The following is a 241,237-nucleotide window of genomic DNA, read 5'->3' on the forward strand; positions in this document are numbered from 1 at the left end:
ACAGCACTAATACATCTACAGCATGGATGATATTTGAAACTACTATGTTAAGTAAAAGAGCCAAACACAAAAGGCCACATATTATATGATCTCATTTATATAAAATGTCCACAATAGACAAATCTATAGAGACAGAAAGCAGATTAGTGTTTTCTAGGGCCTGGCAGGGAGGAACATGGATGAAGAGTACTTGCTAATGGGTATGGTGTTCTTTTGGAGGTGATGAAAGCATTCAGAATTAAAATGTGACGGTTGCAAAACTCTGTGAATGTACTAAAAAAATTTGAATCGTACATTTTAAATGGGTGAATTTATATGATATGTGAATTGTATCTTGATTTAAAACACCCACTTTTAAGCATAGAACTAGATCCCAATTTCAAATACTGGTTATGCATCAGAATTTCCAGGAGTGGGGACCTAGAATCTGCATTATAACAAATTCCTGGGTGGTTATTATGCACAACTGAAGTTTAAGGATCACTAAATTAAAAAGATACAAACTTGCACTGTCTCCATGAGATATGTATGCAGATATCTCCACTCAGGGAGAGGTTGTAATTACTCTCAAGTGAATAATACTCAACTTCTTGGTTGTTGTAGTTCTGGCATAGAAGTTTTTGGGTGGATTGTTCTTTGCATTTCTACTTTCCATTTTCAGATCAAGTTTCTTTTATTCCTCTGGGAGAAATGGTGAAAACACAGGACCCACCAATACTGTGTTCCCTATGAATTAAAGTCATAGAATTGTTCCCTCTCACTTCTGAAGGCATTGATAGAACGCTAGTTCAGGTTTTTCCTGCCTTCACAGCTAAGGGGAGAAAAAGAAGAGCCAGTATCATACAGTAAGTTGGAGCTGTACGTGAAGTTAAAACTTACGATTCTCTATCTTGAGTGGCTTTTGTTCAGTTGTCATCAGTTTTAAATTGTACATTAGGCTGTGGTATTGATTTCCTTTTTAGGACAAGGAACATGGAACCATAACCATATACCAAATTCTAGCTCTATAAAGAAAAAAAATATCTCTTTCTTACACCATTTTAGAAATTAAAGCTCTCCCTCACACTGTCCCTACCCAAAAAGAACAAGAGCAAAAAATAAATTTTCTATAATGTTCACAGCGTTGGTAGTATTGGGATTTAGAAGCTGAATGAATCCTTTGAATATCATTGTGGAAAAATCCTTTTCTAGTCAGCAATTCCAGCTGACCATGAATGATGTTCTTATTATCAAAAATAGCTGGACAAACTGGATTGACATTTGATGGATGGCTGACAATTGGCTAATCTTGATAATCATATACTACCAATTTAGGGAAGTGCTGGGTAAATACAGCTTGAGTTTACAAATCACATTGATGCAATTACTGTGCTGTAAGCTATCTAATAATTGATATGATATTAATCAAATATTAGGCCACTCCTTCATCATAATTTTTTCCCAGACAAAAAAACTTACATCTGCAGGGCACAGTTTAGGAAGTTTTACTCATATATGGAAAAACCATTTATTTTCTTACTTTCTGAAAATATAAACTCAACATGAAATTTAAATGAAGCAAAGAATGGAGTTTAATTTAGCGTAATTACCTGAAGTCTTATTTTTCACATGTGAAAAATTAGAAGCAGCTAATGTTCATTTAGTCAATAAAATTCAATAAATATTCATTGATCACCTCCTGTGGTGCCAGGAAGTACACTTAGGTAGGCCTCATACTATCAGATGAATAAAACATGGCTCTTGGCTGTGAGGAGTTCAGCAGAGGGAGGAGGCAGCTTTACTTATTCATAAACTATATCTGATGATAGACTATGGTTCTAGGTAGTGAAAAAAATACCTGAAAATGAAATATTAGGTTAGATATTTGAACTTGGCAAGATGAAAAGCTAAAAAATCTTATCTTTTCATAAAAGTCACAATGATATATAGGCTTGATAATAGCATGAAATGCTATTTGGTAAATAATATTGATTCTTGGATAAACTATTTCCTAATGATTTTTATAGGTTAGACCTACAGCTTGGGACATGTACTGTTACTCTTAGAGAGTTAGGCATATTTCCTGCATTTTCATGAGTTTATAATCTTAGCACTTTGTTATTAGAGTGCTTGACATTTAATTGCAGAGGGCTGGAAAAAGAGAAAAAATAAGGAAAATAGCAATGAATTTAAAAAGTCCTTATTATTCAATGATTCAAGAAGTGTGTGCTGCGAATAGGCTTGGTTGAGATTTTTCATATTCTTGAGACTACTATTGGTCTATTGGAAACAACTTTTGTAGATCATGGTACTCTTTACTTTAGGAATGGAATTTTGGCTACAGCAGGTAGTACTGACTATCCTTCCCAGTAAATCTAGCAGGCTTCAGACTAAAGTATCTTTCATCAGCACACTTTTTTTTTCCCCTTTCGGAATTACAGAAATTTTAGAACCTGATACCAGATACAAGGAAATTATAATTGCTCTCATATACATCGTAAAAAGCAGTCTACTGGAAACTCTTTTTCACCTCTCCTTTGGTAGTAGTAAAGGAGGAAAACTACAAGCAAGGTCTCCTAAACCTGCTTAGAAGCTCAATTTCAGAAACCTATCATGGGATCAGGCCCTGAGCGAGGATAATCAATCATACATTCAAGAGTACCACACATACAATTTGAAATAGGTTCTAATTAAGGTGGTCAATGAAAATAAATTCTTTTGTAAACAAAATACATGGAAAGAAAAGTTAATCAAAGAAAATCTGTCACATGACAACATATGTCATTTTGAAGCATAAAGTAAATCTTTCAGTATAAGTCTTCAGTTTCCTCCAAAATATTTTAGAGTAAAGACAACCTGACTAATTTTTGAAAACCAAGGTTCTATTCAGAGTGATTTCATCTCCTTTAAAGAAAAAGAGCTTTTTATTTAGAGAAGTTTTAGGTTCACAGCCAAATTCTGCAGAAAATACAGAGTTCCCATATACCTCCTGCCCCCCCCTACTATCAACATCTGAAGCAGATTGGTACATTCGCCATTAATATAATCAGTGAGCCTACATTGACTCACCACACTTGGTGCTGCACGTTCTATGGGTTTTAGCAAATGTGTAATGACATATACCCACCATTATATTACCATACAGAGTAGTTTTGCTGCCCTTAACATCCATGCTCTGCCTATTCACCTATTGTACATTAGGCTGTGGTATTGATTTCCTAAAAGACATGGAACCGTAATCTACTTGTAATCTCCTCATCTACTTGTAAAAAGCCAAACTACTCCATATCTTTTATCTGCTTGATCTGGGGTTTCTCAACCTCAGACTCTTGACATTTTGGACTGGATAGCTCTTTTTAAGAAGGTGCCCTGTGCATTTTAGGATGTTAAGCAGCATCCCTCTCCTCTATGCAATAGATGCCAGAAGCACTTTCATTCTCAGTTGTGACAACCAAAAATGTCTCCAGACGTTACCAATGCCCCCTGGGAGTGGGTAGCAAAATCATCCCCTGTTAAGAACCACTGGCCTATTCTAAGGCATACTCTACTTCCAAAAACAATGTCCGTATTATTCTATTACAACTTGTACAGTTAGTCATTACACATTAGTCAACAAATATTTATTGCGCCTACTATGTGCTGGACGCTGTACATTTATTCTATACTAGCCAGTCAAGACCTATTAAATTCTTCATATATTAAGAAGTGACCTGGAAAGGCATGAGCTGCTACAATAAATATAAAAGAAAAATCTATGTGTGGTAGCTACATTGAACCTTGAGGCATGATTGATCAAATTAATTCAGCCATCTTCATGATCTACTGACCATTCACAGCAGAATGAACTCAGAAGGAAAATGCACTGATTTTTAAGATTGCTTAACTGATTGGACCTGCTATGCTGCGATCTGCTTCAGCAGCCACACACAAGACATGGACAATGCCCCTACCAGGAAATAGTTCTGAATAGTTAGCCAGAGGAGGTGGACTCTATACAAATCCCCATTCCCACCCCACCTCCACCACCGCTCTCTCAAGATAGATAACAAGGGATTTTTGCAGGATGCCCTTGGGAAATTGCCATAAGTGCCACAGTTCTCCTTTCATTTCATCTCTGAAGATAGAGGCGGGATGAATGATAAGCTAGAATCGTTTCTGATTGGTCAGTACCTGTGCCGTTCTAGTCATTAAATCGGAATGTACCTGAGCAAGTATAATTTGAGATTTTATTTGGAGATTTTATTTGCAAAGAGTTAGGAATTAAAGTGGTCACAGGTCCGTGAGACAACTGACAGAATTGAAAAAGGGAATTGAAGTGGTAGGCCATGGGATATCTTAGCAAAACTAATCCGATTTCCATATGGCCTCAAATTATGGGTTTCCTCCTCTTTCTACTTTTTCTTTTCTGGACATACTTATTATAGTTATTTTCATTTCTCATTATTATTTCTTTGGGTTTTTTTATGATTGGCCAAAAATAAATAAATTCAGAATTGACTTTGAAGACAGTTAACTGTATTTAATTTAACTTTTATTTCTAAGGCACCTCTTGGAGGATGTGGAGCTGCTTATCCCTTAGCTGTTAGCATGAACTGATATGTATATTCCACTTTATGGACCTCTAAATTGCTCTTCTCATCTGTAATTTGTAAGATTCCTTATCTATGATCTGCTGGCTATTATTATTAATATCTACTGGACCATAATGCATGCTGGGACCTCAGCAGAATGAAAAAGAGGAAAGGGGTAGGAAAGAATGTTGGAAAAGGCTGGGCTGAAATTTCATGGATTAACTTGGTTACAGGAATTATACATTCAAGACTGTATTTGGCACGTCAAGTCAGAGTTCAAAGGATGAGACAAACTTGGACTTTATTCAAAGGATGATCAAGTCCTGGAGTTGGGGTAAAGGAAAGCAGTAGGACTAAACATTTGCTGGCAAGAACTGGTCCCAGATGGTCTATATGGATTAGAGCAGGATGCCAGCTAAAAGAGAAAGCTATGCGGAGGAGGATCCAGCTCCCAGAGGCAATGAGAGTAGGAAGGATTTCTTAGAGAATCAGACTGGAACTCCAGGTAAGTTCTAGTCTCAAGGTGGGAATTATAACCCTAATTAGAATGCCAAGGCAAAAATTAATTACACACGGTAGCCCAACATGGGGTGGGGGGATCAGAAAAGATGATGCAGTTCAGTGAGCACACACCAGACATAGAGGACTTCGGGCAACAACATCTATTCTATCACACCCACTGTCAAGAGGGAATGCCTAATATCCTGCTGGTTTTAAGCAGGATTTCCTTCACTAGATGTAGGAGGTAAAATCTTCCTAGCCTCTATCAGACCACAAGTAGGAAAGCCACCTCCTATACTTTGCGTCATTCATTTCCTCTCTTCTCCGGTGCTTAAATAGTCACAAAAACATTATATGGATCAGTTGCTATGGTTTTTACTTCTACCTGAGTGGTGTGCAACTCCTTAAAGAATTAAATATGATCAGAGCCTAAATATCATGCTATGAGATTTCTGTATATTGGTGGGCTTTATACGCTATACCTAGATTGGCAAACTTTTTCTATAAAAGTCCAGATAGTAAATACTTGGGGCTTTTCAGGCCATTTGGTATCAGTCACAAGTACTCATCCTCTGCCATTGTAGCATAAAAGCAGTCAATATATAAACAAATAGGCATGGCTCGCTTCCGATGAGTCTTTATTTATAGGCCCTGAAATTTGAATTCCATAAAATTTTGGTGTGTCATGAAATATTATTCTTCTTTCAATTTTTTTTTTTTTTTTTTTTTTTTTTTTTTTTTTTTTTTTGGAGACAGAGTCTCGCTTTGTTGCCCAGGCTAGAGTGAGTGCCGTGGCGTCAGCCTAGCTCACAGCAACCTCAAACTCCTGGGCTCAAGCGATCCTACTGCCTCAGCCTCCCGAGTAGCTGGGACTACAGGCATGTGCCACGATGCCCGGCTAATTTTTTATATATGTATCAGTTGGCCAATTAATTTCTTTGTATTTATAGTAGAGACGGGGTCTCACTCTTGCTCAGGCTGGTTTTGAACTCCTGACCTCGAGCAATCCGCCCGCCTCGGCCTCCCAGAGAGCTAGGTTTCTTTCAATTTTTTAAAAGCAATTTAAATGTGTAAAAATCATTCTTAGCTCATGGGCCATACAAAAAGAGGCAGTAGGCCATACATAGTTCATAACCCCTGTACTAAACTTAAAAAAATGATAATTTATTTAGTGAGTGATGATCTGATTAATTCTGCCTAGCAGATCTCCAGCACTCTAATCAGGGCCACATAAGCCTACTGGTAGGATTAGCCTTCCTCCAAGTTCTGGCAAAAAATCAGACCACAGACAGAATATAAGAAACTCTACCTATTATCCATCTCTATAAAAGTCAATCTGTTTGATGGCCCTTCTCTATTTCTGCACTTTATTCTGGTAATAGTGTTCTGATGTGGTTGTTACTGGTAAAGCCACTTGAGTTGCACTCCAGTTCCTGCAAATATTCTTTCTTGTATGTCTGAGTTTCTGCTTGACACCCAATTCCTACAGAACTAGGGTCTTGCCATGACTCCCAATCCAAAATTAGAGTCCTGGAGACGGGGTGTTGCATATTAACCTTAGTGCCTGTGGCTGGGTTCCTGTGATCTACTGCCTCATCTCCCGGCTGTTGACTCTCGACCTTCCTGAATCAGCCTCCTGTGCTTGGTCCAGTTCTAGGCCTTGCTGACCTGGCCAATCTCACCAAGCCTGACTGCAGCAGTTAGTAGCATATGAACAAAGGGGCCTGCAGAGAAAGAAGATGGAAAATAATCAACATCCAAAGACTGTCTGAATAGCTATTATTATAACCAGAAACCAAGATGGCACAAATGTCATTGTTTTATTCTATCCTTGAAGAAACAAAAGTATTGAGAACTGAATTTCTTCCTGTCACAATGGCTGCTCAATGCTGAAGTAAAAATTACACAGTAAAACTCTTAGTAACTGCACAAGACACAATAAAAATCATTTAGTTTTGGCCTTTATAAATTCTTTATAAATTTTATAAAGTGATTTTATGAATTTTAAAAATTGATTTTATAAATTGATTTTCAAGTCTCTGAGTTCATTTTTCAGGGTTTTGTTCATTCTTGATTAATGAAGACTGCTTGTTCCAGACTTTTATGGAATATGCAAGTGATCCAGTCACATAACTTTAGTATTTTTTCTAATTCTCTTTCACACATACAGAATTCTATCCTATCACAGAAAGCTATTCTCATTTGCCAGTGTATAAGCTACTTCTTCAGGATGAAATTATATTACAGCATAAATATATTCAATCAGTATGTCATACATTTCATATATTTCATATATATTTCATTTCATATATTTCATACATTCATTTCACATATTCATTTCAATATGTCATACAATTCATCAAGATGTCATATAATTTTGCAGAGGCAATTAGGGGGAAAACAGAAGTGGCAGCTTTCCATTTTAAGTTCATGTATTTTCTGGGATGAAACCTGAGAATGTGTATTTCTGACCTATGTTGCACCTGATCTTTCATCAAGAGGAAAATAGGTCATCTGCTCTGCACCAAGATTTTCAAATGTGGTTAGTTATGAAAAATATGCCTGCAATTTAGTGACACTTGAAGATGGAAATAGCATGACATGATTTAGAGTGATCATTACCAAGTTAAAGACCTAACTGAGATATAATTCTAAAATACACATATCTAGACATAGGCCCATACTTTTGATTTACAAGGAGAAGAGTAGATTTGCAGTTATTAACAGTTAATAACAAAATATACCTGTTATTCTCCACAATCAGGACATGACTTCATGCTGCCATCAAATAGACTTTTTTAATTACTTCAGTTATGTTTATTCAGCTACCTTATTTGGTACAGACAAATATATTGACACTTTGGGAACCACTCCAGCTTTTTATTGTACAAATAGTACCTCAGAACACAACATATAAACTCCTCAGTGAATATGTCTGTCTTGTTGGGAAATGGGTCTCATTAGTTTATATTCCCATGAGCCACATAATTCTTAATCACACGGCAAAGAAAATATACCTTTACCTACAAAAGAAACATGGGAAAATACAGAAGAAACTAAGGATAGTGCTAATCTGACCAGTTCCACCTTCCAACTTCGACACTGCTTTCATTGGTTTAAAAACACATAGGGGCCGGGCACAGTGGCTCACACCTATAATCCTAGCACTCTGGGAGGCCGAGGCTGGCAGATTGCTCGAGGTCAGGAGTTTGAAACCAGCCTGAGCAAGAGCGAGACCCTGTCTCTACTATAAATAGAAAGAAATTAATTGGCCAACTAATATATATAGAAAAAATTAGCTAGGCATGTTGGCACATGCCTGTAGTACCAGCTACTCGGGAGGCTGAGGCAGTAGGATTGCTTGAGATCAGGAGTTTGAGGTTGCTGTGAGCCAGGCTGATACCATGGCACTTACTCTAGCCTGGGCAACAAAGTGAGACTCTGTCACAAAAAAACAAACAAAAAAAACCATACAGATGATTCTTTGGTCACTGCTTGGAGTTTGGAACCATAATAAAGGAACAGAAAGTCTTCCCTTCCTTCAGTTCTTCAGTTCCTCCATAGGAACATTTATTCTCACATTCAGATTTAGGACTGCAGGTTTTTAATCTCATTTATAGTAGATTTATCCTATATCTACACTATCTTTCTCTCTTGATGAACATTCCAGTGACATGGAAGGGGCATGTGGGATCCTTACAGGGTTTATTAAGATGAGAGAAACTGGAGTCTATTTAAATGGCAAGGAGAATGAGCCAGCAGCTCAGGGAAAATTGAAGATACAAAGGAAAGGGGGGGGAAATAAATGCTGTAAGATTCCTAGTAAAGTGGAAATAGGGACACATCACCCGTAAGATCACTAGGCAACAAGTAGGGTATGGGTGCAGGAATCATGCAAGGTCTTTATCATTTGGATGGCTCCCATCTCTGGATTCTGTGAGAATGCAGGTTTTCTTTTATTTAGGCTTAGGAAGGGGCATCACAGGTCGGTTGTCTGCTGTGCATGGCACTGGCAGACTTCAGAACAGAACTGGCTCAGATCCCCAGGCCATTGTTCTTTCCCCACACCATGCTGTTGTTGTTGAAAACAATGTTGTTTCTAAAAATTACTTTCATTATTTTGGATTGCTGATTAACAATTTTCTCTGCACTTCAGTACATTCCGTCTAACTGTTTGATTTGGAACTGGTTCCTGCATATGAAATGAATCTGAGGGACAGGATCTTCCCTGTGTAGGTGTCTGAAGAAACCAGCCCTCATGATTGTACTGCCCCCTCATGTCCCTTTCAGCACCACTAACTCATAGGAAAATAGGAAGGAAATTGAGGCTAATGTTAATCTAACCAGCTTCACTTCCCAACTTTGACACTGCTTTCATTGGAATCAGTGGCTTAAAACCATTTCTGTGATTCCTAGTTCACTGCTTAGAACTATGACTAAAGAACAGGCTGTCTTTTCCTTTATTATACACATTTATATTTATAAATTTTCCAACAGCAAACTCAATAATAATCTCATAGGCAGTGTTTATAAATTCCTCATTAAGTCAGTATTCTCCAGGACTCTTCCAGTTATCCTTTGACTGCTTCATCTATCATTTCTCTAGAAGGGGAGTCACCCATTCAGTGCTCACCTTTTTTCATGACTCACATTGTGATTTTTTTGGTCCTGGAGCCTCATACCTTCACTCTATTTTAATAGGACTATGTAAACTCTCTTTAAGGCCATTGATTTGCTCTTTATTTTTTTCTCTCATAACATTGGCTGAAAAAGTGTTCCTGTGTGACACTCTGTGAGCCTGTATTGCTACATGGGCTGGGGGTGGATTGAACACTAACCCCATTAACCATCATCCGCTTTCTTAAACTTGAAGTACTAAAACTCTAAAGCATCCAATAATTTTGTATTGATCACATCCAACCCTCCTTTGTCTTGTGGCAACCTGCCTTCTCACTACTCCTAAGGGTCATGGCAGAGGTCCCCGCTGGCAGGCCTAACACTAGGAAGGGAGCTGTGCAGTGGCCAGGGAAGTGGCAGTAGAACTTTCTTGATCAGTCCTATAATCTCCTAACAACACATTCCCCAAACCTCCACATAGCCCTTTCCTTTTCTAATATCTTGATTACCATGAGCCAATTTCTTTTAGCGTCATCTACCCCTGCAAACGATAGCCAAGAACTCTGACTGGCTCTTCTTCCACCCTTTCATCTCACATGATGACACTTCTCATTCAAGCCACCATGTTGATAGTTTTATGCTTTGTTTCATCAAGTTTGGCTCCTGCTTTCTTAAGCCTGCTTCTTTACATATTGTGAAACCATGCTGCCTTTCTCCTGTTATTCTGCCAGTATAGTGTCACACAGCACCTGTGAAGTGGTGTACTTGGCCATGGCCAGACCTAACTAGAGTAGGTCTCGGTGAGTACCAAAATGGAAAACTCCTGGATCATGTAGTTCAGACCCAAAAAAGCATAGATTGCCTCAGGGCCAGCACAGCAAAAATTTTTGGCCCCAGCACAGAAATTGGGCCTGGGTGATATGACTTTCTGAATAAGGAAATTATTGCCTTTTAGAGGTAATACAAGCTGTCTCTGGGTGCCCAATACAAGGCCAGGTGGGGTCAGGAGTGTTGAAAATACAACAAACTCAGAGTTTTCAACTCTCAAACCTGGTAGATATTTCCTCTGTGTGGCATGCCAAGTCTACAGAACTTAGGGCACGCCTCAGAGATGCAAGCAAGGCTGTGGGCAGCTGAGTCAACCCTGGTGTCTCTATCTTGTTTGTACCCTTTGGGCTGCTAATCTGCTACTTTTGCTTTGAGAGTAAAACAAAGTAACAATGATCTCAAAACATGGAACAGACTTCCTGAATTGGCCTCATGTAACTGGAAATCCACTGTTCCATTCGATATTTCCACGGATCCATAGACTTTATCAGTGGGTCTCTAGGCAACTCGTATAGCAAGTAGCTCTGTGGGAGGCTTTGCCTCACTCCTCGCTTTACATTCATTTCTATTCCCCACCTATTTATTCGAAATTTTTGACTATTGACCCTGGGCATGTGACTCCACTGACATGTAATAAAATCATTTATTCTTTTCAGGAATATTTTTGAGCACCTACACAGTGCCAGGCATTCTTTTGAGCACTACGGATACAGCACTGGACAGTAAAAATAAAAATCTTACAGAGCTGACATTAAACAGTACGTTAGATGGGGAAAAGTGATGTGAAGGAAATAACAGGAACAGGAAAGGGAAGGAAGTGAGGAGTGCTCAGGGCTCCTTTAAATAGGGTGGTCAGGGAAATCATCACTGAGATGGTGACATTCGAAAGAAGACCTGAAGGAAATGAGAGAGTGAATCACTTGTTATCTCAAGAAAGAGAGTTCCAGGTGGAGAGAACAGCAGCAGAACAAGCCCTGAGTTGGCAACAGGTCTAGGATGTTTGAGAAACAGCGAGGAGATCAGTGTGGCCATGGAGGTATTGGGGATGGTGCCAAGTAGGACTCTGCCACAGGCCCACATGCAATTGTGGATACCTTTTGTATACCTCACCATGGTTCAAAGAGAAAGTCATGATTTTCTGGAAATCAAATGGCTTTTTAAAAATTCACCCATAATGCATATCCTTTCTACTGCTTTCTGTGAACTTATTCTGTAATATCTCAGGCCAAAGTCTGCTAGTTATCTTCTGGATGAGGCACACTGCTAGTCTGGCCTGTCTTGGGTACAAGGTAGCTGCTAACTTTATTCAGTAATGCCAATAGTACCCAGTTTCTAACATCTCCAATCTTCCTTTTAAAAATATTATTGTTATACTCAATAATAATAACAATAAGATGTATCACTTATGGAATGTCCTGTATGGTTTACAGATGTCATAGAGTTTAATCACCCAACGACATTATGGGGTAAATACTACTAGCCCCATTTTGCAGATAAGGATACTGAGGTTCAGGAAGGATGAATGCAATGCCTAAGGTTACATAGCTACTACATGGTAGAGCCAGGTTTTGAACCTGTGCTTGGGTCAAAAGCTCCTTCTCCTTTCATTATACTATGCTGCTGGTCTCCCTAGATATGTTGTTTTGCCAAAAATATAATGACTTAGACCGAAGCCTTTAGAACACCTTTTGAGGATGCATCTTTTAAGAACTTGGGCTTCCATAGTAGATCCTATCATCTTACCTGCCATCTTAGAAGGCAACAAGCCTTCCTTTTCCTTGATCCTTTCTGTAGCCTTAATTTAAATTTCTCTCTTTAAGTAATCAAGACTTTACTTACCCCTCCTATGTCTATATCAAATGTTTTATCTTTTGAGAAATTGATTTTAGCCACTACCTGAGCAGGATCAAAAAAACCTGTCTCTTTCCCTTTGATTACAAGGCACCTATTGCTCTAGTGCTTACTTCCTAGCAATCCTGCTGACCTGCTTTTTTGTCACTTTTTTTTCCAGAGGACCTTGATAAATGGCCTTCATTTCAATGTTCTTCTAGGCCAATTCTAAATATTGGGCATATTTTTTTGCTGCCTCCATATGGTCATATTTTTTCCTTGATGCAATTGTCATCACCTCCTAACACCACTCTTTGTTCAAATAATCTCTGACATCTTTTCTCATTCATGTTCCAATATTGTTTTAGGGGTCATATCCAATTTTCAGTTTTCCCATTCCCTAATGCACATTCAAGAACAAATATATGACTAATACTATCTTTGAAAACATTCAACTGATATACGTTTCATTCTTCTTAAATCATATTGCCTTAGGATGCTCTCCATTACCCCTGCCATTAAATCAGTTGGTTTCAGTGCTTTAAGGAAGGATAAAAACCATATAGAGAAAAAAAATGGTCCTTACTGTGATGTTTGTCATCAAATTAGATGCTTTTAAGTTCTCAGGGAAACAGCAGTCTTGGTGTCAGAGATTTCTAAGTTTCTTTTGTATAGCAAGAGGAAAGCCTGTCACACCCACCTGAATGGCTATAATCAAAAAGACAGGCTATAACAAGTGTTGGTGAGGATGTGCAGAAATTGGAATCCTCATATTCTGCTGGTAGGAATGTAAAATGGTGCAGCCACTATGGAATACAGTTTGGCAGTCCCTCAAAAAGCGAAACATACAATTACTGTATGACCCAGTAATTCCATTTCTAAGTATATACACAAAAGAATGGAAAATAGATATTCGAAAAAACTTGTACATGAATATTCAAAGCAGCAATATTCACAATAGCCAAAAGGTAGAAATAACACAAATGGTCATCAATGGATGAATGAGTAAACAAAATGTGGTATACCCACACAGTGGAATATTATTCAGTCAGTCTTAAAAAGGAATGAAGTACTGATACATGCTACGTTTACAATGTGGATGAACTTCAAAGACAGTACATTAAGTAAAAGCTGACAGATACAAAATGGCATATAGTGTATGATTCCATTGATACGAAATGTCCAGAATAGGCAAATCCATAAAGACAGAAAGAAGATTAGTGGTTACCTGCAGATGGGAAAGTGGATAACTGTATGTGGGCATGAATGATGTCATCAAGGTAATACAAAATGTCCAGAATAGGCAAATCCATAAAAACAGAAAGAAGATTAGTGGTTACCTGCAGATGGGAAAGTGGATAACTGTATGTGGGCATGAATGATGTCATCAAGGTAATGAAAATATTCTAAAACTGTAAACAGAGTGATAGTTACACAACTCTATAAATTTACTAAAGAGTGATTGAACTGCACATTTAAAATGGGTGAATCTCAGCCAAAGAAACTGTCATGAGAGCAAACAGACAACCTATAGAATGGGAGAAAATATTCTCATGCTACACATCTGATAAAGGGCTGATAACTAGAATCTATTTAGAACTCAGGAAAATCAGCAAGAAAAAATCAAACAACCCTATCAAAAAGTGGGCAAAGGACATGCACAGAAACTTTTCAAAGGAAGACAGAATAATGGCCAACAAACGTATGAAAAAATGCTCAACATCTCTAATCGTCAGGGAAATGCAAATCAAAACCACAGTGATATGTCACTTATCTCCAGTGAGAATGGCCTTTATCAAAAAGTCCCAAAACAATAAATGTTGGCGTGGATGTGGAGAGATAGGAACACTCCTACACTGCTGGTGGGACTGCAAACTAGTTCAACCTCTGTGGAAAGCAATATGGAGATACCTTAAAGCAATATAAGTAGATCTACCATTTGATCCAGCAATTCCATTACTGGGCATCTACCCAAAAGAAAAAAAGACATTCTATAAAAAAGTCATTTGCACTCGAACGTTTATAGCAGCACAATTCACAATTGCATAGATGTGGAAACAATCCAAGTGCTCATCAATACATGAGTGGATTTATAAAATGTGGTATATGTATACCATGGAGTATTATTTAGCTATAAGAAGCAATGGTGATCTAGCACCTCTTGTATTTTCCTAGATAGAGCTGGAGCCCATTCTACTTAGTGAAGTATCCCAAGAATGAAAAAATAAGCACCACATGTATTCACCATCAAATTGGTTTCACTGATCAACACCTAAGGGCACATATAGGAATAACATTTATCAGGCGTCGGGCAGATGGGGGAAGGAGGGGATGGGTACAAACATACATAGTGAGTGTGATGCGCACTGTCTGGGGGATGGACACGCTTGAAGCTCTGACTCAGGGGGGATGGGGGGGGGCAAGGGCAATATACATAACCTAAACATTTGTACCCCCATAATATGCTGAAATTAAAAAATGGGTGAATCTTATAGTATGTAAATTATACTGCAATAAAGCTGTTATAAAAAGAAAGAGAAGGAGCCCAGCATGGTGGCTCATGCTTGTAATTGCAGTGACTTGGGAGGCTGAGGTGGGAGGATACTTGAGCCCAGGCGTTCAAAGCTACAGTGAGCTATGATCACACAACTGTACTCCAGCCTGGGCAACAGAGTGGCACACTTGTGGCCACTGCCACAAGGAGCAAGGTGACCCTACTGCAAAGGCTGCAGGTGGGGCTGGGTGGAGGAATGTAGCTGAGATTCAGAGGACCTGAAAGGCTTGTGAGGGGAAAACAAGGGGCTATGTTGGCAGGATGGTGAACAATTCTGGGCAGGGATGGGTTAAGAGCATAGACTCCATATTTCACATGTGCTGGACTTCATAATTAGATGCCAGCAGAGTTCCCAGGGATTTGCAGGGAGGGACATTGCTAAGGACATTACTGTAGAGGCCAATAAGGACCCACACAAAAATGCCCATGTCAATTAATTGCCCCTTCTCTGTCGCCATCTTAAGAAGGAAGGACGTAGGGGTGGGAAGTTGAAACTCTTAAATAATAAAACTCAGTTAACCCAGAAAAGACTACTTTTAAAGGAAAGGGACTGAGTTTCCTTCATGATTCAGCATGGTAATAAAACAAATTGACTTAGTCCCTGATTGAGCACAGTGGACCAAGGCCTGTACCTGGCTGCCCACTTACAGTGCCCTGAGGGACTGTAGCAGAGTCTTGGGGACACTAAAGGGCTCTTCAGAGTTCTGTGTGAGCCACCAACATTTTCAACATTGGGGCTTTGATCAGGATTTCCATAATAAAGCTCAAAGCCAGGAAAATCTGAGACTGGATTATATAGTTCTTAAAAAAACTCAAATCTTGTTTCTATTAACCACTGGAATAGATTTAAGAACTAAGTAAAAACGCCAAATGCCTGAATCCACTTAACAAATGGAGATCTGATTCCCTCTACGCCAGGGGTTCCTAATCTTGCAACTATGGATGGACTTTGGGTGGCAAGTGAATGCGTTGAAGGTGGGGAGCCAAACTGAGAAAATATACATATATGTGCACGCTTGTGGATAGAGGTTTTTTATAAGTTTCATGAGTTTCCCAAAGAGGGAGAAAAAAAGGTTAATGACTCATAGAGAGGGCAGTTGAAGCCTGAGGAATGGATATGCCCACCCAAAGAGTGCGGGGACAAAGGAAGCTCCCAGGCAGAACACTAGGAAATTAACCAACTGTAAGGTAAGTCAGAAATTTGAACAAAATGATTCTCAAATCTGTCACATGAATTGCAGATGGCGTGATTGAATTTCATGGTGGGAGGTCATTATTGTAATAATGTAAGCTATTGAGCTGGGGTTTATGGCTGCACTTAATGAGGTACATAAACTCTCTGAAATGGGATGTGAAATTTCCTATGTATGTGCACATGAGCATATTTCTGATGAGAACAGCTATAGCCTTCACAGAATCTTAGAGAAGTCCTTGACATCCAAAAGGTTATAAACCATTCACTTTAACTTCTGACAATGACAGTGACTCAAGGTTCCTTCCTATGTCCAACTCCCATTTTGCCATCTTTATATAATCTCTCTCTTCCTCCTCATTCCCTCCCTTTCCTTCCTTCCCTCCCTCCCTTCTCTCTCTCTTTTCCTGGCAAAGCAATGTAGTGTAGGCCAATCTGAATATGAGAGCTGAGAAGAGACAGCTCAAAGGGGTGATTCCAAGGGAATTAACAACCCTTCTGAAGTGAGGTCCTTCAGGTCTGTTCACCATTCAGTCCTGAACTGGCATGCAAGAGGAACACTGCTTGGGCAAAGAGGCCATGGACAGGAAGGCTTGGGCTGACCACATACTTAGTATCAAATTAACATATAATATGAGGTGTTAACCTCTTTGCACGTGTAAGACACTATAAACAAGGAAGGCCATTGCCAGAAGGAACACTTCAGGGGCGATTTATCATCATTATAAAGCAGACAGAAGGAATTGACTGATCTAGTGGGGCAATCAGAAGTCTAAACGGTAAAATTTTAGTGGCTAGACTTAACAGCAAATTAAGCATTGCAGAAGAAAAGATCTGTGAACTCGAAGACATTGCAATAGCAACTATCCAAACTAAAGCACAGAGATTTTGTAAAAGGCTGCCAAAACCAAAACAAAACAAAGGGTAAAAACTTCTCAGTGAGCTTTGGGACAATACCAAGTGGGGAAAAAAAAGAAGTCTAAACAAGGACCTCATTACATGCTAATTCAGTAACAAGATTTAGACTGCATCTGTCTTCATTAGCAATATAAATATTTCTTTAAAACATTTTGTAATTAAATAAAGAGTACAATCAATTTCTTTACTTGTTGAATTACTAGGCACTGATTCCTACCTAGTTGTTTGATGGCCTTTAGCCTCCATCAGTTCCAAGAACCAGTCACCAATCATGAGCTACTGTATGACAATTCTCACCTTGCCAGGTGAGAATGTCCTTGCCAGGATCTCTATCTTTCACAAAAGAAGCTGTCCTCGGCATCAGTGGGAAGTCTCCAGGAACCAGCTGACTCTCTAATAGGATTGCCTCAGAATAATCTGGTATTCGAAATGTGCATATTTAGCACTATGCTAATTACTTTTCATTTATTTGTTTCTCCCAAAACATCTATGATGTAGGTATTATCACCATCTTCATTTTATCAGATGCTGAAGCAATCTTGGAGATGATATATACATACAGATGGCCACATATCAGTTTAAGAGGTAAAATTAATATAAAGTCAGGTTGGCCCCATACAAATTACATGTTCTTTCCTCCAAACCATGCAACTATTATGATCAAATAATGTAACTTAATTTATTTATAAACATAACAACTTTTCAAAGGAGTTCTCGTCTGACTCTATTGTACTCTTACTGTTTCAAAAATTGGGGAGACTTGTCTTCCAGAATGTCTTCATAGTCCGTGGATGATTGTTTTGAATTTTTTCAGTAGTGGTAAATTTTTATTGTTTCAGGGAGGATTGATTTTTGGAAACTGACAAAAAGTCATTTTACTGATTTAAATGTGACTAATCTGGCTAACACAATTTGAGCAGGAACAATTGTGTTTATAACGTAACATGTTTATTTTCTTGTGTGGTTGGTACACTACCTCAGTAGCTACTTAATAAAAATTTCATCAAGTCATGCGTAGATGGATATCTTAGTCCATTTGGGTTTTTATAGCAGAATAACATACAGTGGGTGGTTTGAAACAACAGAAATTTATTTGTTACAGTTCTAGATACTGAAAAGTCCAAAATCAAGGCACTGGCAGATTCAGTGTCTGGTGAGGGTCTGCCTTCTGATTCACTGAGGGTGCCTTCTCACTGGGTCTTCACATGGTGGCAAGTGTGGAAAAGCTCTATGGGCTCTCTTTTATAAAGGCACTAAGCACCTACCAGAGGCTCACTTCCTAATATCATTTCACTAGGGGTTAGAATTTCAAAGTATGAATTTTGGGAGTCACCAACATTCAGTCTCTAGCAATGCATAAACAAATCTCTCAAAAGAATCACACTCTGACTTTGAAAGTCAACGCTCATTAGAAAACAGGTTCACACATACCCGTTTTGTTCAAAATGTTTAGTTACTTAGTCACACCATGTATCCCCTAGCAAGAATATCAGTTGTATTGACTCAAAAGTAACACAGGTGGTCCCCTCAATAGTAAGTTTCATTTTTATGCCCCATAACTCAGTCTCAGTCTGGCATCCTCCCCAGAGATAAAACTTTTTTAAAACAGACTAACCATCAACCATAAAGATTCATGACAGCAATGTGCAGAGTGAATACACAAAAATAAATGCAATTTAGGAGGAGTTCTTCACCTTATCTGAAGAAGATAAGAACCTCTGAATTTTTGCCCATTTTTATAACCTAATCTCTTTTATGGACCTAATAATCTCTTTCTATAAAATTAAAACTTTTGGATGCATCCATTGGGCAATATATTCATTTTATCACTTTTCAACTGAATGCTTGGCCTGTGGATGTATAACTTCTTGCTAATTTTAGAGAAATCTGATTTTTAAAGGAGTAAAAAATCTGTAATTAGGCTATAAAAGATTCACTACAAATGATTTTTATGCAACATTATGTACTGAATGAGAGAGACTAGACTACTACAAAACAAACATAACAGTTGAGTACAGTTATATTGAAAAAATCCAACTAAATAATACATTTGATTAAAGCTGAGTGGTTGGTTCTAATCACAGCATGCACTTCTTTCTCAATGTCCACCACTAACCATTTAACTCCAAGCCAACATTTCCCAGGCATACTTCTTCCCAAATACCAGACTCACATTCAACTATCTTTTGGATATTTCCACCTCGATGTTCACAGTCAAGACTGCTGTTTGTGGCTGTGCAGACTGTGTACTATACAACTCCGGATGTGAGGAGAGCCATTTACATAGAATACCATATAAATACTGTGTCCTGGAATTGCACAACACAACTACCTTGTCCACACCCAAAATTGAACTTAACAAGTCCTTCCACCAAAATAAGCATATCTTGCTGAGCTCTGTTTTCATTGAACTGATAGCATTGCCTTTTCTCTCTCACCTACCTTTGAAATTTGCAAGTCTTTTTGACTTGCAAAGTCCCTCTTGTGTTCTATGTTCAATCAGTGGCTGAGTAAAGTAGATTCTTACCTTCAAGATGTCTATCAGAGTTTCTGGTTTCCTTTCCAACTGGCAGAAAAAAAAAAGCTGACTGTTCCCTCATTGTTTGTAATTATTAAATTGTACATTGCAAAGCAATAATGGATTTTACAGATCCAGGCCAAATCACTCATTTTACAAATGAGGTAACTGTGGTATCAGTGTTATTAAGAGAAGAAAAAAAAACAAATGAGGCAACTGAAGTCAAGAAAAGTTAAATGACTTGCTGAAGGTTGCATATATAACAAATGTAGTGATAGAAATAAGATTAACATAGGACTTTTCTACTTCTCCTGACCCCCAATCCTTCCACTATAGCCACAGCCAGGCATAGTGGCTCATACCTGTAATCTCAGAACTTTGGGAGGCTGAGGCAGGAGGATCTCTTGAGGCCAAGAGTTTGAGATCAACCTGGGCAATATAATGAGACCCCATCTCTAGGAAACATGTAAAATTTAGCTGGGCAAGGTGGTATACACCTGTAGTCCCAACTACTTGGAAGGCTGATGCAGGAGGATCACCTGACCCCAGGAGTTCAAGGCTGAAGTGAGCTATGATTTCCTGACTGTACTCCAGCCTGGGTGACAGAACAAGACCTTGTCTCTTTAATAAATAAATAAATAATAAAATAAAATGATTGTCCCTTTGTTCACCTGGCCCCATAATCTATTCCCTGTCTTTTTGTACTTCAATTCATCCTATACCCTACGGCCATATCAATCGATATAAAATATTATTTTTCTCATAAACCTTTTATGGCTCCACATTGATTTGTAAAGTAAGCATGAATTCCTTACCCAATGACTCAATATGGATGTGATCTACCTTTCTAGTCCAGTTTAAAAACAGAAAATATATCAATACAATTTCCCACATTAATAGACCAAAGGAGAAAAATTATATGTTTATTTCAAGCATCTCAGAAAAAATTGCTGGGTTTCAATATTTATGTATAATGGAAAAGAAACCCAATTGGACTCATTTTTCCCAAATAAGTGAAAACATATCTTCACACAAAAACCTGTGTACTAATATTTATAGCAGCTTTATTCATAATAGCCCCAAACTAGAAACAATCCAGATGTCCTTCAACAGGTGAGTGGTTAAAATGTGGTACAGCTATACCATGAGGTGGCATTCAGCAAATAAAAGGAATGAACTATTGATACACACAATCTGGAATTCCTCTCTAGGGAATTATGCCAAGTGAAAAAACTCAATCCAAAAGATCACACACTGTATGGTTCCATTTAAATGATATTGAGACCACAAAATTAGAAATGAATAACAGATTAGTGATTACCAGGATTTAGGGATAGGGTGGTGGGAGTACATGTGGCTATAAAGGGTGACCCTGGGAACAGTTTTGTATCTAGGCTATAGTGGTAATCACCCAAATCTACACATGTGATAAAACTGCATAGGAACACACAGAGAGACATACACAAATGAATGCATGGAAAACTGGTGATATTCGAATAATCTCTGTAGACTGTACAGATACCAGTTTCCTAGTTTGATACAATCCTTATGCTGGATGTTACCACTCAGGGAAACTGGGTAAAGGTACACAGGACTTCCTGTACATTTTTTCAACTTTCTGTCAATATAAAATTATTGCAAAATAAAAAGCTTTAATAATATTAAAATATAAAAAGATTTTAAGTAAAAACAAAAAATTCCTGACTTAGTAACTTCCTTTGCTTTTAATGATAAAAAGTTGCCTGCCCAGTGTGAGAAATTTTAAATGAGAATTTTAAATGATTTAATGCCATCTCTCCAATCAATGTACAGAGAGTTAGAGCTTTTTCAATGATGAGAAGACCAGAGGTTGCAAGGGGAGTTCGGTGGGCCATTGAAATAAAGCTGGTCAAATGAAAGAGAAGTTATGGTCACCCCCAAGAGGATGCTGATCCAAGCTTGAAGACACTCAGAGTCAATAGAAAGAAGCCAATAAAGACCAAAAGAGGTAATTGTAAATATTTAGGGCTTTATACAAAGGGTACTTAATACCTCGATGTTTGCATTTCATTAAAATTCTGCCTTTGAAGTCAACCTGACCAAGGTTTGAGTACTAGCTTTCCATCATCCTTTGGATAATGTATTAAAATTTTAACTTCTTTGAGGTTCTGTTTCCTCACGAGTAAAGTGTGGATAACAATAGTATTTACTTTTTAGGGCTGGCTGTGAGAATAAAAAGGAACAATGCATGTAAAAAGCATAGCACAGTGTTCCTGGAGTATAAGTGCACAAAAAAGGATAGATACTAACTTTTTTGTCTTCCTTACAAAATGAGAAAAGAAGGAAGGATGGAAGAAAGAAAAGAAGGAAGGGAATTTTTAGAAAACTAGAAATAGAAAGTTCCTTAACTTGTTAAAGGTAATTTTAAAAAAAACAACACTATCATAAATATTGTAAAAAAAAATGGACAAACTTTAGATTTATTCCCCTTAAAATCAGAAACAAGAACATAATTTCCATCTATTATTACTACTATTTAACATATTATTGTCAGCCCTGGCCAATGTTACAAAGAAAAAAATAACTTAATTAAAAATGGAAGGATTGGAGCCAGGTGAGGTGGCATAGGCCTGTAATCCCAGCTACTTGGGAGGCTGAGACAGGAGAATCTCATAAGAGTTTGAGACCAGCCTGGGTAACATAGCAATATCCTGTCTCAAAAATACTTTTCTTAAATGTAAGGACTGGAACGAGATAAAACTGCAATTATTTGCAAAAATATGATAATCTACTTACAAAAAAACAACAGATTAACAAACTTCAGCATTAGAATTAATAAGAGACTTTGGAATGGTTGTCAGATAAAATATCAACCTACAAAAATCATTCCCATTTTTTTTACTCTAGGAATAACCTTCTAGAAGAGATAATCAAATATGAGACTAGTCACAATAGCAAAAAAAAATTTACAAATATTAATAATATAAAGATGAAAGTAACAAATGCCTTCATGGAGGAAAGACTAGAATAAAAGACATAGAAGAATAGAATATTATTTAAATAAATGTAGAAACAGTCCATACTCTTGGACAGGACAACTTATTATAAAGATACCAGTTCTCACCAATCTGTTTGATGCAATACCAATCAAAATTCCAGCTGGATCGTTTGAGGAATTTGATAAACTTGATCTGAAACTTATATTGACAAATAAATATTTATGAATACATAAGCCAATCCTATAAAGAAAATGATGGAGTTACTGCAAGAATAATGGACCAGCAGGGTACAGTGATGCATGCCTACAATGCCAGCTACTCAAGAGGCTAAGGCGGGAGGATCCCTTGAGCCTAGGAGTTGGAGTCCAGCCTGGGCAGCATAGCAAGACCCTCATGTCTAAATAGCTACAATAATTATAATAATAGAAAAATGCAACAATAGCAAAACAAATAAGTGGATGATAAAGATAGATTATTTAATACTTGTTGTCAGGTAAACCAGCTCAGTGTATAGAGAAAAATACATGGGAAATCAAAGGATCTGTTGGTAGGAGTGCAGACTGTTGCAGCCATTATAGACAACATTGACCTTGACTCAGTCAAATTACAGATATGGCCCAACAGTTTCACTCAGGAAAATGTAAACCAAAAATTCTTACAAAGGCAAATAAGAAGACACAGACAAAATATTCACTGCAGAATTGTTTATGCAGCAGGAAGATGAAGGTAACCAGAGGATTCCTCATTACAAAAGTAGATAGGAAAAATGTGGCACATACAAACCATGGAGTTCTAATGCAGCAATTAGAAGCAATGCATCAGATTCAGTCACTGCAAGTTGAATAGATCTTAAAAACAAACATATTTCTGAGTAGAAAAGTAGGGCACAGAATTATATGCAACATATCTCCAATTTGTGAGGATAAAAAGAAATTAATTAATTAATTAATTAATTGCCAACCAAAACTGATTAAGAAGAAATAGAAAACCTGAATAAACTGGTAATCATTTAAAAATTGAGTATGTGAGCAAGTCTCCTCCCTTACCACACTCAAAACAGACACCAGGGCCTTAAAGTTTTGCATGCAAGTTTTACTAAAACTATTAGGAAGAGATAACCATTATTTATAGAAACTGATTTAGAAACTAGAAAAAAAAAAGAAACTACCCAGGTCTTGCTCTGAGATCTATATATGACTTTGATACCAAATTCAAACAATTCCAGTATTAGAAATATATACAATATAAGATAGAATTTCCATATGTGCACAAATGTAAAGTATCCTAAATAGCATACAAGAATATAAAATTGAGCAGTGTATAAAAACCCGATACAATACAACATAGCAGAATTTTCCCCAAGAATGAAAGAACAGTTCAGAATTGGAATATCTAATTATGTAAATTACTATATTAACAAATTAAAGGAAAACTACATACGATTATTTATAGAAGCTGCTATGGTGTGGATATGATTTGTTTGTAGCCACCAAAACTCATGTTGAAATTTGATTGCCAATGTGGTGGTGTTTGGAGGTAGGACTTAGTGGGAGGTGTTTGGGTCAAAGGGGTGGATCCCTCATGAATGGCTTGGTACCTTTCTCTTGGTAGTAAGTTGTTGCTCTCAGGAAACTGGATTAGTTCTCCAGAAATGCATTAGTTCCCATGAGAATGAATTGTTATAAAGGCAGGATGCCCCTTCAGTTCTGTCTCTTCACATGTATCCACTTCCCCTTGACCTTCTCCACTATGTTATGATGCAGCACAGAAGCCCTGGCCAGAAGCTAAGGCCGTGCCCTTGAATTTCCTTGCCTGCAGAACCATAGCTAAATAAATAAACCTCTTTTCTTAATAAATCACCCAGTCTCAGATATTCTTTTATAGTAACACAAAATGGACTAAAACAGAAGTCTGAAAACTATGCAATCAAATACAACATGATGAAGAACTGTTAGGAAATTAGGAATAGAAGTAAGCATCCTTAATCTGATTTTTTAAAAATCTACTTATTTTGAGCCTTAAAATGTTTAGGTGTATTTACTATACCAGCCTGTCCTATACTACTTAGTGTAAAACTTCAATAGTATTTCCCTTTTTTGTTGTTGTTTTTTTTTTTTTTGAGACAGAGTCTCACTTTGTTACCCTGGCGTCAGCCTCACTCACAGCAACCTCAGACTCCTGGGTGCAAGAGATCCTCCTGCCTCAGCCTTCCGAGTAGCTGGGACTACAGGCATGCACCACCATGCCCGGCTAATTTTTTGTATATATATATTTTTAGTTGGTCAATTAATTTCTTTCTATTTTTTTTAGTAGAGACGGGGTCTTGCTCAGGCTGGTTTCGAACTCCTGACTTCGAGCAATCCGCCCGCCTCGGCCTCCCAGAGTGCTAGGATTACAGGCATGAGCCACCACGCCCGGCCTAGTATTTCCCTTTAAAATAAGGAAAAACAAAGAATCTTACTTTTAATCCACAGAAAACCCACCTTAAATATAATTTAAAAGATATATCAAAGATAAAATAATGGAAAAAGATATGCTAAACAAACATTAATTAAAAGAAATCTGGACTGGATATATTATCAGACAAAGTAGACTTCAGAATAAGGAATATTACTGAAAAATAAAGAGGGTCTTTACAAAATGATAAATGGGTCAATTAGCCAAGAAGATATGATAATTCTATATGTGTATGGACATCCCAAGAGAGGCATAAAGTGCATAAAGCAAAAATAGATAGAAATGAAAGAGAGAAATAGACAAATTCACACATATAATTGCAGACAACTCCTCTCTCAGTAATAGAAGTAGTAGACAGAAAACCAGCAAGGATATTGAAGAACTGAATAATACATTAACCTACTGGATGTAATTGAAATTTTTAGAACACAGTGCCCAACAACAGCAAAATACACATTCTTTTGAAGCACATATGAAACATGAAACAGTCACCAAGATAAATTATGTTTTGAGCCATTAACCAAACCTTAAAAAAGGATAGAAATCACAGATAAGTTATGTTATCTAGCAAAACAGAATTGAATTAGAAATTAATAAAATAAATATATCTAGAAAATTCCCAAATGTCTGGAAATTAAACAACCCACTTCTGTATAACCCATGAGTCAAATAGGAAGTCTCAAGGAAACTACAAAAATGCTCCTAGAACTAAGAAGGGACTTTAGTATGTTTGCAGTACAAAAGGTCAATATACAAAATTCATTTTTTCTTATATACCAGCAATGAACAATTAGATTCAAAAATTTTTAATGTATATATATATATATGTTCATGGGATATAAGCACAATTTCATTACAGTGTTATATTGCATTGTGGTGAAGTCAGGGCTTTCAGTGCATACATTGCTGAAGAAACACACATTGTACCCCCAAAATAGATTCAAAATTTAAAAAAATAGTACCATTTACGATAATACCAAGAAAATTAAATTCTGAGATAATTAAATATATGCAGGATCTAACAAAATAAGTGGAGGATCTTTATGCTGATATATACAAAATACTAATGAAAGAAATCATTAGTATTCTAATTCTATAATAATTAGTCCTAATTCTAATAATTAGGACATTATAGAAGTCCTAAATAAATAGAGAGATACATCATGTTTATGGATTGAAATACTCAGTATTATTAAAATGTCAATTCTAACAAAATTGATCTATAGATTTAGCACAATACCTATCGAATTCCTGGTAGACTTTTTTGTAGGTGTCCATAAGCTGATTCTAAATATTATATTTAAAAGTAAAAATCTAGGCCGGGCGTGGTGGCTCACGCCTGTAATCCTAGCACTCTGGGAGGCCGAGGTGGGAGGATTGCTCAAGGTCAGGAGTTCAAAACCAGCCTGAGCAAGAGCGAGACCCTGTCTCTACCATATAAATAGAAAGAAATTAATTGGCCAACTGATATATATATACAAAAAATTAGCTGGGCATGGTGGCACATGCCTGTAGTCCCAGCTACTCAGGAGGCTGAGGCAGAAGAATCACTCGAGCCCAGGAGTTTGAGGTTGCTGTGAGCTAGGCTGATGCCAGGGCACTCACTCTAGCCTAGGCAACAAAGTGAGACTTGTCCCGACCCGCGGGACCTTCTGTTACTCGCGGGGGCGAGGGGGACCGTGCCTGAAAGAGATGAGCGAGAGAAAGAAACGAGACCAAGCGAATGATTGTCAAGGTCTGCTTTACTTAGATTCTTAGTAGGTTTTATAAGCATACAAGAACAAAGAAGTAGAGGCAAAAAAAATAGAGTGTTGACGATGAGGCTTGGGTCTGGGTTAATCAGCCCCAATCAGCGTCTTATCGGTATCCTGTTTTTGACTGGTTACTCATCTCTAACCTGGCAGGTGGTCGGGAACAATTGCAGTCAGCACACCCTGGAGCATCCCGTGGTCAGCACGTCATGGACTGCATTCTTCTCGGAGCTATAGCTGGAATTTTCCAGGGCGAAGTCCGTGTGTAGGACGAGTCATAGGGGAGTTGAGGGTCTTTGAGGGTCCTTGCCTCTAACAGAGACTCTGTCTCAAAAAAAAAAAAAAAGTAAAAAAACTAGAATACCCAAAACAATTTTGAAAAAGAACAAAGTTGGAGGACTGATACTCTTATTTCAGGACTTACTGTAGGCTGGGAGGAGTGGCTCATGCCTGTAATCCTAGCACTGTGGGAGGCCAAGTCCAGAGAATCGCTTCAGCTCAGGAGTTCAAGACCAGCCTAAGCAAGAGTGAGACCCCATTTTTACTAAAAATAGGAAAATTTGCCTGACATCACATCCTGGCAGGTGCCTGTAGTCCCAGCTACTCAGGAGGCTGAGGCAAGAGGATCCCGTGAGCCCAGGGATTTGAGGTTGCAGTGAGCTATGATGATGTCACTGCACTCTAACCAGGGTGACAGAGTGAGACTATGAAATGGCATTTCCAACTCACAAAGTTGGCAAAAATTGAGAAGTTTGTTGAGGATTTTGAAAAAAGGGAATTCTCATAAATTGCTGGTGAGAGTGGAAATTGATACATGCTAGAGAGAAATTTGGTAATATTTTGTAAAGTTGAAGATACATATAACCTATGACCTAGCAATTCTGCTTCCTGGTTTGTACCTAGAGAAAATCTAGCACACATGCACAAGGAGACATACAGAAGAATACTAAGTACAGCATTACTTTTAATATCACACACTGGAAGTAGTTTATATGTCAGTCACAAGGAGAATGTATAACTAAATCTGTGACATTAACATAATGGGATGGTATACAGCATTTAAAATGCATGAACAGAGGCCAAGTGTATCAAATTAATAAATATCAATAACAAAACGTTCAGTAAATGAAAAAAGCTTCAAAATGACACATATAGTATGATATTTACATAAAGTCTGAAGATAAGTAAAGCAATACTACACATTGTATATTGATAAATATGTACTTAGCAGTAGTTTAAAAACTAGTAGAGGAATGATAAACACTTAATTTAGGATAGTGGTTACCACTCAAGAGGGTTAGAGAGGAATGAGATCTGGGAGGGACACAAAATACTGTATATGTAATATTTTATTCCTTCAAAATAAAAATTCAAAGCAATTTTGGCAAAATGATGAGAATTGATTTGAGTTTTTATCCTCTGTATGTTTCACAAGAAAATGAATAAATAGAAAATTATTCATGTGAAAATGTTCATGCACCATCGAAAACCACCTCTTACAGCAGCAGTGGTTCATGTGTCACTCTGTGGGAACCAGTGCTCTGGTTTCAAACACGGACTACAGAACTTGGGTTCAAATCTTGACTCGCCCATGTACCACCTGTGTAGCCTTAAGAAAATTATTTAATCTCACCTGTGTAGCCTTAAGAAAATTATTTAATCTCTTTAAACTGTAGTTTCCTCTTTGGTTAGTTGGGCTAATATCTACCGTATAATGTAGTTCTGAGAATTAAATGATGATTTAGGGATAGTTAGGAAGGATAGTGACTTCAAAATAGTACTTTTTCTGGCCCCTAGAAATTACTAAAAAAATGGGAGTTGTTATTGAATCATTAATTACCTATGGGGTCAAATCAAGGAAAACACTCTAGGCCAGGTGTGGTGGGCGAGGTGGTTCACGCCTGTAATGTAAGCACTCTGGAAGGTCGAGGCGGGCGGATCGCTCAGGGTCAGGAGTTCGAAACCAGCCTGAGCAAGAGTGAGACCCCCATCTCTACTACAAATAGAAAGAAATTAATTGGCCAACTAAAATATATATAGAAAAAATTAGCCGGGCATGGTGGCACATGCCTGTAGTCCCAGCTACTCAGGAGGCTGAGGCAGTAGGATCGCTTGAGCCCAGGAGTTTGAGGTTGCTGTGAGCTAGGCTGACGCCACGGTACTGTAGCCTGGGCAACAGAGTGAGACTCTGTCTCAAAAACAAACAAACAAAAAGACACTCTAGAAGAGGTAATTTGATGTGATTCTCATAGGACTTTGAAGAATTAACCAGTTGTGCAAGGGAATCAAGGGGTGTCTTATTAATATACAAAAGGGACAGCATTGCATGTGGTCAGAATCATAAAAGTACATAGTCGAACCTGGGGAGCATCCATGAACAAAACCAAACATTTCATTTTTGTAGCCTTAGCCTCTAACACATATTTCACCTCCAACCTTGGCTGTATCCTTTACAAAGCACAACATAAGTCAAAACACACTTTGGAGATGATGATGAATAGTTTTGAGATGAGTGGAAAGAATGAAGACTTATGGGAAGCAATAATTTATCTAGACTTGAACAGATTGTGTAGTCAGATGCTGAAAACAGAACTGGAGAGAAATTTAGTGAACACATCTAAAGATCATCCTTCTTTTCCCTATTTTTATTTCTCTGTTTTCCATAGTATCTTCATTTTCCAGATGCACTCTGGAAAACGAGTCTGTTAAAAGAGCATTACTCAAATTATAAGCCTTTAGACAAGATTGATATAACTGATGAAATTAACTTTTTATTGGGGTTAAATGGCTGAGTGATGGTGTTAGTAACCAAACTGGAAACTTGTAGGCCTGGCTATTATGTTGTCTTAAGGAGCAAAAAAACTCAGAATGACTTTAATTCAGTAAAGCTTGGCTTTTATGACAGTCAAAAATTAAAATTGAATAGAAAATGATTAATGTGCTGGCTCCACATAGCAGTAATCTAATTGTAACATTTTTTTCTTACGTGCGCACTCACACACACACACACACACACACACACACACACACAAATAGGCCTGAATGGGAAAAGTAACAAAATGGCAAAAAGGCCTGTAGAATATATCAAAATTCTAAGACCTATATCACTGCAACATCATGTGCAAGCTGTCTTGCTAATCATATCTTATTAGCAACTGTATATGAGATGGGTACGGCCAGTTAGCTTGAGCCAATTTTCTTTTGAATACTAATGAAATCAGGGAGAAAAGGAGAACCAAAACCCAAGTAGCAATTGCATATTCAGTCCTGTGAAGGAAATGATATTGGATACAAGGTAATAGTTTTTCTATTTGTCCAAACCTCTGAAAAGTCATAATTTTTCAAAAATGTCCAAAATCAATGTGGAACAAGAAGGAAAATGGTCACTCAAAAACTAGTGCAACAAAGAGCTTAGGAGAGGAGCTGTGCAGCTTGGTCTACCAACTCAAGCACAATGGCATCCCAAATGTCACAGCGTGTGATTTCAAGGCTTGGCTTGCCCTTTTTCTCAAACGCTGCCATAAGTTGGTCTCCTAAGTATATTGGTTTAACAACCCATGAAAATATTCATGGGTTTTCTTTCAGAAAACATAAAATGGAGATTGCTGGTTTTCAATAGGTGAAAAATTTCACAAAGATACATTTTTAAAAAGGGGTAAGAAGTAATTTTTACCAAAATACATTAGGATCGTTTCCAGTTTTTAAACTTTATAGATTAACTTTTTTTTTTCATTCAAGCCTTAAAACTTGCCTCCCTCTTGAAATAACTAGGCAGTTTTCCATTTCAGATGGAAAAGACTAGCACAGAGTCACCTGGACTGGTGGGGGTCTGAGTCAGCAGAGGACGAGGTCCTGAGGTCCGAGAGGACCAGGCGACCTATGTCCAGAGTCAATCTCAGTGCACAGTGAAACCCTGACGGCCACCACCCTGAGACAGGCTCATCTCCTGCAGAGCTGCACACCCAAAATTTCCACTGTTGCATCTTCCAAGTCTAGGAAGCCGGAGCACTAACCCTAAAAGGTGAATGTCTTAGAAGTTCCACAAAGCTCCAGGGTGCAGAACAGCAGACGACAGCTTGGAAGTGAGATGCGTCTCACCTCTGGACTGTTGGCTGGAAGTGACTGCTGTGAGTTTCTCGCAGCAGTGAAGGAAGCCCCCCAACGCTCCTGCAGGGCCTCAGATGTCCTCAAACGCACCCCTGAGAGATCCAGTTTCACGCAAATAATGAAGGGCAGTCACGTGGATCGCAATTCTGGGCCTTTCCTGAGACTCCATTAGTACTAGAAACCCTTCCTGATCTTGTTCTCATCAATGTCGCAAGCTGGAACAACCTTGTACAAATTGGTAGCTGGCAGGCTGCAGTCCAGCCTGCACCCCTGCTGCCTGCATTCCAGATGGGGAAGGTCGAGGTGACGGTCGCCCAGTGCGATAAAAATTATTGGAAAGTGGACGCAGTAGGTTGAGATGGTGCCCACAAGGAAAGAATGCGAGGACCAGAAAGTGGCCTCGTGTTGGCAGTAGCAGCAGAGAAGGAGGCTCTGCTCCACTGGGACAACCTCCCCAACCTTTCTGAGATAGAGAAGAACAGTAGGCCTTCCTGTAAGTTCTAAAAGAGGCAAAGAGAAGCATCAACCATTGCTGGTTGTTCCTGCTCCCAGTTGTGCATTTTTCATTGCTATTATGGAATCGAAAGACAAGCCATGTCAATGTCAACTAGAACCCAAGAACCCCCTTGATGATTTCCAAGAGAATATGTAATATATTATTCATTGTCCACATCTTTAATGATTCCCCCAGCACTTTGCAAATATATCTATTAATTTTTATAACTGATTCTGAGATGGCTAGAAAATAAAACTGAAACAGGTAATAGATTTTCCCACTCACACACTGTGGGTGGCTGGCATAAGAGGAAAAAGAGGGAAGGTGAGGGAGCATCTTTTAGATTTCTCTGGTAGATTAGAAGCAGATGGAGATATCCTTGAGGCCTGGACATTGGGAATCAGAATGTGGGAAAGAATTAGAGAAGGACAATTATTCATACTTTCAATTAAACCATATATAAATCAGAAGTGCAAATACAGCTGCTAAAAGGAGAATGTGCATCTTGGGAGTAGAGGCTGCTTTTTTTTACTTTGTTGCCTTATAAAAAGCAACAAAATTTTTTTTAAAAAAATTAAAAAGCTGATTTGACAGAAATACTAAATGTTAAGTGTTTTTAGCTGAAATGTTTTTCTGCCAGAAACATTCCCACAGTAGCTTTTATGCATAAAATGTTGTCTTGCATTCTTTAGTGTCTTAGGCATATTTAAAGCAGAGGAGTGGGAAAAAAATGATTTTGGAACCATGTCACATTGACCCTTGTCCATGCTACATACATTAAGACTGCAGTTGTTTCTAAGGGGTAATCAATCATGGGCTTTCTGATTGCAGAAAGAGAACAGGGACATGTGTGTTGCTCCAAAATGTCATCTATCATTATCTCTCGGGAAAGAAGACAAGCATGTGAGAGGCTGTAAACAGCTTGCAGAAGCCAATAGGAGCTTTTTTGGCAATCAAGAGCTAAGGCAAATATTCATGTGATATCCAAGACCACCAAGTAAAAGGATGTGACTGTTGCTTCCTGCAAGCTTGTCTTATGGTGTTCACGCTGGAGTTGCCTTTTCAATGCATCTTTTCATCTGCTACCACCCTTCTTACTCTGCCTGGATCTCTGATCCCTTTCCTCACTGATATTCATGTGCTATATCACAGCAATTATTCAACAGCACAGTTCTGAAGTTGAGGAAGACAACATCTCATACTTTACTATAACTTGCATATGCTCCACTCTACCCAAATGAGCAAAAAGTCACTATCTCAAAACCAAAGGTCTGGAGGCTTAAGCCCACAATGCTTTATTGGGCTAATTTGAATTTATTTTTAATATCTTTAGATATATTAATAAAGCAATATATTCTTGTTTTAAAAAGAATTTAAATATTAAAAATGTATCATTTAAAAAAATAATCAAGTATATCCCGCCATCACCGTTTCCCCAAGAAAACTGTTAATAGTTTGGGGCCATAGACTTGCAACCCCCCTTCAACGCTTATAAGGATATTTACACCTTGTCCAAATATTTTTATATTTTAGAGAATAAATGGGTGTTTTAAAAGTGTTTTAAAGGTTGCTTTTTTTCACTTCCTATAACTTGAACATTTTCTACATTAGTACATTTAGAAGTATTTCTTTTAAAACTTTTTATTTTTAATTATGGGTACATAATAGTTACATATATATTTATAGGGTACATGTGATGTTTTGATACAGGTATACAATGTGAATTAAGCAAATCAGGATAATTGGGGTATCCATCACCTCAGGCATTTATCATTTTGTAGCATTGCATTTTTTTTATTTCAGAATATTATGGGGGTACACACTTTTTTTAAACTTTTATGTCACATGGTATGAATATGCCATAATTCATTTAATCAGCTCTTTATTGACAAACACATAGGTTGTTTTTCCAATGTTTGCTGGTATAACCACAGCAGCAATGAAATGTGTGTACATTTTTGTTTAAAAATTACTGTTTCTCTGATTACGGGAATAGTATACGTTCATGTTAGAAAACTTGGAGAATACATAAAATTATAAATAAGAAGAATAAAAACACCTGGAACCCTATCACCAAAATATAAACATTGATAACATGCCAGTATTATATAGGTGTTCAATCTTTTATCTGGGCAAGAGCATAAAGGGGTGGCTGCTTGTGTTATACTTTTTTCCCCAGTATTTTGGGATAGCACCAGATGTAACAAATCCCATTAGTAATCTAATATGCATTGTCCCCTTCTTCCTTACTAAAGAAATTCAATTCTGTCCAGGATAGTAGTGTCCCCAGCTAACAATCGATGCTTCCCAGTTAGTGGAAGTTAGGGTAACCATGTGACACTGTTTTAGATGAATGAGATAGAAGGGAAAGTTTATTGGAGGTTTCAGGCAACATTTTGCTTTCCTTATTATTTTCTTTTTCCTTACCTGGCCTAGAGCATGCATGCAAGGCTGGATATGGAACAGTCCCCTTGTGACAAGTACGAAGATAAAAACCATAAGCTAAGAATGGTAGACTAGAAAGATAGAAGGAGCCTGGGACATTGATGACATTGTGAAGACATTGAAGAAGCGCTCAACATTCTACTTTCATATTTTTGGTAATATGAGAAAAATAAAACCCTTTTTTAAAAATCCAATATAGTCAGGGTTCCAGTATATGTAAATAAACATAATCCCTGATATTCTGTATACACAGGCTTTTTTATACTACTTCATTCGACATTACATTGTGAGTGCTTCCCCATGACATTAAGTATTTCTTACATGCAAAACTATTAACAGCTGTATTTTTTTTCATTTTTTTTTATTTCAGCATATTATGAGGGTACAGATTTTAAGGTTTCAATGAATGCCCATTCCCCCCTCCCCCCACAAGTCTGAGTCTCCATCATGACCATCCCCCAGATGGTGCACATCTCACTCATTATGTATGTATATACCCGCCCCCCTCCCCCCTCCCACCTGCCCAATACCCTATTACTGTAGTACCTATGTGTCCACTTAGGTGCTGTTCAGTTAATACCAGTTTGCTAGTGAGTATATGTGGTGCTTGTTTTCCCATTCTTGGGAAACTTCACTTAATAGTATGGGTTCCAGCTCTAACCAGGAAAATATAAGATGTGCTATATCACCGTTGTTTCTTAGAGCTGAATAGTACTCCATGGTATACATATACCACATTTTATTAATCCATTCTTGGATTGATGGGCACTTGGGCTGTTTCCACAGCCTTGCAATTATGAATTGTGCTGCTATAAACATTCGAGTGCAGGTGTCTTTTTTGTAGAGTGTCATTGGATCTTTTGGGTAGATGCCCAGCAATGGGATTGCTGGATCAAATGGTAGATTCACTTGTATCGTTTTAAGGTATCTCCATATTGCTTTCCACAGAAGTTGAACTAGTTTGCAGTCCCACCAGCAGTGTGGGAGTGTTCCTCTCTCTCGGCAACCACGCCAGCATTTATTGTTTGGAGACTTTTTGATAAAGGCCATTCTCACTGGAGTTAAGTGATATCTCATTGTGGTTTTGATTTGCATTTCCCTGATGATTAGAGATGTTGAGCATTTTTTCATATGTTTGTTGGCCATTCTTCTGTCTTCTTTAAAAAAATTTCTGTTCAAGTCCTTTGCCCACTTTTTAATAGGGTTATTTGATTTTTTTCTTGCTGATTTTCATGAGTTCTAAGTATATTCTAGTTATCAGCCCCTTATCGGATGCGTAGGATGCAAAACTTTTCTCCCATTCTGTAGATTGTCTTTAACAGCTGTATAATATGTACTCTGTTGTGGTCTGAACAACTGCTCTGTGGACAGTATCAATAATAATTAGAAAACCCCAAATTAATTTGAAACTGATTGATTCTGTAGCTGCTTGTTGACATGGCCCTTAGTAGGACTGCAGACCTCAACCAAACAGCTAGCTCAGGAGAGTTGGTCACTTGCCAGAGCTTCAGAACCATCTGGAGGAAGCAGTGGGCTGGGTGGAGCTTGAGGAGAGCAAAGGCGAGAGTGCAGCTAGCTGCTGAGTGGCCAAGCAAAGGCATTTCCATGGAGCTGTTCTCTGATGACAAAGAGAAGTTGACACTCCCATAAAAGCAGCCCTTTCTTCAACACCGGTGGCCCCATTCTCATTCTGAGGCCTTTAACAAGTTGGTTTTTATAGGGTTATGCTGATTTTTGTGAAAGTCACCATAGCACCATTATTTCTGTACTCCAAAGTTCATTAAGTACAGAGAAAACTTCACTGAAAAGCAGTTGGCTGGTTCTAATGGATAAGATGATGGGATAATAGTTTGAGGTTTTAACTTTTTTTTTTCCTTTATATATTCTGCTCTTTTCTTTCTCTCCATCTAAACAGGTGGTTGGCTCTGTTCTCACTTTCTTGAAGGAAAAGAAGTAGGGTGACTCAGCAAAAAACCAGAAGTATCTTGCAAGTTCAGGGATTCAAGAGGTCTGAGCCCATAGAGGAAGAAATTCCACAGGAACAGAAGACCTTTAAAATATAGGAAGGGAAAAGGCTCTTCCTCAGACTAAAAGTGGATTACACCAAGGTGGGCGAGACAAATGGAGCCAAAACTCTTAAAGAAAATCAACAACTTTTATTCATTTACCAGAAATTCTAGCATGGAAACATCAAGACCCAAGAAAGCAACGGCTGTGAGGTGCTTCTTGGCAGGTAGGTCTGAACGTAGAGTTGGCAAAGATTCCTGAGCCCCAAGAGCTGTAGGAAAGTAGCCAAAGACATCTGACTTGAAGGGACCTGTGGGCTAGGAGAGCGGACATCTCAGCGGTAACCTATTCAGACCTCTGATTAACAACTATATGCCTGTCCTCTCATCACTGTAACTCACCCCATCTTCCCCAACACTTTGGCACCATATAAGATCCCAAAAGCATGACATTGTCAACTTTAAAGAGCCCACCGCTGAAGCTCAAAGTCTGAAATATACATGGTATAGAAAGAGTTACATTTTTGCACAGCAATGATTGAAGTCTGAGAGTCATACATGCTATAACATTTTTAAGAGTGAGCTATCCTAATCAGGCTTTTTATCATGCAATGATTCACTATGATGTTTTCTTCTCTGGCCAAGAAAAAAAACCCATTCTGCAAAAAGGAAATTTATCCCACAGTTATGAAAAGGCACACATTTCAATAGCTGTGTCTTAAGATTCTGGCATTAACTTCTATCCCTGAATCATATTCACATTCAGGGCTATACAGAACTACACCCTAACAAAAGTCAATTTTAAAATGTTTAACTTATCAGCCAGCTCTACCACAATTTGAAGTTATGATGCCAGGAAGTCTGTTGATTTCAAATCTGAAAAGAATATCACCAAGCCACACCTTTCAAAAATCTTATTAACATATGATTCTGTGCTGAACAGGGAAGATGGGAAATATAGTTGCATTCAGAAAGAATGTGTGGAGACTGCCAAGAAAGCAAATAATTTTTGGAAGTCACCCTTATTTGGAAGTATTCTAGTTATAGAACGATGGTTGTTTAAACAAAAGCATCTACCATATCTCCTTCTGAAAACATGTCCTTCCAAAACACAGGAAAAGAATCAAATACTATGCTACTCAGTTCTTCTATGATTTACTTGAAAACAACTTAGGTTAAAAAAAAAAAAAAAAAAAAAAAAAACAAAGTCTGCCAAGAACTGCAAGTAGCTTCCTGTAGGCATTGTGATGTAGTGGAAAAAGCGTAGCCTTTGGAATCAGACAGACCTGTTTCTGAAGCCTGGCTGCACTCAACTAGTTGGGTGACCTTGGGCAAGTAACTTTATCTTCTCTACGATTCATCTGTAAAAATGATTAAATTACGTTAAATGAGAAAACATATGTGAGAGTGCTTATTGAAGAATATTCCCCCTCTAGGCCTTAATGGAAAAAGCAGAATTGTTATACATGGTTATTCTGATGCATAGTAATAAATTAGTACATGTCTTAGTAGGTGCACAAAACTATTTAGACAAATTCTTGAAGGCCTTGAACAGAGCAAATGAACAGAAAGCCATACTTAGCCATGAGCAAAATTAGAAAGTGGAGTGAAATAGATTGAAATAAATTCCACTTATTCTATTTCAAATGGCTCCCATAAAGATCCTTCTTAAGGTCACTAGCTGCTTTATGGAATTCGCTATAAGCAAGACATCTAGAAAGTCTAATGTAGTAAAATGCCAGGCCTTGCTTTCTATTTCTAAGGGAATTATGAGAATGAGATCAATGAAAAATGGATATTAGCAGTTTCTACCATTTTGGCCAGCATAAAATATTAGCTGAAGTCCAAAGGCAGTAGACGAGGTGACACAGTAGAATGAAGACACTAGGGTCCATGGTAAAATTATAAAGTAGCCACCCTATCTCAAGGCATTCTCTCAGTTTTTCAATACTTTCATGATGTCCTTTGGCTGTGTTGAAATCATTCGGTTAAGAAACCTCTACTCTAAGTGTTATAATCCAGAGGTCTGTAAATTATTGGCACATGAGCCAAATTGGGTCCTCTGTGTTTTTATAAATAAAGCCTTATGGGAACACAGTCATGCTCATTGAGCTATGTATTGTTATGACTGCTTTCACACTATAACAGCAGAATTGAGTAGTTGTGACAGAGATCGTACAATCCACAAAGACTAAAATATTTACCATCTAGGCCTTTGCAGAAAAAAATGTGTCAGTTCCTGCTCTAACCCTTAATAACCCACTGAACATGTTAATGCTATTTGTACATTGCCTGGGAGAACATTTTTTGAGCAGAGAGTTCTCTTTTGCACCTTGCCCATACTTATTCCCTTTCCAATACAATAGAAGTCAGGCATGTGGCATCCTGTATTAGAAAATTTTGCAAATTTTAATTTAGAGTGGCTGTAAACTTTGAGTTATAAAAAAGGCATGTGAAAGTTCATCTGCAGTTAGCTGCCTTTATTTTGTTATCTTACTTAAACAAACCCAAATATAGCCAAAGTCAGCTTTGGGGAAGGTCTACCAATCCCTTAAGAGATTTGCTTTGAAATAATATGGCTGAAACACATTAGCTGTCCAACATTCTTTGTAAAGTTTTGAAAACTTTGAGAATCATAGCAATGATATCTCTTGGAATACTGAGCTATGAGCTATAGCACTGTTGCATTTCACTAACCTTCCTCCCAAATCAGCATTGACAATCAGTCTGGTTCAGGCCATAGCTCATCCTCCCAAATAATGTGGTTTGAAAGATAAGGAATCTGAATGAAGTAAAATAATGTCTAAAATAACTTGAAAAACAGATAGAGGACTGGAATCAGAGCAAAATCTCCATTCTAAGTATGCAAAGCCTTCAAGATGGATCCGAGCTACCATAAGTAATTCAAAAGCTATAACTTACTTGTGTCAAAAGGTCTTTGATAAAAGAAGCTGGAGACGAGAAAGTCAAAAGAAGATTAGTCTGGCTTTCTTTGTTCTTCATGGACAAGTTCCAAGGTAAAGTTCAAACTAATGTTAGTCTTGGTTATTTAGTTTTATTATGCCTACAACAAAAATAAAACACTCTCTGTATTTTTCCCAATAAGTTGCAGGTTTTAAAATGTATTTTCAAACGCAAGTGATGGAGGGAAGCTTGCTTTGAAAAATAGGATCTAAATAAAGGCCAGCGAAGTTTATAGTCTGGGCACTGAGGAAGGTGAAATTTTAAATGGCAAATTAGTATATCTTTAGCAACAAAGCAACGTATAATGACATGGTTTCATACATTTCACAGATAGCTCTTACTGGATTCTAAATCTGGTTCTGCCATTTGGTTGCTAAACAACTTCACTTCTCAGTTTTTCCCTGAGAGAGAGAGAGAGAGAGAGAGAATGAAGGCCGAGCATGGTGGCTCACGCCTGTAATCCCAGCACTCTGGGCGGCCGAGGCGGGTGGATCGCTCAAAGTCAGGAGTTCAAAACCAGCCTGAGCAAGAGCAAGACCCCGTCTCTACTATAAATAGAAAGAAATTAATTGGCCAACTAAAAAAAAAATATATATATATATATAATTAGCCGGGCATGGTGGCACATGCCTGTAGTACCAACTACTCGGGAGGCTGAGGCAGGAGGATTGCTTGAGCCCAGGAGTTTGAGGTTGCTGTGAGCTAGGCTGACGCCACGGCACTCACTCTAGCCTGGGCAACAAAGCAAGAGTCCGTCTCAAAAAACAAAAACAAAAAACAAAACAAGAATGAAAGTTATGCCTAGACTAATGTGGTGACTTGAGGACTCTTAAATTCGAAATTGTATTACAGGGATATACTTAACCTTTTGGAGGAAAAGTAAAGAAGGTGTCAGAACAAGGCAATGGAGCAAACCTCATGGTACCAGGAGCCCCACTATTGGGTCAGTAATTATTTTGGATAGCTCAAGAAATGAAATACTACCAGGTTAACAGAGATGTAGTGACACATCTATCCTGCCTACAGGCTTAGGGACAGGGAGGGACAGCGTTAAAACATGTGTGTGTGTCCTTAAAGCTGAGTAGATCACTTTTATTACTTTCATCCAGCCACTGATGAGGGGCCTTGGATCAGGTTCACCAGAAAGGGAGAAATGAACACTGAAGTACTAAAGGCAGAGAAATGGAATACTGCTGAGTTCTCCCAGCATCTGCAGTTATGGTAAATTTCCCTTTGCCCAAAGAAAAAAAGCAGTCTTTTTAGAAGGCTCTGTCAACTTGTCATTAGAAAGTAGGCAATTTTAACCTCTACACAGAGGCAAGAGCAAGCAGCAGACTTTTAAATTGTAAATCGCATCATGTTCAATCTTTCCAGTGAGTTTTAATCACTTTTTGAATCAAAGCTAAAATCCTCATCATGAGCCAATGGTTGGCCGTACATGTTTTTTATTCTGTTTACCTCTCTGATCTCATGTCGCACTCCTTTGTGCACTCTACTCCAGCCACACTCATCTCCTTGCCATTTCTAGAATATGCCAAACCCATTCTCATCTGAGAACCTTCAGACTGTTTGCCCCTTTGTCCTGGAAATCTTTTCCCCCGGAACTTCATATAGTTTATTCCCTCACTACATTAATGTCTCTAGTCAAACATCATCACCTAAGAATGGGTGTTTCTGACTACCTTGTATAAAATTAACCCCCCCCACACACACACCCATTCTATATCGTCCTTTCCTGCTTTAATTTTCCAATGAATAGTTACCAGGATACAGTACACACATATTGATTAATTTTTTTTTTTTTTTGAGACAGAGTCTCGCTTTGTTGCCCAGGCTAGAGTGAGTGCCGTGGCGTCAGCCTAGCTCACAGCAACCTCAAACTCCTGGGCTCAAGTGATCCTACTGCCTCAGCCTCCCTGGTAGCTGGGACTACAGGCATGTGCCACCATGCCCGGCTAATTTTTTATATATATATCAGTTGGCCAATTGATTTCTTTCTATTTATAGTAGAGACGGGGTCTCGCTCTTGCTCAGGCTGGTTTCGAACTCCTGACCTTGAGCAATCCGCCCGCCTCGGGCCTCCCAGAGAGCTAGGATTACAGGCGTGAGCCACAGCACCCGGCCTGATTAATTTTTTATTTATCCCTCACAAGACTGTAAGCTCCATGAGGGCAGGGACTTGGTTTTGTTCACTCTTTACCCCTGAGGTTTAGAATATGGCCTGGGACATAGTGGGTACTCAACTAATATTTGCTGAATGAATAAATGAGTTGAAACAGATACCCAAATGAAATCAGCTTTTGTAGAAATTTTGCTTCAAGACTGTACTAGACTTAAAATATCTCAAACAGGTAAACATATGAAAATCAATTTTTAAAGCACTTCTGGAAAAGTTAATTCCCTAAATGACCTTGGCCATTCCATACTTTAACTCACTCACACTTAAACTTCATCCTACATGTTGCCATTTAAGCTCGATGCCTCTTTAGTAGCAAGACATGGGGTTGGTATAATGCCTATTGCTGTTCTTAGAATATCCAAACACTCTTATTTTGTCAAGGCTGGAGAGAGATTTAAATATCTTTTGTTCAGAAGAATCCCAGAAATAGCAGACATAATCATGCATTATGATTGGAGAGTTAGACCCACAGAAATTGTTGGTCTTTCTAAGCAGACTCGAGCACCAACATATTATCCTCACTTAGTACCATATAATTGCACCACCCTTGCACCGGAAGAGGTTTCTGCCACTTAATCAATAAGAAACTCTCATATTGTTTATGGAGTAAATGTAATGGACTGAACTCATTAATGCACTTGCTCTGGTGCACCTTGGAGAGAAAGTTAGCAAATTCTGGAAGCTATCTGGGGCCATGGAGCAACGATTTTATCTGTATCAATGAAACTCAACAGCTCAGCCAAGTATTGACAGTGACACCATTAATAGCTCCGCTGTGTAGCTAAATGAATAAATGCTTCCTATATTATCCCTCCTGGCATCCCATATTCCACTCTGGTCAAACTGGACTACTCCCCTTTACTGATCATGCCCTGTATTTTTCTGCTTAAAACTTTTGCACCTATTGTTCTCTGATTTGTATAATAGCTTTTTAAAATTTATCTAACATACCTCTTCTAGTTTACTATAAGCCCATTCATTCATTCATTTAAGTACAGCCTCACATCAAAGGTGAAAAGAAAATAAGTAAACTAATTTAAAGATCTGATCAGGAGATTTCCTTGCTAAAGTTTATAGTAGAAATGTGGTAATAGGGATTTTTGATGCCAGATCGAGCTGCTGAGAGTCTTGGACTCAAGTCAAGTTCCACAAAGGTCTATCTCCAGTGGTAGAAATCCAGGTGACTTAGTTCTATCTAAACCTGGGTTAACCAAAAACATAGTTCAACAAACAGTTTTAACACTTATGCTCAAAGTCAAATAAGGCACATTTCTTACCACAAAGGGTAAAAAATAAAAAACATGAACCAACAAATATAATAAATGGGGTACATGATAAAATAAAACATGCACATGGTTAGGAACATATCATCTTATTCCTCTTCACCTCCTCCTCGGTGCCTGACAATGTATTGTACATAATAGATACTCAATATATATGTATGAAATCGAATGGAATTCAGTTTTCCAAACTAGAAATAACAGATTCAAATCCCACCTTGGTGGGAATATTCTCTGTTCAATACAGACTTGCTATAAGGCATGTGGAACGTGAGAGGCTGGTAAACGTTAATTTCAAGTGCCAGGTCAAAATGACATTGCAAAGTAAGATCAGCTTAACCCTATGGTTCAATGGTTCAACGTGCAAACTGCCACACCAAAACAGAAATTGAAAAATAAGATGATTTGTACTTAAGATATAAAGTTTCAAATAAGATATACTCTATGTTAAGATATTACATCACCAAAACTATGTTTCTTTCACTTGCAACATTTTCAAAAACTGTTGGGAAATAAACTAAGAGATGTGAAAAGTTTCAGAGGTTTTGCAGGACTTTGCCTTGAACTAACATGTCCACAGATTCTTTCAAGGCAAAGCCCTGCAAAACCTCTGAAACTTTTCACGTCTCTTAGCTTATTTCCTAACATCAAACCTTTTAAAAGTTTTCTAAGATTAAAGGCAAGTAGGAAGTATGTCACATTTCAGAGGCAGATATCCTTGAAAATTATGGAAATTATTTCTGTTTTGGTTGATCATGGAATAGGCTGATAACTATAAATTACCATGCAACACAAGAAGGAAAAAGAAGGTTCACAGTTAAATGCTCTATTTTTAACTCTTTATATAATTTTAAATGTGAGATGAAGCATGGTAGAGATATATCACGAGTTTTCTCAAAATTCCATATTCATTTTTGATTTGTAAATGCCTGAGTTACACGGCTGGAATAAGCCCTTAGAGGCACTAAGCCATGAAAAGATCCCAGTGCCTCCCTTTATATGTTATTTAAAATTTAAAAGATATGCTACAATTTATAGAACAGTATACCAAAAAAGTCAATTTCATTGTATGATAATTTTTTAAATAAGATAATACATATTAGGTACTAAGTAAACAGAAGTCTAAGATATATTCGATTTTTCCCATAATGACTGCCTTGATATTTTGCATGAAATGATAAACACCAAATTCTCCCATCCTACAAAAAGGTTGTGCGACAAGTTTGCAAACATGTGCTCCAATTCTCTATTTGGTAAACCAGTGCCAGGTGAGGAGATCTCCACATTGCCTTCTCTAGCTTTAGAATCTTAAGCACAATATTTCTTTAAAGCAATCTGTACCTGATGACTATCCAAAAATAAGTTTGCCTTGAGTAGAAGTGTGAAGGATATAGCTCTTGTCATGGCTACCAGTGTAGGCAGTCTACAAATCCAGGGAAACCAGGTGCTGACATAGCGTGACTAGAGGGGCACCTTGTAGCAATCTGATCCTAATGACCTGTATTTCTCACCATGTAGTTAATTCTCCTGGCTCTTGTTAAGGAAAAATGGACAGCTTAACCAGATTGAGGCATACTGTTGTGTCAGAGGAATACCATCTGTAGGAATTGGTTTATGTATCTAAAATATATGCCTTTGCCACTAAGCCAAAAGCTGAACATACAACTGGTCGACACCGGTGGAGCAGAGATGGGGATGAGAGGAGAGGAAAGCTGGAATGTGGTATATACCAAATTCTGTCTGTGCATTTTTTAAAGTTGTGTTTAGATGTAGCTAAGTTTTATAATACCAAGCTATTTTTAGGGGATGGTCTAGATCAAGAACAAAAATACTCTAGCATGTATCAGATCGCTCACAGACGACCAGGTGCACGGCTGGCAAATACCAGGTGGAAAAAAGTAGGAAAGCAACAGCAGAGATTGAAAAGGCACTCCCTTTAGGAAAGAACTGGTCAACAGGGTGGAGAAGGAAGCAGAGGAGCAGTTCATTCTGTGTGGCTGATTAATTTTTCTCTTGTAGAAGCTGGGTACATGAGACAGATTCTTCCATAAGCTTTCAAACAGGGAAAGATTGAACAGTTCAGAAGGAACAGAACCAAGTGCCACAGGATACACAAAGCAGGAAAATGATCTTTCGAGAGTAAACTCATAATGTAAGGCATGGGTGAGGGGCTGGGGGATGCAGGAGTTTTGAGTCTTGATTGGACTGTTAGAAATCTAAGTCAATAGCCAAAGAGTGGAAACAGGCCAAAGACCCATCATCAGATGAATGAATAAAGAAACTATGGTATATAGATACAACTGAATATGATTCAGCTGTACAAAAGGAATGAAGTACTGATGCATGCTGCAACATGGATGGACCTGGAAAACATGATGCTAATGCAAAGAATCCAAACATAAAAGGTCACCTATTATGTGATTCCATTTATATGAAATGCCCAGAAGAGGCAAAATTCATACAGAAACCAGATTAGTGGTTGCCAAGAGTTAGGGGAGGGAAATTGAGGAGTGATTGTTTAATGGGTATGAAGTTGCCTTTTTGAGTGATGAAAATGTTTTGTAACTAGTTAGCGGCAGTGCGGGCACAATATTGTGGAACACTGTTCACTTTAAAATGGTTAATTTAATGTGAATTTCACTTAAATAAAATGTTTTGTGTCGCTCCAATCACAGGAGGCTATAACTCTAATTTTCAATATTCAAAGTTACTTAGTTCTTTTTAAGCCTGAGTTATATCAAAATCAGAAAATAACATTTAAAGATTAATGAGAACAGTAGCTAATTATTTGTAAATCTTTTTATATATGTATGCCTTGATTTACTTATGTGCTTTAATGAAAATATTATTTTATATATAATAAAGAATATGTATCACCAGTGGTATTCAAAATATTTAATGACTTGTATCGCATGGACCCTGACAAATCAGATACAATGCCAGCTGTCAACAACCAGTGGGCAAATATTCTACTGACATTATCTCTGATAATCAACTTAATGGGAAGTTTAACTAAGAAAACAATGAAGCCATGACCAAGCCACCATCATCTTCCCTATGACGATGTGTCTGATCTGTACACATAGTACCCAGGAGGAAATAAATAGCCTCACAGGCACTGGTATTGAAAGCCATGTCATATATATCTATGATATGCTATGGATTTAATGCTTGCATTCCTTCAAAATTCATACACTGAAGTCCTAACTCCCAATGTTATGGTATTTGGAGATGGGGCCTTCGGAAAGTAATTAGGGTTAGATGAAGTCAGGAGGGTGGGGTCCTCATGATGGGATTAGTGCCCTTCTAAGAATAGATACAAAAAATCTCACTTTTTCTCCCCAAGTGTACACAAAGAAGAGGTCATGTGAGCACATAGCGAGGTGGCAGGCCACCTACAAGCAAAAGAAAGGAAGCCTCAGAATGAAACTTACCTTACTGCACCTTGATCCTGGACTTCCAGCATCCAGAATTGTGAGAAATCAATTTCTGTTGTTTAAGCCATTCTCCTCTGTGGTATTTTGTTATGGCAGCTTGAGCAGACTAAGACATAAAGACTCCAATTTTTAAATTTTTCTTACCCATGTAGGTCTTCATATTCCTTGTTTATGAGGAAGTCAAAGAAGAATTTATATTCCCATTCTGAAGGCATTCTGTATATGGTTCTTTTTCTACATTATGTTCTTGGTTATTTTGAACACCAAGTACCTTAATGTTGTAAAAGGATAACAAATAGGTTGGCATTCACCCAAGGAATGATAAATAAGATAAAATAAAAGTGATCTTATCATCCCATGTTTTTGCAATTGAATATGTACATATTTATTACTGATAAGTTGTAAATAATATAGGGGTTTAGCTTTTTATTACTAAAGTTGGTTGGGAACATAGAGGATTTTATTTTTCTGGTAAATTACCTTGAAAGAGCTTGCTAGGACCTTTCTAACTTATTAGTGAATAACTGAATAATGAATAACTTATTATCTGGCTTAAATGCTAAACAGTCTGTAACAAGGAAAATGATTAGGCTGTATGTCACAGCTCACATTGTGTTGGGAAACCTAGTCAAGAAATGCCAGGAAGAGGCCCGGCACAGTGGCTCACGCCTGTAATCCTAGCACCTGGGAGGCCAAGGCGGGAGGATCGTTTGAGATCAGGAGTTTGAGACTAGCCTGAGCAAGAGCAAGACCCCGTCTCTACTAAAAAAAATAGAAAGAAATTAGCTGGACAACTAAAAATATATAGAAAAAATTAGCCGGGCATGGTGACACATGCCTGTAGTCCCAGCTACTTGGGATGCTGAGGTAGGAGGATTGCTTGAGCCCAGGAGTTTGAGGTTGCTGTGAGCTAGGCTGACGCCATGGCACTCTAGCCTGGGCAATAGAGTAAGACTCTGTCTCAAGAAAATAAAAAAATAATAAAATAAAAAAATAAAAAGAAATTCCAGGAAGGATATCTGAAGACCTTTGTCTGGGATTAAAACATAAGGACATGCCACCTATGGCTGACGTGATAGCTCTGAATTCCTTCTTTTCATTTTATCTTCTCTTCTTGTTTGTCTCAGACAAAATAAATTTATGTTGTGATTCATATGGTTAAGACTTGTATCCAGATGAATTGACTTCTAGCAGTCTGACCAGAGAAATACTAATTCCACTTAATATATTACTATATAGCTTGAAATAAGTAGCCATAAAAAAGAGAATGGAAACCTTTACACTTCTTTGTCTCCTACATCTCTAAGATTCAACTCTCCTTTTATAATGAGGAAAGGAGCATTTTAGCCAAAATCTGTGGAAAGTAGACCTGCCATATTTAAAACAATGTGATTTCTGTATACATTTTTTAAAAATATATGAAATGTATTGATTTTAGCTCTCATTTAAAGTGCTTTAAAATGACTATTTATTTTTCTAGTAATCTTTTAGATGTCATTTGTTTTATATTCTAAAATATTATTCGCATGGCGTAATGCAGTAACAAATATAATCAGATCCCTGGCCTGTCTGCTTTTTGACAATTTTGATAAACTATTACAATCTGGAGAAGCAAGTTGGAGGTAACCCAGCAGCAAGCAGGGTGCTGATTTAGGAGAGGAGAGTGAGAGGCTCGCCATGCTGCGTGGTAGACACTCAACCCAAAGCAGCAGCCAACGATATGTTGATATCTGTGGAGAAGGCCACATGGAAAATGAAATAAAGTTAAAAGATCAAATCAGGTGAAATGAATTTGGACACAGGATAATGTACAAAAACAGAACAGAAAGATGTGCAGGTTAGGATGTTCAATGAAATGTATGAATGCAGAGGAACATTTTCAATTGCATTTGGATTTCCCATCAATCTTTCAAGTTGTTGTGTCGCTTTTAGTTAGCATACTTATCTCCACGGACACAATTGCAAACATACTGTTCTATTTTGTAGCTATAAATTATTATAAAAATTAAATATAGATTTGAATAATAGCCAACATTTAAGAGGATACTTTTATACACAGTATCTCTTAACTAGGGGACAATGGTTGGAGCCATGGAAGGGGCATTGGCTTTGACTCAGGGAGAGAAGCTATAGGGCTCAGATAAGTGATTTAACTTCTCTATACCTCTGTTTCTTCATCTGTAAAATGGGAATTATCATGGAAGCTACTTTTTAGAGCTGTTGAGAGTGCAATATAAATGAACATGTATAAAATGCTTGGTGCATACTAAGCACTAAATAAATATAAATTTCTTTTCAAATGCTTCAATTATAATTAAATTCAACTTCATTCTATCAGAAGCATCACTGAAGAATCTCAGTTATATTATTATATTTTTACCATACTTTCCATATCTTTTATGCTTCTCCCGTACTACTCCTTTTATTATTCTTGCTTATCCTCTTAGCTCATTTTTAGATACAATTTCTTTGCTAGCTTGATTTACCAATGGCATTTTTATCCTTGAAAGCTGCTGCTTCCTTTCTACTCCACCTTTCTCTTCTTCCCCTTTCTTACTGTCTTGTCTCTAGCCTTCCATCTGCTTTTACTCAAGCCTGAATTCTTCTAGGAGTTACAGCCTCTGAGGCATGTGTAGTATTTGATAGATTGCTGTTCAGCAGCTAAAGCCTGTCATAGGAAAAGCAATATATAAATGAGGTGAGACTACCACATTACTGTAGTGACATGACTGGTTTTTTTGTTTTTGTTTTTGTTTTATTTTTAGAGACAGGGTCTTGCTCTGTGGCCCAGGATTAGAGTGCAGGTGTCATTATAGCTCACTGCAACCTCGAGCTCCTGGGCTCAAGTGATCCTCCTGCCTCAGCCTCCTGAGTAGCTGTAACTATAGGTGTGCACCACCACGCCCAGCTAATTTTTTTTTTTTTTTTTAGAGACGAGGTCTCACTACATTGCCCAGGCTTGCCTCAAACTCTTGGTCTCAAGCAATCCTTCCACCTTGGCCTCTGAAAGTGCTGGGATTATGGGTGTGAGCCATTGTGCCAGCCCCATGACTAGATTTTTTTTTAACACACATGCCAGAACTTATATTTTCAAATAATTGTTGCCACAGTCAAAGTAATCATTGTGGGAGTTCATCTGTTTGTCTGCAAAGATATGACTTTTATTAATAACATGGGTCTTGGCTGGGTTCAGTGGCTCATGCCTGTAATCCTAGCACTTTGGGAGAACAAGATGAGAGGATCTCTTGCAATCAGGAGTCTGAGACCAGCTTGAGCAAGAGCAAGACCTGGTCTCTACAAAAAAATAGAAAAATTAGAAGGGTGTGGTGGCATTCACCTGTAGTCCCAACTATTCGGGAGGCTGAGGAGGCAGGATCGCTTGAGCCCAGGAGTTTGAGATTGTAGTGAGCTATGATGATGTCACTGCACTCTAACCCTGGGCCACAGAGTGAGACCCTGTCTCAAATGATGATAATAATAATAATAATGACTACTTGGGTCTCAGGCAGCAAGCATATTATGCTTGAGGAAGTTTGTTTTGTACCCCAATTCAGGGGTACCTTTTAAATCTTCACTCTCCCACCACCACCTCATGGTCTCACTTTCCAAATCATCCATTATAGTGATCAATCACTGTAATCATCCTATCAACTAGCTTACCCCTTGCTTCACCTTACTCACTTGGAAATCCCCAACACTAGTTAAATCTAACTTTCTGTCTATTCCATACCTGTACCTCTGTTGCTGAACATGGAGAGAAAAAAAAATCCACACAACCACTCACTTCAAATAGACCCCTAATGCAGTTCAAGAATCATATTACATTTTCCTAGTCCATTGATTCTCCCATTCTCATAAATTACCATTTCACATTTTTCCTGTTCTCGTGTCCTCAAACTTCTATCTCCTCTTCCCATCATCACACTCACCTGAGAGAAAATACAAACTAGAAAAGAATTTCCACAATCTTCCAGCACCGCAACTACCAAACTACCAGCTTCTGTGCCTGTATGAGGATCGGTGCATGTATTCCCAAGCTCCTATCTAATGCCAACCCTTCTGCCTGTCCACTTGACCCCATCCCTACTCGCCTACTCAAGGACGTCACCCCAGAAATTCACCCCTCTCTTTTCTGCATCATCTATTTCCTACTTTTTACTGAATCATTGCCATTAGCATTTCAAAATACTGTCATTTCTCTTCTCTGAAAAAATTCTTTATCCCACTTCTCTCCTCCCCCCAACACACATTTTTAGTCTCTACTTTGTAGCAAAACTCCTCAAAAAAAACCTATCATTCCCATTCTCTATTGACCCCACTGCAGTCAGGCTTTCACCACCATCATTCCACTAAAACCACTCTTTTCAAGATCAGCAATGGCTTCCACTTGCTAAACACAATGTTCCATTCTCAGTTCAAACCTTATTGGCTTTATTAGTAGTAATTGTTATAGTAGATCACTCCCCCTTGGTTGGCTTTCAGGACCCCACACTCTTCTATCTCATCAGCCTCTGATTATCAGTCTCTTTTGCTGATTCTTGTTGTTAGCCCAACTTCTAGAGTGCCCCAGGGCTCATTCCTAGGTCTTTTTCTATTCTTTATCTAACGAACCATTTAGCAGCCTTTGGTAACCTCATCCATTCTTTAAATATCATCTGTACACAAATGACTTCTAAAATATATATGATCAGATGACTTCTTTGATGAACTCCAGGCTCATATATTCAACTATTCATCCAACATTTTTAATTTGATGTCTAATAGGCATCACAGCTTTAACAGGCCCCAAATCCACTTCCTGATATTGCCCCTCAAACCTGATTTTCCCACAATTTTCTTTATCTCAGTAAAGAGCAACTCTAGCCTTCAAGTTATCCAGGCTAAAAACCAGAAAGCCATTCTTATTTCTGTCTGTTCTCCATTACCCACATCTGTAAGTCCTGCCAACAATACTTTCAAAGCATATTCAGGATACAACTACTTCTCATCACCTCCACTGCCACTATCCTGATCAAAATGTTGCCTGGATTACTACAGTACCCTCCTAAATGGTCGCCCTGCTTCCTTCTTTGCCCACCTACCCATATAGTCTACTCTCAACACAGCAGGCAGAGTGGTCCTGTTAAACATAAGATAGATCACATAACTCCTTTTCTCAAAAAATGCATTTCTCAGAGTGAAATCAAAAGTTATTACAATGACCCATGAGGCCCTACCAGATCTGACTCTGTTTCCTATCTGAATTCATCTCCAGCTACTCACTGCCTTGCTCACTTCAGGTCAGCACATTGGCCTCTTATTTCTGCAACCCCCCCACTCAGTTTCTTGCCTTGGAGCCTCTCCATTTGCTGTTCTCTCCACTTGTAACATTCTTCCCACAGACACCCACATAACTCAGTCTCTCACTTTTCTCAAGTCCTTCATTGAAATTTTCTCTGACTATCCTATCTAAATTTACAATCACAATTTTTCTGAATTATTTTTCTTTAATATGTAGTTTACTTATTTATGTTGCTTAATGTCTGCCCCATCCCCAGAATGTAAGTTCATGAGGCAGAGATTTTCCCTGATTTGTTTATTATTGTATCTGTATTGATTTGTTTATTATTATTGTATGCAGGACATAGAACAAAGCCCAGCAACATAGCAGGTGCTCAATACATTTCATTGGACAAAGACCCCCAGCAGACAACTCTTTGTGTTTTGAAATGTGACATAATTATCTGGGATTCTGGGAACAGCAATGTTGATTTTTAAAACAACAATCAAACAAAAAAAAAAACTTGGAAGTAAGATGTAGAAAATAGAATGAGATTCCAAGAAGAATGAGATTGCAAGGGTGGGAAGTGGAGGAATGAGGGAAAGAGTAGTCAGAGAGGTAAACAGCATGAGCCCCTCCATGGGATGTTCTCAATCCTCAGACTCATAAACCCATGGTGCATTTTGTTAAGGTCCACCTGCCCTGAAGTGAGTGTGGTTCACTTAGACACCTGGGTGGGACTAGGAGTGCACAGACTAAGTTGGTAGATGTCTGGGAACATATCATTGCACACACTTGAGTGTGAGGATTTCCTACTCTTAGTTGCACAAGGATGCAGAAGGTGACTTTCCTGACATGCAACATAGCAGTTTGTGAGTTGGATGAGCTGGAGGAGCTGTTGAAAAAGTTTCAGCAGATACAGAGGTACTCTCAGGATTCTATTTCACAGTGAATAGAGAAAAAAACACCATCTTGGATTTTTCTATGCCCCAAGAGCCTTGGGAGCCCATTAAAAGCTGCATTTTAAGGAAGAAGGAGAATGATAGGTAGGATTCCATATGAATATCTCCAAGTGCAGGTTCAGTGGAGGAAGAGGTAGAATATGATTAGTGGATCTGTGAATATGGGCTAAGCAATAATATCCCTTCTGCCAATTGAGTGGTGAGTGCAACCAACTTGTTATGTATGACTCAATTTTGGTCCCACACTGCTGGATTCCCTCAGTGCCTAACACCTCATCTATTGTCTCTGGGGGAGTAGCAGCAATCCTCAAGAATCTTGGATTCCAGGCAAAAGGTCCAGTATCCATTGCAATTGAGGGGTGGAAGGTTGTGGCCAAAGGTCCTGTTCTCAGCAGATAAGATTCAGTGAAGCTAAGTGCTGGGAATACAGCAATAAATAAGGCACAACCCCTGCACTCAAGGAGTTCAAACTCTATTGGAGATTGGGATGGGGAAATATGGTCATATAAATAGACCATAATAATAAATGTGTTAAGAGCAATAATGAAATACAGGATGCTATAAAAGAACATCAAGGAGATGAGCCAAACCCACTCTAGATTGAATGGGGTCAAATAAATCTTCCAGAAGGTAATGCCTGAACTGAGTCCTGAAGAATAAGTAGAAAAATAGTACAAAAGGAGAGGGGCATTTTAGGCAGAGGATACTATAAACAAAGCCGTGGAGCTAAATAACTGTATGGTGTGTTCCAAAGAATGACAAAGCATTTATCATTGCCGGATGATGACGTTTGAGTCAGGGTATGATGAGATATGAAGCTAAAGAAGTGCGTGAGAGCCAGATCATGACAGCCCGGTGTTCCAACCTAAAGACTTTCTCCTGTAGATAATCAGCAGAGGGAAGGGTTTTGAGCATGGGAGTAACGTTTTAAGCATGGAAGTCAGCATTTCAGAAAATTTCCTCTCATTGCAAATTGTAGGTACCATTGAAAATGGTAAGACTGGAGACAGGAAAAAAGGTGGGGAAGTCACTACTATAACTTGGAAAAGATGATGGTCGATTGAATTATTATGATGACAGTTAGGAGGGGTAAAAGGATAATTTAAGAAACATTTTGAAGCTAAAATAAGTAGGTCTTTGGCCAGATGCAGTGGCTCACGCCCGTAATCCTAACACTCTGGGAGGCTGAGGCTAGAGGATTGCTTGAAGTCAGGAGTTTGAGATCAGCCTGAGCAAGAGCTAGACTCCATCTCTACTAAAAACAGAAAAAAAAATAGCTGCGCAACTAAAAATAGAAACAAGAAGCATGGTGGTGCGTGCCTGTAGTCCCAGCTACTTGGGAGGCTGAGACAGGAGGATCGCTTGAGCCCTAGAGTTTGAGGTTGCTGTGAGCTAGGCTGATGCCACGGCACTCACTCTAGCCTGGGCAACAGAGTGAGATTCTGTCTCAAAAAAAAAAAAAAAAAAAAAAAAAACTAAGTAAGTAGGTCTTTGATAACTAACTGGATGTTAGGATGAGAAAAAAAGAAGAAGCTAGGATAACTTCTAGGTTTCTAGTTTGGGCATCTATGTGGAAGGAAGTACAATATTTTTTGAAACAAGAAATGAAGGAACCAGTTAACAAAGAAAATGCTGAGTATTGATGAACTGAGATTAGCGACAGGGAGGACTTCTATTAAGAGACTGTGCGGGCAGCTGAATTCAGGGAGTCGGTGGAAGATGAAAGTTGAATATGAAGCTAAACTGCAAAAGGCAAAGAGCAGCCAAAACCAAGTATTAAAAGTTCTAAGAGTCAGAGAGCAGAGATATGAAGACAGTAGATGGAATATAAATGAGGAGAGGTATATGACATTCTACTCTGCAACACATATAGCATCAAGCTAAGCTGGTTGAGCTTAAAGAACCAGGAACTGAATGGGCAGTGATACGTTTTGAAATACCTCATAAGTATGTTTTCAGCTGTATTTAACAGAAATCCTATTCCAAATGGTGTAAACTATAAAGAGAATGTTTAACGCATATAACAAGAAGTCCCAAAGTTAAGTGGCTCCAGGGGTTTTTGTTTTGTTTCATTTCATTTTGTTGTTGTTGTTGTCTCAAAGAAGAATTCAAGGATAAGTTTCATTCTGTCTTTTCGCTCCGCCCTGCTCAAAGTGTCAATTTTGTCCTCAGCCTTATTCTTCCCATAATCACAAGATGATTGCTGCAGTGCCAGCCATAACCTCTAGACATAACCACAACCAGTGGAAGAAGAGACCATATTAACCTGTGAACATCTTTTAAAGATTGAGTAAACTATTTCAAAAAGTCCCCCACCAAAACATCCCCTATCATAGCATTAATGGAAAATTGAGTTACATGCCCAGACTTCAAACACTGGCAAGTGGGAAAGAGATTTCTAGGACTGGTTTAAACTGATAAGGATTTACTACTTCAGCAAGTGATGTGGTCACTCTCACTGAAGGACAGATACTGAAGAAAAATTGGGGTTCTCTTGATAAGAAAGAAGAGGGTATAGGTATTGAGTTAGTATTTAACAGTGTCCACCACACTTCTCAATAGTAAAAAAAAAAAACTTTGTTATTTGACAGCAGATTTCATTTTTCCAAATAGGCAAGTAATTCTGAAGCCAATACAACGAATAAAGAAGATAAAGAAGATGGGTGATCAAAGTAGGCAAACCCTTTCTGTTCTAGATTAGTTTCAGTGCATGCTTAAGACTTTCTACGTAAAGTGTGATCCATGGATCAGAACAATCAGCATCATCCAAAAGCTTGATAGGAAAGAGGACTGTCAGACTCTACCACAGACCTACTGCTACGATTGGAACATTTGTGTCCCTCCAAAACTCATGTTGAAACTTAATCCCAAAAGCAACAATATTAAGAAATGGGGCCTTTAGGAGGTAATTGGGCCATGAGGGCTCCATCTTCACGAATGGGATTAATGCCTTATAAAAGGGCTAGAGGGAGCTAGCTAGATGCTTTTTCCCTTCCATCCCTTCTGCCATGTGAGGACACAGTGTTTGTTCCCTCTGGAGGATGCAGTGTTCAACACGCCACCTTGAAAGTAGGGACAGGGCCTTCACCAGACACTGAACCTGCTGGCACCTTGATCTTGAACTTCCCAGCCCCTATAACTATGAGAAATAAATTTCTATTATTTAGAAATTATCCAGTCTCAGGTATTTTGTTATAGTAGCAGAAACAGACTATGACAGCAACTGAATTAGAATCAGCCTTTCAAAAATGACGCTGATTTTAAAATAATGATTCGTGTTGCTCTATGCAGCACTAGTCCCGTTAGACGTTCCTTTGAAAAGTGTTGAATATCTGATAAAGGAATTTTATCCAAAACATATTTTTTAAACATTTGCAAAATTTAACAATAAAAGAACAAAAGCCCAATCAAAAGTGGGCAAAATATTTGAACAGAGATTTCATCAAAGAATATATACGGACCTCAAATAAGCCCATGCAAATATGTTCGGCATCATTAGTCTTAGAGAAATACATGACAATACACTGAGACACACCTATTAGAATGGCTAAAATGAAAAGAGTGACTATATTCAGCATTGGTGAGAATGTGGAGCAACTGGGACTCTAATATACTGCTGGTGAGAATGCAAAATGGAACAACTAACATGCACAACAGTATGGCACTTTCCTAAAAAGTTGAACATCCTAAAAGACTAAAAGTACACCTATCATATGATGCAGCCATTCCACTACTAGTTATTTACCCAAGCAAAATGAAAGCCTATGTCTTTACAAAGAATTGTACATTAATGTTCATGACAGTTTTATTTTATTTTTTTTTTTTTTTGAGACAGAGTCTCGGTTTGTTGTCCAGGCTAGAGTGAGTGCCGTGGCGTCAGCCTAGCTCACAGCAACCTCAAACTCCTGGGCTCAAGCGATCCTACTGCCTCAGCCTCCCGAGTAGCTGGGACTACAGGCATGCGCCACCATGCCCGGCTAATTTTTTATATATATATATCAGTTGGCCAATTAATTTCTTTCTATTTATAGTAGAGACGGGATCTCGCTCTTGCTCAGGCTGGTTTTGAACTCCTGACCTTGAGCAATCCGCCCGCCTCGGCCTCCCAAGAGCTAGGATTACAGGCGTGAGCCACCGCGCCCGGCCGACAGTTTTATTTTTAATAGCCAAAACCTGAAAATGTCCATTAATGAATGAATGCATAAACATGCTGTGGTACATCCATAAAATAGACTACCATATACTCAGCAATAAAAAGGAATGGTGTGCTGGATATGGTGGGGCACACCTATAGTCCCAGCTACTGGGGAGGCTGAGGCAGGAGGATCACTTGAGCCCAGGAGTTCTGAGCTGTAGTGCACTATGCTGATCGGGTGTCCACACTAAATTTGGCATCAATATAGTGACCTCCCGGGAGCAGGGGACCACCAATTTGCCTAAGGAGGGGTGAACTGGCTCAGGCAGGAAACAGAGCAGGTCAAAACTCCCGTGCTGATCAGTAGTGGGATCACGCCTGAGAATAGCCACTGCATTCCAGCCTGGCCAGCGTAGCAAGACCCCATCTCTAAAAAGAAAAAAAATAAAGGAACGAACTACTGATACATGTAATAACATGGAAAAAAATCTCAAAATAATTATGCTGAAAGAAGCCAGAGAAAAAAGCTAACATATTGTATAATTTTACATAAAATACTAGAAAGTTGAAACACATGGCAGAAATCAGATTAGCAGTTGCCGGTTAATGAAAGAAGGAGATGGTGATGACAGAAGGAAGGATTAAGAAGGGGTAGGAGGAAATTTTGGGAGGTGATGAATATGTTAATTATCTCAGTTGTGGAGATGGTCTCATGGACATATACATATATCAAAATTATGAAACTGTACACCTCAGTTATAAAATAAATATATAAACGTGCCAATTATATTTCAATAAAAATATATAAATGTTCGTGGATGGGGGGAAGACCCACATCTGAGTGCGATGTGCACCATCTGAGGGATGGACACGCTTGAAGCTCTGACTCGAGGGGGGAGGGGAGGCAAGGGCAATGTATGTAACCTTAACGTTTGTACCCCCATAATATGCTGAAATAAAAAAAAAATTGACAATTTAATTCTAAAAACATGAATTAAATGAATGGAAGTCAATAAATTTCATTTTTCTATTTATGTTTACCTTTAAACTACACTCGAAGTTTTTATTTCATGTTTGTAATAAAACACTGTGGCCCCAAGGAAATATATATATATATATAAATGTGCCGATTATATTTCAATAAAGTGGTTTGGAAAAAGCAGCCTATGTTCAAAAAATTTAGAAAAAGCATACCATTTGCAACAAGCTTGCAAATGCACGTTCCAGATTAAAAGCTCAGAGAAGGCTTACAGTAAAGAAATCTGCTTAATGTGACTTTTCACAAAGTTGTATGACAATAAAATCTCTCCACCATGCACCAGCTATTAATATCCCATAGACACTTTGGGAAATGATACTCTGTGACAGCAATTCTCAAAATATGGCCCAGCACCAGCAATATCAGCCTCACATGGAGGCTTGTCAGAAATGCAAATTGTCAGGCTCCATTTCCAACTTACTAAATCAAAAACCCCAAGGGGGGAGCCCATTGATCTGTGTTTTAACAAGTGCTTCGTACTATTCTGAAGCACTCTGAAGTTTAAGAAACACTCGTCTAGAACAATGTGACTGACCCCTTGTGTTTCTAGTAAACTATGTAAATGGTAGTATTATATTTAGAATAAATATGCAGCCTACCAAGACAATGAATTGAGTGTGAAAAACATCATTTTGAGATATGTAAATACTGGTATATTTGTTTAAACAAAAGAAGAGTAATCTAAACTTTATTCTTGAACCTCTTATAGCTAAGTAGTTCAGTGCTCCAGGGAAAGACACCACAAAAACACAGTGCTAACACCATCAAGAAAGTGCAAAGGCAACACATGGAGTGGGGGAGAATATATGCAAACCATATATCTCATAAGAAACTTGTATCTAGAATATATAAAGAATTCTTATAACATAATAATAAAAAGACCAATGACTCAATTAAAAAAAGAACAAAGAATCTGAATTCAAATCTCTCCAAAGAGGATATGTAAATGTCCAATAAGCATGTGGTAAGATGCTCAACATCATTAATGAAATACAAATCAAAACCACAGTGACACTGATGTACAAGCTCAGTAAATATTTGCTGAAGGGAAAATTCATAAAAAATGAATTTACCAAAAGAAATGAGCTATCAAGCCATGAAAAGACATGGAGGAAACTTCAATGCATATTAGTAAGTAAAAGAAACTAGTCTGAAAAGTCTCCATACCGTATGATTCCAACTATATGATATTCTGGAAAAGGCAAAACTATGAAGACAATAAGATCAGTGGCTATCAGGAGTTGGGGGAAGGTAAGGATGAATAGGATGATCACAGAGGATTTTTAGGATAGTGAAACTATTGTGTATGATATTATAATGGTGGGTACGTGTCATTATTTCTTTGTCAAAACCCATAGAGTGTAGAACACCAAGAGTGAACCTTCATGTAAACTATGGGCTTGAATTAATAATGATGTATCAATATTGACTCATTAATTGTGAATATAACACATTAATGCAAGATTTTTATAATAGGGGAAGTTGTATATATGTGTGCAGGATGTGTATGGGACCTATCTGTACCATCTGCTCAGTGTTTCTGTTTCATACCCACTAATATGGCTATAATCAAAAACAGAAATAATAATACCTGTACGTAAGGATGTGAAGAAATTGGATCCCTCAAATATTGCTGGTATAAATATAAAATGGTGCAACTGCTTTGGAAAACAGTTTGACAGTTCCTCAATGTTAAACATAGATACGATATGACCAGCAATTCCCCTCTTACGGCTGTACCCAGGATAATTGACAATATGTAACTTAAATGTTTATACATAAATGCTCATAAGCAGCTTTATTCATAATAGCCAAAAAGTAAAAACAACCCAAATGTCAATCGACTGCTCATGAACAGATAAACAAAATATGGTAGTCCACACAATGGAATAGTATTCAGGAATGAAAAGGAACAAAGTACTGATACATGTTACAACGTGCATTGATCTTAAAAATATGCTAAGAGAAAGAAACCAGTCACAAAATACCACATATTGTATGATTCTATTTATATAAAATTTCCAGAATAGGTAAATACATAAAGACAGGCTGGGCAGATCTGAATTGGAAACTTTGAGAGACATGCTAGAAATTTTAAGTGATCAAAGGATTATATATTAAATGCTTGATACAATAACAGTGCATTAAAGGGCATTTTATTTAATCAAAATCATGAAAGCACCCTCAAACTGTCTGACTTTAGCTATGCTCACACAAAGCAATAATGAGAAATCACCCAAAGTTTGATCACTTTTGACAGGCAATTAGATGGAACTATTCGGCCTTGAAATACTCCCTCCCCTTCTGATCGCTCCTCTTTTTTCTTTGCTGGTTCTTCTTTCTCCTCTCACTCTTGACTATAAATATTTCCCCAGCGTTCCATCCTTACATTCTGGGATAGATGGGGATTTGGGGGGCCAGATGGAAAGTCTTCAGTGGGCTGAATGAAGGTCCCCCCAAAATATGTTCTTGTCCTAATAAGCAGAACCTACGAATATCACCTTATATATTTAAAAAAGTGAATAATATATGGCCAACATGTGATTAACCACTTCAGGACTGCGCTCACCGGCCGCAAAACCTTGCCCACAGCCGGCACTCAAAGTCCGCACGGCACGGTAGTTCGTGCTGTGCATTGACGACGAATCAGTTTTGCTCTTGTGTGATGAGGAGAGCTTTAAAGCACTGAAAGCTTGTTTTACTTTACAGGCAGCTTTACTTGTAATGTAAATCAAATAGGTAACATATACATATATGTTTTCATTATGTTCTTTTTAAATGTTCACAATTTTATCTCGATAAATGAAAAATTAGAAAAGTCACATCACGGCTGTCGGCTAAAGTCGCTGTGCACATTCATCTGTGGCTATCAACTATAGTCGACGCTGGTCCCGAAGTGGTTAAGTTAAAGACCTTGAGAGGAAGAATTTATCCTGGGTTATCTAATAGGCCCTAAATGCAGTCACATGTATCTTTATAAGACAGAGGTGAAAAGCATTTTGAGACAGAAGAGAGGAAGGCAATGTAACCAGGGAGGCAGAGATTAGAATGATGTGGTCACAAGCCAAGGGACTTTTGGAGCCACTGTAGGCTGGAAGAGACAGGGAAAGGATTTTCCCTTAAAACCTTTGGAGGGAGACACCTTGTCAATACCTTAATTTCAGACTTCTGGCATCCAGAACTGTGAGAGAATAAATTCTTGTTGTTTTACACCACCGAGTTTATGGTAGTTTGTTATAGCAGCCATAAGAAACTAATATACTGTCTTTCTGATTTCTATGAACTCATTCTCTTACTTAATAAGTCATAGTCTGTGGACCTCAAATCTCTAGCAACCAGTAGAATTATTTCAAGGAGTCCTCAGATGCTTATGTGAAACAAGCTTGGTGTTAGATCATCTACATATATCTTACATGTACATCTAGTATTATTTTTTCAAGCATGTCTATATATGGTGTTTAATAGGATGTTAATTTATAAAGTATTATTATTACATAGTAGCTTTTTGTCATTATCCAATGTCTCCAATAATGGATATTGAAAGTAATACCAGTATGTAAGCTTATGAATGTTTTCATCACCCCAAAAGGAAACCCCATACCCATTAATCAGCCACTCCCCAATAACCCTCCCTCCAGCCCCTAGTAATCACTTATATGCTGTCTGTGTCTGGATTTGCCTATTCTGGACATTTTATATAAATGGAATTATACAATATGTGTCCTTTTGTATCTGGCTTCTTTCACTTAGCATAATGTTTTGGGGGCTTGTTTTTTTTGTTTGTTTTGAGATAGGGTCTAGCTCTGTCACCCAGGCTGGAGTGTAGTGGCACGATCGTAGCTCACTGCAGCCATCAACTCCTGGGCTCAAGCATTCCTCCTGCCTCCATCTCCCAGGTAGCTGGGATTACAAGTGCACACCACTATGCCTGGCTAATTTTTTTAACAAGTTTTTGTAGAGGCAGTCTTGTTATGTGTTCCAGGCTGGTCTTAAACTCCTGGCCTCAAGCAATCCTCCCGTCTCGGCCTCCCAAAGTGCTGGGACTACAGGCATGAGCCATTGAGCCCAGCCAAGCTTAATGTTTTTAAGGTTCATCCATGCTGTAGCATGTATCAGTACTCTATTCCTTTTCATGGCTGAATAATACTTCATTTTATAAATATACCACATTTTGTTTATCCATCCGTTGATAGGTGTTTGGGTTGTTTCTATGTTTTGGCTATTGTGAATAGTGCTACTATGAACATGGTCGTACACATTTTTTGTTTGAACACCTGCTTTCAATTCTTTTGGGTATATATCCAAGAGTAGAATAGCTAGATTATATGGTAATTCTATGTTTAACTTATTGAGGAGCTGTCAAACTGTTTCCCACATTGGCAACACCATTTTACGTTCTCACCAGCAATGCACCAGGGTTCTAATTTCTCCACACCCTTGCCAACACTTTTTATTTCCTGGTTTTTTGACAGTTGCCATCCTAATGAGGGTAAAGTAGTATCTCATTGTGGTTTTGATTTGCATTTTCCTCATGATTTGTGTTGTCGAGCATCTTTTCATGTGCTTATTGGCCACTTATATATCTTCTTTTGAGAAATGTCTATTCAAGTCCTTTGCCTATTTTTTAATTGGGTTATTTTTCTTTTTGTTGTTGAATTGTAGAAGGTCTTTATTCTGGATTCAAGACCTTGATCCAATATATGATTTGCAAATATTTCCTCACCTTTTGCGGATTGTCTTTTCACACTTTTTTTTTTTTTTTTTTTTTTTTTTTTGAGACAGAGTCTCACTGTTGCCTGAGCTAGAGTGCCCTGGCGTCAGCCTAGTTCACAGCAACCTCAAACTCCTGGGCTCAAGTAATCCTTCTGCCTCAGCCTCCCGAGTAGCTGGGACTACAGGCATGTGCCACCATGCCCAGCTAATTTTTTCGATATATTTTTAGTTGTCCAGCTAATTTCTTTCTATTTTTAGTATAGACAGTTTTGCTCTTGCTCAGGCTGGTTTCGAACTCTTGACCTTGAGCGATCCACCCGCCTCAGCCTCCCAGAGTGCTAGGATTACAGGCATGAGCCTTTTTATACTCTCTTGATAGTGTCCTTAGATACACAAAAATTTTTAATTTTTATGAAGTCCAGTTTATTCATTTTTTTTCTTTTGTTGCTTGAGCTTCTGGTGTCACAGCTAAGAAACCATTGCCAAATTCAAGGATGTATAGTTTTATCCCTATGTTCTTTGTTTCTGGTTAAGACTGACATTTGGAATACAACATATGTGGTAGCAGCAGTTGCTTCTTCTAAAAGCTATATAGTTCTAGCTCTTATATATAGGTTTTTGATCCATTTAGAGCTAATTTTTTGTTTCTGGTGTGAGGTAGAAGTCCAACACCAATTTTCCGTATGTGTAAATCCAGTTGTCGCATTTTATATATTTGATATGAGAAATAATAAATTAAATAATATGCTCAGTTATATTCATTACAATATTTTGCATAGCATCAAAAAACTAGAATCATGATATACGTTCAACAATAGGTTAGTAAAATAAAATGTGATATAACTTTATAACATAATATTATATAGAAATAAAAACAGTACCATTCATAAAAATATCATAAAGTGAAAGTTAAAACTGATTAAAGTACAGTATGTGCATATACATACCTATATGTACATAGAAAAAAGATCTTGTGATATGTACTAAGGAATTAATTTTGGCTATCTATGGTAGTGATAGTGTGTCTGTTTTTTATTTTCTTCTTTTTGTTTATATCTATTTTGTAAAATTTTTATAGAACAAACAATTTTTGCTTTTGTAATTTTTCAAAAAGTGACTGTCTTACTAGTCATGTATGGTCTTCATTTTCTAAAAGGTCAGAAACCATTGTTCTAGTCTATTTCAGCCTCTGTAACAACCTGTTTTATCCTGTGTTAGCTGATTTCCCTGTGCTTGGCATCTTGCCTATCTGATCTCTAGTTTTTCTGTGATACTTATTATAGCAGGCTACACTTTCATGTCAAGTCATTCTACCACATAGCTCTCTTGTCTATTGAATTGATCCACCAAAGGAGGTGTGGGGGCAGGGACATGACTGTCGCACTGATCATCCCCCAGCCTGGATAAGTCCTAATTTCTATTCCAAATTGGTGGTTAAGTTGACTGGAAGATGAGTCTTTTATTCTAAGCGCACCTTCAAAAACTGTGTAATTGCGACCGGCAGCTAATGGAGGCGTTGCAGAAACTTGCATATGCTTAGAGGCAAGAACAAAAGTGAGGGCCAAATGCCCACCAACATCTTTGTTTCTGGTTAAGACTGACGTATGGAATGCAACATATGTGGTAGCAGCAGTTGCTTTCTAACCTAGCAAACTTCCGTTCTTGTTATTTTTATGAGAGCTGATTATGAAATTTTATTACTGGATCTGCTCACCCTTAAACTGTTCTGCTCAAATCTTTCGATATAGCATGCTGATCTGCAATCAACATTTAGCTATTTTTTCTCCTTCTTTGTATTTAATGGATTCCAGGAGGCCTGATGTTTTGCCAGTGGTTTTTTTTTTTTTTTATTTCATACAATGACTATCAGTCAGACACAGAGTCAATTTCTCAGAATCAATTTCTTTCTTTCTCTCTCTCTCTTTCTCCTTCTTCCCTTCCTCCCTCTCTCCATCTTTGTCTCTTTCCCTCTCTCCCTCCTCTCCATCTCTCAAAAAGGTCCTATTAATAGCATGAGTTTAGAAATCACACAGTGTGTAATTTTTGTTAGAAGAGATTTCTTATTCTGAAATGAGGTCTTTACCATTTGAATTCATTGTTGGGATAAAACTCAGTCAAAGTAATCAGCCATTTTCATCTATTTGGCCTCTTCTTCATTTTCTCTCCCTTCTGGATTGCCACAGAGTTCTTCCTGTTATTCGCATCTGTCAGAATCTTAGTCACAACATTTCTAGTTCCTTTATAGCTTAAGCTCTTTTCAGCCGGTATCCAGTTAAATCATTTGAAACAAGCAAGATCATCTTTAATATCTGATCCTAACTGAACTCGAACTTTGTGTACAGCTTATAGTCTTCATTCAAAGGGATTCAGATTCCCAGAAATCCACAAACTTTAGGGAGTTTTAACTCAAGAACCATTTTTCAGTGTGTTCCACCCTTTGATCGTGTTCCTATGCCTGCTCGACAAACATAGACATAATATCTTAAGTCCCTGCGCATATTTCTCCATTAAGTTGTATTTCTCTCTCCCTTAGAAAAGAATCTAATTCTTTTTGTTGAGTCCCAGTGTGTTTGGCATATGTGGATGCTAATAAATCATAAATAGGAAGCCTGATTCTCCTGTTTAAGAAAGGAAGATAGTTTGTCATACGCCTGTGGAAAAATACCCAGGGCATTTCTCCATAAGTTTTATAAGATTCAAGAAGAGAATCCCTTTTCTCCATATGCCCTAGTCTTGTGTATTTAGAGGAGTCACCTTGCTAGTTTTTTTTTAATACCACTTTTAGAAATGGGAGGGCCTGATGTGTCAATCAATGGAGAGGATCTGACATATGTACATTTCTGTCTCCAATTTACAAGATCACACCCATCTTCTTGAAACGGTGTTCCCTTTATTTCTGTGATATTACCCTATTGCAGTTGTCCTTTTTTTTATTTTATCTATTCATTCCTCTGATTCCATTGTTGGTCCCTCTATCACTGACCAAACTTTAAATGTCGTAATTCCCTCAAGGGATGGCCTTTTCTCCTTAGATGATTTTATTCATTCCCAGGGTTTCAGCTATGTGCCAGTGAAATCATCCTATATTTTTATTCCAAACTCAAAATGTGCCTACCATAGGTATCTCATAGGCACCAAAAATTCAACAAGACAGAAAGTCTGTTCAAGATTTATACCACCTTCCCCAAATTCCTGTTCCTCCTTCAGGACTTTGCAGTTCAGGCAAAAGCACCGCTGCCGACTCAGTTACGCAAGTCAGAACCAAGAGTCATCTTCAACATTACAGTCTCTTTTGCCATTAATTAATCACTAAATCCTATTGTGTCTACCTCTGGACATCTCCCTCAAATCTGTCCACTTCTCTCTATCTCCATTGCCAGGACTCAAGGGCAAGCCAACAGTTATCACTGCCTCAGGCTTCCACCTTGCCCAACCTTCTAATCCATTTTGCACGACACTTTAAACCAACAGACCTTATAGACACATAAATCAGATTGTGTCACTGCTTTCCAATGAAGGATTTATTAAGGTACAGAAAGAAAAAATATGAAGAAAACTACATACAAAAAAAGATTGTAGGCTGGCCGGGCGTGGTGGCTCATCCCTGTAATCCTAGCACTTTGTGAGGCCAAGGTGGGTGGATCGTTTGAGCTCAAGAGTTCGAGGCCAGCCTGAGCAAGAGCAAGACCCCATCTCTACTAAAAATAGAAATAAGTTAATTGGCCAACTAAAAATACATAGAAAAAATTAGCTGGGCATGGTGGTACATGCCTGTAGTCCCAGCTACTTGGGAGGCTGAGGTAGGAGGATTGCTTGAGCCCAGGAGTTTGAGGTTGCTGTGAGCTATGCTGATGCCACGGCACTCTAGCCTGGGCAACAGAGTGAGACTCTGTCTCAAAAAAAAAAAAAAAAAAAAAAAAAAAGATTGTGTCATTTTTGAATATGGAAACCATTCAGTGATTTCCTTTTACTCTTAGGGTAAAGCCCAAACTTTTTGCCCTTACTTTATCTTGCATTTGTTTTGTTTGGGGCTTTGTTTGTTTGTTTGTTTGTTTTTGTTTTTGAGACAGGATCTCTTGCTGTTTCCCAGGCTGGAGTACAGTGGCATTATCATAGTTCACTGTAACCTCAAACTCCTGGGCTCAAGCGATCCTCCTGCTTCAGCCTCCTGAGTAGCTGGGACTACAGGTATGTGCCACCATGCCCAGCTAATTTTTCTATTTTTTGTAGAGGCAGGGTCTCACCATGTTGCTCAGGCTGGTCTCAAACTCTGGGGCTCAAGCATTCCTCCCTCCTTGGCCCCCCAAAGTGCTAGGATTACAGGTGAGAGCCACTATGCCTGGCCTCTTCTGGCCTTCTTTTATATCCTCCAATATGCCATCTCCCTTAGCATCTCAGGTCTGTCCTGGGCTGAACATGCTGTTCTACATGGAATAGCCTTCAATACAATACCCTCTTCCTCCACCAACAGTTTGATTTTCAGATGAATGAATAAATCCCACCAGAACTGACAAAAACTGTCAATGATAGCAGTTAAGAAATTCTTTGGTTCATCCAACAGCAAACACATCAAACAGAAAACAAATAGAAGTCCTATAGGACAGGCGTCCCAAACCTATGGTGAGTTGTATAATTATTTAATTGTACATTAAATACAAAGTAAAAACAGGCCGGGCGCTGTGGCTCACGCCTGTAATCCTATCTCTTGGGAGGCCGAGGCGGGCGGATTGCTCAAGGTCAGGAGTTCAAAACCAGCCTGAGCAAGAGCGAGACCCCGTCTCTACTATAAATAGAAAGAAATTAATTGGCCAACTGATATATATGTAAAAAATTAGCCAGGCATGGTGGCGCATGCCTGTAGTCCCAGCTACTCGGGAGGCTGAGGCAGAAGGATCACTCAAGCCCAGGAGTTTGAGGTTGCTGTGAGCTAGGCTGACGCCACGGCACTCACTCTAGCCTGGACAACAAAGTGAGACTCTGTCGCAAAAAAAAAAAAAAAAAAAAAAAAAGTAAAAACAAAGTGCACAATAAATATAATACACTTGAATCATCTCAAAACCATCCTCCCTGCTCCCTGCTCCCTGGTCTGTGGAAAAATTGTCTTCCATGAAAACGGTCCCTAGTGCCAAAAAGGTTGGGGACCACTGCTATAGGAATTTCTTCTTCCGTTAGACCTACCTACCTTAGTGTCAATTAATATAATCAAATTTTGTTTGTTTTCTTATTGGGGCATCAGTAATCTCCTTTACATAGAGAAATGAATAACTAAAAAGAGATGTTTTTACAATGACTACATCTTGCATGAAAAAAGAAAATTTTATTCTGTCATCATTTAGACATAAATTCAGATTTTTGACTGAATGTTTCCATTTTTATCCAAATATTTGTGGTTGTCTGTACACATTATCTGCTTTATTAAGCTACCCACTTAGTTTCAGGAATCTTTAAAATGTGATACTTAAGTTATCAAACTAAATTCCTGTGTATCTAAGTCATCCATGAAGCTAAAGATGAAAGAATTATTTTAATAATAACATCTATATAAGATTTCTTAAACAAAACTATATTTATTAGCAAGATAAGACATCAAAAAAGGTTAGAAGTATGACTACATTTGAGTTGGATGGTTAGTGACTCAATAATTTTCTTTTTCCTACATTATTTACATTTTACACATGTATTTTGAAAGATAAATTGCTTTTGTTTTGTGTTTGACTATATATATATATATATATATATATATATATATATATATATATATATATTTCTTTGCTTAGTAATACAGAAAGGATATTGCCAATAGGAAATGTTAGAACAATGCCCCCATCTTAGTCCAATTTTATCCCTAGATTACTCAGAGTTCAAAATAAATAAGAGGCAAATTGTCCTAGACATGTAACCGGATACTGTCCAAGGCCTGTCTCCTACTGTAACAGGTGTGCTTTCAATGGCCTTTCATTGCTCTTTTTATCCTCCTCTTGTTCTGTTGTCCCCTAGAGTCAACAGCTGTGACTACTGTTTGGTCTCTATAGCACCCAGATTCCTTTCTCCTTTAGTCTTTCAGCAATCTCATTTTCCTAATGTCTTCGTGTTCTTGCTATTGATTGTGCTACAGTGAATATTGCAGTGGCTATTAGACTCTGAAACTCTATTTAATCTAGCTTTAGTACAAATAACTCCATAAATTTGATAGATTATACTGAAGCCAACACTTTCTGGGCATAGCCTTGAAATACCCTGGCTCTCTATGTCAGGCTCGAAAGTCCTGTGGCCTCTTAGTTGGGAATGACCCAGGACCCCAAAATAAAGTATTTATAGATGCCTTAAGCCTGCCCTAGGCCAGACATACAATCTTCTCCCAAACATTCATCTCTTACTATTTTAAAAACTATTCTTTGGGCCGGGCGCTGTGGCTCACGCCTGTAATCCTAGCTCTTGGGAGGCCGAGGCGGGCGGATTGCTCAACGTCAGGAGTTCGAAACCAGCCTGAGCAAGAGTGAGACCCCGTCTCTACTATAAATAGAAAGAAATTAATTGGCCAACTGATATATATATAAAAAATTAGCCGGGCATGATGGCGCATGCCTGTAGTCCCAGCTACCCGGGAGGCTGAGGCAGAAGGATCACTCGAGCCCAGGAGTTTGAGGTTGCTGTGAGCTAGGCTGACGCCACGGCACTCACTCTAGCCTGGGCAACAAAGCGAGACTCTGTCTCAAAAAAAAAAACAAAAAAAAAACAACTATTCTTTGAACAACCACTTTATGCAAAGCATTATACTAAGAAATGGAGACATAGACCTGATTAAGATATAGACCCTGGCCTTAAAACTTAAGAGTCTCATATTAGAGGCAGACTAAAAAGCAGACTATGTATCAGAAATATAGTAAATAAGAATACTGTTTTTTGTAGGATCAAAAAAGAAGGGCCCTTTATTGTCAGGAAAGCTTCCAGCAGGAAGTGACATCTAAGTGGTGATCTAAAGGATATGCAGGAATTAACTCACTAAACACTAGACAGTACACATCTCAAGTAATGGGTGCAGTGTTTGCAAAGGACAAAACCTTGAGATAATATGGCTTATTGGGCAAATAATCAGTACTCCCTCATGGCTAGAATGTAGGATTCAAGGACAGATTGAGGGACAAAGTAAAAGAAGCCTGTGGAGGAGGACAGGGGAAAGTCAACTAGGCTAAGAAGTAGGGACTTAATCATTTGGGGCAATTGGGATCTACAAAAATGTTGTAAGTAGGGGCAGGATATAATGCGAATAGAGTCTTGGATGGGTCACCTTGGTGGCTGTATGGAAAAATAAATAGGAAAGGATCAATACCAGACCCTGTTGTAATGATCCAGGTAAGAGATACTGGTAAACAGGACTAAGGCATTGGTAGAGGGAACAGAGAGGAGAAGACATATTAGAGACATGCAGAAGGTTGAATTGCCAGTGCATGTAATAAGATAGTTAGGATACAACATGGGAAATGCTATAATAATGGTAAATACAAAATGCTACCCAGAAGAGAAAGCAAACATTTTTTGTCTGAAAGGGTTAAGGAGATGAGCTGAGGTTATTCCAGACATAAGAAACATGTGCAAGGGCACAAATGAGTGAAAGTAAATGTGTACTCAGTGGAAGGCTCTAGCGGTTGTATGTACATGTGTATCTTTCTCCAGGCTTCAATATTTAAAATAGACAGAAGTGATGAACCAATTCCTCAGGTGGTTTAAATATTTGGGGCAAAATATTTCATTTTTTGCAGAACTCTAGAGCACCCTTGCCTGTGAGTTCCTAGGGAGTCCAGCTGAAAACCTGCTGGGGTAGAATTTCATGTACTTAAGTCCAAATCACTGAACTAGGCTAGAAGTGAATCATTTGGCTATTATACTTAAGGAGAAATTGCATTAGCTGCCTCTTATGAGTTTTCTTGATCCATCACTCCCTGAATCTAAACTGAGGGCCACATACTACCTAAAGCACTTCAAAGAGCTTTATTCAACCCCTGCAATTAAGGGAAAACTGGTAAACCAGATAAACAGGTAACTTTATTTGGGATTCTCATCCTCCCTTTCCTGTACTGAATTCCTTTGTCCACAGGGCCAATTGCACTTCTATAATCCACTCCCCACCCCTTAGTCAGCCTTTTACACTTTAGTATGGATATAAGTAAATGATGCCTTGTCCCAAGGATGTTTGCAATGCGTGCACGTTGAACTCTAGATTGAGCATATGCATTTTGAGCTCCCATATCACACTGTCTCAACAATGACTCTCAAAACCATGTTATTGTGTCTTGCGAGGATCAGTAGGGATAATGCCTTCCTCCCTGCTCTAATCCCCGGCTTTTCACATTATTCTGTCCTTTGGGTTAATGTTCTTCAAATTGGATGTTCAGACTCCCAAGGTACATAAAGACTTAAAGAGATACAAATGGAGGTATTGTTTGTGTGTCTGTTTTTAACCAATTTCCAGATTTATAACTTCCATGTGTACTCTTTCCTAAACTTCATCTGCATGAAAACATAACTGATGTTTCTAACTTTCCCAACTTCCTTTCTCCCACTTTACAAAAGGAAAGCACATCTGAAACTTATCTCAAGGCTTACCTTGGTGCCTGGCCCCAAAGCATGAAAACTTTCTGGACACCAAAAGGGCCCACTGAAATATTGGTGCTGATATAGAGAAAATGCATTACTTAAATGATGGGATAACAAGTCCTTTTGTAAAGGCAAGTGGTTTCTTAATGCCTTGCCTTCGACAAAATCAGAGGAGGGTCTAACCAAGTTGTCATTTGATAGATCATTACATATAATTTTTATGATAGATTATTATGCAAATTTTTGACACATATTTAGGAAAGTGCTCAATTGAATGGTATTGTTTTAACTAAACTACTTTCATTCCTAGACACTTACTTACGTGAACAAGATTTCTCAACATCTTAACTATACTAAAAATACTGAACTTGGTCTCATTCTAACAATAAGTAACATTCATCCACAGATATATGAACTACTTTTTTTAAAAATCCCCTTCCATCACATTAGGATATATATTCTATTTTATGTTTATTAACTATAAGGTTTTTAATATATTTATATTATTATAACCAACTGTGTGCTAATGATTATACTAAAAACAGTCCCAAAGACTGAAAGTCTTACAGTCACAGGAAATAAAAATATTTTACAGTGTAAGTTTACATATGTTTTATGGCAGGGATTAGGGTGTGATGACAAAAGAAGTTCAAAAATAAAAATCTATCACATAAAGATACCATCCTGTGGAGTAGAATGAAAATATAAGTTCAAGAAAAAAAGGTATGATATAAAATTTCCAGCTGTTCAAAAGGAGTTTGTTCATGTATCTTTTAAAGGGATAATGGTAGGTATCAAACGTCAGTGGTAATTGGTTCCACTTAATGTATTTAAAAGAAGGATGCAACTGTTTTACTTATAAATGTCGATATTCACAATATGCCAAAAATTATATCACTTGCAATATTTAAGCTTTCATAAACCCCTCCATAAAAAGCTATTAGATGTCACTTGGGAGGGTGAAGCAGGAGGATTGCTTGGGGTACAGGAGTTAGAGACCATCCTGGATAACACAGTGAGACCTCATCATCTCTTAAAAAAACAAAAGTCATTAGATGTCAACCTTAAGGTATGTTATGGAACATATAGTTTTTCCAAAAAATTCTTTTAGAAATTCTGAAAGTAAAAATGTTTGAAGACTATTGTCTTTGGTGGAGAATTCACTAAGGGTGTTTTAACTTACCTTCGGCCTGGGGAGTGGGGGGATGGCATTCCTGTTCTCAAGAGCTGCCCAGGATGAAGAAAACCTTAGCCATTGTGCCACTAATGTATTTCCTTTATAATCCAGAAACAGTATCTCTTCCCAGCCAGACACAAGGCCTTCCTTCCCACTAACTTTTCCAGTGTCTCTACTTTCAAGCTCCCTTACCACTTGCACCTTCACTCCCATTTAGCTCTCATAGGTCTCCCTGCTTCCCGTCTCCTAACTCAAACTTTCAACAGAGCTTCCTTCCCTTCTCCCTTCACCTGAATACAAATAATCCTTTAACACATTGCCACATTAGAAAAAAAATTTTCCCTGAGGGCTACTGTGTTTTATTAAACAAAATGATCTTTTCTAATGTGTTGGTTTTTTATTGTTTTCTGTATATGAGTTATATGCAACACAATCCACGTGTTTAGAATGAAATTGTCAATATTAATTGTAACAATAAGAACATCAACAAGGCTGGGCGCGGTGGCTCACGCCTGTAATCCTAGCACTCTGGGAGGCCGAGGCGGGCAAATTGCTTGAGTTCGAAACCAGCCTGAACAAGAGCGAGACCCCATCTCTACTATAAATAGAAAGAAATTAATTGGCCAACTAATATATTTAGAAAAAATTAGCTGGACATGGTGGTACATGCCTGTAGTCCCAGCTAGCTACTCAGGAGGCTGAGGCAGAAGGATTGCTTGAGCCCAGGAGTTTGAGGTTGCTGTGAGTTAGGCTGACGCCAGGGCACTCACTCTAGCCTGGGCAACAGAGTGAGACTCTGTCTCAAAAAAAAGAACATCAACAAGTAAGATTTTCTGCTTCACATGGCCTCGGGCTCAAAACTAGCCTGAGTTAAATACAACTCACATGGCAGTCAATGTGTTAATGAAGGATAGGATACATACAAAATAGCTATAAATTGATATGTTCAGAAATGAAAGAGAGTCGTTTAAAGTTGTAATCCCTAGAAAATACAACCAGCTGCTAAGAGCTCCCAGCTGCCCCTCTTCTCCAGAGAATTGCCCTGGGCTGATAGGAGCTGCCCACCAAGGTTACACCCTACTGTGGAAGTGACCCCTAGCCAGAGACATACTGATAAGAGCTTCAAAAGGTTGGTCACTTGACACAAAAGGGAACAATACTGCTGTGCAGTGTATGTTCAAGAACCATCTGCCATAGATAAAGTCAGTGTGAGCCTGTCCCTCCCAGCTCTAAAACCAGGTACACCCTTCTCCTCCTTGTTGATACGTTCTATCAGGCATCTTCCCCCCAAAACAGATCCGTGTGGGATTCATTGAAAATCTTTTCAGGTAGATACCTCTTCCCATAGCCAGCCCCTATGATCTCTGTTAGTAACTGATATCTTAGAGAATTCTAGCAAATTTTTTAGCCCTTCACCGCCTGATCAAGGCCTTGAACCCAGGGACCCCAGAGCACAGGAACATAAGCCATCGATGCATTCATTCATCTGTTCATTTATTTAAAAATATGTACTAACTTCTTAATATGTGTCAGAGACTGTTCTAGGCTCTTAGGACACATCAATGAACAAAATAAAGACCCTTGCCCTCATGGAGCTTACATTTCAGCAGAGAAGAGACATGTAATAAATAAAATAAATAAGTAAATTGTATATTTGAAGGAAATAAGTGCTGTAGAAAAATAAAAGATAGAACAGGGTAGGAGAGATCAGGAGCACCAAGGGTGGGAAATAGAAGGTGGGAGGAGGGAGCTACAGCACTAACATAGGATCGTCAGATGAAATTAATGCAAAATAATACAAATTTCATTCACAGCATTTTTAAAATAGGTTATTTTTAAAGCAGTTTTAAATTTCCAGCAAAATTGAGTAGAAGGTACAAAAATTTCCCACATATCCCTTGCCCTGACACATGCATAGCCTCCAACTGATGACCTTGCATTGACACATTATTATCACCCAGAGTCCATAGTGCACATTAGGGTTTACTCTTGGTGTTGTACATTCTATGGGTTGAGACAAATGTATAATCACATGTACCCACCATTACAGTATCACACAGGATAGTTTCACTGCCCTAAAAAAAAAAAAAAAACAAAACCTGTGTTCTGCCTATTCAGCCCTCCCTCACTCCTAAACTCTGGCATGCACTAATTTTTTAAGGTTTGTTTTTCTTTCTTTTCTTTTCTTTCTTTCTTTCTTTTTTTTTTTTAGAGACAAGGTCTTGTTATATTGCCTAGAATGGTCTTGAACTCCTGACTTCCAGGCAATCCTCCCACCTTAGCCTCCCAATCTGCTGGGATTACAGGCATGAGCCACTGTGCCTGGTCAAAGCACTGCTCTTTATATTGTCTCCATAGTTTTGCCTTTTCCAGAATGTTACACAGTTGGAATCATATAGTGTGTAGCCTTTTCATAATGGCTTCTCTTACTAGTAATATGCACTTAAGGTGCCTTCATGTCTTTTCATGGCTTGAGAGCTCATTCCTTTTTTGGTACTGAATAATATTCCATTGTCTCGGTATACCACAGTTTATTAATCCATTCACCTACTGAAGGACATCTTGGTTGCTTCCAAGTTTCAGTACTTATGAATACACTGCTATAAACATAGTTTTTGTATGGGATTTGTGTGGACATAAGGTTTCAACTCATTTGAGTAAATAGCAAGAAGCGTGATTGCTGAAGTGTATGGTAAGAGTATTTAGTTTTGTAAAAAACACCCAAACTGTGAGCTTCAAGTCAGTAACAAAAGAGGAAAATGAAAAAAAAAAATAGAAACTAAAAGAGAAAATTAAATTTAAAAAAAGAAACTACCAACTGTCTTCCAAAATGGCTAGCCCATTTTGCATTCCCACCAGCATGAATGGGAGTTCCTGTTGCTTCACATCCTCACTAGCTTTGTTGTTAAAGTTCTGGACTTTGGCCACTCTAATGAGTATGTAGTGGTATTTCATTGTTGTTTTAGTTCGCATTTCCATGATAACACCTGATGTAGAACATCTTCTTATATGCTTATTTCCTATCTGTATGTATTCTTTGGTGAGGTATCTGTTAGGATCCTTGGTCCATATTTTAATCAGGTTGTTTGTTTCCTTATTGCTGACTTATTAGAATCCTTTGTATATTTTGGATGACAGAAGTTGATTAGATATGCCTGTGCACATACTGTCTCCCAGTCTGTGGCTTATCTTTGCATTTGATTGATGGTGCCTTTGGCAGAGCAGAATTTTTTAAATTTTAAATGAAGCCTAACTTATCAATTATTTCTTTTGTGAATCATGCCTTCGATGTCCTATCTAAAAAGTCATCATCAAAACCAAGGTTATCTGCATATATATGTTACCTTCTAGGAGCTTTATAGCTTTGCATTTTACATTTGGATCAGTGATCCACTGGAGTTAATTTTTGTGAGGGGTGTATAGTATGTATCTAGATTCATTCTTTTTGTTTGTTTGTTTGTTTTTCAATTTTGCATGTAGATATCCAGGTATTCCATCATCATTTGCTGAACAAACTATCTGTGCTCCATTGTATTGACTTTGCCCCTTTGTCAAAGATTTGGATATTGACAAACTGTATGTTTGTGTGAGTATACTTCTCTTTTTTCCTTTTATTTTTAGTTGATAAGTAATAATTGTACATATCTTTAAGATACAGAGTGATATTTCTATACATGCATACAATGTGTAATGATCAAATCAAGTAATTAACATAACCATTATGTCAAACATTTATCATTTATTTTTATTGTGAACATTCAAAATCGTCTCTTCTAGCTTTTTTGTTTTTTAGAGACAGAGTCTTGCTATGTTGCACAGGCTAGTAACCAACTCCTGAGCTCAAAAGATCCTTCTACCTCAGCATCCCCAGTAGCTGGAATTATAGGCACGCACAGCTGCGAATGGCTTAGCTTTTTGAAAATATACAATAAATTATAGTTAACTATATTCACTCTACAGTGCTGCAGAACACCAGAACTCATTCCACCTATCTAGCTGTAATTATGTATCCATTAACCTACCTCTCCCCGTCCTCCCCTCTTCCCTATCTTTCTCAGCCTCTAATACCCACAATTCTACTCTTGTATATTTCTGGGTTCTTTTCTGTTCCATTGATCTATTTGTATATTCTTTCACTAGTAACACATTGCCTGATTACCGTGCTTTATAGTAAGTCTTGAAGTCAGGTTGTGTCAACCCTTCAACTATGTTCTTCTCCTTCAGTACTGCATTGGCTATTTTGGGTCTATTGCCTCTGCATATAAACTTCAGAATCAGTGTGTCAATACTCAAAAATAACTTGCTGAGATTTTTTATTGAAATTGCATCAAGGCTGGGCGTGATGGCTCACACCTGTAATCCTAACACTCTGGGAGGCCGAGATGGGAGGATTGCCTGAACTCAGGAGTTCAAGACCAGCTGAGCAAGAGCAAGACCCAATGTCTAAAAAGAAAAAAAAAAAAAAAAAGAAATTGCATCAAATCTATAAATCAAGTTGGAAAGAACAGACATCTTGACAATATTGTGTCTTCCTATCCATGAACATGAAATATCTCTTCATTTATTTAGTTCTTCTTATTTCATCAGAGTTTTGTAGTTCTTCTCATATAGACTTTTACATATTTTGTTGGATCTCTACCTAAGGATTTTATTTTGGGGGTGCTGATGTAAATGATACTTTTTAGTTTCAAATTCTACTTCTTCATTGTTGATATGTAGGAAACTTTTTAGTTTAACCTCATATCTTGCAAATTTTCAGGAGTATTTTTGTTGTTGCTGTTGTTAATTTGTTTTATTTCATATCCTAGAAACTAGCAGGAGTATTTCTGTTGTTGGTGTTGATTCATTCAGATTTTCTACATAGACAATCATTTTACCTATGAGCAAAGACAGCTTTATTTCTTCCTTCCCAATCAGTATGCCTTTTGGCATCTTACTGATTTAACTAGAACCTCTAGTATAATGTTGAAAAGGAGTAGTGACAGGGTACATCTTTATCTTGATCCTGATGTTAGTGGGAAAGCTACTAGTTTCTCACCACTAAGTTAGCTATAGGTTTTTGTAGATATTCTCTATCAACTTGAGGAACTTCTCTTCTATTCCTAGTTTATTGAGACTTTTTACCTGAATGGATGTTGGATTTTGTTAATTGCTTTTTTGCATCTATTGATATGACCATGTGATTTTTTCTTCTTTAAGATTTTGATGTGCTGGATTACCTTAATTGATTTTTTTTATTTTATTTTTTTTCTTAATTGATTTTTGAATGTTGAACCAGGCTTGCATGCCTGGAATAAACCATATTTGGTCATGATGTATAATTATATACATTGTTAAATTTTATTTGCTAATATTTTGTTAGGGATTTTTGCATCTATGTGCATGACAGGTATTGGTCTGTAGTTTTCTTTTTTGTAATGTCTTTGTCTGCTTAGGATAATGCTGGCCTCAGAAAATGAGTTAGGAATTATTCCTGTGTTTCTATCTTTGGAAAGAAGTTGTAGAGATTATATAATTTCTTCTTTAAATATTCGGTAGAATTCACAGAACCCATCTATGTCTGGTGCTTTCTGTTTTGGAAAATTGTTAATTATTGACTTAACTTCTTAAATAGATAGGCCTATTCAGATTTTCTATTTCTTTTTGTGTGAGTTGGGGTAGAATATGTATTTCAAAGAACTGATCCATTTCATCTAGGTTAACAAATTTGTAGACATAGAGCTCTTGATATTATTTCTTTATTACTAATATCTTTAATAGCAATGGGCTCCACGCCGGGCATGGTGGCTCACGCCTGTAATCCTAGCACTCTGGGAGGCCGAGATGGGCGGATTGCTCAAGGTCAGGAGTTTGACACCAGCCTAAGCAAGAGTGAGACCCTGTCTCTACTATAAATAGAAAGAAATTAACTGGCCAACTAATATATGTAGAAAAAAATTAGCTAGGCATGGTGGTGCATACCTGTAGTCCCAGCTACTCGGGAGGCTGAGGCAGGAGGATCACTTGAGCCCAGGAGTTTGAGTGCTGTGAGCTAGGCTGATGCCATGGCACTCACTCTAGCCTGGGCAACAAAGCGAGACTCTGTCTCAAAAAAAAAAAAAAATAGAAATGGGCTCTGTAGTGATGTTTCCTCTTTCATTTCTAATATCAGTGTAGTTGACCCTTGAACAACACAGATTTGAACTGTGTGGGCCCACTTATATGCAGATTCTTTTCAACCAAACATGTATTGAAAATATAGTATTCCCTGGATGTGAAACCCATGTATATGGCTGACTTTTCATATATGAGCATCTGCAGGGCTGACTATGGGAGCTGAGTATTTGCAGATTTTGATACATGCAGGTGGTCCTGAAACCAGTCCACCATGTATACCAAGGGATGACTGTAATTTGTGTACTCCCTATTTTCTTCTTAGCATGGCTAGAGGTTCATCAATTTTTTCAAAGAACTATCTTTGGGTTCTATTGATTTTCTCTATTGTTTTCCTGTTTCCAATAACATTGATTTCTGCTCAATTTTTATTATTTCTGTTCTTCTGCATAATTTGAATTTAATTTGCTCTTCTTTCTTTACTTTCCTAAGGTAGAAGCTTAGATGATTCACTTTAGATCTTTCTTTCTTCCTAATATATGTATTCAATGCTATAAATTTCCCTCCCAGCAATGCTTTCACTGAATCTCACAAATTTCGATAAGTTGTATTTTGATTTTCATTTAGCTCAAAATATGTTTTAATTTCTCTTGTGATTTTTTCTTTGACCTAGGCCATGTGTTATGTAGAAGTCTATTGTTTAATCTCCGAGTATTTGGGGATTTTCCAGCTATGTTTCTATTATTGCTTTCAAGTTTAATTCCACTGTGGTCTGAGAGCAGGCATTCTATTCCTTCAAACTTGTTAAGATGTTTTTTACGGTCCAGAATGCAGTCTTTCTTGGTGAATGTTTCATGTGAGCTTGAAAAGAATGCATGTTCTGCTGCTGAATGAAGTAGTCTAGAAATGTCATTTATATCCAGTTGAATGATGGTGTTGTTGAATTCAACTGTGTCCTTACTAATTTTTTTCCTGCTGGACCTGTCCATTTCCAATAGAGAGGTGTTGAAGTCTCTATAATAGTGGATTAATCTATTTCTCTTTGCAGTCCTATCAGTTTTTGCTCTGTTGTCAGGCACATACATAGTGAGAATTATTATGTCTTCATGAAGAATTGACCCCTTTATCATTATGTAATGTCCCTTTTTATCCCTGATAACTTTCCTTGTACTGAATTCAGTTTTGCCTGAAATTGATATGGCTATTCCAATTTTCCTTTGATTAATGTTAGCACATTATGTCTTTCCTCATCCACTTACTTTTAATCATATGTCTTTATATTTATTTATTTATCTTTTTTTAATTTATTATTGGAGACAATGCCTCACTCTGTCACCCAGGTTAGAGTGTAGTGGCATGATCATAGCTCACTGCAACCTCAAACTCCTGGGCTCAAGTAATTCTCCTGCCTCAGCCTCCCAAGTAGCTAGCTAGCACAACAGATGCATATCACTTTGCCCAACTAATTTCTTTTTTTTTTTTTTTTTTTTTTCGTAGAGATGGATTCTTGCTGTGTTGCCCAGGCTATTCTCAAACTACTTGCCTCAAGTGATACTCCTTCCTTGGCCTCCCAAAGTGCTGAAATTACAGGTATGAGCCACGGGGCCCAAGACATGTTTCTTTATATCTAAAGTAGGTTTCTTGTAGACAACGTATTATTAGGTCTTATTTTTTGATCCACTCTGCCAATCTCTTTTAATTGGTACATTTCTACTATTGACATTCAAAGTGATTATTGATATAGTTGGGTTAATATCTACCAAATATATTACTGTTTTAAATTTTTTGCCCTTATTATTTGTTCCTATTTTTTGTTTTCCATTCTTTTTATCATTTTTGTGGTTTTAATTGAGCATTTTATATGATTGTATTTTTCTCTCCTTTCTTACCATGACAGTTATATATTTTTTAAGATTTTTTATTAGTTGCCCTGGAGTTTGCAATATACATTTACAGCTAATCCAAGTCTACTTTCAAATATCACTATATCACTTCATTAGGAGTACAAATGCCTTACGATAACAAAGTATTTCTAATTGCCCCATCCTGTCTCTTGTACTTTGCTGTAATTCATTTCACTTACATATAAACATACTTAAGTGTGTCTGTGTGTATATATATATATACACACACACAAATACATTGTTACTATTATTATTTTGAACAGATTTTTAGCTGTTAGATCAATTAAGAATAATAAAAAGTTTTTATTTTACATTCTCTCATTTATTCTCCAATGCTCTTCCTTTTTTTTAAATGTACAGCTGAGTTTCTGACCTAAATCATTTTCGTTCTTTCTGAGAAACTTCTTTTACATTTCTTACATGGCAGGACTATTAGCAACACTTTCCCTCAATTTTTGCTTGTCTAAAACATATGTTTAATTCTTCTTCATTTTTGAATGATAATTTTGCAAGGTACAGAATTCCAGGCTGGTAGCTTTTTTTTCTTAACACTTTTAAAGACTCCACTCTCTTCTTGCATGTATAGTTTCTGAGGGGAAGTCAAATATAATTCCTATCTTTGCTCCTCTATAGATAAAGTGTTTTTATCCCTCTGGCTTCTTTCAAGATTTTTTTCTTTATCTTTGATTTCCTAAAGTTTGAATATGATATGCCCAGGTGTAGTTTTTTGGCATTTATTATGCTTGATGTTCTCTGAGCTTCCTGGATATGTGGTCTGAAATCTGACACTAATTTGGGAAATTTTTCAGTAATTATTATTTCTGTTCCTTCCTCGCTTCTCCTTCTGGTATTCCCATTACTCATATGTTACATCTTTTGCAGCCCCACAGTTCTTGGATATTCTGTTCTGTTTTTATTTTAAGTAGTTTTGTCTTTGCTTTTTAGTTTTGGAAGTTTCTATTGTCATATCCTCATGTACAAAGATTCTTTCCTCAGCTGTGTGTAGTCAACTAATAAGTCCATCAAAGGCATTCTTCATTTCTATTACAGTGTTTTTGACTTCCAGCATTTCTTTTTTGGTTCTTACTTAGAATTTCCATTTTTTGGCTTACATTATCCTTCTGTTCTTACATGTTAACTACTTTTTTCCATTAAAGCCTTTAGCACATTAATCATAGTTTTTTTTTTAAATTCTTGGTCTGATAATTTCGACATTCCTGCCATATCTGAATGTGGTTCTGATGTTTGTTCAATCTCTTAAAATTGTATTTTTTGCCTTTTCATATGCCTTATAAGTTTTTCTTGGGAGTGGACATGATGTACTGAGTAAAAGGAACTTCTGCAAACAGACCATTAGTAATGTGGTGGTAAGATGTTGGGGGACGGGAAGTTCTTCGTCTCTTAGTGTGCTTATGCCTCTAGACTATGAACTTTACAAGTGCTTCTCAGTCCTCCCTCCATTTCGCTTTGTTGGGTAGGCTGGACTTGGGTATTTCCCTTTCCGTATGACATTTAGATACTGATAAAATCCCTAGCAGGTTAGGCTCTGGTTAAATAGTTTCTCTGGAAGGCAGACTTTTTAAAGAATAGAATGCTCTGGCATATTTCCAAATGGTTCCTTTTCCCTCCCCCATGCTGGAAGCTAAAGGAAATTTTTTTTCCAATTCACTATGAGAACCAGACCAAGCTCCTGGAGGTAAAACTTATAAAAGTCTGAGGCCTCCCAGTGACTGGGTCCCTCTGGAGTTTTTAACCTTCAGAGTTGTCCACACTGAGCCTTCAGCAATTCCACAATTACACTTCAGGTTTTTCTACTCCAGCACTGGTTCCTGCAGAGGTCTCTGCTCATGGATTTCTGCCTGATAAACTGTGATTCTCTGTATTTGCTTCTCTGTCTCTTCAATTATGGGGACAGCGGTTTGCCCCATGACATCATTTCTCTTATGGATCAAAAAATAGTTGTTGGTTTTTCAAATTTTTCAGTTTTTTTCTTGTTATTAGGCTGGAGTGGTGACTCCCAAGCTTCTTACATGCTAAACTGTACATCAAACATCTCATTCACAGCATTTTTACTAGGCTTAGCTTTTGAATTTTTAAACAAACTTCTAAACTAGCTTCCTGAATTAATATTACACTAATAGGCATATAACATGGATGCTGGGCCCTCAGTCCCACATTCAAAATTTTCTATTTCCTCAAATGATTTGCATCTCCTCTCCCTGATTATTGAGGATTGTAAATGCACAGAACATTTCACATCTGCCATCATTTGCTCTTTACTATTCAAATTGTTTGTATCATAGAAAGGAATCATCCTATCAAATACTCATCATTTCTCAACAATTTCCAGTTTATCATTCTCATTTTCATCATGAATAGAGCCATCTTGTGACCCTTGAAACATTTTCTCTATTTGTGTTTATGATGATGGAGAATTAGAGTTGTCAGATTCAGCAAATACAGTTAAATTTAAATGGGAATTTCAGAGAAACAATTTTTTGTGTAAGTATGTCCCATGTAATATTTGGAATATATTTATACTAAAATTATTTGTTTTTTATATGGAATTCTAATTTAACTAGGCATCCTATATTCAATCTGGCAGTCCTGTGCAAGATCTAATTAAATTCATCAATATTTATTGATATCGCATTATGAGCTGTTATTTGACATAGCGCAATGGTTCTCAAAGTGATCCTGAGACCAGTAGCACCTGGGAAACTTGTTAGCAATGTAAATTCTCAGGCTTCATTTCCTACAAACCAAATGAATTCGCAACTCTGGGTATGAAGTCCGGCATTCTCTGTTTTAACAATCTCTGTATGTAATTCTGATGTATACTAATGTTTCCAAATGACTGGTGGAGGCAGCTTTGTTAATGTCCCATCCACATCTCACCAGTGTTCTGCAGCTGCTGTAGAGTTAGCTGCTGATGTCTCACAGCTGTCCCCATTTCTCTGGAGAATTGGCCTCAGCTGTCAAAGCCACTCCTCCCAGGAAGTTCTGTCCAAGCATGGTGGTGACCTACAAATTATTGAAACAACTGATGCAGGTATAAATGGCTGACTTCTTGCAAAAAGTGGGGACAACTCTGGCATGTGGTTTGTGCTCCAGGGCCCCACCTCCGTGGATCAGACCAAGGCTAAACTTTATCTGAGACCATCTCTTTTCCTGGTTCTGTTCTCTTCCCTAGCCTACTGCTCTCAATCACTCACAGGTGTTTCCTAAAGAGCATTTCTATTTGTTTGAACACCTGTTTTTCTTATTTCAATAGAGGTAGGGGTACAGGTGGTTTTTGGTTACGTGGATGAATTGTATGGTGGTGATGTCTGGGCTTTTAGTGTACCTATCACATGAATAGCATACATTGTGCCCAATAGGTCATTTTTCTTCCCTCACCCCCAAGGCTCCCCCTTATGAGTCTCTAATGTCCGTTGTACCTCTCTGTATGCACCTGTGTACCCATAGCTTAGCTCCCATTTCTAAGTGAGAACATGTGGTATTTGTTTTTCTGTTCTGGAGTTACTTCACTTAGCATAATAGCCTCCAGTTCTATCCAAGTTGCTACAAAAGACATTATTTCACTCTTTGTTATGACTGAGTAGTATTCCATGGTGCATATATACCACATTTTCCTTATCATCAGGTGATGGGCACTTATGTTGATTCCATATCTTTGCAATTGTGAATTGTGCTGTGATAAACATACAAGTACAGGTATGCTTTTGATATAATGACTTCTTTTCCTTTCGGTAGATACCCAGTAGTGGCATTGCTGAACTGAATGGTAGGTCTACTTTTAGTTTCTTGAGAAATCTCCATACTCTTTTCCATAGAGATTGTACTAATTTATATTCCTACCAACAGCATATAAGCAGTCCCTTTTCACCACATCCACACCAATGTCTATTGTCTTTTGACTTTTTGATAATGGCCATTCTGATAGGAGTAAGGTGGTGTCTCATTGTGGTTTTAATTTGCATTTCTCTGATGATTAGTGATGTTGAGCATTTTTTCAAATATTTGTTGGCCATTTGTATCTCTTCTTTTGAAAAATGTCTGTTCATGTCATCTGCCAACTTTTTAATGGGCTTATTTGGGTTTTTTCTTGCTGATTTGTTTGAGTTCCCTGTAGATTCTGGATATTAGTCCTTTGTTGGATGCATAGTCTGTGAATATTTTCTCTCGTTTTGCAGGTTATTTACTCTGTTGATTATTTCTTTTACTGTGCAGAAGGTTTTTGGTTTAAGTAAGTCCCAATTTATTTTTGTTGTTGTTGCATTTGCTTTTGGGGTCTTAGTCATAAATTATTTTCCTAGGCCAATGTCCAGAAGAGTTTCTCTATAGCCCTGTAGTATAATTCAATGTCAGGTAATGTGATGACTCCAGATTTGTTGTTTTTCCTTAGGATTGCTTTGGCTATTCAGGCTCTTTTTTGGTTTCCTAAAGAGCATTCCATATGAATTTTAGGATTTTTTTTTTCTAATTCTGTGAAAAATGACATTGGTGTTTTAATAGGAATTGCATTGAATCTATAGATTTCTTTGAGCAGTATGATCATTTTCACAATATTGATTCTTCCATGAGCATGGGATATTTTTCCATTTGTTTGTGTCATTTACAATTTTTCTCACCAGTGTTTTGTAGTTCTCCTTGTTGAGATCTTTCATCTCCTTAATTAAATATATTCCTAGGTATTTTGGAGGAAGCTATTTTAAATAGGATTGAGTTCTTGATTTGATTCTTGGCTTGGTTGTTACTGGGGTATAGCAGTGCTACTGACTTGCATATGTTGATTTTCATAAAGAGCATTCCTTCAACACATCATATGCAACCAAATCCCTGTCTCTGGCTCTGCTTCTGTAGAATCTGACACTAGGTGAATGAGGTTAATAATGTGCATAAAATACTGTAAAACTAAGCCTGAAAACAACGAATTCAGCAAGTAAAGAACAATACTAAAAATGAAGCACTTAGAACCACTGATATTGCAATAACTTTTTCTTGTCTTCAAAGTATATCATTGGTTATATGGCTTTTTATTACCTAAATCCTGTCTCATGAGAACAGGATTAATCTAAGAAATTTAAAAAACACTGCCAGTATTAAAAATAATAGTAGCTACCTCATTTTAGAGGGGATGGGGGAGCTGAGGAATATAGGTAATTTTGTTGAGGGGCAATAAAATCAGGGGATAGAAACTTCTGGACACCACTGGAATATTGGGTAATCAGTCTGTGATTCTCCCCATGTGCACACTAGATAAATTTGTAATCTCTTTCTCTTATTAATCTGCCTTAATTGTGAATTGATCTATCAGTGAAACTTCTGGGGGCAAAGGGAGAGTTTTCCCTCCTCCCCTACACGAGGTATCTGATCACAGTTTTAAAAACCTAAAAAGAAAATTACTACACACAAACGTCTGCCTGCTCTTTCTTCTGAATGATCTTTTAGAAATTTTAGCAGAAAGAAAACTTTCTGCTAAAGGAATTTCAATTTAACAAAGATCTTCTGTGTGGCAAGTGATTATGAAAGTTAACCTCACCAGGCAGCAACTTTGAGAATATTGGAACCATCAAGATAAGATGCAATTTCTATTTAACTTTTGCCTTAGAAGAACTTTGTGTTTCAATTAGCCTGTGGGTTTTCACATATTTTTTGACAACTTAGGTTCCCCAAAGAAATTAAAACTGATACTTTGTGAGTCAGCCACACCTGAATATTGGCACTGATGAATAAGGTTTTCAATTCGCTGCTTGAGATTTTGAAAGTGTTTTTAAGGCAAAGTTAAAAAAAACAGACATTTCTTATAGCAATCCCTTCTATCTCCTCAGGGTGTTAGTGCATATATAATGGTCTGAGACCTTGGAGTCTCATTCTTTCATATTATGCACTGAAGATATAAGACTCATGCCCCCCCCCAAAAAAACATCTTTATCATCTGTGTAGCTCCATTTTATTCTAAGAAATGCAATTTTGTATATGTTGAAGAAAATACAAGCAATATGGATGCTGGCTCATGAGAGAGAAAATGCAAGTGTACACACAATCTAGAACTTAAAATGATTCTGAGTTAAGTGTAAACTGTAAAATAGACAGGAAGAGAAAGGATTGAGGTGACAAGAACAGACTGGAGAAAAAGTAGGATGAAGAAAGTGGACTCAAGACTCAAGAGCAACTCATGTAACCTGACGTAGGTCAAGTGCCCAGGCTGAAGTTTTATTCATGGGATTTGGAGAGCAGTCCAGCTGGTATGTCAAGGCAATTTCTGTTATAATCCATCTAGAATCCTAGGTTTGTTCCTAGAGCCCAGTCACAAAGACCTATTTTTTTCATAGTTGCCAGAGGCCTAGCAGTTGTCCTGGCTGGCTTGAGGATGAAGAAAGTTGAAGCTAAGAAGACAAAGTTGTGAATAGCTCTTTAAGGCTAGGCTCTTGGCTTATCTGGGCAATTATCATTTGTTTCCCTGGGGTTGGTTTGGAACCTGAGAATTTTCAATGTAGCTGTCTGTCCATTCTTCATGGTGGGGAGTAAAGGCAAATTCTGAAGAGGGATACTGATACCTAAAAGGAGAAACTCTTCATCCTCTGAGGAATGGTGATGATAATATGATAACAAAAGTGAGGACTATTCTGTTACTTGAGTAGTCCTGGCATTTTGGCCCAAGAAAGTGTGTTGAAAGAAAAGAAACAAGTCTCAGACACCCTTCTAGTTAACATCTCCAACACTCACTCTGCTCTTTAAAACTGTGAAGATCTCAAGTTTTGTGAAAGGAATTGAAAGAGAATGATTAAAATAAATTTGCTCTTCAAAGAACAGTTTCCTGAAGTCATCAAAAGTGCACCCATAAGAAAATAGTTCTCTTCCTTTGTTTGTATTAGCTGCTAACAGCAAACAATACACCATTTGGTATCAACTGAGGCTTTTAAATGAACCTCAGAGCAAGAAGGAAGTGCAGCTAATTACTGTAAACAAGCCCGAGGGGACACAGAGCCTGTGTTACTATGGTGTACAAAGAAATACTAATGGGTAACTCAGCTGAACGTATGTATTCATCAGGTTACTTTGTGTGTGCTCAAATCCATATTCTAGAGGCTTTATTTAATACTGCTAATTTGAAATACAGTCCTATTTCTGTTATCAAAGATTGTTCAAAAGGGGAGGCACTAGATGTAGTAGTTAAGATCATAAACTTTGAAGCCCAGCATGCAAATCTGGTTTCTGCCACTTCCTGGGCAAGTTTCTGAACTTCTCTGAGCCTCTCTCTTCCAGTAGTATATATCACACAGGGCTATAGTGAGAGTTGAATAAGGTAACCAATGTAAAGGAATTAGTAGAGTGCTTGGTACATAGTAAGTGCCCCTCAATGCCAGGGATGTGATACTGCTCATTTCATTCCTTTCATAATTAACTGATGGAATCAAATGACCAAATGCAATTTCTGAAAGTCCCCCAAAGAGCACCATAACATCCAAGTACTCTGATACTTGTGCAAATTTGAGAACTTCCCTAATATAGCAAACACTGCCTAAATCCAATATATTATATCTTAAAAGAAAATTGGACTAAAAATGAATATTTTTATGAGCAAAAAAACATGAAGAGGAGGCTTCAGGGAGGAAAACCACATAAGGAAAGATACTGCTGGGGGGACAAATCCACATCCAAAGGTCAAATGGCTCCAAAGTACAAGACCTTCAAGGAAGAGTAAACATTACTGCCTTACAACCTGGGTTTTCATGACCAATCTAGCCTTGCAGGAAAGAAAAAATCACAAGTCAGTGGTTTTCTGGCTCCATCCCCTTGTACTTTCTAGGAACTTCACTCTCCATTCCCTACCCACACATTCCCCAATCTCCTATGTTCCCATCCACCCCCATATCCCAATAAAACTTCTGTAAAACCAAGAAAGTATTTCACAAGTTCTCTGAGGTCAGGTACTCATGCCTCTGATTTTTCTGCTTTTTTTCTAGAGCTCACCCCAGGGATGTCATGGCCAACAGCCATCAAAATCAAGACCTCTAGTGGTGCCTACCACGGGTAGAACTAGTGGCCTGCAGTGTCCATGCACACGTTGTCAGTGCTCAGTGCCCAATAAGCAAGGTACTATCTTCCAATGCTGTAAGCGCCAGTGGTGCTGTTGTCAGGCCTTCCACCAAAGCCCGCCTGTTTCGCTTATCCTGCTCCTAAATTGAGCAGCTACTAATACTCACAGCTGATGAGGTGATTTGGGTCATACTTCTGATTGGCTGACTTCTATGTAAATGAGGTGACTTTTGTGAAAACTTGCCATTGGCTAACTGTAACCCACAAAAAGGTATAAAACTAAAAGAAAATGAAAAAGGGGCGCTCAGAGTTTGGTGGCAGATATGCCTCTCTGAGCCTGCGGGCAAAATAAAGCTGACTCTCCAACTCTCCATGTGCCGCTCAGGTTTTTCTTGGGCCAAGAGCTATTCGCACCTGCTGGAACACTGTTCCCAAAAGTTTGGCACTTGTCCCCGAGACTGCATCAGAAGAACAAGGACAAGAAGTTTGAGGAGAAGAGTAGTTTAGTAATTTTCCAGAAAATGAGGGATGGCAGACTTGAATGTTTAAAAAAAAGCCATTGTCCTAACTACAAGCAGAAATAAACAGCTTTAAAAGGGAAGGTATTCGCCGGGAGCGGTGGCTCACGCCTGTAATCCTAGCACTCTGGGAGGCCAAGGCGGAAGGATTGCTCAAGGTCAGGAGTTCAAAACCAGCCTGAGCAAGAGCAAGGCCCTGTCTCCACTAAAAATTGAAAGAAATTAATTGGCCAACTAATATATATAGAAAAAATTAGCCGGGCATGGTGGCACATGCCTGTAGTCCCAGCTACTCGGGAGGCTGAGGCAGGAGGATCGCTTGAGCCCAGGAGTTTGAGGTTGCTGTGAGCTAGGCTGACGCCACGGCACTCACTCTAGCCTGGGCAACAAAGCGAGACTCTGTCTCAAAAAAAAAAAAAAAAAAAAAAAAAAAAAGGGAAGGTTTCCAACTTCAGGTGATTGTTGTTTAGAGTTGATGGTTCTGATCCATCTCCCATATCCAGCAAAGACAATCTCTGTGACCCTGTCTGGACAAGTCCCTTGAGCCATCTCCTGTGGTACAAAAAACAAAGAACCCTCCCCTGCCCCTCAGATTACTGGCCTCGGGCAGGGATGCAGGTTTTAATTCCCAAAGGGGGGGTCAGTTAAAGAGACAGCTCATAAAACATTTTGCTCTTTTTCAGGCTGTTACCTCTGTTACAATGCAATTTCCCAGGATGCTGCCAAAACTCTTGGCACTGAGATTGCTGACATGTTAGAATGAAGTTCTTTTCATTTTCACTTGTTCTTTTATTAGAGATCCTTTGCTGTAAGATTCAGGCATAGATTCAAAGGAGCTGGGCCAGATGATATCTGTGACAGACACTCTGGTGGGCTCATAATCTAGCCAAGCTCCTTATACAGGCCCAAAGACCCTTGAGCCAAGTTATATGACATTCTTTCAACTTTGGATTATTTATTACCCAGGAGGCTTCTCGATGCTTATGCCTTACAAACATCCTGATGTGCCCAGCCAGTTGTGCCTGATGTTTAGTATAAATACCACTTAAGTTCAGGAGGTTCCCTATTGTGACGGTATGGTCAGAAGAAAGGATTAGGGACAGGGAACTGAAGTTCATTGAGCAGTTCAGTTTATCAGGCATTTGGTGACTAACTACTGTGTGCTTCACAACAACCATGCAAACTTGTCATTACTGTACTCATTTTACTGGTAAAGAAACTGACTCTCAATTGGTTAAAGTAACAGGATCAAGATCACATAGACAGTAAATCAGAATTAAAATTTGAAACCAGGTCTTCCTACTTCAATTGTCTCCATCTACGGAAACATTCTATCTTTTCATCACAAGGAGTAATTATATTAGGCCCTAGGGAATTAGAGTTAAATGTGTAAGAGGACACAAGCACACACATTCGATTCTATAGCACTGTATCTCTTTTTTTATTTTTTTTGCACCGCTTCAAGCATCTCTTTTTATTATTTTCTTGAAATAGATGGATAATGAAGTAGATTTTTTTTAGAGACAGGGTCTCGCTCTGTTTCCCAGGCTGGAGTGCAGTGAAATGATCATAGCTCACGGCAGCCTTGAACTCCTGGGCTCAAGAGATCCTCTCAACTCAGCCTCCCCAGTAGCTAGGACTACAGGCATGTACCACGATGTCCAGTTAACATTTTTTCATTGTTTTTTAGAAGTGGGCGTCTTGCCATGTTGGCCAAGCTGGTCTCGAACACCTGGGCTTAAATGATCCCCCCACCTCAGCCTCCCAAATCTCTGGGATTACAGGAATGAGCCATTGGACATAGCCATGAATCTTACAATCTAGCACTGTATCTTTTTGACAGACTATGGCCACACTCTGATTCAGGGGTCAGCAAACTTCGACCTGAAGGCCCACAGCCTTATGTCATAAATGAAGTTTCATTTGAACACAGCCATGCTCATTCATTCACTTACATATTGTCTAGACTGTTTTTGTATTACAACTACAGGGATGAGTATGGTCCCAAAGACCATATACCTGCAAGTCTGAAATATTTATTCTCTGGCCTTTTAAAAACAAGTTTGGCCACCCCTGCAAATGCATTGAAATGTCCCATTGGGTTCAACAGATGTCTTTATTAGCAAATAATATCCCCCCCACCACCTTTAGAACCACTAGGAGCCTGCAGAAGATCTAGCTCTGTATTCAGGGAAAAATCATCAACCAGAAGTCCTCACAGAGCCTTAGCTCATGCTGAAGAAATGCACCAAGATGCAGAAGTTCTTCAACTGGGCTTAGTATGCATTTGCATATTTATTTTTCTGAGGAGAAGATCTATAACTTTTATCATATAAAAAATGGAATCACTGATATAAGTACTGTCAGACAGACTTATGTTTACATCCTGCCTCAGGTATTGACCAGCTATGTGACTTTGGCCAGTTAGTTAAACTCTTTTCTCATGTGTAAAATGGTATATACGGACCATCTCTGAGGTCCTAGTCATCCCCTGATTGTGTGAACCTACTTGTTATTTTAGATCACTGAAAAGTTCTTCCTAATTTCTATTCTCTCCCTAGTCCCTTAAACCAAATATAAACTACTTATATTCTTAGATTGCATTTGTGCCTGGACCCTCTCATTAGCAGGTAGATGGTTAAACAAACTTGGTCCATCCATAAATAAAATATTACCCAGCAATAAAAAGGAACTATTACACATGTGACATTGTGAATAGATCACAAGGGCTCTATGCTGAGTGAAAAATGAGTCATACAGAAAAAGCTACATACTGTATGATTGTATTTATATGACAATTCTGGAAAAAACAAAACTATAGGTACAGAAATCACATCATAGGCTGCCAAAAGTTGGAATAGAGGGATTGCCACAAACTGTATGAGATACATCATTTTTGACCCTGTAACCTTCACCCCTGGTGGTATGCCCATGAATACATCATGTTGCACGGCAAACTGGACTTTGCAGTTGTAATTAAAGTTACTAATCAGTTGACCTTAAAATACTGAGATTATACTGGCTTATCTAGGTGGGCCCAATGTGTCATATGACCTCTTAAAAGCAGAAGTCAGAGAGAGATGAAGCACAAGAAGGATTCAACTTGCTGTTGCTGACTTGAAGATGGAGGTGGCCAAGCAACAAGGAAATGGGACTCGCTACTAGAGCTGCACGGAACTGAATTATGCCAACAACCTGAGTGGGCTTAAACATGGATTTTTACTTAGAACCTCAAAAAAGGAACTCAACCTGGGAAACACTTTTATTTCAGCTTTGTGAGACCCTGAGCAGAGAACCCCACCATACTGTCCTGAATTCTAATATACAAAATTGCAATAATAAAATGGGTGTCATTTTAAACTACTAAGTTTGTGGTAACTTGTTATTCTAGTAATAGAAAACTAATGCAAAAGAGCATGAAAGAATTTTTTGATAGTGGAAATACTATATATCTTGATTGTGGGGGTGATTACAAAACTGAATAAGTATGTTAAAATTCATAGAACCATACATTTTAAAAGGCTAAAGTTTAACATTTGTGCAAATTACACCTCAATAAACGTAAAAAAGTTAAAACTCATCAAATTGCACTTTAAATGGGTAAACGTATGTAAACCATACTCCAAATAAAATAGATTTTTTGTTTGTTTGTTTGTTTTTGTTTTTGTTTTTGAGACAGAGTCTCACTTTGTTGCCCAGGCTAGAGTGAGTGCCATGGCGTCAGCCTGGCTCACAGCAACCTCAATCTCCCGGGCTCAGCGATCCTACTGCCTCAGCCTCCCGAGTAGCTAGGACTACAGGCATGTGCCACCATGCTCGGCTAATTTTTTGTATATATATTTTTAGTTGGTCAATTAATTTATTTCTATTTTTGGTAGAGACGGGGTCTCGCTCAGGCTGGTTTCGAACTCCTGACCTTGAGCAATCCGCCCGCCTCGGCCTCCCAAAGTGCTGGGATTACAGGCATAAAATAGATTTTAAAACAAACAAAATTCCAGTTCAAGAGTGATCTTTTAGTTTTCCCTTACACCTATGCTTCTCCAACAGAGAAAATCAACCATACCTTTATTCCTACTGCAACTGTACTTTATTATTTACTTCTATTTTTCCCCTGACACTATATCATCATTTTAAATTATATCTGTATTACTAGTAGACTCCCTGAGCACAGAGACCATGTCTTCATCTCTGGATCCTGGGTGCCCAAAATACAGTATTTTCATTTTTATTTGATTTATATGATTGTACATGAATATATCTAAAACTTTCTAAATATTCTCTTTCAAAATTTTTCTGACTGTCTCTTCCTAGGGGTAATAAATTCTATATATTTTTTCTTGGGTAAAGCCCTTCTATTTTTTAATTCAAAACCACTTCAATTTCAAGGGAATATGACCCTATTTCTGGCATTCTTGAATATAATGAAATAGTGCATGTGTACATTATCTCTTACACTTCATTTGTAGACTTTTTTTAATTTAAGAGGTGAGGTCTTGCTCTGGGCCCTAAGCTGGAGTACAGTGATGCAGTCATAGCTCACTGCAACCTTGAACTCCTGGGCTCAAGCAGTCCTCCCACCTCAACCTCCTGAGTAGCTGGGACTACAGACCCATGCCACCACACTCTGCTAATTAAATTTTTTTTTTTTTGTAGAGGCCAAATGCAGTGGCTTACATCTCTAATCCTAGCACTTTGAAAAGCCAAGGCAGGAGGATCACTTGAGCCCAGGAGTTCGAGTCCAGCCTGAGCAACATCTCGAGACCCCATCTCTACAAAAAAAAGAAAAATTAGCCAGGTGTGGCATAGTGCACCTGTTGCTCCAGCTACTCAGGAGCCTGTAGCACGAGGATCTCTTGAGACCAGGAGTTTGAGGTGGTAGTGAGCTATGATCATACTACTGCACTCTAGCCTAGGCAACAGAGTGTGACCCTGTCTCAAAAAAAATTTTTTATTAGAGACAGGGTCTTACTATGTTGCCTGGGCTGGTCCTAAACTCCTGGTCTCAAAGGATCCTCCCACCTTGGCCTCCCCAAAGTACTAGGATTACAGGCATGAGCCACTGTGCCCGGCCCATTTGTAGCCTTTTATAGCATACCCCTTTTAGATAGTTTTTTTCTAAAATATAATCCAGTTTAAAATGCCCAGTCCCCAACTTACCATGGTTGGACTTAACAATTTTTTGACTTTACGATGGTACAAAAACATACACATTCAGCAGAAACTGTATGTTGAGTATTCATGCAACAATTCTACTTTTCACTTTCAGATTCATATTCAACAAATTATAAGAGATAGTGAACAATTTATTATATAAAATGGGTTTTGTGTTAGATGATTTTCCTCAACTGTAGGCTAATGTTGTGAGCAAGTTTATGGTAGGCTAGACTAAGCTATGATGTTCAGTAGGTTAACTGTACTAAACACATTTTCAACTTATGGTATTTCTAACCTGTGAAAGGTTTATCAGGACCCCATCATAACTTGAAGAGCATCTGTGTATATTCCTTTGTATACCATAAATATATACAATTTTTGTTTGTCATTTATACCTTAATAAAGGTGGGGGAAATATATATATATATATGTATATTCATCATAGGTCGGCTTGCCGGGTAAAATACATTATGTCCCATTAAATCTGAATTTCAGATAAAAACAATTAACAATTTTTAGAATAAGTATGCTCCATGCAATATTTAATTGGGCATCCTTTATTGGAGAAGGGATTAAGTCTGACTACCCTAATCATAGGGTGCACCTATCTGTTGATGCAAGAGTATAAGACTAATATTAATGTAAATATTTGTTTTAAATATATTAAAGTTTTACTAAGTGACAATCAGCTACATTGCATGGAAGGCAAATGTATAGACTATTTTGAGGGCAGGGGTGAGGAGACAAAGGAAACTTTTCAACAAATTGGGTCTGATAAGAAAATCGTGCCGCAAGGGTTGCCAGAACATTGTATATTAATGAAAGTAAGAAATTGGCACTTAGGAAAACCTACTCAAGGCAGATAGGACTTTGGGAAGAAATATTTGATGAGGAGGTGCCAAAAGATTCCATGGGAAAGTAAAAGATTGAGGGTTGGTCAGGTGGATGCAGAGAGAGCAATTTTCATTCCTTCATTCAAAAAATAATTATGAAGCACCTACTATGTGCCTCACATTGTTCAGGATATAGACAAAATCCCCTGTCCTCACGGAATTTACATTGCAGTTGGAGAAAGGGGATTCACATGATATAGAAATAAAGCAAACAAGCATATAGCATGTCACTTGATGATTAGTGCTATGGAGGAAAAATAAGCAACATCTTATTTGAGATGGAAGATAGGAAATGTGGACGGGAGGAATTTAAAATAGAAGGCTCAGGGAATGCCTTACTGAGAAAGTGGCATTTGAACAGAGACCTTAAATAGGTGCAGAACACAGTCATGCTTATATCTGGTGTAAAAGTATTCCAGAAAAAAGAATATCTGTGGAAAAGCCTAGCTTTGTCTAGGAAAGGCAAGGAAATCAATGTGGCTGAAATCAGTGGACAAGTGGGAGAATGGTTGGATGGAAGGTCAAGGAGGAAGTGGAGAGAGAACTGCAAACCCTTTCTGTGGAGTCTTATAGGATAACATAAGGATGACTTTGTCTTTCATTTTGACTTTGTCTTTTACTGTGAGTTATACCCACTGGAGATTTTTGAGTAAAAGAATGGCTTTTTAAACGGGTCACCCTGGCTGCCATATAGAGGATAGAATGTAAGGGGCAAGGACAGAAACAATATGACCAGTTTTAAGATTAAATCAGGAAGAGATTGAAGCATCCTTCTTTGGATTATGGCTAAGAGTGGTGAAAATAAGTTTTTATAAACAGTAAAATGACACCAAGTTGCTACTTTTTAATTTAAGCATGATTTAGATTTGTGTAGCAGATGCCTCATGGCCACACTCTAGCTCAGCCAGATGCTTTGTTAGAGACCTGGAGAAGATTGTTGTGCCTTGCATTACAAGAGTATTTGCTTCTTTAGCTAATTCTAGCAAGAAAACCAAAAAAAAAAAAAAAAAAAAAAAAGTAGAATAAATATTTGCAAGCTAGCGTTCTATGAATTATATGAGTTGTCTGGGCCCACATTCTCTGCCAACCTCTGCCTACCCCAGGCCTCCTACCTCTTTAGGACAGGCTGGAAAATCTCTAGCAAATTCTTGTCACACCTAATGCCATTAACCCAACCCAGACAAATCATCACAGCTTACAGTACACTTATCTATTGAGACTGAAAACGACCTCACAGTCTTTCTCAGCACCATGTGGTTTTTTAAACAGCCATTATTCACTCATTAGAATTGGCACCGAAAATGAAACCTGTTTAGCATCACTGGCCTCACAGCTGCCATATTTATTCACTGCACGAGGGCACCTGAATGAGAGAATGAAATAGAGCTGATATCCAACCCCTGCTCTGTTCATCATGGTCTGGGACTGTATTCCAAGAGTGTCTTTCTCTAAATCACATGAATGCACTTTATGGGCTAGCAGCAGCTGTCCCTGTTCTAAGGAAATAAGCAGGGGTTTCTTCATATAACTGGTGAAAGGAATAAGGAGAGAATATTTAGACCAAAGAGAGAGAGAGAGATGAGTTGAAGCATCCATCCTTAAAGAATGGCTGAGATTTTATTTTTTTTCCTCCTATATTAAATAGGCAATGATGTATATGATGCCAAGGTTAGCATGAAAGTGGTTTAACTAAGCTGAATGTTGTAATCAGAGAGCTGCAGAAGCAGGATTGTAAAGCATGGGAGTTGGCCTTGCCTAATGGAGCTGCTTACATAAGTGGCTATTTGCCTGTGCCTCATGGCAACCAAAGGCAACCTTGGCTTCTGAGTGTGCAGAAGCATTGGATGCCATTCTCTTCGAGAAAGTTAAATGTAACATCAAATCAAAAGCAGTTTTCTATTAACTGATACATGTTCATTATTTGTTTAGTTGTGTTCTGCATTAAAGAAACGGACACATGATATTTGGATTTGACACATACAGAAATTAAGTGGTAAATGATCCATAGCGTCACAGGTCCCGGGGTGATTCTTACGTATACAACTTGGTTGAGACCCACAGTGCCTAAAGAGTATGTCAATTGGCCTGGAAGGGGAATCAAACTGGAACCATTAAGAAGCAGCTTTCAATATCCTTAAACAGACTGTTCACTGGCCCCTTACTTATGTGTAAGGACATCCTGACATCCTCCTACTATAATGAGAAGCTGTTGTTAAACGAGGATGTGTGGGATGGAGGAAATTTCAGCTGAACAAACTCAGAGAAAAAGGAAGAGCCAAACTCCAGCCCTGGAGCTGAGGCCACTGGAGAAGAAACTCTTTGGCACATATGCTCTGGCAAGATACCAGCAACAAAATCTGGCAGCCACACAGCTCTCTGATGAGACTTACCTTTAGCCAGTTTCATTAAGAAGAGTTGTCATTTTATGTATAATCTGTCACCATGCTTTCTGTCCCATTCATCATTTGAGTCGCATTTTTGGGGATCTTCTCCACCTCTATTATTTCTATCTTGTATGCAGACCAGCACTACAAAAAAGAGCCCAGGTGCAGACACGTCAAGGATTTTAAAAAAATAGGATGACTACTTAGTGGTTTTTCCTCCATTTTTTCTTAATGATGTTTAACATTTTCCTGATTATTTTGGCCAAAGCAATACTTGGGCAACTGTCTTCAGGGAATAGCCTATAAAGGACTGTTGGTTCCCTTTCCAGGGATGTAACAGTTCAGAGCTCATCATTGTAAAACATGCTTGAAGAAATGAAGAAGTAAGGAGATTTCGGAGGTGGAAATATAGATGTGATTTGAAGAACCAATTTGAATAGCAATAAGTTGTTGGGATAGGCTTGTAAGATAGAAAAAAAGAGTAGTGGGTAATGATTTATAACTCTTTGGAGAGTAATTCTGTCTAGCCAGAATGAAATATGACTAAAGTCATGGTGGATGATAGAGTTACAAATGTGGGTTAGGGCTAGTGTGTTCATGTATGTCCTCTTCAAAGATAACTTATGAAAATGATAATTTAGGCCAATCCCAAGGCTAATCCTCAGAAGATTCTGCCATTAACAGTTAAAATATCTCTATCTCTAAAATGCATACTAAAATTTATTCTATTTTCCTCACAAGAAGGCTGTGATAACCAAATGGCACAGGGGTATAGAAGACTTTGAATAATTGACAAATTGCATACAACTGCAGAGTGGTAGTATTGCCTAGAAAACTCCCCATCAGCTCCCACTCATCTCTAAGCTTTTATATTGCATTTCCTACAATGCTATGTTGACTGTAATCAAAATACTCCTTGGTCTGAAAACTTTTAAAGCCCTTTTTATTTAAGTTTAAAGTGCTTGTATCTATTGGCTCCTACTATTGTGTATACTTTTTACTATCTCAAACTCAAATATGGCATAATTTCAGATTATGGAAATCAAGAAGGTTTTCCCCATCAAGTTCTTTTCTTCTGTATTTCTGGAATTCCAGTGCTTACTCTCCATTTAACCAGATTACTCAGTGGATCATGAGACTGACTATCTGGAGTTTGTAGTTTCCAGAAACCTCTCTGGAGTATATATCTTGCATTTATTCTGAACAATGCTCCACTAGAAATAAAAAGCTGATAGCAGATTTTCAAGAGTGTTGGAACACATAGAAGTATAATGGCTAAGAGAGGAGTCAAATTGCTTCAATCTGTAATCCTGGCTTTTAGCTGTTTCCTCTCCATAATATGGTGGCAATGATAATATTCATCTCATAGGGTTGTTTCAACTGTTGAGTTAGGTAACATACAGAAACTGCTTAGCACCAGGGGCCATATATATGAAGTGTTTAATTAATGTTACCTATTATTATCATTATATAAATTATAAAGTTGACTCTTTTGATTTGTAAGCATTTTACATGAACATGTATTTAATACAATTTCAATCTAATAAACAACCACGAGTCTGATCTCATTACTTATGTGTAGTCCCATTACATAGGTTAATGGTTCATACCTCAGAAAATTGAAAACCCACAACTCTCATTTGGATGGCTGCTTAGAAAAAACACCTCATATTTGCATAATATTTTATGGTTCAAAAGAAGCTTTTATGTATATTTGCACTTAATCCTCACAATAACTCTGATTAGAAAGATGAATATGGACTTTTCCAATGTTACACAGTAATTGTGCAATGAAGCTGGTATTAGAACCTAAGTCTATATCCTTATTTCATTCTAGGCTGCTTTATTATTTGTTAGAAGCCCCTAGAACATCTCAACATCACAAAGCAAGTACATTTTGGAAAAGTTTTATTAGAAAGAAAAATATCTAAAAGCATATGGTAAATTAATTTTAAAAATCCATGAGACTTAAGGTAACCAATGGAGTAGGCATAATAGAACATCCATTCTCCTCAAAGCCTCAAGCAATTGTAGGGCTTTCTTTGTGACTGCCCCATTGTAAATTCAATCATGTTTCAGGCTCTCAAACCCCAGTGGTCAGAGACACTCAAGGGGAATTTTATTGAAGTAAGATCATCAACTGTAAAAAGCAGCTACAGATGGAGTACTTCTATAATTCTACTTCATCCTTGGTGAAAGATATTTTCATTTCATGCTGGGAGCTGTTCTTTTTCCATCACTCAGATTACTTTATGAGCCATTTGCTTTGCCAGTAAGTATTTTTTTTCTCTTTTAATGGAATGAAATGGTACAAGGTTAATGTTCATTATCAAACTGGAATGCAGAAGCAACATTGGCCATACTTTAAGTGTGCTACTGTAGAAAATGTAAAAAAGAAATATATATATATATATATAAATGTTACCACTGAAAATCTCTGAACAGATCTTACACATTCAATGCTATCAACTTTAGTGAAATATTAAAACTCACTAGAAACATGCCTCTAAAGCAAGACATTTCATATTTCTTGAAATTTTAACTGTCTAAACAGTTTTGAACTCTCATAATGTAGGTAAGACAATCTCCATCTCTGTATATGAATATGAAATCATTTAGCAGTCATCACAAAGTAAATATAAACAAAACTTTATTACTGATATGAGTAGGCGAATAGATCAAATTAACTGATATGAGAGAGTGAGAAAAGAAAGGATAATTCGTCACCTATTCTAAGGTTCATATTCTATATGGAACAGTTCATACTACATCACTTTTTGTTCTTTTGAAAAAATGTAAAGGTATCAAAAAAGGAGTTAAAGATTAATGATTTTAGACTATAACATCTCAGTATGCTAAAGAAACTATAATAAGGAAATAACCATAACACTGTTCGTAAGGCACATATACTGACAACTTGACTAACCATTTGGTTGAATATAAAGCTATATGTGTCCTCAAAACAGGGCCTAGGTGTTTAACATAAGAATAAAACTACAGGTACTTTTTTTAAAATGCTATTTCAAAGGCCCCTGCAGTTATCAGTTTGGAGTTTGCCCTGTCAATGCCCTGAATGTCTAAATCAGAAGATCATAAAAACTAAGTATTTTCTTATACTTAATCAGCTGATTTTGGAGAGAAGAAAATTCTGGAGATTTAATTATTTTACATTATTGTGGATAGATCTATAATACCAATTGATAATCAAGGCAACCACCTGAATAAGTCAGACCAAAAAACCACTCTTGCCTGTATTTATAAAGCATCTTACTCTGCTCTTCAATGCTCAAGTTGCAGCAGTGAGGTGGTGTCTGAAGTGATAATAAATTTGATGTTAAACTCTCTATATGTCTAAAATAATAAGTTGTAGAAGTGGGACAGGAGTGATCTTCTATTAACCACCTGCTTTCCTAAGTGAGGAAACTCAAGCTCAGAGATGTGAAGTGCCTTGCCCAATATCTTGAAACTAAACCTGGTACAGTTGGAGTACAGGTAGGTCTCCAGTTTTGAGTCTAGTGTACTTCTAACTTCAAGGGACTGCCTCAAGTTTTAATTGGCTGCTGCCAAAAATATATAATGATATCTATTTTATAGAACTTTGTGATCTTAAAACAACAAGAGTAACAATTCATTGAGCAGTTAGTATGTCAGGGCGTTAGACCAAAACCTGCCTGTTTCGCTTATCCCGCTCCTAAATTGAGCAGCTACTAATACTCACAGCTGATGAGGTGATTTGGGGTCATACTTCTGATTGGCTGACTACCATGTAAATGAAGTAACTTTTGGGACATGCTTCTGACTGGCTGACTACCATGTAAATGAAGTAACTTTTGGGACATGCTTCTGATTGGCTGACTACTATGTAAATGAGGTGACTTTTGTGAAAACTTGCCATTGGCTAACTGTAACCCCCAAAAAGGTATAAAACTAAAAGAAAACGAAAAAGGGGTGCTCAGAGTTTGGTGGCAGATATGCCTCTCTGAGCCTGCCGGCAAAGCTCGGGTTTTTCTTGGGCCAAGAGCTGTTCGCACCTGGTGGAACAAGTAGGTGCCACTTGCTGTACTAGCTACCTTGTATTATTGGGAAGCACTGACATAACAACTGACCAATGAATACATATATATCTCCATTTAATTGTTTTATTTTTATTTATTTATTTATTTTTGAGACAGAGTCTCACTCTGTTGCCCAGGCTAGAGTGCTAGCTCACAGTAACCTCAAACTCCTGGGCTCAAGCGATCCTTCTGCCTCAGCCTCCTGAGTCGCCGGGACTACAGGCATGTGCCACCATGCATGGCTAATTTTTTCTATATATTAGTTGGCCAATTACTTTCTTTCTATTTATAGTAGAGACAGGGTCTCGCTCTTGCTCAGGCTGGTTTTGAACTCTTGACCTTGAGTGATCCGCCTGCCTCAGCCTCCCAGAGTGCTAGGAATATAGGCGTGAGCCACCGCGCCCGGCCCATTTAATTGTTTTAGATCAGCGATCCCCAACAGTTTTGGCACCAGGGACTGGTTTCATGGAAGACAATTTTTCCAGAGACTGGTTGGGGATGGGGGATGGTTTCAGGATGATTCAAAGGCATTACATTTATTGTGCAGTCAAACCTCTGCTAATAATAATCTGTATTTGCAGCTGCTCCCGAGCACTAGCATCACCACCTCAGCTCCACCTGAGATCATCAGGCATTAGACTCTCATAAGGAGCCACAACCTAGATCCCTCGCATGCGCAGTTTACAGTAGGGTTCGTGCTCCTATGAGAATCTAATGCTGTGCATGATCTTACAGGAGGTGGAGCTTATTGGTGACGCCGGCAGTGGGGAGGGCCTGTAAATACAGATGAGGTTTTGCTTGCTCACCTGCTGCTCACCTCCTGCTGTGTGGCCTGGTTCCTAAGGGCCTCGGGCTTGGGGACCACAGTTTTAGACAATATTTGACCTCTTTTGCCAGCTAAGTAAAATCAGTTCTCTCTGATAACGCCATTTGCTTGGCCTCAAATTATTCCAGTTTTCCAGAACAGTTACTAGGCCATTCTACTCTCATTTATAAGATGAAATGACAATCAGTAAACTTCAGGGAAAGTATAATGTGTTCATTGAGGGGAGGCCTGTCATTTGACTCCGAATTAACATACAAATGCCAGTGAGACATTTATATGGCATTCACTATGAAACTATTTAAGGAAAAAAATATTATTAGCTGTTATTTAATTTTTAACAGCTTCATTAGGGTATAATTTGGCAGCCAATAAACTGCATACATTTAAATTGTACAACTTAATAAGTTTTGACATATGTATATATCCATGAAATCATCACCACAATAAACATAGCGAACAGTTCATCACCCCCCCAAAAGTTGTTCTTACTTCTTAGAAATCATTTCCTCAGAGTAAATCCCCAGCTCCCACATCTCCAGGCAACAACTGATCTACTTTCCCTTACTATATATTAGTTTGAATATTCTAGTGTTTCATATATGTGAAATCATATAGTCTGAACTCTTTTTTGGTTGGCTCGTCTCTATCAGCATAATTATTTTAAGATTCATACAAGCTGTGGCATGCATCAAAAGTTCATTTCTTAGCTGGGCCTGGTGGCACATGCCTGTAATTCCAGCACTTTGAGAGGCCAACATGGGAGGATTGCTTAAGGCCAGGAGTTCAAGACCAACCTGGGAAATATAGTTAGACCCCCATCTCTTAAAAAATAAGAAGAAAATTAGCCAGGTGTAGTGGCTCATGCATGTAATCCCAGTTACTCAAGAAGCTGAGGCAGGAGGATTCCTTAAGCCCAGGAGTTTCAGCCTGGGCAACAGAGCGAGACTCTGCTCTATGAAAAAAAAAAAAAAAGTTCATTTCTTTTTAGTACTGAAGAATATTCCATTGTGTAGATATATCACAATTTCTTTACCTTTTTTTTGTCTGTTGATGGACATTTGGTATGTTTCCAGTTTGAGGTAATTTTACAAATAAAGGTTCTATGAACATATGAACAATTGTGTACAAGTATTTGGAAGCACATATGCTTTAATTTTTAAAAAATAATTACTTAGGCATTGAATGACTGTATCAAGAGGTATGTGTGTGTTTAATGTTTTAAGAAGCTGTGAAACTGGTTTCCTAAATGGTTGTATCTTTTATATTCCCACAAGCAATATATGAACATTCCAGTTCTTCCATATTTTTGCCAACTGATATGGTCAGTCATTTCCATTTTAGCCATTCTAATAGGTGTGTAGTGGCATTTTATTGTGGTTTTAATGTTCATTTCTTCACTGACTAATGATGAGCATCTTTTCATGTCTATTTGCCATTCATATATTTTCTTTGGTGAAGTGTCTATTCATATTGTGCTCTTATTTAAATTGGGCTGTTGCTCTCCTATTCAATTTTCAGAGCTCTTTACATATTCTACATGCAAATTTTCATCATTCATATGGGTGAAAATGTTTTCACCCATTCTGTGGTTTGTTCTTGAATCTTTTAACAGTGTCTTCCAAAGACGCTATCAAACTTTTGATGAACTGTATGTTTTCAGTGTTTTGCTTTTATGAATTGTATTTTGGTGTTATGTGTAAGAAGTCTTTGCCTAACTCAAGGATGCAGTTATTTTCCCCTATATTTTCCTCTAGAAGTTTTATATATATTTAAGTTTCATACTTAAATCTATGGTCCATTTTGGGTTGATTTTCATATATAAGAGGTGTGGACCCACAGTCATATATTTGCACGGGGATATCCAATTGTTCAAGCACAATTTGTGGAAAAGGTTATCCTTTCTCCATTGGATTCCATTTGATCCATTGTTAAAAATCAATTGTCCATATATGCGTGGGTCTCTTTCTAAACTCTCTGTTCTGTTGCATTGATCTACATGTTTCTCTTTACACTCGTACTATCCAGTTTTGATTATTGTAGATTTATAATATGTTTTGAAAACAGAAACTGTTACTCCCCCAACTTTGTCCTTTTTCTTCAAAGTTTTTTTTAACTATTCTAATTTCTTTTTATTTCCATACGAATTTGAATATATGAAACTGTATATCAATTCAGACAAAATAACAAAATTCTGATCTATGAACACCATATATTTAGAATTTCTCTATTCTTTCCATGTATTTAGAATTTCTTTAATTTCTCTCAGTAGTGTTTTGTAGTTTTCAGTATAGTAATCTTGAACATCTTTAGTCAGTTTTTTTTCCCCCAGGGACAGGATCTCACTCCGTTGCCTAGGTTGGAGTGCAGCAGCCTGATTATAGCTCACTGTAACCTTGAACTCCCGGGCTCAAGCAATCCTCCCACAGCAGCCTTTGCAGTAGCTGGGATTACAACCATGTACAACCATGCCAACTAATAGTTAAATTGTTTTGTACAGACAGGGTCTTGTTGCCCAGGCTGGTTTTGAACTTTTGACCTCAAGAGATCTTCCTGCCTCAGGTTCCCAAAGTGCTGGGAGTACAGATGTGAGCCGCTAAGCGCAGCCTTAATCAGATTTAGTCCTACATATTCCTCAGGTTATTTTCATTTTTGATGCTATTGTAAATTGTACTGTTTTATTCAATTACAATTTCCACTTGTGAGATGCCAGTATATAGAAAGAACATTAATGTTTCTATTTTTATCATGTGTCCTGCAGCCTTGCTAAAGTCACTTAATTATATTTGGTAATTTCTTTGTAGGTTCCATAGATCTATATAGATGATCACGTTGTGTGTGAATAAAAATAGTCTTACTTCTCTTGTACCAATCTGCATGTCTTTTATTTCTTGCCTTATTACGCTAACTACAACTTCCAGTACCATGTTGAGTTGAATTGGTGAGAGCAAAACCTCCTCATCTTATTCCTGACCTTAATCACAAAGCATTCACTTATTTTACTTTTTTACCAGTAATGTGATGTCAAAGACTTTTTGTAGATGCCTTTTGTCAAATTGAAAGTTTCTTTCAATTTCTAGTGTCCTGAGATACTAGACATGACATCTCTTTGAACTTTACAAAGGTTTCTGGGGGTGAACAAAAGATTTAATAATCATCATAAACAAAAGGACACCAATGTTTTTCCATTAAGAAGATCCCTGAGACAGCAGATGTTATATATATATGAAAGTGCTTAAATAGAGTTCTTATTCATTTCTAAGTGCAGCTCAGGCATTTATTGCTACATGTCCTTCCGTAAATCACTTAGCCTCTCTGGATCTCAATATTTTTCATCAGTAAAAAAGTAATATCAGGCCAGGTGCGGTGGCTCACACCTGTAATCCTAGCACTCTGGGAGGCCAAGGCGGGAGGATTGCTCAAGATCAGGAGTTCGAAACCAGCCTGAGCAAGAGCAAGGCCCTGTCTCCACTAAAAATAGAAAGAAATTAATTGGCCAACTAAAAATATATAGAAAAAATTAGCTGGGCATGGTGGCGCATGCCTGTAGTCCCAGCTACTTGGGAGGCTGAGGCAGAAGGATTGCTTGAGCCCAGGAGTTGGATGTTGCTGTGAGCAAGGCTGATGCCAAGGCACTCTAGAGCTAGGGCAACAGAATGATACTCTGTCTCAAAAAAAAAAAGTGATATCACTATATAACTCATGAGGTTGGTATCAAGTAAGATATAGCACATAAAAACATTGTGTGTTTCATTGGTGATTCTACCACCAAAAAAAGAGAGTGTATAAATCATATTTTTTAGTTAAAAAGGTTGAAGAATCTATGAGAAATGTTTAAAAAACTATAATTTTTCAAATCAAATAATGATTTTTAAAGTTATTTCATCATCATGGATATCTGTCATAAGAGTGGTAAAACTTTAATGATAAGCTGTCTCAGAGTTTCATAAAAATATTTTCTTATGCACAATAAAGCAACTACAAAAAATCTATAATATTTCAGAAAAGTTTTTGTTTGCATAACATGATCCCCTCCAAAAATTGTTGCAGATTTAAAGAACAGCCTCTGTTATTCATGCTCACTTATACTATTTGTCATACTTAGAATCTACCTTTAGGGATAGCCCGCAGTGAAGGGAACCAGTCTCCTTTTGAGATAAGGAGGGATCAGGGAAGCAGATATCAAGGTATTCAAATGTAAAGAAGATGTATTTCTGGGGGGGCGGAGCAAGATGGCGGACGAATAACACCGCCAGACAGAGGGTCTCTGCAGAAAAGACTGATTCTAGCAGAAACTAGAGGAAAGAAGCAAGAAGACGAGCATACAGCGGACAAGGGCCGGAAGGAGGGGTACCTGAGACCCCGGGAGACTCCACGGGAGGAGGCTGCGGAGGAGAACTGGAGGCTGAGACCACCGGAGCAGCCCGGAGACCAGCGGCAAGGGTAGGTGGATCTGCTGTTACCCCTCCCCTGCATTCGGGACTGCTGGTGGGCTCCCCAGCGGGTGGAGAGACCTGCGGACATCAGCCCAGAGACTGCCGCCGCCTGCCAACGGTGAGCCTGTAGCAGACGTGGCACCAGGTTCCCAACTTCCTCCGGGCACCTCCGTGTGCACGGAGAGCCGCGCGGCAGGCGCCATATTGCCTCCTCCCCCCCTCCGCCGACCCTACCCGCGGCTGCCCAGAGAGACAATACAGCTACCAGCCGGAGGCACCTCCAGGGAACGGGACCTTCCCGTTTGGGACCCCGCCCGCCCTCCCAGGTGCTGCTGGCACCGTGTTCCCAGGAAAACGGTGCCGACTCAGAGGCTGAGAGACATAGACCCAGCTTGGGCTCCCTGTGGGTGAATTAGGACCGGAAATCCTCTCCCTGGTGGGAATACAATTTGAACTCTGGGACCCAGAGGTCGGACCTGCAGACCAGATCCCCTGCACCAAGGGCTAGTATTGCCCGGGGCACAGAAGGATTATACGTGAACAGCCTACTGAGGTCTGTGTGCCTCCAGGGGCGGATCGGCGTCCTAGAGGGCAACCCTCCTCCCAGGAGGAGGCCGTGCGCCCAACCCAGGTGGCATTCCTGTGCAGGGAACCTCTTCGCCGGCATCACAGTCCGGGGAGGCCTGGTGGCTTGTGGTCTGGCCTGCTGGCAGAGGCCCAGGAGTAGCTGCGGAGTTGGGGAGGGTGGAAAGAAGCGAGGCCTGCTGCAGACTGTGGGTCTCAGACAGCCCCACCCCCACACCCAGACTTTCTGGCTGAGCGGACCATTCCAGCCCCGCCCTGACAGCAGAGAACAGAACTTTGACCCCTGCTAACGGCCTGAGGGCAGGCTTACCCAACCCAGCTTCGCCCAGAAAGAGAGCTGATAACAGGACTCAAAATCAACACCATAGCCTGTTCCTCCAAGCAAACGCCACCTACTGACAGGGACGGCATCTTGCACAGCCTTTCCACGGCACCCACTGACTCAATATACAGGGAGTGGTCCAATTTCACCCACAGGCACCACCTAACGCCTCAGAAACTAAACAAGGTGTGTGAATACCCAAACAATAACCTAAGGAAAGAAACAACAACTGATCGACATGGGAAGAAATCAGCGAAAGAACTCAGGAAATATGAAGAACCAAACGGAAAACACACCCCCAAGGAGGAGCACCAGCCCCCTAGAAACGGACACCGACCAAAATCAGGCAACCGATATGACAGAAAAGGAATTTCGTATGTGGATCATAAGAACACTCACCCAGCTGCAACAACAACTCAATAACCAACACCAAGAAAACACAAAAAACCTCCAAGAAATGGAACAAAGGTTCAACAAAGAGATTGACACAGTGAAGAAAACTTTAACTGAAGTCCTGGAGATGAAGAATCAACTCAGAGAACTACAAAATACTGTGGAAAGTCTCAAGAACAGGGTAGATCAAGCAGAAGAAAGAATCTCAGAGCTTGAAGATAACACCTTCCAATTAAATAAAACAGTCACAGAAATACAGCAGAGAAACAAGAGAAAAGACCAAAGTCTACAAGAGCTGTGGGATTATGTGAAAAAACCTAACGTGAGGGTCATAGGTTTAGCCGAAGGGGAGGAAGACAACACTCAAGGGCTGGACAAGCTTTTTGAAGATATAATAGAGGAAAATTTCCCAGGCCTTGCTCAAAATCTCGATATACAAGTTCAAGAAGCCCAGAGGACCCCTGGGAGATTCAATGCAAACAGGAAGACGTCACGTCATGCAGTCATCAGACTGACCAAAGTATCAACTAAAGAGGCCCTTCTAAGAGCTGTAAGACAAAAGAAGCAAGTGACATACAAGGGAAAGCCAATTCGAATAACATCAGACTTCTCTAATGAGACTTTACAAGCAAGGAGAGACTGGGGGCCCATTCTCACTCTTTTGAAACAAAACAATGCCCAGCCTAGAATATTATTCCCTGCAAAACTAAGCTTCATATATGAAGGAGAAATAAAAACATTCGCAGACAAGCAAAGGCTCAGAGAATTCACCAAGACAAGACCAGCCCTACAAGAAATACTTAAAACAGCGTTATGCACGGAACATCATAATAATAATCCACGGATATAAAAACAACCAAAACCCAAAGATATTAAAGGCCAGATATTACAATGGCTCAAGACAGAAATCATAGCAACAACATCCAACCCAACAGAATGATCAGTAATCTACCTTACCTATCAGTTCTCTCAATAAATGTGAATGGCTTAAACTCTCCACTCAAGAGACATAGGCTGGCTGAATGGATAAGAAAATACAGGCCAAGTATATGCTGTCTTCAGGAAACACATTTAACCTGCAAGGATGCACATAGACTAAAAATAAAAGGGTGGAGATCAATATTCCAAGCAAATAGAAGCCAAAAGAAGGCTGGTGTGGCAGTTCTAATTTCAGACGATTTAGTTTTTAAACCAACAAAAGTAGTAAAAGACAAAGAGGGTCATTATATAATGGTGAAGGGCACAGTCCAACAAGAAGAGATAACAATTTTAAATATATATGCACCCAACTTAGGTGCACCCAGATTCATAAAGCAAACCTTACTGGAGCTAAGCAAATGGATTAATAGCAACTCCATAATCGCCGGGGATTTCAACACCCCACTGACGGCACGAGACAGATCCTCCAAACAGAAAATTAATAAAGAAATAATGGACTTAAACAAAACTCTAGAACAATTGGGTCTGACAGACATCTACAGAACATTCTACCCAAAATCCACTGAATATACGTTCTTCTCATCAGCTCACGGGACATTCTCTAAGATTGACCATATCCTAGGACACAAAGAAAATCTCAAGAAATTTAAAAAAATAGAAATCATACCATGTACCTTCTCAGATCACAGTGGAATAAAACTAGAAATCAACCCTAACAGAAACTCACATTTCTACACAAAAACGTGGAAATTAAACAACCTCCTACTAAACGATTACTTCGTAAATGAAGAAATCAAGACGGAAATAAAAAACTTCTATGAAGAAAACGACAATGGAGAGACAAGTTATCAACTCCTCTGGGACACAGCTAAAGCAGTTCTGAGAGGAAAGTTTATCTCCATAAATGCCTATAACCAAAAGGCAAGAAGATCACAAATAGACAATCTAATGAAACGACTCAAAGAGCTGGAAAAAGAAGAACAGACCAACCCCAAACCCAGCAGAAGAAGTGAAATCAACAAGATCAAATCAGAACTAAACGAAATTGAAAACAGGAAAGCTATTCAGGAGATTAATAAAACAAAAAGTTGGTTCTTTGAAAAAATAAACAAGATTGACACGCCGTTGGCTAAGCTAACGAAAAGCAGAAAAGAGAAATCTCTAATAAGCTCCATCAGGAATAAAAAAGGAGATATCACAACTGATCCCAAAGAGATACAAGATACAATTTATGAATACTACAAAAATCTTTATGCACACAAACTGGAAAATGTGGAGGAAATGGACAAATTTCTAGAAACACACAGCCTCCCTAGGCTCAACCAGGAAGAAATAGATTCCCTGAACAGACCAATCTCAACAGCTGAAATAGAAACAGCAATTAAAAATCTCCCTAAAAAGAAAAGTCCCGGTCCAGATGGCTTCACACCTGAATTTTACCATACTTACAAAGAAGAACTAGTACCTATCTTGCAGAAACTATTCCACAACATCGAGAAGAACGGAAACCTCCCCGACACCTTTTATGAAGCGAATATTACCCTGATACCAAAACCAGGAAAGGATGCAACAAAAAAAGAAAACTACAGACCAATATCCCTAATGAATATAGATGCAAAAATTTTCAACAAAATCTTAGCTAACCGAATACAGACACTTATCAAAAAAATAATCCACCACGACCAAGTGGGCTTCATCCCAGGGATGCAGGGATGGTTCAACATACGTAAATCTATAAATGCAATTCACCACATAAACAGAAGCAAAAACAAAGACCACATGATCCTTTCAATAGATGCAGAAAAAGCTTTTGACAAAATTCAACACCCTTTCATGATACGAACACTTAAGAAAATAGGCATAGAAGGGACATACCTAAAAATGATACAAGCCATATATGACAGACCCATAGCCAACATCATACTGAATGGGGAAAGATTGAAATCATTCCCACTTAGAACTGGAACCAGACAAGGCTGCCCACTATCTCCACTTCTGTTCAACATAGTGCTGGAAGTCTTGGCTACAGCAATCAGACAAGAAAATGGAATCAAAGGTATCCAAATAGGGGCAGAAGAGATCAAACTTTCACTGTTTGCTGATGATATGATATTGTATCTAGAAAACCCCAAGGATTCAACCAAGAAACTCCTGGAACTGATCAATGAATTTAGTAAAGTCTCAGGATACAAAATTAATACACAGAAATCAGAGGCATTCATATACGCCAACAACAATCTAATTGAGAACCAAATCAAAGACTCAATTCCCTTCACAATAGCAACAAAGAAATTAAAGTACCTAGGAATATATTTAACCAAAGAGGTAAAAGACCTCTACAGGGAGAACTATGAAACACTGAGGAAGGAAATAGCAGAGGATGTAAACAGATGGAAATCCATACCATGCTCGTGGATCGGCAGACTCAATATCATCAAAATGTCTATACTACCCAAACTGATCTACAGATTCAATGCAATACCTATTAAAATCCCATCAGCATTCTTCACAGATATAGAAAAAATACTTTTACGCTTCGTATGGAACCAAAGAAGACCCCGAATATCAAGAGCAATTCTAGGCAACAAAAACAAAATGGGAGGCATTAATATGCCAGATATCAAACTATACTACAAAGCTGTAGTAATTAAAACAATATGGTATTGGCACAAAAACAGGAATATTGACCAGTGGAACAGATGTGAGAATCCTGATATAAAACCATCCTCATATAGCCATCTCATCTTTGACAAAGCAGACAAAAACATACGCTGGGGAAAAGAATCCCTCTTCAATAAATGGTGCTGGGAAAACTGGATAGCCACCTGTAGAAGGCTAAAACAGGACCCACACCTTTCACCTCTCACAAAAACCAACTCACGCTGGATAACAGACTTAAACCTAAGATATGAAACTATTAGAACTCTAGAAGAAAAAGTTGGAAACACTCTCCTAGACATCGGCCTGGGCAAAGAGTTTATGAAGAAGTCCCCAAAGGCAATCACAGCAGCAACAAAAATAAATAAATGGGACATGATCAAACTACAAAGCTTCTGCACAGCCAAAGAAATAGTCATGAAAGTAAACAGACAGCCTACAGAATGGGAGAAAATTTTTGCATCCTATGCATCCGATAAGGGACTGATAACTAGAATATACTTAGAACTCACGAAAATTAGGAAGAAAAAATCAAATAACCCCATTAAAAAGTGGGCAAAGGACTTGAACAGAAATTTTTCTAAAGAAGACAGAAGAAAGGCCAACAAACATATGAAGAAATGCTCAACATCTCTAATCATCAGGGAAATGCAAATCAAAACCACAATGAGATATCACTTAACCCCAGTGAGAATGGCCTTTATCAAAAAATCTCCAAACAATAAATGCTGGCGTGGTTGCGGAGAGAGAGGAACACTCCTACACTGCTGGTGGGACTGCAAACTAGTTCAACCTCTGTGGAAAGCAATATGGAGATACCTTAAAGCCATACAAGTGAATCTACCATTTGATCCAGCAATCCCATTGCTGGGCATCTACCCAAATGATCCAGTGACACTCTACAAAAAAGACACCTGCACTCGAATGTTTATAGCAGCACAATTCATAATTGCAAGGCTGTGGAAACAGCCCAAGTGCCCATCAATCAAAGAATGGATTAATAAAATGTGGTATATGTACACCATGGAGTACTATTCAGCTCTAAGAAACAATGGTGATATAGCACACCTTATATTTTCCTGGTTAGAGCTGGAACCCATACTACTAAGTGAGGTATCCCAAGAATGGAAAAACAAGCACCAGATATATTCTCCAGCAAACTGGTATTAACTGAGTAGCACCTAAGTAGACACATAGGTGCTACAGTAATAGGGTATTGGGCAGGTGGGAGGGGGGAGGGGGGCGGGTATATACATACATAGTGAGTGAGATGTGCACCATCTGGGGGATGGTCATGATGGAGACTCAGACTTTTGGGGGGAGGGGGGGAAATGGGCATTTATTGAAACCTTAAAATCTGTACCCCCATAATATGCCAAAAGAAAAAAAAAAAAAAAAGAAAAAAAAAAAAAAGAAGATGTATTTCTCCTTCTAAAATTGGTAAGAACTAAATGCAGAATCATCAACTTTTCATGCACTTTTGAATCCTCTGATTAAAAACTGGAAGTGTGAATTAAATGTTCATTGAAATGATCAGAGTAGGTACAGCATCTGAATTATATATTTAGAGAAGTGAGATTCTTTAATTACAAAAAAGTCCACATGAATGCTACATATTCATTTTTTAATTGCTATATAATAGATGTACATAGTTTCAGAGTACATGTGATAATTTATTAAATAAAACATTCATAGAATTTATAAAGATCAAATCAGTGTATTTGGGATATCCATCTACATAATGCATTTTGGGTGCTTTCCATATTCTTATTTTAAATATTTCCATTTTTTTACTACTACCCTCCCTACCCCAACCCCTACCCCATTCTGGCTGAGCCTTTATTCTCAGAATAGCAGAGAGTTGAGGCACTTACAGTTAAGGCACTTATCTGAATGATTCAACCCAGATCAACAAGTGAAGAGCAATTGGGACAGCACAAAAAAGGGACCAAAAAGGGGCTTTTTGTTCACTTTTTTTTTTTGCAGAGGGGTAAGGAACTTTAAAATAATTCATTTATGAAATGAATGGTCTTCTTCACAGAAAATCTTTCCATTCATTGAAAGAAATCTTGTATGCTGAAAAAAACATGCAGAAATGGGAAAAGATGGAAACCTGGGGACTAAAAGCAAACCCGCCTCTTAAAAATTAGCCAGCCCACTGGAATACCATACAATCAAACAATGCTGTCTAAGGTTAGGGTTGCTTGATATTGCATAGAGCATACTTAAATTGAAAAAATTATTTGTTGTTTATCTCAAATTCAAATCTAACTGGGCATCCTGTAATTTTATTTGCTAAATTCGGCAGCCCTAATAAGGTCACATCTGTGGCATTAAACACATTGACTGCCACACTAGAAAAAAATTTTTCCGTGGAGCCATGGTGTTTCAATACAAAAATAAAATAAAAACTTGAAAAACAAAATGATCCTTTCTAACTTAATGAAAAAATTGTTATTCATATTGTTTTCTGTGCGTGAGTTATATGCAAGTTGAAAAATTGTTCACGTAGCTCCCAAGGTGAAGAGACGTGTGAGCCATATGCTTCACAAAGCCCCAGGCGCAAAACTAGTGTGAGTTAAATTCAACTCACATGGCAGTTGATGTGTTCAAACTCAGAGTCGGGTTTCATAATTGAACATTCTTTAAAGAACAAAGTTTTTACACTGCTCTGTGTAGAAAAAAAATAACTGTTTTTTCCTTGACTGTAAAAAAATTGAAACCTAACTTTTCCATTACTTGTCTAAAGGTAAAAGTATTATTTTTAATAATAGGATGGTAATAATTTTATTTACAGAATTTATATTGTAAATTCCTATGCAGTGTCAGTATCACTGTATAAGTAAGTTTCTGGTTTGTAAGCTTTCTAGCTATCCAGGGATGTATTGCCTTCTCAATCAGGGCCCTGTATGTTTTAATATGAGACTTTCTGTTTCTGTGAGCTTGGGGGAAGGAGAAAAATTCAGGAATATGGCTTTGCTACTTAGTCCTGGTGCAGTGAACACAATGTAGGCTGTGTATCTGCTTCACACTTGCTGAGCAAGACAGGGTTAACATCTTTTTCAATATTGCCACTCAAATTGCTGCTTACCAGCCAAAGTACAGGGTACAGAGTGAGGAGAAAGGCCACAAGGGTCATTATGCTTTGGTGGCAAAAGACCTATCATTATTTTCATTCTATTCAATGCCAACAAACCGTTTATTAAAGGACGAAATTGGAAATTCTCCACTTTACTCTTTTTGATGACTGTTTTATTTTATTTCCACAACCTGAGGAAAAGAAAGACGGCTTTACAGATAGAGCACTGCAATTGTCAGGGCCTTTTGGTGCCCACAGGCTGCCCTCATCCAATAACACTACGCTCATTGTTAAGACAATTGAATCTCATTTCTTCTTTATATTGAGTTGAACCATTTTAACATCTCATGGCTGAGGCTGGCTTCAGGAAACTGCCATACCATTTGGTCAGTGATTGAAGGAAACTAATTACATGAGGTTTTCAGCCTGGAAGAGTCTCTCTGTTCTCTTAAGATACATTCTATTTTATCTGCTACCACTTGCATGCCATTTACCCCTTTATGCTGTTGTTTGTGTGCGAGGCTTATCTCCCCCTTTCAACCAGAAACTCCCTGAGAACAGAGTCCACAGTTTACTCATCTTAATCTGCTCATCCAGAACTTTATATTGCACGCAATAGGTCTTGATAAATATTTGTTGAATGACTAAATGAATGTAAATGAACTGTTTTTATTTTGTATTAACTATAGCATGATCAGAGCATACCTAGATGTGTGGGGCTTGCAAGCAAATATTTTAGAAAGGAACTTCTTTCCTTTGGTTAACTCAAAATAAAAAGCTTTTGAGTTCTGTTATCCAGGACTACTTGGATGCAGAGGGAAAGAGGAGAAAAGTTTTGGCATTTTCCCCACCGACAAAGTCTAAAAAGTAAGTAACATGCCACAATTAAAATATTTCTAGGGCCAGTGTGGATAAATTAAGAGGTTTAATTAAATTAAATTAAATAATAGGAGTAGGGAGTGAGTATTAACTGTGAGTGCAGTGTATTCCAAAGTCTTAAAACAAGTCTCTTATCATACCCTCAAGGTCAAGTGCGTGCAGCCCGGTTGGGACATCATCCATCATTAGTTGTATTTTAGGTCAGTGAACTTTTGCATATCTGTAGGATGACTGGAATGTGACCAGAAGAAGAAGACATACACTGGAGGGCTAGAAAAGTTACTCTGGAATGAGGGGAGCAGAGATGTGAAAAAAAACCTCGGATACAACAGCAGAAGAATGATGCATAATAAGAAAAGTTAGGAAGGGGCCACATACAAAAAAATGGGAGGCTAGTTTAGAGAGATTCCTGTAAGTAGAAGACCAGCAAAATATATAGACTATTTAGGAGGCTGAGCAGAGAATTTTTTCTTGTTTTTGGAGACAGGGGCTCACTCTGTTGCCCAGGCATGAGGGCAGTGGTGTCATTATAGCTCACAGCAACCTCAAACTCAGGACGGAATTTTTAATCCAGAGAGAAGTGGTCCTAGATTCCAAATCAAAGGAAGGTCACTTGTTTAAAAATAAAGGTGGGAAGGAGGGAGAGAACATGAAACATAAAGAGAATGAAGGGATGGATGGTGAGATAGATCAAGCAAAGAAGGCTAAAACTGGTGAGGAAGAATTAAGGATAGGGCTAAAGTAATAAGTTTAGGCACTACACTAGAAAATTAGGTAAGACTTACTGAAAAAAAAATTTTTTTGAGACAGTCTCGCTCTGTTGCCCCAGTGTAAGTGCAGTAGAGTCATCATAGCTCACTGCAACCTCAAACTCCTGAGCTCAAGTGATCCTCCTGCCTCAGCCTCCTTCCCGAGTAGCTGGGATGACAGGCATGTGTCACCATACCCGGCCCCTGAAATTTGATTAATCAATTTAAAACAGATATTAAGACCAGACACAGTGTCCAATGCCTGTAATCCCAGCAATTTTGGGGAACGAGGCGGTAATACTGCTTGAGGCCAGGACTTCAAGATCAGCCTGAGAACCATATCCAGATTCTAGCTCTACAAAAAATAAGAAAAATTAGCTGGGCACGTGGCACACGCTTGTAATCCCAGCTACTCTGGGAGGCTGAGGCAGGAGGATCACTTGAGCCCAGGAGCTGGAAGCTGCAGTGGGTTACGATGATACCACTGCACTCTAGCCCAGGCAACAGAGCGAGACCCTGTCTCAAAAGAAAAAGAGAAAGGATCCTAGGTACTTACTATGTATTATTTACTTATAGTCAGTGTACCAGGTTCTTTTTCTATTACATCTTATTTAATCCTCAACTATTCAAGTAAACATTTTTATCTCCATTTTCTAGGTTTCAAAAACCATGGTTCATCATATTCAAGATCACACAGATAGTAAGAAATTAAGAGGAAATTACAATTTAGGATTAATTTAGGTGGTTCCTAACAGACCCAAAGCCCATGCTGTTTCCACTATGCTTGAATAAAGCTTGCATCAGAACTGTTCAAATAACTATGTATATGTATGTCTATTTATTGTTATATGGTTTGTTACCCTGTGATATTTGGTGATGATGGAATATATTAATAAATTTTTAAAATATTAATAAAGGCAACTGATATCCTCTAGAAGAAAAAGATCAAAGGGAAACTACCTTGTTCAGAAGGCATACTTTCCCTTTCCTGCAGTTGAGACAACAGAAAAATTACATGCTTGGACTCCTTCCACCTCCCTTCCCCTCCCATGTCGCTCAGCTCTCTAATTCTAAGAATTAGTTTTACTTAGTAACCTCTTACAGGTGTGCCTTCACCTCGTATCCCAACCCCATCCAGATTTCCTGTTGTCCCTCCATCTCTTCTCCACTCTACTACTTCAAGTCCTTCCAGGAACTGGATTTCTTGACCTTAAACTCTACCCTTATCAACACTGAATCACTGGTACCTGGTGCCACATCTTCCAGATGCTGTTGACCACCAGCACTTCCTCTGATGCTACGATTTAACAATAATAAAACCAATGACACTTACAAAGCACTGTTACATTCATTGTTTCACCTGGTCCTTATAATCTTATCTACTTGAGTGCATGTATTTATTGTTTTTGGAATTGTCAGTTGATGTATTTAATAAGACTTCCCATTCATTCACTTAGCTAACTTGTTAAGCCTAATCAGATATGTAAAACAAAAAGTTAAAGTCTGAAGTCTAAACATTCTTCATTTGTAATACAGAGTGTTGAGTTCCACAAAAATGGCTTGCTTGTTCCAGAAAATTCTTTCTCCAAATGAAGAAAAACCCTATGATTCCTTGGTATGGAATCAGACTTTACAAAAAGAATCTTCTAGTACATGTATTTCTTATCTTCATTTTTTAGGATAAGAAACCTGAGGGTTGTAAGTCCTTCTAAGACACAGGGATATTAAGTTAGCTGAGCTCCTTTTTCTTTTTATTTGTATATTTTATTTTATATTTGTATATATTCATGGTGTAGAAGGGCCGCTTTTCTGATTAATAGACTAGAACCAGTACTCTTACACCTATCCCCTGTTGTATTCTAACTACCCCTTTGCCCATTGACTGATATACTGGTTTCAGATATATCTTTGACCCCAAGTCTCACATGCTTGCTTTTTGTCCTTCACCTCCACGGGCGTTCCTCCCTAGCCAGAGATTCTCAAATTTTAGGGCACACCAAAATCATCTGAGATGTATTTTAAAATGTGGATTCTGGGACCTCAATCCCAAAGGATCTGATTGAGTATGTTTGGAGAGGGGACTCAAGAATCGCCATTTTAACAAGTAATGGAGGTGATTATGATGCAGGGAGTCCAAAGACCACCCTTTGAGAAATGTTGTCTGAGGTCTTCCGAAATAAGGCTACAATCAGACAATCTTCAAAGTGAAAATGCCGAGGGATTCTTCAATTTGAGTGCTGTGCTGCCTTGAGTTATAGGGCTCTTACAGAATGTGAAATGAATAATGTGGAACACTCAATCAACACAGTTGTTCACTGCAATAAAATGTCAACATTTCAAGTCTTTTTTCAAAAGACTTCTTAAGAGTTGCTCTTTCCACACACGGTCCTGCTTAAAAGGAATTACAGCTGCTCCTACATTTATAACCAACAGTTCCAAATCTGTCTATAAAATATTTAAAATGAACAAACTGCAGCTATAGCTATATTTGCAGTCGGTAGAACAAATCCATTGCCTTCAAAATTATAAGCCAGGCTAATTAAAACTATCAAAAAACTCTACTGACTAAGAATGGAATTTTAAAGTATATAAGCAATGAAACAAATCACACATGGAAAATCAATAGATTTGGACTACACAAAAATGGAAAAAGTTCAAAAGCCATGACTAGACAAAAAAAGCCTAAAACACAAGCCACAAACTGGGAAAATATTTGCAACAAACATTAAGAAGGGATGATAGATTTGAAACATAAAGAAGCTCACAAAAGTCAAAAAGGAAAATGGATAAAGAACAAGAAAAGAGATAAATACACATGAGACAAGTTCAAGAACTTAACGGATATATATTTTTTAATGTTCACTATTTTAAAACACCAGTGATATATGCCATTTTGTCGCTAAAATTAAGAATTTTAAAATTATTAATTGGGAGACAGTTCAGTGAAATGGACAGGCACACTCAAACACTGCTGTTAGGTGGGTAAATTGATACAATATTTCTTTAAAACAATTTAAAAATTCTTATGATGAATGTTTTTTGAAAAAAAACTCACAGACCAAGTAAGCTCTTTTCTAGGGTTCTAGTCTAATGAAATAATCAGAAATTCAGTTAAACGAATAAGTACAGAATTATTTTTAAGACAGAAAAATTGGAATCAAACTAAATGTTCGATGATAAAAGAATGTTTAAATAAATGACCCATGGTATATCCACAAGACAGAATGTTATATAGCAATTTCAAATGGTGTTTTCAAGCACTTAATGGTGCATAAAATGTTTCAGATATAAGGACACTTTGAAAAAGCGAGATACAGCATTTATTTATAATATCCACATTTTCTTTTTTTTCTTTGTGACTTCATCTCAAAAGCTAGCCAATTTTCTTTTAAAATATTTTTATATGCACATAAAAACCTGTAAATAAATACATCAAAATGCTAACAGCTGTTATCTCTGGGTGTTGAGATTTTTATTCTCCTCTTAGTACATTTCTGTGCTACCAATTCTCTACAGTGACCATATGTTACTTTTATAATCAGAAAATGTAATAAAAGGTATTTCAAAAGTCCCTCTGAAAACATAACATGAAGAAGGAAAAATTGTCAACTTAATTAATTTATAGTTTGCAAGTGACAGAGAACACTCACCACTTGTTTCTGTAGCAGGCACTGGAATCCATTTATGGAATGCCAGTGACCTTATATTCTCAAGACAACTGCTTATCTGTCTCCCTCATTGAAAGAGGAGGATATGGAGAAAAGACAACAGTCTCTGGGAACAGATGTCTGAAGGGAGATAAAACAAGTATCAGGGTAAAGTAAAAGGAAAATGTCACTAACAATCCTTACTCTAACTATATTCTAATTTAGGACTCTTAAACCAAAACTTTTCTCCTGCACAAACTGGGCTTTACTGCAAGAATTTAAAATTGAATCATATGAGAAAAGTCTTATTCCTTCCTTGAAGTTTGGATGATTGGGTAGGGGTTAATTTTGATAATCAAAAGACTGAAAAAGGAGAGAGAATTGCTTGAGGCCAGGAGTTCCAGAGGACACCAGCCTGGACAACATAGGGAGATCCTCTCTCTAACAAATAAAAATAAAAACAATGAAAAGGAAAATGACACATACTGAGTTACTTGACCCACCCCACCAAAGACCAACTTGCATGAGAAAATACCAAAGAATCCTAGGCATCCATATTAATTTTGTATTGATAATGCATCAAGGGACAGAGATAATTTGAGTATGCTACCTGCTAGCTGAAAACCCAACTAGAACTCAAATTTCTTCATATTAAAATCAGTATGGGGCTGGGTCAGTGGCTCATGGCTTAATCCTAGCACACTGGGAGGCTGAAGCAGGAGTATCACTTGAGGTCAGGAGTTGAGACCAGCTTGAGCAAGAGCGAGACCTCAACTCTACTAAAAATAGAAAAAAATAGCTGGGCAATGAAAAACAGAAAAAATTAGCAGGGCATGTATTAGGCTGGAATTTTGCAGGACCACAGAACAGAGAGACAGACTCCCTGAGGCTGAAAACAGGAGTTTTATTAGCTAGCTCAAGCTAGGGTACAAGTCCCAGAGCACCAACACAACGGCCTCTATTCGGACAAGGACCCCAGTGCACTGCGGGATGGAGCCCTTTATACCCTGGGTGCATGACTTGTCCACGCACTTGCCCTTTACATTGATTAGTTGGCCCCCTTGTGTCCGCTTTACTGCAGCATTTTATTTCGCCCTAACTCTGATTGGCTTTACCCTGTTCTGGGTGCCATCTGATTGGCCCTCGAATCCAGGTTTTCTTTCTGCATTTTGTTTCATCCCATAACTCACTGCGATTAGCCCACTCAAGCCAACTTCCTAAAAGCAAGCAAGCAATATACAGAAGTTAAAATAAAGCGGTTAGCCTGAGGTTTCACACATGGTGGTGTGTGCCTATAGTCCTAGCTACTCAGGAGGTTGGGGCAGTAGGATTGCTTGAGCCCAGGAGTTTGAGGCTGCTATGAGCTAGGCTGATGCCATGACACTCTAGCCCAGGCTACAGAGCAAGACTCTGTCTCAAAAGAAAAACATTTTTTGAGAATAAAAATTATAATTTTTTTTAGACATCAACATGGAAAATGGTTGCTGAGCAAGCAAAAACAGAGTGGGGGTCATTTCAGGTAATCTGGGAGGGACGCAGAGCCAAGATTTTCTCCCAGCTCCATAGGAGGTCATTAGTTGAGCATCCCTATACTCAAGGGGCGGAAATTAGACTTGGTGAGTTTAATTCTTCATATGCAAGAGTGTAAGTTCAAAATATATATAACTTACCATACCTCTGCCCATGGCTGGACCTGACAACTGGGTAGCCACTGTATACAATGTACATTGTAGCTGGATTGAGGCACTGATCAGAGGAATAGCAAGGAGTTAGCTAAGAACACTTTAGCAGAGATGAGTTTATCTTATTCAAACTTACCCTTTGGAACTTACCAAAAGAAAGCAGAGACTGAGAGCATACATGGAAAGGCAGATATTGTAAGGATCCTGTGAAGTGAGGGGAGGAGGGTGACTCAAATAACATCAGAGAATGGGTGAAAGAGTCCTAAAGGCAGACTTTTGCCTACATTAGTTCAACAGACCTTAGTTAAGGCAGGCACTGTGTCAGTGCTGCAGATACACAGAGAAAGAGCTTTTCTTGAAAGATTTCATGGTCGGTGGGAAAGAGACATTATGTGAATTACAAAGTATAGTCGAATCCTACATCTAGTAAAAACTCTGACAGACAACTCAGTCTCTTCTTCATCTTTCATCAAACATTTATTTGCTCTCTTATAATATATGCCTGGGACTTAGTTAGAAACTACAAAGACCAGTTAAGATAGGGTCATTGCCCTTAAAGAGCTTATTATAGTCTAGTTGGGGAGACAGACATATCAGAAGTGACAATGGCTATCCGGTGCTAGATCCAGCGCTACAAGAGCTAGATAATAAGTGCTAGATAGAGGACGTTATGCAGCTCTCTGAGCTCTGCATCGTTACACTTGGCTTCACCTGTGTGACTTTCCTAATGGGGAGAGAAAGAAAATAGCACCTCAAGACCTCGGATTGGCCTTAGGGTGGCCTCTCTTTTCTTGAGGGGTACAATGGGTCCTAGGGGAAAAAATGTTATGAAAATGCAGATATAGAAGCATTAGTTCTGCCTGGAAGGGCTGGAGAAGTCATCTTCAAAGAGATGCCATTTGATGTGGGAATGAAGGATGGTTAAGGATTTCCTAGATTAAAAAGGAACATGAAGACAGGACTCACAGAGGGACAGAGGTAAATGGTAAATGGTAATATTTACCGATACTCTATGCCAGGCACTGCATTAGGTGCTTTATATATGTTATCTGATCATTCAATAACAATTTATTGAGCACAAGTTATATACCTAGCATGTGTGTTGAAGTGCTAATTATATAAATTTTCACATGAGGATACCAAGGAACACAGAGACAAAGTGACTTTTCCAAAGCCACATAGATAGTGAGAGACAGTGACAGATTTAAACTAAGTTCTAACTCTCTCCTAAACACACAAGTTTTCCATTCCACACCCCAAAGCTAAATTATATAGGTATACAGGCATATTTGGGAAATGATGAAATATGTGGTGTGACTAGAATATATAAGGCTGGGCGCGGTGGCTCACGCCTTGTAATCCTAGCACTCTGGGAAGCCAAGATGGGTGGATGCTTTGCGCTCAGGAGTTCAAGACCAGCCTGAGCAAGAGCAATACCCCATCTCTACTAAAAATAGAAAGAAATTAGCTAGACAATTAAATATATATAGAAAAATCTAACCAGGCATGGTGGTGCATGCCTGTAGTCCCAGCTACTGGGGAGACGGAGGCAGTAGGATCACTTGAGCCCAGGAGTTTGAGGTTGCTGTGAGCTAGGCTGACACCACAGCACTCTAGCCAGGGCAACAGAGCGAGACTCTGTCTCAAAAAAAAAAAGAATATATAAGAAAATGTGGGAGATGGGAGAGAGGGGTGGGGAGCGGCAGCAGAAAATCTATGGAATGTTTCACTAATTTGCATGTTAAGGTTTTTATATCTGATCATTTGCATTTGACTTTAGAAAAGGAGAAATGATTCCTTTTTTGGACCTTTCCAAAAAGATCCTGGAGCAAGTACAATAATAACTTTTAAAAGTTTTTAAAAACTTATGACCCCACAATGTAGACGGGGGAAAAAAAACCAAGAAGGAATTAAAATTGATTCTCAATGCAACCATTTTTTACTTGCAATTACTTGAAAACATCATGAATCATGAATATTTATCACTTAGCTTTCCGGACAATATACTAGGGCCCAACCAACGATAAAGGAACAGCTGTCTCAAGCAAACATGGAGAACAGTACCAAATAAAAATGACAGCCTTCACGATGAATCATAGCTATATTGTGTTTAGATCATTTCATGTTGTCTTATTCCAAAAAACATCGCCAAAATCTGCATATACCTTGAAAACTCATTACTTATAAAATTAAATCTCTTTAAATGATCTATCAATGTGTTAAGTACTGTTACAAAATAAAAGGAAGTGTTTTGCAATAAAGATTGAATTGTTGAATAGTGCAAACCAACAGTCATTTCATAGGATTTCTATTAAGCCTTCAGGGCAGTAATCAAAATGACCTATCTTAGTGATCATAGAAAGAATTGTACCCTGTACTGAGATTTAAGATGTTGGCTTTAAGGTTGTAGATGTTAATGTTTAAACAAATAGTTTGTTTCCATGAAGTACCAAAGCATTACAATTACTTTAATGGTTTACAATAAGAATAAGTGAAAATACAGAAATTAGCTATGAACACAGCACTTTCATTTTACATAATTTTTAAATAATTGAAAAAACTGAGTATATGTTTCTTGAATTTATATAATACTTTATGCTTTCATACCTGTTGTTATAAATTTATGTATCAACTTTGCTTTGGGAATTAAATTTGTATTTCTAATTATTTATAAAATGCTATAAGACATTTGGAAAAATTACAGTAATACTGATAAACATTTGATTAGCCCAATTTTCTGACCTACACTTTGCAGGCTAAGCTGTTCCAGATCTTCAGAGGATTTTCTTTCCTCTACACACACACAAAAATTGGGTTGATATAAATGTTAATGAAGATACTGATTGATTTTGAAAGGATATGTATTTAATTCAAAATGAAAAAGAAGGCATAGGAAAGATCGTAATGTATTAAATCATTTCTGGTAAGAAGAATGATATATATTGCTATTTTAAATACTGCAAGACAAATTTGCAAGAAGAAAGAATCCTAGACAACTGGTTCTAAGCTTGCACATCCACTCTGTGCATCTGGGGAGCTCCAATATGTTGCTTCAAGCTAGGAGAGGCTGGTATTCATATTTGAATTTAAAGGAAGTACTGCCAACCCTTCGCAATCTGTTACCTGAGTTTCTCTCCTGGGTGGGATTTCTGTTCTGGAAAAGTTGAAATTTACACTAATCCAGAGTGATTATGCCATTTAAGTGAGCAGTACTTGCTTCAGTCAAGGTAAAAAGGAAATTGGAAAGGATAAATAAGGCTGGAATTTATTGCTCAGATTTGATGAAGAGAAAGGGCATGATTCTCCTTTAACAGAATAGAAAGGATCTTGTATACACAAAGATAAGGAAAGAAAGAAAGGAGGTTTAGGGAAGCAAAGCAAATGAAGTCTTTCCATTGTGTGGCAAAATAACCTGACAACAGGCCTCTTTGCAGACACTGAATTGTTCTAAATGATGTGAATAATTTACTCCAGCCTCCCAAGGAATAATATAGGGAATTTCGTGCCTCTTAGAACCAGTCATTAATTAGAGAACAGACCCAAGGAGCATAAATAATCTTTGCATGATGTGATCTGTCAGGGACAATGTCTAAAAAACAACACGTAATCTCTCTGCTCAGGTGCTATTCAGGTTTCCCCTGCTTCCTTGTCAAGCCCTCATCTTTTGACTCAATCATTAAAACTTGGATTTGCATTTCCTTTGGTTGGCAGGGTTCCTGATCTCGGTCAGTCCAGGCCTTATTCTTGCCCTATAGGTATAAGACTTTGGAGAACCACTTATACCCTGTCTACCTACTGACCTCAGCCGGTACCCTATTGTTGACTTCACTTCTCCAGGAAACTGACAGCTGGAAGGGAGTCCACCCTACTACACAGCATGAGTTATGGCAATGTCCCTGGAATGGATCATTATCTAGCATTTTTGCAAAGCCACACTTAAAATTGAAATATATAAAAAGAAAATTATAATCTTCAAAATGCCACCTGTTAAAGTAACTTTATAAAAGGACTTTGAAAGAATCAAAAGATTAGGGGATGCCGGGCATGGTGGCTCACGCCTATAATCGTAGCACTCTGGGAGGCCAAGGCAGGCGGATTGCTCGAGGTCAGGAGTTTGAAACCAGCCTGAGCAAGAGCGAGACGCCATCTCTACTATAAATAAAAAGAAATTAATTGGCCAACTAACATATATATAAAAAATTAGCCAGGCATGGTGGCACATGCCTGTAGTCCCAGCTACTCGGGAGGCTGAGGCAGCAGGATTGCTTGAGCCCAGGAGTTTGAGGTTGCTGTGAGCAAGGCTGACGTGACGGCACTCACTCTAGCCTGGGCAATAAAGTGAGACTCTGTCTCAAACAAAAAAAAGATTAGGGGAAGTTATTTTGGTCCTACAGGCCTCAGTTTTACTAATCTGTAAAGTGAGAGGGATGGTCTGTAATGTTCCTTCTAATAAAACAAAAATCCTATGATTTTAATTATTAAATTATTTTACTTTTTAAATTTGATGCTACAAGAAACCCTATATTAAGTAAAATGAAATGAAATGTCAACCATACGCTTTGGGTATTTTTCTTATACACATATTTATTTTAGAATATATTTAATTTGCTTAAAACTACCCCTCTACTATGATTTATGTAACCTATAATTTAGAGTTAATCAGGTAGGCCAAGTTGGACTGCAATAGTGTATTTTCTGGAAATCTGTGTAAATTATGCTTCTGTCTTCTAATGCCATCTTCTACTATCTTGTATTAAATAATACCATCACTTGAGTGATTAGGTCTCAACATACAAATTTTGGGGAGGACACAAACATTCAGGCCACAGCATGTAATAAACATGGCTGGTTTTCTTTTCTTTCTTTCTTCCTTTTTTTTTTTTTTTTTTTTTTGACAGCCTCACTCTGTTCCCTGGATTAGAGTCCCGTGGCGTCAGTCTAGCTCACAGCAACCTCAAACTCCTGGGCTCAAGCAATCCTACTGCCTCAGTCTCCCAAGTAGCTGGGACTACAGGCATGCACCACCATGCCCGGCTAATTTTTTCTATATATTTTTTAGTTGGCCAATCAATTTCTTTCTATTTTTAGTGGAGATGGGGTCTCACTCTTGCTCAAGCTGGTTTCGAACTCCTGACCTTGAGGGATCCACCCGCCTCAGCCTTCCAGAGTCTAGGATTGCAGGCGTGAGCCACCGCTCCTGGCCCATGGCTGCTTTTCTAAGAGATTTACCACCAGTGAGCTAACCAATTTTCATTGAAAGTGAGAAGAAAGGTGAATTCATTAGTATTGTTCCCATGCTTTATTACTTGAGATAAAAATACAGCAAATGCTTTTTGTAAAATCGTTTGGTTCTAATGATGAGCTGTAGAGTCAGACATGAGATGGAATCATCTCGCACACCCACACACCCCAGCTCTTACATTACTAGCCAAATGATCTTGGGCAAAAGTTACATATTTCTTAAATTTTATCTTTTTCATCTGAAAAGGGGGAAAAGTTATTAGCATTAAATGAGATCATATAAAGTTCTTAGCACTTTGATGCCTGCCATACAAAAGGAACTCAAGGAGTGCTTATAATAGCTGTCATTGTATTCCCTTCTCACCAGCCCCCACCTCACCTGGTGGAATTTTGCAATTGTGATTGCATTCAAATTTGAAGCTGAAAAAAGAGAGAGAGTAGATAGCCATCCATTGGTTACTTTATATTAAAGATTGTGAAGATCTAAGATTATAACAAAGGAAGGTGCTAGTTTCTATTTTAATCTGTTTCATACCTTCAGTGATAAACCAACTCTTAGAAAAATACCTCTTTAAGAGCACAGCTCCATCCAGATGCTAAGACCATATTGAGGTAAGCACAGGAATCTACACTAGGGTTGGCAAACTACAGCCTGTAGGTCCAATCTGTTGCTGCTTGTTCTTATAAATAAAGTTTTTATTTTTATTTTTTTGAGACAAAGTCTCGCTTTGTTGCCCAGGCTAGAGTGCCATGGCGTCAGCCTACCTCATAGCAACCTCAAACTCCTGGGCTCAAGCAATCCTCCTGCCTCAGCCTCCCGAGTAGCTGGGACTACAGGCATGCAGCACCATGCCCGGCTAATTTTTTCTATATAAATTAGTTGGCCAATTAATTTATTTCTATTTATAGTAGAGACGAGGTCTTGCTCTTGCTCAGGCTGGTTTTGAACTCCTGACCTTGAGCAATCTGCCTGCCTCGGCCTCCCAGAGTGCTAGGATTACAGGCGTGAGCCACCGCGCCCGGCCATAAATAAAGTTTTATTGGCACATCATCATGTTCATTTGTTTATTTATTTTCTACGGCTGTTTCCATACTACAACAGCAGTGATGAGTGGTTCCAACAAAGACTGTACTGTATGGCCTGTATGCCAAAAAAAATATGAAATATCTGGCCCTGTACAGGCACAGTTTACTGACTCCTGACTTACGATATTAATTTCATTTCACATGATGTCCTTTATAGAAGACTTCCAGATTATATAATATTTTTTGAGACAAAGTCTTACTCTGTTGCCCTGGGTGGAATATTGGTGTCATCATAGCTCACTGTAACCTCAAACTCCTGGGCTCAAGCAATCCTCCTGCCTCAGCCTCCCAGCCTCCTGAGTAGCTGGGACTACAGGAATGTGCCACCACACCTGGCTAATTTTTTTCTATTTTTAGTAGAGATGGGGTCTTGCTCTTGCTCAGGCTGGTCTCAAATTCCTGAGCTCAAGTGATCCTCTCACTTCAGCCTCCCAGAGTGCTAGGATTCCAAGCATGAGCCACCACGCTAGGGCATATTTAAACATTTTTTAAAAAAGTTTAGTTAAATGTAGTTAGTTACAGGCTTACTCTATTTCATCGACCAAATAAAATTTATCCTATGATAATGGTGCTCAATGTATGAAAGGTAACGCCACCTGAATAGACAGCTTTAGATTCAATTTATACCCTTGTTCAGGTGACCCTATGGCATTGATAAAGAAGCATACCAGTGAAAGCATTATTGGTTTTGAATTCAGAGAGCTGTTTGTTGATTCAAACTGAAACTTCATATCCTCAGACCTTCTGTGACACTTCCTAAGAAACCTTTTGGTTATTTAGACAAAATATCCAATTATCTTTAGAACTGCCAGTAGTTATTCAAACTGTGGCATGATTTAAATACTTAGACCAATTTAGTCACATGGTACTTCAAAAATTTCTAAATGTATTAATAATATCAAAGAAGAAATTTATCACCTTTTGCTATTCAGGTTCTATTTTTGGCTTCTTCGATTTGTTTGAAATCTTTTTTCGTAATGTTTAACTTAAATTTATTTTATGGTAGATTGAAATGCTTTGTTCTTCTTTGAATGACATAATATGTTGAATCAAACTAAAAATTTGAGCGAGGCATGTTGGCGTGCACCTGTATCCCAGCTACTCTGTAGAGTTTGAGGCTATAGTGCACAATGATTGTGCCTGGGAATAGCCATTGCACTCCAGCCTGGGCAACAGAGAGACCCTGTCTCTTCAAAAAAAAAAAAAAAAACACCTAAAATTTAGCCTGAGAAAGCCTTCATACTGGCATACTTGACTTCTTACATAGAATCATACCCTAAGTGAGTGGGTAAGCAAACTGAACACCTAACTCAGGAATATCTTTCTGTAACAATATCCGAGTCTCAGCCAATCACAGTAGCTATACTGCAAACATTCTCAGGGACCAAGTATTTAAACTTTGTTCAAATAAGGCAAAAGGGAGAGCTATAACCGATCCAGCTGTTTCTGTATCACTGCCCTTCCCTATATATCACTTTCCTTTTTACTTCCATAAATCTTCTCCAACCATGTGGCAGCCCCAGAGTCCCTCTGAATCTGTTCCAATTCTGGGGGCTGCCTGATTTTCTTTTTTTTTAAGACAGAGTTTCACTTTGTTGCCCAGGCTAGAGTGAGTGCCATGGCGTCAGCCTAGCTCACAGCAACTTCAAACTCCTGGGTTCATGCAATCCTCCTGCCTCAGCCTCCCAAGTAGCTGGGACTACAGGCACGTGCCACCATGCCCGGCTAACTTTTTGTATATATTTTTAGTTGGTCAATTAATTTATTTCAATTTTTTTTAGTGGAGACGGGGGACTCACTCTTGCTAGTTTTGAACTCCTGACCTTGAGCGATCCGCCCACCTCGGTCTCCCAGAGTGCTAGGATTACAGGTGTGAGCCACCTGGCCTGGCCGGCCAGGGCTGCCTGATTCTTGAATCACTTTTATCTTTTTTATTGCTCATTTAAAGGCTGTTAAATTTAATTTGTATAAAGTTTTTCTTTTAACAGATCTAATTCACATACCATACTGTTCACCCATTTAAACGGACAATTTAATGATGTTTAGTTTATTCATAAAATTGTGCAACTATCACCCCAATCTGTTTTAGAACATTTTCATCACCCCAGTAAGGAACTCAATACCCATTAGCAGTTACTCCCTATTTCCCTTCAAATCTTCCTCCCCCAGCCCAAGGCAACCACTAATCTACTTTCTGCCTCTGGGATTTTACCTTTTTGTACATTTTATATAAATGGAATGATATAATATGTGGTATTAGTAACTGGCTTTTGCTGAGCATAATGTTTTCAAGGTTCATCCATGGTGTAACACTGTCAATCTCTTTTTAAAGTCACGTTTTGCATATTTAGTAGACAGACCCAAATATTTAACTATGAACATTCTTGGAAGAATAAATGGTGATAGCATTTTAAAATCTGATTATATATTCACTCTCTCACACATACATGCAGGCAGACACTCTTAAATTCAGCAAAATCTGGCCTAACATATTTGGAATTCAATCAAACATAATAGACTGGATATGATTGTTTCTTTTGGAGCCTGGTTAGTGGTGTGGACAATTACGGATAAACCCTTAGGAATTTTTTTTTTTAGAGATGCACTCTATTGCCCAGGCTGGTGTCGAACTCCTGGGCTCAAGGGATCTTCCCACCTCAGTCCTTATGAATTTTGAAATATGCTTTGCAACTTATTTTGAAGGGTCATTAGTACACATTAAACAGACATTTCTCACAGGACACCTCTAATATTTTATATTACACTCTGATGAAGGTTTAGTTTGAATATTTCACCAGAAAGAATGCTTTATAACCCAGACACAAAAAGTGATAACATCAAGATGTGTATGTGAGCTACTGCACTCACCTACCTTAATGTCCCTGTAAGTTACAGGGTTACAGGCATGTTCTATGTCCTCTAAGAGCAAATTGTGATATTTGTCAATTAGTTTCATAAACCTCATTGGGAGGAGAGGGGATTAAGTTGGCTATATCTAAAGTAACTGTCAAAATTACTGCAAACAAAAGCAAGATCTATAATTTGCAGTTCAATTCTTATAATACAAGATTCATAAGTCTTTTCAATCTCTAAAGTAAGTATAACAAATTATATTTTATCTTTGAAACAAATTAAACCCATGAGATCTCAAGCAACCTTCTTTACCATAGATGGTATCACTGCACTTTTACAATAGACAATTTCTCAGCTTTTGCTTTGCAAATGAAGAAGTAGAAGCCCAGACAGGAAGCCCAAACCCAGAAACTCACTTAAAGGTATCTTTTGCTTTCTTCCCAGGAGTGGAATGTTTTTGCATTTCTTAGCTGCATACTTAGCTGTTTCAAGTCTTAGCCATCTTTTCAAGCCTAACTCAAGTCCCATTACACAAAAGATACCTTCACTAACTGCTTCAGTCCCATCATTCCTGTTTTGTTTTAGAGAGACAAAGTCTCCCTCTATTGCTCAAGCTGGAGTGCAGTGGTGACATCAAAGCCCATAAAAACCTTGAACTCCTGGGCTCAAATGATCCTGCCTCCGCCTCTAGAGTAGCTGGGACTACAGGCCCATGTCACCACACCCAGCTAACTTTTTTATTTTTTGTTATTGTTTTGCTATGTTGCCCAGACTGGTCTTGAACTCCTCCAGGTATCAAGCAATCCTCCCGCCTTGGCCTCCTAAAGTGCTGGGTTTACAGGCCTGAGCCACCCTGCCTGTCCACATTCCCATTTTTTTCAGAATTCCCACAGCACCCCTTATGCATTCTACTTTGAATTGTTTTCTTATTATTTCACTTACGTTGATTTTGATCTTGAATTAGCATTAGACTCTTAATTCCTTGCATGTTGGGACCATATTTTTTCTATGTTGCTTATAATACCTATGTTGCTTATGTACTCAATGCTAGTACATAACAGACCCTTTAAACAATATTGTTGATTAATTATATATTTAACAGGCAGCAAACTCTAGGAAAACACTTTAATTCTTGAGTATTTCTGGTGATAACAGTGATCTTCATTGGATCTATATAAGGTTAATGCTGATTAAATATGTCCTAATCCTATTAAAGACATTTTGGTTGATTTTTTTTGTCTTATATTCTTTTTTTTTCAACAAGTGAAAATCTGAAATAACCTTGGACACGTCACAGTATTTATTTATGAGAACATGCTTGTAAGATAATTGGCCTGCCTTAGCACACATTCAGATTCACGGTAACTTCTGAGGCTTGAAAAATATTGTACAATTGCCTATTCAAGGAATTAACATTCACATGCTATACGTGTGTATATTTTGAGTTGGAAACATGAAAATACTCTTTGCTTAGTAAACAATAACTTCAAATTTGTATCCTCTGGATCAAAAAATTTTAGGAATTGTCTAAGTCTACCTAAATTTCCTCCATTCCTGATACTCTAAGGATAAATCTTTCAAATCATACTTAATTTTAATAAAAATTTCATGTCACAACATTTTATTTTTAAGAGATGAAGTCTCATTTTGTCACCCAGGCTGGAGTGCGGTGGCACCATCATAGCTCATTGCAGCCTCGAACTCTAGGGCTCAATCGAGGCTCCTACTTCAGCCTCCTGAGTAACTGGCACTACAGGCGCATGCCATCATGCCCAGCTAATTTTTCTTATTTTTGTAGACATGAAATCTCTCGCTTTGTTACCCTGGTTAGTCTCAAACTCCTGACCTCAAGCGATCCTGTTTCCTTGAGCCACCGCGCCCAGCCACAACATGTTCAATAATAAGAGGAATTGCGGATCAATCCAGAAACCTAAAGTAGAACAACATGGTACAGAATTATCGTTTAACCATACAATGAAAGAAAAAAAAATGAATTCCTGGGAAACAAATTGATAAAATAAGCAATTAATTAAAACAGATTACTGCACAATTGTACATTTAGACACTTAGACACATTTAGAAAACAATTAATTAGATGAGTCAGAAAAATGATTTAGTATTAAATTGATTAACATTCTCTAGGTTATTCCTTACTTCTATTATATAAGCTTGTGTAGCAAAAATCGCATTTTAATAGACTATGAAAAGCAGGTTTTTAAAAATGGATAAAAAGAGAACTGACAACTTACTCTAGGAAAATTTCAGGGGAAAATTCATACTTTATACACATAATAGATTGTGCACTGGACTGGGGAGAGTGTTGAGCAAAACAATAGGAAAAAGAGCAAGGAAAAGTATCAATATGCATATTGAAAGGAAGAAGAAAGGTAGGTTGGACAGAGATAAAAACCTAAGGGGGAAATTCGAGCCTGCCTATGACATCAAAAGAGGACAGGAAGAAGAAATGATTTTCAAATTTTTGTGATATTGACTTTAAGTTATTTATTACAAAGGCGTGTGGGATTGAAAATTGGAAATGGAAGGAAAAGGCAAAAATGCTTAGGTTATTGATTCACAGAGACCTATATATAGCTTTTTGTTGCTGTTGTTTTACAAGAATAGACTCATAAAATAACCATTAGTTCAACAAACATTTACTGAACTCCTATGTGCACTATGCAAGGCACTGCTGAGATGAATTAGAGTCTATAACCTGCCTATAAGCAGCTAGAGGGGACTCTGGTGATATTCAGTGCAGGCTTTTTGATATAGATAAGAAAACTATCAATTTGGGGTTACTCTGTGAATCATCCTATAAGAGTTAAATTGATGGTGTGAAAGATCTATATAAAGAAAGGCTATTTAAATAGAGCTTTGAATCCAGGATTTTTGCTTTGAACAAAATGCTGAACTTTGAAAAGGCCTTTTAAATTCTGCACAACACAAAGGTAGCTTAGTTACATCAAACTGGCTATCTTAATAGTCCTCATTAAAATGGAGTTGTACCCGGATTATATCCTTGAACTTGTTAAACAGGAATCTCAACTAGCATCCAAATAGGTGCTTCTGTGTTTAAGGCATGTTTCATCTGTTGGAAAGTCACTTTGAGGCAATGAGAAGTAGTGCCATTACCTGGGCACCCTGCAGCTTTGAGACTATGGACTACTGTACTTCCATTAAAATGACATTTCTTGACTGAATCTTGACATCCTCAGTGTTAGTGGTCAATGAAGACTTTTGTTAAAGTGAAGCTTCTATTGCAAGCATTTCTGAATAAGAAACAGGAAAACATAAATAGCATATGCATAAGATTCTTAATATTTTGACTTGTTTTAAATCCTAAAACTTGAAAAACAAACTAAAATGGAATACCAAGTAATTGACACAAATATATCCATTCCGAAAAATTAAGCTTGCAGAGTCCCTTAATGCTATTGCTTAGTCTGTAATTTAAGTTTAAAAACAGGTGAAAGCTCTTCAATGGTGACTGACAGACACCATAAAGGTAGAAAACTGGTCACCTATTTAGTGTACCTAGACATTTTGTGCAAAGAATTCCAGAAGCCACACCAAACCTTGAGCCAATTGTTGAATGCTAGAAATCTCATTGGGAGCCTACTGTAAAGGTGTGTGGCAATGCACTGCGTGTTTAATCCTTCACCAACCTGTTGCAGTAGGTAATTTTGTGCTGACTCAAACTTGACCCAGTAGAAAATCTTCCATAACAGAAATTTAATGTTTCTAAAAGCACGATTGCCCTCTCATTTCTTTTTCACCTTCCTGTGCCTTTCATAAGTTCTTCCGGTTGGTTAATTATTAATTCATATTTAACAAGGCTTTTTCCTACTGCCAAGTCCTCTTCTAGTCTAGCCTTTAGGCAGTATATGAACTCTCCCACTCCTTCCCATTTAAGAAGCCCTGGCACTCACTACGGTTTAATTTCTCTAAGGGAATGCATAATAGCAGATGAAATGGGGGTTCCTTTACAAGAACATTCAATTTTTAAAGCCTCTGTTAGCATTTTTCCTGGTGCATGTAAAATGCAACTTAATTTAACCAATTTCAAATTTCGACAGAACTTTCCAAGTACACATTCCTGTAGGACTGGAACAGGAAAGGGCTTAGATTTTTTTCTTCTACAGCTGTCCCACAAGCCAATCTCTTGACCTTACCCTGGAATTCTTCTCAAACTCTGGCCCTTGGAGTTGATTTTGGATTTAGGATGAGCCATACTATTGGAATGCAGATAAGGAAGTAGGGGAAACCTCAGCGTGTATTAATGAAAGAGGTCAGCTATGACATGGAGGCAATCTTGTGGGCAGAGGAGAAGAAATGGTACCCTAAGAACCAGGAGCGCATCTCCAAGTTTTCTCTCGTGCAGGGAGATTGGAGAGAACTGACACTCATTTCCAGTCAAAAGAGTGAACCGAGATACTTCATCATCGCCTCTCACCTTCACCTCTCACTCGTCTCCGCATGAACATACATATCAGACAGGTGATCTGGATCAACAACTTACTTGGCACGAGGCCACAGGCATGAGGGCCCTACCCTGCCCATATTCTACTCCCTAGACTTCTTAAGCTAAGGGAAGATTCCTGAGGTTTCTCTCTGCGTCGTTTGGCACCTGGGCTGATCCGAGCAGATGAAACTAGGAATGTCCCCCTACATCCTGAGATTCTCTTCACGATTCCGGGAGAATTGTATACCCTCCCATAAACTTCAATAGGTGACGTTCAAATTCTCGTGCCCGACATTCCCATCTTTTCATTTATTCCACAAGATTTTTTGAATATGCTCTTTGAGCCAGGCACTGTGGGCTTCTATCACCTCTTCTTAGCCCAGGGAGAAAGGGGAGAATCCGGCGCTGGGGGACCGGTCTCCCCTCCGTATCCCAGAGTTACAGTCCCCATCCCTCCTCGGTGCCCATCCTGGTGCCTATTCTCCCAGATCCCCACCCAGTTGACGTGACAGGTCCGTGGCCCAATCCCCTTCCTGGTTCCCAGGCCGACTGCTAGCACCACCCGAGCCAATGGCGGCGGCCGAGGGGCGGGGGGGCTGGCAGGAGGGGAGGGAGCGCTGGCTTTAGAACCACAGCCGCAAAGATTCTGAGGGGCAGAAGTTGTCTGAGTGCATTGGTCGGAGGTTGTCGGGCCAGCTCGGGGACTCTGCGACTTTACGTAAGTGCTTTGTAGGCTCGGGCGGGCTTCAGGGCAGCGGGTTTCCTGGGCGTGGGCAGGAGTGGGTCCTGGGGAGAGCATCTCCGGGAACCTCAGCAGGGACGTGCCTCGCACCGGGGATTTGGGGGGGAGGGCACAGAGGGAGGTCGGAGAAATTTCAGTCGGAGCCCTTGGACGCCCAGGCGATCGTTCCCAACAGAAATGGGTGGGAGTGACAGAGGGTTCCCCAGCACCACCCGCTGCAAACACGCTTTCTGCTCTTCACTATATTAAATGGTGCTTTCTCACAAGTTGCTCCTAACTTGTTGCCAACCTTGGGCTGGAGTCCTTGACGCCAACCCTTGCCCTGATCCCCTTCTGCGGCTGTGGCCCCGAAGTGGAAACAGAGCGCCTAACTTCCCTCTGTCGTCCTTCTCCAGCTACTGCCAACACCCTCCCCCCCACCCCGCCCCACTCCCGCCTGGACTCAGGAAATCCCGGAGCCAGAAGCCTGTTACTCCTCCAGACCCCACACACCCGCCTAGCGTGACCCGACGGGCTTCAGCCGACCCTGGGACTCTGGAGGGGGCGGGGGGTGGCCGTGGCCCAGGAGAGGAGAGAGGCTCGGGTTGCCTGCCTTCTGCCTGCTTCCCTCCCTTGCCCTAAGCGAGAGCGTCGCGATCACACCGCGTCTCCCTATGAGTAAGCACTTTTTTTCTTTCAGTAGCAGAACATCTCCAGGCCAGTAGGGCAGTACCTTTCCGTCCTCCTCTCCCTGGACCCTTCGCCGCCAGTCTCCTCCCAGCTCATCTCCTTCGGCTCTGCAGCCCCGAGCGCGCGGTCGGGCAGCGGCAGTCTGGGACCTCCGGGGCTCCTGGAGAGGCAGAGCGGAGGGTGGGAGGAGGGTAATGTCCCCCCACGTCCCCAGCACAGCTGCACTTGCCTGTGTTTACTTTTCTCCACCCACAGTACTTAAGCTCTCTAATGAGAGGCCGGGGGACGCAGACCACCCCCGCTCTGGCTTCTCGCCAGTCCCAAAGTTACTGCTGCCGCCGCCGCTGCTCCAGTGTGCTGGCGGTTCTGACCGCCGGGCTCCGGGGCGTGAGATGATCCCAGCCCAGAGGTGGAGTGGGGTTAATGGCATCTGACACTTGCAGTGTGCGCTGCTCGTAGCCTCTCACCTGATGGGCACGACGTGGTGCAGAGGGTCGAGCTAGGAACTAAGCGGGTTGGAGAGCATCAGACTGACGGGATGCTGGGGGTGCCCAGTCTGTTGCGAGAGATGGGGAGGAGGGAAGGTAGCCAGGCTGGTCACAGTAGAAAACTTAGGTGGAATTAAAAACTACTGAGTAGTAAACACTTACTCCACTTTACTGGCTGTCACAATGGATTTGGGAGCCTCAACTTGATCCTGGAGATGCAGTTTACAGTGAATTCCAACTAAGTGGCCGCAGTCCCACACATGCCAATTGGCATCACGTGCCCCAGTCTCTGATGCCCCCAGGGTGATGATCACATGACGTCTTTTGACTTTAAAACTGGAATGTAATGGCCTAGGCCCATATTCCAAAAATTACCTTGACAAAAAAAAGGGCGTTGGGGGGAGGGTAGGAAGGAAGTGAGAACTAACTTCGACTCAAGGAATTCTACTTGGATTTATTTGGTTTAGGGGAACAGAAAGGAAATTTGGTGTTATTTTATCAAAAATAAAAACTGGAGCTGCTTTTAAAATAAAGGCTTGAAATATATGTGTGCTGGGACATATATCTCCCTTGCTCTTCTTCAATCTGGCTATAGCTTTTCTAAATTTTAAAAATATCTTACTGATTGTTTTCTAGGAAAGTCATCATTTTACTCATGCCCCATTTTATCCCTAACTGCTAGATTTGAAGCCATATCCCCATAAAATAGTGTTTTAGAAATAAGGTTCTGTCGTGTTCCTTGGTCTGGCCTCTATTTTAATTCAACCATTCTCTATATTAGGCTTCTGCTTAAAGGTAGTGGATAATCTCAGCTAAAATTAACCATCAATTATTTGTGGTTTGGAGTTAATTGGATCAGAAATCACGCACAAAAACAGTAGACACTAAATTTGATAAATTGAGTTGGTTGGGTTTTTGCCTGCCGATGGTTTTGTAAAATAATGAGGACACTGAAACAACTTTGCCATATTGACTTATACCCGCCCATGTGGCCCAAGTTAAGGTTGCTGCTGGGAAAACGTGGCAATTTTGCTATTCAGATTATATATTGCAGAGTATAGAAACAGGCAGAGAAATCTCTGAGGTCAGGAGTTTAGAAGCTTTACTTATTTGTAAAAATGGATCCGGATGATACATATTTAGTCTTGAAAACAACTAGGGCTAAAGCTATAAAAATGAAACTGGGAATATTTAAGAGATTTTTGTCTTTGTGTTCTTTAGCCAAAACCCCTTTGTCTACTGCAGCAACCTCTGAATGACTCAAGCTTCAATTTTCTTGCTTTGCATCCTATTCTGAGCCTGAAAACTAGAGCTACCTTAAAGCACATAGTTCTAACCCAAAGCTAGCCTTGTGGCACAAATTAGCTGGAAATGGATTTAAGCTGCACCTGAGTTATTAGCATTAACTGTACTGGTAGATAGACCCCCCCCTAGTGGAAGTGAGGTGATAATATAATTTTAGATTGAACTAATAAACGTTTAACCTCAAAAAAAGGGGGTTACTACCACCCAACCAGGTTAAAGTGGTAGGAAGATAAATTATTTTTTAAAAACATTATAAAAATCACATCAAAACAGAATCATCACTAGGCTCTAGTCCACAGCATTTCATTGTCTTGGGATGCCCATTTAAAACCATCCTCAATATTGCAGACTTCACTTTTTGGTGCTATGATTTAATAACCCCAAGTTTTTATTAAAATTAGGGGATTAGGAGTCTACTTCTTAATTTCTACTGTTAGATCTAACCAGATAGCAGCCCCTTTCTTTACCTAAGTTAGGGAGTGAAATTAAGCTCTGCCTTGACTTAATACAATCAACATTGAAATCCAAAGTCTCTAGTCTAAAGCTATAATTTAAATTCAGTCGCTAAAAATGACTAGGTATATGGCATTTTTGGGTAGAGGGATTAATTATAACTAGTGGGTAGTACTTTGGGTGAGATTAAGCCTCTTCTACAAATGGTTATACGCACATATTAGACTTTGACTGTGACTGTTTATACTGGCAGAATGTCAGTATCCAGAGCACTATCAGAAACCCAATGAAATTTTCCTCCTAGGCAAACAGAATGACTTACTGAAAAGAAAAGGACAGCTTGGCCATGGTGCTTGAACGCTATAGTGATTCTTTTTGGTGAAACTGACAGGGAAAAGGAAGAAAGTCCCCTTACCATTATTTCATATTCTGTTTTAGGCATTATTTCTACTTGGCTTTCCATGAAATTTACTGACAGTATTCTTAGTGGATATGATAAGTTCATGAATTTGCTATAATCCAGGCGCAATGTATATGCCAAACTTTCTTGCTTTTGCTGTTTAGTACAGATTCCAGTAATAGCTGGTGTAAAATAAAATTTGAAAACAAATATTTAGCAATTCATGACAACATGGGTATCTGTTTTTAAGAATCATGTTGTACTAGCTCATGTGACAATTTTTCTTTTGGTGCAGAGTGATCCAGAGGGGAAAAAATTTGATCTGTAAAGATAATAAAACTCAGTTTAGAAGAAAACAACTGGGTCATGTTTTGAGTCTGTATTATTTTAGAGAGTGATGTACCATATAATGTGTATTCAATGTGTTGGAGGTTTTGGAAGCTTTCTGGATACATTACAATGTTGGAAGCTCTTTTATATACCATTGGTCACTACTTCCTGGTTTTAGTTATGAGAGAGCTTTGGGTTAAAGTTATGGAAGTGGTCTGATCATGAAATATCAGTCTTAGTAGGAGGTTTGATCATACTTGGGCCAATTTATTTTAGTTATGGAAGTAAGAGACAGTTTCAAAAGATTCACAATAAATTTAATTTTGAATTTTGCCTTATTCTTAGCACTTGAAAGATAAATATTAATAAGTATAAATTGTCTTAGGGATGAGGAAGCATGACTGATATATGAAAATGAGAATACTAAGGGAGAAGTTATGTTGAACTTGGCCTCAGGAACTAGATTCTGGGTAAGGCTCTGCCTCTGACTCATAGTTTGACCTTGAGAAAGTCACTTAAAATTTTTATATTGATAACTAACACTGAGCACCTACATGTGCCAGGTACTATACATTTTCTTGTTTGTAAAATGAGGGGATGGCTAACAGTTTTGTATTTTCTTTTTTTTAAGTACTTATAATCTGGTTTATTTCAGTTATATTTATTAGTTGATTTTCCAAATGTTGATGCAACTGTCTTTGAACCAAGCTAAATACCTTATTAGCAGATGGCACTATTCAGGAAGATGATCACCAGTGGCTGATTCCATAACAGAAGTTAGCTGTTTAAAATATTAAGCTGGGCACCATGGCTCACGTCTGTAATCCTAATGCTTTGGGAGGCCTAGGTAGAAAGATGGCTTGAGGCCATGAGTTCTAGACTAGTCTGGGCACTGTAGTGAGACTCTGTCTCTACAAAAAAATTAGCCAGGTATCATGGTATGAGCCTATAATCTTAGCCATCCAGGAGGCTGAGGCGGGAGGATTGCTTGAATTCAGAAGTTCCAGGCTACAGTGAGCTATGATGGTGCCACTGCACTCCACCCTGAGCTATAGAGAAGATCCTGTCTAAAAATAAATAAATAAATAAAAATATAGAGGTACCATTTATGTAATTCCTTAACAAGAATTTTTGGTACATTAACCCTACTGATGTTATAATACAAGAAAGCTTACGTTTTCTTTAAACTTTATAAATATGTTTCATGATAAGGAGATAGTGTTGTTTATTGAAAGAACATTGAGCATAGAACCAGGGTCTTTTAGTCCTTGGCAGTCTAGACAGATAGACCGTCTTAAGTTAAATCATTGAAGTTGTCTGTGGTCATATCTGGATTTTGCTTTTTCAGCCATCTGTTTTCAATCTACATATTTCACAGGCATGGTGAAAGGATAAGTGAGCTATATGAAGCCTTGGCTCTTCAGCAGACAGGTGCTATTATAAATTCAAAGTACTGTAGTAGTATATCATAGAAACACTAAGGCTTTAACAAAAGTTTACAGAAATGGCAGCGTTCTCATCACTTAAGCCCTGACACATTTTTACTTATCTGTAAGTGTTCTCTAGCCATCCAGTGTCTACAAGCAAAGGGAAAATAAAGCTAGACATAATATAATGAAAAATAAGAGAATTGGTTGATAACAAGAGAACAAAAACCTACATGTAGGACTTTCTTATGTTCCCACAAATATTGTGTAAAGTAGCCTGTTAGAGCCATTAATTTGTGGGTGTTTTTAACTAACTACTGAGCATCAGCATTTTAGTCTTACTTCATAACTGGTACAGAGTGCATTGGCTTATGATACCTCATTCTTAGTTTTGTGATTACCAGTAATGGGAGATTTTGTGTAAAATAGCTTACAAAAAGGCCGGGCGCTGTGGCTCACGCCTGTAATCCTAGCTCTTGGGAGGCCGAGGCGGGCGGATTGTTCAAGGTCAGGAGTGCGAAACCAGCCTGAGCAAGAGCGAGACCCCGTCTCTACTATAAATAGAAAGAAATTAATTGGCCAACTGATATATATATAAAAAATTAGCCGGGCATGGTGGCGCATGCCTGTAGTCCCAGCTACTCGGGAGGCTGAGGCAGGAGGATTGCTTGAGCCCAGGAGTTTGAGGTTGCTGTGAGCTAGGCTGACACCACGGCACTCACTCTAGCCTGGGCAACAAAGCGAGACTCTGTCTCAAAAAAAAAAAAAATAGCTTACAAAAAATCAAGTGTTTTTCCTCATAAGTGCAGTCTAAAGGAAGACAATATGCAGGTATGAAAAAGTGCAAAATAGAAGAGATAATCCGTACATTTAAGGGATATGCCATTAATAACAAAATGTGAGAAGTTAATGCAGATCTTCATTTGAAAAATACACATATTGGGCTAGATAAATTCTGAGGTAGTTTTCAACCCCCACCCTCAAAACTATTAACTTGGAATTTTCAGTATTCTCATCTTGCCAGTTAGTTACATGATGATTCTATAACTGTCTTTCTTTGAGTGCTCATGCTTTTTTATTTTGCTAAAGTTATATTTCATAACATCTGTTTAAATATCATTTATCAAGTGATAGTACTTAATTAAAATGGAATAACTAGAAAGCCCTGAGTTTAATGGCTTTTAAAAATAACTTGGTATAATATGACTAGTTCTGAAGAGCGGGTTCTTTTTGTCACTAGAAATTATTTTCATCCAATCACTTATTTCTACTATCTCTGGTTTAAAAGATTGAGTAGCAAAACATTTTTTGTAATGTTGTAACCCATTCACTGAAATTACAACTCTGATTCCCGTAAGCTGTGATATATACATACATATACGTGTGTGCACCACACACACAAATATATATACACATATGTATATATGGATATTACATAAAGTTTTATATAATATGTAAATATAAAGTTTTTATTTCTATAAAATAAGATTTGTGAGGGCCGTATAATAGCTTTGAATATTCATATTATTGTGTTCTACATTATAAGCTCTAATTACATAGTGTGGCACTCAGATTGACATCTGCTATTGACACTGAATAATATACTGTCTTTCATAGATGAGTGTAATTTTAAGCTTTTATGCTATATTAAATTGCTTGCATATTTGCATTTTCACCATTTCTTATTCTTTTTGAATATTTGGGGGTTTGTGTTTCAGGTCAGGGAGAATTACCATTATAGGCTACACAGTGTTTGCTCAGAGGTAAAAATGATATGAAATTGTTCCTAAGACACATCCTATTGCTATAATGTTCAATATGTATGCATTAATCTGAGAAAGTATCTTCTCTTCAGTAGTACATATTTAAGATGTTTTTAATCACTTTGCTTTGGATTAGAGAAATACAAAGTCACTATGAAAATTAGAGGAAAACAAAAGGGTTTATAAAGAAGAAAATAAAAATGACTCATAATTGTACCACCTGCTCATATTTTTAACTTTATTTCATGTATAGGAGGAGAAACACTTTTAAAAATTGGAATCATATTGGATAAACAGTTCATATCCTGTTCTTTTATTACATTATGAACATGTTTCCAAGTAATTTTTGAAAATGTTTAAAATTACTGTATAATATTCTATATGTTATACAATGGGTATTTTATAATTTATTTCACTAATTCCAAATTTTTGGACATTTGTTTCCAGATCTTATAGATAATGCTTTAGTGAATATTCTTGGTTAAATATCATTTTACAGCTCTATGATTATTAACGAGAAGAGAAATTGCTAAGACTGTTTTAAAAGATGAATTTCTCTGACAGTCTCTGAAATTTAAACATTGGTTTAAACAAAAAGACAGCCTTGATTTCAAAACAGTGGCCCTCAAAAAAAAAAGAGGCCATTCTTTATATAGTGTATTGTGTCATATGTAACTCTAAACTGGAACTGTTTTAAGTAAAGTATATGTCTTAGAAATATTTTGGTTTCCTCTGATCTAGTTAACAGGTGCAAAGCAGGATGAAGTAGGATCCTGTGGGGTGTACAATCATAGGAAGTTCTATTTTTTGAAACGGAACTGTTAATGGGGGAGGGGGAGACAAGTTTTTTTTTTTTTTAAGTAGCCTTTATATTTCAGATTGCTATAAAACTTAGTTCAAGCATGCAAAACTTATTTGTGCTCATGAACATTTAGTATCCTAAAGACATTTTTAATCCTGGAGTTGGTTTTTTGATAGGCTCTTTTATCTTATGTTATTGGTCTCTTAAAGTACTTTATCACATAATAAACTATAGTTAAACTCAAAGTTTTATATTTCATTCGGATTCTTAAATAATAATACAAACACTAAACAAATATTTTGAATATTTGAATGTCTCATTATATATACACTGACTCTCCTTCCCCTGGCTTACTTAACCCAGGCGGCTTCATACACCCTTTCCTGGAGTTTTTCTCCTTCCCAGAGTTCACCAGCCTCACTGAGGACCTTATTGGTCTGGGCATTCCATGATAACCCAGAAGAGATGTGGAAGGATTGTCTGACACAACAACATATACTCACCGCTGTTTATTTCTTCTCGGGGATCATGTACATGCTGTGGCATAGTCAGAATGGATTTAGCATAAAATATGTGTTTCAATGGCTTTGCCTTTTTTTTTTTTTTTTTTTTTTTGAGATGGGAGTGCAGTGGCGCAATCATAGATCACTGCAGCCTCAAAATTCTGGGCTCGGCCGGGCGCGGTGGCTCACTCCTGTAATCCTAGCACTCTGGGAGGCCTAAGCGGACGGATTGCTTGAGGTCAGGAGTTCGAAACCAGCCTGAGCAAGAGCGAGACTCCGTCTCTACTATAAATAGAAAGAAATTAATTGGCCAACTAATATATATATAGAAAAAATTAGCTGGGCATGGTGGTGCATGCCTGTAGTCCCAGCTACTGGAGAGGCTGAGGCAGAAGGATTGCTTGAGCCCAGGAATTTGAGGTTGCTGTGAGCTAGGCTGATGCCATGGCACTCACTCTAGCCTGAGCAACAAAGTGAGACTCTGTCTCAAAAAAAAAAAAAAATTCTGGGCTCAAGTGATCCTCCTGCTTCAGCCTCCCGAGTTGCAGGAACTTGGTGCTGGGACTACAGGTGTCTGCCACCATGCCTAGATAATTATTCTCATTTTTTATAGAGACATGGTCTCACTATGTTGCCCAGGCTGGCCTCAAACTCCTAAGCTCAAGCTATCCTCCCATCTCGGCCCCCCAAAGTGCTGGGGTTAAAGGGATGAGCCACTGCACCCGCTGGCTTTGCCATTTTATATCTGTGTGGCATTTCTTAACTCCTCTAAACCTCAATTTCCCCATCTATAAAATGAGGACAATACTGCTTGCTTTTCATGTTTTTCTTAGAATTAAATAGTAATGTTAAGAAAGCAACTAGCATATAATAGATGTTCAATAAACATTCCCATTTACAGGTCACTTAATGTTACCTTAGATGATTTTTGTCAGGTATCTATATCTACCTCTTCATTTTTCTCTAATATGAACACTTTTTCCTTAAATATCACCAGTTAAGATAAATAAAATAGGTTTGTTTTTTGTTTTACTTAATGGCATTGGGAAAATATTGCTTTTCATTGTGAATGTGAAGGACTTTAGCAATGTTCCAGGTTGAAGTTTCTTTGCTTAGCCTAGAGTCCTATTAATCATTTAATTTATCCTTTTGTGAGTATATGCCATCCAACAGCCAAAAGAACTCACCTTCAAAGGAAAATGGGAACACTACTCAATAAATTACAGACACTGTTATAAACTCATCTCCACTAACATATATAGATTAAGTCAGGATGAAAGATAATAGATAATGTCGATGCCTGACTTAGGGAGAGGGGAAAAGAAGCTTCAAGTTCTTCAGTGTTTATGCAGTAGTAGAAATTATAAAAATGGTAATGTTAGAAAGTTTACTTTGGAAAAAAATAAGAGCAAAGAGAAAATAAATTAGTCAAAACTTAAAATGTTGGGAAGGCAGAGAGTTATAAATTAAATCAGTATCTTTCCAAGATGACATGTAGTCTTTTAAAATGGGTGAAACCAAAACATATTAATCTTAAATTTATGATGCCCATTATTTCCCCTAGTGGAAGTTTTCAAAAGCAAAAACCAGGAAATGATGAAGGATATTGACACATTCAACAAATATTTTGAGCAGTTTGTGGGTCTGCAGCTTAAAGCTACAGTTGAATCATTTTTGCAAATGATTATGAATAATTAAAAATTTTTATTTGGTTCTGTGTTGATTAAAAAACAAATAGAGCCAAATTATCATTACTTGTAAATTAACAGAAAAGTAATATTGATAGGTTTACATGATTAAAAAAATAAGCCAACCCATGCATTTGTTATCTTACCCTAAGTCAAAGTGTTCCTGCTTTAGTTGGCCCTCAGGAAAAAAGCAAACTAGAATATATTTGTAGGTGCTAGCAGAAGAGGAAAAACTTTCCCTAACTAGAGATTTGTATAAGGATGAAACATGTATGTATTATATAAAAGAAAGCCTATAGGCCATTGACAAATAGATGTAAAACTCAGGAAAACTTTAAAAATATGCCCAAAGTTCTTGAGTATATAATAAGACAATACAAACTACAAATGGAGTAATAGTTAACTAAGGATGGTAGCATGGGAAATAGCTTAATTAGTCTATTTGTGGAATGGTTTCATTATTCATTCAACTAACAAATGTTTTAATGAAGACTATTAGGTGCTGGGGCTACAAAGATGCGTAAGATACTCCTGCAGTCTAGTAGAAAGACATGAAAGTAATGGTTCTCACGAAAACTAAAAATATTCTTACATGTAGAAAATGAATTTAAATATAGCCTTTTTTTCTCAGCATAAAATAATTTCTAAATATAAACTCTGTGTGAACAAAGACATTCACTGAAAACCCAATATAATCAAATCTAAACTAAGGACAAATCAAATTTAAACATTGTTATTTCTTTGCAATAATTATTGCATCCTATAAAAAGAGCCCACTATGAGTTAATGTTACTTAAATAGAACATTGCTCAGCCTACAAATGAAGGTCAGCAGACACCAGTGTCTTGGAATAAAATAGCCCTTTGGCAGGAAAATGAGCCACACCCCATTTAGTTTTTACAAAAATAAAATTCTTTCCAGCTTTACTAAATTGTAGATGTTGTGCACAGCATGTACTTCTGCAGTAGTTAGTTCTGCAGCTGTGGAAAGATCCATGCATGCAGAAGCCCTAAAAAAACATCTCTTCACCATTTACTTGCACATGTGGCTCTCACACTTCCTGTAGTACAGTATTCTGTTAAGTTTAATCTGATTCATGGATAATAGCAGATAACTACAGGTATAGCTGACACCTTAATTTCCTTCCTTGAACTACTTCTTGATTGTCATAGATGTTAAATGGAGCAGGAAAACCTGGGATTTCAAATCTGACGATTGTGTCATTTGGTGGGAGAGGATCAAAGCAATGTACTATAAGTCTGTTGTACATGATTTTCTTTAATGTACCATGGGAAAGAGCTGCACTTCTAGGGAGAAAGGAAATAAACCCTGAGAAAAAGCCCCTTCTCCTAGTTCTTTCACAGTGCACCTGGGACGCAACAGGTATCAATATTTATAGTCGAAAGAGTGAAAAACAGGCCGGGCGCTGTGGCTCACGCCTGTAATCCTAGCTCTTGGGAGGCCGAGGCGGGTGGATTGCTCAAGGTCAGGAGTTCAAAACCAGCCTGAGCAAGAGCGAGACCCCGTCTCTACTATAAATAGAAAGAAATTAATTGGCCAACTGATATATATATATATATAAAAAAAAAAATTAGCCGGGCATAGTGGCGCATGCCTGTAGTCCCAGCTACTCGGGAGGCTGAGGCAGAAGGATCACTGCAGCCCAGGAGTTTGAGGTTGCTGTGAGCTAGGCTGACGTCACGGCACTCACTCTAGCCTGGACAACAAAGTGAGACTCTGTCTCAAAAAAAAAAAAAAAAAAAAGAGTGAAAAACAGATAGCCATGAAATGGTCTTTGGTGATAACAATTCAATTGGGAAAACCTAATAATCAACAAAGCAGTAACTTATGAATTACATTGAATAAAATTAAATACATCGTGATTCGAGCCTATAAGAAGACTAAGTAAATTTCTTCTTATTTTTTTCTTTTTAAAATTTTTTAGAGAGTGTCTCGCACTGTCACCCAGGCTACAGTTCAGTGGTATGATCTTACCTCACTGCAACCTCCTTCTCCTGGGCTCAAGCGATCCTCCTGCCTCAGCCTCCTGAGGAGCTGAGACTACAGGTGCACACCACCATGCCTGGCTACTTTTTAAACTTTTTGTAGAGGCAGCATCTCACTATGTTGCCCAAGCTGGTCTCCAAGTCCTGCCCTCATGCGATGCTACCGCCACAGTACCTGGCCCTTTTAGTTATTTTTAATGAATGGTTATGAGTGAATGTTATGGATAGGGCTTTTGTTGTGAGAACTGCTTAACTTTAGAATCAAAGAGGAAATTAATATTCTACTTTTTAGCCACTTTATTGAGATACAATTAACATACCACACCATCTAAAGTGTATAGTTCAATAGATTCGAGTATATTCACAGATATGTGCAAAGACCACCACAGTCAATTTTCAAACATTTTTGTTGTAGAAACCACAAAGGGGTTTCGGCCTAGGTCCATCTGTTTGCCACACAAAGAGCCAATTATTGAGACAATGATGATTGCCAAGGAAGAAAGGAATTTTTTAAATGCAAATAGGGAATCAGCCTTCAATTAAGCTCCTCAACTAATAGAGATTACAGGAGGGGCTACCTGCCATGGGGCAGGTTGTATGGGACATACGCAGCCTGGGAGTCAGCAAGTCTGCCCAGGGGCCTTCAAAATCTCAGCACCTTGTCTTGCAGAAATGCCACCATTTCTGGGAAACAACTCAGAAAGGTCAAGTAGTTAGTTAGAAGTTTCAAGATTCTGGTCATCATGCCCTACTGTCCTGAGAATTGAAATCATGAGAGGGAGATGATTATAAAAACATACAGGGGTCATTAAAATTTGTTCATAGAAATAGTTACATTTTCATTCCTTCAGGAAGAAACTCCATACTCTTTAGCTATCACTTTCCTCAGCTTGCCATCCCTAAGCAACTACTAATGTATTTTCTGTCTCCATAGAGTTCCCTATTCTGGATATTACATATAAATGGAGTAATATACTAGGTGGTCTTTTATGACCAGCTTCTGTCATATTCAAGGTTCACACACATTGTAGCAGGTATCAGTATTTCGTTCCTTTTTATGGCTGCATAATATTCCATATTCCATTCCACAGATATATACCGCATTTTGTTTATCCATTTGTCCATTGATGGACCTTTGGGTTGTTTCTGCGTTTTGACTATTATGAATACTAGGACATGTCAACATTAAGTGTCTAACCACATGTCAGCTAATGATTTAGATAGAGATGGTAATGACAAGATAGCATTTCATTTATTACTACTCTGCTATTAATGTAAATCCTTGGTTTGATTCTGACTAATACTGATTTTTCTGTTTAATTTTAGCTATTTTTTCTTGCCTGATGGTTATTGGCTTATTATCACCAATTTGATTCCAATAACTTCTTCCTTTGTAATATTTTAATTAAATAATGGAAAGCCCATAAAAATTGTAGCATCATTTTTTCTAAAACTTGTGTAGTAGATGTTTACAAAATTCTGCTAAAAACATTTTTGTTTAATCACGTTTTTTGAACACTACTGTAAGGAACAAAGGCAAGCAGTATTAAGGAGTGCAGAAATAAAGGATAAATGCTTTGAAACACAATGGTTATAATCAACTTAAAGCAGTATTCTTTCTTTTTTTCTTGTGACAAGGTCTCGCTCTGTTGCCCTGGGTAGAGTGTGGTGGTGTCATCATAGCTCACTGCAACCTCCAACTCCTGGGCTCAAGCAATCTTCCTGTCTCAGCCTCTCAAGTAGCTGGGACTACAGGTGGGCACCACCACACCCGAGCAAATTTTTCTATTTTTGATAGAGACAGGTTCTCACTCCTGATCAGGCTGTTCTCAAACTCTTGGCCTCAAATTATCCTCCCGCCTCAGCCGCCCAAAGTACTAGGAGGCTGTGATAGGTGTGAGCCACCACACACTGCTAACTTAAAACATTATTGAGTACATCTATTTATTTTTATATTTATTTTTCAAATATGAAATATATTCAATTTGAAAAGTAGAATTTGGTGTTTTACGTTTAGGAATTGTGGCATTAACTTTGAAGGAATCTTTACCTTTTGACTTTTTAAAGGCAAATATGAGAATGAGGGATTATCAAAGGATGATAAAAAGAATCATCTTCAATTTCAGGTCAGAGCTTTTCTCTTAAGCACCCTTGACCCGCATATCTACCTACATGACATCAGCACAAAATACCTAAGGAGCCCTAGAAACTTACTCTGCCGTTAATCTAGATTCATCCCACAGAAACTCCTGGACCCAGTCTCCTTACTCTTGTGGGCACTTTGCAGACCCTTTGGGAAAGGATAGACTTCCCTGAGACAGGAGGCCTGGAATTCAGTAAAGAAAAGACACAGTTTCCTACAGTCCCATTTAGAACTTCCCATATAATTACTTAATTCATTTAACAAGTTTTTGTTAATGATTAACAATGTGCCTGGCATGCCATCGTTTGAAGAGCTGAGTCTAATCCAGCTACTGTTTTTACAGACAAAGCAATCCGTCTGATTTTGACTTGCCCCAGCTTAGGGTGGTCGAGGAGATCAGTAGTGGATTTAGTAGTGACCATAATCCATGACTTTTCTCACTATACAATTAACCACCACATCTAGGGGCCAACTTTGTTTAATAGTAGTGCCTCTTCCTCCCTATATCAGTTGGTATTTTCTTTCAGAATACAAAATACTAACTGGTATTTTCCTTCAGATGTTAACAAAATGGCAGATGCTATGTCATTAAAGTTACCATGAACTCTGAAACACTCATCACCTATAACTAAAGCTTTTAAGTCTGACCAGATTTTCCCTAGCTAATGGAAGTGCATTAGCAATAGTTGTACACTGGTGAACTATTGTTTCTAAGGCATACACGTTCAATCCAAAGTACTCAGATGCCAACAAAACTGCAGTTGTAATTACTGGTCTTAAAGAGTTTCCAATATTATAGTACATCCAAAAAATTTTGAAAACTTTAATTCCAATATATTGAATATATATTATAGGGTTTATCATTACTGATTTCTTCCAAACTGTATTTTATCATTCTCAGAGAGTCAGTCTTTCCCCTCTGTATTGCTCCTCACTGAGAAAAAAATTTCCATTTGGTTCATTTGTTCTTTCACTTACGTACATACTGAGCACCTTACATACTGAGCACCTTACATACTGAGCACCTTACATACTGAGCACCTTACATACTGAGCACCTTACATACTGAGCACTGTCAGGTATTTTTCTAGGCACTGGAGAATATAGCTGTGAATGAAACAAACTAAATCACCACTCTTATGAAACTTATATCCTACTAGGAAGGAAATAGAAAATAAACAATGATTTAGTATATTAGATGATAATGTGTATGGAGGAAATTAAAGCAGGATTAAACAGTATAGGTAGTGAGAAGGAGGGCACTGCTATTTTAAATCATGTAGTCACAGAAGTGTCACTTAGAGATATTTCAGGCAAGACATGTAGGAAATCAAGGGGTTACCCATATGAATATCTGAGGAGAAGTGTCACTTGAACAAATAAAAATATTTCTAATAACAGCTACCTAAATAAATCATCATGCATTGATGGGTTTTAGCCCTGAAATTCTCCTTTATGTCAGCTTCTTTTTATTTTAGTATTGAACAAAACAAAATACCTTTTATCCAGATCAAACACTCTAGTGGAATCAAGAATTGAGTATATATGCTGAGAATATTGTATCAGTAGTTATGTCAATAATGTTTTGGAAAGATTAATGGGAATGATGTTTAAAACAGGATATGGAATTAATGCAAGTAAATTTTCTTCCCTTTTCCCTATTCATTTAATTATACTATATTCTATGTTTAATTCTGAATTAGATTTTATAATTACACTTTTAAATTGTAGATTGACACATAGTTGTAAGAAATGGCACAGGGAAATCCTGCGTACCCTTTACCCATTTTCCCCTAATGCTAACCTCTTGCAAAACCATAGTCCAATATCAAAACCAAGATGTTGACATTGATACAGACAAGATGCAAAACAGTTTCATCACCACTAGAATCCTTTTGTTGCTCTTTGATAACAGCACACACTTCCTGCCTTCCCCCACCCTCATTCCTGCCCCCTGGAAACCACTAATCTGTTCTCCATTTCTATAATTTTGTCATTTAAAAAATAATTATATAGGCCGGGCGCGGTGGCTCATGCCTGTAATCCTAGCACTCTGGGAGGCCTAGGCGGGCGGATTGCTTGAGGTCAGGAGTTCAAAACCAGCCTGAGCAAGAGCGAGACCCTGTCTCTACTATAAATAGAAAGAAATTAATTGGCCAACTAATATATATAGAAATAATTAGCCAGGCATGGTGGCGCATGCTTGTAGTCCCAGCTACTCGGGAGGCTGACGCAGGATTGCGTGAGCCCAGGAGTTTGAGGTTGCTGTGATCTAGGCTGATGCCACGGCACTCACTCTAGCCTGGGCAACAAAGTGAGACTCTGTCTCAAAAAAAAAATAAATAAATAATTATATAAATGGAATCATATAGTTTGTAACCTTTGGGGATTGGCTTTTTTCACTGAGCATAATTCTCTGAAAATTCATCTAAGTCGAGTATATCAATACCTTGTTGTTATTCATTGCTGCATAATATTCCATGGTGTGGATGTACCACTCTTTTTCTATAACCACCTATTGAAGGACATCTCAGCCATTTCCAGTTTTTTAGCTATCACAAGTAAAGCTGCTATAAACAGTTGTATACAGGTGTTTGTGTGAATGTAAGTTTCCACTTCTCTGGGATTAATGCCCAAAGAGGGCAATTCTGGATTGTATGGGAGTTGTATGTTTAGTTTTATAAGAAATTGCCAAAATGTTTTTCCAGAATGACCATACCATTTTGTGCTTCTACCAGCAATGTATGAATGATCCAATTTTTCTACATTCTTGCTGAAAGGGTGGAAATTCACTAGGTGCTCACAGTGGGAGGAGAAAGAGTTCTCACACAAAGTTTAGGATAGAAAAAAGTACGAAGTTTTTATTTTCCTGAGAAAAAAAGAAGGAAAAAGAGAGAGAAGGAGGGAATGGCCATGGCACACAGAGGAAAGAAGGAAGTGTGGGCAGTGAGACCAAGTGGCTTAGTGCTTTTAAATAAAGGGTAAAGATGGCTTTTTCCCCCTCTGCTGTAGCAGACTGATAACAGAAGAAGCAACAAAGCTGTTGCAGATTTTTTTAAATTACTTTTTGTCTCTTTTCTCTGTCAGGTCAGCTTATGAAAGGTCCTTAAAATCTGGTCCTGGGAGGAATTGAGGCAGAGAGTTCACACTCCTACTGTCTGCCTAGGGCTCTTCAAGGCTGAGCAAACAAAACTCTTAGAGATAACGAGTTAGGCCACAGGTATTTTAATTAAACAAAACAAAGAGGGTATCTGTGTTCTGAGTTTTCTTTTCAAAGGAGCAATTATGTGTTGTGAGTTTATTTCTCTTACCTTCTGTTTGATAGTTTATTACCCTGTTTCCCCCAAAATAAGACAAGGCCTTATATTTATTTTTCCTCAAGAAGATACCGTAGGCCTTATTTTCAGGGGATGTGTTTTTTTTTTAAGTATGGTACAACAATCTACATTAATTCAAATATAGTTAAGTAGTCTTCTTCTGGAACATCATCATAGTAAAATGGCAGCCACGGCTTTCCTTCTTCCTCCTGGGGACACACAATACCTAACGCAGAGTGTCCTGCTCCTCACTTCACTGAGGAGACTTTCCCCTCAAAGCCTCAGCTTGCAGCACGCACAGGATGGCCGGGACCTGACAGGGGGAGGCGACCTTGTTGGTGGGGTTGCCCGCACCCTTCCAGTCACCTCTAGGACAGTAGCTGTCACGATGGGGCAGATGAGAAGGGCTACTCAGCTTCTTTACCGCTCTGCGAGGAAATGCATGGGTTGTGCAGACACGCTGCGTAGCCACGCCCATCACTAGGTCTTATTTTCAGGTTAGGGCTTATATTGCTCAAATGCTTAGAAATCCTTCGAGGGCTTATTTTATGAGTAGGTCTTATTTTTGGGGAAACATGGTAGTAAGGCCACTCTTCACCTGATAGCATTTGGTGGTGTCACTTTTTTATTTTAGCCATTCTGATAGGTAGGTATACAGTGATAGCTCTAGTCTTATTTTCCATTTCCCTAATGGCTAATGATATTGAACATATTTTTTCCCATCTGTATTTCCTCTTCAGTGAAATGTCTGTTCAAGGCTTTTGCCCATTTTCTAATTGGAATTTTTTACTGTGGAGGTTTTTTTGTTTTTTTTTTTTTGTTGTTTTTTTTTTTGAGACAGAGTCTCATTCTGTTGCCCTGGCTAGAGTGCCGTGGCATCAGCCTAGCTCACAGCAATCTCAAAATCCTGGATTTAAGCGATCCTTCTGCCTCAGCTTCTTGAGTAGCTGGGACTACAGGCATGTCCCACCATTTCTCTCCTAATTTTTTCTATATGTTTTTGGTTGGCTAATTAATTTGTTTCTATTTTTAGTAGAGACAGGGTCTTGCTCTTGCTCAGGCTGGTCTCGAACTCCTGACTTCAAGCTATCTTCTTGCCTCAGCCTCCCAGAGTGCTAGGCATGAGCCACTGCGCCTGGCCCTACTGTTGAGTTCTGAGAGGTCTTTTTTTAATAATATATATTATGAAAAAATAATTTTTTGACTCTATTTCTTATTTTTTTAAAAAAGGCCTATAGCACTTGGTATTCCCAGGCAGTCTCCCATCCAAGTACTAACCAGGCCCGACACTGCTTAGCTTTCGAGATTAGATGAGATGGGGCATATTCAGGGTGGTATGGCCATAGAGGACAGTTCTTTATATATTCTGGATTCTAATCCTTTGTCAGACACATAGTATACAAATATTTTCTCTTAGTCTGTAGCTTATGTTTTCATCCTCTGAATAGTACCTTTCACAGAATGAAATTATTTATTTTGATGAGGCCCAATTTATCAATGTTTCCTTTTATGGATTATTTTTTTGGCATCATATCTAAGAACTCTTCACCAAATCTGGTTCCTGAAGAACTTCTTTTTCTCCCCTCCTAAAGTTTTATGGTGTTACGTTTTACATTTAGGTTTGTGATCTATTTCGAGTTAATTTTAGTGTAAGGTGTGAGATTTAGCTTGACGGGTTTTTTTGGTTTTGTTTTTTTGTATTTTGGTCCTTTAGTTATCCAATTGTTCCAACACCCTTCCTCCATTGACTTGCCTTTTTGCACCTTTGTCAAAAACCAATTGAATATATTTGTGTAAGTCTAAAGTCTATTTCTCGGTTCCCTGTTCTGTTCCATTCTGTGTGTCTGTTGCTCTGCCAATATTGTGCACCATCCTGATTACTGTAGTTACACAGTAGGACTTAACATGAGGTAGAGTTATTCCATTCACCTTATTTTTCAATATGTTTGAGCTGTTCTAAGGCTTGTTTATTTCCATGTAAATTTTTAGGGAAAGCTTGCCTATAACTACAAAAATCTGTTCTAGGATTTTGAGAAGAATTGCATTAATGAATTAGATTTTTGAGATTGCTTATGTAATGTTAATAAAGTTAGAATGGTAATTCCATTAAGGAAAACAATTCGGTTTCTTCTAGAGCTAATGCTAGTGTTCTTATTTTCTAAAGAAATACTTATTTTTACGATTTTCCAATCATTGAAGGAATGTTAATTAGCAGTTTCTCTTCAGATATAAGTTGCATGTCTACCCATTTGATTTATAAGACTGTTAATAAGATTCCTAAAGCTATTGTTCTGCCTTATGGAAAGTATGGTTTACCTCTTCTGTTCTCTCAAACACATTTATGTCCCCAAATACTGAAATGGAATATGTTACTAATGCATTGAGATTTAGGGTATTAGAATTTGGGATGTGTTTGTTATTCATGAAGTAAATTGAAGTTTTTAAATAAAAATGTGTATTCTCATGCTTTCATCATTGATTCTGCAAAATACAATCTTTTTTATAGAGACAGAGTCTCACTTTGTCACTCAGGCTGGAGTGCAACAGCCCAGTCCTACCTCAGTGTAACCTCAAAGTCCTGGGCTCAAGAGATCCTTCTGCCTCAGCCTCCTGAGTAGCTAGGACTACAGGTTCACACCACCACACCTGGCTAATTGTTTTTTGTTTTTTGTAGAGATGAGGCCTTGCTTTGTTGCTCAGGCTAGTCTTGAACTCCTGGCCTCAAATCAATCTTCCTACCTCGGCCTCCCAAAATGCTGGGATTACAGGCGTAAGCCACTGCGCCCAGCTTTGCAAAATAAAATCATAAAAAATACAAAAAGCATCTGATAAACCTCTTGATTTAAAAGAACACTCAGAAATTTACTGTTAGATGTTTTTTTTTTTAAAAATGCAGGAAGCTGTCAAACCCATTAGGGCTGAAGAAGAACTGAAGAGAAAATGTCACCTTGTTGCTTTTGGGTGAGGGAAAATAGAATGAGCTCATGCTTTCATTTCTGTCTCACTTTCTCAAGATAAAGCCTTTCCACTCTTCTGTCTGCTAACTGATTCAGGGTGGGAGGCACAAAACAAAACCTTCTGATTCTTTTCCCCATCCTGTTTATATTCTAAATTGGCTTTTATTGCTTTAATAAAATATATCACTGGGGCCTATAACATTATGAATATGGGATTAAGTGGGTAGACTTAGCAGGAATTTGAAAATCACAGTCCAAAATGTACTACCCTAAATACACCTCGCAGAATTTTGTAAATGAAAACTTGCCTAACTTATAGTATATGGCTCATAGTATTATCATTACAGTGAAGTTTATCACCACTCCTACCAGTGATTTGTCACAGCTGCAGCAAAACTGCAATTTAAAAAAGTGTAATTTAAAGAAGATTGCAATATAATGGGATTCATAATAAACAGATATCGAAATTTCTTTGTTCACATATAATTTATCTGCATTTTTGCATTTATTTGGTCCAATAAGAGACTTTTAAAAAGCTCATTCTCTAAAGCAGTGAATTCTTAGAGCTGGTGAACCCAGAAAAGCTACCTCATCAAAAGAACTATGTTAATGGCTTTAGCCAATTTCTGAGGTAATAAGCTGGGAGAGGGAAGAGATTGGTTACTCCTATGTGGGTCACTTTTTGCTAGCAATATGATTTTTAGCAAGTAGAGACCACAAAAGCCTTTTGACTTGTGGTAGAATTCATTATAATGAGACTTTTTAGCTGTACCCGGTAACAGATTGCCAAATAAAACACCAAACAAGCAATACTGGTCAGTTACAATCCAGTCTCTAGTAATCAGAGACAACATAGTGTTATGTTTATGGATTCAACTCCATCCTCTGAGAAATACAATTAAGGCATCTCAGCAAGAATAAATAAATTTTGTAGGCCATCTCCCATACATTTGAATGGTAAGGGTGTATAACCCATTTATGAGACCATGCTATTTTTGCAGCCAATCTTAAGGATAAATCTACATTGTGTTCAGGACTGTTCTGGGCCAAACCTAACAATGACCATTATGTGTACAAAATAGCAACCATTGTTGCTGAATTAAACTCTCTCTGGAGATTTAAAAAAATTAAATTAAGCTAATAAAACCTTAATGGCAACATAACCAAAAAAATGAACCAGACAAAAGTGGTTAGAAATGGAAAGCATAATGGAATTGTTGAATTATACCTGGCAAAGGAACCCTAAACTTTATGTAAAGCTGGGGACTGTTTACTTGTTTGAAAAAGTAATTCCAAAAGTATATACACACAGAAATTTGGATTTTTCATTTGGGCCTTTTTGTGAAAGGTCCCCCAGAATATTAAAAAAATACAAAGCAGGCTGTTCATGGCAAACTCCCAATGAAATGGAATTAATTTCTATTGTGTTTTGAAAGTATACATAATGTGCTTACAAGAATTATACAGGCAAATTAAACTGACATAGAGTACTGGGTAGTTCTCAAAGCGAACACTGGCAATCTTAAGGATGTTTTATTAGACATCGAGGCAACAATTTTCTCTGTGAACGTGTCTCCACAATAATAGCAGAAGTCAGAAAATACTTCACATACAAATATATCTGAAACTCTTCATGGATGCATTTAACACTTTGAAGTGATGGCAACATCTGGTAACAAGTAGAAACCCGGCTTCTTGTAAGCCATGGCTTCATGTTACCACTTCATCTGAATTAGTCATTTAAAGGGGGTTTTATATGTCTTCCTAAGAACTGACAAGGTTAATCTTGGACTAGGGCAGGCTGGGAGGAAATGCTAAAGCAGCTCTTTTCTTTTGAAGGTTTTGTTATTCCTTATGAGGTCAAAAATAGTTGTTTTAAAGTTTGGAAAGCTAAAGCAGTGATGTCTTGACAGCTAAGTGAGTTGTTTTTTTTTATTTAATTTTTTGTGTGTGGCAAGTTTGAGGAAACACTCAATACATAGAGGGTTTTTTATACTTTGCACTTTTTTTTTTCTCTGAAATGTCTTTATTTTCTAAAGATGCAGAATTTAGAAAGTAATTTCAACTGCCAAATATGATCACAGATTTGGTGTCATTAGAAGATGTAACCTACCATCTGTTTGGCCAGATTAGCTCTCAGCAATTATCCTATTCTATAGAGTTAGCCAATGAGACAAGAGTAAATGCCTTTTATCTTTATTTATTTGCTCTGCATTCAAAAGACAAATGCTTTAAAGTTTATTCTTCATTATGTAATAAACCACTATAGCAAATGACAATGCGTTTGATTCCTTTGGGATGCAACATCATCAACATACATTCATTTTTTAAAAAATTTATTATGGCAAGTTTCTTTCTTCTTCCTTTCCTTCCTTCTTTGGTATAAATTTAAGGGATTCAAGTGCCCCTTTTGTTACATGGATATATTGCTTAGAGGTAAAGTCTGGGCTTTTAGTATATCCATCACTGAAATAATGTATATTGTACCCATTAAGTTATTTCTCATCACCCACACCCCTCCCACAGCATGCATTCATTTAATAAATATTTGCTGAGTGCCTACTGGATGCCAAGCACTGTTCTAGACACTAAAATTAGATTGCTGAACAAAATGGACAAGAAAATCTCTACCCTCATACAGCTTAATAAATATTAAATATTAAAAGAGTAGTAGAGCAATTTAAAATTATTTAATACTATATTGCAGCTTTTAAAGACTGCTGCTGAATGAGTTTTGAGAATGCACATATCTGAAGTTTGAATAGGGAAAAATGACAATTTATTTAGAATATAGGGCAAGAAGCTAGAAGCTAATAACTAAAGTAAATATTTTCTTTCTTGATGCTCATTTTTATTTTTTGTTTATCAGTGTTATACGTAAACCACTTGAGTAACTGAGGACTATTACCAGTTTAACTTGTGGATTTCTTATTGAAGATAGGCTTAATTTGTATGGGGGTGGTGATGAAAGGACATATTAGTCCTGGAAATTAATGTAAAGTCATGGCATTTGTGAAAGTACCTTCTGTCATTTGAAAAATTATAGGACACTTAAATGTATTTAATGTTCACCATGGAAAATGAATGTGTTGCTCAGTTATTTTTGCCTATGTGAGTAGTACAAGAGCTGACTCAAAGGAGATGACATGATGGTTCCTGTCTTGAAGTGAAATAAGATGATGGGTTGTGGTGGAAAAATTATGTGGTCATGCCCATATTTGCTCACATCTCTTGTTCGTTTCCTTTTATAGAGGAAAACCAGGGAGAGTCTCATTTCTTGTTTAAGTTTCCTTTTTGTGTTTTCTTATACTATTTTCCTTTTTTTCTTAAAATTGCATTATAGTGATTTGCAATCCAACTGGCTCAAATTGTACTTTGTAATAATGTAAGTAAATATCCATTAGACAGGTCATAATGGAGGCATTATACCCATTTTAGGGAATTGATTACATATATGGACACAGCTACTCTGAGCCCCTTCAGGATATGAAAAGCATGTTTCATAAATCCTTATGTTTCCTGATACCTATTTGGTATAGTGCCTTTTTTCAAAGTGGATACTCAATCAGTATTTGTCTATTGAATGAATGTGAGCCAGGAATTTTAGTTTTGCTTTCCAAAATATATGCAGGCAGAATTTTTAAAAGCCCATTTTTATGGAAATGTTCAAACACACAGTGTAAAATGGCATAACGGACCCCCCAGCTTTAACAATTATCGATATTTGATGTTCTTATTTCATCTTTCCACTCCCCTTCTTCCTTATTTGTTTGAGATTTGCTTTAAAACAATTCATATAACATTTTACCCATAGACTACAGTAGACTTTGTTTTTAATATTTTTTTTTTTTTTTGAAACAGAGTCTCACTTTGTTGCCCAGGCTAGAGTGAGTGCCGTCAGCCTGGCTCACAGCAACCTCAATCTCCGGGGCTCAGCGATCCTCCTGCCTCAGCCTCCCGAGTAGCTGGGACTACAGGCATGCGCCACCATGCCCGGCTAATTATTTTTTGTATATATATTTTTAGTTGGTCTATTAATTTATTTCTATTTTTGGTAGAGACGGGGTCTCTCTCAGGCTGGTTTCGAACTCCTGACCTTGAGCAATCCGCCCGCCTCGGCCTCCCAAAGTGCTAGGATTACAGGCGTGAGCCACCACGCCCGGCCTGTTTTTAATATTTTTAATATTTTAAGATAGTAACAACTTTTGCATTTCATGTAAAGTTTTATTTTCAAACCCTTTCTGTGCTTCTTTATGCTGAAGAAGGAAATTCTTCCTGCTTATCAGAAGAAAAATCCTATTTGGTATATATGAGCTGGATGTTAAGTCATTTTGTAACAAATACTGTTCCTTTCTTAATCTTTTCTTAAAAATTATTGAAAGTTTCTAAGCTACACTGTCATGATAAAGTCATGTCTTTTGGACATGAACCCGATTTAGCAAAATGTGCTCTGGAGCAGATAATACGTAGATGGGTCCCCTCAGAATTAATATTAATGAAATGGTTTTTCTCTTCACAGTTCAGCAGCATAGAACTCAGGTTAAAACTGAGGTATGCAATTTCATGATGATTTTATTCTCAGTTTAGAAATTCTTGTTAAAACCTTTGTAACTTATGGGGGTTTTTTTATCACTAAAATTGGATGGCTCCTTCAAAAATACTACTAAATAATGCACCAGTTCTCCAAAAAGTGTGGCACATGGACTCTTGGGGTCAAAATTACTTTCACGATAACACTAAAATGTTATTTGCTTTTTCACTGTGTTGATATTTGCACTGATGGTGCATAACCAATAGTGGGTAAAAAGCTGCTGGTGTCTTACCAAGAATCAAGACAGTGGCACTACATTATATTAATAGTCATCGTATTCTTGAACACCATACTGTCCCCTTTAGAAAAAAAACAACAACATGCATTTTATTCACGAATGTCCTTGAATGAAGCAGGAAAAAATAATTTTATTAAATCTCAACTCTTGAGTGTGCACCTTTTTAATATTCTGTGTGATGAGATGGGACGTACCTATAAAGCATTTCTGCTGCATATGGATATACAATGGCTGTCTTGAGGAAAAGTACTGCCTTTTGAGAAATAGAAAATTGTTTTTACTTGAAATATTGAATTAACCTGGTTATTCAGACCTGAGTATTTGGCAGATATTTTATCAAAAATGAACCAAGTGTGTCTACCACTGCAAGGAAAACAACTGTGAGTTTGCCAGTGATAACATTAGCAAAGATTTTTGAAAAGTTGCATTGGCCAGTGATATCTTCTCAGTACTCAATACTTCGACTTTTCTAATGAAATCAGCGGTGTAATTAATGAAAGTGATTTGTTTTAGATACTGTATAATGAAGTGTCGGAAGACCTACATAACTCAGTGAAACTGTATTTTTCCGAATGATCAATGCATGATGTTATAAAATTAGGTGGGAGTAAAAGGCCCTGAGTTCAAGCTAGACCAATGGATTTTAATGTAACAGAAAATGAAAAAGTCATTCGTACAGTATCAGATTCCACATTGCAACCAACCTTTAAGAAACAACCATTTCTTGAGTTTTGGCGTAGTATTAAAGAAGAATATCCATAATTATCTGGAAAGCCTTTTAAAATACTTCTTCCTTTTGCAATAATATAACTGTGGGAGGCCAGGTTTTCTTAATACACTGGAACCAAAACACACATTGCAACAGATTGGATGCAGAAGCTGATATGAAAATCCAGCTGTCTTGTATTAAGTTAAACATTAAAGTGATTTGCAACGACGTAAACAATTCCACTCTTATTACATTTTTTGAAAATATAGTTATTTTTCATAAAAATATTATGGTAACATGTAATGGTCTTATTATTTTTAAATAAACAAATATCTTTAAATTTTTCCAGTGGTAATTTCTGATAGGATAAATACACTGATAGCTCTAATCCACCTATTGACAAGCTCTTTGGAGTCCTCAGGTCCTGAGGCCAAAAAATTTAGGAATTTCTGAGTTGGGCTTTTTGTTGTTATTTTCCTCCCTTACCCCTCCCCCTGCATTCTTCCTCCATTCCCCTTCTTTTTTTGAATGAGAGAGACACTCAGGATAGAAAGGTGTAGAGCATATGAGTTATTCTTTTGTATGTTTTATTAGCTATGAGCAGAATGCAGATGTCTTTTAAATCAGTTCCTTGCCCCATGTGTAGTTTAGTGGACAATTCTGGGAGGAGGACTACTTAAAATTGCCTTCAATATATTTCAGCCTTTTGTTTTTAGTACATTAGGACAAAATACATAATTTAATGTACAATATAAGACATCATATTGTATTTTATTTTATTTTTTATTTTTGTTAGTCAGAGTCTTTTTTTTTTGACTCAGTCTTCCTCTGTTGCCCGGGCTAGAGTGTCATGGTGTCAGCCTAGCTCTCAGCAACCTCAGTCTTCTGGGCTCAAGCGATCCTACTGCCTCAGCCTCTCGAGTAGCTGTGACTACAGGCATAAACCACCATGCCCAGCTAATTTTTTCTATATATTTCTACTCGGCCAATTAATTTCTTTCTATTTTTAGTAGAGATGGGGTCTCGCTCTTGCTCAGGCTGGTTTTGAACTCTTGACCTTGAACAATCCGCCTGCCTGGGCCTCCCAGAGTGCTACCAGGCCTCATATTGTATTTTAAAATGTTGATGACTTTGTTACACAAAGAGCTGGTAAATACCACTATTGAGGAGACATCCCTTGGAATATCGAAATTAAGATATTTTTGCAACTTTTCTCCTCAAATATGAAATACACGATTACATAAACCAGATCTACTTGTTAAAATTGACACATCCATGCAACAGGAAGTTTGTATACCTAATGCTGCTCCTAGTATGAATTTCCTAAACTTTACTGTACAGTCCAAAATTACAGTAACAGTTTTTCTGCATGTTAACTTGGTATCTATTTTATATGTTTGATCCCTTTGCTTTGATGCTTTACTCACTGTGAGTGTTATGTATTTGTTTGTTTGCTTTTTTATAAATCACAAATATGGGTAAAATCCTGTTTCATGAAAGGAAAATAGATGAGTGTTACTGAGGTGTGTCATTGAGCACAGTGGGAGAGGCCTCCAATGCACATGTCATACACGGAAAGAAGATACCTAGTACACTGGGTGTGGTAGAAAGCATGACGTTTGGATGAAAGTTGGAAGAGACTTTAAAAATACTATATCTAGCTCTTGTGTTTTGCCTGCGTATTCCACTTAATACGTATATGAAACTCTCGTGCAAGTTTTTTGGGTGTGCCTCTTTCCTTCTTTCCACCTTGGGGGGGGGTGTGTCCACAGGTGCGTGTGTGTGAACTCTTAACTTTATGGTTTTGTTTGTAACATCTAGAGAGAAAGAGTGAGAGCTTGGTTTCCATCAGCTTTCCTTAGCATTCATCATGATGAATTTGGAATGCGGTGTAAAATTTGTTTTCGTTCTGTGGCCTGCTTATAAAATTGTAGAATTATTACACAACCCTTGCCACCGTCTTCCCAAACCAGTGTTCGTTACCCATAGTAAAACCAGATCTTATTCACACATAGAGGCACACACATGCACATACACAAATACACTCCCCCCCCTACTCTCCACACACCCACACACACCCTTCAGATGAATGAGACAGAAGTTTATAAAATAGGCCACAGACTAAAACTGGTTGAACTACTGATTTGGTAGAACTGTCTTTTAGGAAATGTCCTACCTAGCATTTACTAAGTAGAAGGTGTACATTTTTGAAGGTCCTGTCGATTCCTAGAACTTTGACTACATGTTTGGCAGTTGAAATAAATTCTATTACGTTATAGCGAAGAGATTTAAAAATTAGCAACTTGGTGTTGACAGATTTCACTCTGATCAAAGATTAGTCTTTGAGTTTGGAAAGCTGGAAAGCATATACATTCCAGATGACCCAGAAAGGGAATGTCAAGGAAATAGTTTTTAGGTAGCACTGTTACAACTACCTGTTAAACTTGTTTCTCAAAAACAGAACGTCATCTTCTAAAGTCGAGCATTATATGTTTAAAACATTAATTTTCTCAATGATAATACTACAGATCTCAAAGGGGTAGTTACGTAGCACTTGGGACAGACCCATCTAAATGTTTTGAGGGGACAGGTATGGCTGAAGAAAGATAAGGCTGAGATAAACCTAACATTTCTGGTCTTACACTGATACTGTCTTCTTACCCAACGCAATTGCCTATGCCCTAATTTTCTCTGGAAAACACATGATAACACGTATGTATATATTCTTTCTTCCAGTTATTTAGCTCAAAGTACTTGGTTGTTACTTCCTATGTCCTATATTCCCTGACAAGCTGCAGGCCCACAGTGCTGTGCTTGTTTTACAAATGGAGAAATTGAGTCTGAGGAAAGTTGAAGAGGCTTCATTCACATAATGAATCCCCAGTGAAGACACGTGGAAAAACATGTCCTCTGGCTTCTGCTGTTACATTCCTTCTCCTCTGGACTGTGTTGCCTTTAGATATTTCTCTGGTTTTGTGATTGGTAAAAGAAAGACTTCCGAGACAAAATGTAATCCAGCATCTGCTAATGGTGGTCAGTGATGAGGACAGGAGAACACTGCCTGCCTCACGATGGGGACTGTTCAGTGAGGCTTCCTTGTCACAAGTGAATGCGCTGTGAGTCACCTCCTTTTCCTGAGAATCCAGCATGTTATCATAAAATGCTTCACTTTGTTTTATGTCATTCATGAAGGACTAAATTATTTTCTCTCTTTCATTCTCATGAGGTAGATAGAGCAGCAGAAATGGGATTAGGCATGTTTTATCCCAGACAGATTATAATAATATCTGCCACTTACTGAGCACCTTGCTGGACCCTGACATCATAATAGCAGCCTCATGAAATATGTGGATTAGCTCCATTGTTAAAGATATGAATCTGGGGCTCGAAGAAGCTAAGTGAACTTGCTCAAGGTCACACAGACTTCAGCCTAAGTCTGTGAGACTCCTAAGCCCCTGGTGCTTCCTTTGTGCTCCATTTCCTCTCAATTTATCGATTTATTAACTTGCCCTGTATCAGTCTAGAAATGATCTCCTCAGCCTACCCCATTACCCTGTTGTTTTAAACCAGTTGTTTAGTTTAGCAATTCACAGAATAGATTGCTAGACCAGTTAAAAAGCAAACTTCAATAATATTAAGAGTAGTTATTACATACCTAGTGCTTACCATGTGCTATGATCTAAATTCATGAGGCATATTAAATCATCTAAGCCTCTCAACAATGTGTATAAAGTAGTTGCTGTTACAGGAGAGAATTACTATTCTTTTCATCTGGGATGAGAAAATAGAAGCAGAAGAATTTAAAAGGCAGAAGAGTTTAATCAACTTGGCCAGGGATAGGCACAGTTAGTAAATAGTGGAGCCAGGGTTTGAACCCAATTCGGCTCCAGAACGCTTTACTATGCGCACTGCCTCTTAGCAAACTATTCAGTTCAGCAACTCTTGGCTTAGTTCCTATGTGCTATGCCAGTGCCGCAAATAAGAGCTTATTACATTTTCGATAGAAAACAAAATGTATATACTTGAAATAAATGCTACAATACCTAGCATATGGAGTGTAAATGTTGTGGGTGGATTGAAATGAATAATAGAGACTATACGTGGCCTGAGACAGTTAATGTACCTGCCTAAGTAATGTACTTGACTATGGATGAGTGACTGGGGCACTGGGGAGAAGCTGTTCCATGTGTCCTAAAATAAGCAGGTTACTTGGCTACCGTTCAAACTCTAAATAGGTATATGGGTTGTAGCTATTTGACCTGAACCAACTTTAAAATTCCCTTGAGTCCTTTTATGGTTTTAGCGGAGCTGAGATGAAAAAATAAACTTTTCTCCAAATGTTGTGTTTAAGTTAGAATTTATTAAATCCTTGGCGAAATACTGCCAGGCCTGACAGGAAGGGGATTCGTAAGTATTGTATCATTCTTTTGTCAGGGTGTTCTCTTTTTCTAGCAGGAAGTGTTGTGACTTGCTCTCTAAAGTTGCAATTGTAAGAAGAATGTTGGGTTTCCAGATTGCCGTTCTGGGCGTGGGAGAAGGCTCTTTCTATTAGTGCCGGGAGAAAGGAAAGAAACAGGTTTGCTCTCGTTGCAGACTGGTAACTATTTTAATATTATTATGATAGGCTCTAACTTTTAGATTACTAAATTTAAATTTAAGTATTAAATATTTAAGCATTGATTTACTTTAAAAGGCTTGAAATTCCTATTATTTGGGTAGTTAAACATTCAGCGTCACTTTCTAAATATGATTTATACAAGTAGAATCAAATTTATTTTATGAAATTTTTGAAGTTTAGAATCCAACATGTTCTATGTATATTCTGTTTTCCTTATCTGGGGAATGTTTTAAGGACTTTGTACTTTTTAAAATGGGTTTTGAAATCCTAACTATATAGACATTTATTAAGTTAGATCCCCAAAGTATTTTAAATGATAGAAATTATCGTGTATATCTTGCTGGGGGTGGGGCAGGATTTCAAATGCTTTTGATCTCTGTTAAATGGTTTTTCAAAATTCTGTGAAGTACAGGTTGAGGTAGCTGTCAAGACAGAGCATGTCATGATTAGGTTGGTATTTTACTCTTGCAAAGTGACTTATGTCAAACAGTTGTCTTAATGTTTATACAATTTACAAAATACATGAAAATCATTGGTGATGAAATTGTGATGGTGTTATTGTAACTTGGCAGTGATAGTGATATCTGGTGCTCAGATTCGCCAGGGTTTTCTATCACATGGTGATCATATAAGTTCTATTTGCCTATATTTCTGGCAAAGGGAAGCATAGCTAACTATGTAATATATCGTGAGTTAAGAGTCACCTCTCAGATTGGTCGTACACCTTTATGAAGTAAAAAGTGAAGTATGAAACAAAAGAATCTAGTTGTTTCAATTAACAAGTACGATATTTGAGAGCATATAATCAAGGTATATATCACCGTGAGAGGCACGTCAGTGACTTGAAGATAAACTTTTTGCTTAGCTCAAAATCTAAGCTGAAATTGAGATTTATCTAGTGATTTCTGAGTTATAGGTCATAATATTTTAGGGTGTTTCAGTTTTGAGTTGAAGCATGCTAACTAGTCTGATCTTGCCTTGCCTCTCATACATACACATACACACACCCCTGAAGGTTGCCCTTGGCTTCAAACATATGTTAATTTGCATAGGAAAGGAAACTGGAAATATCTCTCAGGTGTAAAGGTTAATTAATTTCATTAGCAGCAGATTTATTTTTCCATAAATTTTCAGATTGTTTTTGGAGCATGTAAAAGTTTACTTAGGAAATATGGAAGGGAATTACACCTTTTAAAAAGGAAAGTGGATTATTTGAATCCAAGGAGTGAGCTTGTACAACTTAGCTTTGTAAAGATGGGGGAGAGGTGCCTTTTTGTTGTTTCTTTGGGTTTGATACAGTATTCTGGATCACAGGAAAGGGGGCTTTTAGACTATAATTAAGACTTTGTATTAAATAGCTACAAAATTCTTGTCTGGCAAACATTTAAAGAATTGTTCAATCTGACTGAATTGAATTGAATGTTTCTATTATTAGAAAAGTTATTTATTGACTTATTTTTAAATAGCCAGTGCTTTCAGATCTTATCTTTGTTTATTAAGTACAAAAAGAGGAAAGGAAACTTTTACTTAAAATGGAGGTATTTGCTATTCCTCCAGGAAATGACACAGAATTGGACACCCTTTGGAGTTTAAGTGATTCATAGATATTGGTGCTGAAAAAAAAAAATCAGTTAGAATCTAGTTTATGCTTGATTCTAGCACAGAATTGAAGTATTTCCAGAAAAATGAACTCATTTCTTAATAGCTGTGTAGGTGTGAAATCATGGGCTATCTGGGGTTTGCTTTAGTATATTCAGGGAAGAGAGACAGATTGGGGGGAGAGAGGACAGGAAGATAGAATAAATAAAGCAAGCATTTGTGGGAAAATCCTGATAAATGGAGAATCTGTGATGAGTTTATGGGTGTTTGTTGTACTATTTTTGCTTACCTTTGGATATATTGAAAATATTCATAATATAAAATGTAAGTATAGCTTTAGTTTGGGCAATTTATATTTATTTCTTAATGTTAACTTTTATCTATAAATTGCAGGCCTGTCAAAACATAATCTGTGCATGATGTATATTATTGTAAAGGTGAAATGTGCTGCTTGAATGCCAAAATTGTTGCAAGTTAAAACTGTTTCTGAAAAGACTTGTTTCTATTTGACTTTCAGCTAAATTCAAAGAACAGGTTGCAAATATCTTGAAGCATTTTGTAGTATCTTGAAGTATTGAACAAGAGTAGATAGTTAAAGCATGATAACAGGCCAATTGCATGTGAAGAATGTGGAGACATTATCACAACCTGACTATTTTGTTCACAGCTTTCTCTAATAGAGTATGTGTTTTTTAAACCGCATGAGATGACTGTATAGCCTATATGATGTGTGGGTCTGTGCACTTTCCCTACTCATTTATTAAATATTCAGTGGGTACTTATGAGCCAAGATACAAAATCAAATAAGATACAAACCCCACTTTCAAGGAGCTCACAGACTCATGGAAGAGCCAGAGAAGGAAGTAGATGGTCATTATGCTGAAAGAGGCTACAGGAATGTGGGGAAGGGGGGGAACTGGTTAGCTACCATCATCCTACCATGCAGCTCCTTTAAAACAATACAAACAGGAAATTTTTTCTGGTTTAATTAGTTATAGGTATTAGAGATTAGAGAAGTAAGAAGAGGGCTAAGATAGCTTAGTTTAACTCCATGCATGACTTTGCAAATAACCTCCCTGCTCCCAGCTCTTCTCCCCTGCCCTTCTTAATAAACCTTTGTAAGTCTCTCCAGTACCTGCAGGGGTTGGTGGAGCATGCATACATGTAGGACAGAGCAATCTCTTCTTCACATTAAACAATAGACTGATGCTCAAATCTCCCTGAAGGTGTTTTGGGTACACCCAGGGCAAAATTGCAATTATAGGTAGGAAGCTACTTGGGGTTGGTTAAAGGGTGGAACTGGCCTTCAGTCACAGATAGTGCCTTCCAAAATTCATTTCTCAATTCATTTGGAATTCGAAGCATACTTGATCATGGAAATAGTAAGATTTTTCAGGTTACTCACAAATGTCTGTGAAATCTTACTGTCTTACCTGACATGATATGTTTTTGTGTCCATATTATTTTAATCTAAATGAATCATACAAACATAGTTGCTAAATATATCCAGATTTATGTTCCATAAGCCAGTTGCTTTATTTTCTAGTTTCTGATATTTGCACAACCTAATCAGTATATGTGACAATGCCTCATGAGAAAATACTGTCCATTTGATTTAGAGTATCTAAAGATGTCCTCTGTTTAGTTTTACAATTTTCAGCTGAAATGTTAAATAGAATTACTAGAATATGTAGGCCTGAAAAATAACCTTGCAGAGCAACTCTGCGGTATGTGTTGAATATTGCTTTCATAGAAATTTGCTCTCCTCATTGACTATAAAAGCAATTTTTTAATAATGCCAATGTGCTAGAATTAATGAACAATAAAACCCTTCACCACTTCTTCCTTCTGCTTTAACCTTTCGTCAATTTTCAAGACTGAGAACCTATGATACATTTAAGGACATTTAGGGTTTGGCTTCCTTGTTTTGACTTTTGGAGCAACAAATTATTAAATGAGAATGATGCCTATAGCCTCTTAAGCTTTTACAATTACTCCTTTACTAAGATTCCATGAAAGTTTTCTAAAACAAAGCAAACAAAACTTCAAGCCATAATGCTCCTTGAGAAATATCTCCCATCCAAGTACTAACCAGGCCCGACCCTGCTTAGCTTCCGAGATCAGACGAGATCAGGCGCGTTCAGGGTGGTATGCCCGTATGAGAAAAATCTCAAAAGAAAAAAAAATACTAAAACAAAAAGTAAATCACAGAGATACTTGAGTGTTTGGTTATGTTTAAATTAAAACTAAGTCAGTTATTAGCTCTGATACAGTGGGAGTGGTTGTTCATAATACTTAGCCTTCAAGAGGCTGAAATTAAGCAATATTAAATACAGTGAAGCAGAAGTTTGTCATAAATAGGAATGAATGTGCCACAGAGAAGGTGATCATTTGTGTGCTTGTTCTGAAAGAGTATGCCCTGTTTTATGGTCAGTGCCAATTCAACACCAGCGTTTTGAAGAAAGAACTTTTAGAATTCTGTGTAGTCTAGTCATTACTGAGCCTGTCATCTGTGTTCTAAATAACTAATTACAGTTTTGGTTATTTCTGTTAAAGGTTTTTTTTTTTTTTTGAGACAGAGTCTCACTTTGTTGTCCAGGCTAGAGTGAGTGCCGTGGCGTCAGCCTAGCTCACAGCAACCTCAAACTCCTGGGCTCGAGTGATCCTTCTGCCTCAGCCTCCCGAGTAGCTGGGACTACAGGCATGCGCCACCATGCCCGGCTAATTTTTTTATATATATATCAGTTGGCCAATTAATTTCTTTCTATTTATAGTAGAGACGGGGTCTCGCTCTTGCTCAGGCTGGTTTTGAACTCCTGACCTTGAGCAATCCGCCCGCCTCGGCCTCCCAAGAGCTAGGATTACAGGCGTGAGCCACAGCGCCCGGCCTCTGTTAAAGGTTTAAGTGAATCCCTTATCCTTTAAGTAATGAAAAACAAGTTAGTATTAGTTAGAGGGGTCACTGTCTACATTTCCTGGCATCTGTTCTTATTTCTCAATATCGTGTGTTATTGAGAAATTTGTCACACTTGTTGGTTGCTTTTAAATGATCTTCCATGGGCTATACTAGGCATGGGCCTTCTCTCTACAAACCAGCGTGTAACCTCTTTGCTTTTGTTTCTGGTAAGAATAATTACCAGAAGAGTAATTTCTCACACACATTCTTTTAATTTTACGTTTGCTGCACACCTCCGTGTCCTGGGCAAAGTCACTTAACTACCGCAGGCACTTGTTTCTTCTCTATTACAATTTAGGGGATGAAGTTAGGGGACTCTACAGACTTATCAGCTCTCAAACTCTGATTTCTTTGATCACTGGAGTTTGGGCTTGCTGGGAATTATCACCACCCTGGAAATACTGCAGTAAGTTGGAATATTTTTTTAAGCCATGCCCATGTTGCCAGCATTGAGCAAGGTGTTATGGTGGTATGCAAGAGAAGGATGAAGTTAAGACTCTCTTATCGGCCGGGCGCGGTGGCTCACGCCTGTAATCCTAGCACTCTGGAAGGCTGAGGCTGGTGGATTGCTAGAGGTCAGGAGTTCAAAACCAGCCTGAGCAAGAGTGAGACCCCGTCTCTACTATAAATACAAAGAAATTAATTGGCCAACTAATACATATAGAAAAAATCAGCTGGGCATGGTGGCGCATGCCTGTAGTCCCAGCTACTCGGGAGGCTGAGGCAGCAGGATTGCTTGAGCCCAGGAGGCTGATGCCACGGCACTCACTCTAGCCTGGGCAACAAAGTGAGACTCTGTCTCAAAAAAAAAAAAAAAAGACTCTGCTATCCAGAAACAATTTTGAAATACGACTTGCAGAGCAAAGAATTAGACAAGTCTTTGTGTGCTGTTGGTGAAAGAATGATTCTGTTTTATTGACGAAGAGTATTCTTTTTGACCAAGTTTAAGGACCTTTGTGGAGGGGGCAGATGAACTGAATCAAGTAAGATGATGGATGTCCCAGCCAGATGGTCCTCAGATCCATTTATGTAACTATAGGGGGAAGTTTATAATTAAATTGCTAACTTTTGTGGCAAGATTCTAAATTCCGTGAGAGTTGAAGAGAAAGATCAGTGGGAGGTGGAGTTTTGGGAAACATGCTTTGGGAGAGGATGAGGCTTCTGCTGAACGTTGAAGGGTGACTAGAATTTGGATAGGGAAGGAAGAAAAGGAAAGGGGAGGGCGTTCTAAGTGTGAGAAGTAGATACAGAGAAAGAAACTCCTTAGTGAGAGAGAGAGAAAGAGGAAGAAGGCAGGATAAAACAAAAGGTACCAATGTAAGAGTTAACAGGATGTGTTCAGGAAGATAGTTGTGATCAAAAAGCTTGTTTTGAGCTTGTTGAGAAGTAAAACTAGTTAGGCATGACTAGTAGGATGACTACAGAAAATCTGGAATGTCCCGCAGAGATTATACAATCCATTTAGGCAAAAGCAGTTACAGCTTCCAGAAAAGGGGACCGACAGACATATCAAGTGGTTGTGGATACTAATTGTGGGCCCTTTCTGATTCAAAAGATAATTATTGCAAACCTACTGTGTCCATGCATTATACTAAGTGCTATGGGGAATACCTACCCAAATGAATAAACCGTATTTCTACTCTAATTAATAGACTATCTTGTTGGGGAAGTAAAGTCATTCACTAAGCCATTGTTGCGGAGGATAGTGGTTGAGAATACTTTGGTGGCACACAGGCCTGGGTTTGAGACATGGTCTGCTTCTAGTTCTAGCTTATGTGACTTTAAGCAAATTATTCAACTTCTCTAAGCCTATTTGTTCTCCTGTAAAATGGAAATAACAGTGTATCTGGTTCATAGAGTTTTTCTGAGAAATAACTTACATAATGTATATAAAGCATTTTTTCTTTTTTCTTGTCCTAAATTCTGAATATATAAAGCATTTAGTACAGTCCATGGTAAACAGTAAGTCCCCCATAACTTAGCTGCCATAATAAAAGCTCACAATGATATGTTAATTATGTTATTTTTATTAGTATTATTACCTATTCTATGCAGGCACTGGGATAGAGGCTGAAAATATAAGAGTGAATAGGATATGGTCCCTTCCATCCAAGAGCTTCGTATAATAGCATTAAATGCTAAATATTGTGGTGACTATTTTTCAAATTAAAAAAATGGTACATATTGTCTGACAGTGAAACAAGATAGTTTTTAAATTGGAGCTGTCTGAGAGAATCCTGGACTTTCTGTAATAGAAGAAAACATGGCTCTGTGAGAGTACTGGGGATAGAGACATTTTATCTAGGGGGGGGACAGTCTGAAAGAAATTTTCTGAAAGATGCTTTTGAAGAATAGATAGGAGATGGGTGAAGAGCATCCCACTGGAAAAAACTACAGAGGAAGAGGAGTGGAAGTGGTAAAATACATGGCCTGTTTGGGGAATTGGGGTATCTTTGGTGTTGTGTAGGGTGTAGGACAGTAATGGGAAGTGCCATTGGAAAGATAGGCAGGTATCAACCCAGAAAAGTGGAGGGCCTTGAATGCTGTGCTAAAAAGTTGGATTGGGATTCTCTTTTGTATGGAATATATCGGAAGATATGCTCTTTAGGAAGTTAGCTGTGTAAAGATTACATTGCAGGGAGGCAAGACTGCAGACAGATCCGCCCAAAGGCTTTTGTATAATAATATGCCAGACTTGAGGTGATAAATGAATATGATGGAAAAATCCCAGAGATTGCAAAGGAAGAATCCAGAAGGCTAGGTGATTAACTGACCCTCCCTTTGTTCTTTATGGTCAAACTGCAGTCCAAATTTATGCACCTTGAGACTGAGGAAAAGCGGGGAAGTTGAAAATGAGACCGACTTTGGCAGGAGAGACAAGAGTTGGAAAAAAGAGGAAAAATAATGTGGCAGTAAATTCAATTGCAGACCCTTAGACTTTTCCTAATTTGGAATCCTCCTCGCTGACTTTCCTTTCTTCTCCCTTGGCCCCTTCAAAGTTGGACCCTGACCTGCTGATGCAATTGTGTCTGTCGCTAATGCTAGACACAATACTCTAGCCACACTGTCTTTCTTCAGCTCCAGATATCATCTTCTCTTTCTCTCTCTGTTCCTAGAATGTCCTTTACCAGTGATGTCTATCTGAGAAATTCCTACTCAATGCTGTAAGACAAAGTTCAAAAGTCACCTTCTTGGAACGTTTCCTGCCACCCACCGCTCAGTATATATCTCTGTGATGGCATGATAGCACTGATGTTATGTCTTTGTTTTTCCATCTGTTTCCCCTCCTAGACAATAAGCTCTTCCAGAGAGAAGGTCCTAATTGTGTGTATCCGCGGCACCCAACACAGTGCCTGGCACATACTAAGCCTTCATCAAGCCTTCTTGATGAATGACTGGGTGAACATAGTAGACATTCAAGTTGAAATCTTCTAAAGCCATTAGGAAACATGGGAGTGGAGCTTGAGTAATCACAGTAAGAGTAGGTGAGCTTTAGCCCACAGAGTGTTGCACACCCAGCTAACCTGGAGACTAGTGCTGTGAACTTACCTAACTAGGGAGGAGGCAGGACGGCGGTTTCTGTTGGGACAGGTAGATATGTAAAGTGTGGGTGCTCCAAAGCACTGCCTGTTTTGGATGGAGGAAGGTGAAAAATCACAATCTTTTTTTTTTTTTTTTAATCATTCTCGAGGTGTTCACACATAATGGTGACTGCATCGTTTTTTAATTTCCATGGTAAAATAGTGTATTCTTCCATGTTTTGTCCACCTTCCTTGCTTGCTTCCTTCGTGATAGGAGCTCAAGTATGTGTTGCCCAATCTCTGATTTAAGTAATCAGCTGCTCTTTCCCAATTCTATTTACCCAGCATACTAGTGGCTGGGATAAAATCTATGGTAAATATTACTTGCTTTCGTCCTTTGGTTGCCTTTCAATTTCAAGGAAAAAACATAAAATTTATAATCAAAGCTGATTACCCACAAACGAGTTTCCTATGCGCGTGCCCTTCCTCCTGACCAAATGGTGTACCAAACGACACAGATGAATAGTAGATAATTTAGTCAGCTGCATTTCTAAAGTGAGTGCCTTAGGAGATGAAAACAGGCACCCCTCCTCTTCTCCCTCAAATACCTTTCGGAATTTGAGTAATAGTTTCAGGTAGTTGTAGGTACACCTTTCTTAGCAAAGATTTGTGTTCAGGGTTTATGTATAGCTAAATGAGCTGGTGGAGTGGTTTCATAATTGACGTATTGTTAGTCAAACTCTGTAATTAGGGATGACTTCATAGGCATAAGATTCTTCTATGGGTGACGCCCTGAATTCATACTCAGTTGTACACCATATCCATTTATGAAAAAAAACCAAACAAACAAGGTTTTGTTTGCTTTTGTTTTATTCCCTTATTTGAAAATCTGTTTTCCTGTGTCTCCGATATTTAGAGAGAGAAGGCTTGCTTTTTTTCTGTGGCTTTCGTTTTACAGAGAAGGCAGGCATAGGAGTTAGGGAGGAAGCAGAATTTGGGATAGATCAGACAAGAGAATTCAGAAAAATTTATATACTCTGGAAGGTTTTATTTTTGATTTGAATTGCTGAATTTAAATAGAAGGAAAATATATTTCTATTTCTTTGAATATCAGTTCTCTCCCTCTCTCATCCTGTAAATAAAGTCCACTCTTGCAGGAAGACAGGGAAAAAAATGACATGTTTCAAAATCAGTTTTTCTTTTTGTCTGTCAATCACATATTGTGAAATTGGGGTTAAACTTTTATTCAGCAGGTAATAATTTATTTTTTATCTTTTCACCTTTTATTTTTCATTGGTCATGAAGAAAATGTACCAATTTGGAGGAAGGTAACAATATTGACAAGCTGTGAGCCATTTTGAAAAGTGGTCCTGAAATATATTGGAGTCAAATTTGGATTTTTAAAAACATCTCCTGTCTATTCTTCAAGTTGTCTTTAGAAACTGGCCTTATGAAGGAACCAAATTGAGTCATGGGTAAAACAGGTTTTCTGTAGGCCCATCCTTCTCAAATTACTTTGAGTAAAGGCTTGTAATTTTTATATATGAGGGAGACCTATTATACTCCGTAGTAAATAATTATAGGGGAGATGAGATAACTTTTCATGTATCCCATGTAAAAGGCTCTTAGTAAAACTAATGCCTTATATTTATTATATAGCCTCCCACGATTACTTAGGCATTCATTGATTCTCCATTTTCCTTCATCAAGGATTTGAAGTTGCTGTATAATACTTTATAGTTTACAATGTGCCTTCACACATGCCATCTTTAATGTTCAGGAGGACCTGGGGGAAGTACGTATTATTATTACTATTTTCAAATGAGGAAACTGAGGCTCAGAGAGATTACTTAAATTTTTTTATGGCCACACTGCTAGGAAATAGCAGAACCAGGGCACTAATTGATACCTCTGATTCCACATCCACCAGTCTTTCCTTCAGAACATGCTACCTCCTTGTGTCAGGAACACAGCATGGTGCTCGTACTCGGGATTAAATGAAGTGTCCACAGGGCAGTATTGATGTCAATTTTCTGTTGGTATTTGTGAACCCATCTGAGATGTTTTAGTGGCTTTTTGAGAAAAAGGCCCCCAAAAGTCCCCATAGTACAATGAAGACCCGTAAGGAGAAATAAAGCTTCTTTTATCTTAACTTGTAAGCCTTTAATTTTTTAAAATCTGCAGTCATTTCCAAGTTACTTCATGTGATGTTTTTTTCTAAGATCATACTTTATTCTTGATGTCCTTAAAGATACCATCAAGCCTATGAGTAGTCTTAATAACAAAGCTATTTTTTATTCATAGTGGGAAAAATCTACATTAAACAACTTTATTTTAAATTTCAAATGGCAAATTTAAAAACTGATTTTCTCAGTAGTTCAAGAGGCTGAGGCAGGAGGATCACTTGAGACCAGGAGTTGAGACTACAGTGAGCTATGATCACGCCATTGCACTCCAGCCTGGATGACAGAGAGAGATTCCATCTCTTAAAAAAAAATAAATAAAAACTGTTTTCATCAACTAGGGTATATATTGTGGGCCTTTTGATTTTTTTTTCTTATTTTTGAGACAGACGCTCCTTCTGTCGCCCAGGCTACAGTGCAGTGATGTCATCAAAGCTAATTTTTTTTTCTCTATTTTTGTAGAGAAGGAGTCTCTTGCTTAGGCTGTTCTTCAACTTCTGGCCTCAAGCAGTCTTCCTGCCTCAGCCTCCTAGAGTGCTTGGGTTACAGGTGTGAGCCACCACGCCTCCCCAGCTGGCCTTTTAACCTTTCAAATAACTATCAGTAAATGAATATAGGCCTATTTAAATGGGAAAATCCTATGTTAAAGTATTCTGTTATCCTGAACCAACTTTGCCTGGAAATGTTTTGGGGATGTGTGTAGGTTTCAATTCTTCTTTTTATTCTTATTGAGGTGTGCCTCTTAATGTCACCAGTAGATAAAAAATCTGAGTTATAAGTGCAAAAGAAGTCACTTTAGGCTTTTCTTAAGACAATTAGACAGGAATAAGAAATTAGAAAATTTGAAAGTATACGCATTGGATTGATATTCTTTTTGAGTAAGCTGGTGCCCTAAAATTCATTTCTATGAGATCTAAACATTTCCTGATTATGTAGGAACAACAGAACAATTGCTTTCCTGGCCTCTTGAAAAGGAATGAATAATCCTTAAAGTCTCCAGAGAACTTTTCCTTCTAGAAAATGAATATTTACACCTTTTATTGCAGCCACTAATTCACTTTGTAATTATTCACAGGTTTGCCTCCCTAGATTGTAAATTCCTTGAGGGCAGGAACCAGGCATATGGCAGATGCCTACAATATTGATAAAATTGCTTGGGGATAGAGGTGTGAGGGTAGGGAGAGGAGACACATTGGGGAGGGCATGTAGAAGAAGAAAAGTGATTTCTACAGGATTTAGTTAGAACCCACCTGGTCAGCAAGGGCAAAGAGGGGAAGGGAAGGGGGTATGGTTTATGTCCAGAACCATCTGTTCTGATTTTCTTTTATATAGAACTGATATGGTAGTATGAGAATAAACTCACTTGTGTGAGGTTTTTTGTGTTGTTTTTAACTCATGTACTTTAAATTATTGCTGACTAATAAACTGCTCAAACTGGAAAAGGACCTTTAGAGATAGAGGAGAGGCCACATGTTTTAGATTTTCTGAGATAATCTCAGTTCCAAACTTTCTGTGCCTTTGTTCTCCTTGGTATAATTCATTGAGATGAGTAATAATGAAAACATGAAAAAAAAGTGATTGCTTAAAATATGTGTAAAGAAAATTGTGTAAAGAAATATGTGTAAAGAAAACATGAAAACATGATTGCTTAAAATAATGTGTAAAGAAAATTGGCATAAATTCTATATGGTATTCTTTGTCATCGGTAGTGTTGAACATCATATGAGCAAAATATAGAACATTTTTTAGAATTACTGTCCTTAGTTTTGCAGCTTAACTTATGGAAAATTTATTTATTTTTTTTTAAGAGACAAGATCTTGCTTTTTCACCCAGGCTGGAATGCGGTGACATCATCATAGCTCACAGCAACCTCAAACTCCTGGGTTGAAGTGATCTTCCTGCCTCAGTCTCCCAAGTAGCTGGGACTATACAGGCCCATGCCACCACGCCCATCTAATTTTTCTTTTTTGTTTTTATTTTTAAGAGATTGGGTCTCGCTATGTTGCCTAGGCCAGTCTCAAACTCCTGGCCTCAAGCAATCCTCCTGCCTCAGTCTCCCAAACTGCTGAGATTATAGGCGTGAGCCACCACACCTGGCCAAAAATTTCTTTTTATTAATCTTTTTTTGTGTGTGGATAACTCTTTGAGCTAGGAATTTTATTTCCTCTGGATATATACCCAAAAGTGGGATTGATGGATTAAATGGTAGTTCTTTTTCTAATTTCTTGATGAATGTTCATACTTAGTTCCAAAATGGCTGTAGTCATTTACTGTCCAAACAACAATGTGTAAGGGTATTTTTTCCACATTCTCACCAACACTTGTTATCTTTTGACTTTTTGATAATAGCAATCCTAAGAGGTGTGAGGTGTGTTTTCTTTTTTTTTTATTACTTCAGAATATTATGAGTACAAACGCTTTGGTCACATAAATTGCCTGTGCACTGCCCCAGTCAAAGCTACAAGTGTGTCCTTACCCCAGACAGCAAGTATATGTGAATTTATCCATCCCCTCCCCCCCAATCCCCATGAATGTTATTTCCATGTGTGCAAATGCCTAACTTCACATCCAACTGAAAATCTTTCTTTAACTCATAGATCCTGAGACTACTCTCAAAGGTCTTTTTACCTAACCTGTCTACTGAGAAGTTGTCCATCTTTGGTGGCATTTTAATATCATAGGTAAGACAAATTTATGAACAGACAAGTTTTTTAAATATTTTTTAAAAGTTTGGTTTTATTTAATGTTTTAAAATACCAGTCATTATATGTGTATATTACATTATAGGGAACCCTTAGCTAATAGTATCGTATGGTCATTTAAAAACTTCCCTAGGATTTGAGAAACCTGAGTTTGAATTCCAGTTCTATAGTCCCAATGAACCCAAGTCTTTTATTTTTTTTTTATTTTTTTTTTTTTTTTGAGACAGAGTCTTGCTTTGTTGCCCAGGCTAGAGTGAGTGCCCTGGCATCAGCCTAGCTCACAGCAACCTCAGACTCCTGGGCTCAAGCAATCCTGCTGCTTCAGCCTCCCGAGTAGCTGGGACTACAGGCATGAGCCACCACGCCCGGCTAATTTTTTCTATATATATTAGTTGGCCAATTAATTTCTTTCTATTTATAGTAGAGACAGGGTCTCAATCTTGCTCAGGCTGGTTTCGAACTCCTGACCTCAAGCAATCCGCCCGCTTCAGCCTCCCAGAGTGCTAGGATTACAGGCGTGAGCCACCGTTCCCAGCCTAACCCAAGTCTTTTAATAAGAAAAAAGGGAACAAGAACATTGACCTCACAGGGCTATTATGAGGGTTCAGGAAGTTAATATGCATATGAATTTATCTAATGCAATAACTTGCACATAGTTGTTGAATGAATGAATTGTATCAAAGTGCTATTTTACTGAGTGCCTTACTGTGTGCCTGGGACTGTGATAAATTCTAAAAATAACAACTATGCTATGAAAAAGGCCAGTGTGGCCTGGCTTTCTCATGAATCCCTTCTACTCCCCTCCCAGCCCCCCATTTCTTAGTGGCAAAAAAAAATGAGTTGGTGAGTAAATTGTTGCCTTTTAATAAAATATCTAAAAGAGATAAATATAAGATCTCAAAATTATATTTTGTATGGTTTGTTAAATTTAACACATAGAATACTTTTGAAAAGGCAGTGCATTTAGGGCAGTGAAACTACTCTGTATGATACTGTAATGGTGGATACATGTCATTACACATTTGTCCAAACCCTCAGAATGTATAACACCAAGAGTGAGCCCTAATGTACACTATGGACTCTGGGTGATAATAATGTGTCAATGTGGGGATCATCATTTGTAACAAATGTACCACTCAGATGCAGGATGCTGATAGTTGGGGGTGCTATGCATGTTTGGAGGCAGGAGGCACAGTCATATGCTGCATAATGATGTTTCAGTCAGTGACAGGCTGGTCTCATAAGATTATAATACCATATTTTTACTGTACCTTCTCTAGATATGTTTAGATACACAAATACTTAGCATTGTGTTCCAGTTGCTTTCAGTGTTCAGTACGGTAACGTGCTGTACAGGTTTGTAGCCTAGGAGCAATAGGCTGTACCATACAGCCTAGGTGTGTAGTAGACTGTACCATCTGGGTTTGTGTAAGTGCACTGGATGATGTGCATACACCCACAAAATCTCCTAATGACACATTTCTCAGAACTTATCTTCGCCATTAAGCGACACATGGCCATATATGGGAACTCTTTCAGTCTGTTTAATTTTGCTGTGAACCTAAAACTGACCCAAGATTAAATTCTATTTTAAAAGAAAAAAACCAAAGGGAAAAAAGGGCAGGGTAACATATAATTGTATTCATTTTTCTTTGCCCCAAAATTGTTAATAGGCTTGTATTTGGAGTTTATCCATTGTGGTACAGACCTCTTTTCTCTATTGCAGGGATCAGCAAAGTTTTTCTGAAAAGGTTCAGATCACAAATATTGTGTGTCAAGAGGCAAAATCAAGAATATTATGATATTGATATCAATGATGTATAATTTCTATAAATTTGTATTGACAAGATTCAATATATAATACTTGAGTATAATTTTTTATAATACAGTTCTGATTAGAAGAAGACAATTGTTTTATTTCTGGGATATTTTATTTAATTGGGATTCAAAGTTAATGTGCCTCATCATCAAAATTGATTGCAAAATTTCTCTTATAATAACTATATTTAGCTTGGGGCCATACAAAAATAAGTGAGGATCTAGATCTGGCCCACAGGCCATATATAGCTTGCCAACCTTTGCTCTATTAGTTAAATAGATCAAATAGGACCACATTGGAAAGGGTGTACACGGCAGATTATAAGTTACATGCGTGAGTCTTTATATTAACACACACTTGTGTGTTTTTCTATATCAAATCCAAATACAGTTTGTTTTAATTGATTCCTCTTTACCCCTCCTTTAATGGGAGTGATTGATAAGTGTTAGTATGTTATTTGAAAATCAGTGTTATCAGCGAATGGTTTTAAAGTGGCTTAATGGGAAAATGATATTTCACACGAATCATTGATCACATAATTTTGACTTTTATCTGTGGCATATACAACCAAGAATTTCTATTATGTATCTATTTCTTGTTATTGCTGGGTCCTTGGCCCTTATACTCCTTGAATGTAATTTAAGATTTTGTCCTTGAGAGGAAAATTCAAAAATATTTTTTTCTGAATAACTTTTGGTAAATGCTAACTTCTCATTTGCTTGTTTTCTTTATTAAGGCTGTACCTACAGATATGGCAGCCTATTCAGACTGTTTCAGTAGTTTGCAATTCTGTTTAAATTATCCTTAAAATGAGAATTTTAGCAAGAGTGCTTATAATATATTCATCACAAACTTTAAGTCTGAAAATTTTTTGGTTTTTCTTTAGATCTTTAAATGGATGAGATGGCTACCACTCAGATTTCCAAAGATGAACTTGATGAACTCAAAGAGGCCTTTGCAAAAGTTGGTGAGTATTTTTTTGTAGTCTGACTATAGAAAAGCAGTCTTTATTAGGTCCTAATCAAAGTTACTTATCTAAAAATTGTGTGAATGATTAATCACGAACCTTAGGGCAAGATAGTTAAAATGGATGAGATAAAGTATTGGAAGCTATATACTTAAAATTACGTTATTTCTAATTATATGTGGTATCTAATAAGGTCAAGGGGATTTTGCCCAGGGTCCTTAACTGGGGGCTGCTGTGGTTCCTGAAACTTTTATGACAACTTTTGTGTCATTATTATATTTTGTGAATCATATTTTTCTGCGGAGACTGTTTGGTGCTTTCACCATATTCTCAAAGGGATGGATGGCACCCAGAAACATTAGGTGATGTTTTACCCTTCCCTAATTAGTTTGGCCTTCTTTGCCTTTTTCCATGGATCTTCTGTGCCTTTGGCGCAAGTCATTCTACCTTCCCACATTGAATTATAGTATCAATATGAGATGGAAAGTTATAGCATCTTTAACCTTACATAACATGTCATATCATTGAGCAGCTATGGAAGCAGTATATAGAATTTACATTCCAAATTTCAGTGCTTGGGTCAAGTCTGTAGAAGATAATGAGAAAACAGAGTATAAACTGATTATTGAAATATACACACACACGTAAACGTGCTTAGAGAAGTTGATTATATTAAAAAGAAGTTGACTATTATTATTTGGTATCTCTTTGACTAAAGGGTATAAAGTTAGATTACAATGACTTGTTATTTAAATCAGAATTTACTCTTAGACTTCTGTCAAAAGTCCCATTAGTGAAAAGTGAGGAAATATACATCTCTATTCCCATATATTTATGATCAACATTTTTTATGAAGGCATTTAGTAGTAACAGCATACCTTGGGAAGAATAATGACCCCCAGCCTAAGTGACTCTTCATAATCCTACTAGAAAAATCTATGTGTATATGTATAAAATAGCAGTTAATTAAATTGCCATAGAAATCACTTACCATACAAAGAACACCACATAGCCTGATACCAGATTGATTATGAAAAACAACAAGTGGGTTCTTGGCTGCAAGAGGTTTTCTTTTTTTATTTTTCTCTTGTTATTCTTTAGAAATAGTCTTATTATAATTGTTTTATATAATTTCCATTGAACCTCCTGTTTTATTTATACTCATCTTTCAGTATTGGGGGAAGCTTAATTTGTTTTTTATGAATAGAATATTGAAGATAGAGACCATGCCTTATTCTTGGTGGTATTGTTTAATCTCCAGTACCTCCTCTTCTCAAGTTAGTGTTTGTTGTTGGATATGGGCTTGTCCTTGTGGACACAAATATTTCATCTTGGAAATATTTGCGTGTGATATTTCTTAAAAATTAAAGCTAATTCAGAGAGTGCCTATGTGATGGGACTTGGAATACTTTTTTATCAGTAAAAGAGATTTATTGCTCCTTAAAAGATAAATGACACAAAGAAGATTGACCAATTATCTCCATAGAGGAAACAAGGTTAAATTGTAGTAAGTGAAAAGAACAATTAGAGGCTTGACTGCAAGAAAAGGTCATTATGGAACTATTGTTTAAGTAGAGTGTAGGCTAGACAAACAGCTACCCAAAGTCCCTACCAGCAGATGTTCCTAAGACATGCAGACTCTTATTCTTTTTTCTTCTCTTATTTTTAAATTTTTTTTATTTTAAGAAGAAGCAAAAGCCTACAGCACCCCGTATTCCCGGGAGGTCTCCCATCCAAGTACTAACCAGACCTGACCCTGCTTAGCTTCCAAGATCAGATGAGATTGGGCACATTCAGGGTGATATGGCCATAGACCATGCAGACTCTTGTTACCATACATGCTATAAATATGAATTCTGGAGTCCAAAATTTCTGCCTGTTCGGAATATTATTCTTTTGTATCCCCCATTCAGTATCTAGCACAATGCTGCACACATGTTAGGTTCTCAATAAATATTTAATTGATTGAATCCCAAGGAACTATACGTAGTCTTTTGATGTACTGGGATTTTTGTCATTATCAACTATACATTCAAAGGGCTTTTGTTACGAAGATTTTCATTATAGTGGAATTTATTATTAAAGGTTTTGACCATTAAATTGTAGCACATAAAATTTATATATATTTTTCAGCATAATAAAGGTTCATGTGTAGTCTATCTTTTAGAAACTCCTTTAAATACCCAGCTGAGTCTTTTGATTTTCTTTTAAAAAATGTTTGTAGCTTTTAGTTGTTAGTTACAGAGCCCTCAGGCAACCGTCAAAGGTGTTATAGATTTTTTTTTAATTCAGGGAAACTTTATTTTAAATATAGGCTCTGTAACTCTCCAACTTATTTTCCTGTTAAAGACCGTTGTTTCTTTTTTTTTTTTTTTTTTGGTAGAGGTGGTGGCAGAGAGTAGGGAAGACTACTTTGTCTCAGTTCAATTGTGACAAAATGTGGAAATCATTATATGATTTTCCCCATCTATTAACAATAATAGCCTTGATTATCTCCTTAGAAATTCAGCAAAATCATAGTGTGTGGAGAAAACCTCTGTAATTACCACTAATCGTAGGTTTTGTTCAATCAATTAATAGTGCTTTGAAACTCTCTTTACTAGCAATAAATTGAGTATTAGAATTTAAAGTTCTCCTTTCACTTTCTGCACCTGCTCAGTTTGTAGCTCCAAGCTTCTATAATTATTTTAATTTTCTCAACAATTGTTTCCAGTATTTCCCAGTAGCAAAAACCTTAGGTCTCATTTTTCGTACTTCATGTTTCTGTTTTGATTTAAATGCTGCAATACTGTATAACTTCTTTCTAAAGAAGAATAAATAAGACCTTTCAGAACACTTAGGTATCAATATTTTACCAGCTCTAAAATGTCTTTTCCATTCTAAGACTTTAATTTCGCTATGGAAGCTAGTGGTCATTTGGATGATTACTTGTCATAAAGACAAATTCATGTAATGTAAATCCTTTCACATTTGCTTTAGTCCTGCAAACGCTTTGAAATCTAACTTTTTTCTCTCCTAAGCACTCTCTATTGAGCTTTTTAAAACGTGAATTCAGCACTTTTGAAATAAAAGAATAATGGGGTTTCTTAAGGGACTAGGAATAGTGTGGGTGTATTCCTTTGAGGTTGCCCACCAAACTAAGCCAAAAAAATTTGGTTGTGGTGATTGTAGTTGTACCAGACTTCTCTCATCCCAGGAAGTAGAGTTGTTTCAAATTACTTGATATTTTCTAGTATATAAAAACCACATCAGGATGATGCCACAAAAAACATGGTACTTTAATTTACTTTCAGTATTTGATAAAACTAACTCAGTGCATATTTACTTAATTATGCCTTAAAAAATAAAACCTACAGTCCATCTACAAAAAAACTAACCAGCGCTCTTTTGCTCTACCATCTGGTTAATTATTAATTTAGTCTTCAATTGGATTATTGGAAGTGACGGTCTTGGGACAGTCTGAAAACCTTGTTTTGCCTGTGTGGAAGATAGGAGAACACATTGGTGGTGTGTGGGTGAGGGCAAAAGCAACATGGGTGTGAGAACACTCATGTGAGCATGTATGTAGGTATGTATGTATTTTTAAAACAGTAGAGTGGGAGCAGGTGAAAAATGATGGCCAAACCACCGGAAATTTTGAATCACAAAAGGATGGATAAACATTTTTGTTTGCCTTGTCTCAGCCCTCTAAACTTGTCTAGCCTTCAGCAGTACTTGAGGTCCCCCTTTGGGAATCCACCAGTAGGATGAACTCTAATGTGTCAACCTCTAGTCTACCCTCTTATATTTGCTGGAGTGAGCTACCCCAAAAGGTATAAGCTGTGAAAGGAAACCCCATGTTTAGACAGGCATCTGGAAATGGTTAGCAGCTGCCTTTTGTAAGGCTTTAATGCCTAATGAAAGCTTGACTTTACTGCTTAGATCTTAGGATGGAATATAGTTTAAATTCTTCTTCTGCCCAAGTCTTTTGACTGAGTCTTTTAAATCAGTATTTTGTGAGCTTTTATGGGCATTGAAGATCATGTATGTCTGTGTGTGTGCATGTGTGTGTGAATCTGTTATTGTTAGACATGTAGATTCCTTTTGTCATTTTTTTTTTTTTTTTTGAGACAGAGTCTCACTTTGTTGTCCAGGCTAGAGTGAGTGCCGTGGCGTCAGCCTAGCTCACAGCAACCTCAAACTCCTGGGCTCAAGCAATCCTGCTGTCTCAGCCTCCTGAGTAGCTGGGACTACAGGCATGCGCCACTATGCCCGGCTAATTTTTTTTTTTATATATATATCAGTTGGCCAATTAATTTCTTTCTGTTTATAGTAGAGACGGGGTCTCGCTCTTGCTCAGGCTGGTTTTGAACTCCTGACCTTGAGCAATCCGCCCGCCTCGGCCTCCCAAGAGCTAGGATTACAGGCGTGAGCCACAGCGCCCGGCCCTTTTGTCATTTCTTTAGTGCAAAAAATTTGTGGAATGTATTGGTCAAACTAAATTGAACTTTTAAGTCCAGCTTTTCTGAAAGTATATGCATTTGCACTTGATTGGTTTTCTTCTTGAAGTCCTAAAAAGCACTGTCCAGAGTGGGTTAATAAAGAGGTCGCATGTGTGTTGCAGATGAGGGCACACAATATGTGACCTCTATATAAAGAAAGACACCAGATTTAGACAGATTCGAGGATGGTTAAAGCAACACACACGTACACACGCCCTGAGGGTCAAAGGAAATCCCAGTCTTTTTCTTACTGTCAGATTTATAAGACAAAGTAGCACCCCAAAAGATGCGTTTGAAGTGACAGATTGTACCACATACCACCTGGACAAGGGCAGTGTAAAACAGCAGCTAAAATCAAAACCACTTGAGTTCTGGCTCAGCTTTCTCCAGACAAGTACTTAAAATAGCTTAAATAACAGGATGCAAGGGGAGGGAAAACATTTCCTTTTAAGGATATGCATTCTTGGTGTGATTCAAACTTCTGCAGGAACATGGCTGTATAATAAGTTTATTTACTTTAAGGTTTCTTGGGGGAGGGTGTTGGGGGAGTTAACTGGCATTTAAAATAATACTTGGTAAAAAAGAATAATGAGGTTTCATTGAAAACAAAATGCAGATGTGAAGCTACATGTGTCATCAGAGAGTGAGAGAGAATATGAATTCCTTGTAACATTTGGTTCTTTTCTCATGAATCCAGTAGCCAGTATGAAAGATGGGCCTGTCTGGTGCAGCACTGGGAGCCTCTTAGTGGTTTTTTAAAAGTATAGTGATTTTTTTTTTTTTTTTACTTTTTAAAAAGAAAACACTTAGTCAATTTATTGAAATTTAGAACTTTCTTCCGGAACTTTGTTCAGTGGTTAAGTGGAGTTTCTTTTTCCTTGCTGCTTGTTAATGTCCACCCATACTGACCATATTTTCTGAACCAAAAAGTTGAGACGTGTGCCAGCAGAAACATTGAGACTGCTCTGGATCATATAAGCTGTATGGTATTTCATACTGACTTTATCAGCTGTGTGAAAACTACGATAACTAGAACAGAATAGTTTTCAAAATGCAGAACCTTTACCACCCCATCCCCATGTATAGTTAATGAGCAAGTGGCAAGTGAGCCAGAAAGGGGTTCCAGAATATTGGCTGCTTTAATGAGACAATACGGATTGTCATCATGCCTGGTGGTTTTGATTTTAGTTTCCAGTTGTTAAAACTGCTTTCAATCTAGGTCTGTGTTTTTTGGGTCAGTTTATTATTAGATTCTCATGTTTATGTCAAAACTCAGAATAGAAAATGTTCACCATACTAAATAGCAACATTCTTAATTCTATCACTTTGTTTTAAAATGGATATTTTAACAGCAAATAAGGATATGCCCTTATGATTTAAAAAATTGAATTATCTTTTTGAAAAACTTGCCACGTAGCTTTTACTATATTGTTATGGAATAATGGAAAATTATCCAAAATTCATTTTGCATTATTGTTTGGGAATCATTCATGTATCTCAACTGTCTCATTTGACAAATGAGGAAAGCATAATTCAAAGACTATCATTTAAGCAGTTTTTAAAATGAAACTACGTCTCTCAGATGGAAAAAACTAGGTTTAATAATCATCAGCATTTATGTTTATTTTTTTAAATTGTGACAAGTTAGTCTTAGAAGTAGACAAAAAGTGTTAAGCACCTGGTGAACATCGCTGATGAGATGGAAGCATTATAAAATGCCATTATGCTGCCTCATTTTCTGGCCTTCCAAAGCACATTAAATCCCTGATACTGTTTAAGGATGTGTTTTTGTTTTTTTGACTGGGGATTGGACATAAAATTAGCATAAAACTCTTTGAGAATAATTGCATGCTATTTTGTGTTTCAAGTACTTTACCAGCTGGGAGATTTTGTAAAATTAATTGCTAGCCGCCTTTTTAGGCTCTCTCTGCTTTCTTATTGAAATTGAAATCGTTTTCTTCAAAATATATGATTTAGGACCTTTAAGAAAGGCTCAATGTAATTCATTAGTACTGACACTAAAATGCCTTTGATCGTGGGAGGTAGTATAAGCTAAATGAACATCTGCTGATAAAATAGGAAAAAATAGTAGGGTAGGTAAAACTTTTAAAAGAAGACATATTCTTCTCATCCCAGGAAGGATTAAGGACAGATATCCCAAGTGACTCAAACTTTTTCCAAAGATTTGGAAGTCACAGTTTGAAGTAGGACCAAGTGGTTCTGTCTGATTCATTTCTGTATCTTTGGTATCTAGCTCAGTGGGTATGTACCCACAGAGTAGGTACTCAGATTGCTCTGGAGTGACTCATGCTAAACAAGTGCGAATGGCCTTTCTTAATAAAGCCAAGGCAGGCGTCTACACTTGCAAGGAGAGAGAGGTCCTGACCTGACAGCCATCACTGGTTGTCTACTTGGGCCCTTCTTGGTGGGTGTGTTCGTTTAGAAAACCAAATTACAGATCTGAAGGCTGCTGGGTGGGGACAGGATTAGAACAAAGGAATGAGATTGAATGTTATTTAAGGGATATTTCTGTCAAGTTTTGGTTTCCCGATGAATTGCCATTCAGTCTTTGAATTCTATTCCTGTATTTTTTGTCATTGTTGTTTTTAGTTTTGTTTTTAAAATGCTCATCTAGGAGTAGAGCTCTTTCCCGGGTCAATAGCTGCCAGTCAATGATTCTACAAAAACATTTTTTCCATTGTTTATTATATGCAAGGCACTCTGTTATGTATGGGGTGGGAGATAAAAAGATTTAAAAGGAGTATTTATCAAGAGATGTGAAACCATTAAGGAAGATTGCCATGGAATGACATTTTTTTTTTTTTTTGAGACAGGGTCTTAGTCTGTTCCCCAGACTAGAGTGCTGTGGTCATGGCTCACTGCAGCCTCCAACTCATGAGCTCAAGGGATCTTCCTGATTCAGCTTCCCTAGTAGTTGGGACTACAGACAAGAGCCACCACGCCTGGCTAATTTTTAGTAGAGTTGTGGTCTCACTCCTCTCCAACTCCTGGCCTCAAGCAATCCTCCCGCCTCAGCCTCCCAGAGTGCTAGGATTATAGACTTGAGCTACTGCGCCCAGCCATACAGATCTTTATTCCTCTACTCCTCTTTAAAATTTTCCTGTCACTTACTAAAAGCATGTGTTATTGCTACCCTCACTTTGAATTGGAGTTTCTGCATGTGGTTATTTTATGTCCATTATACTTTAGGGTAGCTACTTCCTGGCATCTTTTAATCACATCATTGAGCTGTCTTCTAATTAATGCTCAGAGGTTATTTCAGAGAGCGTTCATGCAAATGGTAGTTCTCCCTGTTACCCAAACTTCTATTTCTGCCTAATACAAATAAACTACCAGATAGACTCTTAGGACCTTAGTTAGTTTCATGGAGCTTTGAATCCACTAAATTCTTCAGTATTGGTTTAAAACATCTCTATCTTCCACTTGCACTCTATCTCTGAGACTACAAAAAGAACAGTTATTGAGTACCTGTTATATACACCAGTGTAAACTGGAGTCAACAACAGAAGATTAAATTGTGCTCATTATATGTCAATTCAGAAGTCAGGGAAAAGTAGAATACATTTAAAAATATTTTTCTATCAAAAATTACTAAAGTGGGCTGGGTGCGGTGGCTCATGCCTGTAATCCTAGCTCTCTGGGAGGCCAAAGCAGGAGGATCACTTGAGGTCAGGAGTTCAAAACCAGCCTCAGCAAGAGTGAGACCCCCCATCTCTACTTAAAATAGAAAGAAATTATCTAAACAACTAAAAATATATAGAAAAGATTAGCTAGGCATGGTGGCACATGCCTGTAGTCCCAGCCACTCGGGAGGCTGAGGCAGCAGCACCTCTTGAGCCCAGGAGTTTGAGGTTGCTGTGAGCTAGGCTGACACCTCGGCACTCTAGCCCAGGCAACAGAGCAAGACTCTGTCTCAAAAAAAAAAAAGTTACTAAAGTGGACAAAGTTTTGATAGTTCAAAAGAATGAACTATCTCCTTCTCTGAAGATATCATCATAAACATGAAAGAATACTATATGTAGGTAATCAGATGTAGTACTGATCAGAATGTTACCTCTCTATATCTGTATTTAATATGCATTATGATTCTATCTCCTGTTTTTAAAATGTGGGGGGGGGGATATGAAGTCCCATGTGTTCTGATTTATTTTTTTATTTTTAAAATTGTGTGTGTGTGTGTCCTGATTTAGAACCAAAGAGTGATAGAGTGGAAAAGGAACTTCAGAGATAATTTGGTTCAAAGCACTCCTTTTACAGATAAGAAAACTAAAGCTTGAAGAGGTGATCTGTGCAAATTCGTAGGCAAGTTGAAATTAGATCCTGTGTCCCTTCAACTATGCTGTGTACGTTTCGCTGGGACACACTCCCAAGTACTGAGCTCCATTTTAGCTTTATAAAGGAAATGGGAGAAACAGATTAGTATTTAGTATATTCACAGGAGCCAGATGTATTTAAACCCAAGACTTTCATACAACAAGAGCTGCTAAAATCCTGCCCTAGTGTCATGAGCACTACTTTGTTCTTTTTAGCAACTGCAGATGTTGTTGTCGGATTGATTCCTACAAATAAACACTTTATATGTTAAATAAAGGGTTTGATGCATGACCTTTCGTAAATTCACAGCAAAGAAAGTGAAGCTACGACCTAAGGAAGTTAAGTGCTTTACCTAAAGGAAATACAAGTGATTTTCACAAGTGTTGAGTGGTTTGCTATTGATGTTTTAAAAGTACAGATATTTGAATTGATAGATTTAAGATGTAGCAAACAAAGGTTAAGAATATTTGATTACTCTAAGTAACACTAAACATAGAACTTCATCAGGCTTCAAAGTATTAGTGAAATGGTTTCCTACAGGATATTTAACATTTTAGTAATAGACAAAGTATTAGCTAATATGAATTACACTTAGATTACACTTAGAAAAAGATTCCCAAATGTGTTCCATGGCTAGATGATCAGCTCCCTGACATTATCCCTCACTTTCCCCCTTGCTCACTCTACCCAAGTCATACTGGATCTTTGCTGTTACTAAAACACATCACACTGCTACATCACAGACTGGATTTGCTATTTCCTCTACCTGAAATCTCTTTCCCCAGATATATATATGATTTGCTCCCTTGCCTCATACAATTCTTCATTCAAATATAGTGTCATCAATGTGGCCTTCCTCGACCATTCTGTCATAATAGCACCACCTCCATTTCTGCCCCCCCCAGTGTCACTGTAACTCAGAGCTAGTCAGTTTCAGCACAGTTCACATTTTGAGCTCCATAATTCTGTGTTGCACGTTGCGGGGGGGGGGGGGGGCAGGATATTTAGCAGCATCCCTAGCCTCTACCCACTGTGTGCTAGGAGTATCCTCTCCCTGCTCCCCACCCCCCTTAGTTATGGCAATCAGAAAAGTCTCTAGACATTTCCAAATGTCCCCTAGAGATAAAATAGCCTAAGTCTAACCCCTTATCCTGCTTTATTTTTTTCCTAGCACTTCACTTATGACTATAAAATATAGTATAATATTAGCCATACTTCATGTTTTATTTGTTTATTTGTTTATTTTTTTTTTTTTGAGACAGAGTCTCACTTTGTTGCCCAGGCTAGAGTGAGTGCCGTGGCATCAGCCTAGCTCACAGCAACCTCAAACTCCTGGGATCAAACGATCCTCCTGCCTCAGCCTCCCGAGTAGCTGGGACTACAGGCATGCACCACCATGCCCTGCTAATTTTTTCTATATATTTCTAGTTGGCCAATTAATTTCTTTCTATTTTTAGTAGAGACGGGGTCTTGCTCTTGCTCAGGCTGGTTTTGAACTCCTGACCTCGAGCAATCCGCCCGCCTTGGCCTCCCAGAGTGCTAGGATTACAGGCGTGAGCCACCGCGCCCAACCTTCATGTTTTATTTATTCATTGTTATTAGAATGTGAGCTCCTTGAGAGCAAGACTTCCTTCCTTCCTTCCTTCCTTCCTTCCTTCCTTCCTTCCTTCCTTCCTTCCTTCCTTCCTTCCTTCCTTCCTTCCTTCCTTCCTTCCTTCCTTCCTCCCTCCCTCCCTCCCTCCCTCCCTCCCTCCCTCCCTCCCTCCCTCCCTCCTTCCTTCCTTCCTTCCTTCCTTCCTTCCCTCCCTCCCTCCCAGGCTAGAGTGTAGTGACATTGTCATAGCTCACTACAACCTCGAAAACCTGGACTCAAGCAAATCCTCTTGCCTCAGCCTCCTAGTAGGCTAGAGCAAAACTTTCTTTTGTTAGCTGTGGTATCCCCAGTCCCAAGAACAGTACCTAGTACCAAGCTTTTAAGTAACATCAAATAGTTTATTCACAGTACATTTCCTTGGGTGGTGCTGTGGCCATCTTGAGTCATTTCTCTGTTCAGATTGTTTCTTTCTATTATAATTAAATCTACATATGAAAAACAGTGGGACTAAGGAATAAAAACATTATTGAATGGAAGGTATTTGAAATTGTTGGTGAACTTGATTCACACAAAACAATATACTCCAGTAGTTATAATCCTCAGGACATTAGCCCTTTTTTCCTCAATAAATTCACTTTTGCTCATGGACAATTTTTTTCCCCATATTTAACAGCTTCAATATAAGCATCATTCGTTTAATCAGCACTTTGATGCGTACTCTTAAAACTACAGTACCACAAAAATAAAAAGGTTATTTATAGAGTCATGTTAAACATCTGCTTTACTCAGTACTGCATTTATTTTTATGAACTCTATATTGGTCTTGAATCAGTGTTTGTTTACATTAACTCTTAAAAAACTTGGCACTGAAAATAGTTGCTTAATTTCAGGTGTGCTTTGAAATATAATCAGTATTTAATTCATAAAACTTCTTTTAGACCAATGGAAGAATGAGGAACATATTAATAAAACTCCTAAACAACTAATTAATTCTTTTTTAGAAGTTCTCTTAGCTCCACACCTTAATCATAATTTTATTAACTTTTTCTCGAAATTAGGATGCTCTTTTTTAAAAAGCTACTTTTACATGGTTTAAAATACAGGATACATGATTAAAACCTTGTTCTTTCAGTTAAAATGTGCATTTTCCCTTCAAACAACCTTAGGGTGCCACACAATAAGAAAAAAAATTGTTTACAATGGAATATTACTCAATTCTAAGAAATGACAGTGAGCTAGCACTGCTTATATTATCCTGGACTAAGCTTAAGCCCATTATCCAAAGTGAGGTGACACGAGATCAGAAAAATGGGCTCCACTTGTACTCGCCATCAAATTGGTACTGACTGATTAACACTATGGTGTTCAAAGAGTGGTGGTGTTCACCAGGGATTCGGGGGTTGGGGGGCAGGTAGACCCACATCTGAGGGATGTGGTGAGCATTGTGGAGGGGAAGGGCAAACCTCTAATCCTTGCTAGGGAGAGGCAAAGATACAGAATGCAACCAAAATGTTTGTACTCTCATACTTTCTTGAAATAAAAAATAAAATAAAATAAAGAAAAAGAAAAGAAAAAATTGTATTTAGGTGAGCTTATGAACTGAGCCTCAAATGAAGGAAAATACTCTTAATAAGTTAACTAATATTTCTCTTAATTTTTTCCCCTTTTTTGCTTCTCCCTTTTTACAAAGATCTCAACAGCAATGGATTCATTTGTGACTATGAACTTCATGAGCTTTTCAAGGAAGCTAATATGCCATTACCAGGATATAAAGTGAGAGAAATTATTCAGAAACTCATGCTGGATGGTGACAGGAATAAGGATGGGAAGATAAGTTTTGATGAATTTGTTTATGTAAGTATGTGAAAATTCATCACTATTGGAAGTAAAGTATGTTCTTTTGTATAGTGAGATCGTATAGTATAATAAGAGGTACTGTTATATTAAGTTCCTAAATATATCGTATTAGTACTATTATAACTAATAACATTTGTCCTCTTGCCCACTGAATTTTTGTTATTTCGTTTAGCCACTAGAATATCTTAATGAAAGTCTTGAGAAAAAACACACTGACAGAAACAAAGATAAAATTTGATGCATGATGCTCACTGCATAAGGTGAACAGTCTCATTTTGGGGCATCATTAAAGGGCGTTTTTCAAGGTGCTATGTGACATCTTTGAAGTGTTCTTTCTCTCTCCCGTGGTGAGCGGTGTGCTCCAAAATTTTAATGATACACCCTGACTCACAGTCTTGGAAGCTTCCTGAGCTGAACTTTCTGATTAAAAAGTTGTTTTCTACTCTTGTGGTAGTGATATTTAACTGTACCGCTTTCTCCAGGATGATAATTTTGATAATTAAAAGTTAGAAGCATGCCTTTTTAATCCATTAGAAGAGGCATTTAAAATTTCTGTTTTCTTCTGTAGTATCATCAAATACTGCTAAAGGGTTAGGGGCTGATTTTTTCATTCTTCTACCCTCCAAGCACCTAGTACTTGGTGTTCCTACTCAGTACCTGGAGAGCATACGTGTGGCATGTGGCTCTTTATTGAAGCCTAATGCTTTTTGGCTGCTAGCAAGTGAGGTCTAGATTTTCTAGACTTATGCCACTTTCAGTCTGTATTTATTTTTTTATTTTTTCAGTCTGTATTTATTGACAGTATTTGAAATATATATTAAAGAATAGCTGTTGCTTCTTCCCTCAATTAAGAATGCACTTAAGCCGGGCACGGTGGCTCACGCCTGTAATCCTAGCTCTCTGGGAGGCCGAGGCGGGAGGATTGCTCAAGGGCAGGAGTTCAAAACCAGCCTGAGCAAGAGCGAGACCCCGTCTCTACTATAAATAGAAAGAAATTAATTGGCCAACTGATATATATATAAAAAATTAGCCGGGCATGGTGGCACATGCCTGTAGTCCCAGCTACTCGGGAGGCTGAGGCAGAAGGATCACTTGAGCCCAGGAGTTTGAGGTTGCTGTGAGCTAGGCTGACGCCACGGCACTCACTCTAGCCTGGGCAACAAAGCGAGACTCTGTCTCAAAAAAAAAAAAAAAAAGAATGCACTTAAGATTTTATTGATGTATTTATTATTAATTTAAGGCTGTGTTTGACTAGATCTTATTAGGCATTCCTTTCATTATATTGCAAACTAGTAATTAGTGCCTAATATTTATCACAAACTTCCTACCACTCCTATCTTCCTCTTCTGTGGTTTATTTTTGCCTCAAGACAGCTGAAGTGATAACGTCAGTAACTGTGGCTCACTATAGAAAGTGAAATTCTGATATGTTCTCTCTGATTAAAATTAACTCCTTTAGAACACTATAGGAATTCAAGAAGCAAATTAACCAAGTAATAATGTCTATTCAGCTGACAGCATTTTGTGAGGGTGTTGATTGTTTTAAAAATGTAGACTTGTGTCATAATTATAATGGTATAGTTATTGCCCTTTTCTTTTGAAATACTGATTTCCTCCCACCGTTTTTTGTCTCCAGTTCTGGCCAAAGCCCTTTGTTTTGAATTCTAGGTTCAATAGTAAGTTGCAGTTGATTTTATTTGAGCACTTGCATGTCCTTTGATTTATAACTTGCTCCTCTTGTAACTGCATGTTTAATTGTGTATTTAAAGCAGCTCAGTGTAGCCGTTAACTATAATTGGTTGTTTTATTCTTTCTTATTTTTTTTCTAAATGACCCAAGAAACCAGCAAGTGATTGGTTGTTTTCCATACAACTTATTGCTCAGAATTTTTTACTAGAATTTAATCTCCTAGAAAGAACAGACCGAAATCATTAGGATCTGCTGTGTGCCACTATTATTAAGGACAAAATTATGGAAATGTCTTGTAAAAAATGACCTTGGAAAACTGTTTAATTTTGTAGATTTTGAAACGTTGTAGTTCCCACACAGCTGTTTGTGGCTTTTAAGTGCGGCGGTGTGATTATCTTAATATATTCTCAAAAAGTGAAGAACATGCATAATAATTTTGGTAACACCAGGGACTTTTTAAAAAAATAAATCATTAATGAGACATTTTAGATTAAAGTATACATTTTAGAATTGGAAGGAATCAATATGTTTACACTCCTTCACTTTTCAAATTAAAAGAAAACTAACTTGGGTTTCTGAAAATGGAAATGACTTGCCCAACATTACACAGAGGACTAGTGGCTTTTTCAAGGTACCTCTGCGCTAGTCAAGAAATTTGGAATGTGAGGAACAGTAAAATAACCTGTCTGAAGTTTCAGAATGGTACTACCATGACTGTACTGAAAGAAAGGAGTTCAAACCAATGTCTGTCCGCTCCGCTCTGCTTTGTCATCAGTGAAACATCTTACACACTGTCAAACAAAATATAGGTAGAGCTTAGTTATCCAAGAAATAGGAAGCGTGTTATTCCTGTCCAGTATTAGCGTAAGGAAATAGAAATAAACACATTCCTGCATGTTACATTTTTGCTTTTTATTTGAATTGCTGCTTAAGGGTGTTAACTGCAACCAAGCTGCAAACAAAATTAGATTATGTTAATTTTGGAGATACATAGGGCAGAAAAGAGTCCCCAAATTATTATATGTAATAAATACATGTAAACTTCAAATGGAAAAATTAAATTTAACGTCTTGCTTTTGTTTCTGCTAAGCACTATAAAACTAAATGACCGGGTTTTTATACTTATAAGATAATAGGATTTATTTCCTTTTTTAAAAAGTAATTTGTATTTCAAAGTATTAGGGGTTATAATGTTCTTGTTCCATGGATGAATTGTATAATGCTGAAGTCAGGGCTTTTAGTGTGCCAGTCACCAGAATAGTGTACATTGTACCGAATAGGTAAGTTTGTATCTCTTACCCCTCACCCCACTCCCACTCTCCCTCCTATTGTTAAAGACTAGTATGGCAGTAAGTTCTTTCAGAAGAGATGGCTACATTAAATTCTTATTTTCACAATGAGAAATTTGCTCTAATGTAATGGTAATAATTTGTTGACCTTTTTTAGGACTTTTACTAATCGTACTGACCTTGTAGGATTAAATAATATAAGTAAAATGCTTAGAACAGTGCCAGGCATATAGTAAATGCTACATAGATATTAGTTGTTGGGGTAATTTAGTTCTATTTTTTTAAAAAAGCAGTGTTATTTTCCAATTATTTCTAAGCTTAGGCCTACAACAGATTCTAAAAAAAAAAAAGAAAAGAAAAATTCAAACCTTCTACTTTGGAAAACAAACCCCAAACACTGGAAGCCAGTCAATATTTTTTTGCAATTCTTTCTGAAATTTTTCCTTCTTAAGTCATATGCCTCTGGATTGCTTTGGTTTGGCCACTAGTCCTGTTCTGAGCTAACTCTGGGGTCAAAAGGAGTTAGCTGGTTGCTGAGGGTCTTTGAGAGAAAGGTGATGAAACTTATAAAAGGGGTAAGAAACATATATATTCCATAAAGGGGACTGAAAAAGATGTATAGAATGAGAGTGGATATAGCTTCCTGAGAATAGTACACCAGGAGTTTGTTCACAGAGGATAAAGCAAGTCCTTCCTCGTGTAGAGAAAACAGCACAAAACAGTGAGCTCATTAGTATCACAACAGGGCAGCTTTGAAAAGATTCATTGAGAAGACTCCAGCACAGTAGTCGGCCTTGTGCTGTCTCTGATTTCACAGATTCTTGTTAAGCCAAAGCTTATACTCAAATAGCTTTATCATCCACTCCAGCAATTTCTTTGCTAAAGTAGAAAGTAAAATGCAGATTCTTGTGTAGTGAATCAATTGAATGGATATCCAAATCTTCAGTTTTCTCTTATCGTTATAAAAAAATGTTAAATCTAAGGAACAGAGGAAGATATTATGAAACTGAAAATTTCAGCCTAGCTAGAATAATTTGTTTAAAACTATTTAGGAAATAAAGGTCATGTAACTTTTGTAAGACAATTGAACATCAACAAACTTCATTACAACTTGGCATGCCATTCCGAAGCATAAGGAGTTTTAGGAGAGCTACGTGAGTACATCAGGATTACAGCAGAGACATTTTTATTTTAATTATTCCTCTTTCCATGATGTACACAAATTTGGATTTATTTTTCAGATGATGTGATGATTGAAACAACCTTATTATTATAAATAAATGATCCTTGAAGGAAGAGCATACATAAAAATAACTTTTCAGATTCCGAGGCAGCAACATTTTTAGTCATTGCAGTGATTTGTGGTATGTTGGGCATGAGGAAATGCACACCTATCAGATTTTAACTTACTAGACAATGTTTTACTAAATGAAATAGCGTTCAGAATGAGCTAGACTAGTGAATGATGTCTTTTCATTGTTATCCGAGGGGAGATACGGGATTAAAATGCCTCACAGTTAAGGCTTTGCCACATTCCCAGGTAACCATTTTGTTGTGTAGTCTTAGCTTGGATAAATGAAATGAAAAGTTGGACTAAAAATATCGGATTGTAAGTAAAAATAACTTCATTAATTTGAAAATTACCTGGATTGTGTGAGTCACCTCCACACTATTGATACTTAGTAAGAGTCAATATAATGGCCTAGAGGAGGAATGGTGATTTCATTGGCTGTGTGCAGTATTTACAGTAGTCTGTGTATGCGTGTGTTTGTCCATCTATATACATATACAGACACAGACACCGACACACATCCATTCTAAAATTCTACCTTTGAAATTATGAGTATAGCACAAAATCATAGCTATAGAAACTGAGGAAGCTTGGACTTTTGTAAAACTTACTGCCTACTCTTTTCCTAAATAAAATTGTATTTATAAGTCCAAGGAAAGTCAGGATTTAAGAAAGGTAGTGGGGGAAAAAATGACTTTGTGATAGGGCTGCTGACAACACATACAGCAGCTTTTCTACCAGTCACAAAGAAATCACATCCTCTAGATGGATTCATTACAAAAAGGTGCCCTCCTGGAAAGACTAAATTAAAAAGGCACTCCTTTCAGCTTGACAGTCTTGTACAAGACACAAGGCTCGGTTAGTGTCACACGGGCAGGATCTCTGCTCTGACAGCCACAGCCTGAACTGCTATATTTTGCAACCCTGTTCTATGAACCTCAGATGTACATGCTGCATCCTCCTCAGATGTGTGCGTGACTATGTATTTGTCAATAACGCTAGAGACCGTTGAGTTATTTTGCATCTGTTCAGCAACTTTTCCGTTAAGTCTTAAGTTTCTTTTGATAAGTCTGCTTAAGTGGAGCTCCAAATATCATTTAAAGAAAAGTTTTATAAAGTTGCTACATCTTGCTCCTGCTTTACTGGCAAGTGGCTAATTCAGCCAGGCACATTGGTAGATCAGGAACAAATTCAGGAATAGGTAAATTGCGGTGTTTTAGAAATATATAGACAGACCTTTAGAATGCCCACCAATTTCAATAAAGTGGTGATCCAGTACGAGGATGTGAAATTTGCTCTCGTACAATTAGAATGTACAAGTTAACTTATTCAGCCATGTTCCTTACTGTGAAGAGAAGCCGGATTTCATAAATGCCCCAAAAAACAATCACTGAAAAATCTTTTTGGTGTTTATTCTCAATAGTCATCTATTACTGCCAACTTAACACATTTTTTCACCTTATTATTCTGTAACTTTTCATTGAACCAAAGTCTTTACTGAGCTACCACATTAGACCACAAAATAGTTTTTTGGTTGAGTCATAAAGTTTTATCTTTCTTTGCACTGAGAATTGTGGCTAAAGAAGGGGGATCTTTCAGCCTTTTCTCTCCAGGAAAAAAAACAAAGCCTCCCTTGTTCATAGAAAATTAACAGATTTACCTGTGCCTTTGAATCACACTAGTTTTTGGCTTAAAGTGGATTCAATGCATGTAGCACTTAATGTGTTTCACAAGTGTGTGCAATTGACTTTCTGGCGCTTCATTTTCAGCAGCAATTGTACTTGTTTAGCATTTCAAAAATTTTCCAATTCTCCATATATTTTAACACTCGTCACCTATGGGAAAAAAGTAATGATCAAGATATGAAAGAAGATAAATATGCTTATTGTTGTGCCTGATTTGAAATTAATCGTAAATCAACAAAGTTATTTTAATTAATAGATTTTTCAAGAGGTAAAAAGCAGCGATATTGCCAAGACCTTCCGCAAAGCAATCAACAGGAAAGAAGGTATTTGTGCTCTGGGAGGAACATCAGAGTTGTCCAGCGAAGGAACACAGCATTCTTACTCAGGTAGTAGTTTCACATGCATTAGGTTAATACAATGAATTAAGTAGGGTGGGTGCCCTAATGGCAAGGAGGGGCTCTGGAAAAACATTTCCTCCTGATTAAGAATAAAGTCCTTTGTGACAAGTATTTGGGGTTGGGACTAATATTTGTCACAAAGGCATTATAGGTGTTTATAGTATGGCTTTGTTAGCTTGCAAGAGACATGACACAATCTGAGTAATGATAGACCTTATTATAGTGGAGTTCTACAGTAACGTAAGTGTAATTTTTAAGGAATTCTTAAGGAAAATTAACTTCTCTAAGGACTAGTTAACCTGTTCCATTCTTTTTTGTTAGTTTTGTAATTCCTAATAGCCACCATGTTGCACCCAAGTGTCTGGGTTTCTAAAGAGAATAGCCACGTGTTTATGACATACTAACTTTCAGCATGACTGCACAAGTATTTTAGGCTTTGCAGTCAAATAGTTAATTTAGAGTATGAACTAATGTCTTGTTATTTACCATAATTTTAGAGGAAGAAAAATATGCTTTTGTTAACTGGATAAACAAAGCTTTGGAAAATGATCCTGATTGCAGACATGTTATACCAATGAACCCAAACACTGATGACCTGTTCAAAGCTGTTGGTGATGGAATTGTGCTTTGGTAAGATGTTAACTCATTTTTTATACAGATTTCCAAAAATTGTCTTCTATGTAATTGATAGATTTGTTTCTGTATGCTTGACAGCTTCATCTCAGGAAATAATTGGAATGGAAAATTATCTAGGTTCTGCCTTTTTCATTTCATCTCTAGATCTGTCTGTGAACTTAAAACTCAGTCACAGATTGGAGACCTCTTTATAGAGAAGCTGTCAGCTTCCATTTTCTTCTCATCGCTGACCAAGCAGAGCATTACAACTTTGTTGAATTTAAGTATGTCAGTATCTATTTATTCTAAAGGACCATAGCTTCCAAAAGAAAAAAAGAGGCTGCTCTTCAGTTCTCCCTCTCCAATGACCTATTTCTGAAAACTCTTTTTGTCACTGCTGCTGCCCCATAGGCAACAATATCTTGGCAGAAATGATACAAGATTATCAACACTGTTGGTCAATGTTCCTATTCATAGAGGCATTGTAGTACAGTGGTTAAGAACATGCTCCATGATCAGTCTGCCTGGCTTCATGTTCAGTCTCTTGTACAGCCATTCAGTAGCTGTGCAACCATGATCAAGATACTCAACCCCAGCTGGGCACAGTGGCTCAACACCTGTAATCCTAGTACTCTTGGGAGGTCGAGTCAGGAGGATCACTTGAGCTCAGGAGTTCAAGACCAGCCTGAGCAAGAGTGAGACCTCGTCTCTACAAAAACAATTAGAAAAATTAGCCGGGCGTTATAACGTGTGCCTATAGACCCAGCTACTTGGGAGGCTGAGGCAGGAGGATTGCTTGAGCTTAGCAGTTGAAGGCTGCAGTGAACTATGACGGCGCCACTGCACTCTATGAAGGGCGACAGAATGAGGCTCTGTCTCAAAAACAAAAATAAAGAAAAAAGATATTCAACCCCTTTGCATTTAGTTTCCATTTATTATGATCTCCACCTTAGTGTCCTTACCTCACAGGCCTGTTGTGAGCATTAAGTTACCAAATATAGAGTGCTTAGAATAGTGCAATAGATATATTTCATATGATAGTGTATTATACATAAAATTCCTCTTTCTGCAATAAGATCATTTTGGTTGTTTAAAAAGCTGATTTTGAAAATGTAAGAATCTTTTTTCATTGAAGCTCTGACTCGGGTAGGTCAAAGGCAATATATGTAACCTAAACATTTATACCCCTGTAATATGCTGAAATAAAAAACAAAAAATAAAAAATAAATAAAATAAAAATAAAGATTTCAATCCATTTATAGGCACTAAAGAAATAATTTCCCTTGTGTTTTAGTAGAGAGAAGTAATCATATGGAACTACTTGCTTAATATTTAATATTTTTTCCAAATGAGTTGGTTTAATTTCAGTGATACAGAATTTAGAGTAGAACAAAGAGCAGACTCTGGCAGGATTCTGGGCTGGTTTCGCTTTATTTTATTATTACTGTTTTTTTATTGGTGGAGGGGCAGAGTCTCATTCTGCTGCCTGAGCTACAGTGCAATGGGGTCATCATACCTCACTGCAGCCTCTAACTCCTGGGCTCTCAAGTGATCCTCATGCCTCAGCTTCCCAAGTAGCTGGGACGACATGTGTGCACAACCACACCTACCTAATTTTTAAATTTATTTTAGAGATGGGGTCTCACTGTGTTGCCCAGGCTGGTCTTGAACTCCTGGCTTCAAGTGATCTTCCAGCTTTAGCCTCCCAAAGTGCTAGGTTTATAGGCATGAGCCACCACATCCGGCCTAATTTTACTTTAAATTCATAGGTAAGGTAGGAATGGCTGAGTGAAAACAACTAAAGAGATGAGCCACCATATGATTTTTTTTTTTTTTTATAAAATTTGTTCTTAAATGTACAACAGGCTCCAAGATGGGCTCAATTTTAGCTATGGGTGACAAAAGATGTTATGGCGGGGAATCCAGATGTTTGAATAGGAATGGAATTAAGGTTGTCACCATCAACTCAGGCACAAGAAACAGAATATTTAATTCCACCCATGGCCTGGGGGCCCTTTACTAGGGCCTTCCCTTTTAGCATTTCAAATTTCTTATGCTCCTCTTTTCGCTTCTCCTTGAAAATCTTATCTTCCTGTCTCCTTGGCCGCTTTTTGGACTGTTACAGTGGCTTCTTCTTGCCATTTTTGAGACTGGATATGGTACCTGCTGCCCCTTCCCCAGACGCTGCCACCAGAAACGTAATATTTAAATTTTGCATGGAAAGAAGGAAGGTTTTCTGTATGTGGAATCAAATTTATTAGGGCACTATTGTAAACATCTAAAATGTTAGAGTCTAAATCCAACTTTTACAAAATGAGATTTTTCCTGGTAAGTCACAGATTATAACCTAACTATAATAATCTTTCTCTCACCACTATAGTACCACCCCCAAATATAGTGTCTGGCTCATTGTTGAGGCACTCAGTAAACATTTGGTGAATGAAATAATCTCATGATGAACTAACTTTACTGCTTTGTAGATAAATGGTAACTTTTAATTGTGAATTGTATAATCTGGGAGACTCATTTTCTTTTCTTTTCTTTTTTTTTTTTTTTTGAGACAAAGTCTCGCTTTGTTGCCCAGGCTAGAGTGAGTTGCCCAGGCTAGAGTGAGTGCCATGGCGTCAGCCTAGCTCACAGCAACCTCAAACTCCTGGGCTCAAGCGATCCTACTGCCTCAGCCTCCCGAGTAGCTGGGACTATAGGCATGCGCCACCATGCCCGGCTGATTTTTTTCTATATATATTAGTTGGCCAATTAATTTCTTTCTATTTATAATAGAGACAGGGTCTCACTCTTGCTCAGGCTGGTTTCGAACTCCTGACCTTGAGCAATCCGCCCGCCTCAGCCTCCCAGAGTGCTAGGATTATAGGCGTGAGCCACCGCGCCCAGACAGAGACTCATTTTCAATATGGGATTTTATCAGTTCTTAGCATTTATTCAATAAAATTCTTTTTCAGTATCCAAGTTATTTGTTCTTATAAGATAATGTGAAAAAAACTTTAAATTAAAATAAGCTGGGCAAGGTGGCTCCCACCTGTAATACCAGCACTTTGAGAATCTGAGGTGGGAAGATCACTTGAAGCCAGGAGTTCAAGACTGGCCTGGGCAACACAGTGAGACTCCATCTCTACAAAGAACTTTTTTTTAAATAAAAAAAATAAAAATAGGAAAACATGTCCCAATTCCCTACTCAGAAATACCCAACTAATATAAACATTTTGGCCTTTTTATAAATTTGCATTTTTCATATGTGTAGTTATTTGTGATCACAATAAAAGTCATCCATTTGCATTGACTTTTTTTAGATTACATGAAAGACATGTTATAATAAGCCTTCAAATATTTGTGACCGGCCGGGCGCGGTGGCTCACACCTGTAATCCTAGCACTCTGGGAGGCCGAAGCGGGCGGATTGCTTGAGCCCAGGGGTTCGAAACCAGCCTGAGCAAGAGCGAGACCCCCGTCTCTACTATAAATAAAAAGAAATTAATTGGCCAACTAATATATATAGAAAAAACTAGCCGGGCATGGTGACACATGCCTGTAGTCCCAGCTACTCGGGAGGCTGAGGCAGGAGGATCACTTGAGCCCAGGAGTTTGAGGTTGCTGTGAGCTAGGCTGGATGTCACGGCACTCTAGCCTGGGCAACAAAGTGAGACTCTGTCTCAAACAAACAAACAAAAAAATTGTGAACACTGGCCAGGTGTGGTGGCTCACGCCTGTAATCCTAGCACTCTGGGAGGCCGAGGCGGGCGGATTGCTCGAGGTCAGGAGTTCGAAACTAGCCTGAGGAAGAGCAAGACCCTGTCTCTACTATAAATAGAAAGAAATTAATTGGCCAACTAATATATATAGAAAAAATTAGCTGGGCATGGTGGTGCATGCCTGTAGTCCCAGCTACTCGGAAGGCTGAGGCAGCAGGATAGTTTGAGCCCAGGAGTTTGAGGTTGCTGTGAGCTAGGCTGACGCCACGGCACTCACTCATATATATATATATATATATATATATATATATATATATATATATACATATATATATATATATTTGTGAATACTTACAAACTCTTTAAAAATAAACTCTTTAAAAATAAATCAACTCTTTAAACTCTTTAAAAATAAATCAACTCATTTTTTTTTTCATTTTTGTTTCAGTAAAATGATCAACCTTTCAGTTCCTGATACAATTGATGAAAGAGCAATCAACAAGAAGAAACTTACGCCCTTCATCATTCAGGTATGTATTGTTCTCCCATCTATCTATCATGAAATTGCTGTTTGAGGACCTGTTCTACAGACAGGCTCTGCCTTGTATATATTCTCAATTAATCCGCATAACAACTCTACGTTTAGGTTTATTATCCAGATTTTACAAAGAGAGCTGGGACTCAGAAAGATCTCTTAACTGCCTGAGGTTAATGTTGAAGCTGAGGTTCAAATCCTAGTCTAACTCCAAAACATTATGTTCTTTTCATTCCACAATGTGTTCGAACATTATATAAATAAGCAAAAATATTTAAACTCTTGATTGACTGGCATACTTAAGGAATGGAGCATTTCTCTTTTCTATCAAGTGAGTATTAGATTAGCAGTAGATAGCAAAATTTCTTCAGGCAAGGGCACCCCTTGAGATGTGGACATTGATAACTTCTAGGACTCTTTCAGGTGTATGCAATATCTTTGGACTCTCATTTAGGCATTTTCAGAAATGCAACACTTTACTCACATAGATATGTTTACTCTGATCACTCAGCCTTGTCCTTTAGTGTCAGCATACTTCAAAAAGGACCAAATAAAAATGTCAAGTTAACTTCCTATGGAATTCTGCAAAAGACAATAGTCATAAGGCTGAGAGTTGTTTTAGCTATGCTTTTAAACACTAAAGTCTGAAAATTGTTCTCTGTGGATCATATTTGGATGAAATTAATACAGGGTGTTAATTTCCTCATTGAGTGTTATTTTCACTGAAAGGAGAAGTAGACTGCTAAAAAAATGGAAAGGTCAAGAAGCAAGTGTGTAATGTGGCTGTTTTGCAGGAAAACTTGAACTTGGCACTGAACTCTGCATCTGCCATTGGGTGTCACGTTGTGAACATTGGTGCAGAGGATTTGCGGGCTGGAAAACCTCATCTGGTTTTGGGACTACTTTGGCAAATCATTAAGATCGGTTTGTTCGCTGACATTGAATTAAGCAGGAATGAAGGTAATGGAACATAGTCATTATTTTGAAAGTTGTTTACAGTTATTTTTTCTAGTCATACAAACTGTCATACTTTCACTTAATTGAAGTAATGAGATGATAATTAGAATTAACATAAGGTGAGTTATTCAGGAAAACAACCTAATTATATAACTCTCAGGTTTGTCTGGCACTTTACAACTTAGTTTTAGAATAACGACATGAAAGCACAGAGAAGTTAAGGAACTTTCCCAAGGTCTCTAAATTTGATAACTATTGTTTTTCTGCTCTGTCCACACAACCTACACCCAATTACTACCCACAGCCCCACCATCATGCACCATCTCTTATTGTTTTTTTTTTTTTTTTATTATTTTTTTTATTTTATTTTATTTTTTTTTTTGAGACAGAGTCTCAGAGTGAGTGCCGTGGCGTCAGCCTAGCTCACAGCAACCTCAAACTCCTGGGCTCGAGTGATCCTTCTGCCTCAGCCTCCCGAGTAGCTGGGACTACAGGCATGCGCCACCATGCCCGGCTAATTTTTTATATATATATCAGTTGGCCAATTGATTTCTTTCTATTTATAGTAGAGACAGGGTCTCGCTCTTGCTCAGGCTGGTTTTGAACTCCTGACCTCGAGCAATCCGCCCGCCTCGGCCTCCCAAGAGCTAGGATTACAGGCGTGAGCCACAGCGCCCGGCCTATTTTTTATTTTGAGACAGAGTCTCACTTTGTTGCCCAGGCTAGAGTGAGTGCCGTGGCATCAGCCTAGCTCACAGCAACCTCAATCTCCTGGGCTCAAGCAATCCTACTGCCTCAGCCTCCCAAGTAGCTGTGGGACTACAGGCATGCACCAGCATGCCCGGCTAATATTTTGTATATATATTTTTAGTTGGTCAATTAATTTCTTTCTATTTTTGGTAGAGACGGGGTCTTGGTCAGGCTGGTTTCGAACTCCTGACCTCGAGCAATCCACCCACCTCGGCCTCCCAGAGTGCTAGGATTACAGGCATGAGCCACCATGCCCGGCCTCTTATTGTTTTTAATACCTTGTATATTCTATCATAGATTTAGGCCCCTTCAAAAATCTTCTAACCTATCCTTGATGGTCTCATACTTCCTGAACCGGCAGAAGCATCATCCTTTTTACAGCGTAGATTTTTAAATCACATTGTGGATTTATAGAATTTATAAGCATATGCTATACAGTTCTCACCAGGTCCTAGGAAGTATTACATTATCCTCTCCCCATGAAGTTGAAAATATTGAGCATCACTCCAGATACTCAGATCTCATTCCAGAAGTCTCTACCATCACCATCTCAATCCTCAGTTACTTTGGCAGAAGAATATATATTTGGGGTTCTAAATGTTTTCATAATGTCTGCCAATAGTCTTACTTTGCACATTTGATCAAGTATAAGACTTTTTTACATAAGACTTTTTCAAGACTTTAAAGCTACCTGCTTTGGAATGAATAAAATTATTCTAATTGCTGGCCTTCTTCGCAGCAGTGCTTGTCTTGTTTAAAGGAGTTGAAGTCCGTTTAAAACTGCAAAGAAGAAAACAAAACAAAATGTCATTGGCTCATGTAATAAGTCAAATGATCAATCTTTGCCCAAGTCTCAGGTACATAGATGTTGGGCTGTTTAATCCTTTCCAGCCTTTGATTTGGTGGAGATGTAGAGCAGCGAGAAGGAGGGCTCTATACAAGTGGCCATGCTGCCTCTACTCTTTCTTAAATCGCTGAGTACCAAAGTGACATGGCATGAAGTGGAGTCCATCAAAGATGAAATTTACTTAGTATGAGTATTACTTGAACCTCTTCAGAAATGAGACAATATGATTGTACTTTCATTTTATGGGGGGCAATTATTGCATAAGAACTATACAAACTTCTGAAAACAAAAGTTAATATGTTTATTTATTTATTTTTAGAGAGAGGTTCTTGGTCTATTGCCCAGGCTGGAGTACAATGGTGTGATCATAGTTCACTGTAGCCTCCAAGTCCTGGGCTCAACCTCCTGAGTAGCTGGGACTACAGGCCCATACCACCATACCCAGCTAATTTTCTTTTTGCTTTTAGAGATGGGGTCTTGCTGTGTTGTCCAGGCTGGTCTCGAGTTCCTGGTCTCAAGCGATCCTCCTGCTTCAGCCTCTCAAAGCGCTGGGATTGCAGGCATGAGCCATCATGTCTGGCCTAAATTTAGATAGTTCTCTATGCAGACACCCAAGCTTGTTCCTATTACCTATGGGAATATTTACACAAGAAAACCTTGGCTGCTTCTACACATTCAATTCAACAACAACAACATTATCAAGCAGTCTTTGCATGTTAGATGCTATAGAAAATGTAAAGTTCAATTACATTCCCTTTAAAATATGTTTAACCCTTCAAGAGTTTAATGCCCAGTGGGTCATGCCTATAATCCTAGTACTCTGGGAGGCCCAGATGGGAGGATCACTCAAGGTCGGGAGTTTGAAACCAGCCTGAGCAAGAGCGAGACCTGGTCTCTACTAAAATTAGAAAGACATTAATTGGCCAACTAAAAATATATAGAAAAAATTAGCCAGGCATAGTTGCACACGCCTGTATTCCAAGCTACTTGGGAGGCTGAGGCAGTAGGATTGCTTGAGCCCAGGAGTTTGAGGTTGCTGTGAGCTAGGCTGATGCCACAGCACTCTAGCCCGAGCAGCAGTGTGAGACTCTGTCTCAAAAAAAGAAAAAAAGAGTTAATGGATTAATTATACTTAAATACATCCTTCCCAAATCCCTGATTTTAGAAGTATTAAACAAGAACAATTTGTATAAATATATAGCATAATATGAGAATATTAAACTTAAAAGTTACAACCTTATTTGGTATTTGGAATGTGAAGAATAATAGAGAAAAGAATACATGAATTACAATAATATATAATTTTTATATAATATTTGCTGTGCATTCTTATAATGTCATGCTTCTGTCTGTATCACCTTGTTTTTTTTTTGTTTTTTTTTTTTTTGAGACAGAGCCCTACTTTGTTGCCCAGGTTAGAGTGAGTGCCATGGCATCAGCCTAGCTCACAGCAACCTCAAACTCCTGGGCTCAAGCAATCTTCTGCCTCAGCCTCCCGAGTAGCTGGGACTACAGGCATGCGCCACCATGCCCAGTTAATTTTTTCTATATATATTAGTTGGCCAATTAATTTCTTTCTATTTATAGTAGAGATGGGGTCTCACTCTTGCTCAGGCTGGTTTTGAACTCCTGACCTCGAGCAATCCGCCCGCTTCAGCCTCCCAGAGTGCTAGGATTACAGGCATGAGCTACCACGCCTGGCCTGTATCACCTTGTTTTATTAATATCTACTTATATCTTTTTAAGTAGAGTAGGAGTATGGTGAAATCAGGAGCCATGTCATGCTAGCTTTTGTACCTCTATTAACTGAGTGTCAAAAGACTGAATGAACTTGGCATGGCCATGATCGTATCATATATTTGTTTTGGGGCTGTTTTCTTCTAGCTTTGGCTGCTTTACTTAGAGATGGTGAGACTTTGGAGGAGCTTATGAAATTGTCTCCAGAAGAGCTTCTGCTCAGATGGGCAAACTTTCATTTGGAAAACTCAGGCTGGCAAAAAATCAACAACTTCAGTGCGGACATCAAGGTAACTGTACAAAGAACCATAACACTTTGGGGGGATATAATAGCTGGGAGGGGATTTCATCTCAGCTCAACAGGGAGAATCCTAACACTCAGTCACCAAGCCTGGTTGCCTCTTGACCTCTATGATAGATTTCAGTAGAGAAGTGGTAGAGCCAGGTAAGGAGCGTGAACACTGAGTCTATGGCGCATTTTTGTAGAAACGGGTAAAAGTTTTGCAATGCTAATTTTTTATATCCTGCCTACTGTTGTACATGGAGTATTAAAGGATGGGACATGACTGTTCTATCCCTAACTGCCTTTCCTAGACCTCAGTGTATTTGTTAATAAAGACCTAGAAGAGAGAGGAAAGGCCTCAAGATTTCCCCTTCATCTTTCCTATGTGGCTTCTCTCCTGTCTTATTTTTCCACCTTTAGATATGAGGTCCTTGAGGGTAGTGATGGCCTCTTATTTATGTCTGTTTACTCCTACCTCAGCCACTGCCCCAGGGCCCTCCTACCAAAGCCAACCTCTAACACAATATCTGGCACATAAAGTCCCTCATATAATTCTTGTGTTGAATTTTGGCACTCACTGCTCACCGTCAGCAGTGGGGAATAACTAGCAATAGAGGAGGACATTGGTAGCGTTCATTATCCCATGTTGCCTTTGGCTTCTGATGCAGACAGGACCAGCATCACCACAGCAGACATTGTGGAGTTCTCATTAACTGCCTCCGCTCTCTCCAAGATCCAGATGTTAGGATACGGGGAACAAATTCAAAGCTCTTCATCAGATGTCACTGACCAGCAGACTATGAAAACAGTGTTCTGGGATCATACCAATGTGTTCAGTGATGAGAGGAAGCAATGTCATACTTGTACTGCTGATTTCATCCATGAAAATTTAATCTAGCCCCAAAAGTATGAGACCAACTGTCCTCACCCTCTCCTTTAACTTACATAACATGTGTGGCCACGTATATTTTGCTTCCTGCATTAGATGTGTTCCTGAAAACCATTTGGAAATGAATTTTATATACTGGGACATGTTTTAAATGTATAAAGGAAATACGGTTTTTTTCATGATGCCTGCTTTGAATATTTTTAATAAGCAAACAATTGTTAGGTAACGTGAAAACTTAATTCCAGTTTATCTCTATTCAAGTTCAAATTTTCACCTGTGAAGCCCTTTTCAGGGTCGTAAATAGACTCTGCTGGGTGACCTCTTCACCTATTCTTCTCAAGTGCACAGGATTAGATTATAAATTGTTGATGTGCCTTTAGCAAGTAATTGGAAGTGAAAGCATGTTCACAGCTGTAGTGCACTCTTCCTTAGGAGGCAGGCGATAAATCCTTTATCCCCTACTAATAGGACCTGGATTGGCATTTCATGAATTGCTCTGAAATGCCTTCTCTGATTTTTCCCATTCTTAGAATCATTTATGGCACCAAGTTTCAAACTCATTTGGGTAGCTGGTTTAAGATGCAATTTTCTAGGCAACTCCCAGAGATTTATATTTGGTAGATCTGGGGTTGGATCCAGTGAGTCATATATTGAGCAACTTCCCCAGGGATTAGGATGCACATAGTCTGTGGAGCTGACTACAGGAAACACTCCTTTATATGTCTCCACTTTCCTTTTTTGGTTTTTTTGAGACAGAGTCTTGCTTTGTTGCTCAGGCTAGAGTGAGTGCTGTGGTGTCAGCCTAGCTCACAGCAACCTCAAACTCCTGGGCTCAAGCGATCCTATTGCTTCAGCCTCCTGAGTAGCTGGGACTACAGTCATGCGCCACCATGCCCGGCTAATTTTTTGTATATATATTTTTAGTTGGTCAATTACTTTCTTTCTATTTTTGGTAGAGACGGGATCTCGCTTCTTGCTCAGGCTGGTTTTGAACTCCTGACCTCGAGCGATCTGCCTGCCTCAGCCTCCCAGAGTGCTAAGATTACAGGCGTGAGCCACCATGCCCGGCCTATGTCTACACTTTCAAGGCCCAGTAAAAGAAAACTATCGTAGCTGGGAAGGTGGTCTTTCAGATATGACATCGTTAAGGAATGGTGACTCAAGTTCCTGTCCTCTAGCATTCCAGAGAGGCAAGAATTTACTTGACACGTGTGTGAAGACTCTTAGCAAGTATTTGTGCTAGTACAATGGTTTTTAAGCTGAGTTCTGTGGAGTTGTCCATACAGCCTGAATTCACCCATCCCACCCTCAGTATGAGCAACTCCACTCTGCCTTATGTACTGAGATTTCAAGTAAACAACATTCTTGGCTTGTCCAAGGTCTTAAAAAGAAAAGCTTGTTTTGATAAGTATATTCAGATCATAAAAGGTTAGATGTTATTGTAGCAACTAAAGTGTTTATCATTAAAAGACTTTATCATTTAAATTTACAATTAAATACATCTTGAACATAGCTAATCTCTTCTCCATAGGTTATGGTATATATTGTGCTTTGTAATGATATAACCTGTTTATTTTCTCTTTCCCTATGCTTCCTGGATTTCTGCTCTCCTACTTTTTTTTAATGCTTGTTTTGTCTATCAAGCTTATTGACTTCAGTAATTCAGTGAAGGTACAGAACTAGTTATATGTTTATTAGCATTATTGTATTGATGACTTCAATAAATTGTAAAGTCATGTCAAAATCCAATTCATCCATATGCAAGACAGACAGAAGGCCAGATGGATGGACTTTTCTGGGGAAAAGACCAGTTAAATGAGAAGACAGAGATTTGTGCCATATATTCTCACAAAATCAAATGCAAATAGCCTTCCAAACATGGGACAATAGGATACATTCATTGTTTGTAAATGTGATCTCACTGACATTTTCAATTCATTTGTAGGATTCCAAAGCCTATTTCCATCTTCTCAATCAAATTGCACCAAAAGGACAAAAGGAAGGTGAACCACGGATAGATATTAATATGTCAGGTTTCAATGTAAGTATAGGTGCTCTTTTGAATTCTATAGTCTTGCAAAATTGTGGTCAATTTATGTTTTGTTTTGTGTTTTGTTTTGTTTTGTTTGGAGACAGGATCTCTGTTGCCTGGGCTAGAATGCAGTGGTGTCATCATAGCTCACTGCAACCTCAAACTCCCGGGCTCAAGTGATCCTCCTGCCTCAGCCTCCCAAGTAGCTGGAACTACAGGCATGCACCACCACACCTGGCTAACTTTTTAATATTTTGTAGAGATGGGATCTCGTTACATTGCTCAGGCTAATTTCTTATAAATGCAAGAATTTTTATAATTATATGTAGTGGTGTTCGCAATTTGAAGCATTATTTTTAAATGTATTACTGTACGTGTAATTTTGAGGCAAAAATTTAGCTTTAATTTATTTCGATAGTTTATTATTGAATTCCATAATTATGGTGGTAGTGGTTATATGGATGGCATAAAATATTCAAAGCAAGTATGGAGAAATAAGCACTAGAGACTAACGTTTTCCAAGTGTTTGAATTACAGCCACAGTGGTAGATTTAAGGACTATATATTCATATGTACATCAGTAATATTCCTGTATTCAGAGTAATGTGAATGTGTTTACAAAACTCCTGATCCATGAGATCCAGTTTGGGGAATTACTGTCAAGGGGCCATCTTACCTGGTTATGTCACTAATTTGATCAGTGACCTTGGACAAGTTTCTTCCCCAGATCTGATCTCACTTTGCTCATCCATAGAGTAAGGAGTTGGACTAGACTATTTAGTCCCAAGTTTCTAGGATTTTGTGGTTCTTTGTACCCATTTGATATAAAATGTATTGTACAGGCTGGTCCGATGGTAGTGGGTTATCAGAACTTATTAACATTAGTGTCACTAAAGTTGGTATTCAACCCCCCACTGCTAAATTTGACTGGCTTTAAAAAATAAATAAATAAAATTAAATGTACAAAACCCACACATCTAGCCTATTTATGCAATAGGATTAAGTGGATTACATTGGCCAAGCCATTTTACACTACCTTTACCACAATGGAATTTATAACTGACTTACATTTCTGTCTGTATGTGAAATGCAAAACTCTTCGGCTCAGGTCACTCTTGTGTAGGGATGAGGGGCCATCCTGTGCATTAAGGTAGCTGTCTGGGGTGGCGAGCCAGGTGATCTTATGTCTGGGTAAATGGCACAAGTATACTATTCTGATTCTGATACAGTCCTTCTCCGGTAAGTCCTTCCTGATTGATCTTAAAACACCTCCTTTCTTTGTCTCTTCCCTCTTCAGAATCCATCAAGGATTGCCCTATTGACTCTAGAATTCAGGCTAAAATGCTCTGCTTAGCACTTATAGCCCTTCACAATCTTCCTCCATCTCTCCTCACCTGTGTTATTCCCCACAAGACTGTAGCCTGCAAACCTCCCTTCACATCATCACCCATCTCCTCTGTCTTTCCCAAACAGCCATTTTACTTCTGAGCCTTTGCTCATGCTTTTCCCTTGTTTTTCAGTGTCTTTCATCTTTTTCAGCTTTAAACCTTCTTTAGGGCCTAATTTAAAAATATAAACAGTTTTAACTTTTTTTTTATTCCCAATTTAACTTTTCTCCTAGTGCATTTTGTTTTGGCATGAGAAATGCAATCCCAGTTGAGTTAAACGTACTCAGTAATTAGCGATGTGATCTGGTGCCATCTAGGGTATTTTAAAGGTACTGCATTGCAGCAAGGCCAACTTTTTTTTTTTTTTTTTTTTTTTGCATTCAAAACAATTTTGTAATAAGTACCACATGTTGGCTAAAAGAAAGTAGAATTGTATACCCAGACTATGATTTTAGGGAAATTTTCTATATTTTCAGATGGACTTTGGAAAATGTCTTCTTATTTTACTTCAACAGGAAACAGATGATTTGAAGCGAGCTGAGAGTATGCTTCAACAAGCAGATAAATTAGGTTGCAGACAGTTTGTTACCCCTGCTGATGTTGTCAGCGGAAACCCCAAACTCAACTTAGCCTTTGTGGCTAACCTGTTTAATAAATACCCGGCACTAACTAAGCCAGAGAACCAGGATATTGACTGGACTCTATTAGAAGGTAACTGAAAGCTTCTCAAATTCTAATGTGTGGGACTATAGAGTAGAAATAAAATGATTTTAGAATTTTGACTAATAAGTTTCTTTATCTACTTTCTTCTGCTAGATGTAGATGCAAGTGCTGAGTAAAAATTGGCAGAAAGGGATTCCAAAATGAACTTGAGATGATAAAGCAAAGTAATTTGGAGTCACTAAATGTAACACCACTTAGTAAACCAGTTTTGTTTTAATATTTAAATTTAGGGTTAAACCACTTTTTAAACCTCTCACCAGAAAAATGTATATATGCGTTTAATGTGACCTGTAAATTTATAGTATTTAGTAGCTTCATTCTTCTACAGTCAGACTAATTGGAACTAGCCCCAGCTTCTTTCATCCTTACTTTTTCAAAACTCAAATGATAATGTGTGATAATTATCTGTTTAAGTTTGGGAAAGGCAGAGTTTACCTTTTCCAGATTATATATACATGAAGTATAGTATATAAAAATTAACAAATGCAAATAGTAGTTCATTGGGTATCCACTGGCATTGCTATAAAATCTTTAAATTTTATGCCTTTGAAGTTTCAAGAAATTTGTTGCTTTAACATAGGTCTGTAAAAGTAGTAATCATGTGTACTTTGGTATTTTAAAATGAGTAGAGGAAAAACATAAATTCATATGGCCTTAATAAAGTTTTTAAAGTATAAACTAAACTGATAGGAGCAGTTACTTTGAGGTATGTAGATTTGAGGAGATATTGGAGAAAGATTAGAGGAAATTATAAAAGGTTCATAAACCTCCAAATTGCTTAGCGGGTTATAATAAAGTTGTATTCTTTGATGTTAAAATAAATTCAACAAGTTTAAAAAATAAGCATGTATCTGGAGAGAATATATTTAGAGAGAGTGCTTGGAAATTTGCATTGGGGAAAACTTCTAGATCTGAAAAAAGCAGATAAAATAATACATGGGTTGGCCCTATATGCACATATACAAGGTGTTTGATGAATGAGTAAATTTTGTGAATATTCTTAACAGGAGAAACTCGTGAAGAAAGAACCTTCCGTAACTGGATGAACTCTCTCGGTGTTAATCCCCACGTAAACCATCTCTATGCGTAAGCCTTCCTACTGCTATTATAAACAGTTATGAACATCATGAATGGATGCTACACAAATAATGACAGCTCTAAAGATTTTCTAAATGTTAGTTTGTAGTGCTTATTTATATTGGAAAATGTTGAGTGGTGATTTCCATCATCATTTTCCAAATATATAAAAGCTCAAATTATTTCTTTATGTGATCATTAACTATAAGTCATAGAATGAATAATGTCCCTTCAGTACCTTCTGGAGCAGATACTTTGTTTCAAAACAGAGACCAGGGAACAGTTTAAGCAGATAATCCACAATGTCTCAAGGCCTTTGGCTGACTGTTCTCACAGCCTGGAATGTCTTTGCCCACACGTAATGACTCACACCCTTACTATATCCTGCCACTGATTCAGAGATTTCCTGACTACCACCTGCTCCTCTTTAACCCCCTAACCCTAGTTCCTTCTTTTTTCATAGTACTTAACATATACCCAAAATTCTATTATCGATTCATCCATGTACCTGATTATTGTCTGTCTCCCTGACTCTAATGTGAGGACAGGGATTTTTATCCCATGTGCCCAGCCTCTAGGGCAGTACCTTGCTCATAATAATCTCTCAGTAAATACTTTTTTTTTTTTTGAGACAGAGTCTCGCTTTGTTGTCCAGGCTAGAGTGAGTGCCGTGGCATCAGCCTAGCTCACAGCAACCTCAAACTCCTGGGCTCAAGCGATCCTACTGCCTCAGCCTCCCGAGTAGCTGGGACTACAGGCATGCGCCACCATGCCCGGCTAATTTTTTGTATATATATTAGTTGGCCAATTAATTTCTTTATATTTATAGTAGAGACGGGGTCTCGCTCTTGCTCAGGCTGGTTTTGAACTCCTGACCTCGAGCAATCCGCCCGCCTCGGCCTCCCAAAGTGCTAGGATTACAGGCGGGAGCCACTCAGTAAATACTTTTAAGTGAATCAGATGGTCTAAGCTGTTTTTAGCACAGATTGATAGAAAATGAGTCTTGGCTATTATTTATGGTTTTATATATCTTGTTTGACGGTGTAGTATTATCATTTTTAGGGAAAACGCTGATTATGTTATTTTTTTTAAATCATTAGTGACCTGCAAGATGCCCTGGTAATTTTACAGTTATATGAACGAATTAAAGTTCCTGTTGACTGGAGTAAGGTTAACAAACCTCCATACCCGAAACTTGGAGCCAACATGAAAAAGGTAGATAATTAAGTTATTATATATCTTTGTTACAGACTATTCTTATTCTTAATTTGTTTATTTTATTCCAAAAACTCTTGACTAGGAGCTTCTTGAAGACAAGAACTGTCTTATTTGTTTTTGTGTGCTAATATCTGGCATTATATAACAGGTGCACACACACATGTAGGCACATTAAACAAGTGAAAGTCTTTAACCATTTACTCTTGTGTGTTTGCAGCTAGAAAACTGCAACTATGCTGTTGAATTAGGGAAGCATCCTGCTAAATTCTCCCTGGTTGGCATTGGAGGGCAAGACCTGAATGATGGGAACCCAACTCTGACTTTAGCTTTAGTCTGGCAGCTGATGAGAAGGTAGAGTACACAATTTTAGCTGTTTAAACTTTACTGTAGTACAGCTCTGTGATTTAGTCCTTATTAATTTTTCAACATCAATGACTACACTTTTGAAATGTGTTTAGACTCTGAAGTGAATTTCAGTAATGAATATATGTTGGATGTTCAGTGGGAAATGCTTCCTCATAAGTTAGGCAGCGGAACTATGACTATTCCCTGTTTTTAAATAGGAAACCTGACATGTGGACTCATTTAGTGTCAGTGAATAAAAAAAATTGTCAGAACGAAATTATGAACATCCCCATGTATCCATTTGAAAACGAAGATCTCTTAACTGTAACGCTGAAAGGCATTCATTATGAGTGGATACCAGCCAAATCATAGCTTATTATATTTGAAGTCATTACCACTGTTGGAATAGTACAAAATGTGCCTGTAATAGATTATTGGGCTTACTCATGAAAGCACCATCCATCTTCTCTCCACCTCTGCAAAGGGTAGATCAGTGGCAAGCCACTACTCCTTGAAATATTTTTTTCACCCAATGTGAATGTCTTCCTATGAAATCTTTAGTCTTTCAAACCTAAGGAATAAAAGAAATGGAAGCTAAAGCATCTTTCTTTTTTAATATTTATTTATATGTATGCATATAGAGGGAGGGACGAGAGTTGGAGTCTCGCCATATTCCCCTGGCTGGTCTTGAACTCCTGGCCTCTTGAACTCCCTGCCTCAGCCTTCCAAAGTGCTGGAATTACAGGCATAAGCCACCATGCCCAGAGTATAAAGTATCTTTCTGATGCTTGCATGCTTTTTCTCATAAAGTCGCTTGTGGCCTTTTCTTCTGCTTCTTCTCTTAGATATACCCTCAATGTCCTGGAAGATCTCGGAGAAGGTCAGAAAGCTAATGATGACATCATTGTGAACTGGGTGAATAGAACATTGAGTGAAGCTGGAAAATCAACTTCCATTCAGAGTTTTAAGGTCAGAATCCATATTTGACTATTAAATATTATGATTGCTAGATAATATCTAACATTTGGAAGGACAACCTTTCATTTCTTTGTGAGTGAGAATTACTGTTGGGCTAATGACAAGATTCTCTTTTCATTCACTAGGCTGTGTTTGGGGCACTTTATATAAATATGCACATGTTAATTTGTACATACTTGAATTCTCAGCTTTGTTCTCCTTTTACACTAGGACAAGACGATCAGCTCCAGTTTGGCAGTTGTGGATTTAATTGATGCCATCCAACCAGGCTGCATAAACTATGACCTTGTTAAGAGCGGTAATCTAACAGAAGATGACAAGCACAATAATGCCAAGTAAGGGAGCCTGCATAATATTGTGGAAAAAACACGGGCTATGTTGCTGGGCAGATCTGAATTCTAATTTACGGTCTGCCACTTAAGAGGGATTTCACCTGGGGAAAACCTCTTTGAACCTCAGATTCCTCATCAGTAAATTGGGGGCAATAATACTTACCTTAGAGGTTTTATAAAGATTAAATGAAAAAATTCCTAAGACCTAGCATTGTGCCTGGCTTACTAGGTGCTCAATCAATTGTTGCTTTAGTGGATTACAGGAATAATGTAGTGTATGTTTTAATTCAAATCAGGAACAAATTTACAAGAAGGTGAAATGAGCTAAGATTAGTCATACCTTAGCATGTTCATCTGTCTACCTCACTCTTTTTTTTTAAATATGTTATCCACTTACGTCTATTTTACTATATATAGATCGTTCTTACTACATGTCATTTATCTTCTTGGATTCCCAAACTGGCAGGATGCTTGTTAGCCCTCAGCAGAAGACTAAGCCTTGAAAGTTTCTTGCACATTTCAGAAGGTCTTTTTCCACTCATCTCTTTTGCTTCTTCGCCAAAGGCCTAGACTATCACCTGGTAACATGGGTGATCTGTGAAAACCTTACCAGTATACACTGAAAATCCACCCAGAGCAGTGCTTTATAGGATAGCCAGGAAGCAAGCATTCCTGTAAAACCTTGGAGTTAGACACATCATTTCTTTCTTCCTTGAAAAATATTTGCAGCAGATATGATAAAGTTTTAATGCCTACAATATATAAAGAACTCTTGAAACTCTCTTTCCAGAAACTTAATGTTTTAATCATCTTTAAAAATTCGTGTTACAATAGACCTAGAAATGTTTCATGGATTAGTTGAGGTGTGTTTTTGTGAATTTCCCTGGCTGCACATGTTAGGTCTTTTATCCCTTCCTTTGTCTACCCTTTCCAGCCACTCTGGTCCAGCCACTCTGTCCAGGTAAACTGTAGACTTTCTCCCCTCCCTTGAATATTTGGAAATATTCACTTCATCTGGCATCATTTTCTACCTCATATCTCTAACATCACATGAGTGTCCTAACTTATTACATATGCAACGAGAATGTCAACATTGCTTGTACAGCCAGGCTACATAATTTGATATATATATATATATATATATATATATATATATATATATATATATTTTCATTTTCACATCAAGTCAGTGCTTCCAGGTTAATTCTCACTTCACATTGGAGAAAAGGAATGAAATTCAGTCCCAAATAACAGAGTTTTAAAACTTGCTGCAACTTCAAAGTGAACTCAAAACCAAAATCAAACAGAAAATAAAAAGTGAAATCATTCTGATTGAACTTGCAATAGGGAATTTTCTGCATCTCAGCCGAATAATTACATAAGAGGAAATCGATGCCTCCTGGGGTGTCCTTAAACGATGAGAATTTCATCTTCATTTTTGTTTCCTCAAATACTAGGTACGCGGTGTCAATGGCTAGAAGAATCGGAGCCAGAGTGTACGCTCTCCCTGAAGACCTTGTGGAAGTAAAGCCCAAGATGGTTATGACCGTGTTTGCATGTTTGATGGGCAGGGGAATGAAGAGAGTGTAAAATAACCAATCTGAATAAAACAACCTTGCTCCCAGGTGCATGATTCACAGGTCAGCTATTTCCAGGTGAAGTGCTAATGGCTTAAGAAACTCCTGGACGTTCAAAGGACTTGTAGTTTTGATTAACAAGACTAGCTCATCGTGAGAGCCCTCAGGGGAAAGAATTGGAATAAAAACAACACCTCTTTCCCATATTCAAAGTTGTATTTGTCAGGCACACCTGAAATATGCTCATAGCCGAACCGTTTTACTCATTTTCTCCTAGAATGCTGCCCTTGACATTGCCCGTTGCTGTATGTTATTTCTCGTCATGTATCTTTTCCCCTCTTAGAATGTCCCTCACTTGGGTCTTACTTAGATGATTGGATATGAATATTATTAAACAGTAATTTGCTTTCCATCCAATATGCTAGTTCTTATTTGAGAACTGTGGTCAGAGGGTATTTGAATATGAGTATCCTTTGCTTATCTTTGTAGTACTGAAAATTTGCCGAAGTAACTGGCTGTGCAGAATGTAATAGAAGCTTTTCTTATTCTTTTATTCTTAAGATCAGTATCTTTTTACAGTATTCTTTCTACATGATCCTTTTTTGTACATTTAAGAATATTTTGATTACATTAAACAAGACTGCTGATTTTGCTACTTTTTTTAAGGGGTCTTCAAGTAAGTGAAAACATGCATTGTAGGTAGAGGAAAAAATGTACCTTAAATTTGCATCTTCCCTCTCACACCCAAGCTGTAAACATTTGAAATATTTTGTCTTAAATCACTTGGTTCAATACATGCTTATTTGTTTTAAAAACCTGTATCATTAAACTCTCTCTTTAAATTTAAAATGCTGTTGAATACGACACTTGAGGAGAGAGTGTGCTCAGAACTTAGACAGGATTTGGTAGGCCAAGTATGCTAAGTGTACGATATATTTTTTAATTTTCCACCTAAAACAAGAAGATGTCGTCACTAAACATAAAATTATATATGTAGGACTTAATGTACTCTTGCTTTGTCAAGCTGTTTGCTATAGTTTTCAAGATCATGTTACTCTAACTCTGAAAAGTGATGTAATCTGATAGCAATGTAGTAGTTCAAATAAAGGCATTTACATAATAATTGTCTTCTTCATGTTTCTGTCCCTTAGAAAGTATGCCAATGTTGGTCAGGTGATTTTCTGGTGCATGCTATAGAATGGTGTTTGTTAAATTTGAATTTTGGGAGCGGAAGTAGAGATACTGAATTAAGGACAATAAAAATGAATTAATATGGTTTTCTCCAATTTACCAAAATGTTCCTTATCCAGTTCATCCCTTTTTCTTTTTTTTCTCATCTCCCTCAGTCTTTATACTGACCCTGAGAAAATGGGGATCTGAACAGGGAAGAGAAATAGTTAATGGCAGATTGTTCCAACCTCATGAGCACTAAGGACATTTGGGGCTGGGTAATTCGGAGGTGGCATGGGGAGGGTCTGTCCTGTGCATTGTAGGAGGTTTAGCCATATTACCTGCTAGATGTCAACACCACACCCCTAGTTGTGTCAACCAAAAATGTCTTCAGACATGGCCACATGTCTCCTGGGTGGCAAAAATCATCCCTCTTTGACAACTGGTGGTTTATTGTACCCTTTTCAACCTTTGTCTGAATGAGTAATAGGAAGTACAGTCCTTTGAAGATCTAATTACATGGTGATATTATAAAATATCTTGTATTTATAATCTGAGAGTGGGAAACCTTTCTAAATATGATACAAACCTCCAAGGACATAAAATAATAAAAGAATGATAAATTTGACAGCTCTGCTTTTGCAAACAAAAAAACCCCCAAAATACAGTAAAAAAAAAAAAAGTCACAACATAGATGACTAAGAAAAGTAAGTTTGGTCCCTTATGATGGATTAATTCTCTTAATATAAAATAGCATTTATGAATAAATGAAAGGCAAATCTGCAAACATGTACCAGGGTAACTGATGATGTAAGGATAATCACATCTTATGACCTGTCTTCTGCCTTCGGTTTTCCTCACTCAACCATATTTGTCTCTGTCTAAGTACAAAGGTTCTTCTCTATAAGCAACTATGGCACTAATGCCCTGAAGTGCCTTTGAAGCAAAATAGATAAAGGTTTATTCTATGTGGCCCTTTCTTCAGAAAAGGAGTTGATTTCTTGGGTAGTTCACCACACATGGCCCACAGTCTATAGGAGTGCACCATGGAATAGTTAAGTATTCATGTTAGTATAAAGCAGTAGGCCTGAACACATAATTTCTTCTTTCCTCCAAAATAATTTACAAAATATAGGGTAATGGACTAAAATCCCTAGTATATTAAGAGTTCTAACAAATCTTTAAGAGAAAGTTCCAGTAGAAAATGGGCAAAATGCTCTTGTTCAGATTCGGAAATTTAAAAAAAAAAAAAAAAGAAAGAAAATGGGCAAAGGAGGTGACTGAGCATAGTGGTTTATGCCTATAATCCCAGCTATGCTGGAGGCTGAGGTGGGAGGATCTCTTGAGCCCAGGAGACTAAGACCAGCCTGGGCAACATAGCAAGACCCTGTTTCTAAAAAAGGAAATAAGCACATAACATAAAATTTACCATCTTAACCACAAATTTTAAATAATGCAAAAAGAAAGAAAATGAGCAAAGGAGATAACTGTTCAATTTTAAAAGATATAATTAACCAATGAACATAGAAAGGGATGCTGATTTCTCGAAAGTAATCAGGGTTGTGGAATTTTTATAAAAAATCAAGAGCTGCACTTTTTAAAATAGACTTTATTTTTTAGTTTTAGTTTCACAGAAAAATTGAGCAGAAAGTACAGAGATTTTCCATATAGCCCCTGCCTACGCACGTGCACAGCCTCCCCCACTATCGACATCCTGCACTGAAGTGGTACATTTGTTAGAATCGATATATGTACATTGATACATCATTATCACCCTAAGTCATCCATAGTTTAGGTTTAACACTAATGCACACTCCTTGAGTTGGGACAAATGTGTAATGACATATCTCCACCAGTGTATCATGATACAGAAGAATATCACTACCCTAAAGTTCTCTGTGCTTCGCCTGCTCATCTTTCCCCGCCAGCCCAGCAACCCTGGCAACCACTGATCTTTTTACTGTCTCCATAGTTTCTCCTTTCCCAGAATGTCATGCAGTTGGACTCACATAGTATGTAGGCTTTTCAAATTGGTTTCTTTCACATAGTAATGATACACATTTCTGAAGAGAACTGCCTTTTTTACCCATTAGAGTGATAAAAATTGATAATTATCTGATGTTGATAAAGGTATTGGTATACATTCTCTTAACACCACAGGTGGAAAAGTGATAAGTTTATAGACAGTTTTGTTGAAAGCAACTTACTATTATAACAGTTATCAAACTAAAAACTGGCATATCCTTCAACTCTGCAGCCAGCAAATATAGCAATGTTCCTTCATATATCTTGTATTGTAATGAAGGATTGTTAAAATAAGTTGTGGCCCATTCACACAATAAGATGTTTATGTAGCTGTTAAAAAACTGTAGTTCTATATATAGTGATATGAAAAGATGTCACATATTATTCTATTTTTTTAAATGGTTGTATATACAGAGAAAAAAATCTTGAGGAAACTACATAAATATATTTCTGTAGTTATACCTGATGGTGGAGGAGGGAAGTGGGATGACAAGGGCTTTTCACTTTTTACGATACATATTTCTGTAATTTTGGGAAACTTTAAAAGAAAAGTCAAAATTAAAATATATGGGTTGGGTGAGGTGGCTCACGCCTTATTCCTAGCACTCTGGGAGGCCCAGGCGGGAGGATCCCTTGAGCTCAGGAGTTCAAGACCAGCCTGAGCCTTGAGCAAGAGTAAGACCCTGTCTCTACTACAAATACAAAAAATTAGCCAGATGTGGTGGCACTTGCCTGTAGTCCCATGAGCCAAGGAGTTTGAGGTTGCTGTAAGCTAGACTGATGCCACGGCACTCTAGCTGGGGCAACAGAGCAAGACTCTGTCTTAAAAAACAAAAAACAACAATAACAACAAAACCCCCAGGGAAGTTGCATTGTACAATCCACAGACTTTATTGATATTTTGCAAGTTATACGTGCACTCATTTGTGTGTGTGCATGTGTATGCATACATACATATATGTGTGTGATTGTATCATGGGGAGATTCATGAAACAACCACCACAATCAAGGCTCACTACTGCTATTCCTTTATAGCCATACCCACCACCTTTCTCTTTCATCATTAACTCCTGAGGATTTTTGAGTTTCCTATTATGTTCCACTAATCTGTATGTCTCTTGCTCTGCCAATACCAAGCTGTCTTTTTTTTTCTTTTTTCTTTTTTTTTTGAGACAGTCTTACTCTGTTGCCCAGGCTAAAGTGCCATGGTGTCAGCCTAGCTCACAGCAACCTCAAACTCCTGGGCTCAAGCAATCCTTCTGCCTCAGCCTCCGGAGTAGCTGGGACTATAGGCATGTGCCACCATGCCCAGCTAATTTTTTCTATATATTTTTAGTTGGCCAATTAATTTCTTTCTATTTTTAGTAGAGATGAGGTCTCCCTCTTGCTCCGGCTGGTTTCGAACTCTTTACCTTGAGCTATCTGCCCACCTCGGCCTCCCAGATTGCTAGGATTACAGGTGTAATCCACCATGTCAGGCCCCAGGCTGTCTTTATTACTGTAGTTGCATAGAAGGCCTTAACATCAGTTAGAGTAAATCCTCCCTTTTTGTTCTTTTTCAAAATTGTTTTCACTATCATAGGTCTTTTGCCATTCCATATGCATTTTAGAAAAAGCTTGTCTGTGTCTACCAAAATTTTTATGGAATTTTGATTGTAATTGTGTTAAATTTATAGATCAATTTGGGGAGAATTGACATCTTTATTATGTTAATTCTTCCAATCCATGAACATGCCATATCTCTCTATTTAAGTCTCCTTTGATTTCTTTAATCCATATTTGGTAATTTTCATCATACAGATTGTGTACATGTTCTATTAATTTTATTTCTACTTCATTTTATTTGGAGTGTTTTTATAAATTCCTTGAGATTTTCTATGTAGGCAATCACATCATCTGCAAATAGGGAAAGTTTTATTTCTTCTCTTTCAATCTGTATGCCTTTTGTTTCTTTTTCTTATGATACAGGCTAGAATACCCAGTGGTGTGATGAATATAAGAGTAGTGAAAGTTGTACAGACCCAGGCGGTTGGCCCTCTGAATGTTTGCTGAAAAATCACTGACATGAGGCAGATCGGTTAATAGAAGAAAAGACATACAAATTTATTTGCATGTATACATGGGAGCCTTCAGAATGGAGACCGAAAGATATAGGGAAAATTCCATTTTTATTCTTAGGTTCAATAAGGTATAGACAGCCATGTAAAAATGTGATTGGACAAAACGTATGATCTAATGCAAATAGACTTGAGTGGAGAAACCCAGCAAGGCCCATTCTTCTTGGCTTCTTTGAGCATGCATTCCTTCCTCTGAGTGTGAGAGGCAGGATCTTCACTGGAATCAGCATCTAATGACCTACAGTCAAACAAGGTAGGTCAGATGATTTCTTTATGGCCAGGTATCACAAGGAATAATTTGAAGTTTTATGGCTGGCTTTTGGGGAAAAGGGCTTCTAGTTTCTTTGACTTGCCTTGGGGAAAAGGGATTCTCGTTTCCATGGCTAGCCTCAGGGGAGAAGGGGACTGAGAGGCAGAAGGACAGGAGAAAGAGAGAAACTTCTGCTACTGAGGCCTTCATTTTGGGGTACTGTTTTCTGATCCCCAACAAAGTAAACACCCTTGTCTTTTTCCTACTATTAGGGGAAAGCATTCTGTCTTTCACTGTGAAATGTAATGTTAGCTCCAAGTTTTTTTGTAGAGGCTCTTTATCAAGATGAAGTTCCCCTCTATTCCTAGTATCCTGAGAATTTTTTAAAAATCATGAATGGTTGTTGCATTTTATCAAATGCTTTTTCTGCATCAATTTACATTAAGATTTTCTTCTTTAGCCTATTAATATGGTGGATTACATTGACTGATTTTCAAATGTTAAACAAACCTTGCATACATGAATAAATCCCACTTGGTCATGGGGTATAATTATTATATATTGTGAGATTTGCTTTGCTTATACTTTATTGATGATTTTTGCATCTAAGTTCAAAATTGATATCAATTCTTATTATTTAAATGCTTGGTAGGATTCTCCAGTAAAACTACTTAAGAGTATAGATATTTTGGGGGAGGAGATCAAGTAATTATAAGTTCAATTTCTTTAAAGGTTATAAGACTATTCTGATTATTTCATCTTAATTGTGTTTTGCTGATTTTAGAATTTTGAGGAATTTGTTCACTTCTTCCAAGTTGTTGAATTTGTGAACATAAAAGTTGTTTGTAGTATTTCCTTAATTATATTTTTAATAGCTGCAGGATATATATTGATATCTTCAGTTTCATTACTGGTAGTAATGATTTTTTTCTTTTCTCTTTTAATCTTTGTCAGTCTTGCTAGAAGTTAATCAATTTTATTGCTATTTTTTAGGAACCAGCTTTATGTTTCCTTTTTTGTTTTCAATTTTATTGATTTCTGCTTTTATCTTTCCTGTTTCCTTTCTGCTTGCTTTGCATTTCCTCTTTGGTCTTTTGTTCTAGCATCTGCCCAAGACAACAAAAAAAGCTGCTAACCTCAAGAAACTACCATTGCAGAATTATATATCTCTCCTTCTAACTCCATCAGTTTTTGATTTATGTATTTTGAGACTGTGTTGTTTGGGACATATGCATTTAGGGTATGTCATCATGTCTTTTGGGCTAATTGATCCTTTTATCATTATATAATGTCACTCCTTGTCCCTAATAAGTTTCTTTGTTCTGCAGTCTACTTTATGTGGTATTAGGTATAGACTAGCCATTCCTGGTTTTTTTTTTGTTGTTGTTGTTGTTTTTAACTAGAATCTCACTCTGCTGCCTGAGCTAGAGTGAGTGCTGTGGTGTCAGCCTAGCTCACAGCAACCTCAAACTCCTGGACTCAAGCAATCCTACTGCCTCAGCCTCCTGAGTAGCTGGGACTACAAGCATGAGCCACCATGCCCCGTTAACTTTTTTCTATATATTTTAAGTTGTCCAGCTAATTTCTCTCTGTTTTTTGAGTAGAGACAGGGTCTTGCTCTTGCTGAGGCTGGTCTCAAACTCCTGAGCTCAAAAGATCCACCTGTCTGGGCCTCCCAGAGTGCTACAATTACAGGCATGAGCCACCACACCTGGCCAGCTTTTTTGTCCTTATGTTTCCTGCCTCTTTTGTTTTTGTGAGCTACTTGAACACCTGAAAAAAAAATTCTGCATGTTGGTGCTTTCCTGTAGTCTCAGCTACTGGGAATTTGAGGCGAGAGAATTGCTTGAGTCCAGGAGTTTGAGGCCAGCCTGGGCAACATAGCAAGGCTCTATTTCTAAAAAGGAAAAGAAAAAAAAAAAGAAAGAAAACATTTTGATATATCAATAGTATTCTTGCATATATCTCATTTTTTAGGACGTGCTGTAGGTGTTAGAATATATGTATCACAATCTACTAGTGATCAGCATTTTACCACTTTCAAATGAGGTATAAACCTCTCTTCACCCTCTCTACCTGTTAAATATACATGTCTTAAATAGTTTCTCTATATACATTGAGAACCATGTTAGATATATATAATTTTGGCTACAACCCTCAAATACTATCTTAAAAACTCATGATGAGAAGACTAGTCTATTATATTTACTTCTATCATACCCATTCTATTGTTCTTTCTTCCTTCTTGAATTCCAACATCCTTAGGTTATAGTTTCCTTTCTCTGTAGACAACTTCCTTTAGTCATTCTTTAATAGTAAGTCTTCTGCTGAAAAATTCCTTTAGGTTTTTCTTCGTCTGAGAATATCTTATTTTCCTTTCCAGGACTCCTTTTACAGGGCCATATGAATTAAGCCTTAGTTGATGCGGGACCTTGGTGAGTTTATGAAGTCAAGATTAGAATCTTTATTTTTTTTTTTTTGAGACAGAGTCTCGCTTGTTGACCAGGCTAGAGTGAGTGCTGTGGCGTCAGCCTAGCTCACAGCAACCTCAAACTCCTGGGCTCAAGCAATCCTTCTGCCTCAGCCTCCCGAGTAGCTGGGACTACAGGCATGTGCCACCATGCCCGGCTAATTTTATATATATATATTAGTTGGCCAATTAATTTCTTTCTATTTATAGTAGAGACGGGGTCTTGCTCTTGCTCAGGCTGGTTTTGAACTCCTGACCTCGAGCAATCCGCCAGCCTCAGCCTCCCAGAAGGATTAGAATCTTATCTCTCAATCCAAGAATGGCTCTGTCACATGCTGGATAAATCCAACTCCCTTAGTAAGTGACTTGGATCTGATTCTTGTCTAGCCACATCTCTTACTACTCAATACTGCTCCCAACTTGTGTACCTATAAATATACAAGCACACATTTTGTTTATACACACACACACACATTTTGACAGTGTCTAAAGATGCCAGTAAATCTGAGCTATTTTAATGACCAAGCAGTATGCCAAACACACATGCTTGTCCAACTCTGAATTTTACCTGTTGTTGTCTATACCTGGAGCTGGAGCTAGAGGTCGAAGTGTGGTCAGGATATGGTGTGAGGCACTAAATGACCAACAATTTAAATATGCACAAAAAGAGCTATAATTTACTCTAAGCAAAATGTCTGCTTTTCTCTTGTCACCTTCTTTGAGCACACCAAGGTGTCTCACCTTGGTTTTCAAAAGGTTTTATTGCCATTATACTCTGCTTTCAAATGAACATTTCCTGAGAGTCACAATATTAAAGAGTAGGGTACTTGTAATATTCTGATAGCAGAACTGTCAAAAACATCCCAGGAGGCTCATGCCTGTAAACCTAACATTTTAAGAGGCTGAGGAGGGAGGATTTCTTGAGACCAGGAATTTGAGACCAGCTTGGGCAACATAGTGAGACCTCCATCTCTACAAAAAAAAAAATTTTTTAGGCTGGGCGCGGTGGCCCACACCTGTAATCCTAGCAATCTGGGAGGCCACGGCGGGAGGATCACTCAAGGTCCAGAGTTTGAAACCAGACTGAGCAAGAGCGAGACCCCATCTCTACTAAAAATAGAAAGAATTTAATTGGCCAACAAACATATATAGAAAAAATTAGCAGGGCCTGATGGCGCATGCCTGTAGTCCCAGCTACTTGGGAGGCTGAGGCAGTAGGATCGCTTGAGCTCAGGAGTTTGAGGTTGCTGTGAGCTAGGTTGGTGCCACAGCATGCTATCCTGGGCAACAGAGTGAGATTTTGACTCTAAAAAAAAAAAAAATTTAAAGTACAGGGCTGTGGCCCACGCTGAGAGCTACAGCATGGGTGGTGTCCTGCCAAGCCATGGGAGTGATGTCACTCCACTGGGCCTGGAGGGCAAAACATCAAGTCAAGAGTATTATTCTTGAGCAATAAGATCCCTTGGGATTTGCCTTGCTAAGTTTTGGAGTGACTTGGTACCCCTCACTCCTTTCTTCCTTCCTATTTCTCCCTTTTGGAATGGGAATGTCTATCCTGTGCCTGTCCCACCATTATATTTTGGAAACACATAACTTGTCTGGCTTTCGTAAGTTCACAGCTAGAGAGAAATTTTGCCTCAGAATGAATCATACCTCAAGTCTCACCTTTATCTGATTTTTATAATTTTTAAATGAGACTTTGGACTTTAGACTTTTGAGTTGATGCTGGAGTGAGTTAAGACCTTTGGGGCTACTGGGATGAAATAAATGTATTTTGCATAAGAGAAGATGAATTTGGGGGGCTAGCGTGAAATGTTACAGACCAAATATTTATGTGAAGGAGACCAGAGAGTTTCACCCCAAAATATGACACTGTGATATGCTAATTATTTTAAATTAAAGGCCGTTGGAGACCAGCAGACCCTGATGAAGCTTTACTCTGATATGCCCTTATGTGCTGAAAATCTGGGCCTGCCAGAGAAGAAAACAGTTAACCTCTGGTACTTTCCCCGAATTTTCATTAATTTCACTTATATCCTAAGAAGAGAGACTGAAGTCGGTCAACACACCTGGACAGACTTTTGTCATTAACCATTATCTGCTCTGTGTGCCCAACAGACTTTGTCCCAGATCAAAGTATACCATCCAAGCCCATTGAATTCCCCTAAAAATCATTTACTATCCCCCTTAAAACCATTCACACTTCTTAATATTCCTTTCCTCTATAAAGAAAGGCATAATAACCCCATGAGATTATTGAGTAATCATTCTCCTGCAATTCCCCTGTGTTACGCATATCATAATAAATTTATGTCTCTTCTCCTATTTGCCTTTCGTCAATTTATTTTTCAGTCAACCTTCACAGGAGGAGGAGAAAACTTTTCTTTTGCTTATATATGTGTCACCCCCAAAATGTATATGCTGAAGCTCTAACCCGCAAAGTGATAATATTAAGAGGTGGGGCCTTTGGAAGGTAATTTGGAGCCCCCATGTTTGGATTAGTGGCCTTATAATAAGAGACACCAGATATGGATCGCTCTCTTGCTCTTGCTCTCTCTCTCTCTCTCTGTCTCTCTCTCTCTCTCTCTCTCTCTCTGTCTCTCTCTTTCTCTCTCTGTCAACCCACGATCTGCAAGCCAGAAAGAGAGGCCTCATCAGAAACCAAATTAGCTGGCACCTTGATCTTGGACTTCCTAACCTCCAGAACTGTGAGAAATAAATGTCTGTTGTTTAAGCCACACAGTCTATGGTATTTCATTATAGCAACCTGAGCTGACTAAAACAAGGTCTAATGTAGAAAAGCCAAATTCTTATCTTTGGGTGAGTTTGAGGGAGGTGCCTAGGAGGTACAGGAGAGCAGACATAGGCACATTTTCAGCTATGTGAACAGAGGTAGTTCGAAGGCTCAAATACCCTGGGTGGACAAAATTCTCTGGTCTCTGACTCCATATTCATCTGGCACCTGCCAATGTCTTTTTGGACCTCCCAGAACCACCATAGCCTGAGAGAGGCTTTGCTATTGGCAGTGCCTGGAACTATATCCCTCACTAGCAAGGAATCAAATAGTATCTGGTGTATAATTCAGGAGTTTCTCTGACATTTTGTTTCCTTCCGTTAGTCCATAAAACCTGATAACCGCTGGGATTCTTACATGGACTAACTAGCTTCCAGATAAGAAGAGCAAAGAGCAAGACACTGCAAAATGTTCATCATCGCATGCTGCAATGACTATTATTTCAGTATTTAACATGAAAGAAAACGGCCTCCTGCTACTAATTTTCTTCTATTTTATGTTTAGTGGTAGCATCAATTTGATATAGGGCTAGTAACCAGCTGGCCAGAATTTCCATTTATCTTCTCTTCCTTGCTTTCAATGTTACTGTGCTCCTGAGCCGTATTTGGACTCTACTTCCCTCTTCATTATAGACTTGGTGCTGGAATCAGCAAGGAAACACCTAAGGGAACACTTCCCTAGCATTTGCTGTGAATGATGAGAGTTCTATTCAGAACAGAACAAGCGTCCTTAAGACCATGTCCCAGTGAATGAGGAAGGATGTTTTGGTTTAAGTGTGTGTGTATACCTGTGTATGTGGATACCCATGCATAGTAAAAAAAGGTCAGGAAGAAGATAAACCAAAATATTGCTAGTAGTTACCTACAGGTGATGGACTGACAGATCATTTTTTAAATAATATATTTTCTTATTCTTTAAAATATATTCATCATATTAGCAATAAGACAAAGGCAATCATTGCTTATTTAATTGGAATTGGTCCTCTGTCCTTTATATATCTGTATGTACCTTCCTGGGAACACTCCATGGAAAGGTATATAAAATAGGCCAAGGCCAAGTGCTCATACCTGTAATCCCAGCACTTGGGGAGGCTGAGACAGGAGGATCACTTGAGGTCAAGGGCAACATAGTGAGACCTCATCTCTACAAAAAATTTTTAAAAATTAGCTAGGTACGGAGGTGTGCACCTGTAGTTCCAACTATTTAGGACTTGTAAGCCCTGACAGGTCAGAATTAAAATATACATAAGACATATATTTAAACAGCATCACTAATTTCCCTTACCACAGCCCAATACTAGTGATGAGAAAGAGAAAAATAACCCCAGAAATATGGGAGCTGGCCTGGCACTCACAGCTAGGCCTTATTGTTCTCTTATGAGCATAAACAATCTCACAGTGCACCAAGCTCGGACCAGATCCCTCTGTAACAGTGATGAAATGAGATAAAAAGCAAGACTGCTGCATAATCATGTCTGAACGCAGACAAAACACAAACGTTGTCCAAGCCACAGAAATGAACCAACATCCCCCTCTCCTGGCTAATATGAGAATTGCTGCTTTTTTTTTTGCCCTTTTTTTTTTTTTTTTTTTTTGGTGAATTACAGGTTTAGCCTCAGTACAGTCTACTGTGCTTTTACAGCATTGATTGTAAATATTTCTTGTTTTTAAATACCTATGACTCGCACCATGTCTCCTCTACCAACTAGTCTTGATTTTGCCTTTCCCAAATACAGGATCTAAATTCAGAATTATAAAACAATTAAGATATCTTTTATACCTAAACTAGCTTTGGGTTTCCTAAAATGGCCATTAGGTAATAGCAATGGACTGAATGTTTGTGTCTCCCCAAAATTCATATGTTCAAATCCTCACCCCAATATGATGGTATTAGGCAGTGGGGCCTGTGGGAGGCAGTTAGGTCACGAGGGTGGAGCCCTCATGAATGAGATAAGTGCCTTTTATAAAAGGGACCCCCAGAGAGCTCTCTTACTCTCTTTCTGCCAAGAGAGGACACAATAAGTCAGCAGTCTGCAACCCGGAAGAGAGTCTTCACCAGAACCAACCATGCCGGCACCTAATCTCAGACTTCAGCCTCCAGAACTGTGAGAAATAAATTTCTGTTGTTTATAGACCACCCAGTCTATTGTACTTTGCTATAGCAGCCCTAACTAGGACAGTAATACAAAAATTTGCTCCTCAATCCTACAAAAGAAAGGACAATAAGTAAATTTCTCCCACTTTTCAAAAAAATTTTGCACCTTTCATCATGTGATTCTCCAAATTTTAATTAAGTCAAAACCGTTGTGAGAGCTTTTATCTGCCAAACTCAATAATAATATTGATGATAATAATGATAATAAACTTCTTGACAAATTTAAAAAGTTTAACTTCCTAAGTTAGTTATATATAAAGAAAATATGATATAATAATTAAGTACCTTTCAAGGATTGAATATTTTTCAAGTTAAAACAAAAATACTCTTCTAGGTGTGGTGGCTCACGCCTGTAATCCTAGCATTCTGGGAGGCCCATGTGGAAGGATCCCTTGAGCTCAGGAATTCAAGACCAGATTGTGCAAGAGCAATACCCCGTCTCCACAAAAAAATAGAAAAATTAGCTGGGTACATAGGCATGTTCCTGTAGTCCCAGCTACCATGGAGGCTGAGGCAGGAAGATCACTTGAGCTCAGGAGATTGAGGTTGCTGTGAGCTAGGCTGATGCCACGGCACTGTATCCAGGGTGACAGAGAGACTCTGTCTCCTCTTTAAAAATGAGATTTCCTGACCTCTCCAGGAACCCTTATAAACTAAATGGTAAATTTTAAAACCTGTAGATTCTTTGCCATTATCTAAGAAGATAATCATAATAAAAACAAATTTTAGCAAAAATGCTTCATGATTTCATCCTCAACAGCAGTGACAGATTGGCCATAATACTGAACCAATCTTATAAGGGAATTTTAAGACACATTACTGAAGATGTTTCCAAGACATGCCCCACCTGCAATTGCACAATCCTTCAAGACTTGTTTTTTCTTTTCTTTTCTTTTTTTCTTTTCTTTTCTTTTCTTTTTTTCTCTTCTCTTCTTTTCTTTTCTTTCTTTTCTTCTTTCTTTCTTTGTTTTTAATCAAGAAACACCTCATTCTATGGGCATAGAATGAGTGTCCTCCCTTCAAGACTATTAAGGTAGGACATGCACAAGAACCAAAGCCTCAAAGCCATTTTTAGACATCTCCAAATGGGCTATGAGTGTGTCCTGGTTATCATTGTCTATTTTTTTTTTTTTTTTTGAGACAGAGTCTCACTCTGTTGCCCTGGCTAGAGTCAGTGCTGTGGCATCAGCCTAGCTCACAGCAACCTCAGACTCCTGAGCTCAAGCAATCCTTCTGCCTCAGCCTCCCAAGTAGCTGAGACTACAGGCATGCGCCACCATGCCCGGCTAATTTTTTCTATATATTTTTAGTTGTCCAATTAATTTCTTTCTATTTTTAGTAGAGAAGGGGGTCTGGCTCTTGCTTAGGCTGGTTTCGAACTCCTGACCTTGCGCAATCCACCCGCCTCGGCCTCCCAGAGTGCCAGGATTACAGGCGTAAGCCACCATGCCTGGTCTCATTGTCTATTCTTAAGGTGGGTTGAGGCCTCTCCTTGCTAGAGTGCTGAATGTAGAGATTTTTTAAATTGCTTGATTTTGTATTTTTGATGTGGGAAATCCCAAGGTATGTCTCTAGTAACAGAAACACACATTTTGTTGCTGGTATCATTATTTTTAAATCCTTCAATGTATTACGTTTTACTCAGAAATTCCTCTATCCTTAGTATGCTCAAAGTCATAAAAAATAAAGACAAATAATAGAACTCTCAAATTGCAATTATCAAAAGCTCTCAGAATCCCTTAGGCCCAAAGAACTGCCTTGTTGACAATAAGATAAAAGCTCTCAAGGATCCATAAGTTATCTCCTTATAAGTTAATAAAAGGCTGCCTCAGGCATTTGGGAATTTCACTTCCAATCCCAGATTCTACTCTATTACAAGCTAATGTGTCTGAATATTCCAAAGAGACTCATACAATGCCTCCAGGTTTATTACCAATAGATACAGTGTGCATTTTCAAAGAACATACCTAAACATCCTCTGCGTGGTCTGCAACCTGGAGATTGCTCTTCTGGAATAGGCAACAGAAACAAAGCTTCCCTAAGCCTTGTAAAAAATATCTTGTCCGTACCGTTAACAAGTTTACATGTCAGTAAAACTCCAATGTGTTGATACTTAAGCAGGCGTCCTCAAAACACCTGCGGGTGTTTTTGCCCGTTTGTTTTTTTACTTCAAAATAAGATATGTGCAGTGTGCATAGGAATTTGTTCATAGCTTTTTTAAAAACTATAGTCCAGCCCTTCAACTGTCTGAGGGACAGTGAACTGGGCCCCTGTTTAAAAAGTTTGAGGACCCCTGCTTAAGAGTGTCAATGGAAAGGTGAAATAACAGTTCTCTAGACCAAAAGGTGAAATAACAGTTGTCTAGAACTTAGAGAAATCACAGGTAGATTTATTCTGAGCCAAGTTTGAGGACTTAAGCCTGGGAACACAGATTCACTCATTACAGACCGAGAATGTTTCCTGACGTAGGCTACATGAGACACAGTATGTATACGCTTTCTAACGGGGTGGGGGTGGGCGGAAGGGGGGTATATGTGGCATATAAGGTGGGAGAAACAGGTAGTGAAGCAACAGTTACATTCTTGTGATTCTGATGGGTGCTCAGTGACTCTACACATAAGATAAGGTAAATATGCAGTTAAGTGGGGAGGGAGAAAAGTTAGGCGTCTTAGGGTCTGGTAGGGGGTGACCGATTTTATTCTGTTCTTTGTTCTACATTCCATAAATGGGTTTATAACCAGCACCCATCAGTGAAATATTTAACAAACTCCAGTTACACAGGCAAGAGGTCATCTTTAGTTTACAGGCCTGGGTTTTATTACCCATGTGTCCAATATAGCCGTTTTGGTCCAGTATTACAATTTTCTTTTTCATTTTCCTTTTTCTGACAATCATATATAAAACCTTTAACTAGCAGTGAGTGACTTGGCCGGGACAAAACCTTTTGCCAAGCCCCACCCAGGAGAAAAAAAAAATCTTTAACTTAAAAGTATATATCACTTCCTCCTACTCTAATAGACATCCATTTCATCAGAAGCACTTAAATTGAGGATTCCTAGGAATCCTCTAGAAGCCACTGGAAGCCACTGTCTGTAGAAGTGGACAGCTTCTGCGTAAGACAAAACAAGCTGCTGGTTTCAGAACTTCCACCCACAACAGAACAAGATTAATTTTCTGATTTTTTTTTTTTAGAGATGGGGGTCTTGCTCTGTCGCACAGCCTGGGGTGCAATGGCACAATCATAGCTCATTGTAACCTCAAACTCCTGGGCTCAATTGATCCTCCCACCTCAGCCTAATTTTCTGATTCTTAAACCCTCTTTTTCTGTTCTTTGCCCTTGTTGGGGCTCAGAAAACAGTACCCCAAAACAAAGGCCTTAGTAGCAAAAGTTTTTCTCTGAGCTTCTCCTCTCCTGCTTCTCAGTCTCATTCTTCCCTGAGGCTAGCCCTAGAAACTAGAATCCCTCTTCTCCAGGGCAAATCATAGAAACCAGAACCGCTTTTCCCAAAAGCCAGCCATAAAATTTTAAATTATTCAGTATAAAAACTGGCCATAAAGAAATTGTTTGACCTACCTTGTTTGACTGTAGGTCATAAGACCCCTATTCCAGAGAAGGTTCTGGTACGTCCCCAGAAGAAGGAAAGCTGGTCAGAAAGGCCAAGAAGAATCTAGACAGACAGGCCTTGCTGGGTTTCCCCACTTAGTTTATTAACATTAGATCATACCCTTTTTGTCCAGTGATATGTGTACACGGATGTCTATACTTTGTTGAATTTAAACATAAAAATGAATAATTTCTCTCATATATTTGGGTCTTCATTCTAAAGGCTCCAATGTATACATGTAAATAAATTTGCATGACTTTTCTCCTATTAATCAACCTACCTCATGTCAGTGATTTTTCAGCAAACCTTTAGGGGGCCAAAAGCCTTGGTCCCTACACCCTCCTACTAATATTAACTATTATTTCACTACAACATGCTATAGAATACGAGTATGATCACCCTTAGCTTCATCCTCTTATTTTCAACCTGTATGATTGTCTTCTGCCACTTAAGAGAAAACAGAATTCACCTTTAAGTTTTTTACAGGTCTTAGATATTGCTCTGAGTTTAACTGATTGCTGGATCTAACATCTTCCATCAAAACCTGATGACAATTAATTTAATACTTTAACTTTAAAGTATACTTTAAACACTTCAGAAAGCAGATTCCCTTTTATGGGCCCCTTCTTGCACTTAAACTTCCCTCTTAATATTAATCCCAACCTTGTGAAAATGGACTCTGACCTCACATTCTGCTAAGATTATTATAATACTATCATCAAGACCTAGCCAATGAGAAGTAGACAATAATATTGATGCTATTTGATCACAATAGTCAGTTTATTCTCTTCAGAAACATGTCATCCTGCTTTGCTGAACTATTTAACTCCACTCAAAAATTTGTCTACCTCTGGCAGGGCGTGGTGGCTCACGCTTGTAATCCTAGCACTCTGGGAGGCTGAGGCGGGTGGGTTGCTCAAGGTCAGGAGTTTGAAACCAGCCTAAGCAAGAGCAAGATCCCAAATCTACTAAAAATAGAAATTAATTAATTGGCCAACTAGAAATATATAGAAAAAAATTAGCCAGGCATGGTGGTGCATGCCTATAGTCCTAGCTACTTGGTAGGCTGAGGCAGGAGGATCGCTTGAGCCCAGGAGTTTGAGGTTGGTGTGAGCTAGGCTGACACCACGGCACTCTCACCCAGGCAACAGAGTGAGACTCTGTCTCAAAAAAAAAAAAAAAAAAAGAATATCTACCTCAAGGGACACAAAACTGGCTTACTCCTATGTGTGTGTGTGTGTGTGTGTGTGTGTGTGTGTGTGTGTGTGTGTGTGTGAAAGAGAGAGAGAGAGAGAGAGAGAGAGAGAGAGAGAGATAGGGTCTCACTCTGTTGCCCTGAGTAGAGTGCCCTGGCTTCAGCCTAGCTCACACCAACCTCAAACTCCTGGGCTCAAGCGATCCTCCTGCCTCAGCCTCCCGAGTGGCTGGGAATACACTACAAGTGCGTGCCACTACACCCAGCTAATTTTTCTATTTTTAGTGAGACAGGGTTCGGGGGGTGAGAGGGTGGTCTCACTCTTGTTCAGGCTGGTCTCCAACTCCTGAGCTCAAAGCTCAAAGGATCTTTCCCACCTCAGCCTCCCAAGAGTGCTAGGATTACAGGTGTGAGCCACCGCACCCGCACCCTGCCTTCCCCTATTGTGATTAAGGATACTTATACACCCAATATGATCTACCCCACTACTAAGATACTACATTTCATATGGATATTGGGCTTACACTGGTCTGTCACATACTAACTTATCTTGTATATTCAGGATAATTGTGAGACACTTTCAGTTATTTAAAAGTATCATCCCTCCAGTGGATCATGTTTCCCTGGAAAAAATCCTACCCAGAAACCTTCAAAATGCAGTACACACAAGCTTCTTTAAAAACAAACAAACTCCCAGAAGGCATAAGTGACTCCCTTTGATTGAATACTATGTAAGTTGCAGTTCTCCCATTAAAAATAATACCACTGGCAAGCATGGTCCAAATTTGCCTCAGACCCTAACAAAAGTCAGTAACACAACTTCAACTCTGAAAGGCAAAGGAACTACTCTAAACTCATTAGCCAGAATTGTTATAGGCACTTATATAGTCCTAGATTACCTCTTAACTAGCAAAGGGGGAATTTATGCTACAGCAAACACTCCTTGCTGCACCTACATACTACAAAATAAACAAACTGTAACTAAGTTAAAAAAAACAAAACATGGCAGTTTGTGGTGGCTCACACCTATAATCCTTGCACTCTGAGAGGACAAGGCGGGAGGACAGCTGCAGCTCATGGGTCCGAGACCAGCCTGAGCAAGAGAGAGAGAGACACCCCCCCTCTACTAAAAATAGAAAAAAAAATTAGCCAATCAACTAAAAATAGAAACAAAAAATTATCTGGGCATGGTGGCTTGTGCCTGTAGTCCCAGATACTGGGTAGGCTGAGGCAGGAGGATTGCTTGAGCCCAGGAGTTTGAGGTTGCTGTGAGCTAAGCTGATGCCATGGCACTCACTCTAGCCTGGGCAACAAAGCTAGGGTCTGACTCAAAAAAAATAAAAAAAAAAATTTGTTATGCAGATTTAAATCCATACCTTCTCCATTGATAAGAGTCTCCTGTACTTTAGAGTCATTATTCTCATACAGGTGCAGAGCTGGAGAAACCCTTACAAATGGAGATTTCCTTTTATAGATGTAAATTTCTCTTACAAAAGCCTAATCTCTAATCTTGTTTTCAGAGTTTCTCCCATGTCTCAAAATAATGACCTAAAAATAATCTTTATGCCTAACAGGCATATTTTGGAGTTGCATGTCCTGCAGTCATATTTTGCCTCCTGCAGTCATATTTTGATATGGCATGTCCTGAACCCCATCAGTCTTATGTGCTATTCTGCAACCATTTTCAAATCAGAGGATTCAACAATTCGCCCCACAACACAAAGAGCAGGAGAGACTGATGAAACCCCAAATTGAGACTACAATCTCTGCAAGTAGTTTCCAAAGCAAAATCTTGGCTATCTGGATATTGTCAATGAATGTTCTGCAGGCTGACTTCATCTGCCCTTGGCCAAAGGGGGAGACAGAAAGAGCAAGGCATCCCCTGTCAGCCTGGCCTTGGTGTTGTTGTGAGGAGCTGGCCCTGCACTCACAGCTGGCCCTTGGTGATCTGCTGTTGAATGCAGGGGCTGAGCCTAGAAGAAAGAATGAAAGGATGGATGGATGGATGGATGGATGGATGGATGGATGGATGGATGGATGGATGGAAAGAACGTGAGCAAGGTGAATGACGGGTCAGGGGAAAACGCCTGCCAGAAGCTGCTCATTTGTTGTTTTCAGCTGACCTGTATGGGAATTGTTAAAGAAATTAACAAACGCCTGGCCCTGACCCTTTGCACGTGTCCTTGGAAATAAATACCAGGAGGCAGTTAGCTGAGGAGGTCATTTTCTCCTTTAGATTTTGGTCCATCCATTTCTCTCTAAACACTGTGTGTTTCAAGTAATGATTCATTCCTTCGCTACTGAGTTCAGGAGCAGAAAAAGCTGCAACAGTTTGTGAACCAAAATAAAATCTTAAGGCTCACCCCCCCCACACACCAGCTGACCGAATGGATCCCCTCTGGCCAAAGGAATATCCCATAATTAAATTGTCTGCCAGGAGGAGGGAGGTCAGAAGTGCCTCATTGTGCCCCCCTTGGTTCTTGGGGACTTACTTTGTAACCCATTCACAGGCCTAAGGATATGCAAGACAAATCTGCAGGTCCTCAATTTACACAACAAATCTATGTCTGGTTGCTTATCTCCTTATGTTAAAACATTCCAAGCCTTTAGACAAAGCTTCATGTCTTTAACCCATTATAAGCCAAAGAATCTTTAAACCCACCTATAACCTATAAGCCCGCACTTCGAGATGTTTGGGCCAAACCAATGTATGTCTCTCAGGTATCGATTTATAACTTTACCTGTAACCCCTGCCTCCCTGAAATGTATAAAAACCAAACTGTAACCCAGCCACAGCGAGTCCACTTGCTCAAGGCTTCTTGGCAGTGGCTCCAGGTCATGGTCCTCAAATTTAGCTCAGAATAAATCTCTTTAAAATTATTTTGCAGAGTTTGGCTTTTTTCCATTGACAAGTTGAACATGAACAATCTCACAGAACAGCAACACCAGACAAGGCTACACTGTGACAATGATAGGCCAGGGCAAAATGAAATAAGTCCATTCTATTTTTATTTTTTTAAATGTATTTATTTATTATTTTTAGAGGCAGGGTCTTGCTCCATCACCCAGGCTGGAGTGCCTTGGCAACTATCATAGCTCACTGTAGCCTCTAACTCCTGGGCTCAAGGGATCCTCCTGCCTCAGCTTCCTGAATAGATAGCTAGGACTACAGGTGTTTGCCACCACACCTGGCTAATATTTTTATTTTTTTTTATAGACAGGGTCTCACTATGTTGCCCAGGTTGGTCTCGAACTCCTGAGCTGAAGCCATTCTCCCCACCTCAGCCTCCCAAAGTGCTAAGATTACAGGCATGAGCCACCACACTTGGCCAAAATAAGTGCCTTCTAACACTCTTTTATGGAAGTACTACATGATTCCTTCAATGAGCAATAAGTCCCACTTGTTTCACTACAGTGTTGTTCCTTCTGTGCTTTGATCCTGGAAACAATGGACTCCATCTCCCAATTGTTTGTATGAAGAGCAATGAGAAAGCACACTCAAGTTTTCACCCCTACTCACAGGCCCAGAACTGGTATCCTCTTTTCTACTTCTCTTTCAGCCCACTCCCTCATCTCTTCTGAC

The 241,237-nt window shown here is 38.1% G+C and overlaps 1 protein-coding gene, 1 long non-coding RNA gene, 1 other non-coding gene and 2 pseudogenes across 5 annotated transcripts; 2 read left to right on the forward strand and 3 right to left on the reverse strand.

The window, feature by feature from the left end:
• Window positions 1-26,465: 26,465 nt before the first annotated feature.
• LOC142865890 (uncharacterized) lies at window positions 26,466-135,956 on the reverse strand. The gene is made up of 3 exons (XR_012915986.1): window positions 135,825-135,956; window positions 96,488-96,625; window positions 26,466-27,018 (listed from the first exon to the last, which is right to left on the reverse strand). It is a non-coding gene; the product is annotated as an uncharacterized LOC142865890 (long non-coding RNA).
• Window positions 121,404-121,537, forward strand: LOC142866106 (small nucleolar RNA SNORA64/SNORA10 family). The gene has a single exon (XR_012916168.1). It is a non-coding gene; the product is annotated as a small nucleolar RNA SNORA64/SNORA10 family (small nucleolar RNA).
• Window positions 134,959-220,291, forward strand: PLS3 (plastin 3). Of its 3 annotated transcripts, none has more exons than XM_012749475.3 (17): window positions 134,959-135,088; window positions 178,377-178,460; window positions 181,187-181,267; window positions 193,368-193,531; window positions 199,744-199,873; window positions 200,383-200,515; window positions 204,655-204,736; window positions 205,536-205,701; window positions 209,180-209,322; window positions 212,150-212,245; window positions 214,140-214,335; window positions 215,355-215,433; window positions 216,525-216,639; window positions 216,860-216,993; window positions 217,833-217,956; window positions 218,176-218,300; window positions 219,755-220,291. In XM_012749475.3, exons 3-17 carry the CDS (start codon window positions 181,195-181,197, stop codon window positions 219,885-219,887), a joined length of 1,893 nt encoding a protein of 630 aa, XP_012604929.1. In that variant the 5' UTR covers window positions 134,959-135,088; window positions 178,377-178,460; window positions 181,187-181,194; the 3' UTR covers window positions 219,888-220,291. The 3 variants fall into 3 exon arrangements, with proteins under 3 accessions (XP_012604929.1, XP_012604937.1, XP_075855509.1); XM_075999394.1 differs by lacking the exon at window positions 134,959-135,088 and adding an exon at window positions 165,410-165,498; XM_012749483.2 differs by lacking the exon at window positions 178,377-178,460 and having other exon boundaries at window positions 134,961-135,088.
• LOC142865975 (uncharacterized) lies at window positions 153,636-153,754 on the reverse strand (annotated as a pseudogene).
• LOC142866162 (uncharacterized) lies at window positions 182,964-183,082 on the reverse strand (annotated as a pseudogene).
• Window positions 220,292-241,237: the final 20,946 nt, after the last annotated feature.

This window comes from Microcebus murinus, chromosome X (assembly GCF_040939455.1).
Source record: "Microcebus murinus isolate Inina chromosome X, M.murinus_Inina_mat1.0, whole genome shotgun sequence".
Lineage (NCBI taxonomy): Eukaryota > Metazoa > Chordata > Mammalia > Primates > Cheirogaleidae > Microcebus > Microcebus murinus.

Coding starts and splice junctions, on each gene's coding strand:
- PLS3 (XM_012749475.3), top strand. CDS start 181,195: ATGGATGAGATGGCTACCACTCAGATTTCCAAAGATGAACTTGATGAA. Junction 193,532..199,743: donor GTTTTGATGAATTTGTTTAT/GTAAGTATGTGA, acceptor TTTAATTAATAG/ATTTTTCAAGAGGTAAAAAG. Junction 215,434..216,524: donor CACGTAAACCATCTCTATGC/GTAAGCCTTCCT, acceptor TTAAATCATTAG/TGACCTGCAAGATGCCCTGG.